General features: G+C 38.5%; 6 protein-coding genes across 7 annotated transcripts in view; 4 read left to right on the top strand and 2 right to left on the bottom strand.

Moving 5' to 3' along the window:
- Nucleotides 1-12,932: 12,932 nt before the first annotated feature.
- On the top strand, nucleotides 12,933-17,086 carry LOC135473821 (alpha-ketoglutarate dehydrogenase component 4-like). The gene is made up of 4 exons (XM_064753728.1): nucleotides 12,933-12,976; nucleotides 14,290-14,350; nucleotides 15,350-15,537; nucleotides 16,026-17,086. The coding sequence occupies exons 1-4, from the start codon at nucleotides 12,944-12,946 to the stop codon at nucleotides 16,041-16,043; spliced, it is 300 nt and encodes a 99-aa protein (XP_064609798.1). The 5' UTR covers nucleotides 12,933-12,943; the 3' UTR covers nucleotides 16,044-17,086.
- Nucleotides 17,087-19,757: 2,671 nt separating this feature from the next.
- On the bottom strand, nucleotides 19,758-31,857 carry LOC135472952 (RAB6A-GEF complex partner protein 2-like). Of its 2 annotated transcripts, none has more exons than XM_064752695.1 (9): nucleotides 31,647-31,857; nucleotides 30,923-31,087; nucleotides 30,406-30,557; nucleotides 28,615-28,698; nucleotides 27,526-27,675; nucleotides 26,223-26,363; nucleotides 24,093-24,220; nucleotides 23,427-23,604; nucleotides 19,758-21,288 (listed from the first exon to the last, which is right to left on the bottom strand). In XM_064752695.1, exons 2-9 carry the CDS (start codon nucleotides 31,036-31,038, stop codon nucleotides 21,065-21,067), a joined length of 1,173 nt encoding a protein of 390 aa, XP_064608765.1. In that variant the 5' UTR covers nucleotides 31,039-31,087; nucleotides 31,647-31,857; the 3' UTR covers nucleotides 19,758-21,064. The 2 variants fall into 2 exon arrangements, with proteins under 2 accessions (XP_064608765.1, XP_064608766.1); XM_064752696.1 differs by having other exon boundaries at nucleotides 31,688-31,857.
- Nucleotides 31,858-32,156: 299 nt separating this feature from the next.
- Nucleotides 32,157-54,545, top strand: LOC135472367 (non-lysosomal glucosylceramidase-like). Its single transcript, XM_064751839.1, has 17 exons — nucleotides 32,157-32,443; nucleotides 33,013-33,101; nucleotides 33,669-33,784; nucleotides 34,620-34,847; nucleotides 35,162-35,395; nucleotides 36,231-36,339; nucleotides 36,813-36,966; nucleotides 37,930-38,055; nucleotides 38,792-38,967; nucleotides 41,740-41,844; nucleotides 42,859-42,966; nucleotides 45,758-45,909; nucleotides 47,124-47,230; nucleotides 49,870-50,012; nucleotides 50,695-50,804; nucleotides 51,592-51,783; nucleotides 52,660-54,545. The coding sequence occupies exons 1-17, from the start codon at nucleotides 32,268-32,270 to the stop codon at nucleotides 53,026-53,028; spliced, it is 2,694 nt and encodes an 897-aa protein (XP_064607909.1). The 5' UTR covers nucleotides 32,157-32,267; the 3' UTR covers nucleotides 53,029-54,545.
- Nucleotides 54,546-69,020: 14,475 nt separating this feature from the next.
- LOC135473283 (ras-specific guanine nucleotide-releasing factor 2-like) lies at nucleotides 69,021-204,738 on the bottom strand. The gene is made up of 27 exons (XM_064753131.1): nucleotides 204,469-204,738; nucleotides 137,095-137,201; nucleotides 135,728-135,875; nucleotides 133,924-134,013; nucleotides 129,328-129,581; nucleotides 128,323-128,402; nucleotides 126,606-126,799; nucleotides 123,711-123,821; nucleotides 122,601-122,718; nucleotides 105,110-105,267; nucleotides 93,005-93,083; nucleotides 90,612-90,784; nucleotides 89,626-89,708; nucleotides 88,436-88,462; nucleotides 85,633-85,708; nucleotides 84,477-84,673; nucleotides 83,395-83,600; nucleotides 81,636-82,361; nucleotides 77,769-77,904; nucleotides 74,015-74,115; nucleotides 73,484-73,593; nucleotides 72,792-72,971; nucleotides 72,301-72,398; nucleotides 71,704-71,986; nucleotides 70,135-70,332; nucleotides 69,765-69,833; nucleotides 69,021-69,155 (listed from the first exon to the last, which is right to left on the bottom strand). Exons 1-27 carry the CDS (start codon nucleotides 204,736-204,738, stop codon nucleotides 69,042-69,044), a joined length of 4,386 nt encoding a protein of 1,461 aa, XP_064609201.1. The 3' UTR covers nucleotides 69,021-69,041.
- Nucleotides 204,739-221,147: 16,409 nt separating this feature from the next.
- Nucleotides 221,148-230,790, top strand: LOC135473139 (UDP-glucuronosyltransferase 2C1-like). Its single transcript, XM_064752974.1, has 2 exons — nucleotides 221,148-221,291; nucleotides 227,487-230,790. Exon 2 carries the CDS (start codon nucleotides 227,494-227,496, stop codon nucleotides 229,039-229,041), a length of 1,548 nt encoding a protein of 515 aa, XP_064609044.1. The 5' UTR covers nucleotides 221,148-221,291; nucleotides 227,487-227,493; the 3' UTR covers nucleotides 229,042-230,790.
- Nucleotides 230,791-242,744: 11,954 nt separating this feature from the next.
- The window catches only part of LOC135473282 (mitochondrial import inner membrane translocase subunit TIM44-like), a 17,231-nt gene continuing 16,659 nt past the window's right edge, over nucleotides 242,745-243,316 (top strand). Inside the window, exon 1 of the mRNA XM_064753130.1 lies at nucleotides 242,745-242,801. Within this exon, the coding sequence (XP_064609200.1) occupies nucleotides 242,745-242,801 (57 nt within the window). The remainder of the gene's footprint in view (nucleotides 242,802-243,316) is intronic.

The raw sequence follows: 243,316 nt of genomic DNA, 5'->3' as shown, positions 1-243,316 counted from the left end.
ATGCATAGCTGTGGTGATTAACTATCATGGAATGTCAGTAATGTTATACCCTGTTTTAGCGACATAGCTATATAGTCTTCTTTAGTTTACCATAAATTACATAAAACGAACAAGAGCACCCACGTCTATATAATACATGTAGGTGGCCTCCGTGGCCGAGGGAGTTAACGCACCAGAGCGGCGCAAAGACGCAGGAGCCTCTCACCAATTGCGGCTGCTGTGAGTTCAAGTCCAGTTCATGCTGTCTTACTCTCCGGCCGTACGTGGAAAGGTCTGTCAGCAACCTTTGGATGGTTGTTGGTTTCTCCCGGGCTCTGCCTGGTTTCCTCTCACCGTAATGCTGGCTGCCGTCGTACAAGTGAAATATTCTTGAGTACGGCGTAAAACATCAATCAAATAAAATAAATAAATAAAATATAACACACGTAGGGCCCCATATTGGTTTATACTGTACGCCTATCTCGATCGATTGTCCGACATGCTTCCGGCTGCAACAGTTATGATTGCGGATTATATGTTATATATTCATGACAAAATATGTCCTGTCTCTTAAGAGTTAAGGCCAATAGGAATTTCTTTCTTAATTAGAAGTCATATAGAGAAGATGTAAACATAAAGTCAAAACGAAAAATGTTCTTCCTGCAAGAATTTGTCCAGTGGAAGAAAGTAGCTCCTTCACATTGGAGTAGGTGTGCATTTAAATCATATCAATCATCAATTAATACAATTGAATATGACTTCTTGGGGAAGAACTTATATTCATACAAAGACATATACTCACTTTGGATTTCTCTGCTCTCCACACTTCAATTCCTTCCAAAGATTTAACTGACATGTAGAAATTCGTCTTTGATTTTCTTGATATTTACTAAAACAAATCTCTTTTGCTAACATCAGTATCAGTATATATGGCCTTGTAAAGTTACCCTGTTTAGAAAAGTTATAAGTCACGGGACCTTTCGTTGTTCACCGAATGGCTTGAATTTCTCATTGCCAATATCTAAGGATGGTATATCTCTTTTGGCACACTCATCTCTGTATTCACTCGCATATAAAATACAACTATGTGTGCAGGAATGACTGAAATATTAACCTTCTAAAAGTACAATCCGCTTAATTTACCGTCATGCAGATGGCATATTGACGACCTATATATATATATTAGACAATCAAGGCGATGAAAGATATCTACAGCCATATTCATTGGACTTAAAGAAGACAACGGATATCCCTGACTGTACCTTTATAATTGTTCCAGGATAGTCAAGATCTGCTCTCGTGTTGCCCTATGATAAAGGGATAATTTAAATGTCGAAACTGAGCATTATATATCCATATTTCGATAGTAATATACCAAAGGGCCCGGCATGCACATGGTATATTGCTTATTACCACGTTATGTTTTAATTACTCCGCGTTAAGTTTCCGTAGTTTCGAACATTCGTCTGCCGAATGAAAGCAAAGAACCTTTTGAATATCTTTAAAATTTCTGTTATAGAAATGCGTAAGATTCTTCTGAAATCTTTGTTTTAGGCATACAGTTATTATTATATTATACCGGTGTTAAATTGGAATGTGATATTTGTTGCATGTTTGTTTTGCTGGGAATGGCATATCTTCTCAGTTTTCTCACGACCTTCAGATTGAAATATACCATATCCAATATAATGACTGTAGTCTTCAACATAGATATATAATTATTTGATCGACAGCTTGTCATACAGGTTTAGGTCACAGTCAGTGTATATCACGCATGCTCAAAAGTGTCACATACTACAATGGCAAAAGTATCTTTTGTATACCATCATGCGACCCATATAGCATTGTTTACCATGACACATTCATTCAAACTGACCACAAACAGCCCTGTGAAGATATGTAAATTTATATGACATCCCTGAATACAATTACAATACGCGTGGGGGAGTTGACCTTCAATTGGATCAATAATTTAAGACTTCCGTCTGTCCCAGATGGCTTCCCATTTCCAGGTGATTCGTTATATGTCCTGTGTACATTAAACATATGACATGCGTATGTTACTCTCTGGTTGTCCATATAGGCCAACGGTAATAGATCTGCAAGGAATGTAACTTCAAATTCAGTATTTTCCAAAAGTAAAAAAAAGCTTGATTGGACGTGGGTATCTTGTATATGCCTGTAACACGTTTCTTACACTGAACGTGAAATATCCATACTCTGTTAAAATCTGTCAACATTTTCTAAGTATTCAAATGGCACAATATGCTAAATGTTGTAAAATGCATTCACATCCAAACATCTTGAAATGTTACTCGGTGCACAGATTATAATTTGCGGGTTGTAACTTAATGCCAAGAGAACAAAATTATTAACATTAATAATGAGGACCACAAAACCTATAAGTCTTAATTTAAAACGTAAGATAGTTTTACCTTGAAACATCTTGTAACCATTTTGTCAAGTGATAAATTTCACATAAGTACACGTAAGTATACGTACACTATACACATATATCGTTATATATGTTGCATCTATAAGGCTGTAGTCTTAAGTATCGAGTTACATATTCCTATACTTGACTTGTCATAAACTGCAGGTCCTCAAAAAGGCAAACAGAACAGGAAAGAACTCAAATTGTGGTTGGTATATTGTTCTGCAGTAAAGAAGCGGTGTACAAATTTTAAACTTTCTAAAGCAAAACGTTTTAACTGTAGCTGCGTTTGAATATTTGACTTAAGTCTTAAGACGTTTTATAAACAGTGACCCTGGTCGATATTTCAGGTCACGGGTGGCACATCTGCACTTTCAGTGCCAGTGTACCGAGTTTTACCCACATCAATAATATAGCAAATACATTCACGAGTATATGCCACATCACACAAAGTATATATAAGAATGTAACGGTTCTCTATTCCGGAGTATACTGCCTTCCTTATTAACAGGAGACAAGAGTGCAAAACCAAGTCATGTCATATATACATATATGTATATGCGGTAACATATATAAAGGAATTTAAAAATGAGTTATCTTGGTACTCGTACTGAACATATAAATGTGTAAATATACAAGTTTTGGTCGACCCAATTTTAATATACAGCATGGAACAATCCGGTGGTTTATCCGTAAATATTGATTTTAATATTGGTTATTATAATACCGAGTGGAATAAGTATAGAATTATACACACAGGTTGTCTGGATATGCACAACAATGTCAAAAGGGGTGCCCATAATTCTGAGCCCCAGGGGTGAATCTGTGACCAGTGATGGCCTCGGGGGTTATTTCCTTAGTCACTGGTACAAGGCTAATGTTACCAATAACGTGTTCAGGAAAAACTAACCTTGTGTACAATAGCCCTCAAATCAGACATAAAATGTTTGTATAAAACTATCCCGACCGACCTGACACATCCGTGTGTGTAAAACTGCCATCGCATGTTACACAATTCCAAGTCCCAAATCGATCAAACTCAACTGTGCGTGTAGAACCATCCTTGTTACAAATTCCCCAAATAAATTCCACCAATAAAGTCCCAAATCCCAAGTCGATCAAACCCTACTCTATCTTTAGAACTATCCTTGTTACATAATTCCAAGTCCCAAATCCCGAGTCCATCAAACCGTACAGTCTGTGTAAAGCTATCCTTTTTTATTCCTATTCCCAAGTCGATCAAACTCTACTGTGCGTGTAGAACTATCCTTGTTACAAATTCCAAGTCCCAAATCCCAAGTCGATCAAACGCTACAGCATTTGTAAAGCTATCCTTGTTACATGATTCCTATTCCCATGCCGATCAAACCCTACTGTCTGTGTAGAACTACTAATATCGTTGTTACACACTTCTAAGTCGAATGTTGATCAAACGTTTCTGTGTGTGTAAAACTATCCTTGTTACAGAATTTCATGTCCCATATCGATCAAACCCTACTGTGCGTGTAAATTTATCCTTAGACATTACACAATTCCATGTTCCAAGTTGATCAAACCCTTCTGTGTGCGGAAAACTATCCTTTTTAACATAATTCCAAGTCTCAAGTCAATCAAGCCCAACTGCGTGTGAAAAACTATCTTTGTCACGCAGTTTCAAGTCCAAAGTCGATCAGACCCAAAATAAGACAAGTAGGACATTTTAACTTGGAGGTCTATCCGTAATAGAGAATCCTTCATATCGAGATCTAACCAGCATATTATGGACTACACCGTCCTCGCGTCGCCTGGTTAGCATCGTTCTCGGGACGATACTAGTACGTCAACATCAGGGTCCGGTTTCATAAAGCGCACGTAACGTTCGGTGCAAGTATCTTCCATGGCAACCAGTATTGTAGGTGTTTCGTCGGCATATATCACATACACGGTAACTATATCGTCATATCATCCATTGTTTCGGGCACAATAACATCATGATTTATTTGATTGGTGTTTCACGCCTTACCCAAAAACGTTTCACTTACATATGCGACGGATGCCAGCATTATGGTGGAAGGAAAGGGGGCAGTGTCCTGGAAAACCCACTACCATCCGCAGATAGCTGACAAACCTCCCCACGTATACGCTGCACAAGCACAAGTACTTTTGAATATGTGTTTGCTGTTTACAGAATATGTTAGATTTTTATTATTAACAGATCTGAGATATTCTAACTAATCAACCGAGGAGCCCAAAGTTCAAATAACACCTGAGCGAATTCGCCAAACAGATACCGTTGACCCATGCATGATGATGGAACTTGCGCTGGTAAATCTACTATACCAGTATGTACATTGATATATACAAAATTTAATACACTGTGTCGGTTCTTATCGATTGGAACTTGGGGTTGCACGTGTACTATAAAAAATACTACAAACCACACAAGTACCATTTTTACAGACTGAAACTGAGGCGGTGACCCGCCTAGGCTTGAACTTCGTGCCTCCCACTTACATGAGGCGAAGGCTTACCCGCTATAAATGGGCCAACATAGAGATAAATTACTTGAAGATACATGTATAGACCTACACTATTAGAGGGGCGCCTGCATTTGTTCGATTATCTTGTATATACGTGGTATTAAGACATACATCAGATTTGCCGGAGACCATATATAATGCGTGTAACACAACAATAATTGCCTTAGGCGTTACATCATCGGTTATTTCTAAAACTTACGGAGAAATATAGTTTTCACTAATTGTTATTATAGTGTTTATCAGTCCTTCATTTCTTTGGTAAGCTGTCTTATCTAAAGAAAAAAAATCCTTATGGGGAAAAATACCTAAATGGAATGTTATGAAATTTGACGGCCATTTTGTATTTACGCAAATTATAGGACTTCCATCTTCTGTAGAAATGGAAACCTTTTCTAAGATAATTCCTTAAACTGAAATGATAATACATATGTGGAAAAAATGATGATTTTTTTTACCCTGTCACGATCTCGAGCTAAGAGTAAAATAAAACTAAAATAAGAAGCAAGGTTCATCATGAAGACAACTGGAAACTATGCGTAATAATACTTTCACTTATTTTTTCAGATTTTTTGAGAGTGTTGAAAGGCATTCAGTTAAATATTTGAATACGAAGGTGGGTTTTATGAGCCATACTGACGGTATCAAGAAACTCTGACGTCACATCGCCTGTTTTTCCTGATTTTCATCAGAAGGAAGGAATTTTTATTTTTTTTATTTATTTGATTGGTGTTTTACGCCGTACTCAAAAATATTTTACTTATACGACGGCGACAAGGAATTCAGCCCTGATCTCAGTGTGATTTCCTGTGTGTCCACACTATAAATAAGTTACCAAAGAAAGTCTTTTACAGGGAGCTAGGCGCTGTTGTAAAATGACCGAAACAATACTGAAAAGGACGATGTCATAAGCAAACAAACAAACAATGTACTTCTATACATAGCATATACATCTATATAAGTGGGATTGTGCTAAACCGGAAAACAGTATTAGATTTCCTATGCTTGGGACAGCACCAAGCACAAGAATCTAAAAACATCGTCAATGCCACATATCAATGTTAGTAGTTTAATCAAGGAACTCGGTATCAAATGTCAGTGACGCGAAAACGGAGTTATATTACTTCAAGAGACTTCTTAATTGGTCATCGTCACGTCTGGGATCTGCCAAACAAAAACCTAAAGTCAACATTTCATTCCGTCAGAATTATATGCCAACATTTGCGAAATCATCAATACAGCAAACGCAGTTTCACAGACGTTCCCCTAGAAGGCATGTAGATTATCGCCATATTTGTATGTCCCCATACATATCATTTAACCTAAGTATATTTATAGATGCTAATGTATAATTGAGGGCCAAAGTGGCGGCCCAACGATCCAGGAGCCTCACACCAATGTGGTTGCTGTGAGTTTAAGTCCAGCTCATGCTGACTTCCTCTCCGGCCGTACGCGGGAAGGTCTGTCAGCAACCTGCGGATGGTCGTGGGATTCCCCCGGGCTTTGCCCAGTCTCCCCGCTCCATAATGCTGTCGGTCGGTGTACAAGTGAAATATCCTTGAGTACGGCGTAAAATATCAATCAAATAGATAAATAAATAAATAAATAATTAAATAGATAAATAAGTAAATAAGTAAAGAATGTGAAAGTTGTAACATTCCCATACAAAAACACTGGTTAGTATACACTCAAAAATTGTATTGTATTTAACAGAAAGGTTAAGAAACCTTATCGAGTGAAATGCGTTTAAAGCATAGGATTCTATGGTCGTCTACTAGGACCCAAAGCGTATCAGTGATGTCACAGAAATATTTTTGTCTTGAAATACAGTGTAGTTTGTTTCAAGGTCCATTTCTTAAATGCATTCATAGCTCTAAAGTTATATGCATTTTGAATGATGAAATATAGCAATCTTTGTGAGTCAAATGGGGAAAAAAGTGATATGACGTCACTGGTCCCAATGTGGTCAGAGTGAGTGAGTTAGTGCTTGTGGTTTAACGTCGCACTTAACAGTATTTCACTCACATGGCGACAAAGGAATCCTTAGAGCCGATGGAATGTACCTCCCTGTTGCAGGACGGATTTCCACGACTCTTTTACCTAGTTCTGCTTCACGGAGACGCCTTACCGAAGGCAAGTAAGCCTCCCCGCCAGAGCCATTAAACTGATACGGGTCAAACAGTCGTTGCACTATCCCCTTTTAAGCTGAACGCCAAGCGAGGAAGTTACACCTTCCTCTTTTAAAGTCTTAGGTGTGGCTCGGCCCAGGATTGACCCAGAATTTACCGCTCCCGAAGCGGACGCTCGACCAACTGTGCTATCGGGGCCGGTAATATGGTCAGAAAAGGCCAAAGTAGAATCTAAAGTTTCAAACGCACTTTACCAGGTCGAAAAATATTCTAAAAAAGTAAATCAAACTATTTCTTTCATCTGATATGTGCTTGATGCTAGCGTTTTTTTTTTTTTTGCCTTTAATAAAACCGCGTTTTTAATTTCCGTCCACAAATGATGTTTATCTGTTGTATCAAATTCTTGACTTAAATAGACAAAAGCACAAAAAAGTCTCTTTTTGCTTTTTTTCGTAAGTCAAGCCACACTGTAAGATTAAATATACGATTCAGAGTGAAACAATCTATGCAGAAGCCCACTTAGGCTTTGGACTCACCGCCGTCAATCTAGTATTTAACGTGGATGTGAAGAGCTTCTCCACAGAATTCAACAAAGTTATTGGAAGAACATAATTTTAATTTTCATCTGTAATGTGTAAAAACATGGAGGCACATGTCTTAATATAGGTATAGCGTATACTTTGTCAGAAGCTGAGAATTACAGATTAGTATCGCAATCTATCCCACATCCGTGACGATGTAGAGTGGGACAGTTCAATTAGAGTTATTCCCCCTCTTATTCCACAGCAGTCAGAGCGTGGAACTTAAGCGCGAACACGTTGTTTCGTCAGCATACAACATCTGATTCATTTGGCTAAACAGTATCATGCTCAAATGATGGAGGGACACACAGCTGTGTTCAAATTAGAAAGGTGTGACCGTCAATAATTACAGGCTGTCAGGTTGAGAATGGGGCAAATTTCCACAAAGTTTCAAAAATCATATAACATAAAAACGTCATTGTGAATAAATGCTTAATGTGTTTGTTTTTTTTTTTGGAAAAAATGTTATGAAAAATTAATTTCTGATATTTGTGAAAATGGGTACCGAGTCACGTAGGCAAGGATCATTTGATGTTATCCCAAGACAGTTACAATCTCACTCAATTCAGGAGATGTAATACTGTCTTTTTTCCCGACAAAAATAAACACTCTCTGAAATCTTGCATAGTGGAATCATGCTTGTGCAAGCACAGAAACAATGGCTACCAAAGATCTTGTTTGTATGAGAAATAACCCTAAAACATAAAACCCTAACCTTAATTTTCATGGATGTTGTACGGTATCACAAGGCATCATGGACAGAACATCACATCTGTGTTGTTGTGGTTTACACGTGTTTAACACATACATTACTATCTCACCATAAACATTAATTTTCATGAGGTCATGAATTAACATTGAATTGGTTGAGTGGCTTGAATTGAATTTCAAGTCTTTCTTATGAATAATTTTAATATTCCCTTTTCTAAATTTTAGAAATTGTGACATTAAAGGCAAGATTTGATAATTATAGTAAACTTGCTTATACACCTACGGATATTGCAGGCGGACAATCAGGGTAAGAAATAATCTCTAGCGGTGCTTTTGGCGAACTAAGAAACCTTGGTAAGAACTATAGTCAAATTCATTTTAAAGACAATGAAACACTGATCTGGAAGACAAACAATTGGAGGCTTATAAAAAAATATATTTCATGGTTTACACATACTGTTATGTACTAATTATTGAAATATACAACAACACAACATGAGCTGAATAATAGTATAACATAAATGTATTTAATGAATGATAAATGGTTATCAAGTGTAATCTGTGTCAGTCTATAGTTAAAATCATCGCAGTGCAGAACTGTGTGATCCACACTGAGTCCACACCTTTTGCTAAAATGAAACAAATTTGTAAAAAATGTGCTTCTTACAACATAACTGTAGTAACTCTAAATGGAGGACTCAATGTACCTTAACACTAATAATCACAACTACAAGACACTGGAAATCAGTGAATTGTGGAGACATTACTTGTTCTAGTAACTAAACTAAGGACTACTGTATCAAAATTTTCATAGCTGAGATGACAACACTCAATAATATACCTTCAAGCTACCAAACTACCCTGAACATAAATTCTCATGTGCACAAATCCTGTAATGTTAATTTCAATGTAATTTTCCAAAAAAAAAAAAAAATAGTTCATCAAATTAAAATAACTGATAAAAAGTCATCAAAATTAATCTGAAAAGTTAAATACCTAACATTTTTAAGAGCTTATCACTCCCTGAAAGCTATGCTTAATACTTTCACCCGAACAGATAAAGCTTAATAGCACCTACATGTATCCTCAGGATAAGTGGAAATGGAGGGCCAGGTGCAGGATTCAATGCTGTCACAAACTCGAAGTGGAGCCTGCAGCCCAAACATACTGAATCAACATGGCAACTTTATCACCAGCACATTTAGCTTGAATAAAATGCTTACAAAACTGTCCATTTAATTTTTATTCACGAAATACACCAAAATGCAAACACGCCAGGAAAATCTTGGTATATCCTTAGTCTATACAAGTCTACAACCTTTTGGTCCATGGAAACATTCATGGAAATTAGACAGCGCATTATATATGAGCCATGAGTCAGTACAGCATTACTCCTGCTAAATACCAGGGGCCACTTTCACAAAAATTCGGAAACCAATTTTTAAAAACTTTTCTCGTACATGACGTCGCCTTATAGCTAGGCAAAGTTTTTTACGAATAGTTATGAAAAATGTGACATGAAGTTTACAATTATGTGAGTATAGCCTTACTCTTGTTACATATATGTGTACAGCCATACTCTTGACATGTGAGAACATGCTCTTGATATGTGAGAACAGCCATACTCTTAACATATGTGAGTATAGCTATACTCTTGACATGTGAGAGCCATACTCTTAAAATATGTGAGAGCATTCTCTTGATATGTGAGAACAGCCATATTCTCAGCATATGTAAGTACATACCCTTGATACATGTGAGAACATACTCTTGACATGTGAGTATTCTATACTCAACAGCTACAGCCAGATCCCTGCTACATGTGAATACTGCCCGATTCCTGCTATATAGGAGTATACCTATGTTCAACCACATACAAGTACCCATGGTCGCCCTAATCTTTACAACTTCACTCAGGGGCACAGACAATCGTTAACGATGCTGTGTTAAGATCTTTGATACAGACGTCAACTGATGTAACGTTGCGAACCACGTCACCGTGAGAACACGAATCGGGCCTCTGCCAGCCGATCATCTGAAAGCACAGCTGAACATTGACCTCAATCATACTTCTCACAGTGTCGTTTTCCAGTGACAGTTGCGCAAGGCTCTCTATTACGTACGATCGAGTGAGTGAGTGAGTGCTTGGGGTTTAACGTCGTACTCAACAATTTTTCAGTCATATGACGACGAAGGAATCATTAGGGTGCATGTACGTGTAATGTGCCTCCTTTTTGCAGGACGGATTTCCACCGCTCTTTTATTTACGTACGATCGAAATTCGACCTAAGTGTTAGGTTATTTCATATGAAACAAATGCCTGGATTTTGATTTGAATACATCTTCAACATCGTTAGGCAATCACGCTTATTGTGGTTTTATGGAAGATTAACTGCAATACAACTATAATAGCTTAAATGTTACTTCAAAAATTCAAGATCAAACTACCACAGGCCCAGATTTACAAATACCTTAAAATCGAAAAGTTTTATAAGGTATATCAATAGCTCATAGATATACTTCCCCTAATCCACAGGTTTGTGAAATTTTTGAGAAGGTCACATGCACTGCGATACATGTATGCACAAAAGTTAACCTGCGAAAACGAAATGCACATCCATCGACGACGACCATATAAATAGGAAAGACATCCATAAATCCTTGCCAAAGTTTGACCAAAAAAACCCCAAAACAACATAGGCCTAAGCAAAAGCACAGGAAACTAGATCGAGCCTTCGTACAAGGTGACATCAATCATCGCCTCACCTCGCACGATCTTGACCAGTTAATTCCCATCTGAGCAATCCAGGGTCAAAACTGCTAACGATTTAGATTTGTATTGAGTTTTTTTTGTTTCAAACTCATGAAAAAAATACAGATTCCATATACACCTTTCCCATACAGGCTACTTGAATCATGTAAACCGTCATCTCTTACATATGGTGGCGATGTACAAAAACTGGTTGTTCATCTAACTTGACTACTGAGAATGACATATGTTCAGGTTAGCAATAACCACAACCCTCCTCCCAGCTATACTGATGCTGCTGTTCAGCATGTTATGGCAAACGAGCCCGAGATGAACTTACCCCCATGCCGTCTGTTTATACCGAAGAGATATCAATGCTAAGATCAGATGAGACCGAAGTAGCCAAAGTCTTCCCTACATTCACCTATGGGAAATCAGCCCTATAACAACAACGAAATAGAATCCTTCCATCTATTCACAAAACCCTTGATGAAGTGGACCTCCATGGAACATGGAGTGAAACAAAAACTGGGAATCCTTTTCTTCTGGAGAATGGTTGGTAAGCCCCTACAGATGTCTGGACAGTTCTGTTAGGTACAGCCAGCAATCTTCAGCATCGGTGCTCTGCAGATAAGATATTCTGTGATGGGACTTTCTATTCTATACCGAATATTCCTAATGTGTTTTCAACTTTCAAGCATGATTTAATATTTTTGTACACGCTTTAGCTAATTAGCAGAAAGTTTTCATCCACGCCATAAATATTAATTTTCGTCTGTTCATAAATATTGTAAAACTGTTGTATCGAGTGCTTTACTTAAAGTGACAAACGCACAAAACAGTTTCTTTTTCCTTACTTTCGTAAGCTATGCCACACGGTAAGATTAAATATGCGATCGGGTGCGAAATATTCTTTGCGGAAGCAACTAGGGTTTGAGACAAACTTAACACCGACAATCTAGCACCGTATTTAACGTGGATTTAAACAGCTTTATCATTTAACTCAACAAGGTTATTTGTCTGCGATTCGTTAGATTTTGATATTTATTATGTTAAACCATGGAGATTCAAGTTTTAACATCAGCATTCCCTTTAGGCGTATGTTGAATATAATGGGCCAGTTTCTCGATCTATCCCGAATCCCTTACGGCGCTGAGTGGAACAGATCAATTGACTTGAGCTGTTGGCTTATATGGAATCAGAGTAACGTGTGCGCACACCTGGCTTCCGATGCATCACTCAATTGAACAATTCTGCTGCGCCCGCGAAATAAGAATTTTTGACGTAGGCCTACACCTTCACGTTTTCTTGTCGCACCGTAATACTGAGTTTAGTGGTAGAAGTTGATACTTAGTTTTCCTGTGAACAACATTGTTTTCAAACATACATGTACCTCATCACAAAAAAGTCCCCCCCCCCCAAAAAAAAAAGTCGACGTGTGTATTAATCATATCTGTAATATAGGCATCTATATGTATAAGAATAAAATCCAGAAATAGGCGTACAGCGGGTCAAACATCATTCTAGATCTTCTCATATTGCCTTCGGTATATTCTCCACCTCCAAGGAATGAACTAATTTGTATCCTTGTAAACAACAAATACTTTTGTGAAACATGTGGAAAACATTTTTATTATATCAGTGAGTATCCTGCATGGTTTGCGTTGAATTTGGTCTGTATAAGTTAATTACTTCCTTGGATTGCATTGTGAAGTTTAATAAGTTCACAATTTATTAGTTACCATAACTATGAGTGCAAAGTGTGCGGAAGGCCATACATCACAATTAGAGTTATTCCCCTTTTATGACTCTCTAGTGTTTCTGTCGTCTGGTACAGATTCAACATGATGGCAGCGAACGGTGCCAGAGCAATCAGGGTGAGGAACTAAAGCGTTCAAACGCCTCTCTAGCATAATGTAAACTTCTTATTTCCAGTCATCTCCTTGCTTCATTAGATCTTCTTAGTTTCGCTGCAATGGTGGCCGTTGAAACAACCTGGGAAAGCGGTTGTCCACCGATTATTTTCAATGTCATTTCCTGATCATGTACTAAATTTTAGTCTTCACACTACATAGTACACTACAGTCTTTAAAATAATTTCATGTTGATGGATGGAGACTGAGAATTTGTTGTTTAAATACCTCGACAAGAATCATTGCCTTGTGATTGTGTAACAATGTTAGTTGTTAGGGGTTACGAATCTCTTGCAAGTTGTTATGTTGATTAACAATATCATACAGAAGCACTTGTTCAGCATGATTGAATAACTGTGACTTTGTATGTTACCTACGTGGAGTGAAGCAATAATATGTGCTATTATGTTATAATAATACAACAGATAAGAGTTAAACCACTGGCAGCGGCTGATGAAATATATGAAGGGATCATGTTGTGTACTGTGGGCCAACCAACTGTTATTTTTTATGTATCAAGATATGGTAATAATGAGATTGTTCTCTTACTACAGTTTTGGTGTGAAGAAAATATTAGGGTTGAGAAGTATTTTCCGTTTCATGTGTCAGGAAATGAGGTGATCATGCAGCTGATAAATATATATCCCAATATCATACACAGCATTCAAATATAAAAAGAAATATACATATATGTGTGAGTCAACTTTTTTTTTTTGGAATCAAAGGACCCTTCGTCTAACTAAAATTTAAAGTAGAACACCACCTTTGAACACTGAATAAAGCATTGAGCAACTAAATATATCCATGAATGAAACTGAAGAAAGAATTAAGACAGGCAGTGCCTATTACAAACCTTAACACTGAAAGCATCGCCTTGCCAAACAAGGAATGTACATGCTCAATGTACTCTACAGACGAACCGATTATGTGGGTTAGGCCTGCATGGATGTCACCACAAACCGTTAACTGGTGAACAGTAATCTGCTGAGAGCCCCCATTAGGTCCTTTTACCGCATACTTTGTCTGGCTAAAGCCTTAGGTGTGTTTGTAAGGTACCTGGTGTAGGGCAGTGGTTTACTCAGAGCACGCCAGTTCCTTAACTTCCATAATTAAATAGAGAGATCAGAAAATACAGTTTAAGCATATTGTCTGTAGATGTTAACAATTTCTGTTTGCAGGATTGCTTTCAGGTATTTATACCACTAATAAATTTTAAACACTAAATTGAAATGTAAGTTCTTAGCAGTATATGTATTTTTATGTTTTGTTTTGTTCAGGCAGTAAAGCCGCACGTGCCACTTATAAAGTTTCCTCAGAGAAAAGGTCCAGATGGAAAAAGTAAGTAGGGTGATATTGAGTTTAAGTTAAAATTTCTGAATTGTTGGGAGAATAAATGCAGTTCTATAATTCAGAGTTTAGGAACTCTGAGGTCACAAAAACTTTTTCCGATTCTAATCACAACACTGAATGTTGGAGTAACTCACTTTTACCCTTGAATAAAAGATTACTAATAAAAGATTCCCATAATTCCTTCCTTCTGGTGAACATCAGGAAAAAAAGTGATGTGACCTCAGAGTTCCTAGGTACCGTCAGAAAAGCCTACCTTAATATTCAAATATTTGAATGCATTTCAACATTCTTAAAAAATCTGAAAAAAATAAATGAAAGTATTTTTAAGCATAGTTTCAGTTGTCTGTATGATGAACCTTACTTCACATTTAGCTTTTTTTTTACTTTAAGATGCATGTAGTTTTAGTCGGTTTAGTGTGAAAATAGGCTAGAATAGGTATCAAGATGAATATTTTTGACAGTGTATAAATATACAGTCTGTGGAAACTGCATTGAGTTGTTAAAGTTGTTTTTGATAGCTCATGTATTAATTTGAGAAAATGACAATGAATCTGTTTTGAAAGTGTTATTATTTATTCACATGCGTCTTAAAAAGTTTGCTGTTTGTGATAGTGCACTGCTGCAGCTCTTAAGTTTTGCATTGTAGTGTCATTTGATATTTACCTTATGACCTAAGTTCCTCAGGTATATTAAAGACTTTTAAAGCATTTAATACAATGTAGTGATTTACTTTAATACAGGGTATGTTCCATCACAAACTAAAGAGCCATAAATGTCATTATATATTACTTTTCATGCTGAACCAGGCAAACTTCAAAACATCATTCTAAGATTGCTGGAACTGAATCTGGAACAATGAACAACTCAGTCATGAACTAAAATGCTTAAAAAAACAGGGTGTAAAGCTATGAAATGGTTTAAGAATCACATTATGTCTGCATTACCTGCGTATGTGCATATGGTATGTTTTTGTTTTCTGCTTTACAGAAATAGATGGCAGGAATGGGACAGCAGCAGCTTCCTCCAGTTCTTCCTCATCTTCATCCTCCAATCCTTCCACATCCTCATCTAAACCCATTGGTTCCACACCAAGAGGATCAGGCATCGATAGCATAGACTTACCAAGCAGATACCGCAGGAAACCTTTGACTGAAGAGGAAATGGAATTTATAGAGGTATATAAGCATGTATTTATCTGCAGACAAAGCACAGCAACAGAACTATGTGGGTGTGTTCTTAGTTTTCTTCTTGAATAAACAGTGTCTGGTGAACTGTGATAATTTTGATAATGTATGTAAGGATACATGAAAAGGCACTCTAAAATAAAGATTTTGGGTTTTAAGGTAAATGAAGAAAGGTGTGCCCACCCAAAAAACAAAAAAAACAAAAATAGTATTTTGTTTTAGAGGCAGATTTTATATTTCCTAATAACCATTTTTCTTTTAGGTATATCTCATGTCAGTGGACAGAAAAATCCATGTTGAGAATCAAGATTTCACATTACAAGAATTTCATGCCAATCCTAGTCAGATAATCTGCTGTGAAAATACCTTTCCTAATACAACAGCTGTGTTAACTCATTTAAGATCGTTTGCCATAACGATTTGCCCTGCAGTAGCCACAAAGGTTTTAACTGTACATTGTACTTGCTTTGTATTTTCAGAGAGGAGGAGCACTTTAACCTTCAAGATTTTAGGAAAATGAATTACTTAAGATAACTCGTCAGTGGTCGAAGATCTATTCTGAAAAGATAAAGATTTCTATGGTGAAAAGATGGTCCGGTTTACAGGATGTGATCTAGCATTTCTGACTTGGAGAGGCAAGAGTATATTTCGGGGTGAAATTGTAAATATATTTATTTCGATGTCAGATTCATTGGAGTTTCATATTCAGCATTTCTCACGGCTGAATCAGGTTTTACTTCTGCTTTCATCATCACACTGATTAGTGGAGGTAACTGCGCAGATTTTTACAGAACTATGATATCGGAAGGTGTGAGCTGTGTCCCATGTGTGGTAGTAACTTTTCTTCTGAAAGGATGTAACTGTAATAGATGTACAGATGTATGTAGTTAACCAAGAATGTATGACTATTGGACTGATATGTCGAGTATGATGAAGAGATTTTTTAAGCAACTGAAAAAAGTAAAACTTATACTTTACATTTTTTTCTGTATTGTTGCATACATAGAGTACCATATTGTTATTTTTAAAGAGCACCTAATGTTTGGACATTCACAGCATCAAGAAAATAAAAATGCATGTCACGTATTGATAGATTGGATTATTGAAATTTAATACCTTATTATCTGAAGATAAGAATGCTGCTAATGTTCGGGGGAGAAGAGCAGCGTTAAAGGCAAGCAATCTGTATTTTTGCAGTCAGGTTTATTGCAGGCAGTCCACATTGATTACCTTGATTGGTATTTCAGTCAGTCGGATTGGTGGTTCCATTTTGATAGGTCATGTTATTTTAGTCTGAAAAGATGTAACAGCCTTATTGAGTCATCAGAATGGTCCATAAATATTAAGATGAGATACATGGGCATGTCATCACATTTGCACATAGTAAAAGTTCAATGAAAAAAGTTGGACAGCAATTAAGTCAGGAGGTTTTCCAGATACCTGGACCAGTGTATAGTGGTGGCGGTTTATTCAGGGCATTCAGATTCTTCCACCTGTAAAGCCATAAAAAACTTGTCGTATATGTGAAAAATTCAAGTCTAGTCAAATAAATAATGCAAGTTGTTGCATTGTATTTTTTTACTCCTTAATGAGGAACAACCAGGCAAGTATCATAACCGTGTTCGAATCATAGAGGAACACATTGCATGTATCAGTGACCAACACAGGCAGGAAATGTGTTCAAATCAGGAGAGGAACAGTACCATGATGGCAACTGCAATATGATGGCAATTGCAACATTGTCATGTTCAAATAACAACAGGAACACCTTATCAAATACCACATAGCCTGGTTCAAATAAAACCAGGAACACTCTAATGGGTACCTCATATTATTTATTGTAAAGAGTGATACTCTGATAAGTATCGCAATGAGATTCAAACAAAAAAAAACAAACCACATCAGATTCACTTCAGAGGACATCCTGGCATGTAAACGTGTTCAAATCAAGGCAGGAACACTCAGGCAAGCACCACACAATCAGGTTCAAATGACAGAGAAACACCCTGGGAAATGCCACACAATCATGTTTAAATGATAGAGGAACATCCAGGGGCCTCTGTGGTGAAGGGGTTAGCATACAAGCAGGGCACAGTGACTCTGGAGCCTCTCACTAATGGTGAGTTCATGATGGTTTCCTCTCCGGCCATACATGTCTGTGGGAAGGTCTTCCAACAACCTGCTGATGGTCATGAGTTTCCTCCAGGCTCTGCTTGGTTTCCTTTTACCATAATGCTGGCTGCAGTCATACAAGTGAAATATAGTTGAGGACAGCGGGACACACCCATCAAACAAATAAACAAGTGGAGGAACACCCTGGCAAGTACCACACAATCATGTTCAACTGATAGAACACTCTGGGGAATACCACATAATTGTGTTCACATCATAGAGGAACAACCTAGCAACTACCACACAATCCTGTTCTAATGACAGAGGAAAACTCTGAAAAGTACCACCCAATCATTTTCAAATTAGAGAGGTGTGACTATCAATAATTACAGGCTGTCAAGTAGAGAAAAGGACAAATTTTCACAAAGCTTCATAAATCAATATTCTCATAACTTTTTAGTAAATAATGTTTGGGTTGTTGCACCAGAAACAAAGTTATGAAAAATTATTTTATGATGTTTGTGAACATTACTATGCAAAGATGATATATACCAAGATCCCATTAACCTACCATACAAAAATATTTAACACCACATGTGCAAAGAACTTTTCAATCTCTTTCATCTGTTTTTGGCATTTTTATGTTTTCTTTTTTGATTCTCCTTTTCTTCGCTGATTCTAATACACAAGATGCACAATTATTAACGTTCCCCTTGCACTACTATTCTCACCATGTACCAGTATGCAAAACATGAGCTAACTACATGTACACAAAGAACTTCTTGAGATATATCTTGACACATCTCTAGGAGTAAGTGGAGAGGTCTGTCAGAAAACTTTGGATGATCATGGGTTTCCCCCTACCCAGTTCCCCCCCCCCCCCCCCCCGCCCCTCCTCCCTCTCCCACCATAAGACTGGCCGTCATCATATAAATGAAATATTCATGATTATGGCATAAAACACCAACCAAATAAATAAATATATGTTAAAGGAGAAGAAAACTTTAAAACATGACACTATAGGCTGAAAAGAGCCTATTTTCTTTTATCTGGTGGTGCCTGCTGCATAATTTTGTGATTTTTCCTCGCCATACATGTAAAGCCTTAAAACTGCAAAGCTGGCATAAATCGAGTCCATCGCGTCTCTCTTTAACACTTTGTAAGTTATGCTGGAGCATGTTGCCCCTTAGCCAATGAGAGTCGTTGAAACTGCCGGCTTATTCGTGTAAACTCGGAACCTATGTCCAACATTCCGGTTTACCGATCGTCAAGCGGAAAAAGAACTGTACTATTTGATACCTTCTGGGAAGAAGAGTTCTACTGGAAATGTACGAACTGCACTTCGACGGTTTTCCACAGCAAATTAAAGCAAAGACTTCAGGACTAGTTCTTAGGCAAAATGGAGTCGCCCACAGCGGATTTTGGCGCTGACTTTATTTATAATTTATCAACTTGAGGTACATATTAGGATTTTTTTATGGCATGCACCTACGAGGAAATGCATACTCTTTTCAATGGTATTTGATTGATATTTAAATTTTCTTCTCCTTTAACACTGAATAGACAAGGACAATGATTTTTTTTTTTTTTTTTTTTTGATTGGTGTTTTACGCCGTACTCAAGAATATTTCACTTATACGACGGCGGCCAGCATTATGGTGGGTGGAAACCGAGCAGAGCCCGGCGGAAACCCACGACCATCCGCAGGTTGCTGGCAGACCTTCCCACTTACGGCCGGAGAGGAAGCCAGCATGAGCTGGTCTTGAACTCACAGCGAACGCATTGGTGAGAGGGCTTCTGGGTCACTATGCTGCGCTAGCGTGCTAACTGACTGAGCCACGGAGGCCCCCAAGGACTATGAATATTCAGTGTTGAGTAAGAGTTTGATTAAATAAGCATAATATGTGTTTATGCAAATGATCTTTTAACTTTTCCTTCTCTTTGTAACTTGAAAGGCAAGATTCCTAAAATACCCGTAAAACCGGAGTTTACTGGTATTGCATGCCGACAATCATGGTATGACTTAAGGTCCCATAAAAACACTAATGAAGTTCATTTAAAAACAATGATTTGGAAGAAAAAACATCAGAAAACTTCCATAAATAGAAAAGAATATATTTAATGGCTTAAACATGTTCTTATGTAATAATTATTAAAATATACACCATGAACAAGACGACATGAACTGAATAACAATATAACATACATGTATACATGTTTAATGTACAATAAATGCTTATCATTTGTACGTCTTGTGAATCCATAGTGTTAAAATCTTCTCAGTGCACACTTTTTGCTAAAATGAAACAAATTTGTTAAAAATATGCCTCTTAAATAGAGGACTCAACATAATCATACCACTAATAATAACGATGAGATACCAATAGTGAACTAAGGAGACATTAAAGGTTGCTATATCAAAAGAGCTGAGATGAAAATACCCAACCATATAGTTTAAAGTTTTAACTCTCATGGACATTAATTCTCATTTGCCCAAAACTTGTAATATTACCTTCAATGTACATAACCTAAACAAAAATATATGGGAAACAAAATGGGTTAATCAAATTAAAATTAGTGATAAAGAAAAAAAATAATATAATGAAGTTAAAATGCTGAAATCAAAATTTAATCGGAAGAGTTGAATCCTTGGAATTTTGAAGAACGCTTATTACTCGCTGAAACCCATGCTTAACACATCTGCCCAAACAGATAAAGCTTAATAGCACCTAGCTGCACATTACAGCATGTCATACGTGCATTACATAATGTTGTCCCTAGTAGTTTTGCTCACTACTGAAGTTTTATTGTTAAAATAAATATATTGTACATATTTAAATGAAAACAGTAAGACTAAAAATTATGATTTGCTTTGAGGTGTGATCTGTGACTAGTGTGTATCCCATTCAATCAATATACTCCTAATGACATAGCTCCTGTCAATGTAAGACTAGCTGATAATGTTGTAATGGTCATTACCCCTAGCCATTCTGTCATAAAAGGTAGATAGATGCAACATTTTCATAAGTTAATATTCAGCATATGTTGCGTTAGAAAGTTTGACGGAAAATTTAGGGGGCACTTTAACAAATCTTCATAATTCCATTTTGTCACTACTTTTAGGGAAATGACGTCTCAATTATAACACCGTAACAGGCTCAAACTTACGAAAAATTTATTTACAAAATTTTGTGAATCAATGAACTAGCACCAATCTTCTAAAGCACAGCTATATATGTAGGACAATGTTTTGAAGGTATGTGCCCTTGAAGCATGAGCTCGATTCAATTAACAGAGCTTCAGCGTCCCATAAAATTCTGGCTGAAAACTAGCAGCACTATTTGTTTAATATTCTCAATTGCCAATGAAGGATGGAGTTAAAATTTTAAGTGAGAACTACTGCCACTCAAACAGAAATGCTATTTGTTGTTCTCAAGACAAGTGCCCCTGAAGCATGGATTGGATTGGATGGGAAAATTTTGATGGGCAGATCCCAGACCATGGTCTCTACGTCAAGTACGGGTGCACCCATCCAGGAGGTGCTCTCCTCAGGTGAAGTGGGCAATGGAGGGCCAGGCACGGGATTAAGTGCTGTCACAAACTCAAAGTGGAGTCTCCAGCGCAAACATACTGAAACAAAAACAACACACACTGCAACTTTATGGCCAGCACGTTAAGTTTTACACAAAACACTTCCACATACATGTAACTGTCCATTTTTTTTTCGTTCATTGAATACCGGTACACCAGAAAACCAAACATGCCAGGAACGTTATGATATATTCATTCTCTAGTCTACAACATTTTGGTCCACACCTCATTCACCAAAAATAGGCAGCGCTCACAAGAGAAATGGTACAGCTGTGTGAGCCATGGTATGTGTGGAGAGTAATACTCTTGATAAATGTGAGTAGACAGTCATACTCTTCCTATAAGTGAGTACAGCTACACCCACTATATATGACCTATTTCATTGCTGTCTAATGTTGTTCTCAAGAATATTTCACTTGTTTGACAGCGAAAACCCATGACCAGGTTGCTGGCAGACATATATATACAGTACATACGAATATACAGTCTTGCTACATGTGAGTAGTCCCACTCTTGCCACATATCACCACAGCTATACTCTAGACATGCGAACACAGCTATACTCCTGAGTATAGCCATACTCTGTGACATGTGAGTACAGCCATGCTCTGTGACATGTGAGTGCAGCTATGCTCTTGAAATGTGAGTATAGCTATATTCTGTGACATGTGAGAAAACCCATGCTCTTTGACATGTGAGTATAGCCATACTCTGTGACGTGAGAAAAGCGATGCTCTTTGACATGTGAGTATAGCCATGTTCTGTGACATGTGAGAAGGGCCATGCTCCTTGACATGTGAGTGCAGCCACACTCTGTGACATGTGAGAAAAGCCATGCTCTTTGACATGTGTACAGCCATACACTGTGACATGTGAGAAAACCATGCTCTTCGACATGTGAGGACAGCCATACTCTGTGACATGTCAAAAAAGCCATGCTCTTTGACATGCGAGTACAGCCATACTCTGTGACAGGTGAGTATCCCCATATTCCACAGCTACAGTACATGTGAGTCCAGCCATACTCTGTGACATGTGAGTATCCCCATACTCCACAGCTACATGTGAGTACAGCCATGGTCTGTGACATGTGAGTATCCCTGTATTCCAAAGCTACATGTGAGTACAGCCATGCTCTGTGACATGTGAGTATCCCCATACTCCACAGCTACATGTGAGTAGAGCCATACTCTGTGACAGGTGAGTATCCCCATATTCCACAGCTACAGTACATGCGAGTACAGCCATACTCTGTGACAGGTGAGTATACCCGTATTCCAAAGCTACATGTGAGTACAACCATACTCTGTGACATGTGAGTATTCCCATACTCCACAGCTACATGTGAGTACAGCATTGGTCTGTGACATGTGAGTATCCCCGTATTCCAAAGCTACATGTGAGTACAGCCATGCCCTGTGACATGTGAGTATCCCCATACTCCACAGCTACATGTGAGTACAACAATACTCTGTGACATGTGAGTATCCCCATACTCCACAGCTACATGTGAGTACAGCCATGCTCTGTGACATGTGAGTATCCCCATACTCCACAGCTACATGTGAGTACAACCATACTCTGTGACATGTGAGTATCCCCATACTCCACAGCTACATGTGAGTACAGCCATGCTCTGTGACATGTGAGTATCCCCATACTCCACAGCTACATGTGAGTACAGCCATGCTCTGTGACATGTGAGTATCCCCATATTCCACAGCTACAGTACATGTGAGTCCAGCCATACTCTGTGACATGTGAGTATCCCCATATTCCACGGCTACAGTACATGTGAGTCCAGCCATATTCTGTGACATGTGAGTATCCCAGTATTCCAAAGCTACATGTGAGTACAACCATACTCTGCGACATGTGAGTATCCCCATACTCCACAGCTACATGTGAGTACAGCCATACTCTGTGACGTGAGTATCCCCACATTCCACAGCTACATGTGAGTACAGCCATACTCTGTGACATATGAGTATCCCCATATTCTACAGCTACATGTGAGTACAGCCATGCTCTGTGACATGTGAGTATCCCCATATTCCACAGCTACATGTGAGTACAGCCATACTAAAAAACTCTATATGAGCACACCGATATTTGTTTCACATGCGTGACGTTATACTCAAATACAGCACACATTGCACAAGACAACAAGAGCTAACCTGTATCAGTGATGAAGCCAGGGGTGACCACCATAGGGATGGGCACACATATGTGGGTCTTACTCAGGTGGAGACACATCTCTTGCTGTTTGCTGTAGGGCATCACCAGAATGCTGTCTTTAGATTTAATACGGCATTCCTCCGCAATCTGCTCCTCACTTTGTAATGTCACAGAAAACTGAAACAGCAGTAAACTTGTATGTGTCAAAGAGGTTTTGATACAAGATGAGATCAGAAAGTCAGTGTGGAGTGGAAATCTGCCCCAAGTACATCAAATTAACTACATGTATCAGAAAGGAAGACACTGATAAGGATTTTGGTGGTAGATCAACGATGCTATGGTTTGAGAAATACAGAAAGATAAGATGGGGAACTCTGTGTCAGATACACATAAGATGGCAATGGAGGTAAGATATACATCTGTGAAGGAGATCAAGATGAGCATCTAGTGGCACACTACTGGGGAGTTAGGTGATTTACCACTAAGTTAACATTGGGGCACAGGGATCTTGAAGAACAAATTCAGTATTGCAATGAGAGGAATTGGTTTGTGGATTTGCCAGGATAGGATAGTCTGACCGGATAGGTAACAAGCATAAAATGACAAGAGCAGATTCAGCACAGGAAAAAAATCTTATAAAACATTACAATATGATCATATTTCACCTGCACACACGGAATTGTTGATCCTGTGAAGTCAAACACTCCTACGATGTCCTCACCCAACTTGTATGCTAGCTTGAACAGGCAGAATTTTCCCACTTTCCCACGAGCATTTGTAATATTATAGGTATCTAAAAACAGCATACAAAACAAAATCAGAATTCAACTGCAGTGTTCAATCTGCAAGAATATACAGCTTCAACCTTTTAAAAAGATCAGTAAACCTACTGAAGAGGAAATATTAAACAACCCAATTCAACCAAATTCTGTGCACACAACTTTATCTAGTCATTCCAATCTCTTCTCAGCACAAGTACATACTTTTTTCAGGACATACTTCTTTAACTATTCAAATTAAAAATTAGTGTGCATTACACTTTTCATCTTTATGCCTAAGCTACCTAGACAGGAGTAAACCTGCGTATTAAATATATATAGTATACCATTTCACCCCACCACCCACACTCCCCCACAAAAAAAATGAAAATGACTTGCACATATTGCATCTCTGACATTACATGTAGTTATTTCGTATTTTCTTTTTTTTTTTTCAATTTCCTGTTTTCTTTCTCAAAAATTTCTGACATGAATCATCAGATCAAGGATATGCGTCTCTAGCTATCTTATCTTCACAGTATGGTGCAGCCCTATTGACAAGCTTCTTATATCTGTTTGATAGAACAGATAAGTGTGGTTACTCAGGGGTTCACAGAAGTCATTTTTCCACGTACCGACTGCTACTTTCTGGGTAAAATTGAGTACTGAAATTGAGCTGTTTTTTTTTTTTTGTTTGGACCGACAATTTAAATACTAAAACTGAATATTTTTGTGCTATGCTTCATTGATTGAAGTAGTTATCAATTCAATCAATCATATATGAACTCAAGCTGGCCTTCTTGTTGATACTGCAAAACTGATAATTGGCACACACTGCAGTTATTGTCACATGTATTTCAGGATACCAGTTCAGTGAAGTGTGAAGACCTGCTCAGGAAGTTTAGAACCTAGAGCATCACTCCAGAATGACTGAACTCGCATGACTTATATCTGGTATTAAGTCTTAAACCAGTTAAACCAGGCCCTGTCAGCCACAATTCTCCATGTTCAAACAAGCTTTTATAGCGAACCACTGTCGCTGGTAAATGTCCATAGCAAAGGTTTTAATTTCGCTGCTATAACCCATTTATCAAATTTCAGACGAAAACGAAACCTGGAGGCAAACAGCATGCTTGCCTTCAAAGGAGCTGGAGATAGCACCACCTGATGCCAGGGGGAGGAAAACAGTCAGACTGCATGCACTCACTCTACTCAGTAACTCGCACTACTCTGTTGTGCAAAACAGAGCGATTGGAAGTTGGAGTAGGTCGAATTATTTGTGAGGACCGATATGGCAGAGATCAACGAAGCTTACTATGTGTCATGTTTGATTTCATATGCCCATCCACTTCCAAAAACTGCCTTCTTAAATCTAAATAACGCAGAGTGTCACATAGACTTCCGTACAAAGGAGATAACTTGAAACGCGAACAGGTTGCTTCGCGGAGCTATGGATATGTTCAAACTGAGTTTATGTAAAATTCTGAATATTCCAAACCTCAAATTGAATAAATATAACCAGTTATCGAGTGAGTGAGTGAGTGAGTGCTCGGGGTTTAACGTCATACTCAACAATTTTTCAGTCATATGACGACAAAGGAATCCTTAGGGCATATGTAATGTGCCTCCTTGAAGCAGGATGGATTTCCACCGCTCTTTTATCTAGTGCTGCTTCACTGAGATGACTTACCGAAGGCTAGTAAGGCACCCCACCCGAGCCATTATACTGATACGGGTCAACCAGTCAATGCACTATCCCCTTCATGCTGAACGCCAAGCGAGGAAGTTACAACTTCCTCTTTTTTCTTTTGAAGTCTTAGGTGTGACTCGACCCAGGATTGATCCTGGATCTACTGCTCCTGAAGCGGACGCTCTATCAACTGTGCTATCTGGGCCGCTACCAGTCATTGAGTTTTTTATTCAACTGACGAACAGAATACCGGCTCTTCTACATAATTTCTATGAAACCCTGATACTGAAAGAAGGCAAATAGACACTATTATTCATTTAGGATCTGGTGTAAAGTTCAATGCTTACTGGGAGACTTTCTGGCAGTCACAGTAGCAATCACTTGTAAAGCAACATCCAGCAGTGAGTTTTCCTGTCTTTGTGCCTTCAGGAAGGGGTTAGTTGGGGCCACCTCTTCTGGTTCATTGTAAACGCTGATATCATTGAGACCTGGCAAAGAGAGCGTCAGCCATCAAAATTCAGTGACCTGCTGGCTTGGAAGACATGTGGACAACTTCTTCTTTCTGAAGTGCACAGGGACTTTTCTGATGCATCCTACAGTGAAAACTGAAGTACAGCCCTTGATCAATGATGTTGGGATGCAATTACTGACACATAACATTACTCCAAGAGTTATGTCATCTGGAGTCCATTCCAGGTGCACTTTTAATACTTACCGTAAATACACCAGTATTCTTCCCACTTTTTCCCTCTAGGATCAAACTTTTCATCCAGGATGCGTATTATATAGCAGAATAGAAGTCGGGTGATTTATTTCCATCAAAATAACCGCTGATAACTCTCATGAGTGTTCAGAAAATTTGTAGGGAAACCAGAAATAAACATGGCTACCTGGTACTTGCTGGCATGTAAGCAATAAAAATGTTCAAAACAAACAACAAAAGAGATTAAGTCATGACATGTAAGAGAGATTTTTAAGAAAGCACAGATGAAATATTTTAAGATCGAATCTGGAGAATAAATATTAAAATCAAAACACGGTCACGTCAATGCCACATATAGGTCATGTGTTAATTTGTCCCTTACAGATGGGTACAGGAGGTCCAATAGGTAAACTGACTTATCTCTAAATAGAACAGAACTCCGACAATAAATGTATTTACATGATATATACACAGGTATGGCTTTATCATGTAACCGTGGGCTGACCATGTGTTGGTTGGTGTCAAAACCCACTGAAGCACTGCATGTGGTATCAGCTGATGATGGCTGATGGCGACTGATAAGGGATCACACAGAGTGAAGCCTTTTACAAGCCGCCTATTATGAGGACTTACACCAATCGAATGATGGGGGTGCGTCAAGTACACAGGTACAGATGTTTTTCCAGAATACTTATGGCTAAGTTTACCCTGCGAATTATACGCGAATGCGAAGTACACTGGTGCACTTAAGCTACACGTACTTTTGTTCCCCCTATAAACCATACGTTGTCACACTCTGAGAATACCCAGTTAAGCCTCGTACCTTAATCCATTTTCTAAAGAAATCTTGCACTCATAACTGAAGTTGTCTACCAGTGACTTGAAGCCCGATAAAGGCAGACAGGTAATAATACTTGAGTATGAGAGATAATCTCAAACATACTCACCATATAATACCAAGACACGAATGGGTATGCGTAATAGTCTTGTTGGGTGATTCAAGCGTTGAGTTCCGATCGTGAGTTTGTATGAGTACTTGACAGCTTGACCCCTGAAAGAGGGCGGGGCATCCTGGGGTAGGGAATCACAATATAAATCTGAAACAGAAATGGGTTTACTGACATCTTAATAAACCTAAGACACTTTATATCCCACTTAATATCAAAGGTGTCAACACGACCAAACATTTTCTGAGTGCAATTTATAAAGCCTAAAGCTATCATCCTTCATAACTTAATGCAGACATTGATGGAAGATGCCTGCTGGCCAGATGGCATCAGAATGCAAAGCAATAAAAAAAACCTTGGTGGTCCATACTGCATTTTTTTTTGGGGCATATTTTTCTGTAGATTTCATTGATTGGTTGGTTTTTAAACTGTACTCAAGAATACTTCAAGCATAGCATTACAGGGGGCTAGCATTATGGGGGGCGGGAGGAGGACAGGCCCATGACCATCTGCAGGTTGTTGGAAAACCTTCCCATGTACGGCCAAGTCTTGAAAGCCCAAGTCTTGAAAATATTGAAATATACAACAAAAGTACAGTGTAGTATATCACATATACAGTATCTTCACATCTGAAGTTTAGCATTTTTCCAATTAACACATTTTACTTGATTCGGATTATAGTTTATCAGATATTTAACTTTTGGTTTAACTACAGTATATTATAGTGAGTGCGTGCTTGGGGGTTTTAACGTCGTACTCAACAATTTTTCAGTCTCATATGACGACGAAGGAAATCATTAGGGTGCATGTACCTGTAATGTGCCTCCTTGTTGCAGGACGGATTTCCACCGCTCTTTTATTTAGTGCTGCTTCACTAAGGCCGCCCCGCCCCAGCCATATATACTGATACGAGTCAACCAGTCTTTGCACTATCCCCTTCATGCTGGAACGCCAAGCGAGGAAGTTACAACTTCTCTCTTTTAAAGTCTTAGGTGTGACTCGATCAAGGATTGATCCTGGATCTACCGGTCTCGAAGCGGACGCTCTACCAGCTGTGCTATCCGGGCCAGTCAGTATATTATAACTTACATGTCTTGCTTTCACCTGGCAACAACTGTAAATCACAGAACAAAATCTTTGGCTTTGTGGAGAACACTGTCAGTCCTCTTTCACCTGAAAATACAATTAATAATCCCGATCCAAGTACATGTAAGTCACAAAAATATTTATTTTAATACTTATTTAATTCATGTGCTTCATGAGCTGAGTTTCCAGACAAAACCGCCCACCTTCTGACAAATCTCTTAAAAGTCGCATCCAAAAGTCCCAACCCTATTACAATACTACTAGTGCAAGTCATCTGTTTAGGTTTTATGATAAACATTAGCCCAAGGTGGCTACCTCAACTCCTTTCTTTATACTGGGCTGAAAGGTATCGTAGCCACAGGGGCAACAAATGGTAAACAATACACTCCTTCATGCCATGTTCGATAAATCCTTTCTAAGCAATGCCTGAAGTCCTAAACTGGTGTCATATTTGGCTCTTACCGCTCAGCTTGCACGCACACTGCAACATCCCAGGTATATTCCATTTGGTAATGGCAGGTTTTCAGGTTTAACGCGCATGTCTCATCTAGGAACGATAACTTTTTCAAGACCCATAACTGTGGTGAAGGCAAAATGACTGGCACTTTAGCGATGACTGTGAGGTGAATTTGGATCTTTTGTGTCCTTACCGAATGAAATATACCCAGGATGTTGCGTGTGCAGGCAAGCTGAGAGGCAAAATACCTGATACAGTACTACGATACCCGCCGGCCCAGTACAAAGAGAGGAGTTGAGGAATCCACCTGGGGCTAGATATACAAGAACAAAAAAAAAATAATCTACACTTGATTACTTGCAGCAACAGGTCTGATTGCAGTTTTAGGTGGTATACTCAGAAGATCTGTTTAGAAGCTCCATAAAAATTTCCTACATAAGGCTACAGCGCTAGGTTTTAATGCAGTACTACAGCGATGGAGGTTATAACAAAAACTGTGAGAAGAAAGGAATGAAGTCACCCACTTGTAACTTGAGGCACTTCACATTTTCTCCACATCAGTCTGGTGTTACATATAACACTGAAATATCAGAAACTGTGTTCTTTATTTTAAACATCTAAATACATGCCATATACCAAATACCCATGTGCCTGGGCTACAGCACAACAATAAAATATTGCTAGTTCAAATATTGTGAATGTTTTTCCTTCAAAGGGATAAAAAAGATAGCCCACTGGGCAGTTGGGGTTTAGCACTTACTAAATCCTCAACAATTTCAACCACATATCAGTGGAATGTTATTTGGTGTGGAAGGTTTACTTTATGATTTCTGTGGAGCTTACACCTGAATAATATATCTGGTATCTGAACTATATTTTCAAATTGCGTTTACCAGTTATAGAGTACTCAATGCATTTACTGAGGATTTAGGGTTGTCATATTTTACCTTTTACTCCAACAGTATACACTCTAAATGACCTAAAATTTCACCCCAAAGTTCATTTTCAAAGGCAAATATAAAATATCATAAAACATTTTGGTTGCTAAAAACTTAAGTTTTTCCCAGTACATCATTCAACCTCTGAAACAAACCCTGAGATCGAAACCTTTTTAAGATCAATACAACCCTCAAAATCCGGCAAAAATTTGCAAATTAGTCATGGGTAAAACTTTAGGTCCTTTATTGTATTATACACATTCAGTCTTCACAGCTCGCCACAATATCATATGGAGGCTATAATGCCGAAATGCTGTCACGAAAAGTACTCGATCCATTTGTTCAATCTTTATTGTGTAATAGCTTCTATATCTCACAAAGAATATCATCTGACCTAACCTCTGTTGGGAACAAACGATGTGTTACACCCAGTGGTGGAGACCTCTTCTGTGCTCAGAGAGTTTGAGCGCACCAGCTTCACCCTGCTCTCACTCACGGAGCACTGGCAGTGGATCTGTACACTGGCCCAAGCTATCTGATCACAGTTCTCGCTGCACAAAACATATAGCAATTTCTTGTTAGATTAATGGCTTTGGGCCCAACATTTTTCACTTTTCTACATCATTAAGGAAGCTGTAAAAGTGTGCATCAATTTTTTTTCACTGAATTGCAAATAATATTCCTGAAAACATGAACAAGGCATTTTGAAAACAAAAAAATTAGGTTTGAACAAACAAAAACATTTAGGGTTGAACAATTCTTCAATGATTCCAGCTTGTACAGTCTTGTATTTAACGGCATAAAAACTACTTTTCAGTTATGATATTAAAGGAAACCTTGCAAATTCATGCACATATGTTTATAGATAAAGTATTTATAATATAAAAAAATAACACAACATTTAAATCCATCTTACAGGCGATTTCTGTCACCATTATTTGGCCGAGAATTTTTGAAGGTCACATGACACTTTATCTGTTCCCCAGCTAGGTAGGCGGAGCCCCGTGGTAATGTTGCTGTCACCTCAATCATGGTGAGTCAGACTACTTGCAAACAGAACTGATAGGAATTGCAGCAAATCCTATCACAATAAACATATGTCAATAAAACTTCAAAGAAATTCATGAAAAATATTAATTTATCCTTTTATCCCACAAAATGAATGTGGCATAAAATAGAACAATAACCTAGTATACTGTGGCAAACAGGCAACATAGACTGGATGAGTGCCAACAAATTATTATATGACAAGACAATAAAAAAGATAACAGATAAGACTAAAACCAGACATTTTTACATATGATAATATCCTTGTGAAATATACTTCCAAGTATATCACATACCCTAATTCTTCAACCTTTTCAATCCCCTCTGTGACCAACATTCTGAGAAGTATGGGGTGTAGAAAAATAATTTGCACAGTTTTATGAAGCTTGCATGTTTAGTGAAAAAATATAAATGCGGGCCCAGGCTGTCTCATTTATACCAGCATTTTTTTGCCTTAATGGTATTTCATATCAATGTTTATACCATCAGTATATTCTGTTGCCATGACACTTCTAAAAACACCCTCGGTTAAACCATTGCGCACCAGCAAGTCTACTGGTCCCGTATTCAAGATGTAAACCTATCAAACTTACACAGTGTTTGCCAAGTTCTGCTGGCCCCACTGCCTGTTTACCTGGTGCCGTGTTGTGTGCTGGTCCCCCTTTATCTTTGGAAATGCACAGGGGAAAAAACTGGCCCAGTCAGCCGAGTTAGAATCGCCGCATAATTCCCATTTTGCACTTTCCCTTAAAGGTGAATTCAAAAAATCATTTTACAAGCAGATAGGCAGCATACATTTGCAGAACACTGTCATCCTGTCGAATTAAAGAGACATGTGTAAAACGTCAACGTTACCGCAAATTAGTCTGAAAAACATTTACGACATATCAAGAAGTGTTTTTCGCGGATAAATAATAGCAATAAAATCAGACATGGATTTTTCAATTGAAAAGAAATATACTTTATGAAATTTTAAGTCAAATATTCATTATATTTTGCATAACGACATCGTCCTCGTTTCGGTGTAGACAAAAACCGATGACGTTTTTCACAGGTGAGGTGTCATGTCATCTGTTTTGTTACTGCTATGTTTACATGTACATGTATCTATCTGTTACACCTGCCCGCAGGCAGTATACCTTGATGGCTGTGGTGTAACCGCGTGAATTGTTCTGGCATAAGCGCTTAAATAGTGTAGGTAATATTTGTTCACTATGGGTCGAACTGTGTATGAGGATTGTATAGGATCAACTCAACCCAAAGAACCCATACCAGGACTACCAGATTACGGATGGAGGGTCGCCATCGACTACTCCAGTCCGGAAAGTTGTAAACCTTGGACCAGTCCTCGACTAAAACAAGTGATCCAGATGTTCTTTTTTGGACTCAGGTAATTAGTGAGGCGTTTGGTTAAAAAAAATAAATGGAAGTTTTAAAGCTTATGATGCTGTTCGTAGCCCATTCACTTTTATTGAAAACCTGCTTTTTACAATGAACAGAGGAATAAGTGACTCAACAACAAACAAATGCAGCACCAGAAACTACCAAATATAAAGTTGTCCACTCATTGACACACAGTCATATCAGGAGGATTTCTTTCACTGCCAAAAAAAACTACCTATGTGGACCAGTACCTACTTGCACCTGACCATGTCTTACTAGATGTAGTTACATACATGAATGTACAGTAGGCTACCCATCAAGAATAACTGCATGCACCCAGGATAATGGTTTAACCACATCACTATTGATTCAGTGCATGTATATCTGTTGTACCACCGCATTTTGCCCTGTGCCTATGACCAGTGATAACAGATCAGATTTCAGGCAACTGAAATTTTGTTGCTGGCACAAAACTGGCACAAAATCTTGGAAATGTTTAATTGTACTATCTTGTATCTTGATTTATTTGGTCACATTACAGTCTTCATATCTGACTCGTTTATTCTTTCATTACAGGTATATCTGGTTTTGGCTCCTGAAAAAGATAGAAGGGAAAAGGCCATTTATTGATAATTTACGACAGATTCCACATTCTCCAATATACGGTAAGCTTAATGCCCCATGCTTACACGTACATGCTCATACATACTGGCATCATTTTGCCGGGTCAGGCCATACCAAAGATTTTAAAAATGGTACTTGTTGCTGCCTCGAATGACGCTCAGCACTGAGAGGTTGGCTTGATGTCAGTATTATGTAACTGTGTGGGGCGTCATATTGTCTGGCATGATATTACAGTGGTGGCAGCACTTTGTCTGCCTGGACTCGCCCTTCCTCAGGAAGGCACAGTATTTACAGTTGACTTAAAAAGCGGTTAAGTAGCCTATAAATAAAAACCCAAGCATTTATATATACATATTCTTTTACTGCTTGTGATATTTTAGATACCTACAATGTAGATTACTAAAAAAATCTTTATATTGTTTGCTAATGAAGTAACAAGCTTTTTGGTGTGTAAGCCTTGTTAATTTACAGCAAGATTGGGTCTTTCTTTGTATTTCTCCACAATAATTTTGCCAATAACCAAGTAATATAAATATGGTGTATAAAGCCACTATTTTGAATTCCTGTATTTAAATGTGTTTATTTTAATCCTGTATGTTTTCCTGTAGGTGTTCCAATTGGTGGCCTTGGATGTGGCACTATTGGGCGAGGATATAAAGGGGAATTCTGTCGCTACCAGATGATCCCTGGCATGTATGAACATGAAGTTATTGTGGCCAATCAGGTAGATCCACATTTGGAAGTCCAGTATTATGCAGGGATCAGACAGTTTTGCCCATGTGTGCCATGAATATCCCTAAATGACCACAAATTTTGTCCATGACTAACTTGCTCTTTTTTCCGGATTCTGAGAGCTCTGTAGGTTTTAGAGAGCTTTGTGCAGAGCATGGAATGATATTCTGCTGGAAAATTGTAAGTTTCAGTACTGAAAATAATATTTTGTGGCATTTATTTGTCTCTTAAAATGTACTTTTGTTGGCAAAATTTTATGTCGTTTAGGGTATGGGTAGATGTTATGACTTGATAGACATGTAAGTAATAATAATATCTTAGCGAAGAAATACCCACCATAATTTGAAATGACAGATTGTGAAATGTTCGTTTGTGTCAGGTGTATTTGACAAATTTTACCCATTTAGAAACAACTTGAACACATGATGTCGTAGCAGTGTGCTACGTTTATTATGCATCATTCGTGACCATGGCTATGTCATTCCTGACAAGCAAGACTCATGTGAGCCAACAAAATTTGAAACTTCCACATGTGCAGTTATGACCTACAAGGTGATTGGTGTTTGCCTTTTAGCTACGTTAGTTCGCGAGAGCCCCCACCCTGTGGGTATTGCCAAGTCTCCATGTCACAGTGTTGAGTGTAGGGGAAAATACTGACCGTATAGTGATACTAATACTTTCGCCAGAACATGTCCATATTTGGGCTGCTTTGGAAGTTGTAATAAACTTAAGACACTTGATTGTCTGCATCATGTGTTGAGTAATCCATCATCATTATTTCTTCAAATCATTCATAACATCCAAGTGTCGTGATTTTGTGCTTACAGTTCATCGTGTGTGTCCGGCGTAAGGGAGAGACTGTCTATCAGCAAGTCCTCTCTCCATCCAAACCTCAGAATAAAAGTCATCTCAACGCATGGCAGTGGAATTACAATGGTTCTCATGGTGTCTACCAAGGTCTCTACCCACGGTCCTGGACTGTGTATGATATCCCTGAGCAAAACATTCGTCTCATCTGTCGTCAAATATCTCCAGTATTCCCCCATGATTATCAGGTTTGTATAAAATGCACTGTACCAAAAAAAAACACATTTGTAGTGTGGAGTTCAACAAAGCTGGGGATAGTTGATCCAGGACATGTACATGTACTTTTAATCTACAGACTTAACTTGCTCACTAACATCTATTTATTCAATATATAAATGGTTTATACAGTGTTACATGTTTACTTATACCTAAAAAACTGAAGTAAGTAAAAAGATATTATTAAAATTAATTTTGCAGGGCATAATGGAACAAAATTGTTAGTCCTTGTTTATTAGAATTGATTCAAAGTTTTGTTTCATTTACAACTCTTGTGGCTTGACAGGACACATGTCTGCCAGTGGCTGTGTTTATTTGGCAAGTTGAGAACAGTGGAGAAGAGGATGTGGATGTCAGTGTAACATTCACGTTTAAAAATGGTTTGGGGACAAAGGAGGATGGAATTGGTGGGGCCTGGACCGAGCCATTCATCAGTGAGGGGTCTACAGCATCTGGGGTCATGATTCATCAGCAGTTCAAACACATGCCATGTACATATGGTGTCTCAGCAGCTCAAAGGGTAGGATGTCTGCAGTTTTGTCACTGTGCAATATCACAGTTTCTGACTATAAGTTTCTGACTTGAGGTTAATAGAAAAAATGTGTGTTGTCTGCAGTTACTGTAAAGGGAAAATATTGTGAACAAAGCTTGAAGCTTGCGCAGTTAGGATGTGAGGGGATCATGTTGCACTGGACACTTATGTTGTGTCCAGGCATGCCCCATTATATCTCAGTGAATATTTGATCAATGAGGTTGCGTGTTCAAATACAGCTCTTGCGGTTTTGGCTGTGGCTATGAGTCCGAAGGTTTGTCAGGTACTTGATGAAGGTCGGTGGTTTACTCAGCACAACATGTATAAGTGAAAAATTCTTGAGCCTGACTTTAAACAACAATCAAGTATTATAAATTACATCTCAGTGGTTTTCGGGCCTTCGGGGCCCATGCGGTTAGCGGTTAGTGATTTCAAGTCGAGGTCATACTGACTTCGTCTTGGGCCGTATGTGGGAAGGTCTTGCAGCAACCTGTGGATTATTGTAAGTTTCCCTCGGTTTCCTCCCACCGTAACACTGGCTGCTGTTGTATAAGTGAAATATTCTTGAGCATGTCATGAAACACCAATCAAATAAATGGATATATAAATCTCAGTGGTTTTAGTCTGGACAATTGTTCTGTACCGGGTAAAGAACCCTGGTTCTTTCTGGGCGCAGTGTCCTTAACTAATTCTGACAAAATGTCCTACAAAATTCTTGGATATGACATTAAACACTAACCAGATAAATAAATCTATTTGGGTTCCTTTCATAATACTTTACAAATCTGACACAGATGATTCATGTCGTTGTTGTTGCTTTCAGGATGGTGTGAGTGTAAGCCATAAGCTGTCATTTAATCCCAAAGGTTCAGGGCATGAGTTGTGGTCGGACTTGTGGCAAAATGGCAGCCTAAAACCAGGCACACCACGAGGTAAAATTTCTAATACATTCCAGTGCTGTTGAATTTATAAGGTTACCATAGTCATGACTACATTGTTAGCTGAAGATTTAGCTTTAGTTAAAAATTTGTAGTTTAATTTAAAACACGTCTAGGACATTGCTTATTCGCATGGAGAAAGCCCGCTAGTTTTTTGTCTTCTTCAACTATGTTCGTCATACGACTGAAAAATTGTTAAGTACAACGTTAAACCCCAAGCACTCACTCACTCACTCTTCAAATATATAAAAAAATAATGCTTAAAATTGTTTAAAAATTACAGAAAAACTAATTTCCCTTTTGACATCATGTATATGCAAATATACTTCATGGAAGGTGTTATTGGTAAATGTAAGTCATGAGAGTCATTTGTATATTTTAATGTAATTTCTACATTAAGGTTTTTGTAAATACATGTACATACTAAAATTGGGTAGAGGATCACTTTTGTTGTTGTCTTTTTCAAGGTTCAGAGAACAGAACTGTGAAGAGTGAGGAAGTAGGCGTGGCTGTGTGTGGGCTGAGGACTGTCAAAGCTCACTCCACAGGGCAGGTGGAAATGTGCCTTACATGGGACATGCCCATCATTCATTTTGGTGCTAACGGCAAACGCTATGCAAGGTATGCAGGTATACTAAGAAAAGTAACCAGAAACACTGTTCTCTCTGAGACAGTATCTTATCATTACTTTGTCTCTGTACAGAGAATCCTGCTGCTTCATCTACACATCTTGACCAGTGCGAAATTCATATTGTAATACCCTAATTTCTCGAGCTTTTTGTATATGAAAGAGCAGCTTTCAGTGCAATTTATGCACATTTTTAATTTGATTTTGAAGCCACAACTACCTTGATTGGATTGGCCAGTTTCTGGGCTTCACAAAAAGTGTGTTTTTACCAGTCTACACAGAATAATGCTTTCAGAATGTGCGTGAATAAACAGCAGTACTTTTTCTGTCTTTATAGGCAATGAAATGAAAAACTGAGGTTCTTCTAAAAAAAAAAGCTCATGGGTGGAAGAAGCCTTCTGCCTTAAAGTCGCAGCAGAACTTCAGTAGGGAGAGGTGGATTCAAGTCTGCAACCTCATTGGTCAGAAGCTGATAGACGATGCAAATCCTTAGCTGAATTAACCACCATTTGCCTGAAATTTATGAAAATAACATTTATTTATTCATATTAATATTGATATTCAATGTCGCTTCCTCTCCAGCCATACATGGGAAGGTCTGTCAGCAGCCTGCTGATGGTTGTGGGTTTCCCCCGGGCTCTGCCTGGTTTCCTCAAACAGTAATGCTGGCCGCAGTCGTGTAAGTGAAATATTCTTGAGTTCGGCGTAAAACACCAATCAAATAAATAAAATAAATGAATGTCCATGTTGTCTGTAATATATTTTGATGCCTCAGATATATTATATATTATATTATGTGTTATGTGTAACAGGTGTCAATGGTTTGTTCCAAACACTGGTTTGCTCAACCATAGAATTGACCACCATCCTATAAGCAAAAAAAGGTTTTTAGTATTAAACAATAATCAATCAATCAAAGATATTACTATATTGATGTGTTTTTTTCATTGGTATAGGCGCTATACCAGATGGTTTGGGACAGAAGGAAATGCCTCTCCAGACCTAGCCAGGCATTGTTTCAAACATTATCCATTTTGGGAGGAAAAGATTGAAGCTTGGCAAAGTCCCATCTTACAGAATCCGTAAGGAAAGATCTAATATATGTGTTAAACAGATATCAGACTGCTTCATACATGTAACTTGCAGACCTACTCCATTTACCAAGACTTTGTGCTTCAAAATATATTTTGAATAAAGAGGATCAAGATAATCTGGATTCTTCCCTTAAATTATAATCAGTTTTATTGGTATTTATACCGCTTCCACTAGTTTGGAACGATTGCACAAAAACACAAGTTTTCTGTTGCTTACAGTTTTGCCTGATGTTATGTCACACAAGAACTTATCGTGTCGCCCATCACTGATGTACATGTATAGCCTCGGACGATGCTTTCCTCTACGCATACAACTCGCCACCATCCTGAAAGTGAAAAATTCTTGAGTATTGAGTTCTATATTATACGGGGCCTCCGTGGCTCAGTTGGTTAGCACGCTAGCGCAGCGTAATGACCCAGGAGTCTCTCACCAATGCGGTCGCTGTGAGTTCAAGTCCAGCTCATGCTGGCTTCCTCTGCGGCCGTAAGTGGGAAGGTCTGCAGCAACCTGCGGATGGTCGTGGGTTTCCCCCGGTTTCTACCCACCATAATGCTGGCCGCCGTCGTATAAGTGAAATATTCTTGAGTACGGCGTAAAACATCAATCTAAAAAAATCAAAAAAAAAAATTCTATATTATACAGTGAACAGAGCAAGTTACACGTGTAATGGTATGTTTTAGGTACCAAAATGACCAGGATATCTTATTTTCTCTTCAATTGCAGCAAACTTCCAAACTGGTATAAATCCGCCCTATTCAATGAGTTGTACTTCATCACTGATGGAGGCACGGTATGGGTAGACCCCATAGATGATTTCTCTGATGTGACAGACAGTGAAACTGAAGCCAAACCATTTTATCCACACATCAAAGAGTATGGCAAATTTGCTTATCTGGAAGGTAGGTGTTTAAGTTACAGGGCTTACCAGATACATTATAGATTATGGTGTTGAGAGAAATGTGTTTCATGTGTATCAGATGAACTGAAGTACGTGTACATCTTGACCAGTGCACCACCAGGCCAAATGTATACATGCATTGATAAATTATACCCACAGGAGTGAGTGAGTGAGTGAGTGCTTGGGGTTTAACGTCGTACTCAACAATTTTTCAGTCATATGACGACGAAGGAATCATTAGGGTGCATGTACGTGTAATGTGCCTCCTTGTTGCAGGACGGATTTCCACCGCTCTTTTATTTAGTGCTGCTTCACTGAGACGACTTACCGAAGGCAAGCAAGCCGCCCCGCCCGAGCCATTATACTGATATGGGTCAACCAGTCGTTGCACTATCCCCTTCATGCTGAATGCCAAGCGAGGAAGTATACCCACAGGAAGTTTTAAAAAGCATAATTTTATGTCTTTAGGATGTTGCTCAACCAAGATATTGCAATTTGATTGGAAGCACATTGCACAAATTGCGAAAATCAAAAGCAATTCCATGTTATCAGTTTTGATCAGTCAGACGTAAATGGGTCATCTCTATAACCCAGGAACTCTGCTATTTCCGCTCGTGTCACCTGAAGTCCGGTTTGCCTTTTAACCATATGTGGGGTATGAGTGATGCAGCATCATGTTTCCAGTTGTTCTATAACATTGGCTCCAAGAATTCCAGTTTAGAAATTGATTTATTGAGTTACCAAGCATGTCACCATTATGCCCCCCTTTGCCCTCACCATGCTCTTGTGATTTCCATCGTGGAAGTACACTCAGTGTGTTTCCTGTAATGATATTAAACTTGAAGTGTTTTTCATTGGGATAATACACTCTGTGTGTTTTCTGTCCCCAGGGCATGAGTATAGGATGTACAACATCTATGATGTCCACCATTACGCCTCCTTTTCTCTCTCCTTGCCCTTGTGTTTTCTGACATGACTATACACTTGGTGTGTTTTCCGTCATGACAATACACTCTGTATGTTTTCTGTCACCAGGCCATGAGTATAGGATGTACAACATCTATGATGTCCACCATTATGCCTCCTTTTCTCCCTCCTTGCCCTTGTGTTTTCTGACATGACTATACACTTGGTGTGTTTTCCGTCATGACAATACACTCTGTATGTTTTCTGTCCCCAGGCCATGTGTATAGGATGTACAACATCTATGATGTCCACCATTACGCCTCCTTTTCTCTCTCGTTGCCCTTGTGTTTTCTGACATGACTATACACTTTGTGTGTTTTCCGTCATGACAATACAGTCTGTATGTTTTCTGTCACCAGGCCATGAGTATAGGATGTACAACATCTATGATGTCCACCATTACGCCTCCTTTTCTCTCTCCTTGCCCTTGTGTTTTCTGACATGACTATACACTTGGTGTGTTTTCCGTCATGACAATACAGTCTGTATGTTTTCTGTCACCAGGCCATGAGTATAGGATGTACAACATCTATGATGTCCACCATTACGCTTCCTTTTCTCTCTCCTCGCCTTTGTGTTTTCTGACATGACTATACACTTGGTGTGTTTTCCGTCATGACAATACACTCTGTATGTTTTCTGTCACCAGGCCATGAGTATAGGATGTACAACATCTATGATGTCCACCATTACGCCTCCTTTTCTCTCTCCTCGCCTTTGTGTTTTCTGACATGACTATACACTTGGTGTGTTTTCCGTCATGACAATACACTCTGTATGTTTTCTGTCACCACGCCATGAGTATAGGATGTACAACATCTATGATGTCCACCATTACGCCTCCTTTTCTCTCTTCGCCCTTGTGTTTTCTGACATGACTATACACTTGGTGTGTTTTCCGTCATGACAATACACTCTGTATGTTTTCTGTCCCCAGGCCATGAGTATAGGATGTACAACATCTATGATGTCCACCATTACGCCTCCTTTTCTCTCTCTTCGCCCTTGTGTTTTCTGACATGACTATACACTTGGTGTGTTTTCCGTCATGACAATACACTCTGTATGTTTTCTGTCACCAGGCCATGAGTATAGGATGTACAACATCTATGATGTCCACCATTACGCCTCCTTTTCTCTCTCCTCGCCTTTGTGTTTTCTGACATGACTATACACTTGGTGTGTTTTCCGTCATGACAATACACTCTGTATGTTTTCTGTCACCAGGCCATGAGTATAGGATGTACAACATCTATGATGTCCACCATTACGCCTCCTTTTCTCTCTCCTCGCCTCTGTGTTTTCTGACATGACTATACACTTGGTGTGTTTTCCGTCATGACAATACACTCTGTATGTTTTCTGTCACCAGGCCATGAGTATAGGATGTACAACATCTATGATGTCCACCATTACGCCTCCTTTTCTCTCTCCTCGCCTTTGTGTTTTCTGGCATGACTATACACTTGGTGTGTTTTCCATCATGACAATACACTCTGTATGTTTTCTGTCACCAGGCCATGAGTATAGGATGTACAACATCTATGATGTCCACCATTACGCCTCCTTTTCTCTCTCTTCGCCCTTGTGTTTTCTGACATGACCATACAATTGGTGTGTTTTCCGTCATGACAATACACTCTGTATGTTTTCTGTCACCAGGCCATGAGTATAGGATGTACAACATCTATGATGTCCACCATTACGCCTCCTTTTCTCTCTCCTTGCCCTTGTGTTTTCTGGCATGACTATACACTTGGTGTGTTTTCCGTCATGACAATACACTCTGTATGTTTTCTGTCACCAGGCCATGAGTATAGGATGTACAACACCTATGATGTCCACCATTATGCCTCCTTTGCCCTCACCATGCTTTGGCCCATGTTACAGCTGTGTATCCAGTATGAATTTGGTAAGTCTTACAAACCTGAGGACTCTCGCTGGCTTATTCGCCTTGCAGAATTAGTGCACAGATTTAGAATTACTAACAGTATAACCTCTTTAAACATTATACTCTCGCAAGGGTGTCTGGGAAGAAAAATAAGGACTTTAATTCACTAAAAACAGTAGATTGTATGCAAGGTCTTCAGACAGTATTTCTAGTGCTGCTGGAAATACATATAAGAGCCAAAGATTCTTGGCCTGAAAAACTCATAACCTGAACTAACCTGTACATTTGCTGTCATTGTCATGAATTGGAACTTCAACATTGTCAACTGTTGATTCAGATTAATACAGCAGTGTATTTGCTTCTGTATGAAGCTAGAATCCAACTCAAAATTGACATCATTTTGACACGAATTGAAAGGCAAAAGAGCTGTGATGTGAGTGGTATCGGGTTCTGGAGATTAATGCATTTCTCAGAGGGCCTTCCGAAAGTATAATGTATTAACAGATTATATTTTTGTAATTAGGACCATTAGGCTGAACCAATTTAAATACTTGTTTTACCAGCTGAAAATATCTTTTTCCAATGTCAGAGGAGGATATAAGAATAGAAATTAAATTTTACAATTATCTAATTTGTGGGAAAAGTGGACTGTCCCACCGGATCAGAAGGCTTTGAAAAAAACAGGAAAATTATAACCATATTAAGATTTGAAAAATGAAAAGATGGATTTTTAGTTTTATTTTATTTTATTTTTTTTTCGATTTTTGGATAACTGACTAACCAACCACATGTCATTCAAATAACTAATTAACCAAACAACCAAATAATTAGTCTGTGGAAAAGGATTATGGGCATATTGCATTGTATTAAGGTCCCCATAATACATATTACATAACATAATCTACTGATTGTCATAATGTCATTTTAAATGTGATGTTCTTGCCTTGTCTCAACAGGATGTAATAACAAAGCTCGCTGTGTTTATTTCCAGACTGCTCTTCATTGGCTTAGAAGTGTTGTTTGTTGTTATTTCAGCTGAAGTGATAATGCAGGAAGACTTGCGCCAGGTGAAGTTCCTGTTTACTGGCCACACGGAACCTCTGAAACCTCACAGCGTGGTCCCTCATGACTTGGGGGACCCAGGTAATTACACTACTGACACAAATCTTCATCACATCAGGGACCCAGCTGAATACATTACTGTCACAAGTCAGGAACTCAGTCAGGGACTCTGGGCCATGTTATTGAAAACTGTGTTAAAACTTAATCTTAGATTTAACTTTAAGCCAAGTCTTCAGTTTTGTACCTGCTGCCAGCAAAATTATGCAACAGTCAAATAAATATGAACTTAATCTACTGCTGTTATACTTTGAGTGGATAATTACATTTACTGCTGATGTTGGTTAAAATTTCAAATAGAAATTAAAGCTGGTGTCGAACTGTATGGCCAGGGTCCATAGTACTAGACTTTTAACTTCTGGTAATCTGATGTCTGTAAAGTTTATGATAGTGGAAAAAAACACGGAAAAACAAAATGGAAAGGAATGTAATAGAATTGAACCCTAGATTGCCAGGCATCATTTACAGTTGGCCAAGTACGAAGACTAGCATAGAGAATAGGCGGCTTTGATCTTCTGCTGATAGCCGACCACAAAAGAGAGAAGGAACACATTGTTGCAGAGCTGATGCCCATTGCCACTTTCAACTGCAATCAGTGGTTCCATGCAGTCTAGCACAAAGCTTCTGTGTTACTTACATAGGACGGTTTTGTCCAATTTTTTTCCCTCATGAAAACAACACCAAGTACAAACATAATTCTTGCAGATTTGTAATTGTGATTTCAAGGAGCACCAGGCAGTGTGATTGTTTAATGATTTTAAGCGGTTTTAAAAATAAATTTATTTTTGAGTCAAATGCATTAGTCAGTTTTGGCCTTATTTGCATACTGAACTAAAAGTTTTTACAATATATATAAATTAAAGGTGTATCTTGATAGGTTTAGCCTTTTTGGAGCAGAAGATTTTTTTAGCTTATCAATAAAATTCAAAACTACCTTTTCGAGATATTGCATTTTTACGAGTTGACTAAGGAGAATAATCAGAACAATTTCAAGAGGTGTCCCGTTAAGATACTAGCATGGACCCTTAATAATCCAAATGATTTCAAGATGTGTCTCTCTACCACACTAGTGTGGACCCTAATAATAACCCGAACAATTTGAACAACTGGGCTCAGGTAACACATCTCTAACATAAGTCTTCCTGATATCAAGAACCCAGATAAACACATTACTAAAAAGTCTTTCTGACATTTGTGACCCAGGTAAACACATTACTGACACCAGTCTTTATATCAACGGGATCCCAGGTAAACACCTTATTAACAAGCCTTCAAGAGATCAGGGAACCAGGTAAACACATTACTAACAAGCCTTGGTGACATTGGAAACCTAGGTAAATACATTACTAACAATCTTCATGACATCTGGGCCCCAGGTACATGTACAAAACACATTACTAACAAGTCTTCATGACATTGTGAACCCAGGTAAACACACTACTGATACAAATTCTCATGACATTGGGGACCCAGGTAAACACATCACTAATACAACTCTTAATGACCTCAAGGACCCAGATAAACACATTACTAACAAGCCTTAATGACCTCAAAGACCCAGTTACAGAAATGTTGCTGACAAATTTTTGGGACCCAGGGACCCAGCTAAACAAATTATTAAGACCTCCTCATGCTATTGGGGACCCAGTTAAACACATTACTAACACAAATCTTCATGACATCAGGGCTCAGCTGAACACATTACTAACAAGTCTTCATGACGTAGGGAAACGGCCCAGATGGCTCAGTTGGTAGAACGTCTGCTTCAGGGGTGGTGGGTCACATATAAGACTTTTAAAGGGGGAGTTGTAGTTATGCTTGGCGTTTAGCAGTAAGGGGATAGTGCAACGACTGGTTGACCCGTATCAGTAGAACGGCTCTGGTGGGGCAGCTTACTCACCACTCACTCATGACATAAAGCACCCACATGTAGGTAAACATAATAAGTCCTCATGATATTGGGAACCCAGGTAAACACATTACTAACACAAGTCTTCTTACAATAAATACCCAGGTAAATATATTACTGACACAAGTCTTCATGGCATCAGGGACCCGGTTGAACACATTTACTCAGGGATGAGAATTTTTCACAGATTCACAGATTTCCAACTTGTTCTAGCAAAAAATATGACTCTTGAGATTCATTTAAATTTGTAATAAAACTTTGGGGGGGAGGGGTGGCTTGTAGGTTTCGTATGAGGGCAATTAGATCTTACTTTCTTCCTGTCTGCTACACAGCCTGTGCAAACCAAAGCGGGTGAGGGCTTGATCCATTAATGGTGCTTTACTACCTCCTTTCACGCGAGACTTCTTTGCACTTTGCATATTCCTCTATATCAGCAGTAACCGGGCTCTGTTGTAGACGTAACTAAGAAGCCTTGAAGTGATATTGCGTTGGGAACAGGTTGTATGCTGACTATTTTATGACATTTACAAAAAAAAGTTTACATGCGTGGTAAAGTCATGTGCTCTCTCTGTTCTGATCTGATCAATTACGGGAGTAGAAGGGAGCAAGGGCAATCGTGGAACTCATGCACACACAAAAGCATATAGGTTAGTAGACTGAAATGCTGTCTCAGCACATCTTACCATAATGAAAACATGCAAAATATTCAACCAGCAAGGAAGGAGGAAAGCCCCTCTCTCATGCTCACCCTCCCTCATTTATGTTGCTTGTTAACTCACTAGGGGTACTCGTTCCATTTGGAATATAAAATATTTTCATTTTTTTTTTTTCAATTGCCATTCTTATCCTTGATTATTATGATGTACGTGTTGATATCATTCAAGCCAGGTGGTTTGTGTTTTCCAGAAAATGAGCCATGGCTACAGGTGAATGCTTACCTAATACACCCCACGTACATGTGGAAGGACCTCAACCTGAAGTTTGTCCTGCAGGTGTACAGGGACTATGTTGCTCTCGGCAAGGTGGACTACCTAGTGGACATGTATCCAGTGGTCAAGGTAAGTCAGCAGGTACTTCAGGTGTACAGGGATATATACCTTGTGACAGGTGTACTTATACTATTTGACAGGTGTGCAGGGACCTTGTTGCTCTCAGCAAGGTGGACTATCTAAGGGACATGTATCCAGTGGTCAGGGTAAGTCAAGAGGTACTGCAGGTGTGCAGGGACTATATGACAGGTGCACTGTTACTATGTGACAGGTGTACAGGGACTGTGAGACAGGTGTACAGGGACTATTTGGCAGATGTACAGGGGCTATGTAAAATATATACAGGGACTATGTGAAATATATACAGGACTATATTGCTCTCAGCAAGGTGGACTTTCAAAGGCCATGTATAGAGTGGTCACTATAAGTCAACAGGTAAGGCAGGTGTACAGGGACTATGTTGCTCTCAGCAAGGTGGACTGTCTAAGGGGACATGTATCCAGTGATAAGGGTAAGTCAGCAGGTACTGCTGAGGACTACAGGGACTACAGTTTGTGACAGATGTACTGTTACTATGTGACAGGTGTACAGGAACTGTCAGACAGGTGCATAGGGACTATTTAGCAGGTGTACAGGGACTACAGTATGTGATAAATGTACTGTTACTGTGTAACAAGTGTACAGGGACTGTGAGACAGGTGCATAGGGACATGTGCATAGCGAGTATATGGCAGGTGTACAGGGACTACAGTATGTGACAGGTGCACTGTTACTGTGTGACAGGTGTACAGGGACTGTGAGACAGTGAGACAGGGACTATTTGGCAGGTGTACAGTGACGACGTAAAATGTGTACAGGGAATATGTAGCAGGTGTACAGGAACTGTGGCAGGTGTACAGGGACTATGAAGCAGCCAAGTGTATAGGGACTGTGTGACAGGTGTACGAGGACTATGCGGCAGGTGTACAGGACCGTTGGACAGGTGCACAGGGCTTATGTGGCAGACAATAAATAGGCTGTCAGTCTTAGTCTTCATATGCAGTAGAAATTAGAAGTAATATGTTAGAAATATGATTAGCAAAGCAGATTGTTTTATTTCCTTGTTGAGAATTTAATTAACTGTTTATTTCAACACTATTTTGAAAAGTGTTCAATGTTCACTTATAGCATTCATTGACGCCATACCTATCTAGATCATCACAGCTACAATTTTAGACCTGGCTTCCAGCACTGTAAGTACACAGCAGCTTTGTCCCTGAACCTGTGTTCATTCCCTTACCCAGGCTGTGATGGACTACTCCCTACAGTGGGACACAGACAATGACGGTGTCATTGACAATGGAGGCTTTCCTGACCAGACTTATGATGGCTGGATGTCAACGGGAGCCAGGTATAAAAAGTCAAAAGTTGTTAACAGTTTATCTTGTTTATCAAGTCATTTTTTATGTGGTAAAGGTAATGTTACTACAGTATGAATGTGTTATTTGTAACACTATGATAAATTTTTGTGGCATAATTGCATTTCCAACAAACTTATTCAGAATTTTGTAGATATGGTAATTACATCTAATGTAAAACTGGTAAAAAGTCAGTAATATATACGGTAAATTACCTAAAGTTTCGCATGTGAGTTTGCCTTCGCACGGCAGTAAGATGACAGAAGTGAGTGATTAGCCCCTCCACCAGTTTCATTACCTTGCATTGCCTCTTAACCACTCTGGTTTGTAATCCTTGCCACATGGGGTCAAGTCACTGACATCCACGTGTGCAGGTCTCCCGACTAGTAGGCCTACATGTACTTCTCTAAATATACACATAAATGAAAATCTAAGAAAGAACTAAGACAGGTGATGTTCTCTTACAAACCTTTGAATTTCTTACACTGTCTGAAAGCATGACCACATCAAACAAGGAATGTAACTGCACAGTGCACTGCTGATGAACTGATTATTTTGGTTAGGCCTACGGTTGTCTGCTGAAATATAAACACGCAGGAAAATGAACGCTTCTGCAATAGGAGGACAGTTCCAACTGTAAAGAAACAAAATGTGTGTGTAGACTGACATAATACATTGGAATTACATGGGCACAGGAAGCTGATGACAGATTTGAAACCTTGAAAACATACTCTATGCAAGGTTTCCGAAAAGTACCACAATTTATTTTTATCCATTTTCAGTAGCACTGTGTGCAAGCCTGGGCATATCGAAGACAGTATTTGTTATCACATTAGGAGTTCGCACTACACTGTCGCTGGTTTTAAAAACAGAATGTTTCTTATGATTTCCTGTATACAGTTTTGCCCAGACGTGATTTTACGTGTTGCCAGCAACGGATAAAATTATTGTTTTGCCTTTTGCCAGCAAAAATAGGTAGACACATGGAAATTTCAAGTCTGTGATTGTAAGTGATTGTATGTGCATGCAGATAAAACTAATCCGTATGACTAAATATCCTCTGGGGGCACTCAGAGATTAAATATTAAGTAAATTAAGTATTCCTGTTTACGAAATATGGGCCAAAAATGAAAATTACGCCAAAATGAGCAAGAAATGTTTTGCTGCAAAGGTGCAAATGCCTATGTGTAGGTGTCGTTTTAATCGCAATTTGACATCTTCATCTTGTCTGCTGCTAGGCCTAGTTTGCATGTATGGATTTGTGGTGCGCTAAATTCTGCTACAGCTTCGTATACGGAGTTTAAAAATGGATATTTGACATGACACTCCACATGCGTAATAGTTCCTAACAGAGTTTTCTCCCAAACTCCCATTTATCACAAAATAACAATAATATTACAGTGAACCTGTAATGGTGTGGAAACACCAATCAAATAAATAAATAAATAAATAAACTCATTCAGATTTTCAGGGCGAAAAATTAGGTGATTTACCGTGTGTGCAAATCATCATAAAAATATCAAACATTTATTGACAATGCTATGTGTGACTTTGTAAATCTATAATCAAATAATTTTGTGAATCCATCGTTTAAAGGGTAGCCAAAGAGAAAGCTGGTAAAATTGGCTTTTGTACAACTTTGATAAGAATAAAATTTCGGTAGTTTCTGTCAACAGTGTTATATAATAAGTAATGAGTTATTTGTGGAAAGTTAAACCCCATGTAAATAATCTAGAGCTTATGTCTGATTGAAGGCCAGTCGTATAGCCCAAATTATCATTCTTATCAAGAACAGTTGAAATCAGCTTTGTCTTGTTTTGTTGTGAATAATAAGATTTGTTGTTGTTGTTTGTGTTTGGATTGACAGTGCATACTGTGGAGGCTTATGACTCAGTCACGTTGCCCAAATGTACAATCTTCCCAATGACAGTGAAAGTAAATTTTGTCATGGTTTTTGCTCAGAATAATGTTGTTGTTGTTATTGTGTTTGGGTTGACAGTGCGTACTGTGGAGGCTTATGACTAGTCACGTTGCCCAAATGTACAATCTTCCCAATGACAGTGAAAGTAATTTTGTCATGGTTTGCTCAGAATAATGTTGTTTGTGTTTGGATTGACAGTGCATACTGTGGAGGCTTATGACTCAGTCACGTGCCCAAATGTACAATCTTCCCAATGACAGTGAAAGTACTTTTGTCATGGTTTGCTCAGAATAATGTTGTTGTTGTTATTGTGTTTGGTATGACAGTGCATACTGTGGAGGCTTATGACTCAGTCACATTGCCCAAATGTACAATCTTCCCAATGACAGTGAAAGTAATTTTGTCATGGTTTGCTCAGAATAATGTTGTTGTTGTTATTGTGTTTGGTGTGACAGTGCATACTGTGGAGGCTTATGACTCAGTCACGTTGCCCAAATGTACAATCTTCCCAATGACAGTGAAAGTAATTTTGTCATGGTTTGCTCAGAATAATGTTGTTGTTGTTATTGTGTTTGGTATGACAGTGCATACTGTGGAGGCTTATGACTCAGTCACATTGCCCAAATGTACAATCTTCCCAATGACAGTGAAAGTAATTTTGTCATGGTTTTGCTCAGAATAATGTTGTTGTTATTGTGTTTGGGTTGACAGTGCATACTGTGGAGGCATATGGCTGACTGCAGTGCGTATGATGGTAGAGATCGGCCTGTTGTTGGAAAAGCATGAAGATGTCATTAAGTATCAGGAAATTCTGGACCGTGGCAAGAAATCTTTCAGCGAAAAGTTGTGGAATGGTACCTGATAATGCATATGCATGTATATTCTTCATTCTCAACCATTTTACATGCATGATCAAAATTGAATGCAGGGCCTAGTTGTTCGACCAAGTATTAGGACTTGGGTTCAGTATTAACTTTTCTGTAGACTAAAAGGCCATTTACGTTGTATTAGGATAAGACGTATTAAGATTTAAGCCTGGCTTGAACTTTGATACACTATTGAACAACTGGCCTCAGATTGCTTTACGGAGGTATGTTGTAAATGTTTCTGAACATTAAAATCTTCTTAGAATATGCCAGTTTCTACAGGATTCATCATTGTTAAAATTTTTAAAAATATAGGGTGTTCAAGATTGTCGTGAGTTTCCTCCATTGATAAAACTGACTACCCTTGTGAGTGAAAAATTCAAATCAAACAATTGGGTATCTATACCTATAGACATGACACATGAGTTGTTTATGATGTAAAACAGTGCCGCATAATTCAGTTGGTTGGTGGGAAACCAAGAGTTAATTACATCCAAATTTAACCTCCAAATTTGAATAAACTTTTCTGTTTCAAATCACAAAGTACATGTATGTTAGTCTCAAATTACTCCAAGGAAAATTATTAACTTTCTGATGATGTAAATACATAATGGTTAAGGAATGCTGTTCAAGTTTACTGACAAAGCTTTATTCTACTTCCTCAATGCAGGTCGTTATTACAACTACGACGCAAGTGAGAACAGTTACCATGACAGCATCATGGCAGACATGTTGTGTGGTCCATGGTACCTCAAGGCAGCTAAACTCCAGGATGAACAGGTAAGCTAAATATTCTCTAATGAGAGCAGTTACCATGACAGCATCATGGCAGACATGGTGTGTGGTCCATGGTTCCTCAAGGCAGCTAAACTCCAGGATGAACAGATAAGCTAAATATTCACCAATGAGAGCAGTTACTATGGCAATGTGATGGCAGACATGAAACAAGCTTTTGTAAAGATATCTACACCTGCATGTTGTAGTCATTTTCCCTATTTTCTCATATTCGTGAAACTATACCTGAACATGCAAGCCCAATGAGTTGAACATTGTTTTGATATGTTTATGAAATCAAATATTATATACAGAATTAAGTCACAAATGAGTGAAATCTATGAGAGTGTCATAAAGATATATCTGTGTGAAAAACTTACTTTAAAGGAGAAGAAAAACATAAGACATAATTATGATAATATTTATGAATATATTGAAAATATAAACATGATCAGAACCCAGATTGAACACATTTGTTAGCTGAAAAGATCAAATTCTAGTGCAGATATATTTATTAAACATGTATTATGTCCTCATTTATAACATTATTATGCCAAGACACCATGCATGGTACCAAAAGGTGGCCCCAATACCCACCATACAAAAATTATTCTTTTGTTTTTTTTATTCTCTTTAAAGAAAAATTGAAAAAAAATATTGAAGACCACCCTTACAACTAACTTTTTGCACTCATTTATGTGAACTTAATTTAATTTTTATGTTTTCTCCACCTTTAAACTTGTCCTTTTTAAATAACTGTATTTTCTTTGTCTTTTTGTACATTTACATGTAGGTGTTCCCTTCTGAGTTCATCCATTCAGCTCTGAAGGTCATCTATGAGACCAATGTGATGTCCTTTGCCAATGGTAAAATGGGAGCCATCAATGGCATGAGACCCAATGGGAAGAAGGATCTATCCAGCGTGCAGTCGGATGAGTTCTGGGTGGGGACAACGTATGCATTAGCAGCTACCATGATCCAGGAGGTAAGAAGGGAGGGAACTTTGCACATATGCCCACAAAGGGTCATTCTATAAACCATTTTTAGTTGTGACTAATCTGCTTTTAAGGTGGTTGTTCTGTTGTTTGTTCTGTTTATTGTTTTGTTGGTTGGTCAGTCAAATGTTTGACATTCTGTCTTTTAATACGGGCTTGCCATCTATTAACATGGGCCATTCACTTAACCAAGGGCCTCAGTGCAAGATGACACGAATGCCTATCAGGTTGATATCACAACTGTTGCAAATTCGAGCTTGTTTAACTAAAGTGAAAGAAGAAAAAAGGTTTTAAAATCTGAATTGTTTACAAGCCATGCCATTTTTCATGATCCAGTTTCTGGTAAGCTTATCGGTGTGTTGTGGTATGAAACGTTAGTAACTAATCACATGAATATATATTGAGCCATCTGGATATGTCCTTGAGCCTGTCTCCGATATTTAATCTATCACTTAATGCTCAACCTAAAGGGATGATTTGCTGTAAATCTTCAACCATTTCGACCTCTTGAGCACTTTTTTCAGTGGAATTTATGCATACAATTATTATTAAAATGACACAAAAATGATTTGTTAGCATCACTAAAGATGCAAGCTTCATAAAACTGTGCAGATTATTTCTCTACAGACCATAGCTCTGTCAGAATGTTTCAAAATATTGGTGGTAGAAAAGATTAAAGAATTAGGGTAAGTGCTGGCCAGCCTGGTGCCAGTGTGTAATTATTGTGACAGGTGTGGTGTGTGTGGTATGGCTTTCCAGTTAGGCAGCACTAAGAATATGGCATAATGTTAAAAGTGACTGTAATAATAGCCCATGTACGTAACCAACCAACAAGTTGAATCACCATTTGGTATGTGTTTGTACAGGGTATGGTAGAGGAAGGCTTCCGGACTGCCAGTGGCCCTTACCACATGTGTTACGAACACATGGGCCTGGCGTTCCAGACTCCCGAGGCCTACTTTGAGAGTCGATGTTACCGCTCCCTGGGCTACATGCGGCCCCTGGCCATCTGGGCCATACAGTGGGCGCTACAAACATGGCAACCACAGCTGCTGTTTGGTATCGGAGACAAGCCCACGATCCGTGATAAGCTGGATGGTGGTGGAGAGCCAGACGTTCTCATGGAAGGTACCATACAACTGAGCCCTGTCGCAGAGGTCACTGGCAGTGCTGAGGGAGACAGTGATAGCACTGCATTACTTGACAACATCAGTATTGGGCTCAAACCGGATTAACATTGTTGTTCAGTGTGTTGACATGCACTTGTTGTGCACAGCATAATATGGTGCATGATCATCATCCAAATGTGTTGATATGGTGCAGGATCATCAAACAAATGTGTTGATATGGTGCATGATCATCATCCAAATGTGTTGATATGGTGCAGGGTCATCAACCAAATGTGTTGATATGGTGCATGATCATCATCCAAATGTGTTGATATGGTGCAGGATCATCAACCAAATGTGTTGATATGGTGCCTTCCATTTCTTGATGAACTGCATGCTAAGGTGTTTAAAACACTTCTGAAATTGATCCACAACAACAACAATGAAATAAAATTAGGGTATTTGATAGTATATTTTATTGTTGTTCATAATCAGGGAATATTTATGATATACATTGTATCTTGCCCTTCTGAGCATTTAAAATTGGCCGAGACTGAGAGCAGACAATGATAATCATGAGGACTATTTATTTTTACTCCAGGCTTAAATAGGGCTGCGCCAAATTACCTCCCTTGAGGCCACTCTCCTGTTTAAAAGACATGTTTTTAGGAGTTTTCAACTGTGGTTAGGTGGTACCTCAGAAAATGGTTAATGACATGTTTGGGAGATAAAGCAGCGTAAGTTAGTTGAATAACTAGCTTTAGAACAGATTTTGATATTGTAAACTGATATGGAAATCTCAAGGTAAACATTAACAGTATCTAATTTTTTAATCCATTTGGAGGTAATGTAAAAATCCTGGTCCTAATTAAATACAGTAAAGAGCTTCAATGAACTCCATAAATTGTGTACATTCTAACTAATCTGAAAACATAAGACTTCATTTAAGATCTCTCGACATTTCTGTGACTATCAGAAGCTGAGGTATGCTTATTTATATTCTGTTGTCTAAAAATAGGCGTAGGTGTCCTGACAAAGCCTACATAATGCGTGCTTTAACACTTCTTGTAGCTTCGCGGCTTAAAAACTAATCTTGTGTTATGTTATAGTCGCTGACGTGGAACAAGGGAGGTAATTCAGAAGAGGCCTATGCAGCTGGTATTCAGGTCTATTGATAGGCAAATAGCATTTCATGTCACAACATAACCGTGTTGTGACAAAAGGACATAACTCTGATCTGGAATTGTGCCTTGTGTATTGTGAAATGAGAACTTTCTTATCTAACAACCCAGGAGCCTCTCACCTATGCAGTCGCGGCAAGTTCAGGTCCAGCTCATGCTGGGAAGGTCTGTCATTAACCTGCAGATGGTCGTGGGTTTCATCCGGGCTCTGTCTTATCTAACGCTCACTGAATTATGTGTTTTGATTTGATACCATCTCAGGTATTATTCATCTGATGATAGGTTACTTTACAATTTGTACTGAAAAACCTACCCAAGTAAGAGGACATAAAAGTGTGTTGGTCCTTGAACGAGAAAAAAAAAACCAACACTTACTCAAATGAATCTATAAAGGATTTTATATTTTAAGAATATGATAGAAAATCATCAGTGATGTGTTAAATATTTATCTTTTTAAGTCAGTGGAGTTTAATTAACAATTTGTACTGAAAAACCTACCCAAGTAAGAGGACATAAAAGTGTGTTGGTCCTTGAACGAGAAAAAAAAAACCAACACTTACTCAAATGAATCTATAAAGGATTTTATATTTTAAGAATATGATAGAAAATCATCAGTGATGTGTTAAATATTTATCTTTTTAAGTCAGTGGAGTTTAATAAAATTTGGCCTATTTGTCAGTAGGCTACTTGTAATTTTGTGCTTTCTGACGTCCTTATTTACACATATTGTATGGAGACTATTTTGTGTAACCTTATACACTCAAACATTTATAAATCCCTGAAGTCGACTAGCCAAGCCAGGATAAATTTATTTCCACAATGAATTTATTAATGTACAGGATATTAACTGAAACAGAAAAGATCTTATCATGTGACAAGTCAATGAAAACTATGGTACCTAATATTAATTTGTACTTATTGTTTTTTAAGGTGGACTTTATGGAGCATATTTATATTATTGGGCCAAGATATATTCTTACACATTTGGTTGTTAACGATAGGTCTGTAAAATGCATAAATGCATAAATATATATATAAATATATATGTATGTATGTATGTATGTATTATGACCATAACATAAGTGATGGCATTGACATATATATTGTGCTTTTTTTTTTTTGTCTTGAAGGCCTGTATGAAAAATTTATATTTGGAAAGAGCATTTTTATAAGTATAAAAAAGCTGAGGTACTTTGAAGCTAAGTTATTTTAATGTGACTAATGTGAAAGTGTTATGACTATAATTAACATGGTATTGAATGCTGTTAACCCCAGAGAGCTTTAATGAACAGGGCTATGCATAGAGACTCTCATCCCTCACCCTCACCCCCACCCCCTCTCCTTGTTTTAGCTATGAGGGGGTCAGCATTCAAAGTACAACCCCCCATGTCACCGTCCACCTCATTGAACTATAGAGTCAGTTTGAGTATTAGTAAGTTTAATGATATCCATTTTATACATGAATTGTCTGTTGAACTATTTTTGTTATATATGTATCATAGATCATGATTGACCCTAAATCCTCGACAAATTCGACCAAAGACATAGTGTATGTTTTTGCATATTTCATCGAGGAATGATATCTGACCTAGATGGTAGATTATTCTATTAGCTCTGTGAAGTTCATATAAATACATTTTAGTCTTCAAATTCTGATGAAATTTGTTTTCAAATTGCTTCCAAAGTTACATTTAGCTAGTGGAAATTGTTGAGGTTCTAGGGTACTGTAAATCTTCAACTTTTTCAACCATTAGAACACTTTCTTCAGTGGAATCTGTGCATACAATTGTTGTGAAAACGATGTTAGAAATGATTCGTTTGTGTTATTAAAGGTGTAGGCTTCATAAAACTGTGCAAATTAGTCCTCCACATCACCAACTGCTAAAAATGTTTCAGAATATTGGTTGGAGAGCTGGTTGAAAAGGTTGAAGAATTAGGGTATGTGTGACTAATAATGAGTTTGTATATAGTGCATATGTTGGGCCAGTCTATTTTATGTTCTCATACTTCCTTATACGCCAGGTCTGTGAAGTAAAGGTGTACGTTTCTAATTTACCACTTTATTTTAAGCTTTATATATCAAAGTCCTTGTATATAATACACCATATGACTTGAATAACCCACACTGTTTTCATAAATTTCATTATTCTGTTCAGACTGATAAAAGTTATACTTTTTTGTAAAGCCCTGAAATTGGCCAATCTAAGCAATGTACTTTTGTCTCTAAAATCATATTCAAAAATGTGCATAAATTGCGATGAAATTTGCTCTTTCGTGTGCGAAAATGTGGAGGACTTAGGGCTGCTGTAATTGACAGTTGCTGTTAGGTGGATTCTGTTCGCACTCAGTCCTCTCTACTTGCCAGCTGTTTATACATACATTGTATATTGGATGCCAGGAAATTCTGGTTTGTGTTCTCCGCAGTAGAGGAGTTTTGAATTCGACCACTTTTGTCGTTAAAGTTAAAATCTGACGTGTGAAAAACGTTGGGTAACCTTTGTTGACATTGATTTACCAATGATCTGTCTCGCCATGTTCCAGAGGTACAAATGACATTGATTTAGTGTAAGTGATAAGAGCTCGAATGTAAAACTCCCCCCACTGGCTGATCTTTCAGACACATCACCAAATTAAACAGATAATAACAGACAGTCTCAGGTGCACGGTTTGCTTTTGTTAGCATAACGAACAACACAGTAAAGAAAATGTACGGGATGTAATTTAAAACATGAGATAATTTGAAAAAAAAAAACAAACATGCAAATTCTGCACCTTGTATAGGCCTACTCTTATGTAGCTCAATTTTTTAACAATGGAATCCTAAAGAGTTGTATGGCCAGTACTGAGCAAGCACTGTTCTTTGTATATATATATATATATATATATATGTATTATATATAAAAAAAATGATTTAATTTATAAGTATAAGTGATTTATGTAAGCATATTCTCACCTCATGACCAGATGAATTAGTGGAGGAGAATTCAATGGAGGTGGAATTGTGAATGGGCCAAGTCAGATTCATAATGATGTCCTGCATATAATAACAGTGCTATTTCAAAGTAACCTACCATCCCAACTGTATGACAGCGTCTCCAATACGTATATACTTGCCTCATACGTCATGTTGGGGGCCTCCATGGCTCAGTTGGTTAGTGAACTAGCACAGAGTAATGACCCAGGAGTTTCTCACCAATGCAGTCCCTGTGAGCTCAAGTCCAGCTCATGCTGGCTTCGTTTCCGGCTGTAAGTCGGAAGCCCTGCAACAACCTGCGGATGGTCGTGGGTTTCCTCCCACCATAATCCTGACTGCCGTCGTATGAATAAAATATTCTTGAGTACGGCGTAAAACACCAATAAAAAAAAAAATAAATAAATAACTTGTGTTGTAGTTGCACATGTAAATTCAGTACCAAATTTCTATATTCTGATTATTTCCATGATTTTATCAATTTTTATTTTTGCATTGATCTCAGGAATATGTACCTTTGTATAAAATGTAAATATAAATACATCTTATATTTCAATGTTCACCGATGCAAAAAATCCTCACATGAAAATTCCAGCACATTTTCCATGCAGATTTATAGGTAATGTAAAAACACACCTGTCCTTAACTGCATAACTGTTCAAATATTACAACGATCTAGCGTTACAAACTACTTCTGCAGAATGAAGTAACGGGTATACGTGTTTGATAGACCAGTTTCAAGTCTTTTTCTGACAGCTTTGGTGATCTAATAGTTAGAGTGTCTGCCTAGAAATAGAAATAACTAATATTTTTATTCTTGTTTATTCGTAACGATGCGTGTATATCAGCATGAATTAAGGTCCATTTTTGTTTATTTTTTAATTTCTTGGGGTGGGGGGAGGGTGGAGGGGGTAAACCCATGTTTAAAGTGCAAGGCTAGTATAGACATTCTAACCTGTATATATATATATATATATATATATCCCAGCTGTGAACTCACTTAACTTATGTAATTTGTTTTCTGCACCAGAAAAGTGATTAAATGTTATCTAACCCAGTCATTTTACTTTTTGTTTCCTCTTTTTTGTCTTAGGAATTTTATGTTCAGACTTGAAAAACGGGTGAGAATGATATGTGTAAACATTCCGTCCTGTAAACATGGATTCCAGAATCTACTAGTGGTGATACTGATGACATAGCCTTACATGCTTACTGACCAAGTTTTTCACAGATTCCAGGGTCCAGAATCTGCTGGTAATGATCCTGGTGACATAGCCTAACATGGATTCCAGAATCTACTAGTGGTGATACTGATGACATAGCCTTACATGCTGACCAAGTTTTTCACAGATTCCAGGGTTCAGAATCTGTTGGTAATGATACTGATGACATAGCCTAACATGGATTCCAGAATCTACTAGTGGTGATACTGATGACATAGCCTTACATGCTGACCAAGTTTTTCACAGATTCCAGGGTCCAGAATCCGCTGGTAATGATCCTGGTGACATAGCCTAACATGGATTCCAGAATCTACTCGTGGTGATACTGATGACATAGCCTTACATGCTGACCAAGTTTTTCACAGATTCCAGGGTTCAGAATCTGCTGGTAATGATACTGATGACATAGCCTAACATGGATTCCAGAATTTACTAGTGGTGATGCTGATGACATAGCCTAACATGCTGACCAAGTTTTTCACAGATTCCAGGGTCCAGAATCGGCTGGTAATGATACTGATGACATAGCCTAACATGGATTCCAGAATCTACTAGTGGTGATACTGATGACATAGCCTTACATGCTGACCATGGTTTTCAGAGAGTTCACAGACCTTGATTACCAAGTTTTTCAGATTCTATGGCCCAGAATCTACTGGTGGTGGTACTGAGACAAACAGACTGACCAAGGTTTGCATGGATTCTATGGTGCAGAATCTACTGGTGATGATAGTGAGACAACCAGACTGACTAAGGTTTGCACGGATTCTATGGCCCAGAATCTACTGGTGATGATAGTGAGACAACCAGACTGACTAAGGTTTGCACGGATTCTATGGCCCAGAATCTACCGGTGATGATAGTGAGACAACCAGACTGACCAAGGTTTGCATGGATTCTATGGTCCAGAGTCTACTGGTGATGATAGTGAGACAAACAGACTGACCAAGGTTTGCACGGATTCTATGGTGCAGAATCTACTGGTGATGATAGTGAGACAACCAGACTGACCAAGGTTTGCACGAACTCTATGGTGCAGAATCTACTGGTGGTGATAGTGAGACAAACAGACTAAGCAAGTTTTTCAAAGATTTCACTCTGTATTGTGTGCTTTTGGTGTTACTGATGACACAGCCCACCTTAATTGCTGGTCTTGTTTTTCAGTGTTCAATTTCTAAAATCTTCTGGTGGTGATACAGAAAACAGAACCTACCTTGCTTGTCCAAGTTTCTCAAAGGTACCAGTCACTAAAATTTCTGATGAAAGATCCCACTTTACAAATTATGCCCACGACAGAGATCAACTGGGTCTATTTTTCACACATTTTATTGTCCAGAATCAGGAAGATGGTTGTTGCTGGATGACACAGCCTACCTGGCTGGTCAACTTCATGTTTTTACATATACTAAGAATTAGCTTTAAAAAAAGTTTGCTTGTATAATGTCTCAGCAAACAAGAAAAATTATTTTTCATACAAATTTTACAAAACTGACCTTTCATACATGTATGTATTTTATTTATTTATGTGATTGGTGTTTTATGCCGCATTCAAGAATATTTCACTTATACGACAGTGGCCATCATATTGTGGGATGAAACCCAATACCAACCGCAGGTTGCTGGCAGACTGTCCCACGTATGGCCAGAGAGGAAGCCAGCATGAGCTGGACTTGAAGTCAGAGAGGGACTGCACTGGTGCGAGGCTCCTATGTCATTGTGCTGCACTTACATGCTATCCACCTTGACCACTGAGGCCCCCCGCCATGTATGTGTGTGGGTATATATATATATAGCTAGGTGAATAAAATTTCAAAACAAAATCAACAGACAACAGCATTCATATGGAAATGAGACCATGGTTTTGGTATTTATTATGCCCATGTATGTAAAATACAAGAATTACAATGATCTTGTTTCAACAAAGAAATACAATGTAAAGTACAGTCACATGTTCAACTGTTTGGATACTTTTCTCCTTCATCTGATGTGGCTTGATCACATCACAGAACAAGAAAATAGATAAATAAATGCCAAGGAAGGCAATATCAACAAGTAATAATAACAAGTATATTAAAGTAACCAGTGGACATGTGAATGGAGCCAGGCCTAGAGGGGTAAGCATAGGCCTGAATATGGATTGTGCTGTGGGTTTGTGGAGGAGACTAAGGGGAGAGAACTCTATATCAAACATAGCTACAGATAGGTCTTTTTTTTTGTTTTTTTTACAATTACCGTATCTTATGACCAGATCACAATGAGCCCTACATATAAACAGCAAAATGTTTCACAGCTTTGATTCTTAAGCAAAATTTTGAATAGTCGTCTTTGTTATACACAAAGCAAAGCAAACAAATTAGTTACTAGAATGGCCGAGTGCATTTACAGAAATACATTTAAAGGGATGGATTGCATTTGACCTTGTTATTTTGTTGGTTTTTCTTTTTTTCTGTTTTTTAATTAAAATATGGATGCAAGTTTAAATGATCAGTCCCAGTCCTGTGTGCGACAGATTGTGGAGGTGCATAGAAGAGATCAAGTGTAAACTGATATAGGCTGTATACAAATGTCTAAATGTAAACTGTTTGCAACTGCAGACAGTCGTCAAGTGTAATCTGTTATCGACTGTAGAGAGTGGTCAAGTGTAACCTGTTCTCAATTTTAAACAGTGTTCAACATTATGCTAATCAATTATTCACACTGCCATATTTCTGAGCTAATTTCCAAGTTTTTGAGAAAACATTTTTGAGACAATGTCTGAAAAGCTTCAAATTACGTTGCACTTCCAAGCTTTTCCACCATTTTTCTGAGCTGCTTTCCACATATTTTAATAGGGTACCTCTAAATTTCTGTAGATGAGCTGGGCTTAATCGGTATAACGTCCATTATCACCTGTTTACATTGAGACAATTGATCACTCATGAGATAATAGGTTGAAAGATCAGTAACATGTGATATCATGCATTTAGGGTGAGGTGTTTGATCACTCCTACAAGTCTGGGATAATAGGGTCGTAGACATTGTGTATAGGAAATGATCAATATGATAGTGTTTATGATGAGACAGTCTGTATGATTCTGCAGGGTACAGTGAACAAAGTTGAGGACTTGGCAACAGAAGAAATCCTCTTCTATGTTGACTACCAGAGCATTTCATGTGAAGAGCATGGGGTGGTTTGGTCATTTCTGTTGTCATGGCAACAAGATGTCTTATGAGAACTAAAGACTATGTGTCAGGTAGAGAATATTTTACATGTATTAAGAGGTAAAGAAAGTTGGGGATTTCAGTGAAAAGAAAAAGTGATGTGTATAAAACAAAATATGGTGGAAGATGGCATAAGGTGGAGCAGTTCTGATGTCAAGGGAGACGAGTGATGAATTCCAAGTATTTATTTGAAGGTTTGTGACAAATGTCAGGAGTGACAAATGTCAGGAGTGACAAATGTCAGGAGTGACAAATGTCAGGAGTGACAAATGTCAGGAGTGACAAATGTCAGAACATATTGTGTTTTCGGCATGAATAAATGAAAGAGGTTTAAAGATAACAGGATGAGGTGGCTGATCATTTCTGTAGGGTTACAGATACCAAAACTGAAGACACGTGCAGTTTGAAGTAAATCAAAGGAAAATGGGCTGATTATAGCTTACTGGCTTGAGGACAGCCTACACGTATGTTATGTATAAGATGAGGTTGTCAATCACTTAATTCTGTAGTCAACAATTTGAATGATTGTAACAAAACTGAGGAAGAGATAAAAAGATACAGTCGTTGGATGGGGAGATTACATAACATGATTCTAATTCTGAAGTTTAACAAAGTGGAGGGTTCAGCCAGAGTAGATAAAATGTGCATAGGATGGGGGCAGTTGATCAGTTCTGCAGTCCATTAGGTCTAAAATAGCACACTATTTGTTAGGGACATGTAGAGCAACATGGGATACATGTATCATCTGTTATGGTTAGGGTTCTCTGTATTCAACAAATGATATCATCTGTATGGGACACAGTAACACAAGATATCATCTGCACGAGTCTCGGTAACAAAAGATACCATCTGTACAAGACTCAGTAACTAAAGATATCATCTGTATGAGACTCAGTAACAAAGGATATCATCTCAATGAAATCCAGTAGCAAGATATAGTATCTGTGAGGGACCCAGTTTGAACAAAGGATATCATCTCTGTGAGAATCAGTGACAAAGGATATCATCTAAATGAAATCCAGTAGCAAGAGATATCATCTGTATGAGATCCAGAGGCAAGGGATATCATATGTATGGAACTCAGTAACACAGAATACCATCTCTATGGGACTCAGTAACAAGGGATATCATGTGTATGGGACTTTAGTAACAAGAAATAACGTGCTAGATAACAAAGGATATCTTCAGTATCTGACATGGTAACAAAGGATATCATTTGTAGATAGGGCTTGGTAACGTGATATTATGTGTATGTGACTTTAGTAACAAGAGGTAATGTGCTAGGTAACAAAGGATATCTTCGGTATCTGACTTGGTAACAAAGGATATCATCTGTAGATAGGGCTTGGTAACGTGATATCATGTGTATGGGACTTTAGTAACAAAGGATAACGTATATGTAACAGGATATATCATGTGTACAGAATGGGTGTTAGATCACAGATTATAGCTCACAACGCCTTAAGCAGAGCACACGGTGATCCAGTATGCACACATCACCTTGTAGACACACACATATATATATATATATATATATATATATATATATATATATATATGTATACATGTATATATATGAGATACACTCTCTCATAAAACCTTCATGGAATGACTAGCGGAACAACTATCATACGCAGTTTACATAGAGGTCAGCCAAATATCAAACCTATACATGAAAAAATGACTTTTCTGATGCATGGCAACTTCACGCATACATTCTTCAAAATAATTACATTAACATTCAAAGATTTTTTTCTCTCCTGTTCAACGATAGAAGACCGACATGTCAGCAATATTGTTTGTACTCAATTGCCTCACCAAGTGATTTTGTACACTATCAAGAGTCATCAATGAAATCATCCCCCCAGGCTTTATAATCGTTTGACTCACATAACATATATCAACATACCTGTTGCAGAGTTCATTAGCCTGTATTTGGGGTTGTGGAATTAAGGCCCTAAACATGCCATTAAAACAAACACTAGACATTTTCTCAGCTTGAAAATTTGCTAAATGTAATATTACTATTCCCGATTTCATAGTAAAAAGTTTTTGCTTTAATCAAGATCACATATTTAAGTGTTTCATTCCAATATGGAACATGCTATAAACTACAGGCAACATTGTACACTATACATAAATCTATACATCACACAGCAGAAGAATATTAAATAAATATTAAATAGACAGAACAATTGAAACATGATATTTTATAGAACAACAATTTAACCAGTTTTGTAATAGATTGAAAACACAGTTTAGTTTCTGCTTCATTGGTCACATGTAATGATGGCAACTTTTGTACAATTCCATACAGACTGATCCCTAATAAAACAGCTCGCTAGCTAGCCCGAGAACTTTAAAACAATCAAGGCAGCAACGGAATAACAACAGCAACAACATACATCAACAAAGTTTAATTTGTAGATATCTGTAAAGATTGGATCAGTTCAAAATTGGACACTGATCAAAACTCTAGTATCAAGTATTGCAAAGAGCTTAACAGGCCTACAGCATGTTTAAAATATATTCTATGGCTTTGATGCTATACTTCAGCTCTTGAATCGGTTTGTCAAGTTCCTAGCTTTTCTAACACATTATTTTTGATCCAGCCCGACATGATGTTTAGGTAACAATGCCAAACAGCCACTCACAATGTACTCAATGATCAAAACCTCAGGCAGCAAAACACGGGTTTGGGAGTAACGGAGATGGGACAGTTGGTTGATTGATTTTTGGTTTTGGATTTAGTGAACTTTAGTGAATGGACTTTATCATTTATGCATTAGTGTTATAAGGCCTTTTCTTTTAATTCCCAAAACAAATGCAAGTGTCATGGATTTGTTCACAAACACATTTACCATGCATAATTTGTCTTCTGGCCTCAGAACAGTACACTGTGCATCACAACTAAAGGTTCTGATGGTCAAACAAAGCCTAAAAGCTAAGTTGGATTTTAATAATACCCCCATGTTAATAGGCTACTGGACTTTCTGTACAACCAATGCACAAAAAACCTCGCAGTCAAAGACATATAAAATTTCCCAAACAAGCACACAGGGTGTTGATAGTGGTTTTCAAATGCAGCTTAGGGTATGGATAGTGTGTTTTCATTAAACAAGTGGAGAAGACAGCAAGCCTTGCAAAGCTATTTTAACACTTCTTTTTCAAGCTTAATTTAGTTGGTTTTGAAACTATTAAAACAATTTCTATTTCAAATCTGAAACTTGTGAAAATTGCAAATTTATGAATTATAAGGAGCTGATCAGCAACGATCGTTTGTGATATTTTCAACTGTCATGGCTGATGGCAAAGGTGCAAACGGGAGATCATCAGTAACAATCTTGTGTAATATTGTCAACTGTCATGGCTGATGGCAAAGGTGCACAATGGAGCTGATCAGTAGCAATCATGTGTAATATTGTCAACTGTCATGGCTGATGGCAAAGGTGCACAATAGAGCTGATCAGTAGCAATTGTGTATGATATCGGCAACTGTCATAGCCTATGGCAAAGGTATCAACTAGAGATGGAGATCAAGTGAAATATATCAGACGAATGTTACATAATTAATAACAAAAGCGATAAGTTATATCACAGACTATAATGATATGTTCACAGACAACTTAAATTCAATGTTAGACATGCTGAACAGGTTGTAAAATTTAAATATAAGATTCCAAATAAAAAAAGAACATGAAAGGAGATAAAGATTTAGAGGCAATGAACAATTGAAAACAGAAATGCCTGGAATGATACGTAAATTCTCATAGATACTGGTTCTGCAAAGTCATGTCAATTAAAAACAGTATGCTGCATTGTGTGTATTTATAATGCTGTCCAGTCAGGAAATATATGGATTGTATATCAGCAAATAACAAAGTAAAAAACAAATCAGGGATCAAATAAATACAAATTAAATAGATTTCAAGTTAAATTCAAAGAGGAAATTTCTGCCAAAATTCAACACAAAGCTTAAGTCCCAAATACTCCAGTTACTTGCTGAATATTTAAGAAATAAAGAAATCTGAAATCAAATCTGATGAATAAAACCAGCATATTTTCCTTATGCCCCTAAACAAGACTTTTTAACACATAAGATACTGTGCAAGTATATAGAGGTCAGCATTTAATAACAAAACTAAAGCAGCCAGTAGAGAGAATTTAATTCTATTTCTATCAGTTTTTACAAAAAAACTCAGCAGTAGCCCCCCCTCCCCCCCGTAGCATCTCCAATGTATTTTATAAAGAGCAATTAATAATCAGGGGTGAGTTTGCCAAAAGCATATTAAGCGCTAGGCCCAGTATTAAGGCTGTATGCACCAAACTCTATGGCCATCCTTAAAAAATTCTTTGGGGTAATCACACAACCATATCTCAAAAAAGTATGGATTTTATACTGGCTAATGAAAGAGACAGGGGTTTAAAAAGAAATTAACAGTGACATAAAAGTAACAAAGAAATTCCATCCAATCCCAATAAAAACTTTAGAGTACATGAAGGGCCATATATGTGGAGTTGGGCAACCCCTAACATAGCTTTAATTATGGCCCAAGTAATAAAAATAACCTTGCATTAAAATGATGCTGGTGTTAGTTCTTCACTATCAAGTAGCTTTTAATATATTTCTTACCATCCAGACATTTATCTGCAACTCTGCACAGTTACCCGACCTATCTCCCAAAAACTGCTTTGGGAGGCTCTAAAATAAAAACTGAAAAATTGATAAAGACAAATTCTTAATTGCCAATGATGTAAGAAAATACTTGATGAATAACTGAAATCATACCCAAGAACTTTGTAATATCTCTTTTGATTTCAAATTATGAACATATGTATACAGTTCAGCATACTTTCACCCTTTAAACATAAAAAGTTGGCAGTTTCAAATCAGGACAAAAATACAAGATATTATAAATAAAGTGTGTAGCTTTCAAATGTGAAAAAAAATATATCACTCAACATGATTGTTTGATCTCTGCTAGTCCAATAAATGGTAATGTGGGATGATTTTGCAACACAGTTAGTAGTATTCTATTAAAAGCATCATCCTGTCTAATAACTCGAGAAACAAACTTGCAAACAGACCGTGTCTCAAATGAACAGCAAGTGCAAACTGCACCCAACACTGGTTTTCATTTCATCACATTCATTTCTTGTCTTTGCAAGGAAAATGTATGAAAGATATATTTCAAGGTGGGCTTTCATACAAACATTTTCTGCATCTGCTGTGATGGTTTATTTATCAGTTCATTTGATTAGTGTTTAATGATGTATTCTTGAATTTTTAACTTACATCACAACAGTTGGGTTTATGGGTGTTTTTTTTTTCAACTGATAATACTGTAAATCTTCAAACTTTTCAACCACTAAAGAACTTTTTTTCTGTTGAATTTAAGCAAGCAATTATTATCAACACGAAACTAAAATGATTCGTTTGTGTCACTAAAGATGCAAGCTTCATAAAACGGTACACATTAATTCTACACACCCAATACATCACTCAAAATGTTTCAAAATGTAAGTTGTAAAGGCAGTTGAAAAGGTTGAAGAATTAGGGTCAAAATCAAACAACAACTGAAAATTTGCTCTGGATTTTCAGATGAAGCACATATTCACAGGAGGATGGTTTTTTACTTATAGCACATTTCTATAATCTGTGTCTCTGTTAAGAACACTAGTTCCCCCAAGGACAGTTTTGTGGAAAGCTTTTTCTATAGCTGTTTTGAAGGTTTTGTATTAAAGTGACTAGATGATAATAACATCATGACAAGTTATCTCCCCTGAGAGAAACATCACAAGAATTTTACAACAGATCAAACGTGAGAAAGTAAAAGTAACAATAAAACAACGGTATTAAATACATATTTGTAGGTACACAACTTTGAACTTAACCTTCAATGATAAACCTTCAATCAACAAACCTTGTGAAATCTATAAATGAATCGCTGAAAACTGATAATTCATCAGCAGAGAATGCAGTGTATCGGTACCAAAAAGAACTTTATTTGTTTGTGATCCGGTAAATAAGTATGCTGGAAAGTCTGCTTTGTGTGCTTTTCATTTTCAGTGAACTCTTCATTTATGACACCTGTATGGATCAGCATGATTTTTTTTTTTACAAGCAGACAAAAATCTGAGTGCCTGGCTGGTTGGGCAACACTTTAGGCTTGTGGCATGATCTGTTTGAATTAAAACTTGATATGTGTGAGGAGTTTGAAAAAACGAAAAATACACGGCACTACAGTTTTAAGTGACAACAGGTACACAAATACATGCTTGCACTAGACCTGGAGAATCCAAGCACTAGACCCACATAGTCCACATTCAGGGGTGAAGAAGGACTGGATCCACACGAGGGACCACTTCTGTTCCGTATTTACACCTTGTTCCCTTTTATCTTAGCAGTTGAGTTGCCGTCATTTTTTTCATCCCAGATGTACAAATTTTAAAGCTTGGTTCTTAATGCAAACATTAGTGTCATGTAATAGACAAGCCAAACAGTAAACTGTTGTTTTCTTGTCGTTTTGTTTTCCTTCATCTTTCATCACATGCATCAATGGTAAGAAATACCTTGTTTTTCGAATTTCATCTTCTTTGTGGCACAATTTTAACATTTTCTGGCACTTGGCAAGCAGCTCACATAACAATTCTATTATGTTCATGTGATAATAGAATTGAATCTCTATCATGGAATGCATCACTCTACAATGTGGCACTTTTACAGCTAAGAACCACAGCATTCTGGTGTGTATCCTCTCCTCTCGTGACACTCTCTAGAAGTGTCTCAGAACATATCCTTGCCTCTTGTGACACTCTCTAGAAGTGTCTCAGAACATATCCTTGCCTCTTGTGACACTCTCTAGAAGTATCTCAGAACATATCCTCTCCTCTTGTGACACTCTTTAGAAGTATCTCAGAACATATCCTCTCCTCTTGTGACACTCTCTAGAAGTATCTCAGAACATATCCTCTCCTCTTGTGACACTCTCTAGAAGTATCTCAGAACATATCCTTGCCTCTTGTGAAACTCACTTCAAGTATCTCAGAATATATCCTTGCCTTTTGTTACGCTCAATGCTAGTATCTCAAAACATATCAGCCTCACGTGACACTCACTGCAAGTATTTCCGAAATTATCTTAATTTCCCACAACACTCTTGACAAGTCTCTCAGAACACACTGTGGCCTTTTGCGGCATTTCCCACTTCATTTTTTTAAGAACATCCTATTTCCACTTCACTCTTTTCCTGTTGCCATAATTATGAGTCAACGCCTTACCCCAATATCACCACAGTTTGGCTATAGCGTGAATTTTGGCTTTTGTTTTGACCAGCTTCAAATCTTTTTCCTTTGTTAGTTTTTTATTTTATTTTATGTTTTTTTTTTTGGTTGTGGTAGAGGCAATTCCTAAGCCAGCTCACATTAAAGGGAGTTAACTCTTGGTGACTTATGTACATCCCGTGGAGAAGCCTGTCAGAGTAGTGGAGCAGCATATAGAGGGTGCGCGGCAGTAATCTGGGGTTTGACTGGGGGCCGTCCTGCGGAGCGTCGATGTCCTGCTCACGGCGTTGGTACCACGGAGAGCCGTGACTGTTTGGGTTCAATTCCAAGAGAGGCCTTATACGTCTGTTCCTCGTCCAACAGACGGCGGGGGTCCAGCAAGTAGTTTGTTATCTACAACAAAACAAGCACACAAACAACTTAACCCAGTGATGTCATACTGGAACACTTTTAATCAATATCCTGGGGAACGAACTGAACTGAAACAGCAATCAAATAGATATGTTTGATATGACTGGATTCTGAATAGATCTGTGAATAATTTATTGTGATATTATACAACATATTATGTAATGTAAGATGACAGTCAATTGGAAAAAACTGGAGAGTCTAGCGAAAACCACTCTCTTTTGATAAGTTCCTTGCACCACACAATGGTTACAAACGTTCAATCTTTCTGTGAAGTCATAAGCATCACAATTCCTTTCACAGCTGATGGAATGAAATACAAAGTTGTCAACAGAACGAGTTGGATCCATCCATTCTTTAAGGCCACACTCACTTAAATTTTTTCACTTAACATGATAGCAGTCAGATTTATGGGTTAAGCAAACTGTAACACTTGTGATAATTAAAGTACTTTCTATCACCTGGTACCTGACAAACCTCCTAATTTAAATGGAAGCCAAACCATTGAGACCAGGTTTCTACCTTGTGACACGAGGCAAACTACCTATTTAAATTTTCACACCTGATTCAAACTAGCTGATATGAATGGCTTACCCTTGCATGATGCTCTATTCTGTAGGGAGTCTGTTGGAACAGCCTGATCTCTCTAATCACATGGGCAATCTGTAAGCAGACAAAGATGATTTCAACTGGGACACAGGTTACCTCAAGGAGGCACATATTTTTATCACACAGTTTATCACACTTAATACATAAGTGATTTCAATCAGACACTACTAACCTGAATTAAACACAGGTAACTTAAATCAAAAACAGGGGATTTTATTTAGAAACAGATAATTTTCATTAGACAGAGGTGATTTCTATCAGACATATTTAACTTTAATCAAACATTTCAATCAAGTTAACATGGTTCATTTCACAAAAGAACAAACCATTTACACATACAACCACAAGGTCTCACCATTCTCATTTTAGAGAAGTTAACAAGTCCATCCTCCGTGAAATTGGGCGTGCCCTCTTCGATAAATGAGAGGTCAGTCAGGTACATGCCTAGGTAGGGTATACAAGGAGGGTCACACCTATGCAGAGCTTCCCTCATGTTCTTAAACCTGCCGTCGGATGATACTAGCGTCTGGAGTCTTTCTATCATTTGTTTGGTCTGCAAGAAAAAAAAATACATGTATACATTTTGTAAAGACAGGCAGACTCCACAACCAATCCAAATGTTTGCAAAGGGACATTACTCCATAAAGTGAATACATAAATGTAGCGATCCTCACTATCAGACTTTTACCAAATTTCTAATTTGTGGGACTCATCAAATCACCAATGGTATTGCAGGTAATGCATGTAGTCATGAATCATGTGCCAAGTACAAAGTCTGACTTGCAAAAGTACGCTAAATCACCTCAAATTTCCACCACAAAAGTTTATTTTCAGAGACAAATAAACATCAAATGATAAATTTTATTTTTACTGCTGAATTTTCATCTTTCCAGTAAGATATCATCTTCCCTTTCAAACAGACCTCAAAATATTTTTCTAAAATCAAATGAGAAACTTGGATGAAATTTTTTTGAAATTTATGTTATGTCAAAGGTCAATTGTGATGACACATTATACCATCTGGTTCATCGAATTTGGCCAACTACTCTGGAGATGTTTTGTTGTTAATAGTTAAACAGCCAAAATATATGAAGTCAAGACCTGAGAGGGTCAAATGTCCAACTGGTAATCAGGTGAAGAATTAGGCAAAAAGGTGGAAGATGCAGTAAATGTCTAAATGACGAAGTAATCTGTTGGAAAATAAAGTGATACGTTGGAAGACGTTGTGCCCATCTGGTATGTCTGGAAGGCAAATTATTCAGTTGTAGGATGTAATAATCCCTTGGATTTAATTATTAATCTATTTATTTAATTGGTGTTTTATTTATTTATTTGATTGGTGATTTACACTGTACTCAAGAATATTTCACTCATATGACGGCAACCATCGTGGTGGGAGGATGATCTGTTGGAGAAAAAAGTAGTAAGCTTAAACTGAATATTTATATGTTTGTGAATTGACTATTTATAACTTTACATATTAAACTCAATATTTGTAATGTCTTCCAGCAACCTGCAGCTGGTCGTCGGGTTTCCCCCGGGCTGTGCCCGGTTTCCTCCCACCATAATGCTGGCCACCTTCGTATAAGTGAAATATTCTTGAGTACGGCGTAAAACATCAATCAAATAAATAAATAAATCAACATTTGTATGTTCCGGTATTAAACTGAGTATTTGTATGTTCAAGTATTAAACTTAATATTTGTATGTTCAGGTATTAAACTGAATATTTGTACGTTCAGGTATTAAACTAAATACTTGTACGTTCAGGTACAATTATTAAATTGAATGTATGCATGTCTAAATATTAACCAGAATATTTGTATGATCAAGTATTAATTAATTGGATATTTGCATTAAAAAGGGCCGTTTAATGATGAAGTCTGTGGATAAGGTTTTTGAGAAGTTGAAGCTCAGTGCTAACCTGTTTGGATAACTTTTCCCAGGTTTTCTTCAACCTGTACACAGAACTGTTGACGAAGGCAGCACATATCTGAAGCACCCCATTGTAGTTGTGCATACAGCGGCAAATGTCCGCAATGGCAGCCCACTTCTCGATGCACGAAACCCGATCCTGTTGATTTCCTCTGCCCACGATCTCCGACACAACCAATCGACTGACCTCGTTAAATCGCTTACTAACGAGTAACACATGCGTTGCCTTCGAGGACTTGTTAGGCTTCATCCATGCCTGGCACAACAGCTCTCTGTTTACGCACAAACAAATTCAAAAATTTTACATCTCAGGCTAAATATGCAAGAAGTTTTGCATGGAACAAGTTGATTTTTGGCACTACATCTGGTGTGCCACAAAATAAATCTACACACCAAATTTATATCGAATCAGACAATTAATATTCTTCACTTTTGCAGAGGTGTGGAATAATAAACAAGGACTGTAAGTCATATATGATTTCGCACTTTATTTTTCTTTATTTTTGGCCAATTAACAGTACACAAAAAATATAAACCCATATTATTGGAAGTTTGCATGAGGGATTTTCAATTTTATTACACTCACTCGCTTCGAATAGCCACAAAAATTTGATGATCAAGATATGTCAGTTGTTCAGCAATGTCCAGAGCTGATAATGTGTCAAATGTATCCTTTGATGATGCCTGTCAAAGAAGAAAAAAATCACAAAGATTTGAGACTTGATTAAGTGGAATTGGGGATGTGGGTGGTTCTACTGCGCAGCTTTATCCATAGCATTCAAGGGAAAGACATGGTGCAGAGCAAACACATTGTGAGTACACAGTCAGTGATCACAGTGTATAGCCATGAGCGATACCTTTTCATGATAAATCTATGAAATTAGCTAAAATAAAATAGTCATAGGTCTATCCATTCAAACCTACGGCATAACAGGAGTGAGCCTGGGCCAATTTTAAATGCCTATTTCTTCCTTCACTTTACATATAGCTTTATGAAACTAGATAAATCAGTTACAGAGTCCATTCTGATTGGCTGGTGTAAGAGAAAGGCATGACCAGGCTATTTCTTCAACTTACAGCAGGAGGAAGCAGTAACTTTTCCAGGTCCACCCGTTTGGCATCGGGATCCACTTTATTGACCTGCCTGAGGATGGCCACAGAGGCCTTGTGCTCTGCAGGGAGAAGGCTGGAGTTACACACCATCTCCTCCAGGAGGTCCGTCACAGCCGCCTTCAGCTCGGGGTCACACTCAAAATCCTGAGCCAAAACAAGAAACAAGTCAGCACAAGGGCAGATAACTCTCTACAGCTTTCAAAGCCAATGCCACACTGGATGCAACAACTGCAATTAGAGCTACATAACAAAGTAGTTATATGTTTACACAGCCTATCACATCCTACTCAAAGACCATGAAAATCAAAAGTAAATACGATTGTATCTACATTCCTGCTCGGTGGTTTTGATGTCACTGCCACAGATATTCATCAGTGTGAATGCTAATACATGTACAAACACAATAGTGTATTTCATTTTCCCAACGTTGTAGTTGTAGTTGTGGTGTCCATTGCCAATGGCCTTTAGAGCAATAACCATTGATGCTGCAAGCTTTAATGAGGTTATAACCGAGATTTTTTGCAATAAATCAAACAACACAAATGCAATCAAATTTTTGCGGTTATTTTAAAATAGCCAAATATAATTTACCTTTTATAATTATTATGTGAACCTTCTCATTACATACTAAACCAGCAATTGTGTATTGTCAATACCTGTGAGTGTTTAGAAACCCAATGTTTCAGCACGTTCAAGACCCTCATTGTAGCAGCAGTACTAATCACAGACTCGCGCTTCTTCACTTGGGGGCGGGTTTCCGCAGATCCTGAAACAATGTGCAACAAGAACGCCATCAGTAAGTTATACACGGTAAGACACAGCAAATATAGATATATATCTACACATGTGTGCAATACACATGCTATGGCAGGTCATGGTGAACAATCGTGCAATAGAAAATTTGAATCACGTCTTCCACTACCAGTGACAGATATACATTGTTATCATTTCTTTGATGGGTATTTTTATTCCAAAGCGACAGACATCCTTGATGCCATATAGCCAAAAAAACAAACATCAAAAGAAATTACGGCTTCTATAAAAAAATTAAGTGTTACTGAGCATCATTTCAGAGCACCTGCCACAAGATATCATGAATTTTCGAGTATTAGTATTACAAGGCCTACAAGACTGCACCAAAAATGTGATGAGATTAAACAGTTTTAGCTGCTCTTAGGCTTACTCACCGGCACTGAGAAACCTGTTGACACCCTTTGGATGGACAGTGGGGTTCCCCGAGCCTGCGGTCGCCGCCGCAAATGCCACGGTTGCCGCTGACGAACTGGACCTAGTAGGGCACAAAACACTATATATACATATAGTGTAAGAATAAATTGTGTTATTTTGTTGTTTGGCATGGTTAGAGGAACACAGAACTGGTGAGTGCCCATGTGTGGCATGAGTGCATTGAGTGCTCTCTGTGTGACATCATGCTCACTTGTCAGGGTGTGATACAGCCGTACAACACTGCTATGTGCTAAAGGCACTAACTTGTCCTACAGGCACTATCTTATGCTGCGGATATTTTTCCTTGATACAGGAAGATCTACTATGTGCTCCATGGAATACTTTGTGCAACAGGCAATTTCAGTTGATACATGAGGCTTGTCAACACACCATATGCTAAAGACAAATTGTCTTGATACAGGAAACTCTACTATGTGCTTAAGGCAATACCTTGCACTATGGGCAATTTCTCTTGATATAGGAGGCTCTGTTATGTGCTTCAGGCAATGCCTAGTGCTACAGACAAATTGCCTTGATACATGAGGCTTTACTATGTGCTTCAGGCAATGCAAAGTGTTACAGACAAACTGTCTTGATACAGGAGGCTCTACTATGTGCTTCAGGGAATACCTTGTTCTCTTGATGCAAGAGGCTCTACTCCATGTGTGTGCTTCAGGCAATGTTTTGTGTGGTAGGCAATTTCAGGAGGATTTATAATGTGCTTCAGGTAATGCCTTCTGCTTTGTGCAATTTCACTTGATACAGGATGATCTACCTTGCGCTTCGGGAACTATCTAGTGCTCAGACAATTTCTTTTCATACACAACATAACTTGTGACACAGGCACAACGTACTATATACAATGTCTTGTGCTACATTCAATTTCTCCTGATACACTATCAACAGATATTACGTTGTGCTACAGGCACTTCCTTGAGCTAGAGGCAATGTATCTTGATATATGATCTATCTTGTCAACAGGCGCTAAACTGCATTACAGGTACTACTTCTCTGTTCACAAACTATCTTGTGATTCAATGCTATACACTAGGAGCCCTCCACAGCATTCATTTGCTACTCTTTGATGCAAGCAATACCCTGTCACACAGTTCTCAGAGAGACAAATCTTAGGTATGGTGCCCAAAGCTAGTGCATTCTCCTCAGTTCTGGTGGACATGTGGTATGTGACAGAAATCTGTGTATATGAATGATGCATTTGTGAGCATAGCACAACAACAGTTAACAGGTGTGTTATTTTAACGTCTACAATCACAAACATACCAACAGGTACTGATACAATCTATGCACAATACTTAACACACAAATACTTCATGGAGATTACCATGAGGTCATATGTAGATGATCCACACACCATATGCAGATTGTCCACATGCCATATGCATATTGTCCACATGCCATATGCAGATTGTCCACATGCCATATGCAGTTCGTCCACATGCCATATGTACATTATCCACACACCATATGCAGATTATCCACACACCTGATGCAGATTATCCACATGCCATATACAGATTATCCACACATCATATGCAGATTATCCATAGACCAAATGCAGATTATCCACAGGCTGAATTCAGATTATCCACTGACCATATGTAAACTGTCAACCTACCACATGCAGATTATCAACACACCATATGCACATTATTCACAGGCCAAATGCAGATTATCCACAGGCCATTTACAGACTATCCACGGATCACATGCAGATTATCCACTGACCATTTGTAGATTATCCACACACCATATGCAGATTACCCATAGACCCACATGCTTATTATCCACACATCACAAGCAGATTATTCACATACCATATGCAGATTGTCTATAGACCCATAGGCAGATTATCCACGGACCCATATGCAAATTACTCACAGACCCATATGCAGAATATCCATAGACCCATATGCAGATTATCCAAAGACCCATATGCAAATAACCCATAAACCCATATGCAGAATATCCATAGACCCATATGCAGATTATCCATAGACCCATATACAGATTATCCATAGACCCATATGCTTAGTATCCTCACACCACATGCAGATAATCAACAGGCCAAATGCAGACTGCGCACAGACCATAAGCAGATTGCCTACAGACCCATATGCAGATGAAGATTATCCATAGACCCATATGCAGATTACCCATAGACCCATATGCAGATTACCCATAGACCCATATGCAGATTACCCATAGACCCATATGCAGATTATCCACACACCATGTGCAGATTATGCACAGACCGTAAGCAGGTAATACACATTCTTTATACCAATTATCATTATAAGGAATATCCCAGCAGGATGGTAGAGGATCAATGGCGGCTTTATTACGGAGCTTTTTCTGACAATCAGTTAAATGACCACAATTAAGCACACTATTTATCTCAGGACTGTCTTTGTCTTGTGAAGAAAACCCCATATTCTTCCGTGTATTCATGTGTCTTCTCCATACACGTATCATAAATATGACACAAAGCCTGGTGTTATCAGAGAGATGTACAGTACTGTAGTCACCAGTAAGCATGCCTTAAGTACATGTACTTTTATACAGCTGATAAAGCATGCGATTTCTTGGTTGCCATGGTGATTCTGGGACAAGCACATTCTCTTGGTGCGCAGCTGGTGTATGTACAAGCTGACCACGTGTACATACACAAGCATGGTGCTCACAAAACTCACATCAAAAATGACTATCATATCAACATTCTTGGCCAAATCAGCGACATCTGCATTTGTGGAGTTTGAAATTATTGAATTTACAGCCAAATTATCAGTTAAAGCCCTAATCACAGCAGACAAGCTGTGACCAAAAACTGTGAGTAATCATTACAAATCTTGAATCGATCTTACAATCAAGTCGTCGTCGAATCCTCAGTCTGAGTCTGAAAATACCCTCAGTGATCCCAGGGCAGTTATAGAAGTTGGTGATGCTATCAGACATGTCCAAAGTTAACACAGGTTTTTCGCACATACATTCTCACTGATCTTAATATGTCCACCCTTGTCGTACCAACTGTGTATAATGAGCATCGTAAATGATCTTCATTATCTGTACACACATTTTCATCAGAGTGCTTTTGATTCCATGCAATATCACTTGACCACAAGGAAAAACAGGCCTCCTGCTATACTCAGTGCACCAGCTTGGGTGTGACTGCAAACAATTTTAGGGCTTTCAGCTGCGATAAATCTGCAGCCAGTGAGGACAATCAAAATTTCGCTGTGAAACACAATTAAGAGTTATAGCTCCACAAGTGCAGATATCATCTCTTTTACCAATTTAATATCAGAAAATACCAACTTTAAATATCTTTCATCAAAAACATGCAATATTCACATGTATATATGTGCTACCTCCATGATAGCCTTTATCTTCACCAAGTTCTTTTTTATGTAAAAATACTGTCATGGCCACATTTTGGGGTAAAACAGGCAAGCAATTTAATATCATTCCTCTATAATGTCAACAACATCATGATTTACATGTAATTTGGAACTTTCCCCACCTCTATAACTCAGTCCTAATTCAGATGCTCAGAGACAATTAATGTTCTAATTCAAAACTGCTTTGCAACATTGTATTTTAACAGCCTTGTTAATCAGTAATGTACCGGTTTGGGGACCGCTGTGCTATGAAAGGTGGGACTAGCTCCACGTGTTGTGACCTGGGCTCACTTCTCACCTGCGTGTGGACGCTCGAGATGACGTTACCACGGTACCCGCCTTAGCCCGGGGAGGAGAACCCTCCACCTGCGCAAAACTACTGCGCGTCGTTGTACTGATAGACTCCGCCTCTGCGCTACCACGTTTGCTGGAGGCTGAAAAAGAAGAAGTTCAAACATATGTCAAAATGAGTATCTCTGACTATCTTTCATTCTCCTATATGCATGTCTTCTGGAATTCACAATGAGATTCTTAATAGTAAACATGATTAACTGGATTTAATGACTGGCCAATTAGCTTTTGGTATCAAACCCGAAAAACCAAAAAGCCAGAAAAGACATGCAATCATGCATCATGTTCCAATCTAACAGATTAAAAAGAAATACATTACGTTCAAGCAACTTTTCTGGGTGCAGAAGAAACAATCCACAAGCAATATAATGGTCTTAAAATCAATTATGAGATGGCCTAAGATCCATTTCCTGCATGGATATGGGTAGCTGTTCCACAAAGCAATTTTCTGTTAAGTTGATAGTGACTCAACCAAGGCCCTATACATGTACAGGTACCACTATGTTGATAACTTAATTGCCTGTAGTTACAATCAACTTAGATATGTTTGCAAGATTAGTGGAGTTAAAACTTTACACATGTACAAACATGTAGGTTGTCTATAAAGACATCATGACCTTATGCAAGTACAATAATATGACTGGCTGGATTTTATAAAAGACTGGTATGACTGCTTGGGGTGTATAACACATTAATATATGTGTGGATTGTCAAAATCTTCACTGATATGACTGCTTAGAATGTATAACAACATAATATGGGTGGGTGGGTTGTCAAAAACTTCACTCGTATGACTGCTTGGGGTGTATAACACATTAATATGGGTGGCTGGGTTGTCAAAAGCTTCACAGGTATGACTGCTTGGGGTGTATAACACATTAATATGGGTGGCTGGGTTGTCAAAAACTTCATTGATATGACTGTTTGAAGTGTATAACACATTAATATGGCTGTATAACACATTAATATGGCTGGGTGGGATGTATATCACATTAATATGGGTGGGTGGGAGGGTTGTCGAAAACTTCACTGATATGACTGCTTGATGTGTATTAACATGGCTTGGTGGCTTGTCTAAAACTTCACTGGTATAACTGGTTCGGCTGTATAACACATTAATATGACATGGTAGGTTTTCTTAAATTTCACTGTTATAACTGATTTGGCTGTAGGACACATTAATATGGCATAGTAGGTTTCCAAAAACCTCAATGGCGTAATTGGTTGGACTGTATGAATACATGAATATGAATAGATATGATGCCTACTTTGACTTGACCACATTAATATGAATAATTCAGATCTAAGATCTATCGGAATCTATGTAATAAAATACAAGTACAAAACAAATACTTTATCAACTTTATCAGAGACGCCTCGCCCCATTATAACGATTACTGACACCGTATATTTACATATCTTATCACAGAGTAACCATGTAACTAATATTGTCCCGCTTCAGACAAAATACTCCGCATTTCATTGGACAACAACGGTCAGGTGGGGTACACATATATTCTCAAATCCTGCAGACGATGTCAAATGTGTCTGCTGAGTAGGTTATCTCCCTTTGATGGGTTGTAAATACACTGGTTACATCACAGAAGCTATTCACCTATACCTCGGTCTTCTGCACTGAATTGATGGGTCTTTGCAGGATAAATTCATTACGTGGTTACTCAGTGATAAGACACGCAAATATATGGTGTCAATAATCCTCATAATGAGGAAAATATGGGGATTATTGACACCATATATTTGCGTATCCGCGGGTGTTCAAAAAGGGCAAGTAGCAGGCAGCAGACAGCTATCTACTGCCGTCCCCATAGCCGCCTACTTTGAATAATTGTTACATAATTAATTTCAATTCAGCCCCCTACTTTTGCTCTGACCTCCTTCTCCAATTCTAAATGAAAACCCTGGTGTCCTATCACTGAGCAAGTGATGGGATACACAAATATATGGTGTCACTAATGCTGACGCCTCGCCCAATATGAGGGTTACTGATACCATATATTCGCGCATCCTATCACTGAGTAACCATGCACATGCAACTAATAAAACAAGGATATCATTTAATCCAGCAATGCAAGTACTGAAATAAAAACTGAAAGTTTATTTTATATGATGGGACAGGTTCAGCATTTTGATCTACAATTGTTTTCATATTATTGTGGTTCTCTGATTTGTTCATAGATCAACTTCCAGGACATTGCAATCTTTGCATGAAACCCAGCTGATGAGAATTTGTCTTTCATTTTACTCAATACAAAATGGCAAACGTATGGTCTTCAGTGTTGTCTGGTTGTTATTTTAATTTGGTGGGATTATTTTCATTTTTGAGATAAGCCAGTTAATTCCTTCTGATCCTGTCAACACATAATTTTACTGACCCTGAGGAATAACACAGAATTCTGCCTTTGGCATGAGAGTTAATATGGTACATCTTCCATCAGGTCTGTAAAAATCTGGTTTAACCTGATGAAAAGCCATAACTGAATAATATTCACCATGCACATGTAAAGAAAGATATCCTCAAACATGTATCAACAAGTCAAATAAAATATTGCATAGTTAGGTAAAACTGATACCGTCAATCATATACAATATCATAAATAGCTGTGAATAATGTAAACCAATTATACTAACAACACTCATGAAATTTGGAGACATTATCAGTACTGTACAGTTAACATTAACCACTGAAATAAGTAATGGCCTACATGTGATATCATTATCTAATGTAAATTTGTGTTTGCACTTTCTTCGTACAATAGAGATTCTATTTCTACAAACCAGGTTAAATCTAGAAGTTCAGAGGTATGTATGTATATATGTATGTATGTCTGCGCGTTTTACGTTGTACTGTACAATTTTTCAGTCACGTGACAACAAAGAGTCATTTGCTGTTTGTATGTATACTGTGTCTTCTTGTAGCGGGATTCAGTCCATGTTGCCAAAGTTTAGCTACCATTGAAGCATCATGCCGAAGACACCAGACATAACACCCCACCCAGTCACATCATACTGACACCTGGCAAACCAGTCCTGGGGCCAATTCCACTAAGATATTTCTGACTTTCATCAAAATTTGAAAAATGATCTTAAAGCTTATTTTTCAGCTTTAGAATTTATTATAGTGTCCACCTGATCAATGTTATCTCTACACAAATGTGTCCATTGTGAAGTGGCTTTACATTTTGACTAAAGTAAGAAATGGCTTTGTGGAATTGTTCCTTTGGTTCTATGCTCTAGCCTCTCAGTGCTGAGCAGAAGTTCAGACGATTCATATACTGATTTGATCAAGTGCCATAGAGATGATTAGTACAGCTGCCGACCTGAGTCACATCCTTTTCTCTATACATCCGCAACATTGAAAGTTTTAAATACACATCACATCACTAGAAATTCCATGGGATTTTCACTAACTACAAATATACCTTTATAATCCTTGTGTACTAAACATGTTGAAAAAAATTTGATGTGATTAATGGTAAAACAACTAATCAACTTTCTGTCTGTATCCCACTTCACACACCAGCGGCCACTTTCACGAAACTTTGTAAGTTATATTTCCCGTAACTTTTTTTCGCAAAAGATGTTGTCTAGGTTTACTCGTTTACGAGAAAAGATACTAAAAACTGTTTCGTGAAATTGAATCAAGGGTGACAAGTTCATGAAAAATTTCACAAAATTACAGACTATTTATTGTATAACTCATCTGATAAATCATATATGTGCCAACATTGTTCATATTTTAGTGATTAACACAACTGTTATTAATATATAGGTACTTAACATTAACCTCACTTACCTAGTCTCATGTTAAGTTGTGGTCCCACCATGTTTGGTGAGGAAAGACTGTACTTTATTATTGGTGACGATGCTCGTTTTAACTTTGGACTGGCTGTAGGAGATTTGACCGGTGACCTTGAGGGGGATGACCTCCGCCCCGGGGACACTCTCCCAGGGGACGGGGTACGGCCAGGGGAGCTAGTCCTGTTAGCAGACGTGATGCGGATTGGGGAAATGTGTCCCTTTGAGCTCCGCTTCGGGGAACTGCTGGGTGACAATGCCAAGGCTTCCAGACTTGTACTCCCCGATTTTAAAATGCCTGTGTGGGATTTCCATGGGCTAGAGGGCAGTCCCCAGGAGCCACAAGTCTTTTTGGGGCTACCCAGCGGGGACACAATAGGGCTGCGCGCAGGCGTCCCAGGGGTGAGAGTATCAGAACTGATGGCTGAACTGAGCGCCCCGGTCAGCGTTTCGGACGAGGAGGCCAGCATTGAGGTACACGGGGGTGGGAGGAGGCGATTCTCAAAGTCACTACTGTCACAAGTGTCTGTCGAGGACTCGCCTGGGTCATGGTCTGAGATGACCACACCCGACGAGGAGGAATCATCCGTGGTGATAAGAGGCAGCTCGGTGTCGTTGAGCGTCTCACAGCGGGCGATGGGCGCAATCTTGGGGCGTGGTGGGGTCAGGTATGACTGCAACTCTGTCTGACTCTCCTCGCTGTCAGTCGAGTCCGCTCGCTCAACTGAAACAGGTAATGACAAGGCACTAAAGGACAGAGTATAACCTCTTTATGCTCATAAACTTAAATCTAAACTAAATAACTCACTTGCTTAAACCAGAGATAAATCCTTTGGTACAGTATTAAACAATAATCAAATGAATAAACAAACAAAGGAAAGACTTAATGAACATCTGGGGCCTGTTGTTTGAAAGAGTATTAGGGCTATATTTATTAGGGCTATATAAGTATTAGCTGTAGTCCAGACTAAAGAGCCTTTGTATTAAGATGAAACTGGTATGAAGATTTAAATAAACTTTTGAGCGACTTGCTTCAGTCAACAATGAATATTTCCACACATAACCAAGGTAACAGTAAGTTTGCATGTTTTAATGGTTCCTGTTTATAGGATGGGGAGCACAATTAAAGTAGGACAAAAACAAGATGTTAAAGTAGTCACTATCTGGAAAAACAATATAGGATGTGCATGTAAACTTACTCTGCCAATCAATGTTTCAAGATCATTTTACATCAGAGCTGCGGCCGAAATCGCAATTTCTAATCAACTTAATATGTGACATGTCATTTAAATGGTACTTAGTTTCTAATGGCAAAAACCCACGAATGCCCACTAGATGACACCAAAACATCCAAAAATGGAATAAAAATAAAACTGAAACTCCGCCTTTTCATTTTGTGTGATTTTGGCATTTTTATGATTTTCCTGTTTTCAAAGCTTTCTAATAATGTAAATATGTCTTCAACCAGAAAAAATTGTCAAGGCAATCCACATTGTTAACAATTAACACGATTTTTTCATGTTCAGTTTTATACCTCCTAGGGCAATAGAAAAATATTTATTCTGCATATAAAACAACAATGTAAACTGGTGTGGCTTTAGTGGGGTGTGACTTTAGTGAGGTGTCACGTTAGGATAACCTGTTAACAATTATAGCCAATTTATAGTGAATTTTACCTCAAGCTTTCTTGGAAATGAGATGTTATCAACAGTAGCTTAAAACTATCTGGTCAGTGTAAGTTTGCTAGTTCATTTCACCTTTTTTCCTGAGTGTTGTCGTGTCAAATGTGACAGTTCGTGTTTCCGCAGGCGACACATCAATCCTCATGCTCCCCGTGCTGATTCGACGCGACTTCTCCGCCTGGGGTTTGGTCAGGTGACTAGGAGTGGGTGGGAAATCTAATCGGGAGGGTGGGGGGCTGGCGATCCCTTCAAACATCACACGTTCATCAGCCGCCATCGACCTGTCAAAGAGAAACAGACATTATTCACCCATCCATTTCCCAAGCTTATACCCTAATTCCTCAACCTTTCACATATAAAAAAAAGCAACTTTCACTGCACTTTATGCAAAATTTTAATTTCATTTTGCTGACAAAACTACATTGGTTGAATTGGCCAGTTTTAGTGCTTTACAAATAGTGTAAATTAGCCAACAGAAGTTTATTAGCCAACACAGAAAAATGCATTTAGAATACATATGAAAACATATGAAAAGATTAAAGAATTACAGTATGTCCTTAATAGGAATCAAGGTCACATTCAAACAAAGCCATATCAGACTTAAGTCAAAACCTCGTCATAATGCTTTGTTTTTGTCAGTGAAAGTTAAAACTTTGATACATATGTCTTAAGGCACTGTAACATTTATGAGGTGTCCAATCTTTGAATTTCTAGTGGGGGCACAAAAATAAGTTCTAGAACTGAATTTTTGAAAATTTCATCTAAGTCAGAAATAGCTTTGTGGAGTTGTCAGTCAACATCTCAGAAGATCAGGTCAACGACAACAAGCTTATTTTATTTATTTATTTATTTATTTGATTGATGTTTTAAGACATACTCAAGAATATTTCACTTATACTACAAAGGCCAGCATTATGGTGGGAGGAAACTGGGCAAAACCTGGGGGAAACCCACAACTATCAGCAGGTTTCTGGCAGACCTTCCCACGTACAGCCAGAGAGGAAGCCAGCATGAGCTGGACTTGAACTCACAGCGACTGCATTGGTTAGGGGCTCCTGGGTCATTGCGCCGTGCTGGCATGCTAACCACTTCTGCCACGGAAACCCCAATGACAACAAAGAATGGCTGCAGCAACCTGGCAGCTGTGTTCTACTTACATGACAAGGACAGAGTTCGAGCTGCCCTCAAGGTTGCCATACTCGGGGTTGCGGTACACCCTCTTGAGGGCCTCCAGGACAGTTTTACCCGTGGTAAACACACGGTAGGTGAGCAGGAATGTGTTCAGGAAGTCAATGCTGAGGAATCGCAGGTCGGTCAGCCTGTCCAGCAAACGGTCTACGCTGGCATGCCGTATCTAAAACAACAACAGCACCAAGATGCTCATTTCATACCGGATCATTTCATACAGTCGGATCTGTAGCAAACAGTTAAGTAACAAACAGTTAAGTAACAAACAGTTAAGCAACAAACAGTTAAGCCTTCATAGAGATAAGGAATTATCCATTTCTGAAAGTAGTGTAGTAAACAACAAAAAAAGCCACATAATCATGACAAAGCCATCCAGCATTTGCATGAAATTACAGGTACATGTGCACTAACCAAAATATCTCAAATATATGGCACTTCACTATGTGCTGTCCCAACCGCATTCATTTCAATGATTATATTGGGTTCTTGAGACAATGAATCAAACAATCTTTTTTGGTTTCAACAGTTTTGAAGATATATAATAGTAACACATCATATATGAACTCTGACCCAATAAAGAAGGTCAGAGGTGAAATGTGAGGTTAGAGGTCAACCTCAAATCTGCATGGGACCCACCCGTGAATCCTTACATGAAGTTTCATGACTGAAGTGTTTCAGATATGTAATGTTGACGGGCTAAATGCATGAGCTACACACGTACATACATAAGTGTGCCCCTTAGCAGTGGGGATAATGTAAACTATTGTTGACTAAGTTCATTTAACAACACCACCATGGTAACATGTCAGTAACATGTGTTCCCATTTTAGTTACAATCCACATTAACCTCAGACTGCTTTGTGAAACAGCAACAGGTTGCAAGCTGCAATAAATACATGTAGCTCTGTACGACACATTTTCTGTCTGTCGGTCAGTCTGTCAAAGAAATCTAAATTTCATCTAAATTGGCCCTTCACTTAATAATGAGGGCACTAAGTGCTAGATAACATCGATTTGTAACCGCATGTTGCCGCTTTGTAAATTTGTGCTTGTGTGTTTCTGACCTGTTTTGATTTAGAATCAATGAAGGTCAGGCATATGTATTAAGCATAAAGTCAGACATACCTGAGGCACTTTACAGGAGTTGAGAGTGCGACTGAACTTGATGTCCACATCATCCCGGAACAGTTTAGGATCAGACCTGAAGAGGAGAAAAACAGACCACGCTTAGCACAACAATAAACTGTCTGCCACATTGGAGAATTATTCCCATAGGCTGGCAAAGCAGGTTTGCCCCAAAATGGCTTACCCAAATATGTGTATGTATACATGTGTATCAAGCTTCAGCAGCCTTGTCTGATTGATAAAATATGTGTACATGTTGCTAATGGCTTTTACTAATTTCACTGAATGGCCAGCTTCAGAATTACGTATTGGATATTTTACTTACCTGTTGTTTTTCACTAATATGATGGCATTCTGTTTTTGAGGATGGAGGAAATTTGAGTGCCCAGGGTAAACCAATAAGTTACTGACAAACGTTTGGACCAGAGGGCCAGCCAGACATCGTCAAAGATTTTACAATATTGTGAACAAGGCCTCATGAACCGAGGAATCTACAAATTCCCTGATCAAGGAGTGGATTAAACCAGTATCATAAATGTGTATAAACTGTCAGATATATTGCTGACCTTAATAATCAACATATTTATTTATTTATTTGATTGGTGTTTTACACCATACTCAAGAATATTTCACTTATACCACACAAATGCTGAGTATCTGTGACTTTACTGAAATCTTGTGTAATATCGACATGCTGGATGAATGCTCAGTGAAAAAAAGCAAAAGTAATAGTGGGTAGCATAGGTCTCAAGATAGTTCTTGTTTAAAAAGACAAATACTAGTCCTGTAAGTTTTCATGCTTAATTTCCAGAGGAAATTGACAATGCTCAATAGACATTTGCTATGGGACATGTGTGTGGATAGATTGAAACAGACTCTCTCACTTTGGACTATGTCACAAAAAGCAGACCAAATGACTATTCCATGTCACAAAGGGACACAAAACTAGGCAGTGAGCATGAAAAATTCCAAGGCTTTTTTTCAAAAACTGGATCTGACAGTATTAAGTCTCTTGGTACGCATGACTTTTCAGTGTGCCAAAGCTTGAGAAAAGGACGAACTAAAGTAAAATAAATAAAATATCCCATCATCTCAGCCATGTGACATGCAATAATATTGATGACACTAGCATGTGTATTATGAGTCTGCTTTTCTGCATGAATAAAGCATCAACCCAGGCAATAACAAAATACTTAGTCAGGTATTCGCTGCATCCACCCAGGCAATAACACAACACTTAGTCAGGTATTCACTGCATCCACCCAGGCAATAACACAACACTTAGTCAGGTATTCACTGCATCCACCCAGGCAATAACACAACACTTAGTCAGGTATTCACTGCATCCACCCAGGCAATAACACAACACTTAGTCAGGTATTCACTGCATCCACCCAGGCAATAACACAACACTTAGTCAGGTATTCGCTGCATCCACCCAGGCAATAACACAACATTTAGTCAGGTATTCGCTGCATCCAACCAGGCAATAACACAACACTTAGTCAGGTATTCGCTGCATCCACCCAGGCAATAACACAACACTTAGTCAGGTATTCAATGTATCCACCCAGGCAATAGCACAACATTTAGTCAGGTATTCACTGCATCCACCCAGGCAACAGCAGAACACTTAGTCAGGTATTCACTGCATCCACCCAGGCAACAACAGAACACTTAGTCAGGCATTCACCAAATCCACGCAGGCAATAACACAACACTTAGTCAGGTATTCACCACATCCACCCAGGTAATAGCGGAATTATTTGTCAGGTATTCACTGCATCCACCCAGGCAATAACACAACACTTAGTCAGGTATTCGCTGCATCCACTCAGGCAACAACAGAACACTTAGTCAGGAATTCACCGTATCCACCCAGGCAATAACAGAACACTTAGTCTGGTATTCACTACATCCACCCAGGCAATAACACAACACTTAGTCAGGTATTCACTGCGTCCACCCAGGCAACAACAGAACACTTAGTCAGGGATTCACCGTATCCACCCAGGCAATAACCGAACACTAAGTCAGGTATTCACTGCCCCCACTCTAATTTTTATACAATTTCTTCCGAGATTTTATATCACTTTCAAATTTCAGCGTCTAACCCAAAGGAGTCTCCTTGACCGAGGCGTACATAAGAAGGTGTGTCATACATATGAAGGTCTGTTTGCAACCTGCAGATTCCTCCGGGCTCTGCCCGGTTTCCTCCCACCATGATGCTGGCAGCCATCATATAAGTGACATATTCTAGAGTATGGTGTAAAACACACAGAGAAATAAATAAAATAAATACATAAACTTCTACTCAGGCATCTAGTCAACTGAACACAAAATATGGTACTTAACTCAGTCATAGGAAATTTAGTCAGCAGGTTAGCAAATCATGGTTCAGTGACCAGATTGACCATTAATTACATAGTCACTAGGCTGGTGATTCAGTGCACAGACATCATATTGGCCAATCATTACACAATTGCCAAGTTGACCTATGACTGCACAGCCACCAGACAGGCCAATAATCGTGGCCCGTGGTTTGACCAATCATTGCACACTCAGCAGGTTGTCCAATCATTGTACAATACTCTCATTTCTGATCAATCAGAAGTGCTAAAAATGCCACTTTTACAACACTGTCTGAGGATTATAAAGTCGGGCCTTTTGCAAGAGACAAATTTACTGATTTGAAGACAGAATGAAAGCAAACAGAAGATTCCAATGTATGTGGAATATATATCAAGTTTGTTCTGAGCAAGAGGCATGCCAATCTAGAACAACAGCTAGAGGTAAAACTCACCAAAACTGAGGATTAAAGATGAAGGACCTGTAAGCATGCAGTGAAGAGGAAAGAGAACAATATCGGTCTAAAACAACAAAACAAAAAAAACAACAAAATCATACAACCAACCAAGTACAAAACAATAAATAAACCATAAAGTCATATCAGGTATGAAATGGTGAGGAATATATGTAGGTGGCAAACTGGTGCACCTTCTGGCCACGTACACAAAAAAACAAAAGTACAATAAAAAACCAAACACACACAACAGTTACAGGACAATTCAGGAAGAGTGGTCATCGCAATTTTAGTTCAGAACAAAATTTGCTTTTGCTTATAGCACATGCTAGAACTCTTTCCACAAAGTGTTCCCCAAAAGCATCAATTTTAAGTACGCGTACACTTCTGAGAAGTCAGATTTAGATTCAAATATGCCAGCTATTTAATAATTAAAGAGATTCAGATTTAACTGCAATTTCAGTTAAGCACTCTAAATTCAGATGCAAATATTAAACAAAAGCTTTTGATCTAAGATGAGAGTCACAAGTCCTGAGAGGCCCATGGACATATAATGCTATACAGCAAAAAAAAAGCAATACCGATTATCATCATACTGACTGCGTACAGATTTTTAAAGGAATACCACAAACTAATTCCAAATCATCGCCTTAGAAAGCAGGTGCTTATGCAAGGACTGATACAGTGAGGCCAATAAACAGAAACCATTCAAAAAGGTGTTCTTACAATCCTGTGCTAAGGCCACATCAATTTCAACAGTTCTTTTACCACATGGATAAATCTATTTCCAATGTTAGAGGAAGTCTATTTCTAAAATAAAACTTCAAAAATCACCTAATTTGTTACTGTGGACCAATCAAGACATTTTTCCTGTTCAAGACATATTTAAATATATATGACATATTTCAGATCATGAACCTATCAAGGTAGCACAAAATAAAGAGATGACTTTTCAGTTTTTTTTCTTTTTTATTCCATTTTTGGATCTTTTAATGTTCGCTTGCCCATAAAACATAAAATAAACTGATGTCGCCTACAGGTGAAGAATTCAATCTGTAAAGTACACAAGAAAGCGATTTTTTTGGGGGGGGGAGGGGGGAGGAAAAGGTTCAAATCTTTCATCTGAGCCAATGGTGGCTGATCTCATGCACTTCATTGCAAGCTAGTTTTTGTCGTTGAGTTGAACTCACCTGACCGACTGGGGCATCGTGACTGAGGAGGACTCGCTCATGGAGCTGTTTAACAGGTCGCTGTAGTGTAGATTCTCAATACACTGTCAAAAAGAAAAAGAAATTCTGTTAATTTTTTTATATATTTGTTTGGATTTTTACACTGTACTCAAGAATATCTCACCTATACAACAGCGGCCAGCATTATGGTAGTAGCAAACTGGGCAGTGCCTGGGGGAAGCCACAAAAACCAGTAGGTTGCTGGCTGACTTTCCCACATACGACCACAAAGGGAGCCTACATGAGTTGGACTTGAACTCACAGCGACTGCATGGGTGCACTGAGAGAAAAGTTTGGGTCAAATGACTAAAAAATCTGAGTAATTCAATGGAGCTAATTCGACTCAGAAAACTGAGTCATATACCCATATTAACTGACTCATGAACAACTCCTATGAGCTTTCTGACTAACCAAATGAGTCAAAATATAACCAGATGAGTCTCTTGACTCAGCTGATCAGGTGATATGACTTCTGAGTCGATTTAGTTCCGATGAATTACTCAGATTTTGGGGTCAGTTGCCCCACTGACTCTAAGTGTGAGAGGCTCCGGAGTCATTGTTCTGTGCTAGCAGGTTCACCACAAGGCCATAGAGGCCCCAAAAGAAATCTGACATATAGATTACATGTGCCTGTAGAGTATACTTTAGTGAAAGAATTTTGTCAGGCAAAATATGCACATCCAAAAGAATAATGAATAATTGTAAAGAAATTTCTCACTGAACCTTATCTGTCTCATGTCACCTCACATACCATGCGGATGACACTGTGGCTGTGAAACCATTGAGAAATTAAAAAAAAATTTACCTGCAAAAGCTAAACAAAATTTCCAGGTGACATCAAAGTGGATCACTATCTGTTGTACTTTAAATTTGTTAACAGCTCCTGTACCAGACTGTCTATCAAATGTCAACTGATGCAACACAGTCTGTGCTTTTGCAAGACTAACCTGACTGATATCACTGCACCAGGCGGCTTTTTCCTGCTGCGTGGAAGCTACCAGGATGATGACGACAGGAGGCCCACTTTTGGTGTCTACAATCAACCGGAAATCCAGACCATTGTAGTCCGTCCTCTCTCGTTCACACGACTGAATACTGAGGGTGGAGTCTACAGACACGTCTAGGGGAGAAGAACAAGAATATCACATTAGGGGGGGTCTCAGGTTGTCTGATTCAGCAAAACACGTGGCCAAATTGCATTTTACAAATTTTACAAATTGGACAAAATATCTGATCATAGTTGTCTAGAAGAAATGCAATTTACACATTGTACCTTGAAAGGGTTTTTAGTTCTATTCAGTTCTATGTAATGCAGGACAACTTAGCTTGAAATAGTTCTCATGTATGTCTGGTATTAATGTGTTCCTTTTTGGCAAAGCATTTTCTTCCTCTGCCAAAGAGGAGTTGAACCCACATCATCCATTCATTCTTGCTATTTTCAATTTGGATCAAACGATTTTATGATAGGTAAATACATATCATCTCCAGCCAATGGGTAACCATTGACCTGTTTTTTTTTGTCTACTCACAACTGAGAGAAATATGCCACTGTTAATAATATAATCATTAAATCCTGTTTTTAAAAGTTTTTATCGGATAACACTGAATTACGCATGTCCATATTTTTCTGCACGATTGACGAAGGCCACAATTTTGCATGCCTAATTGTCTTTGGCATCAGTCATTACACAAATAACTCCCCACGAGGAATTCTCCCTAATCGCCTTCACACATTACAAATTCGCTCTTTTCCCTTCATCTTCGAACATTTTCCAAGTAATCGCAGTTTCAAATCTGAGCTTATGCCTGCTGTGACAGAGAGGCTGTGGGTGGCCAGGTGTACATGTCAGTACTGGCACGCTGACACACATTCACCTTAACCACTTACTCAGATAAGAAAATTGATTTCTCATAAATCTAATGGGATTTACTTTGGATGTCTAATGTCCTGTACAGTAAAAGTGACAAGGTCCCTTGTAAAACTTATGAAGAATGTCAGATTTATTACAGGTATAAACAAGCTTTTTTGATGCGACACATCCTTTCAGTTTAACGGTTTCTCAGTAAAACTTTCAAGGTCATTTCCTAGGTCAACTTGCAAAAAGCAAAAGCAAAATGATGTAACTGATTCCTCTCATTCCAACATCTTTTTTTAACATCTTATCATCCAGCATGCCAACAGGTTTCCCAGAAAAATTTTGTATTCAGAGTTGCGCAAACTCATGACTTCAATACTGTGACTATAATTCTTTTACATTACATTTAATAATCTTCCTCGATCAGGTCTCTTAAATAACCTACATGAACGTGTCTCTGGGCCAGAAACCTATTTTAATCCCAAAGGACACATCAGAAGGTTGAAAGAGCTAATTTTGGTTTATTTTTGTCTAAAAAGGGCATTACGTTTTTGTCAATACATGTTTTTGAAAGAGGAGTTTCCGATTATCACAGATTCTGAATTAAAGCAGATTGGCCTCTATCATCACACACTTCATTATGTAGAGACAAATCATTTATATGCAAAGACTATCAATAATTTCCTTTTTTGTGCAACACGTCTGAAGAGTTGAATGAACTGTAAAAAGTAGAATTTGCCAAATTTGAAATCCAAACATTTTATTACTTAGATAACATGGATACTTGGCCATACTTGATACTTGATAATGAAGCTCTTTTACACTTATTAAATCTGACTTGCGGTCTTAATTTGAAAACAGTTTTCTGCATTACAACTGTGATTTACCTTAAGATTTTTATTTTAATCCTAAGAGTTGTGTAATACTTAATAATAATAATACTTAAATGCTAAATTTCAATTTTGTCATGAAAATCTAATACTGGATTAGTTTTATCGGATAACATGAATTACGCATGTCCATATTTTTCTGCACGATTGACGAAGGACACAGTTTTGCATGCCTAATTGTCTTCGGCATCAGTCATTACACAAATAACTCCCCACGAGGAATTCTCCCTAATCGCCTTCACACATTACAAATTCGCTCTTTTCCCTTCATCTTCGAACATTTTCCAAGTAATCGCAGTTTCAAATCTGGGCTTATGCCTGCTGTGACAGAGAGGCTGTGGGTGGCCAGGTGTACATGTCAGTACTGGCACGCTGACACACATTCACCTTAACCACTTACTCAGATAAGAAAATTGTTTTCTCATAAATCTAATGGGATTTACATTGGATGTCTAATGTCCTGTACAGTAAAAGTGACAAGGTCCCTTGTAAAACTTATGAGAAATGTCAGATTTATTACAGGTATAAACAAATCCAAAATCATTCATTAAGATTCATGACCTTAGCGACTGCATACTTGTTTGTGACACTTACTGTCGTCGTCGAAGTTGAATGGATCTGAACTTGGGTCTTCAACCAAGGTGCAGTCTATCAGAGGGATTTTCCCAAGGTGCTGCAAGTGGAAGCAGAAAGCACATCAAATATACTTGACATAATCATAGATGGTATTACATCTGCTTAACTACAAAGGAGGAGAAAACATAAAAATTATTATTGAAAAGTTAACTTTAAATGTAGTCTGCAATATTTTTTTTTTGATTTTCCTTTAAGAGGAAAAGACACCTGGTAGTAATCTATGTATAGTGGGTATTTGGGAACACTTCTTGGTATATATGGTCTTGGTACAGTGGGTATTTGGGAACACTTCTTGGAATATATGGTCTTGGTACAGTGGGTATTTGGGAACACTTCTTGGTATATATGGTCTTGGTATAGTGGGTATTTGGGAACACTTCTTGGTATATATGGTCTTGGTATAGTGGGTATTTGGGAACACTTCTTGGTATATATGGTCTTGGTACAGTGGGTATTTGGGAACACTTCTTGGTATATATGGTCTTGGTACAGTGGGTATTTGGGAACACTTCTTGGTATATATGGTCTTGGTACAGTGGGTATTTGGGAACACTTCTTGGTATATATGGTCTTGGTATAGTGGGTATTTGGGAACACTTCTTGGTATATATGGTCTTGGTACAGTGGGTATTTGGGAACACTTCTTGGTATATATGGTCTTGGTATAGTGGGTATTTGGGAACACTTCTTGGTATATATGGTCTTGGTACAGTGGGTATTTGGGAACACTTCTTGGTATATATGGTCTTGGTACAGTGGGTATTTGGGAACACTTCTTGGTATATATGGTCTTGGTACAGTGGGTATTTGGGAACACTTCTTGGTATATATGGTCTTGGTATAGTGGGTATTTGGGAACACTTCTTGGTATATATGGTCTTGGTACAGTGGGTATTTGGGAACACTTCTTGGTATATATGGTCTTGGTATAGTGGGTATTTGGGAACACTTCTTGGTATATATGGTCTTGGTATAGTGGGTATTTGGGAACACTTCTTGGTATATATGGTCTTGGTATAGTGGGTATTTGGGAACACTTCTTGGTATATATGGTCTTGGTATAGTGGGTATTTGGGAACACTTCTTGGTATATATGGTCTTGGTATAGTGGGTATTTGGGAACACTTCTTGGTATATATGGTCTTGGTACAGTGGGTATTTGGGAACACTTCTTGGTATATATGGTCTTGGTATAGTGGGTATTTGGGAACACATCTTGGTATATATGGTCTTTGCATAATAATGTTATAATTGAGAATGTCACACATGTTTAATAAATATATTTGCACAAGAATTCACTGGCTTTTCCTCTAACAAATGTTTTCAATCTGGATTTTGATCAAATGTATATTTTTAATATATTCATAAATATTATCATAATTCAGATCAAATGCATGTGTTTGGATATAAACCATCAATTTACCTTCAAAGGAAATTATTCGACATGCATCATATGATTTAGAGCATTATTATGCAAAGATGATAAGTACCAAATGTTGATCCCAAATACTCATCACACAAAAGTATTTTTAGAATACCTTTTTCTCCTGAAAGAAAAAAATCAAAAAAAAAAAATAACTTTTCATGCTTTTTTATCTGATTTTTTCACAAGTTTTCAGGTTTTCTTTTCCTTTAAGTGTTCATTTTTCATTTCACCAAGCAAAAAGTTAGAGATAATTTTCAGGGTGCATTCTGGTGTGAATATTAGACATCACCATACATTTACATGTACGGTAAATTCTTTTAATAAAAAAGCTTCCTGTCCTTTCTAATACTAGTATACAAAGTGCACAAACTTGCTAGATGTTTATATATAAATGCCTGCATTTGGATCATATCAGACACAGACCCACCTGTGTTTAATGAGGAAATTGTCCCTAAAATGGTAAACAATAATAACTCCACCCTAATTGCTCTGCAGGTAATTTTCACAATAAACCAGACCAAATCAAAATGTTTTAATATCAGTACTAATTTAATATCGGTATCAAAAGTTTGTTGTTTATGAGACACTATGATAATTATGTATGGGGGACCCAAAAGTGACTGCAGTTTCACTGCATCTGGTAAGGGAGACCCAAAGTGACTCCACTTTCATTGCATCTGACTAAACAGTTCTAAAATACAATATTTACAAGCCAAATAAGAGCTCTGCCTAAACAAAATACACCTGTGTACTCAAAGATGACCAAGCCATTTGCTGCATGACCACAATTATATATCTGCAAGTGAAACCATGTGTGAAGTTCCAATGAATATGGCTGATTAGTTCTGGAGATATAACATTAGCATATGTCATACATGTATAAGAATTTTGATTTCAAAGACAGCATGTACATGTATGTCAAAAGACATTTGCGAGAAAACAGTGTAATACAATCCAGCTTAAGAAACCAACAGGCGAATGCATGTACAACATTTTATTCAGTATGGTTTGATTATACACGTATCCACAGACTACGAAAGCAAGCCAACATTTGAAACCATTTCAATTTTCTGGATCATTCGGTTCCACGGGACGAATCCAATACATTCGATGTCCCATCACCCCTTCTCGTGACAACATTATTTTTCATTTCATTTTCGGTGAAACAATTGTGACGTCATGATGTCACAGAAAGACGAAACATTTGCAACCAATTTGTGAAGCATTTGGTTGACCTATTTGTAACTATACTGGTTATGACTGGTTAACTGGTTGATATGACACAGCTATTTATGTGTAAACATGTGTGAAAATCAGAGGGCACTTGCTCCTATGCAAATTCTTCTACATGCATTTCATAAAGTGTGTTGCTTTAGAAACCATGATAATAATGAAATCCTTGAAAGCAATTTTTTGTCTTGAAGTACATATCTTAGCTGAAGAGTCAAGCACACACTACATGGTTCCTATGTAAACCCTCACGTCAAGCAAACCATTTAACCTTTTAAAGGCGTATAATAGAGATAAAAGAACATATCAAAACTGAGCTTTTTCTCATGCCAGTGATATTATAAGCTTATAAAAGTCACTGTCAGAGGTGTCATATCCTGTATCATCTCCAATGCCAGAGCGGTTTATGGCATATGTAAACTGCTACTGCATTAAGGTAAAAAAAAATTTGGAAAAAAAAACTTTTCTTACCTATATAAATGTATGCTGAATGGCAAACCGGCAATCCAAGAGGTTCTGAATCGTATTATGTCCATCATCGCAAAAAATGCCACACTTTATAGTGCGACCGTGAAGGAGGTGGCTTAAACTTCAATACTTTTGCCTACCAGAGGCAAATAACAAAATCAAACAGCCTGACTTTTTCTCACATACAGCCTAATTTTTTCCCATAAACAGTTGTGTAGGAGAAAATGGTTATAATAGGCAAAACGAAGAAATGTGTGTCATGGTAAGCCATTCAACAGTTTCAACCAATCACAGTCAGTGTAGTCAGTGGGACATCGTTTGTTTTACCGCGCTAACTGCCCTTGACCTTTATCACCAGTAAAGTGGCTAAGTGGCATGGGGGTGGGTATAACGGTAAATTATTTACTTAATGGTTTGTGTATACATATGTGTACTCATAAATGATGAATACCTGACCAAGGCATCTGGGTGATTGGGTGAGCGGACAGTGTCATGGGGGTGGAACGTGGGATGTTGTGTGTATATGGTATAGCAGTAAATTTACAAATTGGTTAATTCACAACAAAACCATGAATGAACAAAAGTTTAGACAACAATTTATGTCTTGTATACTTAATGTTGCACCCTGGTAATCACACCCACTATAGAAGGGACTCTACTACAAAGCACATAATTACTGAATAGCTCTGGAGTGCACTGCCATTGGGTCATTCATCACTTTTTGCCATGGTTCCTGACCAATCCCCTTTTAGGTTTGAAAATCCCCTGACCAATGAAGTTGCAGACTTGAAACAGTCCCTGACCAACTGAATCCAGTACCGTTTTACATGTCTTTGGTATGACCTTTTCTGGGTTTGCATGATCGCAGGTATCTTGATTTTGTGGGTGGACGCTCTGACTGATTTAAGGCCACAGAAGCAATCTGCTGAAGATGTATGTAGTAACATCGTGGCAATTCTTCCCATCTATACAGTCAGTCTAAAGGGAATTAGGCTATGGTTCATAGGAGGTTAACTTTAAAAGGGGGTTTGTCAGGTACCAGTACTGGCAAAAATCAGAGGTCAGAGGTCAGATCAAAGTTGCGAGACTTGGGATCAAAGCCTAGTCAGATAATACCAAAAACTCTAAAACTGGGACTTGTTGTTAATTCACATGGTGCTCACCACTAAGAGGTTAGAGCAAGAAAGCAGGGCTGGTGTCAGTATAATTTACGTGATTGGGTGGGATGTCATGTCTGGTGTCTTCGGCATGATATTTCAGTGGTGGCAGCACTTTGGTGGCATGGACTTGCCCTACTACTAGAAGACAGTATATGTAGACACAACAAATGACTTCTCATGGTCATATAGGTGAAAAATTGTCAATACATGGTTAAACACAAGCATACAGTATAGAATAATTAGTGCATTAGTATAACCAATTCTTACATGAGGTGCTTCTCTATGTATTATGTGCCAGATATAGAAACAAGTGCAGCATCCAAGAAAATAAATTTATTTGATTTGATTGGTGTTTTACGCTGCACTCAAGAATATTTCACTTATACAACGGTGGCCAGCATTATGGTGGGTCGAAACCACGCAGAGCCCGGGGGAAGCCCACGACCATCCGCAGGTTGCTGCCAGACCTTCCCATGTACAGTCAGAGAGGAAGCCAGCATGAGCTGGTCTTGAACTCACAGCAACTGCTTTGGTGAGAGGCTTCTGGGTCACCATGCTGCGCTAGCGCGCTAACCAACTGAGCCACGGAGGCTCCATCCAAGAAAATACATATGTATATTGTCTTGATTGCTCTCTGGCCAGTGGGTAAGTAGATGGCCCATCTAATTTAAAAGGTAGGACTGTCAACAGTCTGTATAACTCCTTGACTGACCAATCAACAGAGGGATGAAGTTTTTCACGTACATGTTGGCAGATGGAACAAATGCATTGCATTACCCTTAAGCAAGATTTGACTTAATTATATGTTGACTTAATTACATTAAAAGGTGAAATTTAATTTAAATATGTATTAAAGGACAATAGCTGACACCTGTGACAAGAAGTTAATAACTGTATTTCACCTAAAGTTTGATATTTAAAACTGCACTTTCAGAAGCATGTACATAAAGGTTTTAAAGATGCCACCACTTATGTTTTTCTGATAAAACATTAATCAACCTTCACATAAAGCTAAGTGGTTCGATAAGGTGGATGAATCAATCAGAAACAAGCAAAATGTGCTACTTGAAAAATGCAAAACTTCAGGAGAATTCAACAGTAAGTTAAATATATCAATATAATATATATAATATATCAATTTGAACGTCAAATTTTTTACAAAGTAAGCAAAAAAATTGCCTTGGATGTGCCCCAAGTGTGGGAATTACACTCAATATGATCATGGTAATGTTATTTCTATCTACATGTGAAATGAGAAAGTAATGTTGAAAGAAAAGAACACATTTATACCACCCATGCCTTAAATAAAAGAGCTATAGAAGCTGTATGGAATTCTACTTTTTTTCCCCCTTTTTATATTTCTTAAAGCTTTCGTAAGAAAAAAAAAAATGGTTTTGAACATCGTCATTTTCTATGACCCACATTGAAAGCTCTGTCATGTTTTGGGCTTGTATAAATGAAAAGTGTCACTGGTTTTATTCCTACCGTATAATTAATGTGCATTTCCAGTCTCAACTAAAAATATGTACGTATATCGTGACAATTATTATCGTTGATTTTAAGGCTCGCGAAAGCCAACTCTAAAAAGGGAGAGTTTGGGACGTACAAGAGGGAGGGCCACTTCATGCTACTGGGCAAAGCTGAGCATTATGACATATGTAATCTGCTAATATGGCAGCTTAAAGGAGACTTATAAGCCTTTGATGTAACTATTACTTGAATAACAGAAAATGGCAGAAAACTGAGATATTCTATTTAACCTGAAGTGCCGCTCTTTTATTTAGGGTGTATACAATGTAGGTTGTAATAATTTTTTTCAGGGTGCTTTTTTTGAGTATAATTTAATACAGCTAGGCTTTCATGTTTTCATGGCTATAATGACATGATGACAAGCAAGCTGCAAATTAACCTGACATACCTGTTATTATTCGCACGAATGTAGTAAAGATGATACTTCAATGTCTCAGCTTTAAATGTATAGCTAGGTCAGCATATTTGTTATTCAAACATTACCACACAAAAAAACATAAACACCTCCTTCACAGGTTAGCTACTAGTATGACAATGACCCAGCCAAACAAATGATGTTATCAACACCATGGTCGAAGTAACAGCCAATCAGAAAACACCATTTACACGTGGGAACTACTTCATGATCACGAGTGAATGGCTGATGGGCGGAAAAACAAATGTCAGCAATGTGGAACAATCTCAAAACAAACAACTGACACTAAACAAAGCTGATTATGGCAATGGGAAGGAACATAAATATTTCATGTTTAAACTACGGCCAACTGGCTTTCATTGACTGCTTGCTGTAACTCTATATCACTGCGTGATGGCTGAGGAAAGAGCTGGCCAATCAAACAAAAACAGGAAGTGGTCAGGCAACCACAATCTCTCTATCACAGTAAGGATGACATGGGCCTTCGTAAAGAGCTGAGGACACAAGAATTAACATGACAAGGGTTTGATATAGTGCTGCGGGGGTGAGGGGAGAATCAACGCTCTGTGACCATAAGACTGAGTGGGTGAGAGACTAGAGAGCTCTGAGGGGGCACTGAGTGCAATTATTGATGTAGCCAGGCTAATGCAGGTAGCTACAGGTAGTAAAATAAATAAATATACCAGGCAAGCCAAACACTACAAAAAACAACAGCTAGTGAATGTATACATACACACAATCTGTGTTGAATTTTTAAATCCTAAAAACTTTTTTTATCTATCATGTCTATATTAAATACACTGTGTCCATAATAGTATTTAATGGATACATTTTTAAAATCCTCAAGTTGTGTAACACACTAAAAATATATTCATAAATAAATAGAAAAAGAAAGCAAGAAAAAAGAAAGCAATAAAAAATAGATAAATAAAAACAGTAAACAAAAATTAAACAACAAAATGAAAATACAAAAATATAGATATACATAAATAAATAAACAGATTTAAAAAAACAATATTTTAAAGCTTAATAAGTAAATAAATAGAATTAAAAAAAGACGACATACTTCCTCAAAGTTGCTTTGAACGTACATGTATATAGTACAGTCCACCCAGGCCTTTCATGATGAACAAATATCTCTGCCGTCACTATACATACCTATGTATGCTTGGTGTTTAACTTCGTACTTGACAATTTTTGAGTCATATGACCAGGAGTTGTCATTAGGTGTGTCTGCATATATTGTGATTCTTGTGACAGGGCAAGTCCATGCCGCCAAACTCCTGTCGCCAATGAAGTATCATGTAGAAGACATCAGACATGACACCCCACCCAGTCACATTATACTGCAACGGTCTAACCACTCCTGTTTCCTTGCTGTAATCTCTCCATGCTGAGAGCCAAGCATGGCCATTTTTGAAGTTTTTGGTATAAACAAATCTGGGTTTGATCCCGGGTCTCCCAACTTCGAGGCGGACATAAGCCATTACGCCACCGAAGCGGTCTCCATCACATAAAAATAACTACACAAAGGCTGATCCCCATACTATTGAATCATCAGTGTTATACCTTTCAACACATGATATATTTCTACATCCACTGATACATTGTATTAAAATTCTAACCACAAAACATTATATACATGTATGCATTTCTCTGAAAGGTGAAAAGGTCATTGAGGTTAGTAAAATAAAACTATTTTATTTCCTAATGTACAGCATATTTATATTTTGACATCTTCAATAATACAGTTGTTTACACTGGTAAAACTCATCTTTTTTTAATGTGGGATCCAGAAGGCATGTGTCCACCAAAAGTTAGATTCAAAAGTGTAAAATAACAGAGAGTTTTGAGCTCCAAGGACACAACATCATGCCATTCTATATAGCTGACATTGGGAATGCGGCAGTCTGGTTACCATGGTAGCCATGAATCTGAGCAGCTTTTAGCCACTGCCTGATTACAAAACAGGGAATTTCATCTACATTTATGTGAGGGCAGATGTTACAGTAATTAGTAATCACATTATAGTCATGCATTTTTAAGTGTCTTTCCTGGGCGACCGTTAAATATTTGGTTTACATATATGTGTTAAAAGGAAACAACAAATTCAGAGAATTTATGCACGACGGCATGGTTTACATGTGTTGAAGTACACAACAACAACAGAGAATTAATAATTCCAACAGCATGGATAACATATGTGCTACAGTAAACAAGAAATTCACAGAATTTCAATGCGTCAGCATGGCTTGCATATTTTAATTTCATAATTTATAATTTCAATGGCATGAGTTACATGTGTGGTACAAAGCAAAGTAAAGTGCAAAAAAGAATTTATACCCAAAAACACATATGCAAAAATTATGATAGGATCAAGCTACAGCACCACAAAATGAATCTGCATCAAGGCAATACATTAAATGTACCCAAAAATATTTCATTTATACAACGGCAGCCAGTATTATGGTGTGATGAAAGCGGAAAGACACCAGAGGAAATGCCTGAACATCCGCAGATTGCTGGAAGACCTTCCCACATACAGCCAGAAAAGAATTCAGCCAGCATGAGTTGGACTTGAACTCGAAGCAAAGGAATTGTAGGTGGAATGCTCTTAGGTAACTGTGCTGCACTAGCATTCTAATCACTAGGTCATGAATTTCTTAAAATTCTTGAGTACAATGTAAAACAAAACTCAAGTATATAAACTTTAATGCTTTCTCATCTAGGCTGTTTGACAAATCTTTGGATTAAGAAACTGTAAATGGAACTGTAAATCTACAGTTTTATGTACAAATTAGACTATCATACCTCAAAGAGCTGTCAATGTCACGTGATATTTTCCAAAACTATACATGCATGCAACGTAATGCCCGTTTTACAGTACTCTAGCAGTTCCAGGCCATCATCTACGCCAGTTTGCAAAATCGTCTCTAATATGCATAAAACTTACTCAATAACTTAGTAGTCATGATATGAGATAAACCTGTTCAACACGGCTCGCTCACATTGACCGTTGCAATGGTAACCAAGGCTATCTTGGATTTTTCTGGATTTTGTATTTTATCAAATGTACGTTAGATGGTGCAAAATAGCCCATCAGAAACATCTCTCTTTGGAAGAGGTCCTCAATGAGCATCTTGTTTGATGAGTCAACAGAAAATTTAATTTTATTTGCATATTTTAAAAATTTAATAAAATGTGATATTTTCGAAAATTTATAAAATAGTGGATTTAAAATGTCCATAATTATTATCTCCTTGGTTATTCTCATTATCGACTGAAAATTTCAAAATGTTTAAACATTTCCCTAATAATGTGCAAAAGCTGAAGGCATAATCATTTTGGATTCTGTTCGGCAAAATTGAAGGAAAATAGATGCAAATTTCCCTTTGTTGTGACAATTAAATAAACGAGTTACTCCCCTTGAATGATACGTGTGCCCTACTTATGTTTGATGTATAAAATCACAATGTTCCATCCATTAAAAATAATTTAGCAAACTCATTTAATCCGATAATCTGCATGCGTGTAGCCTAAATATACACTGTTGTAGCCCTTGGTTGTTGTTGTTTCAATGAAATGACGATCACAACGAAAGGGTGACAAACGCTCACAAATTATTCCTGGTACTGTTGTGGCAAACCGACGGCAGGATAGGCTAACTGGAATGTGCGATCATTACCAAAAAAAGATTTAATTACAATTTAGCAAAGTAAACCTTTATTTTTTTATTTAATGACTGTTTTTAGACTCGGGCTCGATTTAGTATTAGTTCAACTATTAGTGTGAAGGAATTTAAACAACCAGTGATCAGTTGTGACTAACAGTTTGTAAACTTTCTTGTAACGTTAACTACTTTTGAATCACTGCAATTTGCTTCTGTGCACTGAGAAAGTGAAAAAGTAAATGCCAATAACTTCCGATATGTTTTAATATTGAAAGAAAGCACAGATGTCTTCTGTCAATTCAGGTAAATCCTTAAAAAGCAAAGAAACATTTGTATTACGAAAATACAAAATAACAAATCCTCATGCAAATCTTGATAGACATCCCTTGCTGATGAAATCTTCCCTAAGCACACATCCATGACTTTCTTTCGTATAGAAAATCGATCCAAAACATTAACACCTACTGTAAATTTTTATACTCCATCTGTTATAGCAGCAAAATCACCTGATTATAGTTCTCTTGTACCCAGAATGGTGCATTTTTGGCTCGTGATTTCCTGAAGGTAGTGAACAGCACTTGAGAACTTACCACTGACATGAAAGTTTCGGTTCGATTCTCCATGCAGAAGGCAGGCTCGACCATGTGCTTTGGGACGGGATTCTTATCAACGTTTTTGTGTGGGATGTGTTACGATTTGAGACTGGGAAAACGTTCATGCCACTCTGGGACAAGTTTTTAGTGTTGCCATGACAGCATGTGTCCCATGAGTGTAACATCAGTTATGTGACCTAATTATCAAATAAACATCAAACAGCGACAGTACACCATACGAACATCAAACTGTATATAGATCAAGTGTACTAATACAAACTGGTTTACATGTCAAGTACATGCACACTTGTTTTTGGTTAATGCCTCAATTGTGCTTTGTGACCTATTTACAACGATGTATGATTAACAAACTTTTCTTTCTTTTCAACCTCCGTTTTAATGGCAATATTGATATGTAGGCAGATACAGTAATACTAAGTCGTAAAATTCTAGAAAATCATAGACATTAAGTGTAGTATACGTGTACTTTTAACATATTGACCTACCTACGTTTAACTGGCACTACAAGTCAGTATACAACTATCCTTATATACGCTGCACGAAATTTCAAAGTTGAAACAAAGAAAACAGAAGCTAATGCAAATCATTTCATTGTAATTTTGTTTAGTAACTGTTTGGGTGGTTATATATATTTTTACTAACAAAGTAATAACAAACGCTTTATACTATATATATGGGTTTGTATTATATATTAGTACTAACAAAGGCTTTCACAATGTACAGATGCGTGCAACAACAACTTTGTTAATAATATGGACACATTAGTGACCATGTTCTACTGAGACACACGTTGTAATAATGCATGTTATGATGAGGGTATGTTTGTGTATCATACAGAAGCAAGATGCTTTTATGCAAAGCTCAAAACATTGAATAATAAGGCAAACTTTTGAGATAATAGTTACGTGTTAAATCATCAATCACAAAATATTACTGAAATATTTAAGAACTTTTTTCTGAAAAAATATTAAATGTATTTTATGGTAGATTGATTGTCAATTGACATTCGGGACCTAATGTTGTACACTGGATAATTAGTCAGAGGCTACAGACTAGGCAGTACTTTCTTCATTTTTGGTTAAACAAAATTTATTTCTGACCTGGACCATTCCACAAAACCGTAGTTAAAGCATTTAGTTTTGACAATATTCGAAAATTAACGCATTAAACGTGCATGCAGTGAAACTTATTACCACTGGAATTGCATAACTTATTATCATACCATTATCAGACAAAACTTAGCAAACCACTGCCTTAAATATGACAGGTGTAACAATTAATACTAATAGCATTTTTAATACTGTTGTGATTGGCATTGTTCCTCAGGTAAACCTTAAAGCTGAAAAGAAATGTTTCTTTCAAGAGACATGTGCAGTAAGACATCTGAAGTAACCACAACAAAAGCTTCCTAAGATGTGACGAATACGGATTGATTTAGCTTTCACAGTCGGACTGGTCTTGAGATATTTACCTGTGGTACATGGATTGGCGTACTAAAAGATACCACAACAGGTAGAGGTTTATATAACAGAAAGAAAAAAGCGTCTTACCTTTGCCAAATGAAGCTTGCCATTGGAGGTCCTAGTCGTAAGGAGCATATGATTGGTGAAGAGAAACACCTGACGAACAGATTCTTTCTTCTGATCCTTGAACGAGGAACTAATAGAGCCGAGGCGCCCGCGGCTGACTTTAGGCTGGACGAGGGGCCCTGTGGAGTGTGAGAGAGAAGAGATACAACAGCCGGGTTAGAACCCTCACCGTATCACAGACACAGCTAGCCACACTTATATTAATCTGATACCAAATACATCCTCCCTCACTGGGCATGTGCAAACAGTGAGTGCTGCCATCTATTGGGAAAAGACAAACGTTTCTACATGGCAATCCAGCCCTATAAGCTCAGCTGACAAAGGGAGAGAATGAGTGAGATGTCGTAAAACTCTAGCATGGTTTTAATAGGACTGTATACATTGCCAAATACAAAGATACCGTGTCTTGTTTCTTCCCAATTAGACCAACGAGCCAATTTGACTGGCTCAGGCTGGCTGGCTGCCTAGATTGAAGGCTGGATCGCTGGATAGTAAGCATGGCATCTTGAGGCTAACATGGTCATTGACGGGCATGTAAAACCATGAAGTATCGATGTCGACATGCACATGTACAGCCGTGGACAACTGATTGCCACTGGGCCTTTGTGTATTATCATCTCTTACATGATGGCCAATAGCTCGGGAAGAATCCCCTGTCCTTTATGTACAGTTACTTAACACAGGTCAGGTGTAGCTTGCCAATTCAAGATGGATTCTGATGAACTGTGGTTGTGTAGAGCAGAGAGAGAGAGAGAGAGACAGATCAATATACCTCCTCAGGTGGGGTGTTGGGCTAAGGGGAGGGCAAGTGTGGGGGAGGGAAGGCCTTAGGAAACCTCAGGTCAGTCCCTACCATGCCTACAGCTGACAGGTGTACAACAACAAAGCTCCAGCCACACCTGTACTGCAATACGTAACCGCAATCAAAATCTGGAGGTATCTACCAAACCCTTATAATAGACACACACATGTAGCACCATACAAGTACATTCCATCAGAGCGTTGGCCAATTCTTCAGCTAACTGACACCCTTACAAGGCAAATATAAACATATACTCACATGTACACTGCCCTAAATATTCCTGGCACACGATGTATACGTAAACAGACAGGCCAGCCAGAAGAGAACTAAAGCTGGACTGGACCGGACGTTTAAACTGCTGATGGTGGACACATCTCCCGATGGTGTCTTTTCGACCCACCTACCTACCTCCCACACTTTACTACCAAGGTTACCGGAATCTATGCCAATGACAAGGCCGGATGAATCCGCCATGGTATGTTGTATAGCTGTAGTGTGCTTTTTAATGCTACTGGAGTCTGGACCGATCGCTGGCAATACGTGGACATTCTGGAGGTCAACGACAGGCCACAGGATAAACTTCAAGGGTCAGACCCATCGCTACTAGCCCCCACCCTCTCCCAACATAGCGATTGTAATGCTGTTTATAGGCCTCTCTGTCATCGCTATACATACAGTTGCGTAGCAAAAGATTTAAACCTCTGTGAGGGTGGCGAAGAACAGGTGTAGCAGATACCGCTTACCTCATGCATGGTGCGTGCATATCTGTGGCGATGCACGTACCGACAGTGTAACGTATGCACCTGAACATGCACGCGGATGGAGTGCAGATGCTCCGTTGGTATATCCCCCCCCTGATGCACGGCACAGCCTTTGGTCTAGCTATTCCCTCACACCGCTGTGATAATAATGCACTATAGTAGAACAAGTGAACTGACGGCGTGCGTTATAGGTAAAAAGCCTGGTACAGACGCCGAGAGAAAAGCCAATCACTCCATCAAGTTGCAGAGAAAAATCAATCGGCTTGAAGCAAGGCCTAACCCGCAGCCTGCAGCCCCCTCCTGCCTCATAGAGACAACTGCACTGTCTCCTGACTGGACAGCATGGCTTAAGCAGCCTGTACGTTACAGCGAGCTAGGACATCTCACATAGATCCCGTATCACCACCACCACCACCACACATTCACATATAAACACGCTGCGCTGCGGCCTCATAGCTGTGCACGGTAATGTATGAGGCATTCATGCATAATGCTGTGAGCTGGTGAAGGGCTGGCCAATCAGACTGGCTTCACGCGTCCCACGTCACACGCCTCCAGAGCCCTACGGTTCAAAATCAATACTACCAGTGACAACTTAAAACTACACATGTTTGCAAGGGCTGCCTCCAGCTGCGATGTGTGTGAATGCGGGTGCAGTGTGTATGTGTGTGTGTGTGTGGACGCCGCATTATATTGCACATGCTGTCTACTGGCCCAAGGTCAGTGGGCATACATACACTGCAGACTCTTTGAGACCTGTTCGATGACCACTGATACAATAACATATAACATCTATATGTACACCTCTTCTGCTTTAAGTAGAGAATTTTACTGCGAAATAACGTGGGCCAGCAGTTGTGGATGTAGTAGTAAGCTTGTAGTACCGCAGTATAACACTAGGTCATGCTCCTACCATGTACTGAAAAATTATACGTGTAGTTACACCAACAGGATTTACAGACAAAATGGTTTCTCTACAATCAGCTATAAGGGCAAGGGAGTTAAGTAACAATGGTATAGCCTAAATACAAAGTGGTTCTACAAGGAACCACTGGGAAGCTAAATAAACAGACTGAATTACCATAAAATTCACACAAATAAAAAACTCACCGCTTGCTAACGATAACTCATGAACATTTTGACAGAAGCTGAGATCTGAAGAGAATTAAATCTACCAAGAAGCACACAAAAAGCTTCATTATTTTGTTTCAATCAGCCGACAAATTTTGGGAGGGGGATGGAAGAAAATAAAGAGATGTTTAAAGAGAGTTTAAATCTAACTTTTATCACATATGCAGTATATGTAATGTTCAATAGCAGTGCTTAACAAAATGCTTCCAGTGATCCTAAAATAAAACGCCAAGATAAAACCTCGTTCAATGACCTTGAATATTCAGATGTTTATAACTGATTATTTAGGCAAGTCTATTATTATTTAGGTACAGTGTATTTGACCTAATGACATTACTCAGTTTGCCTGAGTTTAAACTTCAAAGGGCGTTTTGGAAAGTAGAATGATATACTAGTATATCCTACTGGGAAAATGTGAGTTTCTGCACCAAAAGTATGTTGTTTTGCCTCTAAAAATGAACTTTTGGGGGTAATTTTTTAGGGCAAATGCAATATTTGTAGGTTTCGGCTATGATCAGACAGGTCTTCAGAATCCAAGCCTTAACCATCGCTCAATGCCCAGGATTGAAGGATTGACATCACACATCAAAAATCTAGTGTCCGCTGGAGTAGAAAAATTGTCCTCATGTCTGAAGTTTATCAATTCTACATCACTCTTTAAATATAAACTGACAAGTTGTTAACTTGTTAACTAATAGGTTGATTCCTTTGTTTTACTTTACCATATTGGTGCATATCAAAATTATTCCCCTTGTATGGTTCTATTATGTATATCACTATCAATATTCCCTGATTTTCAGATAGAACAAGTTCTTTGGAAGTTTACTCCTGCCAAAAGGTAATACATGTATATTTCTGTTGTATTTATGTATCAAATAAATGATTAAATGATTCACAATTCCTGAAATGCCACTCAAAATTAAGAGATACAAGACAGAAGATAAATTAAAGCTGTTACTTTCCTTACAGAGATACCAATGGCCAAACATCAAGGCTGAATTGAATGTCAATAAGAAAACACTAGGAAAGTAATGCACTGAAGTAATTTGCCATCATTGGAAAAATTATGCCTTGGAAAACATCTGTTTACCAACAGATGCTGACACACATAACAATGAATAGCTTTATTCAACTGCCGATGTACTTAGACAATGGAAATTCAACACATTCAACCTGCATGTACAAAATGTAACAGTATTTACAAACACAGGCAACATAGAGAAAAAGCATGCCAAAAATAAAAAATAATCAACTGAGTTTGAACCCCAGACTACCAGGTATTATACACAATGCGTCTACTGCTGAAAACCACCACAGCGTTGTGATCGAGTTAGGCCATAGCAATCACCGTACCTGGTTAAGTATGTACATTTCAGGTTGCTCGACACATGGCGTGCAATCACCTCACTCTAGTCTCCCATCTGGTTTGCTTGGGCTCACTTCAGTTTTGAGAGCGGGTGAAGACAGAGCGTGTGTAGGTGACAGGAAATGTTAGGAGACTATAAAGATAGGATATTTTGGTCTAAAGAGTTAGAAAGAATAAGTGGTGCTTTTTATTTATAAAGGATCCTCAGTCCAAAGCCAGGTTTCGCAGTTACTTTTCTGTGTGGCATCCTAAAGCCCCTTTCTTCATTACAGGCATGTACGGTCTAGACCTGAATAGAAACTGGAAACTAGAGTAGTAAATATTTCTAGCGAGAAAACTATAGATCGTAGCTCAAATCCACTGGCATTCACTAGAAACTACATATCTTGGGGTACAATTTGGTGCAAGTGTCAGATTTGTAGCTTTCGTAGTTCTTGAGTTACAGGCCACTGAAATTACGTGATTGAAAAAAGTTTTTGACCACATCTCAAAAAGTCACAAAGATAGGTAAAATTCAAAAGCAGATTCAGAATCAGCATAGCCAAATACACCAGAACACATGAAAACATTATCAAACTTAGACACTTTTTAAAACATCATAAGTTCAACCAATGGCAAGATTCTAGATTTTTTTAAACTTGTCCTAACTACAAGTATATCAAATTTCAAAAGAATCCGTTCGTTGGTTCTTGAAAAGAAGATTTTTAAAGATTTTGATCAAAATGTAAGATGGCCACTATGTCATGTGACCAAAGTTACCCAAACACAGTCAAAATGTGTCTCGTAATCTTGTTTCTAACATCACCAAATTTGAACAACATCCAATCCAATTCTAATAAGGTAACCTACCAGTAAGAGAACTGCAATGCGCTTATTTCTGATCTACAACTTGACAATTTTAGTACTTAAGCACTTAAACTTAAGTTTATAGGTCCTACTTAAAACTCCTACAATTGATGTGTTTATTATCAAGAAGCAAAAAATATTAGTGCACTACATATGCATGTATACAATTAAAAATGGAACACTATGCACGTCCATTCAAAAACTAGTTCGTGACCCTCAGATAAATTTCCTTGAAATATTGATTTTCTTGCCCATATACAATGTATATCCAATAATTTACACATATCAATGAACTGCTTTAAACACAACATATTTCGATAACCATCTGTAGTGAATAGCCCTACAGATGACCTCAAAAGCTATGGTGACTGTGTGAAAAGTTAAAATTACATCTGATACATAACTACACAGATTAAAATGAAAATAATTTTCAGTAACAGCTGTATTATCCCAGTCGCATAGTGAATATAAGATAAAATTATTTGAATTTTATAAATATAAATTTCTCGGAACATAAACAAGACTTTGTAAAATAAACTGCATAATGTTAATTAACAAAATATAGTGTCAGGGATGAAACAGCACTGGGATGAAAAAGAGGAAACTATATACATTACACTCATAATTTGGACATTTTTAGAACTTCTGAATTAAATTCTGAGCATTTTTCTGAGGCATAATTTGTATGAATAAAGAGGATTTCCTCCAAAAAGAGGACAAAACAAAATGCCTGTAATATATACAAAATAAAAAAAAAAACCCTCAAAGAATAAGTGAGTTACTTGTTAGCTTTAAGAAATTAAAAAATAATTTGTCGGACTGAATAAAAATTTATTGCCAATGTTTTGTTCAAGTAATCTGACAATATAGAAATTACAAATACCACAAGGTTTTGGCATCAAAACACATGTCTTCCTTCCACATCTAATGGAATTATCACTCATATTCAGAATAACAGTAATATTCAAAGAATACCTGTGATTAGAATTCATAATGTATACATACATCTATATATATATATATATATACATGTATATATATATATACATACATACATATATATGTGTGTGTTAGCAACACATATTCATACAAGATAGTCAACATATATTTTACTTTTATGCAAAACAAGAGTTAGGGAAATAGGTGACTGAATGGGTGGTAACTTTAATGGCCACAGCAAGCTGCGGATAGAACATTTTAGAATGAAACCTATGCTTATTGTGGATGGACATGAGATAAAACCCATATGTTATATATTGAATGATTAACAATGCAGTTTTGTTCACATTCGATGTACAATTGATGCCTACCGAGAAAGCGGGGAAAACAAATGTCTTTTGACCAAATGTTGAAATAGACCACTGTGAATAGACTGAAACAAATTGATCTGTGAAGAATAATTATATTTACAAAATACACCCATTTCTTGGAATTCTTCCCTTGACCCATTTGACAGGCCAATAAAATGCATCAATCAAGTTGCTGAATGAATTTAAGTGATAGTCCAGCTGGGTGACACCTTTTTAGTACTGTTAACACATGTCATGTTGTCATTCCATGTTATCAACACTATTACAGTGAATATATATTGCACATTTTAACGGCTCCACCAGTAATGCATTCTTCCAAGAAACAATAAATTAAAGCTCAGGGTCATCCTGAGCTCATGGAAATGGTATTTGTACATGCATGCAATCACCTGGCACATGGACTGGTACATTAATACAAGAAAAGTCATCAATCTTTCCAAAACTGTACCCTTCTGAACCCAAGCCCATCTCGTCCCTCCCCCAAATCTAACAAATGAAGAAATGTTTCCTTTAATTGTCACAATAGTGTGGTACAAAGTCAAGAAAAAATACTGCGTTATGCACTGAATACCCATTGGCCATATATAGCCAAACGCGTCAAAATTAACAAATATACTTGAAAAATGTCAAGGTCAATGAAAAATGATAGGATTCTCCAACATGACTAGGTACACATGTTTGACAAGTTTGATAAAACTTGCATGAAGAGTTCAACAGATATCAAATTTTATACAAATAAAAATTATAAAATTTAAATTAAATGATTCCATATGAGCTTAAAAAAATTTAGCAAGGTCACAGAAAAAGTATAGGATACATTCTTCCTAATGCTTACAAAGTGTAAACGTGGAGTAAGTTTGGTAAAGCTACAAACCTTCAAGAAATTACAGTGTCAATAGATTGATGGACAGCAAATCCTACAAGATTCCTAGACATCCAGGTCATAAGGAAGAATAAAACAGGACGACAGTGCCAGTGTAAGTGGGCGTGTAAATTTTCATCCCGCAGAAACATGACCATTTATATGCATGTAGTTGCATTACCTTGCTTGTCTGCTTGCAACTGTATTCATGTCAATCTATCTACCTGTGAAAGTTTCCCTCAAAACTATTGGAAATGACAGAAAGAAATTAACCAATCACACCACAGGAAAGCTGTATATAAGCTTACCACTGAATATCTAAAATTCCAAGAATTTCATGTTTGACCTTTAATAAACTATAAATAGATTTTCGCATGATTTTCCAAAAACAGCTAAAAGCTTTCATGAAATCTAGCAGCTGTTCACATTGTTTGACCACAAAACAATACGTGTCACATGTACATGTAAATGTTTCCTGCTATAAATAGCTACAGCCTTGCTCTAAGTATACTCACTTGTATGAAAATGCCAGGCTGTGATATATACTTGTCTGTGATTATTTGTTTACTTATTTGATAGGTGTTCTATGCAGTACTGGAACTCAAGAATATTTCACTTATTCACATGAGCAGCCAGCATTATGGCTGCTGGCAGACCTTCCCATGTACGGCCGGAGAGGAAGCCAATACGACTTGAACTCAGATCAACAGCATTGGTGAGAGGCTCCTGGGGTGTTGCACAGCGCTGGCACATTGATCACCTCTGCCATGGAGGCCCCACTGGTATTTGTATTAGTTTGGGAAGTAATATTAAATTAATAATGACTAATACAGCCCAACATTAGGAGATTAATATAAGGTTAGGATAAATAAGATAGACAAAGGAACTTGGAGCTTAATGCTCTTATTTCCTATCTAAAACTACACAGTTTTAGTTCTTAAACCCTTGGACTAAAGTTTATACTGAAAACTCCAGGAATTAATGTGTTGATTAAAAGAAACAATAAATATTACTCCACTACATATATATGCAATTAAAAACCCAGCAGCATATGCCTAATGCTTAGGTTTTATCTCAGGATCATTATTATTATTATTATTATTATTATTTTTTCATAGTTAAATGTTCAACATCAACATGCTGTTTTCTCAGCCCCTAAAATCAGACAAGTAAAAAAATTATCCCCCAATTTTACAGACTCCCTGCATCTAAGCAAATAGTCACAGAGGTTTAAGGTAAAATATTGATCATGTAAATAAAACAAAAGCAGCTGGTAAGTTAACTACATCGAAAGCAAATATTTTCAGCGAAAATTAATACATTTTTTGAACCCATAGCGATGTATGTTAATTCAAAACAGATGTGTTTTCCCACTGTGTGCTATTTGAAGTCATGACAACGGCAAACTAGCAGTTTATCGGGACTTTAAAGAAAAGATCGATTGCAAATATATATACTTTACATGTTTATGAATTTTCATTTCAATAATCAGATTATTTTTATCGGACATTACAAATTCCTCCCACACTATACTTCTTTTTCTCATGAATATTAAAAACAAACATGACACACATTCCTATGAAAGTTTTAAAATATCCACTTTCTGAAATGAATTAATAGCAGAATATTGTCATAGTTAATAAATTGGAGAAGCATCATGAGAAATAACACTCGGTCCCAGATACATTTACAGTTACCAAAAGGCCCAAATGTGTGAATTAAACTGTATCGATGAAATTATAGCAATATTTTTTAATTGAAAAATGTTGACTTTCTCTTTGCATGAATCCATCTTAATTTTTCCACTTTATACACTATCTTAGTTCTTTGATGGTTTGTGTTGTACGTTATTTTAGAGATTGGTCTAGTGATTAATATCTCCAGAACATCCATTTTGGTTGTCATGGTTGATGGCTGGCATATAAATGTCTGTTTCGACAGCTAAATTTAAAACAGTTTTGAACCTAATGCATTTAATATGTATTACTGAAATGTAAAAATGTCTTGCGGTTTCTGTAAAAATTTAGCTGATGTGATGTTATATCATTCCTGAAATGACCTTGAATCAAATGGATAAGGTAAAGTTAAGCAATCTGCAATTTTGGTTGAATGATGCTGAAGCACTTGGCAGTAAATTAACCATCATTTGTATCCACATATATATATATATATATATATATATATATATATATATATATATATATATATATATATATCAGAAATAGGTTGCATCATCTGTTTTGGGCTGTAAACTAGAACCGCAAGAAAACTTTGGCTTCTTCCAATCCCTTAAGACTTGCAAATTGTTCATAATTTAAGAAAGCAATAATGCATATTATTGTGGTGCTTATCATTCATCCAAGCTGTAGTAAAACTTACACCAACTTTCTTGAAGGTTTTAAACTTTCTGTTGTCATGATGAAAATTATGTCTGTTACTGTAACACCTTAAAATCATAAGGGGAAATAGTACATTCTGTTTGTAACTTTAATGGATCAACTAAAAAAAAAAATACTATTTTGTTAACTTTCTAACATTTCCTTTTCAAACACTGTCAGTTTTTTTGATAATTAAAACTTTGTCGCAAGAGAACTACATTTTGATGTTCATAATGTTTAGAAAAAAGCAGCATAAAACAGTTGCTGAGGTTCACATGTCACTGGACCATAGTTTTGTTCTAGAAGGCTTGCAAAGGATGTTTCCATGACTACAGTTTTGTTGGTCATTTTACAGTGTGTCTTAAGCTGAAATGTCAACAACATGTAATTCACAGTCGTTACATTGTCTGAAACACTCAGGTAACATTCCGCTTTTAAGTTACAAATGCAATTATAAATGTGGTAAAAATAAAGTTGAAATTGAGGAAATTAAAAAAAAAATAATGTTTACAAATGCCAAAAAAAAAAAAGTCATACCCTGTTTTGCGCTATAGGTCTTCCAATGTCCAGAGTTCTTCGGCCCTATTTGGCCTATGTAACAAACCGTTAAGATTTTAACCTAGTGTCTTATAGATGATTATCAAAATTCTAGAAAGTCAAATTTAGAATTCCATTGAATTTCCAAACTTGCCTGATTCAAATGCACTTTCAAGAATTTATTAAAATCAATTACTGTTAAGATATGGGTTTAACCTTTTATGATAGTCCAGACAAGGTTGGAAACTTGGAACATACTCTAAAATTGTAGCAACACTTCCAGATATGTAGGTAAACAAAGTGTATTAGAACGCTTGATATACTGAGAAAGTGAGTGAGTGAGTGCTTGGGGTTCAGTGTCATAATGAACAATTTTTCAGTCATAAGACAACGATACTGAGAAAGTAAAGCGTTTCAGAGAAAGTAGAGCGTTTCCTGGAACATGAGTGCACAGGTGTGTTAAAATCACTGCCCACTTCCTGACCGACACAGTTCTTATAAGCAGCAGAGTTCTAGGAACCTCAGGTACACAAATGATGTCCGAGGCAACACCTGGTCTCGCTTATACCCAGTCGAGGTCACTCGGAGTTAAGAAGAGGTAGCTATGTGTTGTATACACCTGCAGAAATGGCCAGGATAGATAGTCAAGCTCTCACTAATCTGATCTCATGAGAAGTCTTTTCCAAGATGAGAATGTACTTTGTCTAAAGTTTTATTGAAAGACTGCAACTCACAGTGTTCAAAACTTGATTGTGTTTGCCTGGAAAAATATTTTACAAAAGATCATAGAATACTACTTTTGGAGTTGAATCCTTACACTTTTCCCAACAGTATATCGTTTTACCTTTCCAACAAAACCATCTTTTTCCAACAAAAAAACATGTTTTTAAGATGAATGCCTCAAAATAGAAAAAATTTGGTTTCAACATGATCAAAATTTCAGCTCAAGTACAGTATATATACATAAGTAGTAGCAAGTATACAAGTGTGGCGGTAGTAGATAAAATAATAAAGAAAAACACCTTCTCAACTTTCTACATGATTCCGACCTTCTGACCTTCAGTGGTCTCTTCACTTCATCTCTGAATCATGTATAAAGTTGAGAAGGCGGTTTTTTTTTGTTTATTATTTTATACATATGTATATATATACATATTTGGTTTTCTTCTGTGTAAAATGACTAAAGTTGTGGATTTCTCACTCCCACTGTTCATCACTCCTTGGTGACCATAAGCAGTTTGCACCTTTCGGTAACCATTTGCACAATACAGCATTCGCTAATGATTGCTTATTCTTCACCAATGTAGTGTGCATATCTGAACCTCACTGGAGGGGAGAGTTCATCAGCAGTGTTCAGGTATGGGTATAACCCTGAATACTCTTTCTCCATTGTTAGAGCTTACTGCAATCTTAAAAATGAAACATTCTTGTTTATAACCCTGAACAACAAATAAAGAAAGAAACAAATACATAAACACAAAAAGAAATAAGTTAATAAAGTTTACTTTATTTATTTGATTGTTGTTTCATGCCATTCTCCTGAATTTTTCAGTTATACGGTGGGGGCTGGTCTTATTGGTGGAGGCAAGCTGGGGTTGAACCACGGACCTTTGGCATGTTTTCCTACATGTATGAGTGCACAGGTGCACGGATATGCACATCACACTGTCGTCAATGAACACCAGATAGTGCCAATGGCCCATTGAGCATGTCACAAAGAGCAAAGGAACTACAAATTTCCTGTCCAAGACTAAGATTGAAAGACAAGCTCTTAACCACAGTCTGCTCTTAAAAGCCAATATATAAATTTATTAAAAAGTTTAACATCATGTATGAATGTTTCATGTGACTGATAATTTCAGTCACAAAGACTGATTTCAGTCACACAAATACATATTAAAGAATACATGTTCATGCATCAAATTACAATGCCCAGTTCCATAGACACTAAGAAGTGGCACATGGGATTCTGAGTTAAGCACAATTGGACCTATAATTGTAATATACATATAGTGTCTTTACCAGATGTCTTTCTACAACAGCCAGTCTGTTAGAGAAGGTTGTGTAGCTCCAGAGTAACCATGGTTGTACGGATTCACAACCGTATATCACAGAAGGTTGTGTAGCTTTTATGTGAGTGTGATTGCACAGTATCACAACAGCCTGTCAGAGAAAGCAGTGGAGCTCTTTTGTGACCAAGGTTTTACACAGTCACAACAGCCTGTCGGAGAAGGCCGTGTAGCTCTTGTGTGACCAAGGTTCTACAGTCACAACAGCCTGTCGGAGAAGGCATTGTAGCTCTTGTGTGAGCATGGTTGTACAGTGTCACAACAGCCTGTCAGAGAAGACTGTGTAGTTCTTGTGTGACCAAGGTTGTACAGAGTCACAAAAGCCTGTCAGAGAAGGTTGTATAGCTCTTGTGTGACCAAGGTTGTACAGTTTCACAACAGCCTGTCAGAGAAGGTTGTATAGCTCTTGTGTGAGGATGGTTGTACAGAGTCACAACAGCTTGTCAGAGAAGGTTGTGTAGCTCTTGTGTGAGCAAGATTGTACAGTGTCACAACAGCCTGTCAGAGAAGACTGCGTAGTTCTTGTGTGACCAAGGTTGTACAGAGTCACAAAAGCCTGTCAGAGAAGGTTGTGTAGCTCTTGTGTGAGCAAGGTTGTACAGTTTCACAACAGCCTGTCAGAGAAGGTTGTGTAGCTCTTGTGTGAGGATGGTTGTACAGTCACTAAAGCTTGTCAGAGAAGGTTGTGTAGCTCTTGTGTGAGGATGGTTGCACAGTATCACAACAGCCTGTCAGAGAAGGCTGTGTAGCTCTTGTGTGAGCAAGGTTGTAAAGTATCACAACAGCCTGTCAGAAAAGGTTGTGTAGCTCTTGTGTGAGCAAGGTTGTACAGAGTCACAAAAGCCTGTCAGAGAAGGTTGTGTAGCTCTTGTGTGACCAAGGTTGTACAGTATCACAACAGCCTGTCAGAAAATGTTGTGTAGCTCTTGTGTGAGCAAGGTTGTACAGAGTCACAAAAGCCTGTCAGAGAAGGTTGTGTAGCTCTTGTGTGAGCAAGGTTGTACAGTATCACAACAGCCTGTCAGAGAAAGCTGTGTAGCTCTTGTGTGAGCATGGTTGTACATAGTCACAACAGCCTGTCAGAGAAGGCAGTGTAGCTCTTGTGTGAGCAAGGTTGTACAGTGTCACAAAACCTTGTCAGAGAAGGCAGTGTAGCTCTTGTGTGAGCATGATTGTACAGTGTTACAACAGCCTGTCACAGAAGGTTGTGTAGCTCTTGTGTGAGCAAGGTTGTACAGTGTCACAATAGCCTGTCGGAAAGGGCAGTATAGCTCTTGTGTGAGCAAGGTTGCACAGAGTCACAGCAGCCTGTCAGAGAAGGTTGTGTAGCTTTTGTGTGAGCATGGTTGTACAGTATCACAACAGCCTGTCAGAAAAGGCTGTGTAGTTCTTGTGTGAGCAAGGTTGTACAGAGTCACAACAGCCTGTCAGAGAAGACAGTGTAGCCCTTGTGTGAGGATGGTTGTACAGTCACAAAAGCTTGTCAGAGAAGACAGTGTAGCTCTTGTGTGAGCAAGGTTGTACAGTTTCACAACAGCCTGTCGCAGAAAGCTGCATAGCTCTTGTGTGAGCATGGTTGTACAGAGTCACAACAGCCTGTCGGAGAAGACTGTGTAGCTCTTGTGTGACCAAGGTTGTACAGAGTCACAGAAGCCTGTCACAGAAGGTTGTGTAGCTCTTGTGTGAGCAAGGTTGTACAGTGTCACAACAGCCTGTCGGAGAGGGCAGTATAGCTCTTGTGTGAGCAGGGTTGCACAGTGTCACAGCAGCCTGTCAGAGAAGGTTGTGTAGCTCTTGTGTGAGCAAGGTTGTACAGAGTCACAACAGCCTGTCAGAGAAGACAGTGTAGCTCTTGTGTGAGGATGGTTGTACAGTCACAAAAGCTTGTCAGAGAAGATTGTGTAGCTCTTGTGTGAGCAAGGTTGTACAGTTTCACAACAGCCTGTCGGAGAAAGCTGTGTAGCTCTTTTGTGAGCAAGGTTGTACAGTTTCACAACAGCCTGTCGGAGAAAGCTGTGGAGCTCTTGTGTGAGCAAGGTTGTACAGTATCACAACAGCCTGTCAGAGAAGGTTGTGTAGCTCTTGTGTGAGCAAGGTTGTACAGTCACAACAGCCTGTCAGAAAAGGTTGTGTAGCTTTTGTGTGAGCATGGTTGTACAGTGTTACAACAGCCTGTCAGAGAAGGTTGTGTAGCTCTTGTGTGAGCATGGTTATACAGTGTTACAACAGCCTGTCAGAGAAGACTGTGTAGTTCTTGTGTGACCAAGGTTGTACAGAGTCACAAAAGCCTGTCAGAGAAGACAGTGTAGCTCTTGTGTGAGCAAGGTTGTACAGTTTCACAACAGCCTGTCAGAGAAGGTTGTGTAGCTCTTTTGTGAGCAAGGTTGTACAGTCACAACAGCCTGTCAGAAAAGGTTGTGTAGCTTTTGTGTGAGCATGGTTGTACAGTGTTACAACAGCCTGTCAGAGAAGGTTGTGTAGCTCTTGTGTGAGCATGGTTATACAGTGTCACAACAGCCTGTCAGAGAAGGTTGTGTAGCTCTTGTGTGAGGATGGTTGTACACAGTCACAACAGCCTGTCAGAGACGGTTGAGTAGCTCTTGTATGAGCAAGGTTGTACAGAATCACAACAGCTTGTCAGAAAAGGTTGTGTAGCTCTTGTGTGAGGATGGTTGTACAGAGTCACAACAGCCTGTCAGAGAAGGTTGTGTAGCTCTTGTGTGAGGATGGTTGTACACAGTCACAACAGCCTGTCAGAGACGGTTGAGTAGCTCTTGTGTGAGCAAGGTTGTACAGGGTCACAACAGCCTGTCAGAGAAGGTTGTGTAGCTCTTGTGTGAGCAAGGTTGTACAGTCACAACAGCCTGTCAGAAAAGGTTGTGTAGCTTTTGTGTGAGCATGGTTGTACAGTGTTACAACAGCCTGTCAGAGAAGGTTGTGTAGCTCTTGTGTGAGCATGGTTATACAGTGTTACAACAGCCTGTCAGAGAAGACTGTGTAGTTCTTGTGTGACCAAGGTTGTACAGAGTCACAAAAGCCTGTCAGAGAAGACAGTGTAGCTCTTGTGTGAGCAAGGTTGTACAGTTTCACAACAGCCTGTCAGAGAAGGTTGTGTAGCTCTTTTGTGAGCAAGGTTGTACAGTCACAACAGCCTGTCAGAAAAGGTTGTGTAGCTTTTGTGTGAGCATGGTTGTACAGTGTTACAACAGCCTGTCAGAGAAGGTTGTGTAGCTCTTGTGTGAGCATGGTTATACAGTGTCACAACAGCCTGTCAGAGAAGGTTGTGTAGCTCTTGTGTGAGGATGGTTGTACACAGTCACAACAGCCTGTCAGAGACGGTTGAGTAGCTCTTGTATGAGCAAGGTTGTACAGAATCACAACAGCTTGTCAGAAAAGGTTGTGTAGCTCTTGTGTGAGGATGGTTGTACAGAGTCACAACAGCCTGTCAGAGAAGGTTGTGTAGCTCTTGTGTGAGGATGGTTGTACACAGTCACAACAGCCTGTCAGAGACGGTTGAGTAGCTCTTGTGTGAGCAAGGTTGTACAGGGTCACAACAGCCTGTCAGAGAAGGTTGTGTAGCTCTTGTGTGAGCAAGGTTGTACAGGGTCACAACAGCCGGTCAGAGAAGGTTGTGTAGCTCTTGTGTGAGCAAGGTTGTACAGAGTCACAACAGCCTGTCAGTGAAGGTTGTGCAGCTCTTGTGTGAGCAAGGTTGTAAAAGGTCACAACAGCCTGTCAGAGAAGGTTGAGTTGTGTGAGCATGGTTGCACAAATTCACAATGACCTATAAGGGAACTTTGTGTACAAGCTCTTGCATGAACAGCCGGACAAAAGCAATGCAAAGCCATGTAGTTTGTAGCCAAGTGCATTTAGTAGGAATTAATGCTATGCTAGTTAAGGACTTTGGATTTACTGCTGTGGAGCACTGGCTGAAAGAAAGAATTTAGATGGTGGGGAGACACCAGATGTCACAAAAGAGAGGAAAGCAAGCAGATAAAATCTATGACCATCCACAGGCTGCTGGCAGATCTTTCGAATAACAGGTAGAGAGGTATCCAGCACAAACTGGGCATGATCTCAAGCACGTTAACTGCTTGGCCAGCCAGACCCCTCTAAAGAATCCCAAATGAGGGAATAAATATATCACTTTAATAAAACAACTCTTAGCAAAGCTATTATTTGAATAAAGGGAAAAAACTCTGCACAGTAGACTCCAGGAAATGTCATGCAAAACTGCAGACATACCACTGTAAACTGTAGGTATATATATGTCTGTACTTTAATATGTAAACAAGTCTATTTGGTCAACATATACATCACAATTTGTTTGTACATGTACAAATGATATTTAAAATGCACAAACAATAGCTGAGATTCTGACTCGATTTGCACCTACTGAAATTGGTCCAGAAGACCTGCATGTACAGCTTTGTGTTGAATGTTTTCAAAATCTCCACTGAAGTAGACATAATTGAGTTTGCCTACAAACCCTGAAGAAACTGACAGTGAAACACCATGAAGAAAGCGCTAAGACCTAAGCAAAAAAGTTGTTTTTTCACATTTTTACCACTGCCAAAGGAAGTTTTTGTTACTAATAAGTGGTCTGTCTGTCTATTTGTCAGCAGTTTCATGAAACACCGTTATGTGGGAATTTTGAGCTGTGACTGGCCATAGCCCAAGGATTAAGCCACTGAATTTTTAATGGCTGCCTGGATCAAATTTTTTTTTCCACAATTATTCATCATTGGCGGATTGGACAGAAATACAGAGTTTTGTATGTAGAGTGGCAATTTAAACATTTTAATTACAGTGGAGGTCTCTACTCTCTAGTCACACTTCAATTTCTTTTTCATTTGACTTTTTCATTTTAAACTATTTCACTTGGTAAATGATCTAAATTCCACTACAAAAAATCCACTTTTTTTTATCTTATCATACAATATAACTCTTAATGCTGAAAGGTCCTGTTAGGACATAGTTCAGGGCAAAATTTCAGGTCAACATGGGAGTTTCAAGTTCGAACTCTTTTATCAATAAAGGTAGAAAAGTCCAAAAGTATCATGTGACCTGTCAAAGAAGATAGGGAACTATTTTTTGATCACATTTACTAACATGGACATCTGAAAAAAGTTTCAAGAAGTAATTTAGACCAGACGAATGATGGTCAAAGACTGAGAAGCTGAAAGCTTGTGAACTTGAGAAAGGGGCGTCATTTGTGCTTCTGGAACAGGATAAGACAGGTGATCGGTAAAGTAATGTCAACAAAGATTGCCTATAAACATTTATCACACGTCGCCTGACACAGTTGGACTGTTTTGACATTTGAGGACAAAAGAGTTCAAAACTCGAAACTCCTCTATTACAGTATGTGAAAGAAAAGGGGAACTCACCCTGTCTGACAAAGGTCTGTGTAACATCTAACAGGATGTCACAGCCTTCCACAATCATCCGCTCTATTGACAAGTTTTTTCTTATGTTTTCTGTCTCACTGACTTCATCGTGCATGATCTGAAACGAAAGCAGATGTGAACAGAAGATTAAACACACCATCATCTGTATATGTGCCATCAAATCACTATCATTCAGATAGTCTATTGCAATGCTTTTAGCAGTGAAGTTGTTGACTTGTTTTCAACTGTACTCGATGATCAAGTATGAATTTTAGGCCAGTTTTAGAGATGTTATGTTCAGTTATAAGACACAAAGTACGAGCTATGAACTAAACAAAAAAGGTCAAAGGTCAGTCATGCCAACTACAATCTAATAAGGTCCAGAAGACTTGTCATGAATCACCCATGTGTAAAATTTCATTAAGTCTAACTCTGTAGACTTATTATATCTTGTGCTGCCAAGTTGAATACATACACCATCAAAGGGACATAACTCAGTAAACCGTTTACTTTCCACTGGTTTCATACTAAGATAAGACACATGTAAATGAAGTTTCTATAATATAACAACTTGCCTCACCACGAGTGTCTCCCCAGTTTTCCGGGAAACTTTGACGCTCATGACAATTTACTTCAGGGAGAGAGGTTAGGTAACTATGGCAACTGACAAATGGTTAGGCAAATATGACAACTGACTACGGAGGGTGGGACACAGGTAAATACGACAATTAACTGACTCAGACAATTGGGGTTGAGGCAGAAAAATGTGACACCTGACTTCAGAGAGAAGGCAGGTAAATGTGGCAACTGACTTCAGGAAAGGGCAGGTAAATGTGGCAACCGACTTCAGGACCAGCCAGGTAAATACAACAACCACAGGAAAGTGACAATTTGTCCATAAAAGTACAATTTTAATAAATGTAGCAAAATATACTACTTTACCTACTAACACATTTTTCCAGCCTGATATCATTCTGCCATACAAGAAAACCTCAAAACACATTTAAAAGACGTATGGAACACCCGGGGTCAGTCGTGAATGAAAATTTAGGTCATTTATAGAAATTTAACGCAGAGAAGTTTTCAGGTACATGCAAATACAGGACTTACTCTAGAGAGCTCTTCCAGTTTACTCTGAGCATACTCCAGGCTCTCTCGCTCTACGTGGTCATGTGGCGTGTGAGCTAACAACTCGTGAAGAGTGATAATGTAACGAGGTACCTGCAAGGTAAAAAAAAAAAACACAAATAAGATATTTACAACACTTGTTTACACTGATACAGGTGGATGGCAAACGATATATACCACAATTCTTCTTTCCAAGGACAGATATTAGTAGTGCAGAAAGGTGAAAATTACATTTCTTATCCATTTTTTTTTTTGAAAAGCAAGGAAATGTACATGTTGTTTAATGGATGGATCAGCAATGTGAGAAAAGACAAACTGTATTCCTGCCATAATTACATCTGTATAGGCTAAAAATAGCAGGCCAGACATCCCACAAATCAGAAGAATGATGGTAAGCACATTTATAAATAAAAAATTTCAAGTTAAAAACATGAAAGTTCCATATTGTTGACAAGACAAGTGGTCTTTCAACAAATGCTAGACTGCGCAAATTAAAGATCACATAAGCATCGTGGATAGCTTGTTATCACAGTGAGAGCAAGGTAATCGACATGTACAAAATGCATGTCCAAAGCCGGGAATGAACCTGCATCTAGTGAGTCCTAGCAATTGAAAGGCAAGCACCTTAATCTCATGGCCACAACCTGCTCCAAAACTCACCTAAACAATCTAATAACTAATGCTATATTTATACATCATCTGTACATCATCTGTACATCATCCGTACATCATCCGTACATCATTCATACATCATTTGTACATCAGCCGTACATCATTCACACATCACCCATACATCATCTGTACATCATCCCTACATCATCTGTACATCATCCCTACATCATCGGTACATCATTCATACATCATCTATACATCAGCCGTACATCATTCACCCATCATCCGTACATCGTCTGTACATCATCCCTACATCATCTGTACATCATTCATACATCATCCGTACATCATCTGTATATCATTCATACATCATATGTACATCATCCGTACATCAACTGTACATCATTCGTACATCATCATCCATACATCATTCACACATCATCCCTACATCGTCTGTACATCATATGTACATCATTCATACATCATCCGTACATCATCTGTATATCATTCATACATCATCGTCTCTACATCATGTGTACATCATTCATACATCATCCATACATCATTCATACATCATCCATACATCATCCGTACATCATTCACACACCATCCGTACATCGTCTGTACATCATCCCTACATCATCTGTACATCATCTGTATATCATTCATACATCATCCATACATCATTCGTACATCATCTGTATATCATTCATACATCATATGTACATCATCCGTACATCATCTGTATATCATTCATACATCATCCGTACATCATTCACACATCATCTGTACATCGTCTGTACATCATCCCTACATCATCTGTACATCATCTGTACATCATTCATACATCATACGTACATCATCTGTATATCATTCATACATCATCCGTACATCATTCGTACATCATCGTCTCTACATCATGTGTACATCATTCATACATCATCCATACATCATTCATACATCATCCATACATCATCCGTACATCACCTGTACATCATCTCTGCATCATCCATTCATCGTAACCGTTTTGCATATTTTCAGTCAGTGCAGCATTATATAAGGAATGAACACATCTGTTATGCCATTTGCAGACAGCTGCAGTACTCATTCGGGGTTCTCAATGCTTGAGGATACACTCTACTCATTTAAACATGTAATCTGCCCCATCCATATGCACACAATAAAAATTTCATAAAACCCCAAGGGAGTCTATATTATTTCTGTCCTCATTAAGCAACATCTGGCACCACATAATAAGTTGGTAGAATAAGTTTACTGTACTTTAGCTAAAGTGTAGCACGTAAATCTGCACATTCAAGAGCACTTGAAGGCCTTAAAATGCTTCACTTTGATGTTTGATGCTTTCACTTCAGTTGTTCAGAGAAGAAATTAACTCAAAAGTGACCTTGTAAGATGGATGAATCAATCAAAACCAAACAAAATGTGCCACCTGGAAAATTTTCAGATGACATGCACTAAATAAGATCTGGTGCAGACCTAATTCCCAGTGACCTTACGGCATATTTTCATATTATAGCATGTTTTTAAAAACTGTTATCTTTAAAATTATATATATATATGTTTTCAATAATAATGAAATAGTAACCACCTCCACAGCCAATTTTACTGCAATTTATTTGAAAACATATTATTTTGCATATGCAATAACATGTACCCGCCATTCCCCCCCCACTGCCTCTTCCCACCTTCATCAAAAATACAAAAAAATGTTTTCTTCTTTTTCACATGTTGTATGCAAAAGTACAGAAATTACACGACCAATAATATTTTGTTCACAACATGAACTACATGTAAGATGCATCACCTCAACAATGCCTAAAGCATATACATAATGCACATTTTAATTTTCATCACAAATCATTTTCTTAGGCATTCTAGACTACATTCCCCAAAAAACGTGTTTGCAAACCAGTGCTGCAGTTTTGTTGTTTTTGCCAAATGATCACCAATTTCATAGGCATCACAACGTATTTAATTAACCTGCTGAGTGGGGTGACCTTAAAGTTGATAATATACATGTAGCATTTCAGATACTTGTAGCTTCAATAAATGTATAAAAACAACAGCGTATATATTGATTTTCTTCTTATATAGGAAAACCCAACGATAGGTCGGGGAGGAGGGGACGAATTTATTCATCCCCACTCAGGTTTACAAATGCAGGGGTGTAGAGGAGGGGTCTACTGAAACTCTGTGTAATTAAAACAATCTCATATTAGCCAAATCACTTAGGGCAGGGCTTACTTGATGCATAGGATAAGTTAGGAAGGTGTCCAGTGTGCGTCCCTCACACACAGGCTTTTCCTCGTAGCGCTTGAGCAAACTGTTAAACTCGGCCTTCTGCTTATACTCAGCAAGCACCTGCAGGCTGTAGTGGTGGTTACGCACATACTCCTGGTATATACACAGCATAGGCAATAACATGTCAAAGAGGTCCCCTGAAAGTACAGAAATTTACACCTGGTATATACACAGTACAGGCAATAACATGTCAAAGAGGTCCCCTGAAAATACAGAAATTTACACCTGGTATACACACAGTACAGGCAATAACATGTCAAAGAAGGCTCCAGGAAATACAGAAATTTACACCTAGTATACACACAGTACAGACAATAGAATGTCAAAGAGGTCCCCTGAAAATACAGAAATTTACACCTGGTATATACACAGTACAGGCAATAACATGTCAAAGAAGTCACTTGGAAATACAGAAATTTACACCTGGTATATACACAGTACAGGCAATAACATGTCAAGGAAGGCTCCAGGAAATACAGAAATTTACACCTAGTATACACACAGTACAGACAATAGAATGTCAAAGAGGTCCCCTGAAAATACAGAAATTTACACTTGGTATATTCACAATACAGGCAATAACATGTCAAAGAAGTCACTTGGAAATACAGAAATTTATCTGCTATACAACTGCCATAATTTTACTTCAGTCTGTGCAATGTATACCATAACCAAACATACACACGCAAGTTGTATAAAAAGCTGCATAAAGCTATGTAATGTTCACAAGTATCCATGGATTTCATTAACTCCTCTGTATGTTGCCAGGAGCTCAGTGTAATCAGTGTCTTTAATGGCCACAAATACAAAGGCATAACTCCAAAGGCCTTGTGGGCTGGGAGAGACAACCTCCCATCTAAAAAAGCTTGGAAATGTCCATGTAATCTATGGAGAATGATATCAAGTCTCTGTGTCGATAGAATGCCCATGTACAGTGAGAGAAACGATTATGAATTGTCTTTCTTCTGAGTGATCACGTATCTTGGATGCAGCGTAATCATGTTAATTTAGAAAAGCTATATTCAGAATAAAATTAACAGAATACGGGCCCATTTCACAACACGTCTTTACCCCTGAAATGTAATGCACTAAAGTCTCAAATATACTGCACAAAATCACTAAAAAATTTCACCGCTGATACTGCAGTGTGGTAGTACTTCATTCAACCTTGGTATTTTGTTTTCCCAAGATTACTTTTGGACCGGCGACAGCAGTTTTATTTTGTGTTTTACGGGAGAGCCGACTAAAAAATCAAAAAACGAATTCTCAAAACTTTATTTATTTATACCATGTTCATATGTCTTTAATCAGGAACAATTGCATAGACGGTTCATATTTCCCACAAATAATTTTCCAGTTCTGTTCATATTTTATACCATCCTCTGACAGTGAAAAAAGATTTGTTCTGCTCGAAAAAAAAAAAAAAAATTATTATTGTGACCTTAGCCCAATATGGCCAGTGAAATAGGCTCCAATGTATTCCTAATTACACAGATATACATGCATATACATGTATACAGTTAGCCTTAAACATGTTACATTTTACTCACCTAATACTGCATGTCACATTTTACTCACCTAACACTACATGTTACATTTTACTCACCTAATACTACATGCTACATTTTACTCACCTAATACTACGTTACATTTTACTCACCTAATACTAAAGTGGGCCAGTTCTCCAGCCTGGCAGTAAGCCCCTTCAGAAATATCTGATGTAAAAACAGTAAGGTTTCACTGAAAAAACAAAAATAACTTACAGTTTCACGGCTTCATCTGATATTCTTTTCATAATATCAAAGACCACTGCAGAATCGTATAAACTTATTTACATCAATGAGGTCAAAAGCTATATTAAAAAAAATTCACATAAATGAATATAAACACTGGTCAGTTTTATGGGTGAAGTTATGGGTGAAGGAAACCAGGGTGCTTGAGAGAAAACCTACCAACCTTGGGAAAGTTACTGACAAACTTTCCCTGATGTGATGTAAAGACAATATACTTTATATTTGTGGAAGCCAACTTAACAGTTTTAAATATAACAGCTAAGACCATCTTTATGCGTGTACATATATGATAGGTAATAGGATGTCTGTGTCAAACATGTAATTCACATCAGAAAAATTGAAGGGATTGAGACAGGGTATGAAAGCTGTGAAAATGAGAAGAAAACCCTCTTAGTAAAACAACTGTTAAACTCAGGACAAAAAGTCAGACAGCTAAAGGTTGATTGACGTCTGGGCTGGACTGTTTATGTACCTCCCAAATGTTAACAAGCTGACAGAAGTTATCCCCCCTGATCCTCTGAAACTTTATAGTAATGTTGGGATTCTTAATCTTCCAAATGTATATAGACAGTGCACTTCACAAGTAATTTTACACTGACTTATGTCACTCTCACGTGCACCATAATATATCACAGTGCTCAGATTTTTGGGTGGAGTAGACTAAGACACTCACTGAACAAACATACCCTCAAGGGATTTCAAGTCAAACTGGCATTTTATTCCGAGAACACAATGGCAAAATATAATGCTTAGTTTTTTATTCAAGAGCACGTTCGGAATCAATTCTGCATTTCTGATATTCAAATATTTTCTTTCCTAATTCAGATTCCCTGTCTTATTGTTCCAGTGTCATAAGAAATTTATCTTCTCACCTATTGAGAAAAATAGAGTTGACATCCTCATGAGTGATGGGGGGCTTTTTTGAGCTAGCTGCCATGCGAAGAGGCCTGAGGAAGCAAGTGACAAGGGCAGACAACTGTCGGTTATACTCCTCCTCACACTCAACCATACTGAACACAATGCTGTTCCGTTTTCTCATGCTTTCTGCATGAGGTGACCGAATGTAAAGTTCCACAATCTGTTTCCATCGGCGACGACACAGCCAACCACGAAAAAAACTCTGGACCTGTTGATAAAATTTGCAGGATATGAATTTAAATGTATTTTCCGGAAAGTTCACAGTTACAAGTAGGCCTAACATCTAAAATCCCACATTTCAACATTCTTGCTACATGAATAAAAAAAAACTGAAATAACATGAAAAATAAAATTGGAAGGATTCAATTTCAATTCAACCGATGTTGGACTGCCCAGAAGAACATTTTCAAGCACTTATTGTCACAGTGACAGCCTGGAAATCTACAATTGCCCTTTAGAAGGCTGGGGTCATATTCCTTACAACGTATATGCCCTTTATCTACTCACTTTATCTACTCACTTTATCTACTCTACTCACTATCTACATATACATGTATATATGTGCTCTATATTAGCTTTGTATCACTGCCACCACTTGCAAGTTTTGTACAAAAGCTTTGAACAATGCTGAGGTCACTGGGGTTATCTAAAATATGCACAACATGATTCTAAGCTAATCTGAAATAATTTTATTGATGAAAACTAATTAAGTAGTTATGCGCCAAAACACAATATGCTTGTCTAGTGGTGGCAGTGATGTAAAGCGGGCGTGGAGAGATGCGCATGTGCTGTGAGGAATATGAGCTTGGGTTTTAATCCACACCCTGTATGCTCTTGTGTTTTCCACACAACCACCTTAGCCACTTAGCCACAAACCATTTCCTATGAATGAGCTTTTAGTCTGGTATATACACGTACAATTTATGTTTTTATAGCTTCTCTCTGGGCTCTGCACTTTAAACATTCCAGCTCCTTAACCCTGCTGTTTAAGGCCAAGCTTTCATGGTATTATACAGGAGCTATACTGTAAGATTAAATACAAAAATTCAAACTGCAAAGATACCTGGCAAACTATATGAAGTAAAAACAAAGCCAAATGAGCAGGCCAGAGTTGGATTTGAACTCTTGAACACACTGGAAAAGAAGTTCAGTTCAATAGAGTGTGGAAGTTTTGACCACTGAGCAAAACTTTGACAGTAAGTACTCAATCCGTCTTAAAACCAAAGGAAACAGCCAGTGAGGTACAATGCTGTGTTATCTCCTGTCATGAATTATGTCTGTGTTTGTTTTTTGTTTTTCCATTGTTTTAATTCCTATTTGTAAACTGTGACAAATTATATAACCTTGACAGGTGAAAAAAGAAAGAAATACAGGTGTAGAAGAGTTTTGGAACATAACAGGAGAGTTTCGTAACATTACAGATGAGTTTTGGGACATTAGAGAAGAGTTTCAAAACATTACAGATGAGTTTCTGGATGTTACAGAAGGCTTTCAGAACATTACACAACAGTTTCAGAAAATTACCGCAGAGTTTCAGAACAGTACCGAAGAGCTTTGGAACAGTACCGAAGAGCTTCGGAACATTACAGAAGAGTTTTAGGACATTACAGAAAAGTTTCAGAATGTTCCAGAAGAGTTTCAGAACATTACAGAAGAGTTTCAGAACATTATCAATCATGGCAGGGTGATCAACAGATAATGCCATGGAGTTTGGTTTTGATGATTGAAATACACATGATTGGCCCATTTCAACCTTGTAAAATACACTGTGCACACATTACATCCAAACCAATATATCACAAAAAGGGGCATTATTCTATAACTTTTAAAACCATATATTAAACTCGTTTTCAACAGGCTTCAACTCTGATGGTATAGACAAACACTGAACAAACTTAACAACGCTATGTGAAGCAATTCTCTATATACAGTGGTAAAAATATAGAGATGGACAGAGAGACAAGTGGATTTACAGAGTACAATTCTATGTGATGGTATGATCCATGATTGGGAGTGTAGTCAGGCCTCTCCTCAGGCCTCTCCTCAGGCAAACCGGTCACCAAATCTGCAGGAGGAGGGAATGACTGTGGTAGTCTGTCAACAGCCCTCAATAGATAATTTGACCACCCAAGGTTCATTCATCATCTCCAATTTTGAGACAAAGATTTGACTCGTCCATACATGAGCTGATTCGTGGCATTGTTGAGTTACATAAACAATTATCATATTACAAGTATATTAATATATATTTAGAGCTTGTTTTCCTTGAATTTATGAAATACTCAAATTTAGACAAACACACAAATTTACTGCTTACTTTATCAGATTATCTTCAGAGGCATGCTGATTAATTTGCTCTATTTGTACACAATGTATCTTATACCAACATACTCCATGTCTCAATTTTACCCGACTTTAAATTTAATACATTCCTTTCTGCTAAGTGTGGCTTGACTGTTGATTGCATGTGAAAGCTTGCACCAATTCGTTCTGTTTTTCTTTCCATTCCATTTTTTTTTTTTTTTTTTACAAAATCACCCAGGTGTTAATATCCATGCACAATGTTACTAAATTATACAATACGGGGAGGGTAAGATCAGATTTACAAAAGTAATAACATGCATTTTTTATAAAATTTATTAAAAAATTTATTTTTTTCTCAATCAAAAAATTCTTCATGTCCTGTCAACATGGTCTACAGGTATCCCAGTAGGCCACCACTAAATAACATCTCAGGGCTACATATGTAACAAACTGAATCGGGTAGGGGTGGGTCACGCTTTATCAGCAACGATGAGGGGTTTTATATATATATATCCTGTCCTACAAACACTATAACTCAGGGGGGCACAGAAAAGCAATACAACACAACAAGCCTAAAAATAGGCGCCAGCGAATTTTTATGACACCCCCATGGAGCAAGTGGCAAGACCAATTTTATACAATATTTTTAAATTATATACAAAACATCCTTCATAATTTCGCAAAATTTTTCATGAACTAATCACACTGCTGTACAAAACTGGTCAAAGATCATGTGAAATTGCAAGTAATTAAGTCAAATCTAAGTTCACATGATCTTTTCCCACCAATTAGTCACTCTTGTATATTACAGCTTGTATGGTAAGGCAATTAGTTGGCAAAACATTCCATGAATTTGACTTTATTGGTTATCTTCTGTACTTCCTCCACACTGGGGTTTTGAAAAATGCTAGGCATTTTTTTTTTGAGCCTTGAACAAACCAGTCAATCAGGCTCTAGCCATTATCAGTACACACAACAAAGCATTCTTGTTAAACAGGCACAGGGGGACATAACTCCGACCCAAAAGCTTCAAGGGGGAACTACTGTGTTCATGGGTGTTTGGGCAAGGTTGGGTTTAACATCAGATTGGGCGCCACTGGGAACTAGTTTGTAGCGTTACCTTTAACAGCAGTTCCGATGTCTGTAACAGTCAAAGCAATTTTGTCATGAGATGGCTAGAAGAAAGGTTTTCCTTGATATGAGAATGAAAAAAAAAAAAAAAAAAAAAAAAAAGACAGACAGCAGGGACACCCTGAGTGTGAATGGCATGATGTTACTTGAGGCAATGTGATACTTGAGGCAAGTTTAAAGGTATTTCGTATCAGAACAAACTTTTAGCAAGTCGGTCGTGACATCAATTGCTCTGGGAAATGAATATCTGGACATGTAAACAACATAAACCACAGATGTATACAAAATTGATGTGCAATGGAACAATTCATTGAAAGGCACACCACAGGATTGGATGACATGTACATGTACAAATGACCCCACGTGAAATGTGCATTAAAAATGGCATTTATAACAACAAGACTGGAAGCTCATCAGAACAACACAGTAACAGTCACTGGGGACAAACATTTCTTTGGCAAACACATTACAGTTTGGGCTTCAAATACTTCTTAATATTAAAGCTTTCAATTCCTCGCTTTTGTTGATCGAGGCATAAAAGTGAAAGTTGCTAATTTATTACTTTAAAGACAAAAAACAGCTAATTTGCTAATAGGACCTAACTTATTATGCTGACTGTAAAAACTACTATAATAATGCTCCAGCAAAAAGAGCAATATATAATGCTGGTATAGAAAGACAGAATGAACAATAAAATTCTAATATTAAAATTTCAATGCCTAATTTCTGCATTCTCACAGAATCACTTGTAATATAGCTCTGAAGCATGTGGTCTAAGCCTTAAACAATTACTCTCCCGGCCAGTCCATTAAAGTCCTTGATACCATTAATTCCTATGTTTCAGGGATGCAAACTGGGTCAAATTACTGATTATTTACTGTATGATTTAAAATGTATGAATTTCTGACTAGCTGATGTGACAGAGAGGGGGTGGAGAGAAAATGATTGACACCTCAGTGGTATATGATCTACATAAATGTAACAGCCATATACCACCAAAAAAAATAAAAAAGAAGGTACCTTATGTTGATGTTAACATACAATGCACAGCGTCAAAAAAAAAATGTTCACAAATTGAAGTAGTAAAAAACATACTAAAACAGATATTACTTTACATCACTTACTTTTTTAATTTTGCGAAGTTCATCACTTTCATCATCCATCCGGTGATTTGATAAGCGTCTGTCTTTAGTAAATCTCTGTAGCTAGGAACACAAACAAAGAAACTGATAAATGGAATGTCCTCAGATTTGACATTAATGCATGTATATCTATTTTTTAAACCATGTTTACATTCCACAACGGTTTAACTTTGGACAAATCCACATAAGGAATAAGAGTTGGCAACGATACCTAACAAAATATTTTCTTGATTTATTGTTTAAATACAAATGTGTCCAAACACTGTTTAGAGTTAATGAATAATTTAACTGAAAAGGCAAAGACAGGTCATAAACTATTTACAAACAAATGACTGCATTGTACTCAGTAAAATCAATGAAAATCTCCTACTTAATGAAGAATCAAGATCAACAGTTTAATCAATTTATTTATTTATTTGATTGGTGTTTTACACTGTACTCAGGAATATTTCACTTATACGACGGCGGCCAGCATTATGGTGGGAGGAAACCCACGGCCATCTGCAGGTTGCTGCAAGAACTTCCCACGTACAGCCGGCAGTTAAATCAAAGAATTGATCGTATTATTCTATACACAATTTCCCAAGCAAGAAACAACGGAACATTTCGAGAGTATTTATTGTCATCCACCACCTGCTGTCTAAATATACCATTCCAGAAAAGCAGTGTGTATTCTATATAAATAAGCTATTAAAATTCATTATCTTTGATTAAATACTAAGTTTATCAAGAACAGTTAGCCATCTGATGATTTAAGTAAATGACATAGGGACGAGTTTTATGCATGATTTAATTAATCCAATTGTATTCAAACTGACTGAAAAGTTTGAATGCAAATTTAGGGGGAAAAAAATGAGCCCCAAGCAGATCCAAGTGCTTGTCATGCAAACCAGGAACAACTTGAACAACATAAACAACTTTCAATTCATTCACAACTATTTTTTTAATAGTCCAATATATAATACATTGTACATAAACTTTGAAAAAATAATTAGAGGTGACTTTATCATGAATACCACCACCAAATAAATACAGAAATACCGGTCTATATTTTATGTGTGTATACCAATAAATGTAAAGAAGCCCCAGTTCAAGTAGAGTGCCACAGCATGTGTGCTGATGAAGATATGACAGGTGCAAAGCCATAAAGGTTCAAGTCAGATAGAGTGATCTCCCTTTTATTACCTGATAGAATTGGTTGCCTGGCAACTGGCCCTCTATCAAACATCATTCCGCAATGTCCTTGTGATTTATGAATTATATTTTCCACTGTCTGATCCATTAAACTGTAGTTCACAATTTATACGACTCACCTGTTGTTTGTACATTTTTGTAGTTTTATCAAAAATCCAATGTATTTAAAAATTTAAAAGTAGGTTTATTCTGCAAATCCTAATGAGGTCTACATGTCAGTAATTTTTACACTTGAATGGAAGTTTATTGTTAAAGTTTATAATGTCAGACTGAAAAGATGTTATCTTAACTCTCACATCAAATAATGACAGATGAAGTAAAATTAACCATTGTTTCTCATAATGAAACTTTTGACAGATAGTTTAATTTTATGACGAAATGAAACCAAATACTTTTTCAGCTGATAAAAATTTATGGACTGGACCACGACAATAGGTTAGAATTTTCCATTATCTAATTTAAATCTTTATTTTAAAAAAAGCAACAACAACAGGTGAATATGGAGTCCTAGATCGAACAGTATGTATGCAAGAGTGAAAAAAGTGTGTGCGAGAGAGAAAAAAGTGTGTCCTACCATGCATACCTCCGCTTTGAGCCTCTTCACCTCGAAGGTCATCTCTTCCGTCTGCTGTACATAATGCCATTTCGCCTGACGCTCACTGTCCAAGATTTGCAACAAATGCAAGTGCTTCTGTTCCAGCTCTTCCTTTTGCTCAACGAGCTTGTTGTAACTACAACCAAACAGAACATGCAGTTCTATACAATTACCTTAAATAAAAAATCAAACACAATAAAGCTGCAAGGGCTAATTCAGGCCTTAATTTAGGTATTGTAATTATAAGCAATTAGAACACAGAGCTTCATGTTATGTAACTACTGTATATGAACAACCAAACAGACCAAATTAAGGAAATTAACCAAATTCATTAACCATATACAGAACATAGAGTAAATATAACTAGTGCATGTTACAGGCAAACTCCCAGCATGTGACTGATGAGTGAGTGAGTGAGTGCTTGGGGTCAAACGTCATACTTAACAATTTTTGAGTCATACGAAGGATTCCACGAAGGAATCATTAGACTGCATGGACGTGTAATGTGCCTCCTTGTTGCAGGACGGATTTCCACCGCTCTTTTATCTAGTGCTGCTTCACTAGACGCCTTACCGAAGGCAAGTAAACCGCCCCACCCAAGCCATTATACTGATATGGGTTCAACCAATTGTTGCTCTATCCCGTTTATGCTGAACACCAAGTGAGGAACATGTGACTTATGAGCTTCAGCAAGATCACACAAGACAGCTCTTTCGACAACTTAAGAGCGACTAGGAGCAATGAAAGCTAGAGCCCATTTCACAAAGCCCATATACTGCAATTTTTCAACCTTTTCGCGTGTTTGCAAGGTGTTTATTCATGCATATTCCGAAGGCATTATCCTGTGCTGACTGATATAATTATAGTTTTTGTGAAGCCCTGAAACTGTGCTATATTTGCATCAAACTACCACGATGACATAATACTGTACCTACAGTACTGGTTATCATAAATGTTATGTGCACCTATGACTCTGTGTGCTTTGTGAAATGCACCCCAGGGGAATCCAGAAGTTTGAGAATGAGACCTGAACACCTATTTTTAATGGGTTATAATCTCATAATGAATACTTCAGCCACATTGTGGTGATACAACCTTTTAATGTTACTGTGAATGCTGATAATGAGCTTGTATTTATTAAGACTGGCATACAAGCTACATGAAATATGTGTAACCGGGTATCCGGCAAAGTATGGTGGCGATGTGGCACACTTTATCATATGGGGCTTTTAAGATACCCATAAACCACAAGCACTGACCAAAACACAAATCACATAAATAACTAGCCACATAAAATACTTGATAGCAAAACAGCAGAGGCTGTATTAAATTATTGATGCGATGAAGAATCCCACCTTGCCCGTTTGATGGCATCAATCCAGGCTGCACACTCTGCCTCAGTCTCGGCTTTGAGATCATACTGACGTTGGTTCTCACTCTTGTATGTGATCGTGAAGCAGTACTGAAATGAAAAAGGTAGACACTCATAAACATGTGGTTGTAAGGCAGTACTGTAACTGGAAAGGAACACAATCATAAACATGTGGTTGTAAGGCAGTACAGTAACTGGAAAGGAACACAATCATAAACATGTGGTTGTAAGGCAGTACTGTAACTGGAAAGGAAAATACTCATAAACATGGGATTGTAAAGCTGTACAGTAACTAGAAAGGAACACAATCATAAACATGTGGTTGTAAGGCAGTACAGTAACTGGAAAGGAACACAATCATAAACATGTGGTTGTAAGGCAGTACTGTAACTAGAAAGGAACACAATCATAAACATGTGGTTGTAAAGCAGTACTGTAATGACTAATGAACACACACTCATAAACATGTGGTTGTAACGAGAAAGAAACACACTCAAAAACATGGGACTGTAAAGCTTTGATGTAATAAGAAATAAACACACACTCATAAACAAAGCTGTACTATAACAAGAAATGAACACACACTCATAAACAAAACTGTACTATAACAAGAAATGAACACACTCATAAACATGAGGTTGCAAAGCAGTACCCTAATTTCTTCTAAAATTTGGGACAGATAATAGTAGCAGAGTGTTACATTTCTTTACCAGCCTTTTGGACACATAAAGATATGAGAATGTTGTTCATTAGAACGGCTAACCATGTGAGAAAAAAGAAACTCAATATTCCTGCTACATGAGCAGACCAGGTGTGCCAAATTTTAGAAGAAATAGGGTACTGTAACATACTCTCAAAAACATGTGGCTGCAAGGCAGTACTGTAACCAGAAATATTTATCAATTTATTTATTTGATTGGTGTTTTATGCCTTACTCAAGAATATTTCACTTATATATGAATATACAGCATCGCCCAGCATTATGGTGGGTGGCAACCGGACAGAGCCTGGGGGAAAACCCACGACCATCCACAGGTTGCTGACAGACCTTCCACATATGGCCTGGACTTGAACTCACAGCAAGTAACCAGAAATAAACACACACCTCATAAACATGTGGTTGCAAGGCAGTACTGTGGTGAGACATAAACACACACTCATAAACATGTGGTGGCAAGGCAGTACTGTAATGAGAAATAAAAACACACACTCATAAACATGTGGTCATAGCATTTTACTGCCATGGTATTAAACAGCCTATGAGAGGAAGGGGGAGAGTTAGTAGCCTTTAGGCAGAAAGTCTTCAGTTCTAACCCAAACAAATAAAATTTTAATTGTGTAGAAAACAACAGTGAAGAAATTTATATTGTACTCACAGCCCATAATACCAGTGCTGCAGCGTGTTTCAATCAATAACCCAGTGCTCAGTAGGCAAATGTTAGCAAATTTTCGAATGTGTACTTAACCCACAGACTATTCCACACTGCTTAGTGGAATTAGTGAGGAGATAACTTTTTCCATCCATCAAAGCAGCTACACATTGACAACACAGGTTATCTTTCCCTTGCCATCTCCACGTATGCTGGAAACTTGAGATCCATCTTGGCATAAAAAGCAACAGCCCGACAGCTTCAAAGCACAGTCAGAGAAGTCAGTCCTCGATGAATCGCTAAGAGCTATTTAACAGGTCGGATATTATAGCCTTAAAATTGTTTGCCAAATCCTTCAGGCATGGTCACAAAAACCACAAGATTATCCACAGAAATGGTTAGTGTTGTGACCTGGCAGGGAAGGCATTTGTGTCCAGGCAGATGACTTTTACTGTGTAGCTGTACTTGACAAAGCAACACAAGCTCTGCCGGGTTGTTTACACTGCACAGAAGCCAAATGCTACTCAATTTGCTATTTGTTCTATGTGGCCCATTCAATGAGCATTAAAAGCGTATCCTAAGGATTATTTCTCCCGACATAAAACCGTAAGGTTTCACAGGTGCAAAATGGTATCAACATCAGCACAGACAATTTATACATAAGTAAGACAACATCTAGTCAGTGTAGTGACAGCCAACGCAGACACAGTATAGTGACAGTCCAGTCACAATATAGTCACAGTCCACCCGGTCACAATATAGTTACAGTTCACCCAGAAACTACAGTCCACCAGTCACAATATAGTGACAGTCCACACAGTCACAATATATTGACAGTCCACCAGGTAACAATATAGTGACAGTCCACCAGTCACCTTATAGTGAGAGCCCACCCAAACCCAGCATAATGACAGTTCACCCAATCACAGTATACCTATTCAGAGTATAGTGGGAGCCCAACCAGAAACAGCATAGTGACAGCCCACCCAGTCACAGTATAGTGACAGCCAATCTAGTCACCTTATAGTGACAGCTCACCCAATCCCAGTATAGTGACAGTTCACCCAATCACAGAATACCCATTCACAGTATAGTGGGAGCCCAACCAAAAACATCATACCTACAGCCCACCCAGTAACATTATAGTGACAGCCCACCCAATCCCAGTATAGTGACAGTTCACCCAATCACAGTATACCCATTCACAGTACAGTGGGAGCCCAACCAGAAACAGCATAGTGACAGCCCACCCAGTCACAGTATAGTGACAGCCCACCCAGTCACCTTATAGTGACAGTTCACCTAATCACAGTATAGTGACAGTTCACCCAATCACAGTATACCCATTCACAATATAGTGGGAGCCCAACCAGAAACAGCATAATGACAGCCCACCCAGTCACCTTATAGTGACAGCTCACCCAATCCCAGTATAGTGACAGTTCACCCAATCACAGAATACCCATTCACAGTACAGTGGGAGCCCAACCAGAAACAGCATAGTGACAGCCCACCCAGTCACAGTATAGTGACAGCCCACCCAATCCCAGTATAGTGACAGTTCACCCAATCACAGTATACCCATTCACAGTACAGTGGGAGCCCAACCAGAAACAGCATAATGACAGCCCACCCAGTCAAAGTATAATGACAGCCCACCCAATCCCAGTATAGTGACAGTTCACCCAATCACAGTATACCCATTCACAGTACAGTGGGAGCCCAACCAGAAACAGCATAGTGACAGCCCACCCAGTCACCTTATAGTGACAGTTCACCTAATCACAGTATAGTGACAGTTCACCCAAGCCCAACCAGAAACAGCATAATGACAGCCCACCCAGTCACAGTATAGTGATAGCCCACCCTATCCCAGTATAGTGACAGTTCACCCAATCTCAGTATACCCATTCACAATATAGTGGGAGCCCAACCAGAAACAGCATAATGACAGCCCACCCAGTCAAAGTATAGTGACAGCCCACCCAATCCCAGTATAGTGACAGTTCACCCAATCACAGTATACCCATTCACAGTACAGTGGGAGCCCAACCAGAAACAGCACAGTGACAGCCCACCCAGTCACAGTATAGTGACAGTTCACCCAATCACAGTATACCCATTCACAGTACAGTGGGAGCCCAACCAGAAACAGCATAGTGACAGCCCACCCAGACACAGTATAGTGATATGTAGCCATTCAGAAGCAACTGAACTTCACATTCTCAGGGGAATACCACCTGATCACAACACTGACCTTTACAACTTGCTATGCAAGGTGTACATGAGTACACACTGGGTATGAAACACCTACATCAAGCCTGGAAATCAACAGTAGGACAAGGGCAATGTCCCGCAACAGGGCCTACTGTTTGGCGCAAGACAAAACTGCCTTGTAAATAACTTTCTAATTGTTTAAAAATAATGTGAATACCTAGAAGATATGCCACGATGTCCTGCACCAAAATAATACCATTTCCTGCCACGTAGATCTACACACATCCATGATCTAAACTCAGTTCAAAACTAGATCCATTAGCTGCACCATACAGCTGCTTTCCATAGTTTGGGAAGAGAAATTGAAGTCAGTTCTTAATATCGTTTTGTGCATTTGCATTTACTTGTGAGCCGCCATTAAAAATTTGAAAAATAAATATAACATTTAAAATTCAATAGTTCAGTCTTATTCAAGGCTTTTTGATCATGTAAATACATATATGTCTTTAGCAGGAGCAATTGCTGAAACATTCCACATTTCCCAAAAATTGAAAGATTTTTCAGTTTATACCTCATTGTCATGACTCAAAAAGTCTTAAATAAGCAAACATAGTTAAATTGGTGTGGTCTTAGTACTGAACTCTCCATTAAAATATGAGTCACTAGACAGGTTGGAAGCATGTGTTCAGATCTACATGAACAGATAGCAGCAAGTCAGTATAGGCGGCCACAACATTATGGACTTGCCTTGGATTGAAGCATGAGCCTAAAATCAGGCATTAAAGCAAGCGCAATATCCTACATAAACTCCATGTCATCTTACACCCAGGACCTTCCTTAAGTAAATGGGCCACGCTAAAGCAAAGGATGTCAAAAATTTGACTGACCAGACACATTTTTAAATTTATACAGCCCCATGTCACAGCTTAAAATCGTTTGATATTCATATTAAAGCTGTGGTACTAATAAACCGTAGGTATGTACATTTGTATCTCTTTCAGGTTATAAATTGTTGAGTACGACGTTAAACCCCAAGCACTCACTCACTTTCAGGTTATGGTGTTGAGGTGATCAATGATGATCAAAGCTTTTTCACACCTTAAGGAACCCATATGCATCAATGATTCTGTGTAGAGGTACCATAATTCTTTTAATTTTTCTGTCAGATATTAGTTTTGTTGAAAGTAGAATATTACATTTCTTTACCAACCTTTTGGACGAGTAAAGATATGAGAATGTTGTTCATTAGATCATCTAACCATGTGAGAAAAAAACAGCTTAAATACTCCTGCTAGAATTACATACATATTAGCTAAAATGAGCTGACCAGGTGTTCCCAAAAAATGGAAGAAATGCGGCATTCAATAAGTTATATCCAATCATCTAAAGCTTGCGGCTGAACAGAACACATTTGCTTCTAATCAGGATTTCATCAAATATTATTGATCATCATTTTGTACATTAAACTGATTTGATCTGATGCATTTACCCAGATTAAAGGTCTTGGGATGCTAACAATGATCTCATTTAAATATATCACAGCTTATATTTATCCTGTTTTTTTTTATGTATCACATACACTGAACGATTTATCAAATGCCTTGCCAATATCTGGACCTAACGGAACTAGTAGAGGAAGACTAAACTTTCAAAAGATTCCCTGTCCATTTCTTCACCAATAAATGATCCAATAAGACAAATTTGATAAAATGAGTTTTTACAGCATTCCAAGACTTCAATAAAGTGTAGAAGATTAGTGTACAGGTAAAGGTTAATGAAATGTTTTTTTTTTTTTCTTTTTTGGCTACATAACAGTTTATTTTACACTGATAAGCCTATACAAAGCTTCCAACCAGAAAAACTGTGCTCACTCAGTGGTTTCTATTTACAAAAAAATAAAACAGAAAAAAGATTTCAGGAATTTTGTGTTCATATAGGTGTTAGACTGTAGATAAGCATCTGCTATGAACAAAAACAAATGCAAGATCTCTTTCAAGAAGGTTTTTAAAAATGTATCCTGGATCTTAAAACAAAAGTCTTGCTTTTTGATACCCGTTATAAAGGTGTAAATTAAAGCTGAAGAATTCACACTGTGTCACTTCAGGATTGGAACTCGGACCCCCACATTTGACAACCAGCGCTCTACCAATTAAGTAAACTAAAGGGAAAGCTGCTCCCATCACAAAAGAAAAAAGAGAAATTTTGTGTCCAGGAAAACATAACAGCAGACTGGGATGCCTTGGAGGAAGCATATAATAAATGTTAAAAACAAAACAAACAAAAAATAAATTTATTTGATTGGTGTTTTATGCCATACTCAAGAATATTTCACTTATACAACAGCGGCCAAAATTATGGTTGGAGGAAACCAGGCACAGCCAGGGGAGAATCCACAAGCATCCACAGGTTGCTAGCGGACTTTCCCATGTACAGCCAGAGAAATAAATACATAAATAACTCAGTAAATAAAAAAATACAAAAAATAAATAAAGAATAGAAACAGCAATACATATATTTCCTGTACCACCCCAATTCATCCCACCCCCAACACAAAAATTCAGTTATTTTGAGAAAGTATTTTGTGTTTCCAGGAAATGTGATCTGTTATTAATGTAAGTTAATTCCAGGAGTTCTGTGCATCAGTCGGCCAGTAAGAGTCACCTGTGATACTTCCAAACAGAATAGGCTAGGCTGGCAATGCCATTATCTGGCCGACTATCTTGCTGAGGGCCACAGGCTAGATCTGATGTTGTTTTATCTATTGTTGTCCGATTGATTTTCCCTGTATCTCGGAGTATCCCGGGAGGGGAGCTGGGCAATGCGAGGTTCGACAGCCTAGAGTACAAACAGTGTGTGTGTCGTCAGACACTGCACGCCATGATCACACCATGCTCACTATCAATTATTCACTCTGGAAGCGACTGTAATGCAGTCTGTTGATGCATTCTCCCTCATACACACGTACTGCAGTTCTCAGTTACACTTCCTACCATTGCTTAATACACTTCCACAGTTCCACAGGTAAACTGCTTTGTTCTTATCTGTATACACATGCTTCTCAATTACACTTTTCACAGTTTTCAGTTACACTTCCTACCACTGCTCAATACACTTCCACAGTTCCACAGGTAAACTGCTTTGTTCTTATCTGTATACACATGGTTCTCAAGTACACTTTTCACAGTTCTCAATTACACTTCCTACCATTGCTTAATACACTTCCACTGTTCCACAGGTAAACTGCTCTGTTCTTATCTGTATACACATGCTTCTCAATTACACTTTTCACAGTTCTCAATTACATTTCCTACCATTGCTTAATACACTTCCACAGTTCCACAGGTAAACTGCTCTGTTCTTATCTGTATACACATGCTTCTCAATTACACTTTTCACAGTTCTCAATTACACTTCCTACCATTGCTTAATACACTTCCACAGTTCCACAGGTAAACTGCTCTGTTCTTATCTGTATACACATGCTTCTCAATTACACTTTTCACAGTTCCCAATTACACTTCCTACCATTGCTTAATACACTTCCACAGTTCCACAGGTAAACTGCTCTGTTCTTATCTGTATACACATGATTCTCAATTACACTTTTCACAGTTCTCATCAACACTGCTACACTCCACATAGGTCTCACCCTTCACTGCTATATTTCTCAGCCTTCAATGCAACATTTTTCAGGTACAATACTACAAATTTCAGCTTGATTTTCATACACTATACACTGCAATTCCCTGCTACACTGTCAGCTAGTTCTGTGATAAATAATGCATGTAGCAGTTCTAAACTACACTTTCACAGTTATCAGCTACAGCACAGCAGCTCTAAACTACACTTCACAGTTATCAGTTACAGCAAAGCAGTTCTAAACTACACTTTCACATACATGTACAGTTCTCTGCTACAGTATACTGGTTCTAAAGCTGCACTGCCACAGTTCTCAGCTACACTACCAGAATTCTCAGCAAAGCTGCACTACCTATTCTATAAGATCAAAGAATGGACAGATAGAGAAAGCTATTTAAAGAATTTGCAGTCAGCTTAATATAAAGAGAGAGCAATTTTGATAGTGCATAACTAAGCTAGGAACCATACGCTGCATGATCTGTATGTTAAAGCATTGTATCTCTCGGCAGTTCATCATAAAGTAGGTCACATTATAACTTTTTCCAAATTTACAATCATCTAAACACTACAAGTAGTACAGATGTTGTGTCTGACATTTACTTAAGGCAATAATTTGAAATACAAAAAAATGTGATTTGATCAGCTTTCATTTAAATGTTTTGCTGAAGAGTTTTGGTAAAAAAATCCATAACAAATATATTCAATATTTGACACAGGTGTAGGAATTCCAAAAAAAATCTCAGCCTCAAAGCACAAGTGTATACTGACTATGTAAATGTCCATAACTGCAACAGCGTCACAATTAGAAAACATGAAACTTATTCGCAATAATTGTGTCATTTCACATCCATTTCTCACTTATATGATAGGGGTTTATGGGTTGAGGTAACTGTAGTGGGTGTAGTTAGTAAACCACTGCCCTTCACTTGACAAACTTCCTGACTTAAATTTATAGTAGAATCGGCGAGTGAAGGATTTGAACCTGTGATCTGAGCGGTCAGACGTCGATCAATTGCAACATTAGGAAAACACTTTAGTCAGTATGTCAGCTGGCAGAGTGCCCAATAAGGTGAACTAATGGGTTGTAGGCCACCTCAATTTAAACTGTTGTTTTAATGTGGATGTTGTTATATCTTTTTTCCAATGTTGTTGGAGGGATCAAATTAAAACTTGAAAATTGCCCAATTTGTGGACTGTCCCAGCAATTTTTTGTCTGTTGAAGACATATTCTTATAATCAAAAAACCTTGAAAGACAAGAAAAATCATGAAAATATACCACCTGGCATCTGACCGAACTATCAGAGCAGAAGTCTTGCAAATCTGTGTACCCCTTATTTGCCACTGGCGTTTAAGCTACAAGACTAGGACATTATTCTGCACACGGTGACTGGCAAATCAATACCTTGTGAGCTTATCTATTGAATAGGACATTATTTACCTTTCATTACAGACTGCCTTTGATCATTTACAGGTGGGTAATAGTTACCTTGTCAGATCTATACCTGTTTACAGCTCGTTTTTTTCCTGGTGGAGAGCCAGGTAAACTGAGATCAGTGGACCAGTCATTTGGTCTTTACATCGCTTTAAGTAGACGTCACTGACAAAAGAGCCTGACACATTTCCAAAGAGACTTCATCCCCAAGTGCAAATTAATATGTCAGAAAATAATTTTTTTCATTTACTGGCGCTGTGCCTGGCACCATGACCAAATGCTCAACAAATTTGTCCAAAGAAGCATGAATTTAGATGCATGTTGAAAAATACTTACAAGATTTTAATGAGCCAAATGTGTTGTTCAGTTTGAGACTCACTTTGAAATTCACAGAAAATGTAATATTCCTGTTATATGCCCAAAAACATGCACTATGTCAGTGGTCACATTTCTTAAGTATTTATGGTATATGGCAAATTTGGGAAATTTTTATGAGTACATTTTAACAATATTCGCTTGTGATATGTATTTCTAGCTACTAAATCAAAAAAAAGTCTTTATCTATGTATCTTATTCGAATTGCACATCCCCCCCAAAATATATCTCTTACATGATGGCATTTATCTTTACCCGGGAGTTTCTCACCAATGCGGTCGCTATGAGTTCAAGTCCAGCTCATGCTGGCTTTGTCCCTGGCATTACGTGAGAAGGTCTGACAGCAACCTGCAAATGGTCATGGGTTTCCCTCCGGGTTCTGCCCGGTTTCCTCCTGCCTCAAAGCTGGCTGCCATTGTGTAAAGGAAATATTCTTGAGTACAGCATAAAACACCAATCGAATAAATAAATAAATAAAATTTATGTTCAATGGATGCAGTACAAAAAAGATCAAACTTCATCCAAGCAAACCACCACCCATAAATCCTCAAATGAGCCAATGGGAACTTAATTCAATGCCATGATCTCACTGGTAAAAAGCAAGGTCAATTTGCATGCACACACTGAACTGATTCTGATCACTTTTTGGGCCCCCATAACAAAAACTTGTTTGTATTCCTGACAGTTACCTGAACTAAGGGGAGTATTTATTATATGCAGGTTCATAACACTTCAATTATGCTTTTTGTGAAGCCTTCCATTTGGCCAATCTGGAGTGTGTTAAAGTTTTTCTTTGAATCTGGTTGGTTTTTAATGCTTGTCTGCCAGCCTTCATGCATATTTAGAGGCCAATACATGTCATAAAATATTACTTTTGATGCTGATACTTATATTGGTTCAGCAGACTATCACTCTACCTTCCCAAAACACACCCCGACAACAACCATTTTAACATCAATAGAACTCTCAGTATTAGGCAAAATATGGAACTTCTTGGGCAAAATGTGCAACTTCTTGGGCAAAATATGCAACTTCTTGGGCAAAATATGGTCTTCTTGAGCAAAATGTGCAACTTCTTGGGCAAAATATGGAACCTTCTTGAGCAAAATGTGCAACTTCTTTGGCAAATTATGCAACTTTTTGGGCCAAATATGCAACTTAGATCTGGGCAAACTTTTAGGTCATTTACCATAATTTATTTAAAACAAGGTTTTCCGTCAGTGTGCAGAAAGACATTCAACACTTGCTGGATGGCTAATCCCAAGAGCCAAGTATTAAAGGCAGAGAGAACAGTGTTCCTGGCTCCTATAAAATTACGGCAGATCATGCTCAGAGTAACAGCTTACAGTCCATTGCCCCCAGGCTTTCCGAGATTATTAAGCTAAACGAACAGCTACATGATCCAGCCTCTCCGCTGTGCTCTTCCTGTGACATGTCTATCTCCAGACCACCACTCCGGCCAGTGAAGCATGAGGCATGGGTTTAACATTACATTATCTACCAGAAGACAAAAATCAATTGCACAGGTCAGCAAGAGGAGAATGTTATTCTCAATAGGCTAGTAAATATTTGATACGCTGGTCAATGGAGTATCTGGAAGAGTCACTCAGTCTTTAGCCTGACCAGTCAAGTGTGCCACTTCTGATTTTCCCATCCCTCAGCTATAACCAGTCAGATCCATGAGATGACAGGTTCCTCTATCCTTCAAGCATAACCAGTCTGATCCATGATATGACAGGCTCTTCTATCCCTCAGTTATAACCAGTCAGATCCATGAGATGACAGGTTTCCCCCATCCCTCAGCTATAACCACTCTGATCCATGATAGGACAGGTTCCCTCATCCCTCAGCTATAGCCAATATGATCCATGATATGACAGGTTCCTGCATCCCCCAACCATAACCAGTCTGATCCATGATATGACAGGTTCCCTCATCCCTCAGCTATAACCAGTCAGATCCATGATATGACAGGTTCTCTCATCCCCCAACCATAACCAGTCTGATCCATGATGACAGGTTCCCTCATCCCTCAGCTATAACCAGTCAGATCCATGAGATGACACGTTTCCTCATCCCTCAGCTATAACCAGTCAGATCCATGAGATGACACGTTTCCTCATCCCTCAGCTATAACCAGTCAGATCCATGAGATGACAGGTTTCCTCATCCCTCAGCTATAACCAGTCAGATCCATGAGATGACACGTTTCCTCATCCCTCAGCTATAACCAGTCAGATCCATGAGATGACACGTTTCCTCATCCCTCAGCTATAACCAGTCAGATCCATGAGATGACACATTTCCTCATCCCTCAGCTATAACCAGTCAGATCCATGAGATGACAGGTTCCCTCATCCCTCAGCTATAACCAGTCAGATCCATGAGATGACAGGTTTCCTCATCCCTCAGCTATAACCAGTCAGATCCATGAGATGACACGTTTCCTCATCCCTCAGCTATAACCAGTCAGATCCATGAGATGACACGTTTCCTCATCCCTCAGCTATAACCAGTCAGATCCATGAGATGACACGTTTCCTCATCCCTCAGCTATAACCAGTCAGATCCATGAGATGACACATTTCCTCATCCCTCAGCTATAACCAGTCAGATCCATGAGATGACACGTTTCCTCATCCCTCAGCTATAACCAGTCAGATCCATGAGATGACAGGTTTCCTCATCCCTCAGCTATAACCAGTCAGATCCATGAGATGACACGTTTCCTCATCCCTCAGCTATAACCAGTCAGATCCATGAGATGACACGTTTCCTCCATCCCTCAGCTATAACTGGTCAGATCCATGAGATGACACATTTCCTCCATTCCTCAGCTATAACTGGTCTGATCCATGAGATGACAGGTTCTAGGTGATAGTATCCCACATGAGACAAAATACGTCACATTTACTTCGCATAACAACAGTCAAGTGGGTACAGTTATATTCTCAAATCCTGCACACGATGTGTCTGATGACAGCTTATCTCCCTTCGTTGCAAGCGATTCGCCTATACACCGGTTCTCTGCACTGAATTCATGGGTCTTTGCATGATAAATTTGTTACATATTTACTCAATCATAGGATACGAAAATATATGGTGTCACATTTGACATTGTCTGCAGGATGCGAGAATATAACTGTACCCCACATGACCTCTGTTGTCCAATGCGGGATAACTCTTTATATCCCTCAACCATAACAAGTCTGATCCATGGCATGAAGTTCTCTCCATCTCTCAGCTATAACCAGTCTGATCCATGATGTGACACATTTTCCCTAACCCAACCATAACCAATCTCTTCTCCAGGGACTTGTATGTGCCATTTCTAAGCTACAGCCAGGGATCGCGGACCACCACAGATTACCCTCTACAGCACACTTTCCTTCATCCCACACATCAACATAATTGTGCACACTGTCAACCAAGCACAGTTCCCATGCATTTATCGAGTCTTCAGAGGAAGCCTTGGTGACAGGAGCGAATTTAAACTGATATGTCCATTACCCACGAGTCCCCGTCTTCTCGATGAATCTACCCATTATTCCCAATGTAATTGCCCGGCAGACCCACTCGCACACTGGACATGGATGACACTTTTGTCTCCCAGGCTATATACAGCCCCTTTACATTGCCAACTGTAATGCCTGACCATCTCGCCGAAGTTGTGTTTGGTGGGAGAGCTAGCAGATAAAGTTACCTCATCAGATTCCATTATCCCTTATTCGTACAGCCACAGTGCCAAATTTGCTAATGAAATCCAGCACTTGGATGGCTTTTAGGGACAAATGGTTGTTTGATAGAGAGATCTCTTAATGAATAATCCACACATTATGGCTAACGCACCCTGCAGATTCCTCAACCTACTCTCACAAGAACTCCGCCTTTAAGTGCCACATGCCAATTACAAGTATGTATGTACCCAATCATGTTCTTATCAGCATTTTTCTTTGAAATATTTGTTGTTGTTTTTTTACATTTATTAATTACAATACAGTACAATCTTTTTATCAGCTTTTTTTTTTAAATCAAACACAAGGTGAACTTTCTTGTGAGAATCATTCCCTGAGGGGAAAAAAAAGGAAAGAGAGTTAGGATTTGGTAAATATTTTTAATTTATTGTGCCGTTCAGAGTACCAGGACAGGAAACACTTTCAAGACCAGCCATGTCCAATATCCCAGAAAGGACTGATGTAACCATTCAGCTTTATATTCCATGCCCAAGATTATTATGGTGCACAAGTCCCGGGTACAAACAGATCTCACAGAGAAGAGCACATCGGGGAAATGAACAGACCCATAAACCTTTCTATTTGGGATCACCTTTTGTATTCAGTCTGTATGTAAATGTACATAATTTCCTCTTGTAATACTGACGGAATCTTTATATCCAAAGCACACAGACACAAGTATCTTGCAAGTCGCTAATGGCCATTTGATCAGTGAACACTGGATAATATTGCTCCACCAACCGTACATGCAGTGAGAACTTCTTTTCCAAATTGCTCTTTAAAATGGTTTGGCCAATCCTGTATATTGCGTCTTGATATGGCAGCTTGGTCATGTCTTGCATATGTTTCCCCAGCTGGGTGTTTGTTCCATCTTTTATACCCTACAGTGTATCTTCTCCTCCTTAAGCTTGTCAGTTCACTGAATAATGGCTGTCTGGGAGTGATTTGGCCCGAATTTCATGCCTTAACCTGTAAATCTAGTGGGGATTTTTTCTGCTCGCATGCGGCCCTGAATCCTGCGGCCTCTTTAAGCCGTGCAGTATTCCACAAGGATTGGGCTTGGCGGGCTGCAGTCAGAGCCTAACAAGTTCATTAGATTAGGCCGGCATGGTTATTGGTGATAAAGGTTTACCCCTTGATTAAGTCCAAGCTCTACTGATAGGGCAGATTCCTACCCTCCACCTGGCACATGTGAATGCATGTTTTGCTTCTTCCTCGAAGACATTTGATGCTGACACACTCTTTACTCCTGCCAAAAGGACCGTCCAAAACAGCACAAACCATATCTTCATAAATAACCAAATTAGAAACAATGATACGAACTAACCATGGGAAACTTGTATGATTCATGTACATGTATGGCTGGTCGAGAAGGAAGAGGACCTCACTAGCACACATATGTAATATATATACTGTCAATGACACTCTCTCCGATTTCCCATATCAAAGTGGCCATGTCGAAGAACCATACTCCTATATCACAGATATTCCGCAGATTTTATACGGGAGTTGTGCGTTTATCCATCCCGATAATTGCTTCGCTGCCCGTAGCCAAATGACTGGGAGAGGAGATAAACACAATGACACGGGTAATCCCAGGGCTAATTTGCCACCTGCGGCTTGTAGACTGTCACTGGAGAGTCCAGGTTAAAATCTGTGACAGCTTCTATGCCCTAGATGCAGTCATGTCCCCACACAACCATGAGAGACCGATAGACATTTCTGTAAGCTTGGCGATGCACTCGTACAACACATTGGTCATGAAAACGTATTTTAAATTCCAAATGTTCACAGTAAGATTTAATCAGCTTTCTGAAGTGATGGTATGTTAAAATTTAAACAGATCTTATCTGAAGCAACCTCTCATAGCTTTTCCTTTATTTCATATTTCATGAATTAAGGCTGTTTGTCTGCATTAATACTGTCAATTCTGACAATACCACAAACAGACAGATATCTGGGATAGATTACACAAAATAAAACAATCTATCACAAAACACAAGTTTTGACTTGAGTAAACAAGGAACCGCATTATAAATACCTTAGACACTTTGAAAAAAAAACATGGATAACTACTAACAGTTGTACATATCTCACATTTTTATTCTGTTGGTTATCATAAGGTAATACATTTACATGATGGTATATTTCATGTGAATTCTAATGTAAAAAATTAACACATTTTTGTTATATTTTTACCAAAGTGGTTGTTATACATGTATTGCAAGCCCTTATAGGCTAGCATAACTTGGAATGGTGAAGTTCTAGCAAGCTCTGTGGACGGCAGTACACATAATATTAAAAACACAACATTTTAAATAGCATATGCACTTCTGTGTACAGGCATAAAAAAAAACATTTTCAGCTATACCCAAGAGATTAATAATGAGGGAAGATAGTCCCTGTGCAGTCCAATTAACTGAGGCGTATTAAAATGAGCTTGAGCAGAGGATACCAAATCAGAATGTGCGCAAAATAAGATTTGCACATTAATTCTCAATGGATCTCCATATTTTGTAAATAAACTCAATCAGCAGAGCACTCAGGTGTGCTAAACTGTCTCTTCCTTCTGAACAATTAACTAATTAGATGCAGAAGGCTGCTTTCAATTGAGCGTGGAGTAAAATGTAATTGCCATGTACTGTTTACGCAGGTTTTGCTTTTCCACAAAATTACGACAAAAATTATCAGAAGATTTTTCTCTGAAATAGATCCATTAGCAGCCATGTTCACTAGGCATGAGTCTAATGCATTAATTATACTCTCAACAATTAACTGATGCAACTATCAAATGACGCCACACTACACACTGCATGTTATCAACTTGGTCACATCATCTGGCAGAAAGCAACGGACTGGGCTTTCTGCAGGAAGTAATCAAATTTGATGGGGGGAATTTATCCCGCCACAATAGATTTCTATATTGGCCGTAAGGATTTGCCAGTCTACTGAGCTACTAATTCAATACTGAAGTTTGTGATGAACTGTGACACGCAGAGTGAAAACCCATGTCGCTTTGCCGTATTTCTGTAGATTCGTCTTTCAGGACAGGTTCAGGCTGTGTTTCGCCGGAAGTGTCTCCCCTCTGTGCAACCCCTCTGTGCTACAGTCACAAGAGGACGAGCCCCATTTGGGTGAGGATCAAAAGCACATATATCTGCTGCTTACAGCTTAGCTTATATAGCATCAGTTTACAACCCAGCTTAAACAGCTCGGTGCAGACAAAGTTTACAGCCTGGCTTACACACCTCGGTGCAGATAAAGTTTACAGCATCAGTTTAGCATGTTGACAGGGTTGTCTGTTTACAGTCTGGATTATAGCCCAGTTTACAGCTTAGATTTATACACAATTTAGCCCTGTTTATTGCAGTATTTGTAACACAGTTTAAAGGTTAGTTACTTACACTTCAGTTTACAACAAAGCTTTATACGTAGGACTTCATTTACCATACAGCTTTTCCACTTAGTTTATAGTTCAGTTTTTATACACCTTCATATAAAACTTGAAATAGTTTTACATACTGCAGACTGTAATTAGTATTGAAGTATTTTAATTCCCCCCAACCATAATGTTTAATTACATTCAAATAAAACGCAATACTGTGTACAGTATACAGTAACTATAATGCGCGTATGCACTTGTAATAGCAAGCATATATGAAATTGGCCAAAACAGTCAATGACAATTGACAAAGTTGACATTCCAAGGAATTAATTTTCAGTAAGAACTTAGCTTCACCATATATTAATTTTTAGAAAGAACTTAACTTCAAGATATAAAGACACAGCACAAAAATTTGAAGCGGCCCTATGAATTATCAATATTATGAGTTGTGTATGGTATAATGTTAGGTTGGGATGGGATGGTGGAATGTGTTTTATTATTGCTGTAGTAAACCACAAATGTACCTAAATGCATGCATGCATAGCTACTTCACTGCCAATGTGACCTGAACTTGTTATGATCTACTTTTCCTTCCCTTTTCCTGCAGTGTATAGTCTCCTATATTGGCAAGGAATTTACTGAATTTATCTGGAACCCAAGTAATGCTGTGACACATATATTAACTCCTGAATTTGCACCTTTGTACCAGTAATCCATATTAAACCTTTTGTAAATGTTGCAGCGGCCATGTTTTCCTTCGTCAATCCTGCTGGTCATGTGGCTAGACTCGTAAAGTATTTTAGCAATCCTTTGACATTTTGCTGCGTCATAATGTTCTCATTTGTGCTCAGTAACACACTGTAATTTTGGTTGTTGTTGTTTGAGCATATTACAAACATTGTTTACAAAAGTAGTTTGTGTGTTGCCAAGTTCATCACGGTTGCACCAAACTTTGATTGGTTGACCGCCGTCACATGACTTGATTTGCATGCCTATAAATACTGGCTGAGATGCGTATTTGGCAGCTGGAATCAGACTGACATCCCATTAACATCATGGGATAACAACAATTAAAGTGCTTACATAGTATATGCCATATTAGATTTTACCTGGGGTATGTACAATACCGTATATGCGGTATTGCACTGACATGTATATGGAATTACCATTGTATGCAATTGTATGTATACACTTTAAACAAGGATACATGAATTTCAGTATGCTCTCTCCTCAACGTTCACCTGTAATTTAACTAAGCCATTCGTCTCCTGGTACAACTGCACTTATATGACCTTATATGAAGATTTGATGCTTCCTTCAAAATATATTTGAACGTCAACTGAGCTTGTTTGTTTATATTGTTTATTATTTTTTCTTGGCAACACAAGAACTACTTATGTAAACAATGACAAATTCTAGGAATATGAGAAGACGCCAGGTGGATCTTACTGTGGTGGTAATGGAGCTTTTATCTATATTAGCATCAAAGTACCCTGATAACATAAGGCTTGTATCTCTGGATTAGCTTCACATTTCCACTCAGTAGTACATCAATCCTTAGCAACAGAACCCCGTAATGATAGCGAATGTTCTGACCGTCTAATGACACTTCAATAATTAATACAAGATTAAAATAGTAACTATGGTTAGTTAATATGATACACAGACAGTCAAAATAGTATTTCAGCGCTGTTGTACACATGTTATAAACCTGCTTTGATAGGTAGCACTTGATGACCTGTTTGAATGTTCCAGCTATCCGAAGGACCATGTGGCTTCCCCAAAATAGTGTTCCTATGAAGAAAGTTACACAAGTCGCGCCTAGCTTTATCTGCATGAAATACAATGAAATTCATTGATCATAAACCCTGGATTTGGTTGGAAATTCTAAGGTGCTTTGCAGCAACCTTTACAGTTGGATGAATTATTCAGTCAGAATCAATCAAAATGTGTCAAATGTAAAATGCTAAACGGTGACTTCAATAATACAGCTGGCATAAGTCAGTACATCTTACATGTTCGGATGCATTGTACATAGGCCTTTATATACACAAACAACATAAAATGTCTAATTCTACAAAAGGTTAATTCTCACTGATGCCCTTCATCATCCATTAATTCTACAGGATCAAGTGTCTCATCCCTTCTAGCCGTATAAATATGCACAGTTTACATTTAAGGTTATAGAATAAAATGTATCAACTATTTGCTCCCAGCTACTGTAACTCTGTTGGATTGACCTGGACCTACATATCTTGTACAATTTATAAAGCTCTTGTCTGCCTGTGTAACACTTAACCAGTTCCTATTAGCCAATAAACACAACAATTTCAGCCACTTTACCTCAACAACAAAAGCTATCACTCCTTTTTTATGTTTCCTAAGCATCCTGTTTTATTCATCTGTTTTTTTATCCCTTTCTTTTCGCTGATGTGGCTCTTGTGTGATTGGAACAGGTTAGCGATACAAAATCGAGGCTATAGACCCACAAAGTTAGCTGTTATCTAATCAATAGTGGCACAGCCACTATACAGAAACCATTTCTGCAGCAGTGCTGCGTGAAATCGCATCGCAGAATCGCATCGCCTTGAGCCCGTCACCAGCACACCCGGACCAGAGAGTATAACCTAGGCCAGGCCTAAACCAATTACACCTGCCTTGAAAATGCTTCTATTCCGGCCAAAAAGATACTGTGATCCCCCCCACCCTCCCACTGTGCCTGAACGCTATTAATCTATCAAAGCCAAGCCTCCAGTGACCTGGTCAGCTTCTATACTGCTAAAGGCTGGTCGATCAAAACCACACAGTCAGCGAAATGCCATATCCCCTCTCTAACCCATCTTCCTCACTCTAACAATTTAATACCTGAACCTTGCTGTAAGGACAGCTAGACACCACCTGTGGGTCTGACCTATACAAAAGCCATGGATTCTACCATCTACATGCAAACAAAAGCAAATATGGTCAAAGAAACTTTGTAACATATATAATGGAGATGTTCCCAAATAGTACCAGATCATTTTAAGTTATATTCACATGACAAAAACACACCAACAACTTTATGAATATAAACCTTGCAAATCTTATAAGTTAATGTGACATACAATCGGCCAATTTAGAACTCCAAATATGTGGTTCCAATGTCACAAGTTTGTGTACCAAAACAATGATTGTGGTTCCAATGTCACAAGTTTGAGTACCAAAACAATGATTGTGGTTCCAATGTCATAAGTTTGTGTACCAAAACAATGATTATGATACTGACAATCTTCATTAGCATATCCATCATGAATGGTCTGTTTTGTAAAGAATTGCTGTCTAAAGGTTTACAATGTTTGTTCTGCATCTAACAGTATTATCTCATATTGTCTTTAGTGGGGTTGTAAAACAGTCCTTATTCAAATCAATTAAACATTGAAACATGTTGTATGTGTGCCCAAACTTTTACTGTAGATTAGATCTTCCTTGAAAATGTAATATCACTTAATGTAAGCTCATATGTAAAATGTAATATCACTTAATGTAAGCTCATATGTAAAATGTAATATCAATTATTGTAAGCTCATATATAAAATGTAATATCAATTACTGTAAGCTCATATGTAAAATGTAATATCACTTAATGTAAGCTCATATGTAAAATGTAATATCACTTAATGTAAGCTCATATGTAAAATGTAATATCAATGTAAGCTCATATGTAAAATGTAATATCAATTAATGTAAGCTCATATGTAAAATGTAATATCAATTAATGTAAGCTCATATGTAAAATGTAATATCAATTAATGTAAGCTCATATGTAAAATGTAATATCAATTAATGTAAGCTCATATGTAAACTGAGAATCTTGTACGTACGTCCTATTACTTCAGCTTAAAACAACAACACGTGAATTAAGAAGTGCTTCTTCCAGGCATTAATTAAACAAGAGCAGTCAAAGACACTTTGAAATATTGGTGGCTCACAGCGAAAGACCTTGCCTGCAAAGGCATTAATTACATAAGAAAGACAAGACGGTTCTGTCAACAGAGATATTATCTGGTGGCCTGCAATGGCAGGTTAAGGCCAACTATTTCCAGGTACAGTACATTCAACACTCAATTTCCAAATCCCTAGAGTACCAAGTTCCAAGCTCCAAGAACTCGATAAGCTGCTTGGCAGGCTAGGAAAGAACAGGAATTGCTTCTATTCTAACCTTGCTCATGTATCCGGACTTGCAAAGGCTAGCATGCTGTCAACTTTTCTCCAGCAGAATGAAGGCTCAGTGAAAACACTTAAGGCATGGAAATAATTCTCCCAAGACAGGATCTATTTAAAGCTAAACTTCACTGCGTGAAAAGACTTTTTTAAACTTTACCAAAACTGAGAGAATGATTACCGGATTTTTCACCGCACAATTCAAAGCCATTTTCAAGCAGTCATATCAATGTGCAATAAACAATCCAAGAACACAAAAAGAGTTTTGGATACAACTTCTTTTTTACTTATTTATTTTTCTTTTATTTTTTTTAATGGTTTTTGTCCTTTTTTGTGTGTGCCTATATCAACAGATATGATTGCATGAATGCACCAGATAGATTAGACTGAGTTCTATAAATGAGCCTCAATTTGGATAATAGGCATCATGTTGCTAATCTCTTTATGGTTATAGGGTTCTTCAGTTCAACTAAAGAAGTCACCAATTTTGTCAATGAAGAGTGAAAGTATTATTTTCAGAATGCAGAAAACTGACTGATGTATTACGGAAAATTACCGTGTTAAATTTTCAAATCCTCAAAATCAAAAACCATTTAATACATCAAATCTTCTAAACAGAATTAAACCACTGGCTTTTTTTGTTGTTAGTGTTACCGTTTTCCATCTGTAAATTCTGAATCACACATGTATTTTGTATCCTCTGTGGCCAATAATACTTTGTCTTTTTAAGTATTCTGCACTGCTCAATTATGATTAAGCTCTGTCACCAATACAGCTTACTATAGCTGATATATCACCAGCTGCAGTCACCTCAGGTTGATTGACTTTAGATACCGTACCAGAACAACTTTCAGTGAAATATATGCACCTTTTCAATTTGCCTTCAGAGATAAAACTACATTGGTTGGGTCAACAAATTTCAGGACGTCACAAAAAGTACAATTTTATCAGTCTTCACAGAACAATGTTCTAAAAATATGCTAGAATAAACACCTCAATTGCCAACATGCAAAAAGGTTGAAGAATTACAGTACATGTGTAAACGCATAACATTTCCACACTGGTTTCAATATCGGAGCCAAAAGGGATAATTCCCCGGCTACAATATTATGCATCTGCAGCTGCTTGATCGTTTTAGTACAGTGTCCAAATAGTAGTGAAATATGCTAGTCTGTATAATCATAGTATAATGAGGCTAACATTTCCTGACATTTTACAGGGAAGGCACAACATGCACAACATGGAGTAATGTTCGTTAGGATCTGCTGATATGAAAAATGTCAACTGAAACTTGTCCGAATGTTTCTTTCCCAGACAGATCCTATTTCAGTCATGGTCATTAATAATTACAGTGGTATTGACCGGAGCTTGTCCTCCTTGTGTATTTTCTGCTTTTTAAGAGAAGTAGAGTTGATAAACAGGGCAATGTCCTGTACATTCTACAGAAGCAATACCTTGTATTCTCTCAGTAGGCAAAAAAGTAATTTAATACCGGTATTGTATGGATTGCATAACTTTCTTTATGCTGTAAGGATAACAACTTCACTTTTTCTACGGAAGGCAACTGTATATACACAAAGAATACAGGTATCTTCATTTCTGTGGATAGTCTTTTGATTTATGATATGGGATTTATGAAACAGTTACTTTAGTTATTCCGTATAAACTTTCCAATGGCGTACAACAAGATGTACACAGAATAAACAAGGTTTTTATCCAAAGAATAAACGAAGAAGCAATCCACAGAATATATGACATTGCCTTCCACAGCAAAAGTGTAGTTGATATTCACTGGATTAATAAGTGAAGTTGCTAGCCATTGAACAAATGAAGTCTAGTTGCTATTCATAAGCCATTGAACAAATGAAGTCTAGTTGCTATTCATAAGCCATTGAACAAATGAAGTCTAGTTGCTATTCTTAAGCCATTGAACAAATGAAGTCTAGTTGTTATTCATGTAATTATTGAATGAAGTTGTTGTCTACAAATTAAAATAGGTGAATGGTGTTCCTAGCCACTGAATAAAAGAAACTGCTGTTCATAGAATAAATGAAGCAGCCATCTAAAGAGTGAGTGAGTGAGTGCTTGGGGTTTAACGTCGTACTCAACAATTTTTCAGTCATATGACGACGAAGGAATCATTAGGGTGCATGCACGTGTAATGCTCCTCCTTGTTGCAGGACGGATTTCCACCGCTCTTTTATTTAGTGCTGCTTCACTGAGACGACTTACCGAAGGCAAGTAAGCCGCCCCGCCCAAGCCATTATACTGATACGGGTCAACCAGTCGTTGCACTATCCCCTTCATGCTGAGCGCCAAGCGAGGAAGTTACAACTTCCTCTTTTAAAGTCTTAGGTGTGACTCGATCAAGGATTGATCCTGGATCTACCGGTCCCAAAGCGGACGCTCTACCAACTGTGCTATCCGGGCCGGTCTCCATCTAAAGAATGTACGGAATCTAATTTCTAATCCTGTGTGTTTTTTTTATGTGTTCAACCATCTTTTCTCAGTAATTTAATAACAAGAGTTGCATTGATTGGCTTGATAGATTTCAAGGATATCTGAATCAAGGCAAGCCATAAATTGAACATGAGGGATAACTGTTTACAAAATCCTTTTATAGTAAAGAAACACATGCACCACCTTTAATAATTTGGCTGTCACCTGAATCACTTATCAAATCAAACAGCCCACAAGGCATCAATAATCCCCTCAAGAAAGAGAAAACAAGAAAGAAAAAAGGATCTAAGAAGTAAATTAACTCTTTCTCTCGGCTGTTGTCTACGGGTGTGAACTATTTTATGCGCACTGTAAAAAACAATTACCGGCTGCCGACGGTGTCTTGACACTGTACGGCGGCCCCCAGGGTCACCAGCTATAGCTGCTCTGTGTGAAGCATTGAGGTAAGCGATTCTCATCTCAAGATGCTAATTGGCTGTTGAATGATTGGAAATGGCGAGGAAAACAGGGATGATTTCCACAATTCCCAGGAGACCCGAGGTCGCCATTTGTCATGGAAAACATGTGAACAGTTGTGGAACTTGACGTCTCGTTGCTCCTGTGCGTTTCAGCGGACGCACCACCAACAAGTCCTTTTCGAGTTCCACTGTTAAGGCTTGGGATCAGATGGCAAAGAACTGAGAGTGGCTTGGGAATAGCATGGTAGGCCTGATTAGCGGAACCCAAGGATATGAGCCATGTTTACGACATAAGGTCGAGTAATCTTCACACACATTCTGGCCGTGATCAACACAAACCCGCCATTGTCTTTCAAATCCAATGAACGACTTTAATGAGATGGGTGATATTCTGTTTACATGCACAAAACTGGCCAATTTGCCGGGTGCAGTGAAGTGTGGGCTCCTTCTATGCTGGTTAACATGTGACAGGTGACAAGATGCTAATCACTCCCTATTAACTTTGGGGCGCTGTAAGGAAACTGAGGCTTGGTACAGGAGAGAAATGAGGGACAGGGACATGGCATATGCTGGGGTCAGGCGGTAATTTGAAAACTTGCAACTTAGAAAACACATGTCAATAGTGTTATAGACTCAATCATTTCTGGAATAACTGTAATTTATATCTGTTTGGAGAAAACACATGGTAATTTGAAAACTCGCAACTTAGAAAACACAGGTCAATACTGTTATAGACTCAATCATTTTTGGAATACCATAATTTATATCTGTTTGGAGAAAACACACGGTAATTTGAAAACTTGCAACTTAGAAAACACATGTCAGTAGTGTTATAGACTCAATCATTTCTGGAATATCTGTAATTTATATCTGTTTGGAGAAAACACACGGTAATTTGAAAACTTGCAACTTAGAAAACACATGTCAATAGTGTTATAGACTCAATCATTTCTGGAATATCTGTAATTTATATCTGTTTGGAGAAAACACATGGTAATTTGAAAACTCGCAACTTAGAAAACACATGTCAATAGTGTTATAGACTCAATCATTTCTGGAATAACTGTAATTTATATCTGTTTGGAGAAAACACATGGTAATTTGAAAACTCGCAACTTAGAAAACACATGTCAATAGTGTTATAGACTCAATCATTTTTGGAATACCATAATTTATATCTGTTTGGAGAAAACACGGTAATTTGAAAACTTGCAACTTAGCAAACACAGGTCAATACTGTTATAGACTCAATCATTTTTGGAATACCATAATTTATATCTGTTTGGAGAAAACACACGGTAATTTGAAAACTTGCAACTTAGAAAACACATGTCAATAGTGTTATAGACTCAATCATTTCTGGAATATCTGTAATTTATATCTGTTTGGAGAAAACACATGGTAATTTGAAAACTCGCAACTTGGCAAACACATGTCAATAGTGTTATAGACTCAATCATTTTTGGAATACCATAATTTATATCTGTTTGGAGAAAACACATGGTAATTTGAAAACTCGCAACTTGGCAAACACATGTCAATAGTGTTATAGACTCAATCATTTTTGGAATACCATAATTTATATCTGTTTGGAGAAAACACACGGTAATTTGAAAACTTGCAACTTAGAAAACACATGTCAATAGTGTTATAGACTCAATCATTTCTGGAATATCTGTAATTTATATCTGTTTGGAGAAAACACATGGTAATTTGAAAACTCGCAACTTAGAAAACACATGTCAATAGTGTTATAGACTCAATCATTTCTGGAATAACTGTAATTTATATCTGTTTGGAGAAAACACATGGTAATTTGAAAACTCGCAACTTAGAAAACACAGGTCAATACTGTTATAGACTCAATCATTTTTGGAATACCATAATTTATATCTGTTTGGAGAAAACACACGGTAATTTGAAAACTTGCAACTTAGAAAACACATGTCAATAGTGTTATAGACTCAATCATTTTTGGAATACCATAATTTATATCTGTTTGGAGAAAACACACGGTAATTTGAAAACTTGCAACTTAGAAAACACATGTCAATAGTGTTATAGACTCAATCATTTTTGGAATACCATAATTTATATCTGTTTGGAGAAAACACACGGTAATTTGAAAACTTGCAACTTAGAAAACACATGTCAAAAGTGTTATAGACTCAATCATTTTTGGAATACCATAATTTATATCTGTTTGGAGAAAACACACGGTAATTTGAAAACTTGCAACTTAGAAAACACATGTCAATAGTGTTATAGACTCAATCATTTCTGGAATATCTGTAATTTATATCCGTCTGGAGAAAACACATGGTAATTTGAAAACTTGCAACTTAGAAAACACATGTCAATAGTGTTATAGACTCAATCATTTTTGGAATACCATAATTTATATCTGTTTGGAGAAAACACACGGTAATTTGAAAACTTGCAGCTTAGAAAACACATGTCAATAGTGTTATAGACTCAATCATTTCTGGAATATCTGTAATTTATATCCGTCTGGAGAAAACACATGGTAATTTGAAAACTTGCAACTTAGAAAACACATGTCAATAGTGTTATAGACTCAATCATTTTTGGAATATCTGTAATTTATATCTGTTTGGAGAAAACACATGGTAATTTGAAAACTCGCAACTTGGCAAACACAGGTCAATACTGTTATAGACTCAATCATTTTTGGAATATCTGTAATTTATATCTGTTTGGAGAAAATACATGGTAATTTGAAAACTCGCAACTTAGCAAACACAGGTCAATACTGTTATAGACTCAATCATTTTTGGAATAACTGTAATTTATATCTGTTTGGAGAAAACACATGGTAATATGAAAACTCGCAACTTGGCAAACACATGTCAATAGTGTTATAGACTCAATCACTTTTTTGGAATATCTGTAATTTATATCTGTTTGGAGAAAACACACGGTAATTTGAAAATTCGCAACTTAGCAAACACAGGTCAATACTGTTATAGACTCAATCACTTTTTTGGAATATCTGTAATTTATATCTGTTTGGAGAAAACACATGGTAATTTGAAAACTCGCAACTTGGCAAACACAGGTCAATACTGTTATAGACTCAATCATTTTTGGAATATCTGTAATTTATATCTGTTTGGAGAAAATACATGGTAATTTGAAAACTCGCAACTTAGCAAACACAGGTCAATACTGTTATAGACTCAATCATTTTTGGAATAACTGTAATTTATATCTGTTTGGAGAAAACACATGGTAATTTGAAAACTCGCAACTTAGAAAACACATGTCAATAGTGTTATAGACTCAATCATTTTTGGAATACCATAATTTATATCTGTTTGGAGAAAACACACGGTAATTTGAAAACTTGCAACTTAGAAAACACATGTCAATAGTGTTATAGACTCAATCATTTTTGGAATAACTGTAATTTATATCTGTTTGGAGAAAACACATGGTAATTTGAAAACTTGCAACTTAGAAAACACATGTCAATAGTGTTATAGACTCAATCATTTTTGGAATACCATAATTTATATCTGTTTGGAGAAAACACACGGTAATTTGAAAACTTGCAACTTAGAAAACACATGGTAATTTGAAAACTCGCAACTTGGCAAACACAGGTCAATAGTGTTATAGACTCAATCATTTTTGGAATACCATAATTTATATCTGTTTGGAGAAAACACATGGTAATTTGAAAACTTGCAACTTAGAAAACACATGTCAATAGTGTTTTAGACTCAATCATTTTTGGAATACCATAATTTATATCTGTTTGGAGAAAACACACGGTAATTTGAAAACTTGCAACTTAGAAAACACATGTCAATAGTGTTATAGACTCAATCATTTTTGGAATACCATAATTTATATCTGTTTGGAGAAAACACACGGTAATTTGAAAACTTGCAACTTAGAAAACACATGTCAATAGTGTTATAGACTCAATCATTTCTGGAATATCTGTAATTTATATCTGTCTGGAGAAAACACATGGTAATTTGAAAACTTGCAACTTAGAAAACACATGTCAATAGTGTTATAGACTCAATCATTTTTGGAATATCTGTAATTTATATCTGTTTGGAGAAAACACATGGTAATTTGAAAACTTGCAACTTAGAAAACACATGTCAATAGTGTTATAGACTCAATCATTTCTGGAATATCTGTAATTTATATCCGTCTGGAGAAAACACATGGTAATTTGAAAACTTGCAACTTAGAAAACACATGTCAATAGTGTTATAGACTCAATCATTTTTGGAATATCTGTAATTTATATCTGTTTGGAGAAAACACACGGTAATTTGAAAATTCGCAACTTAGCAAACACAGGTCAATAGTGTTATAGACTCAATCACACTTTTGGAATATCTGTAATTTATATCTGTTTGGAGAAAACACATGGTAATTTGAAAATTCGCAACTTAGCAAACACAGGTCAATACTGTTATAGACTCAATCACTTTTTTGGAATATCTATAATTTATATCTGTTTGGAGAAAACACATGGTAATTTGAAAACTCGCAACTTGGCAAACACAGGTCAATACTGTTATAGACTCAATCATTTTTGGAATATCTGTAATTTATATCTGTTTGGAGAAAATACATGGTAATTTGAAAACTCGCAACTTAGCAAACACAGGTCAATACTGTTATAGACTCAATCATTTTTGGAATAACTGTAATTTATATCTGTTTGGAGAAAACACATGGTAATTTGAAAACTCGCAACTTGGCAAACACATGTCAATAGTGTTATAGACTCAATCACTTTTTTGGAATATCTGTAATTTATATCTGTTTGGAGAAAACACACGGTAATTTGAAAATTCGCAACTTAGCAAACACAGGTCAATACTGTTATAGACTCAATCACTTTTTTGGAATATCTGTAATTTATATCTGTTTGGAGAAAATACATGGTAATTTGAAAACTCGCAACTTGGCAAACACAGGTCAATAGTGTTATAGACTCAATCATTTTTGGAATATCTGTAATTTATATCTGTTTGGAGAAAATACATGGTAATTTGAAAACTCGCAACTTAGCAAACACAGGTCAATACTGTTATAGACTCAATCATTTTTGGAATATCTGTAATTTATATCTGTTTGGAGAAAACACATGGTAATTTGAAAACTCGCAACTTGGCAAACACATGTCAATAGTGTTATAGACTCAATCACTTTTTTGGAATATCTGTAATTTATATCTGTTTGGAGAAAACACACGGTAATTTGAAAACTCGCAACTTAGCAAACACAGGTCAATACTGTTATAGACTCAATCATTTTTGGAATAACTGTAATTTATATCTGTTTGGAGAAAACACATGGTAATTTGAAAACTCGCAACTTAGAAAACACATGTCAATAGTGTTATAGACTCAATCATTTTTGGAATATCTGTAATTTATATCCGTCTGGAGAAAACACATGGTAATTTGAAAAAATTCGCAACTTAGCAAACACAGGTCATTAGTGTTATAGACTCAATCACATTTTTGGAATATCTGTAATTTATATCTGTTTGGAGAAAACACATGGTAATTTGAAAATTCGCAACTTAGCAAACACAGGTCAATACTGTTATAGACTCAATCACTTTTTTGGAATATCTGTAATTTATATCTGTTTGGAGAAAACACACGGTAATTTGAAAACTCGCAACTTAGCAAACACAGGTCAATACTGTTATAGACTCAATCATTTTTGGAATAACTGTAATTTATATCTGTTTGGAGAAAACACATGGTAATTTGAAAACTCGCAACTTAGAAAACACATGTCAATAGTGTTATAGACTCAATCATTTTTGGAATATCTGTAATTTATATCTGCTTGGAGAAAACACATGGTAATTTGAAAATTCGCAACTTAGCAAACACAGGTCAATACTGTTATAGACTCAATCATTTTTGGAATATCTGTAATTTATATCTGTTTGGAGAAAACATGATATGTGAAATGTCATGTTTTCCAAAACTTCCTTTACTTATCCTGTGATCAATTCTCTGTGTGGGTTGTGTAACTTACTTTCTACAAAAACAGAGTTCAGAAATTTAATACAGGAAAGGTTTGCACATCATACCGTGACTGAAACTTAACACAGAATACCCTTTTGTCAGAAGTGAAATTTATATTTATACCAGAAAATATTATTAGATCACACCTCATGTTTCAACTAAAGTGTTATCTGCCACATGCAGCCAATCAGCAGTGGCAGATTGACCAATGAGATGGCAGAGTGACCAATGAGGTGGCAGAGTGACCAATGAGGTGGCAGAGTGGAATACAGTCACCACTACATGTGGCAGAGTGGAATACAGTCACCACTACATGTACTTTGATCAACTTTTTATTGTCAAGAGGTTTTGTGTGAAGATACCTAGGGATAGGGCAGAGTGACCAATGTGGTGGCAGATTGACCACTGAGGTGGTAGAGTGACCATTGAGGTGGTAGAGTGACCAATGAGGTGGCAGAGTGACCACTGAGGTGGTAGAGTGACCATTGAGGTGGTAGAGTGACCAATGAGGTGGCAGAGTGATCATTGAGGTGGCAGAGTGGAATACAGTCACCACTACATGTACTTCGATCAGCTTTGGTTTTATTGTCAAGAGGTTTTGTGTGAAGATACCTAGGGATAGGGAGGTAGTTTAATTATACTCCAGGTTTCCCCCAGGTTTCCTCCATAGAAAACCCACACCATCATTACACTACACCAATTTTATTTTATGTTTTACGGGCGAGCAGACATCAAAAATTCAAAATCATGGAATAAAAATAAATCATTACTTTCCATTTTGTCTGATCTTAATGTTTATCGTTTTCCCGTTTTTGAAATCTTAATTTCTGATGATGTATATGCGTTCTACAGGGAAAAAAAACGCTTAGACAGTCCATATTTCCCACATATTAGATGATTTTCACGTTTTCTTTCTATTTTTATACTCTCCTTCAACATTAAAAAAAGATTTAATCCACCCATAAAACAACAATTTAACTTGATGTGGCCCTGAAAAAAACATTAACACTAACCAAATAAAGGGGAAAACAGTATATAGCTCAGTATTATATTGCTGAAATAATGGCAGCCCCTTCATGCAAACATAAGTACTCTAACATGCGCAGTCCACTACCCTCACCTGGAGGTCTACCAGAAAATCTTTGCTTTGCTGGACGTGAAATTACATTTATGTACACACACTTTAGATTTCTTTCTCCTGAAATACCAAAGGCTTCTTCTTTTTATATATATATTCACCTTAGCTCTCACTTTACTGAAACAGGAGAAATTATTGAACTTAAGACTATTATTTCAAAACAACTGACTTAATTTTCTTTCTATCGTCCATCTGGTTGTACTTTAGTTTCTCAGAATGTAATTTTATATATCCCAGCATCCATTAATGAGTGTAGGCCTATATCCCCAAAACAACAATTACATGTCCACAAACATAATCTCATTAAAGTACATGTAAGTAAAACTGCTAATATACCGCTAGCATTGGATACAACTGGCGGAAGCCTGCAAAGTTTAGCCAGGGTTTCCATGTGGATCATCAGGTAAGTGCCAATTACACTTGGGACATGAAACCTGATCTCAAAAAAAAGGGGGGGGGGACAAGGGGGGAATGAACCATATGCCTTTTTGAGTAGTCCTGTAATATTTGTTACATGATGAACAACAACAACAGCCTGTTAGAACCATGTGCATAGAGATTTCAATGCACACAGGGCTTTAATGCAGATCGATTACACAAACCACGGTCATCACCACGCTGTAAAATCATTGCCTTGACTATCCTAATGTGGCACAGGGCCTGTGTATAAAACCCTGACCCTTTCACAATTACCATACACAAACACGCCATGTCAAACAACCCAAGGGCTGACCAGATTACAGTCGGGTCTGAGGTTCTACCCTCTGGGGATTAGTCACTGTGCTCCTGGCCACCTTCTGGCATACAGACTCTGCTTGCTTGGCTATATATTCTACTGGCATAGCTATACACTCTAATGGTAATGGGTTTGTATTTTACTGGAAATATAGACTGTTCAACTATCTGGCCACTCTTTATTAGCAACTGTAAAATGATCTGGCCATACACTCTGAAGACTCTATTGCCATGTGTTCAACTGTCTGGTCATACACTCTAAAGACCCTATATTGCCATGTGTTTAACTGTCTGGCCATACAATCTAAACACTCTTTTGCCATGTGTTCAATTGTCTGGTCATACACTCTACACATCCTATATTGCCACATGTTTTATCTGTCTGGCAATACACTCAAAGACTCTGCCATGTATTCAACTGTCTGGTCATACACTCCAAACACTCTATTGCCATATGTTCAACTGTCTGGTCATACACTCTAAAGACCCTATATTGCCACGTGTTTTATCTGTCTGGCCATACATTCAAAGACTCTGCCATGTGTTCAACTGTCTGGTCATACACTCTAAACACTCAATTGCCATGTGTTCAACTGTCTGGTCATACACTCTAAACACTCAACCAGCTATCTGTTTAACTTTCTTCTGTTTTTTTTCTTCTGTTTAGAACTTTCGTTACTCAATTGTAAGCCAAATCTTAACGTCGTAATAACATTCATAGGGTGGACTTTCTGGACTATATTGAGAATGCCGACAATAACATTACAGCAACTTTTCTCTGGCAATAAAAGAGGTATTTAATATCAAATTTGCATTTTTTTTCACTTTATTTTCACTTTTTTTAAACACTTTATTCAGATCTGCCTGAAAAAGGTGAATATAAAGGTTGTATAATGCCATTGATTACACACTGTACATACACTATCAGTATGGTTTTACTTTATAATCCAAACATTTGACTGCCTTTAAAAAAATTCTAAAAAAATAAGAGTTAAGGTTTTTGCTGACTTTACTTCTATATCTTCTTTTCCCTGTCAGCTGTTAACATTTTTTGTTAAGACAAAAATGTTAATTGCATTCATGTCCTAAAAAACCCATTTTCAGTCACAAAGTGCTGTTTGCTTATACAAATGTGTACATTGTGTTTTTAAAGGCCATATCCACTGAGGAAGAGTTTGACAGTTTAGGACACAAACATAAATAGGTCATTCCATTACAATACAAGCCGTTATAATCCCCCCCTCCCCTCCAATAACTGCGTCCACCACTTTACTGACATCTGCCAAATCTCATTCAAACCATGAACAAATCCACCTTCCGATGGTCACCCTTCCACAGTGTGTTTTATTACAAATTTAGAAGCTTTTGTCTAATATAAAAATGTGACAATTTGCTAAGAATGCTTCTCAGCCCTGAGCTTTAATTTGTTTTCATGCCAGTGGAACACTTAAGCTCTTCTCAGACGTGTCTTCTTTTTTTTCCTCTCTCTCTCTGGCCATCCTTTTTTTTTTCCTCTCAGCTTAGCGAATACTGTTGGTGTTGCTGACTATCATGGTGCAGCTATAAAAACAACAGTCCCTGGCTTGTCTATAAGCATGACGCTCTTTCTACGTAACACTGTAGGGCAATTCCCACTGATTTCCTTGCCATTATACCGCATCACTGTCCTTCGCTCTACAAGCCACATTTTTATGTGTATGTTGACTGCGAAACATGCTCCTCTCTCACCACAAGGAGGGAGCTATCCTCTCCGTCAGGAATTAGCGCGATGTCGACACAGTGATGGATGAGCGACCATGGAGGGGCACCGTGGCCAGCCCTGAACTGTCTCTACATTATGTATGAACACAGAGACATTGCCCTAAGGAGTACATTCCCAAAAAATATATCCATTAAATATTGAAAGGGTCCATTTTGTTTTATGCCAATGCTGTCAGAAAGTAGATCTCAAGCTGTCATTCCAGGGCTAAACAGCTCTCCCAGGGAGAATGGGTTGGGTTGCTTGTAACGCATTCCCAACTTTCCAATTCTGATTTATCAATGGAAAGTCTATCAAAATTATCTGAGCAGCCAGAAATTGCAACTGCAATCATGTGATATTCAATGAAGTTTACCCACAAGTCATGTTTTATAAATGAACTGCACAACAGTGGAAAGCATACTTGACAAGAAACCAACAGACCAACGATCAGGTCCCATTAAACAGTGAGTGGTACAAGGAGAAGAGGGTCAGAGGTTTAAGCAGAGAGCAGAATTTCATTTCTTCCTTATGCAGTCAGGGGAATGGGTAGCAGTGCAGGTAATCTTAACTAAGACAATAGGCAGAATGAAATATAGCTTTTAGTCGATTCCCATGGTATAACAGTGAATTTCAAAACCAATTTCTATTGGTCCGCACTGCCATTAAACATTTAAGATTTTCTCCGAGAATTAGCTCTATCTGAAGACATGCCAATCTGCTGAACGAACCAAACGGTATTGAATGGGGGAGCCCAATTTAGAACCCTCTGAAGTCATGCAAGGTGTAACAGATCAGTTCCCCTTGGAAAATGTTTTCACAAGTGCATGAAGCCCAATAAACGAATTTGTCCACTCTATGGTTTCCCATGATACCAGACCCACCTCAAATGAGATACTGAGCAAATGCAGCCAATGGTCATGGGGAATATAGACTATGGCAAGGGTTTTAATTGTAATGGTGATAGTTTGCAGGAACGCTGTCATGGAAAGTTTGTAGGATGTTAAAATGTAACACTATTTACTTTGTAAATAAGCTCACAAAAGAAGTTTTATAACATCAGCAGTCTGCCAGACACATTGTATTCTGGCAGTGGAAAGTTCCAGACAGAATGTCTTTTGGTGTATACTGTACCACAAGAAATGTCTTCATGTCACAGTTTGCACACGTACACAATTCTGATTTCTCAATACCAGTGTTGGTTCTCACACAATCACGTGCCTTTAATAAAATTGCACATGTACAGGTGAGATCATGTGGTTTGCTCTCACGCACAGATACATTTTCGGTCTGTACTTGCACGTGTGCTGTTATTGATTGTGAACATAAATTTTTTTAACACAAATCCGGTTGAAATGATCAATGAAATTAGAGGAAAACCTTTATACACAGCATATGTAACAATAATTATTGTTATACTTCACTAACAGGATACGTTGAGGCTTGGCATCAGACGTGTGAATTCAATAACGACTGCTTAAGCAAACAAAGAGTTGCAAATTGCAGGAATGTAATAAACACAGTATTCAACAGTGAGCTGGGAGCGCCGGCGTTGTTTTCTTCACGCACTAACATCATCATTACAAGTGGAAGAGGCGTCGGTAAGTGGAGAAGAAGATTTACAGAGGAATTGTCTAAGCATCCATCAACGCTGAGTAGAGCACAAAGGGGACACCGGCCAGAGTTGCCTAGATTGCTAGTCTATGATCAGCATTCTATAGAGGCCGTCAGTATTGGCCGTGTCGGTATTGATTGGTGAATTTGAATGAGCCAACGACATACAGCCATGTCTTTCCCCTGTTACAGTCTTTGGTAATTGGTAGTCAACTCAGCGACAAAGACCCTTCAAACATCACCTTTAGGGAACAGCCTGCAGTATTCCCCAATGCGAATGCGAATCAACTTGAAGTGTTACCACTTAACACGCTTGTCATGGTGTCAGAAGTGAGAATGCACAATAGGAAAAAAAAAGCATTCAACTTCTCTTTAATAATAATTACATTTTTTTAACCCCTTCCAAGCAAATTTGCAAATGATAAGGAAAATACATCGGACTGCACACCTAAAGAAGAAGAAAACATAAAAATGAACCCGAAATCAGAAGAAAGAGCATCAAAACTTTATTGTGAATATGATCTTTAGTACTGTATTTTGGGGGATTTTTTTTTTCACAAGAAAATGGTATATGAAAGTATTTTTGCATGGTGGGTATTTGGGACCAACTTTTGGTATTTATCATTGTTGCATAATAATGTTCTAAATAAGGATGTGATGCATGTCTAATAAATTTATTTGAATGTAAATTTGTTGTTTATATCAAAACATATGCATTTAACCTAAATTTTGATAATATTTATGAACATATTAAATATATACACATGATCCAAACTAAGGTTTAATACATTTGTTAGCTGAAAAGAACAAATTTTGGTGCAAAAATATTTCCTAAACCTGTGTTACATTCTCATTTATGACATTATTAAACAAAGACTATAAATACCAAAAGGTGGTCTCATATATCCACCATACAAAAATTATTTTCAAGTGTCTTTTTCTCCTTAAAGAAAACTCGGAAAAAATATTGAAGACCCCATTTAGGAGTAACTTTTCCCGGTCCTTCATCTGAACTTTATGTCATTTTTTTTCTCCATCTTTAATTATCTTTAATATTATGGATCTTGCTACTTACTTGATACTCAAGCTGGTATTACAGTATAAAACTCTTTATTATAAACTCAATATTCTCTTGGCAGGTCTGAACATCTTATACATTTCATTTATGCTGATTATTAATGAAAATGCTTACATTTATCAGCTGTTTGCTTGATAAATTCTGTTTTTGATGATTCCTAAGATCACAAATAAAAGCCAATAATGTGGCCATTGCATGTTACCCCTACATGCATGAAAATTTGAATCATAGTTTAATGAGCGTAAAATGTCAACTGTGCAAAAAGCTAACAACTTCCCTGTTGGTTAATTTATGCACTCAGCTAAGTCGTAACACTCAATTTATGTACTACAGAAACCATCCCCATTATCAAAACAAAAAGAAAAATGTGTCAAAATTTCCATAAGCTCATTTTAATACACAGAAAAACATTACACTAATGAATTCAGCTAAGGTGCCAAGAGAAAAACACAACGATGTCTAAGTGGTCAACAAAAGCTGCAAATGTACAATGTTGTAGTGGATATGTACTTGATAAGATTTACATCAGCATTAATAAACTGATACCAGTACGTCTCTGGTCGTCTCTCAAAACACTGCTTCATCATCATATTAGACACAGGCAACAATATATCCACGAGTGTGATCTTTTAAGTTTCCATGGTAACGGAGCTGTCACAGACTAAGAGCACGTTCCAGCTCAGGTAACAGGTCGCAACAGAGTCCTCTATTATTCACTGGCATCAACCCCTCTCTCCCCCCTCACCCACCCAATACAGCCAACGAGACAAGTTCTTCAGTAATAACTGCTTAGTTAGAAAGAACCTTCTTTAGCACACACATCACTTCAACCCACAAGATGCCAGCATTCCTCTCTATCAAGCTTTCTGTTTCAGCCCAGCCAGACTAGCCAAGGCCTTGTTAGGTCAAGAGTGAAGTCTGGAGCGAGCTTTGTTGACATGTTGGCATGGTAATCGTGTCCGCATAGGTCCAGTCACTGAACATGAAGCCCAGTGCTATAATCCTGGAACTATCACTATAGGGAATGGAGGATTGGTCACAATGTGCAATCAGTCAATATCATGCAGGATGTAACGTAGTGTCATCTTACCACTGGAAGCTTGAAGCTACATGTATCTCAGTAAACAAGTTTAAACAAAGTGTGCATAACTTGATAGTATTCAACGTGCCATGACATCATTTTTCAATGATGCAAACATAATTCAAATGTACTATTGGAATTTACTGCTATTTGAAGAGTCTGCTCTAAACAAATGCATTTACTCTAATTCCTCAACCCTTTTGCAGAAAAGGAGCATAAAAGAGCAAGTTTCAGCAGGATTTATGCACATTTTTATTTTGATTTTGGAGAAAAAAAGTACATTGGTTGGACTGGCCAATTTCTGGGCTTCACAAAAGTACAATATAATCAGGATATGCTTGAATAAACACTTTCCAAACAGGAAAGAAGGTTGAAGATTTACAGTATATTGGAATTGAACTCCCCTGATTATGCATGCAACATTCATAGTGTCCAAAAGGCCAGCTAGGTGAAGTTCACCTTGTCCAAGGCATTAAAACTAAGTATATTTAGTGTGTTCAGGTGACTGAAGGGTTTGCATTACTAACATTTTTCTTTGACCTTTTCAACTGCGACCCAATATTTTGAAACCTTCTGAAAAGAACTATGGGGTGTAGAGAAATGATCTGTACACTTTTTATGAAGCTTGTGCCTTTCGGTTTCTCCAATTTCAGGAAGCTAAAGCACTCTTGTGTCTTACGCCACTGAGATGTTTTTGTACAGGAAACCAGAGACCATCACCCCCAACAAACTTCTTGTAGTCTAACAAAATTCAACTAAAACTATGAACATATATTGTATTTTACATTAAATTTAGCAAATTTCAAGTGATTCTGACTGATCCATCCACCTCCTTAAGAGTTTTCGTGAAGTTTGATTAATTTCTTATCAAAAAAAACTGAAGTGTCAAATTGGCATTAAAAGTATAATTTTAAGGCCTTCACATGCTTCTGTAGGTGCGTTTTTACATAAAAATTTAAGGTGAAAATAACGCACTTTGATGTCAAGCCGTGTCCATGCATTCATCATTAAAATCATGCTTAAATATGCGTAGCACCACCGACCTCATGGGTCATCAAATGTTTACACACCCTAAGTGAGAATAATGGATCAGGTGTAACAGGTACACCTGTATGTATACATGAAACATGTCTTCATATATGTATAATGAGATTGGCACAGCAGCCTCTAACTGTGTTGGCATAGATGCAGCCAGGTATACATATACATGTGTATAACTGATACATGATATAACATAACCTCTCCATATGCCACACCTCACCCCTCTCCAGCTGTTACCCATATCCCAACGCATGAATAGGCTTAATTAGCTCAAATAAGCCAGGGAGGGTGCCATGGAGGCGTATCAGAACAGTTCCTTGATAACCAGGAATGACGAAGGTCACAGCAGGATAAAAAATATTGCATTCACCAATGTTTAATTATTTATTTCATTATTGTTTAAAAGAAAAGACAACAAATAATTTAACCTCAAGTATTTCAGAAGAGGAGTGGATACGTAAATAATGTTCCGTAGCTCTATAAATCAACGCTTTTATCTGGAATTCTAACTATTCCGTGGGAATCCGGAAACACACTGATAACATGGCAATTGCCTCAATGTTTGCGATTTTGATTATTTTGATCTCGGATATATTGGTCATGCAACATGATATAGGCTTTTTAAACCTCATGTGGGACACTTTATTCAACACATTTGGCCAAGTGTTTCATTGTTGGAGGAAACAGCATTACACGAGACAGAAATCTACCAACCTTCAAAACGTCACCGATGAACTCCTCCACAGCTTGCCAAAGAACAATGGAGTTCAGCAATATTCATTTATATAGTACATCTGATGGATGATTAACACCAGGTTTTAATACAGATGGAGGAAATGCGCAGAGTAATTCTCCAACATTTGGCAAGTTACTGACAAACTTATTCATGGGTGACATTCAGATATGCACAGCTTATTTGTAGAAGAAAAAGTTGTCTTTAACGACTGTGCAAAAGGCCTCATAAACATCAACAACCACTTGACAATTGTCACTACAGTGAAAAGAAGGATTCAAGAAAATCCCTGTCCACGATCAGAATTTGAACCCGAGTTTACCGAACAGCTATAGGGAGAGACTGCAGAACAACAAGGCCATGGCCATGTAGGTCAGCCCATGAATTATAGGCCACATATCACACCTGGAAAAATACCTGGAGAGTTTTCTGTCGTTTTTATCAGTCACCTTGTAATATACCACATCAACTAGAGATTCTAAGTCACATTGTCTGTTTTGCCCAAAAACACCCCTCCTCCCCCCCCCCCCCCCCTCCAAAAAAAAGCCAAAAGTGAACGTTATAATTGAAAGAGGCATCAGGAGCATTAGCTGGATGTGAACACACGACCTCAGTGGCTCGAAGGCTTAGTGTCAAAGATGAGTGCATGACTCCTTTTAACAGTACACTGAACCGGCTTGTCACTAGAACATCTGTAAAAAATTCGATCAGTAAACTTCAGAATCTCATTTGAAACTGGGACATTTAAACCAAAGTACAACTGCACTCGGCCGTTGTATTATAACAGGCTTTGTGCTCACGCCATACCAACACCATAAACACACGTGACTTCGAAACAGTTGTAATGTGATATGCACAAGACAAATCAATATCATTATGATAAAATCTGGACAAAGATTCAGCCTGAACGAGCCATTATAAAATCTGTATACCTAGCAATGAAAGCAAGTAGGGATATTCAGTCAACTTTCCATACAGAAACTGATGTAATGTCACCATTACAAAACATCATCCACAATTTCCAGACAGACTCTTACAGAACCAGGAACACGATGTCCAAACTCTTGCAGGTTTGGTTATGGTTTTATTATTTCCAAAGATTTGTCAGGTAGTTGATGAGAGCTTGTAACTTGTTTCGGACAATTCTCAAGTCAGTCATAGCAAAAAACAACTATCAAATGAAATAAAAAAATACACAAATAAATAGACTGTAGGAGACTTCTCCGTTCCAGAAACAATGTTAACATCTTCACCTGAGCACAAGTACTTCCTGCAAATGATCTTAACTGTTCAAGGAATCCTTCTCATCAAGAAAGCTTAAAAAAAGTAGATGTTCTCTTTGCCAAGCAATTAAGTGGATTGTTACATAATTGAATTTCATTTGGGCCTGCTTTTCTCTTGCAATCCAGGCTACTGTTGTTGAAGAATGCAAGGTATTCAACCAACTAGCTCTGCTGCACCACCAGTCCAAGCTTGCGTCTAAAGTTCATCGCCCGATGTGACATGAGAATTAATAACGTCTAGCAAATTCCTGGCCCTGGACAACAGCTGTGGGTCTGCTTGCGCACACAGGACAATATCGCAGGGAGAAGCGTACAAGCAAATTAGTAGTTGTGAGGGTTAGAGTTGGACGATTAGTCTTTCTGCTGGTGGCCATGTATTTGCAGCCTGATTACAGGCCTCTTGCTACTATTATCTCCCGCTCTCAGACAGTTAGTCTTACATCTCCGTGTCCATGATTATGCCGTATAATTCAGTCACAGTCAGCTATCCCACAATGCCTTTTATGAGGTGAGCCTGTTCAGATTGTAAAGCTGTGAGATTTGCTGCAGTTCTAATATACATACAAAACCTATACATGTGTATGACTATTAACACATTATCTATTCAGACTATAGAATATTCGAGTGATCTTGAAAGTCAACAATTAGAGACAGCTTAAGTGTCCGGTCTATCAGCAACGAGAGCATTAACGCCAACGTGATTAGATTTAGGTGTGAGATCAGCTTTTCATGGATTATCGTTGCAAGATCAGTTTAAACACTAGGAATAACAATGTCTTAGTCACATAGTCTGTCTGGTAGAAAAAAAAACTATAGTGAAACTTGGTAAATGGTTTTTGAAAATGGTCTTAACACAATCTGAGGAAGTTAAGTGTATTTGGATAAGGAACAGTTTAACAGCTCTGTACCTACTGAACTGTACTATTAACGCATTTATCAGATTCGCTTTTCAGATCAGATACAAGCAAAAACACACTATAAACATATTCATGTACATTGGAATTACGCATCCACTATTCTTATTAATGATTGAGGCTCCTGTAGTGTAACTTAATTTTTTTTGGAGCCTGCCATCAGGGCAGCCTGCACCTCAAGTCAGCCTGCCCCAACTTGAAAGGGCCTGCCATCCGGGCTGGTAATAGCCTTAATCTACCTGCCCACAGCCAATATTTGACAAAAGCCAAACATTACCAACTAAAATGCCTTCAATGGAATGGATGACACAATGAAGCACAAACATAACATATTTTTTACAGAAATTGATCATCCTCGTGTCTTGGTCATACTAATTTAATTAAATTAAATGCTGAGGTCTATAATTTTCAACGATTTCTAATATTTACCTGCCTCAATGTTGAATTTAAAAGTTCTTTAGGCAAGGCTTTTTGTGTAATGAGTGAGTGAGTGCTTGGGGTCATGCTCAACACTTTTTCAGTCATATGACGACGAAGGACGTAGAGTGCATGTCATTACCTCCTTGTTGCAGGACGGATTTCCACCGCTCTTTCATCAAGTGCTGCTTCACTGAGACGCCTTACCGAAGGTAATTAAGCAGCCCCGCCCAAGCCATTATACTGATACGGGTCTACTAGTCGTTGCAATATCCCCCTCATGCTAAACGCCAAGCAAGGAAGTTACAACATCCTCTTTTAAAGTCTTAGGTGTGACTCGACCCAAGAATGATCCTGGATCTAATGCTCCCGAAGCGGATGCTCTACTGATTGTGATATCCAAGCCGGTCTTTTGCGGAACGAAGTGGGCATTTAAATCCACTTTGACATGCCTGCACACCCCAATTTCGGGTGTGCATTAAAGAGAATAGGACCTCATTACCACTTCTACGAGAATAAATCTATTCCCGAGTCAAAATATTGCCATATTATTGAAATATTTCATTGAATTTTACTGAATATTGAAATCCACAGAAACAGCACCTTCTCCCTTGTCAAAATAACTTTGTACTGTCATGTCAAGTGGGTGTACTTAAATCTCAGAACCGCGTGCCAAAAGATACAGAAATCAACCTATTAAGACAAGACAACAAACAGTCTTAAATGACAACTAGTGATATTTCATCGGTCATCATGGATGTGGAATAGAAAGAACAATTTGCCGAGTCAGTCGATTCTAAAGGTTCCAGTCGAGGCTTGCGGATATCATGTGCACATCTGCTTCTTTATTCATGTTTTCTGGCCTCTGATAAAATCCGGATTTTGAATGCACCCAATGCGTCTTGCGTGCACACCGTGATATTGAAAAGAAAAAAGTCAACACTTCATTAGGTTTTCTGCCTAATATGAAATTGATTGAAACTTACACATATGATCGAAAAAGACCCATCTCTTCTCAGTCCACACCAGAATAGTCCCACTATTTTGGAGTGGATTTACCGGCCAACTTCGTGCCTACATTACAAATTGCGTATCAGAAATTGTTGAAAACAGATCTCCACGTTTAATTTAACTGAACTATGGTCATACAACCTATTACAATCAGATGGTAGAAAACTGGTTTGTTTTGGATTTTTTGCAGTCATGTTCATTAGAAAGCCGTGCATGCCACAAAATTGCAGCTTCTTGTTAGCAACGGATTTGACTGCAAAAATATAAACTCTCCTGTGCCCGGCTTCTCATACTGGGTGTATGTATGGTGGTTACCTTACCACAAAGGGACCGAGTCACTGAGAACATAGAAAACTTTCTCACCCATTGGCAGCACTGTTGTGTGGCAGAGGCACGTTTGTCGAGTTAATAACAACAGAAGAGTAAACGGGTAACAAGTGACACCCATTGGACATTACGAGTTAAATTTATTTGAAAAGGAGAAATTGGTATTGAGAAATAGTGGCTGCCCGATTGGGCAGGCTATGCGAGCCTGTAACATGCCCCCAGCGATTTTTGCCTGCATATGGCATGCAGGCAGGCATTAATTAAGTTACACCACTCGTGCCGCTCCTCACCAAGACTTAGTGAAATCCACACCATTTACCCCTCATGTTTTTGCCAAATGTACTTATGTCTTGCTACTTAAAAAAGGCTTTTTTGAAGAAAGACTTTCATAGTGTTGCCCAAGACACTTTATTTTTCATCATGCTTGTGTGGTCGCCAGGAGACTTAAACTCACACCTTTCACATCAGCAATAATTTTCAAATCTGCATTTTTTAAACTTGATTCTGGGGCCTCCGTGGCTTAGTTGGTAAGCCCGCTAGCACAGCGTAATGACTCAGAGCCTCTCACCAATGCAGTTGCTGTGAGTTCAAGTCCAGCTCATGCTGGCTTCATCTCTGGCCATACATGGGAAGGTCTTCCAGCAACCTATGGATGGTTGTGGGTTTCCCCCGGGCTGTGTCCGGTTTCCTCCCACCATAATACTGGGCACTGTCATATAAGTGAAATATTCTTTGAGTACGGCGTAAAACACCGATCAAATAAATAAAATAAATAAATAAACTTGATTCTTGGTTATACTTACACTTTAATACCTTAGATGAAATGTACATGTATGTTGTTTGATTACATGTACTATGCAATAGCTTATCATTTTTACTATTTTTCTCCTGCAGGCCAGAAGTTCAGAATACACATGTTTTATGACTAACAGTTACTACTGCAGAGTGACCTCCCTTTGTCATGTGATATCATCATGTGGTGGTACATGTATATAAATGTGGAATATCAAAAACTGATTAAACAGGATTAGATTAATCTTCTGAGCCATGTTTTTGAACGGCTGGGTCTGTGTGTCAAACAAATAAAAAAATGATATTCTGTCAGTTGTTTTCTCTGAACACAAATGCTGCCACATTAAAATCAGCTTTTGGATACATGTTGTCACATCTATAATATCATAATTAATGACACAAACTGAATGAATTCATATTTATTTAAACCTAGTATAATCATCCACACCATTAACAATGTAGTACATGAAAACCAAATTCCTATGCCAAGTATCGGACAAGACAGGCGGTGTCTGCTCTTGCCTTAGTCATGATAACAGGTATATATGAATGTTGTTACAGTTGTCCAGGTGCACACGCCTGTATTACAACCTCCCACCCCAGGCAGATCATCAACACAGCTAAACAATAGAGAATGTTTACTGTTTATCTCTCCTCAGTGTAATGCCACCCTCATACATATACCTGTGCAGCTGCCACATGCCCTGCTGTACATGCTCCATCAAATATTGTATACCTGCATACTACATGCTGCCGAGTGTGCCAGAGGCAATAAATGTAATTACAAGTGTCAGGATTCCTGTATACGCTCTAACTGTATATGACCTCGCGTCAATCAGGTAAGGAGTTCAACCCTTGCTTTGGCCATATTTGTATGTTGATGGAATGTCACTTTCTACTTATTTCAGCTGGTATGGTAGCAGGAAGGTCAAGTTAATGTGTTTCACCAGTCCCAGTCATCATACCACTGAGCCATGACAATTTATGATATTGAAATTGAAATTACACCCAAAGCAAAGAAAGAAAGGCCCAAAAATCACTAAAGTGTAAGTAATTGAACTCTACTCCATCCATAATATTTATGGATACAGTTATACACTGGAATATACTAATATTGCTCTCTGTGAATACCACAACCAGTAAACTATAAACTTCTTCCATTCCACACGCCTAGTGGAACACCACAGGGAAACACAGACAAACCCACCATAGATACATTATAACTAAACAGTAGGCAAACCTCTAGCTCACCATAGGCAAACCTCTACATGTAGCTCACCAAGGGCAAATCTCTAGCTCGCCACAGGCGAACCTCGAGCTAGCTCACCAAGGGTAAATCTTTACCTCATCACAGGCAAACCTCTAGCTCACCAAGGGCAAATCTCTAGCTCACCAGAGGCAATCCACTGGCAGGCTATTGGCCCACTGCTGGGTTGCCTGTCTAGAGCTGTCAGGCTCACATACATGTATATCCTACATGTACTACTGTGAAATCAATGCTTTACGCTTAGTCTTAAGATGAATATTTCACTCCTCTGTCTGACGTGCCTGATACAGCTGTGAAAGCTGTGGTCACCACTATATCAACTGTTGCTTGTCATTTACCATCAAACACAATGACAAGTCATTTTGTTACACAATTAGCTATGTGGCTCAGCTGCCAAGAAATACATCAATATTTTTCCCATTAACAGACTGACATAGTAAACATCAACAAGTCAGGGGAAAATCTGGTGTGGTGTTACACTTTAATGTGGAAATTATGACACATATTGCAAGACGCTTTTCAAATAATTAATAAGATGATAGGAGACACTTGTCATACGGGAAATGCCATTATGCAGGGTGCTTGTCATGTAATAAATGGGATGATGCAAAATGCTTTTGATATAGTTAATGAGATACTGATCGATACAAAACGCTTGTCATTTAGTAAACAACATGATGCAAGATGTCTGTTGTATTACAAATGACATGATGCAAGATGTCTGTTGTATTACAAATGACATGATGCAAGATGTCTGTTGTATTACAAATGACATGATGCAAGATGTCTGTTGTATTACAAATGACAGGATGCAAAATGCTTCTTGTCATCCCTACCTGCTACTCAACTCAGTTAAACTTCATGGCTAAAAATTATAGGCTAATCTCTAGATCCAAGATACTTGATACATTACAAATGACATAAGCCAAGATGCTTGATACACTACAAATGAAATGAGGCAAAATGCTTCTTACATTACAAATGGCATGATCCAAGATGCTTGATACATTACAAATGACATGATCCAAGATACTTGATACATTACAAATGACATGATCCAATATACTTGATACATTACAAATGACATGATCCAAGATACTTGATACATTACAAATGACATCATCCAAGATACTTGATACATTACAAATGACATCATCCAAGGCACTTGATACATTACAAATGACATGATCCAACATACTTGATACATTACAAATGACATGATCCAACATACTTGATACATTATAAATGACACAAGGCAAAATGCTTATTACATTACAAATGGCATGATCCAAGATACTTATTACATTACAAATGGCATGATCCAAGATACTTATTACATTACAAATAACATGATCCAAATTGCCTGTTGCATTACAAATGACATGATCTTAGATGATTGACATATTAAAAATATATACACCAAAATGCTTCTCAAACTGAAGTAATAACACACTCCAAGTCACATAATTGCAAGGTTTTTGAGTAAATGCAGCTTTCAACAGGTATCACATGAAAAAAGAGTAAAAAATACAAATACTGGAGTAAAGCAAGAAAACAAAACTGCCCTGGGAGTCACAATGAGCTGTGCCTGATGTTGCTGAAAAGCACTGAAAACGAAGACCGCATACTAAAAGCCAAACAAAAACGGGTGAAAATGGGATTTTTTACATAACCTACATATGCACTATGTATATCCTGAAATACACACTTTATTTATGCAATGAGCCACTGGGTGAAAATCCCATTATACGCTCCAGCTGTTCTGGCAAACATAAAAAGTAAGAATTTATAAAACATGAAAGTGTATGCGTCAGCTGGAATGTATTAAATGACAAAAGCCCTGCTGAACACTGTTCAGTATCACCACAGCTTCAAATACTCAGGTTGAGGACAATTTCTACTCAGTGATAGTTTATAATAGTTTATTCATGTATGTATTTCATTGTTTTGAGATCAAATCATCTCTCACTATCATGGAGACAACAGATATTTTATTAAAAAACCTTTGAACCTTCAAAATATTTATAAACACACTAAGTACAAATGTATCTTATTAAAACTTTTATTTGCTAATTTTGAAACAATAGCCACTTGCACTAATAATAGTAATAATAATAGTAATGCTGTTTATGATAATTAATTTTAATTTTAACAAAATAAAAATCTCAATAAGAAAACCTAATAACCACTGTGATTCGGGGATATATGGAATATATTTCGGTTGGGTGGGGGGGTGGGGTGGGGGTGTTGTGAAGACATTTTGCTATTTAAATGCCACCAATGAATCAATTTCCATGGCGACATCTTGTCTGGAGATTCAACCACATCCTTTGTCTGTGCCAAACCTATGGCTGGAAAACAAGCATGTTAGAGGCAGTCACAAACTAATATACTGGAACACCTCACAGCATTAGCTCACTGAATATAAGCCTTGATGAAGGTCGAGCAGAAGGTCAGACTTGTCACTCTGCAGAAAATAAGGAGCCATTCTACACCCTTCAGTGAAACAGTGGTTATCATTTTACAGGGTACATCTGTTTCCCTAAGCCAGCAAAGGTTGACAATTAACCCACATTTAAGATTCTCCCATTCAAATTATATCATCACACTTTTTGACTTTCATCTTTGAATTTCCTTGCTCTACCCCCCCATGTTACAACCAAAGTCTTTGAGAATTCTGGGCTACTGAATCAAGGCAAATTCACATGTACAGGTTTTACGGTTTGAAATTTGAACCCACATGTACCACCAAATATGTGTAAAATGTTTTTATCAAAATGGACAAGTACAAGATTTATGGCTTAAAATTTGAAACTACCACTAATAATTAAGTTATTATTATTAAATTACCTGTAAGTTTTTTTTTCTGATCAAGATGGCTACTGAAACTGCTCAAGTGTAATGCTACTTTGATTTGGCACCAAAAGCTACAGACAGACACTTTTCACGTATGCAAGTGATATTTTGACTATTTAGCTTAGGACATGGGAAGGTCTTCCAGCAACCTGCGGACGGTTGTGGCTTTGCCCGGCTTCCTCCCACAAAAATGCTGGCCGCCGCCGACAAAAATCAAAAAAATAAATACTTAGCTTCGGGTGCTTAGATATTATTTTTAATGACATTTAGAGAAAAATAATCTATTAATAATTATTAGTATCATAAAGAACCAAAAGCCTGTAGTATGGACTGTCCTTACGATGTGGGTCAAATCACATTTCCAGCACTGATCTTTAAATGGTTGTACACTGCATTAGCAGTATTTCGGCCATATTTAATAAGACAAAAATTTCATCTCCGTCAGTCTTTGATCATCGTTTTCCTCAACAAGGAATAGCAGAACAGAGGTTATTAATTTGCCCTTTGAAAATTAAAGACATTATCCTGAAACCCCACTGATTATAAGGTCAGTTTAGCATATTACAGTCTGTATTAACGACTGGTCCTGTGGTATATTTTGTCTAACACCATACCTCAAAAGAGAATTATGTCTTTCCTTGACCCATCAGGCATTCAGCCTGAGTAAATGAATGCTACATGTTATAGAAACTCTAAGCTGATCAGTACACTAAGAGGGTCAACATACTGGCTGGCGATCAGTGAACCACAGCCAGTGGACATCTTTATACAACATCGGGGTTAAACCGCTGGTATTATATGACTATGGCCTCTTCATGCTGATATACACAGAAAACTGATGTTCTTCTGGCCGATATGTACCCATATTGACGAAGTATTGGTCTACTAGGCCACTTCCCGTGCAGGGAAAACACAACGCACCAGGACTGTGCCCATAAAAGAGCAGTCTACCCCCGGCAAAATAAACAATTACATATTATGACTGGTAATCACTTATAGTAAGCCACACCAGATATTCTATCCTCATTAGGCACGAACTGTTAACAGAGCATTGTGACCAGCATCTAATGAGCTGATGCTAGAAGCCAGTCTATCAGATCAGGCTGTCTGAATGCAAGCCATAATTATCTAGTTTGGATGATTTGTAGAATGCGTAATATTGCCACACAAAAAAATTTTTAAAAAAAAACTAAACAAATAGAACAAAATATGACAAAGGAAAGTCTGACAAGAAATGTGGTTAACTAAAATTTAATACAAAAATTTAATTTTTTATGAATTGAAATCATGTGTTACTAAAATAGCTCAAAGTCCTAGTATGTGAAGACAAACATGTACTCTTAAACATCCGGTTATTCTATGCTCACAAACTATACTTTCATTGACTCATATAAACTGTTTAATGTTGAAAAAATAATGTATTGCTTTTGGCAAAAAGCCACATTTGGGTTGACTTTGTCAGTGCTCAGTTTTATTCCCCCAGTCTACACTTTTGCCTATTCATTGAAAGCTGTTTTAAAATATGCATTTATAATAAAAAGTGGACCATGAAACCTACACGTTTTGTGGTGAAGCGAAAGTCATATTTGGCATGGCCTTATGTGTGAGCCCGAGCGCAGGATTGGTTACACTTTGCATGCAATAAGCCGAAGGCAAAGTTTGATTAGGAACCGTCCAGGGAAATATGGCATTATCGTGTGCATCAATGGTGGAGTTTTATCAATAGGTAAACACATGTCAGCAGGACAATGCCCAATCTCTAAGCGCTTTTTCCCCACAAACAGGCTACCACAGTGACCAGAATCAGGCAAAACAGGCTCCAGCACCACCAGTACATGCTGTCGGAGAAGCCATTCTTCATTTTACCATTTACATACATTTTGCTGGCCGGGTTAACATAATGTGGAAACCACACCAGGTCCCTGTAGGTTTCAGGGTCAATCATCTGGCACCACAGACCATCTATATTGTTTGTTCTGGTTTTGATATTTGATGTTTTTTGGTTTGGCATTGCCATGAAACAACATGTTTTGGGGTACAAGGCAGTTATATAATATACAGATAATCATGACTAATATGTTCAACTCATGAGTTTCTTAGACAACTGAGAACCCCAACTGAGAACACACAATAAATGATATTTCTATTATGCTATTAAAATCAGTTTAATTAATACCATGAGATTCAATCAATAAAAACACAAACCATTCAAGCCTGAGCGCAAGTGACAATCCAAATCATGAATTTTTTTCCCTGAAAAGTCTGAGAGTAATGTACAAATCTTGGAGGGACGATATGAATGACCCATCTACAACCTCTCTTTCCTGAATGAATTATAAGGCTTAACATCAATTCGGCATTAGTCCAACCATTTATGGACTCATGTGTTACAATGCTTAATGTTTAACATGCTTAAAGAGGGACAGATGTACAGTGGACTGTCCAACTACCATTCTAGCTTGGAGATTGAATGCAATCAATGTGGCCTCAAAGGGCAAAATTCACCCGCTAGCATGATACCCCTACACGTTCTTGTTGTTCCAAACTAATAATTTCATTACTTTAATTCTTGAACATTTTCATATGTTCAAGAGTGTTTATTCAAGCACATAAGGTGTTTATTCGTTTATTCAAGCACATAAGGTGTTTATTCAAGCATATCATTCTGAAGGCATTATTCTGTGTAGACCGATAAAATTATACTGTTTGTGAAACCCTGAAACTGGCTAATCCAAACAATGAAGTTCTGTCTCCAAGATAATAAAAATGATCATATAAACAGGATGAAGAATTAAGGTACATACATAAATTGCCACTAATATGCCCTTGAAAAGAGTACAATTTTCTCCATGCAATCATATTTCCTTATATTTTTTGTCTGTCCAAATGTAGATTTGTCTTTGGAAGTATGTAAAAACATTCAGAAAATACAGAACTGTTTGGACCATTTTTGTTGTTTTGCATATGCATTTTGTGTTTTTAACTTAGGGTAATTCTATCCTCAAAATCTTTGTTTGAGAAATCCAAACTCACTGCCTTTTTTCCTAGCTTGTCTCTTGCCATCAACAACAATAAAACACAATTTCTATCTTTAGAATTTTTTATATACAAGAACAAAGAATATCTGCCCTTTTGTCAGAATCACGTCTCTCCAGTAACAACTCCATCGAAGACTTAAGAAATACAAGATTCTCACTAAAATCATTTGCATTAAGCTTTCCAAGGTTTTCCTCTGGAATCGACCTGGGCAATGATCGATTAAAAGGAAAAAAGATTTTACACAATATCATCATTACTCAAATTTGATTATAAAACTCCCTTGATTATCCGTTTTTTCTAACTGTACCGTAGACTGGCCTGAGGCCAGCCTCACAGGCAATACATCCTTCTCCGTCAAGAACAGCAGACTGCATCAATCCATCAACAGTTTGTACATGTCAAAGTCCATACTAGAGGACAAATACATAAAACTTGATGGTGATTCTATTATTGATAATTTCTGAACTGTTGACATAGGTGAGAAGGCAGCCGTCCATGACTGTAGCTATCATAAAAGCACACCATTCAAATAAAGATAAAATCCATCTAACAGGTCAGGAACACCATAGTGACAAATGCAGATAGATGTCAGCTCTTTCCACAATAAAAGCATCAGTTTTTGTACAGAGATCAATTGACTTTTGGCTTGTATTATATTGAGGGTTCATTACCTTTTTATCCCCTGCCACACTTTCATATAACTGTTGTCAGATTGTACATGAATAACCACCAATTCAACCATATCCAGATTTTTTTTGTTGAGTCCTAGCTTATTGGATTCTTTATTTTCCTAGAAGAAAATAATCCAATGGCAACAGACCATGAAAAGGATCTATTAAAATAACAAGTGATTTTAAGTATGAAAAACTGTAAAATTTATATCTAAACCTTCTACCAGGATGCAAAATAATTAGAAATTTCATTTTATTTTTATCCAACTTTTGTATGTGGGATTTTTTTTAATCAAGATTCCTGTACAAAACACTTTCCTACAGAGTTTGCTTTGTTGCTCAGTATGCAATTTTCATGGTTCCTGATAGGTGTATTTTTTTTTTTTTTGTTTGTTTATTTTGAGTTTCATTTGTTTATGGTTTTTTATTGATATTTTTCTCAAGTTATTTTATTATCCTCCAATGTTATTTAAGATAACAGAGTAGAGACGTGCTCCTGAGCATTTGGCTGACCCCAATCTGACCATGTCTATACTCTAGCACCCAAGATTCCTTAAAGCTGGGCTGTAAGCGCACATCAGATCCCTGGACCTGAACAGTAATGCATCAGGCTTGGACATGTATCTGTTATTTCATGGAGAAGCCAGGGTCGGCCATCCCAGCCCCCTTTCACGGATGGCCCCTGCAAAAATTAATTACGAAAAACTTCCTCGCTGAATAAGCACAGCTGGGGAAATCCTCTTAGCGTTATAATGGCAAACATTAAGCCATCTCCCAACAGTGCCAGGCAATATTAAGCCGCTGATATCTAGCATTGCAGCGAAGGCAGATAGACGATCCAGAAGACAGTGTCAACAGTTCCCCGCCGCTGCCATCACCTAGTGCTTAATGACAACAGATGATAATGAAGCACAGTTCAGGTAACCATGCATCTTAATCAGTGACAGGGCTACAGCTGATGCATAGATTGCAACTTGTATATGCATGATCTACAGCAGGGCTTAACCTAGTATGAAGAAATGTCATAGGTGTAATGCACACAGTATATTATGTTATGTGATACAGTATCTCGAGTGAACAATTCGTAGGCCAATCGTAGAAGTTAACCATGAATTAGAAACATGCAACTTCATTACCTCAGCTAAGCACAGCATTTAAGGAAGTGGTAATTAACCTTCATGTAACCTTGAACTTTTATATAATATTGGTCCCAGATACATGCATGTATGACAATGTTGCAATGTACACAAAAAATGACACAAAAATGAGTGATGCATGATGGGAAATATCCTGGTACGAACACCAATATCCTGCATTGGGGGTTGACCTTCAACAAGAATTGACCTTCAACAGAATAAAAATGAAAACATGATGCTGTACATTCACAGGATACAATAAATGCTTGTACATGTGTAGTTCAGAAGTGTGTATCAAGTGCCATATAAACTGCTTTCTCAATTGCTCTGACACTGTTATCAGTCTCCCAGAGCGTCATCTTCTTGACATCAGCTTACAGATTTGACAGCACTGTCCAACCCTCCCTGCCAGCCCACCCATGACAAGCGCCTGGGCACACTTGACAACCTGTTCCATATTACAGCCATGCTTATTAACTGTGGACACTCCGATGCATAGACAAAAAGCAGCAGTTTCCTGACTTGATGCGTCATGTTGTACACCTCTTTCTTAATGATTAATCACCTTGTCAGAGGACTCATTTGAGACGGACCTGAGGGGCAGTGTGTAAAGCCGTCTATGGCAGGGCAAACCCGAGAAATGGAACCAATTCATACATCCGGAATCTTGTCCATGCCCATCCATTAGTCCATAGCAGATAGCGTTGTAGCCAGATTGATTCATTATTGTTGGAATACATGTAAAACACACACAGACAATAGTCAGTGATGTTACACGCCATTTACTCAAGTTACAACCACCAGCAACCGATGTATGGACAAAAAGCCAACATCATCATATGCTGTTCTATTCTAATTGTACATCAAAGTGTTCAGTCAGAGCTAGAGTTCACATGCTGTGAGAACACATATCGTGTAATGTGTGACTCTCCAGGACATCCAATCTCCAGGACAGTTGTGTCTTTTAATTCACCTCTTACAGCTCCTGTTGGTTCAGTTGCTAAAATGGTGATTTCCTGTAGGCCAAAGTCTAGGATCACAGCTCGGGCTCAATTCACCAATAACATACGGCTTTAAGTCAGGAGGTCTGTCAGGCACCTGGTTGAAAATGTTGACTTTCACGCAGATCAGAGCTAGGGCCCTTTAGGCTGGCACAATTCACGTATAAAACTACAGATGCTCTGGATTTTGCTGGAGCTTTATGTCAACAAATTTGTAAGGTACTTTACGTACTGGCAAAGGATGTTGAAATTCCTATACACCAGGCCTGAATCTGAGATGGGGCCAGGTGCTAGAAGAATTCACCTAAATGTACAATGTACTGGTCGCCTTGGTTTAGCCGCATCAGGAGGTGTGTTCAGACACCTGGTTAAAAATGGTGATTTTCCCCGTAGATCCTTCTTGAATCGGAGCAGGGGCCTTATGCCAGCTCAATTCGCCTATACGGATCCTCTTCGTTTACGTGTAGCTTTAAGTCAGGAAACTTCAAGAAGGTAGCTGGCAAATGATATTGATTTTTCTGTACATCTATATAAAGACAAACTTCCTGCTGGGATCTCCGCAAACCTCTTGACAGAAACCTGACAAAGCCCAAGCAGAACTAGCTGAAACTGAATTTTAACACACAGTGTCGTATTGTGTTTCTGGATGGAGCTGAATTATTACTGTGTTTCTGGATGGAGCTGAATTATTATTGTGTTTCTGGATGGAGCTGAATTATTACTGTGTTTCTGGATGGAGCTGAATTATTATTGTGTTTCTGGATGGAGCTGAATTATTACTGTGTTTCTGGATGGAGCTGAATTATTACTGTGTTTCTGGATGGAGCTGAATTATTATTGTGTTTCTGGATGGAGCTGAATTATTACTGTGTTTCTGGATGGAGCTGAATTATTACTGTGTTTCTGGATGGAGCTGAATTATTACTGTGTTTCTGGCTGGCCCATGAAACAGTTAGATCAGCAAGTTACTCAAGCGATTATTGACCCTGGAACAGTTTTGGCCGATGGCTTGTATATGTGTGTCTGATTCGACACAGTTTTGAGGGACTTAATGATGTACATGTACATGTACGCTATAATAGGTACATGTCTGTATGTATGTTAACAGCCATATACTACAATGCATAAATCAAGATGTAGGGAGAGCGAGTAGATTTACCCACTGCATGTCCAGTGGAATCAAATACTGTATCCACATTAGGTCAGGTGAAAATGGTGGCTGGCCATTGTTATGGACAATAGCTGGTTGATTCAGATAAGAACAATGCGCTTCGACAAAGACTCCTAGCTCCTGCTCTTCAGTGTGATTTGCAAGCCCCTTAATCTGAGGACTCTGGAGACATCTACTTCAGCACTGCTGATGTCGCACCCTGAGGGCCATCTGGAATGTGGACTGGCCAGGTATAATCATAGTGAAACTGCAGACGTGACAGTTCAATTGTCAGATGACAAGAGTGTCTGTGAGTCCTGGGTTACCATCTTTGGTCTCTGTAAACAGGTAGTGAGTGCTCACTCTCAGAGTGAAAAGCTAGAACCTATGGAAGGAAAATAGCTCAGCATGACAGCAGATAGCCAATAAAGTTGTACTATATATATATAATGTGGAAAAATTTACATCATCCAGATTTGAACTGGTAATTTTATTCATGAAAGCTAGGTCTAGGTTTTTATTGGATGCAAAGTCATCAGCTTTTCTAATGCAGTGCCCCTCTTGTGCCCAGCCCTGCAGCTGATGCATTTGCACATGTGGACTTGACACGCACTCAACTCTGTACATAATAAAAGCCAATTCATAACAAAAGGGTTTTATCATCAGAAGCTCCATCTGCATAAAAATCACCATCATACATAACAACAAAGTCCAACTGCATGGCCGTCACAAATGTGCAGCGTCACAGAAACTAACTGATCCATAACTGGCTGGCAAATAAGCTAATATTGTCACAAAGGATAACAGCCATCTGATTAGCTGATACAGCCAACGGGGATGCCAAACACAGTCACACAATGGCTACGTCCATGTACCTTTGCTATTGATCTATTGATTGATGCATTCAAAACATACTCTTTTTGTAGCTGTTTCATGCAAACAAAACACAAACCCGCATTTTTAACAAGGTACAAAGAAAGCTTCATAACCAGAATTACCATTTTGTCTCTGGAACTGATCCATATACACATGGTGCAATGGCCAGGAAGTTAAATAAAACATTTAAAAGTTTAGTATTTCACCATATTTTCCTTAAAATTTCTGAACAAACATACACAGAAAGCAATGAGATTGTATGATAAAATCTCTATAATTTAAAATAATTTCTTGTGCATCGAGAAAAGGATAGGTTTGTCCATTCATTTTCTCTTATGGAGTTGCACATTCCTTTCTGTGATAGTTTTTGAGAAAATATGTGTCAAGAATGACATTCTTCATGAGATATTAAATGCTCAAAAAGACATACCCTAATTCTTCTCAAATTTAAAGCAGATATTGAAAAGCACAGTATTACATTTCTTTACCTGCCTTTTGGAAAAGTAAAAAAATCTTGTTGTAACTAGTTTACACGATTCAAATTACCATGTTTTCCAACACATATGTAATGTAACATATTGTTTCAAATTTGTTTGTGTCTGAGGGCCTCAGGGTAGATCAACCCAGTGTTGACTGAGTATCCGCATTATATTTTACCCTCTTGAAATAAAGCCATTATTATTATTATTATAGATTTGTTTAATCCATTGGTGTTTTAGTTATGTTTAATTGGTATTTCATCCCCAAGCATATTTCAATTATACGATGGTGGCCAGCATTGTGCTGGCCACAGGGTGCTGCCACACCTTTCCATGTGTTCTACATCATCCTTAGAACAGTTCGCTTTCTATGCTGATGGTCAAGTTTATCTAATATGAGGCAAAACATTGTCATTGTCAAGTACCTGACCAACACCTTCTTCAATGCATAAGGCAACAGCTAGGACTGTTACACAGGGTTTTATTTTTGAAAAAAATATTTGAAGTCAATAGTTGTCATGACTTTCATAAACCAACTGGAACCAAAAAAGGTCAAAAAAATGATTTTCAAAATGATGACCTGTTCTTAATTTGGCTCTATAATGGGTGTGAGAGCTTCATATTCGTGAAGTTATAAACATGGAATGCCCAAAACCTTTGTACTTTTTAAAGCATTTAAACATTCACATGGTTTGACTGCTGCGTCATATTAGCTAGACTTTAGATTATGGCAGTACTCACAAAGCAAATCTACGGGAATGCATTTCGATTCCGTTATAAAATGACAAAAGCTTAGTACATGTACATGCTGGAACCTGTTGCTGTGCTGTAGCTGACATTTCCAAAACACTTTATAAGAAACCAACAATCACATGTAAATAAAACTCTATCTCAGCCTGAAGGCGGTTCAAATCTGGAATGGCCAACTTCCTTCCACTGGCTGATTAATTTTGGATGTGAAGCACTGTCCTTGTAGGGCCAGGCTAAATGTACCAGTCCAGCAAGCCTAGTTCTTTTACACCATCATACTCCGAACACTAAGCCGTTGATGTTATTATGAGCAGATCTCTGTACATGCCAATGATTGAATGATTACCACTTTATTAGTCAGTGGATACATTCCATCAGTTTGTCCAATATGCCTATCCCATATTCCATCACATGATCATCACCTCAGGATGTAACCATAGAACAGATCCTTTAGACAGCTTTAGTGCCATATCCACTCCCATAATGTGGCAGTTTTGTGTTGCCAAGGCGACTATCTGGTCACCAATTGGCAGAGCACCTTGGAGAAGCATGCCTCTTTAATTAGCAACTGGCAAAAGTCAATGCCTTTCTGTATCTGAACAGAAAATCAGCATAATACACCCTTTTACACAGTTGTGGACATAAGAACATTGATACTGTCACAAAATCCATGACATGCACAAAGCAGCAAGCACCATTCCATCTAGGATCACTAGAGTAAGCTGTCACATACGCAAATTTGATGGTCCTCGAAACCGTTTTCCTTCTACCACAGGTAAATCCTGTGTTTCTGGGTTGAGCAAACGATAAAATACAACTTTATTATACCACTGCAGTGAGGAGAACTGCTGGGTTGTACCAGATGATTTTATTATATTGGTAAGTAGATGTATACAAAGCCATGCCCTGGATGGTAAATAAAGACCTATACCTGTGACAAGTGCACTGTGCAACCTGAGTTTAAATTATACTCTTCAGTACTGATATCAAACACGCTACAAATTTGGTGAGAAATACATGCACTGATGTATTGAGAGCTATCAAAGCAACTACCGCTATTGTATTGGTGATAAATACACTGTTGTATACTGATGGCAAAAACCACTACTGCCTATGTGATAAATACATTGTTGTACACTGATGGCTAAAACAGCTCCTGTGTATGTGATAAATACACTGTTGTATACTGATGGCAAAACCACTACTGTGTATGTGATAAATACACTGTTGTATACTGATGGCAAAAACCACTACTGTGTATGTGATAAATACATTGTTATATACTGATGGCAAAAACCACTACTGCATATGTGATAAATACACTGTTGTATACTGATGGCAAAAACCACTACTGTGTATGTGATAAATACACTGTTGTATACTGATGGCAAAAACCACTACTGTGTATGTGATAAATACACTGTTGTATACTGATGGCAAAAACCACTACTGTGTATGTGATAAATACACTGTTGTACACTGATGGCAAAAAAAACTCCTGCGTATGTGATAAATACACTGTTGTATACTGATTGCAAAAACAACTCCTGTGTATGTGATAAATACACCGTTGTATACTGATTGCAAAAAAAAACTCCTGCGTATGTGATAAATACACTGTTGTATACTGATTGCAAAAACAACTCCTGTGTATGTGATACATACACCGTTGTATACTCATTACAAAAACAACTCCTGTGTATGTGATAAATACACTGCTGCACTGATGGCAAAAACACCACTGTCTTGGTGACAAATACATTATTGTACGTTACCAGAATGAACACACTGTTGTACCATATTGGACAAATACACGGATGGAAATTTACATGTTCACTAACTGTACTAATAACAAAAATACATGCCGCTACAATAATGACAAATACATCATATATATGTGAATAAATCCTTGTAGTTGTACTAGCTAGATGGTAAAATATATTGCTGCACTGCCTTGTAAAAAATAATTCGTCTCCTCAAACCTCAATGCGGGCCAGGATCGCATAAGTAAAATATTCTTGAGTACGGCATAAAACACCAATCAAATAAATAAATAAATAAAAAATAATTCAACAATTCAGCAATGTATTGATTCCATTTCAGAGCCAAATGAACCACTGTTGTCCAGTACATCTCCAAAAAAAAAAAGTTACTGAAAAGCAAGTTGGACAAAATGTGGAAGATTCCCAAAATCCATGTTGGTAGTTGTCTCATCTCGCCAAATCTTGCAATGCTTTCATTTACTTATTTCTTTCATTGTTGTTTAACACTGCCATCAACAATAATTTGTTTGCAACCAGTTTAACACGCGTAAACCAATGCTGTGCCTACAGTAAAAAAAATCCTCCAGCAATTTAGTCACTCACAAACTTTCTCATATGATACAGCTAGATTGACAAAAGGGTGAGCTCAGTTTGTCAAGCGATCTCCAGGTAACCTTCATGTTAGACCACATTTATTTCTGTATTTAGAGAGCTCTCAAAAGCTTATTGCCACATTAAAGGTCCTAAAAAACTTCCTGAAAGAGAAACATCTTAAAAGGATTTCTGTGATCCTGGAACTGTAATAGCATCTGTATTATGTCTTTTTCACATACACATGAACATGCACAAAGAACTTTCTCACGCATTTATCTTAACACTTCGGACTTAAAACTGATATGGATTTGGGGTCTGAAATCTTAAAGAATTCTTTCATAGACCGCTGATGCCTGATGATTGTTTCTCTTTAGCAAGCTACCCACTTTGTGGGGTTTTTTATGCTGTTGTGAGAATTAGTATTAATGACTGTGTCTGAAATGAGCTTGGTGATTATTGATTTTTAAATTTCCCTTTTTGCATTCACTGATGAATGGTATCACAAATGCCAGACTTAGATTCGTGCAATATTCAGAACGTGTACAGAAACTAAAGGCTACATGCCAGTTGATCAAAGGGCAAACCATAGATTCCTGGATTGCAACAGATTCCTCTCCACTTGGAAATCCATTATAATTGCATGATATCGCTAAATTTTGAAAACTTTCAATCTTGCATTTGTTTCCAGAGGCAGACACTTATAAAGATACAAGCACAAATTTCAAAAAAGCCAATAGATGTGACATCGCCAAAAGGTCAATTTCACCTCCCACTCAAGCTCTCTGTTATGTGAAATTATGGCCAAAGATACTAGGATATGAAAAATTTGAGTGACCAGCAGACCAAATACCAAAATTGAGACAAAGTGACTTTTGTATAATATTTAATTTCTGTATTTCCTTTTCTTTATTTATTTACCTGATTTGAAGTTTACGCTGTATTCAAGAATATTTCACTTAATGTACAACAACGAAATATAGGAAATCCACAACCAATCGCAAATTGCTAGCAGACACTCCCACATAAGACCGGAGAGAACACCAACTTGAGCTGGACTAGAACTCACCAGAGTAGTGAGAGTATCCTGGGTCATTGCGCTACGCCAGCACGCTAATCTTAACGCCACAGAGGCCCCCTAATATTCAACAGACTCCGGCAAAATAGAATGGATCAACTCAATCATGTCAACAGGACAAGTTCATGCGTGTCTACCTTGCAGCTTGAAAGCATAACAATGGAAGGAGCATTTTGTTAATGATTGCCTGATTATGGCAGAACCCACTGCATATTGATTAAGGCAGCCTTAGTTGCAATGGTGTTAAACCACTGACAGGATTTACTGGCTGTGCACCTGTGCATGTGCTGTGCAGGTGTGAATGGGAGGTCAGATGAGACAGGCACTGGTCAGTCCACTGGGAGGGTGAAGCTTTAATCTGCCCATTCACAGTCACTGGTCAGTCTGGTGTCTTCATCCTTCTGTGGTGGCTATGGACGCCCGGTTGAACTAATCACCAAATCAATATGCAGCATGATCATCCATGTAACCACAACAACAGGCAGGTTTATGATCCATGGCTGGTCACTGGTGTAATCTAGCGGGCTTCCCAAAGGGAGGATTCGGTGTCAAACAGTCTGATCAGTATCTCCAACATCAGTTCAGAAAGTTAATGGACTACTCAGCCATAATCGACCTTACTCGATTCACACATTTCACTCTCTATAAAAACCGATTCAATTTTTGCCAAAATGGCGCAACAACTTGCCCTAAAAAGAAACATGTAAGGTCGAAGTAGGTTAACCCAAAATACTGAACAGTCTGATAGTTTACAGTGCATGTACCTCGTACTCTTACTTTGAAGTCTTACTTCATATACTGTCTTAGGCTTTAGGTGGTTTGTGTTCATATTGTTTTTAAAATTGGCCATGCAATTACTGACCTGGAACATCCATTTTGGTAAACAATTGGTATGTAAAAGTCTCTTTCAACAAATTCCCATCCACCTACATGAAGCACAATAATGATGTATATCCCATCTATGTAAATGAAAGGGAAAAAATGGTGTATATCCCCATCCACCTACATGAAGCACAATAATGATGTATATCCCATCTACGTAAATGAAAGGGAAAAAATGGTGTATATCCCCATCCACCTACATGAAGCACAATAATGATGTATATCCCATCTATGTAAATGAAAGGGAAAAAATGGTGTATATCCCCATCCACTACATGAAGCACAATAATGATGTATATCCCATCTACATAAATGAAAGGGAAAAAACGATGTATATCCCCATCCACCTACATGAAGCACAATAATGATGTATATCCCATCTATGTAAATGAAAGGAAAAAATGGTGTATATCCCCATCCACCTACATGAAGCACAATAATGATGTATATCCCATCTACGTAAATGAAAGGAAAAAAAATGGTGTATATCCCCATCCACTACATGAAGCACAATAATGATGTATATCCCATCTATGTAAATGAAAGGGAAAAAATGGTGTATATCCCCATCCACTACATGAAGCACAATAATGATGTATATCCCATCTACGTAAATGAAAGGAAAAAAATGGTGTATATCCCCATCCACTACATGAAGCACAATAATGATGTATATCCCATCTACGTAAATGAAAGGGAAAAAATGGTGTATATCCCCATCCACCTACATGAAGCACAATAATGATGTATATCCCATCTACGTAAATGAAAGGGAAAAAATGCTGTATATCCCCATCCACCTACATGAAGCACAATAATGATGTATATCCCATCTATGTAAATGAAAGGAAAAAAATGGTGTATATCCCCATCCACTACATGAAGCACAATAATGATGTATATCCCATCTACGTAAATGAAAGGAAAAAAATGGTGTATATCCCCATCCACTACATGAAGCACAATAATGATGTATATCCCATCTATGTAAATGAAAGGAAAAAAATGGTGTATATCCCCATCCACTACATGAAGCACAATAATGATGTATATCCCATCTACGTAAATGAAAGGAAAAAAATGGTGTATATCCCCATCCACTACATGAAGCACAATAATGATGTATATCCCATCTATGTAAATGAAAGGGAAAAAATGCTGTATATCCCCATCCACCTACAAGAAGGAAAATAATGATGAATATCCCATCTACATAAATGAAGGGAAACAATAAGTAAAATAACCAGACCCACCAACTTATTAATAAAAGAAAACAAAACTCAATGTAAACAACCATTTAATAAAAATTTAAAAAAAACATCATAGTGTATTTCCCCCTCTCCCCACACCTCCCTCCACCTTTCCATCCCCTGCTCTCACGCTAAAGAAAAGAAAAACAACTGTCTATATATATGTACATGTACACCCACCTAAATGAATGAAAACAGTTTAGTATACTCATGCACAGCCACTAGATTGATGGATAATAATGCAGTATACATCCCACCTGGGGTGAATCAAGGCCAAAGACAGAGTGTACTGGACTGTTACAGGAAATAACCTAACACTGACAAAAGGCCAATCTCTCAGCACACAACACTGAAGTCATTGATCACACATTGAAATATTAATGTCATTTAAATATTGAACTGAACACACACTGAATATATATTGCTAAGAAGGAGACATACATACTACAGCCATTAGGCCACACCAATTAAAACTGTTGTTTAACGGGCAAGATAAAGCTTTTTCTTTATGTCCAAGGAGGGTATGAAATAAAAATAAAACTACATAGAAAATCATGTGATTTGTAGCAAATGTGGACTTTTAAGCCATTTTTCCTGTTATAAACATATTTACATGAAAAGAAAGCTTTGAAATGCAGGAAAATCATAAAAACATCAAGACAGGATAAAATAAAAAGGTGGATTTTCAGTTCATTTTTATTTTATTTTTTGGGGAGGGGTTTAGTGCCGGCTTGTGTGTGAAATAAAAAAATGAAATGCTGGTGTCACCTTATATGAGAATATGCACACATCCAATCATACTGAGCCTTGATTATTTCAATCTTTAGTTCCATGCAAATTAAGTTTTGACACATATATTGCCATAACGTACGATTACATTTTAACACTGGTATTTGAAAAAAAAAAGGAAGCGATACTGAAGTCCTTATTTGTTAGCCTTGTTTGTGAGCTCATTCTACATAATTATCACATTGATTACAAAAACGTTGATTTTCCTACACTGCATGCAGGAACCATTTAGCTGTACAATATAACATGAACATTTCCAAAAATCCTGGGATTCTTGTTATTCTTTTTTTCTTTCTTTTTCTGTTTTTCATAAAATTTTCTAGAGCAGATTCTACATCTCATCTGAACACTCAAGTCCAATGTTGTACCAAGCCTCATATGTCAGTTTGGCTTGGATTTAACATTGCATTAGACTCTCCCTTATAGCTAGCTGCATTGCCAGCTCCCAGATGTCCTGGCCTAGATTCAACACGTTTTTCCATCTTAGAAAATTGTACATCACGCTGGTTAAGGCAATAGAATGACAGCCCACCCTCTGAGACGTCCATTAAAACAATGGTATCAACGAAGCTATAGATCACACAAACCACAGGATACTGGGCTCAGTTGTTCAATGGCTTCAACCAAATACCTGTTGATCAGGTTTATCAGGGCTACACCAACTTATTCATAAGATATTGACTTTTATGGCAGATTCAAGACAGATTCACCTGCAGTATTCTCAGGGGTAGATTTAACTGTTTACCAGCCTGAGTACTCAAATTCAGGAACAGTGCCAAAGACCTCAAAAACCAACCCTTAGAATATTCTTAACACACATCCTTTTAATGGTTTTATTTCTGGTACTGGAAGATAGCCACATAGATTTCTTAAAGTTTTCTTTTTTTTTTGTTCATTTCATCATACCTATAACATACATTAATTACCAAAATGAATACCAAATAACTGACAAATGCTCCACCTAGCTAAAGTCATCTTCTTTTGAATTGGTTGGTTAATAATTTCTAGGGAGGTTGTCATTTTTTCATTAATTAAGATAGCCTGTTGGTTTTTCTTGGTCGGTGTATGGTGGAATCTTATGCGCACTGATCTTGCGGGATAAAACGTGCAAACCTTATCCCTTACCAAACTTGGTGGTTGTGATACATTGCAATGTTCCAAACCATTTACCTATGACTTGTCACTAATTACTCCTTCATTCTATAAACACTCATGAATAAAAATCACTATATACCATGGTTTAGTTTGCTGCTTCATCAAGAAAACAAATTTCTTTTTGCCACCAGAATGATAGTCTGGGTGCTCAGTCTTATTCTAATAATAGCACTGTATTAAAATTTTGATAAACTTCTTTTTATCAACAGGCTGGGGTGTTGCACCCCTGCGTTCAATATAATACTGAAGTAAAATCTTGAATTTTCAAACACTATCGACGAAGGCTTAAAAAATATTCTGCCTGTTTCATTCATCTCCAATTTTAGTGCTGATATAAAATTTTGATTTTCATTGAGAATTTCAGCTAAAACACCTAAGACTTAAGAAATATTCTGCAGCATCGGTTTCCGTCATTTCATCAATCTCACCATGTGTTGTGATCAAGAGCAAGTGCAGCCTGTTCATCAAGCGCCTTGACATGAATACCTGCAATGCTGACAATAACGAAGACGCCTGCCAGCAGCACATAGCTAAACGACACAAGATTGCTGCAACAGTACTGCTTGCCACAGGTCATCCATCACCTGAGTCTCGAGTACTGCCTCCCTGTTGCCATACCAGAACACGGTTGAAGCCCTGGGGAGGGGCAGGCCAAGCTGTCAGATTCATGTCACCAAGCGGAGACCAGGACTTGCAGGTATAAACATGGAGCCATCAGCCCCGACAGCTAAATGAGTCTCAGCGAGAGCAGCGGTTCACTGCAGATCCGCTCCAATTACACGCTCATTGTCAGGCCAACCCTCTAATGTTCACAGACTGACTGTTCTTTATTATCAAATGTAAACCACTAACACTGTTTGTAATAACACAACAACACCGACTTTCATTCATTACAGCCATGGAATATGTGATATGATTACATAGCAATCTGATATATCCCATGATACCTTACAAATATGGAAGGGCCATCTTTCTTTTCACAATAGCTAATAAAACCTGATTTTTGAAGTATTATGTAACTGCTCAAGCTCATTTTCCCATCTTGCACCATGGCTTTATATCATTTCATATCTTTACATCCATCTACCAATTCTGATGTAAATCTAAAAACACTTTGATCTTATATGGACAGCTTCCTTTTTAATAATGTTTGTCTATGTGTATTACCAAAACTTGTATTCAATTTCTTCATATTGTGCTCGTGAAAAAAAACCCATAAAGAAGGCACAGGATCATAAAGCAAAAATTGGACATTCAAATGTTCATGTTTGCCAGTGATGAAGACCTGGTCCAGGGTTGATGAAAACTGCCCATGGTGATTAACAAAATAAAGAGTACCCCAGGGCCATTGTTACCCTTCACATACTGTGTGATATCATAAAGAGTAGCTGTGTGTACCTGACGCCTGCATAAGTTTTGCTATACTCAGGTCACCAATAGATGAATAACGCACTAGAATTATTAAATCAATTCTTGTTTGTCATCTTGTTACAGTTGTTGTTGCCCGTAAACTGTACAGCAAGCGATGCCTTAATGGTTCATAGTTGGAAGTGATGTTAGAGTATTATGTATATATAGACTAGCCCACTGCTAAAGATCCGGTGTTGTCTGGGAAACCAGATGGCAAAAGCACCTGTTGTGTTGTTCCTTCTCACAGATTCCATCATCAGGTTATGGTCATTTACACAGTTGACAGGGTCGTGTGATGAGCGAACAGGCCACCGGGCATTGGGCCCGTACAGAACACATGGAAAGTCAACCCTTATAGATAGATACAGCACACGGGTACTTATCATAAAGCACACAAAATGCATCGCACATTTACGAAGGTAAAAGCAGAACTAGGCAAAATGTCAGGCCCATTCACTCAGATATTACTATGAGCATCACTTTTCATTCAAACACTCCAGCACAATCCCCGCCAAAACTGATGTAACCATGGATACATAGCTTTAATACCCCTTTGCGAACATGTTTGAGGAACACATGTGTCTTTTCCATAATTGAAAGTCAAACAAATGCCGACTGGTTCGGGAGCCTCACCTGGGGTAATTGATTTCAGGGCTCTGGTACATGACATCTTCATGCTACAGTGGCTCCGACGACAGTACAAACAGATATAAAGCTTTGCCAGGGATACAGCTAAGCCAGAAATGACTACATGAGCATTAACGCAGCAGAGAAAGTATCATCCTGTAAAGGACCACTAAGCATTAACTTGCTAGCTTAACGTCCAACCATGGGATGGCACATGGCTGAAGAGCTAGGTAACACGAAAACAAGGTGACAGGCCAACACAGATTCAACCAGGCGGATTTTCTAGATAATCTCAGAGCTGATGTATATAGTGTCCACCAGCTGTCGGTAGACAGCCAGTGCACTGAGGTGGAACTGATCGCAAACCATCAACACAAGTAATCATTTATACCTTGCTTATATGAAAGCCATTAACGCTGATCACCTGCCAGTGAACAGTTCAAATGTGCATGTATGTGCATGTGCAAGACTTCCAATATTGATGTTTAATGTATCATGAATTCAACCCATCCAAAAACAAATCTGTAGCAATCAACTACAAGGTTTAGAGCTCTACCAAGCTTAATTGTCCAGAAGGACAAACATTGTGACACAGACAAAGCTGTTGAAACAGTTTGCACATTTAATTGAAACAATCAAACACAGTGATAAATAAACCATGCTTGCATCTCAAAATCAAGGCTGATAAAGCATTGGTCAGTAAGTATATATACATGCACATCATCCAAGATTTTAGAAAATTGCTCACCGTAAAAAAACTGTAAAGAAGTTTTTTTTTCATTTATGGCTTGTAATACCTTCAATTTACACCTTTCAATGAAACTGTTCTTTTATTAATGGCTTAATTGTAACTAGCACTAACAATATAACCAAATATCTGCTTGCCAAAGGTTAAGATAAGCCAGTCAAATTCAGTCAAATTGTAATGTTTCTGTTTACAACAATTTCTGCAACATCTATACAAAGTACAACAATTAAAGTCCAACTCCATCATCACAGGTTTTTTTCAACGTGTATTCTATAACTGTTCCCGGCTTTTGAAAAAAAAACGAATCTATTACAAATGAGATCATATCCTTACGTCCTAGTTCATAGATTCTTTAATGACATGACATCATTGCCAATGCAATTTCGGTTTTTCTTTTTTTTTTTTTCGTGTGATATCTCAGATGAAATTTTGTCGATATGATTCAAACACTAAATCGCGCATTCAATACATATAACATAAAACGTAGAACTGATTTTAATTAAACGCACTTACCTTTGGTACGTTGCCGGAAAAACAACGCGAATTAAAACTGAAAATCACCAATAAATTACAACAAAGCAATGAAAGCGAAAAAAAGTTTGATCAGAGAGGTTAATACACTTACCAGTTTGTCATCTTTGCTCTTGGCATGAGAACTTGGCGTAAGACTCCTGTCGCAGTAACAACCCTCCAACAGAGCGACGCCTGACGGCCGGGTCGACGCGTCGTTCTCAAAGTAAAACAACAAATTCTGGTACAAGGAGAACCAGCGCAGCTGCCATTTGCTTGTGTCCGAGCTCTTTTTATAGAGGTATCCAGAAATGGTGTTCTCCTGTCGACATTTCGATGACAGATACAACAATTGACTTTCGTGTATTCTCACCGTCTTCTGCATGGTTGAAAACTGAACGCCGCGCCGTGCCGCCAAACTTGAGTTTCTCCTAAGCCGCCATCTCGGAGTGCGCGAAAGCGTGCAGGCCTGCCCAGCGATGACACTATACTATCCAGCAGATAGCTCGGGAAGAGTAGGCATAGCGACAACACACACTGACCACTGTCCAATCTGTCAGTCGATTAACAGGTGAAAATTGGCGATAAGTGAGTGTTCACCCTCCCACTGGATTGAGCAGGTAAAAATCGAGATATTGTCGACGACTGTCCACCGGTATACCCTATAATGTCCATAGAGGCGCCAGCCAGACCAGCTTCCCACGGACACGCAGCCAGGAATGAAATATACAAAAACTGTTCTTTCAGCTTGTTATCTTTCACCACATAACTGCTGGATACGGCTTGATATGGCTCATGAATTTTTTATCGAGCTATCAAACATTAATAATATCGGCCGTTGATTCCAATCAACTGCGTGCTTTGAGCGACATTCGACAATAGAAAGAGACTTTTCAATCGACAGCTAAATCCGCAGACCAACAAGCAAGAGGAGAATGTAAAGCTGGAGAGAGCTGGTAGTCACTGGCATAGTGTACCTTGTGTTTCTGGCCGCTCACAAGACTCTAGCGCGACGGCAGAAAAATCCACAGGTTCCCATTGAGTTAATGTAACAGATCACAGCTTGTGTGTGTATATGTATTTATGTTTACACACACATGTACAGTATATACAAGCACACTGTGCACCTTTTGATCACAGTTCACAAGCTATTATACAGACACACAAACTGCTTTGTAAAAACCTTCTCAGTGAAACAGCAGATATATTCCAAAGGAAAGCGAATAGGCATCGCCGGCAGGGATTGCTCGCGTGCCCGAGCCGTCGCAGAAAAGCACTATATAGTGCTTTTTAATCGAGTCGCGAGGCAATTTCAAGGTGGCAAAACGGTTCCGTTCATGAGCAGGGTATTCAATTACTGACCTTTCCAAATCCTGCCTGGGATCTCTTGAAAAGCAAACAGGAAAATCTTGGGGAAAGAAAAGATGAAGGATGTGGACCAACCATAGGTTTACAAAAAAAGGCCTCCAGTGGCGTGTAGAAAATGTCGGGTGCTGAAAAATTCCTCGTCGAGAAGCGAACTAAGTGTCCGTGCACCGTTCTTGCTAAAGGGTGCTCGGTAGGGTAACGCGCGTGCTAAAGGTGTGTGGAGGTAGCGGGGTGGGGGAGATGGACGCGACGAGGACACTGAAAGTAACACACGAAGGAAGCACTCCTGTATTAGCCGGCAAGCCTGCCCTAACAGTTAGTATCCATGGTAAGGACTACTACAGCGATTAACACAAGTTCTCAGCAAACCGCGATACATGAGAAAGCCGCATTAACTCCCAATAAAGTCAACACTAGCCTATAGCTGCATGGATCGAGCTGGTGCGGGACCTGTAACTCGCAGTTTGGGCTTAACTGGCAACCTGTTCATCAAGCGCACCTTGTCCCCATGCTCGGTCGTCGCTTGGTCTCTTTTTTGAAACAATCCAGCATTCCGATATACCCAAACCAACCAAGCACACAATCTGGTCGTTTTCTCAACTCATTTAACCCGGCAGCACTCTCCATGCACGTGGTCACAAATGAAACAAAAAAAGTCAAATAAAGCCCGGGAAACACCTCAGACCTCGTTGGTTTAAGTCTCTTAGTGACCTATCTCTGCGTTTATGCAGAATTGATTGCCCTGCACTGATAGAATTGGAGGTCTTTTTCACAGCGAATGGGCATGTATAGTGCGGCGGCTTGGTGACAGTGATCACAGTACCGTGATGCGGCGAGCCCTGTTACATAGCGGCATCCCTGCAGGCGAGAGACACGAGTCCACGTTTGACGATTCGCTGGCCCTGCGCAGAAGTTTGCGTGTGCGGTAAACGGACGCTGCGAACAGCTATAGCTTACCGGGGCTCAGGAGGCTTCAGACCCGGGCAAGAGCCTGACAGAGTATTATCATCACCTGGTTCGAATTATTGTCATACATGACCATGGTCCAAGGTGATTTTTTCCCCGAATATCAGCTAAATTCTGTATAAGGATGCTCTTTTATCAAGGCCCAATTAGACGGACTATATGTTTAACCTTGGTGAATAATTGTAATGGGGCTAACAATAAATAAAAAAATGAATGAATAAATTCACAGCGAAAATAAAGAAAAGTGCAAGAGTTAAGATTATGAGAAAAATATATAATGAAATAATGAATACAAAATATAGATATATATTAGCAATATTATACCTTGAACTTATAGCTGAAAGCAAAGTCTTATGTACCAAAACAGCAGGCATGTAATGGTTGTCGTTAGGGCTGATGCAAGGTGGCGATAGAACAAGCAGTGAGGTCGCATGTTCAAATCTCAACCCCTGCTCATAAAACATCAATAGCGAATTACTACTGAGGTGCGCAAGACGTCCATGGGACGTCAGTTTTTCTTTGCAAATTCCATACATAAATAAATTCTAATTCACTACATAAACTAGGTTTTTGGATTATTTTCTTTTGTTTGTGCATGTGTGTACATAAATAAGTAAAATGTTAATAAAGGTATGTCAGTTGGCGGTACCATCAAGGGCGTCAGTTGGTCGTTTGTAACCCTCCCACCTTCCCCTCCGCTCCCGTCCTTCCCTTATTGAATGGAGAAAACATATATTTAAACAAGCTAATTTAGAGACTATATATTCCAGGCATAATCAATATATAAAAAACATACTCTCTAAAAACCACTGTGTTCTAGTGGTACACTGTGTTGTTGCAAAAATGCACATCCACATAATTTTGTGCACCAGCAGTACGTAAACTGTGTAATTCAGGTAACACATCCACGGCAACTTGGTTATATCTGTGTGTACCACAAACACCGCTGCTGTAATTGTGGATATGCCAATTTGTACACAACCCAGAAAAGAAAACGAGAGAGGAAAAGAAAGAAGTGAAAACTTCAAGCATATAAAACAACTGCAACACATTTCTGGCAAAACGGTGAATAATTTTGATAGATGAGGATATTTTTTTAGTTTGCCTTCATGTTGTGCAAGGCATTGGTGCATAAATCTGCTTAGGCACTGCGTTTTTTCCCCAACAACTCTTTTACTGCAATCACTGGGAGTTGAACCTTCATACATTTTGCATTTCAGGCCTCAAAACTCGTACATATACATGTATGTAAACTAAATCATTTACATTAGTCAGCAGTAAAGTAGCAGGACACATATCTAACCTGTTTAATGCAGAAAATAATCATGTGACGAAACAAGGTTGTAAACGTGTGGAAAAGACACCCGATTTGGACCCTATATATACTCCTCGCAGCGCTCGCGCCGCTCCGTATACACTGGCTTTAGCACAGATATCATAGGACAAGTTCGACCTGTCGACCCCATGCGAAACACGGGCTTGTTTAGGCGTCGCCTCACCACAAATGTTCTCTCGCGGACCTTCTTGTTCGATCATTACTGAAAAATGCGTGAGGTGTCCGTTGCATGCATATTTTAGATTAAACCTTTCAACTTTATACACGTTGAGACAGAGTTTCTTTGTTTCGATTGTCTTTCTGATGACGTCGCTTCCTTTCTATGACCGAAATTCCATTGACCTTGGCATTACTTAACATTTGTGTTCAAAATTTGCTAGTGATGGCCGTGGTGTATAGCGAGCATCGAGATCGGTGCAAGCGCTGGGGGGAGTATGATTACATAGTTATGAATTGCGGGTAATGAAACCAGTGAAAGCACAGATGGTGTGGAGATGTGCGACGATGCGGTCCGCGAAGTAATAAACCATAGCTAATGTTAGTGCACACTGCCAGAGGAGATCCATATGGCGTCTACTCGGCGAACACGACCCGTTTCTACATCTGCACCTGTTACTTGTCCTAATAAGAGAATGATTGTCCAAACGGCATTCTTCCCCTCCTGAAGTAAAGGGCCCACCCTCTTCTATTCGTTTATGCATACGGCGACAATAACATGGTCATTTAACATGATCTTCCACTGCCATACATGCAAGAAGCCTCTTTGGAGATTTATGTTTTGTTAGGTTCATTTAGACCGTAGCAGTAAGTTTGATGAGTGGAGTAACCATACAGTGTTGCACCACCCTATGCCACATGTGACACCGGGCTAGAGGACACCATTAGAACGTTAGACCGCACAAACAGCCCCACGAGCTTCGTCGACTACTTAGACGGCTTCGTTGACCTAATTGTAAGAGCGCCCCCTTCGTAGTTGGGAGGCCCGGGATCAAACCCGGTTCGGGTCATACCAAAGACATGAAAAATGGTACGTGTTGCTGCCTCGATTGGCGCTCAGAACTGAAAGGTTAGAGCAGTCAAACAGGACCGGTTGGCCCGGCCGCCAGTCTAATGAGACTGAGCAGGATGGTGTCTTCGGCACGATACTTCAGTGGCGGCAGCAAGCCAAGCGTATTTAACCTATAACCTTCCCACGCCATAGTGCTCGCATGCTCCAGAATGTAAAATTTGAATCACGTGATCCTAAATTTGATTAGTCTGTGAGATCTTTTGATCGATGTGCAAAAAGCTTGCCCAAAGAAATGGCCAATGTATTATGTTCTGTTAAAACATGTTAAAACCAAGTTTTCGTGAATTTGGAGCTTAAAAATCCAAAGAATAATATGCATGTTTTCGGGCTTGAAAGTGCTCAGCACCCAACATCCCCAAGAACAACTGATGGAGATGACGACCACCAAAAGTCTAGCTATAGCTGACCCAGAGATTTGGCTAGGAAATCAAAGATCTCGGTCCATCAGGAAAAGTCCTTTTTATTTTTCCCCCATATTATGAGTAGCTTGCATCAACCAATCACTTGCTTGTGAAAGCCCAACAGTTCCTCAAAGCCGGAATTTCCTTTCTTTATTTCGAATGATTGTCCGCAGAGCTATAGGCACTTGCAGCAATCAAATATCATGCGTGGCTTATTTAAAACAATAACTTGTGTAAGCCAATCAATCCTTCAAAGCCCAAATTGCCATATTTAATTTTATTTCTTTATTTCGAAAGGTAATCATCAGAGTTAAACGTTTGCAATCACCCCACGATCACACTTCATATTATGTGATAAATGGCCATTTTCTTGCAAAGCAATTATTAAACGATTCGCGAGATGTTGACATTTAAAAATAAACATTTTGTTCTCGCGCGTAATTATGCTATGTGACGTCATCAGGGGAGACCGCTGTCCGCTCTGCCAGCCTGTTAAATAATCTGTATGAGTTGTATGGCATTTACACACCCTTGGGAAATATCTCCATATTAAAGCCCTCTATAGCTTTGTTTTTCTGACAAGCAAGACTAGTGTCCCTGACAGTTTCAGCAACACAGTATGAGTCTCCATTCCTAACCAAAATATGAGAAAGTATACGGAAACAAATTTGGACAGAGTTGTGCGAAACACACGTCTAAATGCCAAACCACACCTGTCCAGTGCCACATTCCACTGTAGCTATCTCGCACTGACTGAATCCAATATGACTATACATATATATCCCAAACAGAACGTCAAACTTTACAACTAAATCATATTTAAAGCTATAAATAACGCACTGACTGAATCCAATATGACTATACATATATATCCCAAACAGAACGTCAAACTTTACAACTAAATCATATTTAAAGCTATAAATAACAATTCGTATACGACATGAGCATGTACAGTTGAATATGAGAAAATACATTAGCTCAGTGCCATCATACACCGCTGTTATCAACGTGCCAGTTTTCTTCTCGCACCTACAAGTGCAAATTCATGTTTATGATAGCTTTACCTTTTAACCTATTGTACATCACGTACCGCTGTGAAGTGTACATGTACTTATACTGCCGAAATTAATACATGTATCTGCTTACCATTAGCAATTTAATATGGTTTACAAAGAAATCGTGTGGGCAACATGTTAATCATATTTTGAAATCATCCATGCCTCCATACAGGAAAAGCACGAAATCCGTTGCGGTGGCCTAATGGTTAGAGACCTGGGATCAAACTGGGATCGGGTCATTCAAAAGACTTTTGCCAAATGGTACTTGTTGCTTCGCTTGCCGCTCAACACTGAGGTTAGAGCAAGGAAACAGGACTGGTTGGCCCGGTATCAGTATAACATGACTGTAGGTGGAGTGTCATGTCTGGTGTCTTCGGCATGGCATACTTCAGTGACGGCAGCGCTTTGGCGGCACGGATTCGCCCTGCCACAAAAAGACACGGTAAATGTACACGACAAAAGACTAATGACTTCTAGTCGTCATATGACTGAAAAATTTTTAAGTACGACGTGAAATCCCATGCAACCATACATACATGCATACGATTTTTTAAAAAAAGATTACACCCGATTTGTTTGGCTGGTAAAATCGTGCTGTTGACTTTATACATATATCACCAAAACTCTAGGCTTTCGTTCGAATGAGAAATCTGTCAATTCATGGTTGAGACACATGTAACATCACAGAGGTCTTCATGAGATGGGACAAGCCACAAATCGATTAATGAATTATTAAAAAATAAAAATCATACGTTTCATGTATCCTTTAAATAAACATTAAGAGAAAGATATACAGACTTTTAAGAACATATATTTATCTTATTAATTTATTTATTTGATTACTTTTTAACACCATATATGCTGAAGAATTTTTCACTTAAATGACGGGGGTGGGGCTTATAGTTGGAGGAAACCGGAGCATAGGGCTATACCGGGAATAAACCACACCCTTCTCCATATACTTAAAAAACCTCTTCAATTATATCCGGGGTGTCCGTGGCTCAGTTGGTTAGCGGAGCGTGATGACCCAAGAGCCTTTCACCAATGCGGTTGTTGTGAGTTTCTAGTTTAGCTCATGCTGTCTTCCTCTCCGGCCCTAAGTGGGAAGGTCTCTAGCAACCTGCGGATGGTCGTGGGTTTCCTCCGGGCCCCGCCCGTTTTCCTCCCACCATAATGCTGGCCGCCGTCGTACAAGTGAAATATTCTTGAGTACGGCGTAAAACACCAATCAGATAAATAAATGAATCAATTATATCCGCAGCCGAAACAACTCGAGCTGGATTCGAACACACTCATTAGACAAACTCTGATCGTTATAGCCGGCCTCTTCATATTTTTTAAAGTTCATGCATACATTCTCATTCGCCAGACGACAGCATTATTATTTTGAGAGCTGTACGCTAATTTTTGACGTACAGGCAAAGCTGAAATTATGCTGTCAGATTGCAAGTAGGCCCAACCTATGCTCAATCATGCTCGATAGGTTTTGGTAAATGGATGCGTTCTTGTTGTTCCAGTATTTCATATTTCAAGTTTCATGTCATTTTGTGGCTAATATCTTTCATCATATACATATAGATTTATTGATGATTTTTTTTTCTGAGGCTGAATTAACGATTAATTTATTTATTTGATTGGTGTTTTACGCCGTACTCAAGAATATTTCACTTATACGATGGCGGCCAGCATTATGGTGGGTGGAAACCGGGCAGAGCCCAGGGGATTCTCACGACCATCCGCAGGTTGCTGGAAGGCCTTCCCACGTGCGACCGGAGAGGAAGCCAGCATGACTGAATTAACAATCACTCGCCATTATTACCATTATGTTGTGCAGAATGGTCACCATACAATCGACATACTATGACTTACAGTGTAAGCTGGGTCAAACGGTGCACAAGGACGGAATGAGGGATGCTGCCATTCGCTTTCTCGAGCCGCGTTTTTCAATAAGTTATGCATCGAGAAGACGAGGACATAAAAAGACTGAAGCCGCCCGAGATCATCACCTTTCCGCACATTCTCGGACTGCAAACCGAAACAGAAGTGACTCGCGCCGTCGAAAATAATCCATGCTCGAGTAGTGACTTGCAAACAACAAAGCGAAACAAAAAAAGGAGAAGAAAAATGTGCAGTGTACTGTTATTTTAGCGCTGTTTTTGGCAAACCGTCCGGGATTAAAAGGCCTATCGCGAGTTCTGACTGGTCGTGTTCCGGATTACTCAACTATATTGGCCATATAGCACGTCCCTTTATAAAACCTGGAAGAACGAGGAAGTCAACATTAGTGACACTAATGAAAATCGCGCAAGAATAACAGCATACGATCTCACAGTTTTTAATAATATTACCTCGAGTATCGGCCTATATATATACAGGCTACGCGGCCTAAGACACGAGTGGCCGCATCCGTCTTTCAAAGCTTGAAGAAATCGAAGAAAAATATTTGTGTCGTAAAGTATTAATGGAAGAGCATGATTTTGATCAGATAGCTGAATCTCTCATTTTGGCTTTATATGTTTTATAATACACTTGTCTTGATCTCAAAAAGCAAAGGGGCATATACATAAATATTCATGACCATGAAGAAGCCGGTGAAACGTATAAATTTCCCGGTGTTGGCAAGAGTTCTGTGTCTTAACTCGACACCAACTCTCCGTGGCAAAAACTTGTTGAATCTAAAGATAGGTCTGCTGAAGAAAAAGGAAACTGTCTATGGTGTGTAGGCCTATGTACGGTTTTACAGATGAGAGGGCTCTGATTGTATCCGACGGAAACTTTCTCCAGAGAAACTCGGCACCACCATGTCTCCTGCATGCGTCACTTACCTTTAATGCCATTATGTTTTGTACCAGCGATATGCATTGCTGTAGTCGACACTTTCACTGGTTTAATATGAAACGGCAACTATAGTTTGTCTGTTTTTCGGTACATATAGGTGAAACAGGCCACTCATTTAAAAGAGATTAAATGGTTAGGGCGCCCGTCTCGAAATCGGGAGACCTGGGATCAAATTAACCCGAGTCAGGTCATACCAAAGACTTTAAAACTGGTTGCTACATAGTTTGGCGTACTGAGAGGTTACAGCAAGGAAACATGACTTGCTGGTCCGGTATCAGTGTAATGTGACTGAGTGGGGTGTCTCCGGCATGATACTTCAGTTGGTGGCGCATTTCGATGTGGTTTCTCAATGTGGTGGTTTTTGCTTCATTTGAATTAATATCTCAGCTATGCCGTTATTAAATTTTACGGATTATGATTATTTTGTTTTTCGATTAATTGTCTGGTTGGAGGATGGCGTGGACTATCTGAGTCATGGCGTGTAAGTTATTAAGCAACTTAATTCTCAATTCATAAATTGCAGGTGCTTAGAGAGCCTAACTCAGAACATGAAAAAACTCGAATCGGCGAAAAGAATCGGTGTGCACATTTCAAACCTCCTAAAGTGAAGCATTTAACTTAAGTTTGACTTAAGTTTTAAGGTGTTTATTAAATATGGGTCAAGGTCTACACCTGGTCAAGACAAAATTACCAGAGGCAGAGATATGCGCAGAGCGTTTGTGTCAAGAAGGATCTAGCAATCTAATGGCCTTCCCATTAATCTACAGGTTATTGAGCCAGGAGTTAGTGGCTACAAAGAAAATCCCATTACAGAGTGGCCTCACTTGAGAGCACTGTCAAAGGAAAACCGAGTATATAAAGTGCTATTAAGCCCTAACAACAGGAAATTAATATGAACGTATAAAACTCAGCTCTTCTTGTACTCTTGTCTTCCTGAGAAATGCGCTGTAGACGCTATCTACTTCTAACGGAGGCTCACGCGCAGACAATCCTGGATCGATGGTGTTGTGGTTAGGGTACATCGAATGACACATGACACCTCATACTCCTTACAGCGTATGTACGGCTTTCTGCACTGGGTTTTCATCTCTGCTACCACTATAGACAAGGCTGATCTTTGGGGCCACTGCGACGCCCGTATGCCTAAGCTTGTCCTCGCGCGGAACTGCTTAATCAGCACCCATCATTAAAATTGTTTTAGTGTCAGTTAAAATCATATCAAGTATTAACAGTAACAGAGGTTGAGCCAGTTTTTGCTTCCTGTCTTATAATCGTGACTCAATTGACCTAGGCGTTATTCAAGATTATGTGCAAAATTTGTGGGGCGTCCATGGCCGAGGTGGTTAGCGTGCCAGCGTGGCCCAATGACCCAGGAGCCTCTCACCAATACAGTTGCTGTGGGTTTAAGTCCAGCACAAACTGGCTTCCTCTCCGGCCGTACGTGGAAAGGTCCGGGAGAACCCTGTGGATGAGTTTCCTCCGGCTCTGTCCGGTTTCCTTCCACAATATAATGCTGGCCACAGTTGTATAAGTGAAATATTCTTGAGTACGGCGTAAAACACCAATCAAATAAATACATAAGTACAAAATATGCAAGTGATGGCAGAGATGTAGCCCAAACATAGCCAGCGGTGCATGTGCTGTAGAGACTATGACAGCACCTCTGAAGCAAGCGGCTTGTTTGAGGTAAAGTGAAGCAGCAGGTGTCCTTGAAATGCAATCCCAGGATGTCACACACCCTGTAAACTTACACCTGCATAACCCGCACTTATGTGACAGTGTCACATTTGCGATATCAACTCGGGCGACATCTTCACTTTGCAGATGTGCAGAACTCTTGCTACCGAATAACACAGCCGCGTAAGCCTATCCCTTGTCATTGTTTTAATGTGACTGTATGTTAAATAAGATGACAAAACAGCATTCTGAATAATTCTAAACCAGTGACGTCTAAAAAATCACAATTAACATCACTGTATTTTTTTGTTATTTTTTTTTACCTAATTCTGCTCAAGCCATGGTGCTGGGGTGCGTGTAAATTGCTACCATTTATTCATCGACATGAACAGTTAGAATAAAACCCTGATCGAGGTAAATTGACAAGAGGCTGTATTTCATCAGTTACGTAGGCCTATGACCATTTACCAGCTATCACACTGCTCTGGTCTTACTCTCTACGTGGTACGTACGTCTTTAATTATATTATATCCATTCACCTCGAAAGACACTGCAGCTACGCCTTTCAAGTACAAGATAGGTATACCTTTAGCTTGTCCGTGAGTAAGGCTGTGGTGAAAATTTGTCGATGTATATATATAGCTGCAAGCTCCACGCATGTAAGAATCCCACCGCTGTGAAATGGCTACTATTGTATCTAAATTGGGTGAAAATGAATTTGTATTGACCTTGTGGAGCAGTTGCAAATTAAGTTTGCTCAAAGCTGATTGACGCAGAGGCAATGTGGTCATTGTTTAAAGAGTATAATTACACAGATCTACCGGGATTCAGGACATGCCCTTGCCACCGACTGATGGACGGGCAGACAAAAATTGGCCAATGAACACAGTAGATCAGTGCTTATGAATAATAATGAGCCCCAGTCTGGATAGCGCATTATGCTGCAGGACAAGGTACCAGACTCGTATACATAAACAGACCTGTGTTGAGCACTTATTCCTCAGCCTATCTCTGTAAACAGAGCAATGGACAACATGTAACAAATGTACCCTGCGGCAGTTAACACCTCAAATACACGAAATATTTATCGCACGTCTCCCAATATTGATACTTTTAAAACCCATGAAAAACATTACAAGCGTATGTTAGGGCGTATTCAATGGAGAAGGCAGTATTATATAGTGGTGAAGCTTTATGCACATCCTATCGTCTGAACGACAAGACACCAGCGACGAACCCCACCGAGGAATTGAGGAGAGCCAATTCGTAAAATGATCTTCAGCACTGAAGGTAAAAATAGACGGAGATGGTATGGCTGTCGTCAAGGAAACTGCTTTCTGTTATCGGTGCATTTCAGTCATCTCGGTGACCGCTGGATATAGTTCTGTAACTGGTGTAATAACTGCCTGTATATATAAGGGTTCTACAATATCGCTCTCTGTTGCCGACCATTGCCATCAGTGAGGCTTTGTGGACAGAGATGCCAACATTATGTGACGAGGCGGGAAATGATATCAGCAAAAATAATAACTATGCCAACCATTGTTTCTGATACGAATGCGTATGTTTGTTAAATTTTATGCAAAGAATGTATGGAACATGGATCCAGCTATTGGTGTATGAATTATTAACGACGTGCTCAAGAATATTTCACATATATGCATGGCGGCACTTTATGGGTGGAGGGAGTCGGAATGCCCTTATTCAGTAACCACGAACCTTCGCCAGGTAGCTGACAAACCTCGTGATTAGAACACGCGATCTCACGGGTTGAAGGCCCGATGGCTGCGGCGTGACGGCGCTTTAACCATCTTAGTGACTCAAGAGCTTCTCACCAGTGCGATCGCTGTAAGTATAGGTCTCATGCTGGCTACCTCTCCGGTCGTACTAGGGAAGGTCTTGCAACAACCTGTGGATGGTGGTGGGTTCCCCGGGCTCAGTCCGCTTTCCTATCACCTTTAGTGCTGGCCGCATTAAAATATTTTTGAAAACCGCGAAACACACCGAACAGATAAATAAATTTAACCATCTGATTCAGAGAGGATGCTACCAACAATTACAACACTAATATTGATTAAATGATTAGTGTCCAGACTGGTTATGTAGCTACTCCTGTATATGTTGTTAAATTGAGTGAAAAAGATATTGGAAAAAGTACAGTAATTTGAGAAATATGGCATTAAAATCACTGGATAATGACGCTGGGTTTATGCAGTTTTTCCACCAACATTCGGTTATCTCCACCGAATCTCCTTCGCCATATAGTTCAGTGTTAAAAGCCACACAAGTGACAACAAGTACTATTATATCGAATTTCTCCACGAAATGGTTTACTGTTCTGCATACGGTTTTAAAAACAGGTCGCTGAAGAACTCTGGGGTTGGTTTTTAAAAGTTTCCAGACGATTTGACCCTCAGGAAAGCATGGGTTCACGGATGGCATGAATTGGGATTAGAAATCCTGGCGGACAGCTAAATTTTAACAGCAGCGAGGAAAAGTTCGGCTTTAAATTTTAACAGCAGGGAGGAAAAGTTCGGCTTTAAATATTTAAAGCCGAATTTTTCCTCCCTGCTGTTAAAATTTAGCTGTCCGAAAGGATTTCTAATCCCAACTTCCGCCATCCCGACAAAGATTTGTTATATAACATAAGATATATCTATATAAGATAATTATACATCAAAGGTGTGAATACAAGTGACATCCCTCTGAATACTGCTCAGGATAGGTGCGAAAGCTATCTTACATAGTGATAATCCACCCCTCATTGTTTTAATCTCTGATCCAAATTACGATGATTAGCGACATCGTAGAAAACAAAACAGGATTAAAGCCACCCTTCATAATACATGTATCTGTTTGGCGTGCTTAAGTAATTCCGGCCATAGGAAAATTAAAGAGTTGTAAGAATTTTTTTCAGTATTGGCTTGATTAAATGCACTAATATTATTTCCCACCAACCCATTTTTAAAGTAAATCCTCTCAGAGAATAGAATGATATTTATTGTGAAGCGGACAGAAGGAAAGAATAGTAAATATTAGATCTGATATACACGCGAAATGTAGACCTATAGTGTAACATAGGATACGGATATAGCTTACCAGTCGGTATTGCCAGGGCGGTTGAAAATGCCCGGACAAAGATCAAATTCAACGTCTGAAAACTCGGAATCTGAAGTCTAACCAGAAATGTCAGTGACATAAATCTGAACTTAAACGTCGTCCACTATGGGTTCAAATTAATGCGGCAGTATATTTGCTTCTGTGTACCTCGAATCCATCTTGAAAATGACATCGTTTTGATACGAATTCCAAGGTTAGACAGGCCAACTATATTTGGGTTGACTATCTATGACGTCACCCGCCGAGCTTTACCAGACGGCCGGCTAGAGATCGGCTAGGGTGGTAAATATGTCGTTTTGGTGGATTTTTGAAGTCATAATTACGTTTCTTACAGGCTCTAATTGTGACATACTGTTAAACAGGTTATATCTTTATACTTAGACAAACAGTTAAATATGGACACTAATCCTGATTATGATAATGTTGATTATGTAAATTCACGGAAAGACAGTCGGTAAATTTTTACTGAATGACTTCTCAGACCTAAAGCAGTGCAAAACACCTAGGCCTCATCACGTGCGAAATAAAATACATAGGCCTTCGTCTTGAACCGCTGAGTGTAACGTTGTTGATGTAGGCCTAATCACAGAGCTATAAAGAGAATCGTGCTGTACATAGTTTTGGATATAAGGGAAATGCAAATTAATACACTATTATTAGACACCAAAGCGGACAAAAGAGTTTTTTTGTTTTTCGACAAACTTCCTGATTCATCGCCCTGACCATAGTGACCTCGCGATATCCCAAGAATTCTGTAAAAATTGTCTAGTGGTGCCAGTGACGTACTGAGAGTGTAAAGGATTATGATGCCTAGCACTGATATAAAGCCATATGCGCCTCTCTTTATGCTCGTTTTACTTCACAACGAGAGAAATATACAGTGAGGCTCACTGGAGTATTAAATGTCCCTTCCCTTGGATTAACTACCTTCAAGTTTAAACTGAGCAGTCAAATGTGAGTTCGTGCGATTCGAATTTTACAAAAAAAAACGACAAATAATATAACCCTGTTTATTTTCACAAACTGGAACAGGGGTGGATACAAACCCATACGGCTACAGACATTTTTTTCTGACGTGCTTGCAGGGTAACTTTGTAAATCAAGTGAATGTGTGATTTTGTATATTTTGAACTGTGATATCCCGGTTATGGAACATTAAAAAAAATGAAAAGGTACGCTGTTGAAACTTTGTATTGTTATACTTTATCGATGCATACACATTTTTGGTGCTCCCTCGCCTTTTAAACTATATGAGGGTTCTGGTCACCTTTTCGTGGGACACCTTAGCTAGAAAAACAAACTTGCAATGTTAAATGTTGGATGTCATCTCAGCGAAGGCATCAGGGTTGATACAGGGGAGGGGCTTTGATTTCAGGATATCTAAGTGAACTGCTTATTTGGAGGAGAATTTAGGCCTTATATAAAATGCTACGGTTGCAGTCTCAACATGGATAGTACGGTCCATCATGTTTTACTATGCAGCGGTATCACGTAAAATTCACTGCGATATACTGATGGTTTATGGTCACACACAATCGGCGAAATGCAGCCTCTTGTCAATTGACCTCAATTAAGGCTTTATTCTGACAGTTCATGGAATCGCTTAAGTAATAACAACTTATACGTCTCCAATAGCAACTTGCATGGCTCAAGCAGAATTGGGTAAATCATGTAGTAAAGTTAATTGCAATGTATTAGACTGGTCTAGAATTACATTAACATGTATAATAGTAAAACACTACATCATAAAGTTTAAATAACGATTTATTTATTTATCTATATGATTGGTACTGACCGCCGTGCCCAGTTAAGACACACACCAGCCTTATGGTAGGAAGAAATCTTGCAGATCCCGGGGAACAGCCACGACCAACAGCTGCTGCCACGTACAGTCGTAGAGAAAACCAGCATGAACTGGACTTGAACTCATGGCGACTGCGTTGATGACGGGCTCATGAGTGAATGCGATGCGCTAGAACGCTGAGTACTCTGCAGCAGAGGTCCCATAGGTAGCGATTTGTATGCAAACGGGAAAAAATAGAGATATCACAAATGACAAAATAAACTGAAAAACGATAATTATCTCACCTGAGCATTATATGAGCCGATGAGCTATTTTGCACAGAAGGGTATGAACGCGAAAGTGGACCCGAGACGCGAACAGTACCCCCGTTCCAAGGGACACAACTTTTCCCCAAAATGCAATGCCTCAGCTCCATTTTAAACTATATGAAAGGATTCGTGAAACGTACACGGTTTTTATCTCTTGATATGCAGTTAATGTGTGTCAGATATATGACAGTACGAGTTAAATAGACCCTAGTATTTATTACAGCGTAAATCACCAATCAAATGAATAAATAAATTAAATGAATGTATTTCAATTGTTCACTGTATGAGCATGTATGTAGACAGTCCATGACAACAAATTAATTATAACGTTAGACTATTAGACTATAACAGTAAAGCCCAAAAGGCGTGCTTATTAAGAATATTTCACTTATATATGACGACCTCCTGAACTTTTCCTCAACATTTATACCATGAATAATTGTATTGCGACAGTGTACAGGTTGAGGAAGTCTCACAATAAAAATAAATAAATAAGGATAAGGACTGTCTTGTGTCTTTCACTGTTGTGCTATTATCGTATTCCATAAAAAAGAAGACCCTAATGGTCGCAGGTAACGTTTCATTTTTTTCATCGTGACTTACGCCGTACTCAAGCACTTATGCGACGGCGGCCAACATTATGGTGGGAGAAAACCGGAAAACCTTTTAACCTAGGCGTACAACCGGAGAAGAAGGTTCCACAGACTGGAGTTGAACTCACAGCGATCGTACTGGGTTGTGGGTCATTGTGCAGCACTAGCAAGGTGAACTACAAGGCCACAGAGGCACCGAAGCCATCGGCACTAATGCAACGATATAGGTTATCGTATGTGACCTACTTTTCGCACCAACGTGTTATATTTGACATCATCTGCATGCTATTCGAACATAATAGCATATCTATGCCGATTTGCACAGCCATATGTAGGCCGAAACACTTTCATTTATTGGTTGTCCTATTAACATGAACAGTTAGAATCACAAAACCCTGAGGTAAGTTGACATGAGGTCGGATTTTTCACTGGTAACGTGTGACCATTTGCCAACTGAGCTGTTATACTGTCGTTGCTGTTTTGGTTGTAATAGCTATGCTGTGGTCATTTGTATGTGTATTCCTACATTACACTGCATCAGGAGGTTGCTCGCATTCCACAATACTACATAGTTACGTATTACGTTGTGCATGGTTTACACAACATAGAAGCCTTTTATTTACCCGTGTTCAGATCGCATGTAACTCCGAGATTGCTCCAGCGTTAGGTTTTGTTCGGCCATTCATGACCCCAAACCAGCGACAGAGCGCGCTCTATTTAAAAACCTGATACAGTTACCTGCCCTTGTCAAATATATCGAGGCTGTCAGTACAGTGGGTCGTTTTAAACATCGCCAAATTTCGAACCCACGCGAGCTTTGACATAACCGACAGATGTTGTGCTGACGATAAACTGACAGACGACAAAATAAGGAACAAAAGTGATGGGGTATCTGTTTTTTTTTCTTTTTGGGGCTACTTCAGTTTCCTATGGTTAGGGGTAGTATGTTTATCGTGCTGAATTAGTTCACCATGTTGAATATGTAAACAGTTGCCATCAAAGCGCAACTGATAAACATATTTTATTATCGACAACCTATAATCTAGCATGGTACACGATTTCAATATTGATTCAGTCAGTGGCCTAAAACATACCTTGCGTCTTTCCAACATCACTGAAAACTGCTGGCTGCTTCTCTTTGCACGATTGGCTGTATTTCACCAATTACATGTGATCATTGACAACTATAACATTGTCGTCGCAGCTTGGGTTTTGTCGGACTTGACGCTTATATTTATAACCTGTGCATGCCCCGATTCTGCTGGTGGTTTTTGACCCCGAGGCGAGGCCTCTGCACAATTATACCAATAACTATGAACTACAAAAATTTGCATAGGACTAACGCTGGGAATAGTGGTGCATGTTCCCAGGGCGAGTCAATAAATGAATCGTTTGCACTAAGACCCATTTCCAGCCAAATACCGGATATATTTGAGAGCATTAAACATGGTATTTCCACCAAACCGTGTTCTATCCAGCTGAACGATTGTTTGACATTGAATTCCCAAAGCAAACATTTAACTATTTCCAAATGTGGACATACCAATAGTCTTACATGTCCATCATTTGATACATCCGCCACTTTTATTTCCTCACTGACTGGTAAATGTTATTCTGTTAATTCCTACGTTAACTTAAGTTGTATTGCGTCCACTTGTATTTACTTGGTAACATGCAAGAAGTCTAGTCAGCAGTATGTTGGGAAGACCGCCCAGAAACTACATTTACGAGTGAACGGGCATCGTAAGTCTGTGCGCAAGAAAAAAATTGCTAATAGGCAAGCATTTCTCTGTCTCCGACCATGACTGGTACCATTTCAGCATTCAAATAATAGAATCGGTTTAGCCATCAACAAATGAGACAGATGTCGAATTTGAACGTAAAATCCGTGTCCGTGAGCTTTTCTGGGTGCTAGAGATTGGTTCAGTCTTCCCATATGGGTTGAATGATAACGTTATGGGAATCGGCAATGTAACATCTAGCCAACCATATGACTCCATCGTAACAAATTTATTCAAATACCATAAACGTAGACCTCGCAGTCATGGTAGGAGGAAGTTCAACAGAAACATCATTCACAAACACGTTACAGTTAGCTATTTAGTATGATTGTCGTATGACACCAATAGCATGCATGCTCTACGCACAGTATTATATGCACTGGCATTGAACTTGCTAAAACAGGTCGTTCAAGACGTATCCAATAACATACACAATTTTAGTGTTCCACCTCACCTTGCACGTCTGTGTGAAGACATATCGTATTTTCGATTGTATCGCCCTGTAACTACAATTAAAACTCAACACGATCGACTCTTTCTGAAAATAAAGTATTTAGACAGTGGCCTTGATTTAATTAACCTACCACGCATCTTTAATGAACCTGATGTTCGTAGTGCTGTGCCCAATTATTTTAATATCCAAGAGCCACCTTGCATATCCTATGAGTATACAAAGGCTATCGCTTCAAAAATTTTCAATTATTCCCAGGCCATCAAGGAGTTCGATTTGGCGACGTATACTTCTGGCGGCTATAACTGTGATTGTGAATCCTCAGTTTTTACCTACGACAAATGTAAACATGTCCTGACTGGTGACCTTAATATTATTAAGAATCATGATCTAAGGAATCTCTTTGTGAGAGGTCTTAAGTATAGAGAAAAGAGAAATGTCAACATTCGATCAAACAAAAAAAAATATCATCTCGGCACTTGAGAAGTATGTTAAAAAATGGTCAAAACGGGAGAAAGTGGATTCTTCGGTACTTAACGATTGGCTTGAGATTGTCAAAAAGAAAGTTAGTTTAACTATACACCGTCTAGACATTGATGCTCTACCTAAGGTTAAACAGGTTCTGAAGGATCCCACTGTGCAAGAAACACTCGCTGACCTTCATAGTAAATTTGTCATCACTGTAGCAGACAAGGCGCCTAATAATGTCATCTTTATTTGCAAGAATTATTATTATCAAATTCTTGTTCAAGAGCTATGTGCATCTACGACGACATCCACGTATTCTGCTACTACATGTACTCTGGAGGAACTATTTAACAAACACAAAACCTTTCTTAAAGAAAGGCACATAAATATACCTACCCGTCACACAGAAATACCACAACTTTACTGGATTCCTATAATGCATAAATCCTCATACAAGGCTCGATTTATTGCAGGTTCAAGAAGCTGTACCACCAAACTCTTGTCAACCCTATTTACGAGAGCGTTACAAGAAGTAAAGTCATTTTGGAATAAGTATTGTTGTGCCATAACAAAAAATTCAGGTGTCAACTGCATGTGGATTCTTAACAACTCCAAGCGTCTTACAGAAGAACTCGATGCTCATATGCATATACCGTACAAAGACGTATCCACATGGGATTTCTCTACTCTCTATACTACGATTCCTCACAAAGATCTTATTGAAAGAATATCGTCGTTAATTGTCTCGGTATTTACTAAAACTGGTCACCGTTACATTAACGTCAGAAGCAATAAGGCTTTCTTTAGTTCTACTCTTTATAAAGGTTACCACTCATGGGATGTTACATTATTTATTGAATTACTTGAATTTCTCATTAATAACATCTATGTGAAATTCGGAGATACCATTTACCAACAGTGCATAGGTATTCCAATGGGTACCAATTGTGCGCCTCTTTTGGCAGACCTATACCTGTTTTCATATGAACACGACTATATGCAGAAATTACTTAAAAGTAATATCTTTAAAGCTCGATCCTTTTCATTTACCAAGTGGTATATTGATGATCTACCGGCGTTAAATAATCCCCATATTGCTGAAGCGGTGAAGGAAATCTATCCGCCTTCATTGGATTTAAAGGAGACAACAGATAGTCCTGATGGTACATCTTATTTGGATCTATATCTGTACAAAGACGGACAAGGTCTCCTTTCACGCCGCCTTTACGACAAAAGGGATAATTTCAATTTTGATATTGTAAATTATCCTTATTTAGATAGCAATATACCAAAGGGTCCTGCATATGACGTATACATATCTCGCCTTGTAGCATTTGTCAAGAATTAATTGTGATGACTTTAATCTGCGTCACAAGTTGCTAGTTCAAAAACTAGTTTGTCAAGGATACTCCATCAAACGCCTTCATTCTAAGTTTCTCAAATTTTACAATGAATATGACACTCTCGTTGGCAGGTATGGACAGAGCGTTCATAATCTCTGGCGATCTGCACTGTGATCAACCACATAGACGGCGCTGTTATCCTTATGTACATATCTATCACGTACATGGTATTTAACAACATAGATGGCGCTGGTTGCCCAGTGTAACCGTCTATCTTGTATGTCATGTGTAACATCATAGATGGCGCCTCTTGTAGCATGAGATCTTTGCATATTAACGGGAAAGACGTAATCGTCCGTTACTTTTGAATCACAATCTGATCGGTTAGGGTCTGTAACGCTCGTCATTTTCAAACTGTATCTAATACCGCTTAACCTGGGGCTAGGGGCCGTAAAGGTAGCCATGCTAATTACATCAGCATGATGCCTTTATGAACAGTTGCAATGAAAGCGCGACTGAGATACTTGTTTAGCTGTTATTTGACATGGAACTCATTCACGGACTACGAATTTGAACTTTGATATGGAATTTATGCCTTGAATATTCATTGTCTGCCCGGCATCATTGGAATCTGATGACCGCTTCTCTCTTGCGTGTTACCGGCTTTATTTCTTATTTGTATAATTTCTTACATACCTTTGTCTTTGGGAGTTAGTGTTAAACGTTGTTGTGGAAATGGATCTTGCGATTATCGACTTGGAACGCCCTTTACGGACTACGAATGGTATAGGAATGTTGGACTTGACGCTTATATTTACCCTCTGTGCTGTAGGCCTACATCTAATTATATTGCATTTCTGCATAAACCAGGATTCTACTGGTGAACTAAGCATCCCCTTTGCATTGTTTAATTGTGATGTGGAGAAACGACGAGCAACAGTTGATTCTTGAAAAAGAATCGACAAGGCGCAGATTAAAGGATCAACTGTTCCGAGTTGTTTCTCCTACCTGAACGTGTTTGTAACACCTATCGATTCTTTTTCAAGGATCGCGCGGTGTCATTTCAAAAAAAAATAATAAAAACACGTTACATCACAATTAGCGCCAGTGAATGCTTTTTCGTGCAATGTTTGCATAGTTGAAAATAATACGTAGCATGGTTGATCTTTTGTGACGGTTTTACATAAAGTTCTAGCACAACACCGTTATAGCTTCTAGGCATTGGGAGTCCAGTCAGTTGTATTCTTATATAGGTTACTACAGTAGCATTGGGTGTGTAAGATTATGGACAGTGACTCGGTCTATAATTAATTGTGCGGGAAAGTAAATCTGAATTGATTGAAACTTACATGTAATCTTTGGAAGTCTGATAGAAGATGACTATGGAATTTGTGTCACATGGACATAACCAGGCCTCGTGATATCCAAGATGTTCGTAATCAGAATGCCACAAATTAGACCCACCAGCTCACCTTAGTACAAACACTTGGTTTTCTGTTCATATTTCGGATTGACGTGATAACAAACGTTTAAAGTCGTCTAAAAGGAGAACATTGTATGGTCTTTCCGGAAAGCTCATTGGAATATTGGAATGTGTTAGAGCCTTGTGTTTATGGGCTCGCAACCCGCTCTATCGTACATCAAACGAATGTGGTTCAAGTCGTCACTCTTCAGCAGCAAACGTTTAATATATACTAAATGTATGTTATAATGTTAAATGTGATGACAGTACAGCATTCTGAGTAATTGTCGAACGGGTGATTACCTCAGTACCTAAGTACGAAAATAAGACGGAATTATTCGAAGAGAAGCAGTCTGCTTTTACTTCAACTGGTCTCGACACATGTTAGCTAATGGCAAAAACCACTCGGTTAACGTCGATACATGCGAAGAAAGTTTTGGTGAGCGTGTGAAGAGCTGTAAATGTTCTTTACCGAAAATCCGACATATTTGGGACTGTTTTCCACCACAACTGACAATTGTACTGCTGAAATGAAAGTTACCCCACTTTGCAGTTAGAAGTGTAAGTTGACATAAAATATTACAACGTAACAGTGTAAGACCAGATCAGCGGCGACAGTGTGATGGCTGGCAAACTATCCGGAGTCCTACATTTCCTCCAAATGTGTTATATATCCATTGCCGTATGATTTATTTATTTATCATGATAATAGAAGTTTGATTGATGTATTTGATTGGTGTTTTAGGCCGTAATCAAGAATATTTCACTTATACGACGGCGGCCAGCATTGTGGTGGCAGGAAACCGGGCGGAGCCTGGGAGAAACACACGACCATCCGCAGGTTCATTTTCGTATGAGGACATAACTATAATTTTCATAATCCCCAAAAGAATTTGTGATTTTGGTGTAGGTAAGTTTGGGTGCCACCTCAATGAAACCACTTTCATCGAGTTTTTTTAGGAACAGGGCTGGACACAAAATGTTACGAGGAATGTAAAAATAACACTTATAGCCCATCAAGATGAACTAATCTTCATGCTGCCCTTTCGATGGCGTGTATAATAAATACTGATCATGATTTTTTTTTCAGACAAAGCATGGATCACAATTTCGCTCGCGCATTCCTCTTCCTTCTGGTGAGTTCGACCGAGTCCGCCAAAGTGTTGTTGATCACTGGTCCAACTTTCAGTCATTGTTCGGAAGTCAGTGCCGTGGGCCATGCCCTGCTGAACAATGGTCACTCAGTATTCATTTTGGTCGGATCCACATTTGATCACAAACACTGTTTCGATAAGGTTCGGAATGGCAGCGCGCGAATAGAGCCTATCTTCATCACTGACTCACCAGATGTGACTCCGCCAGAAAAAATAGCGAAGGTTATGACGTCATCCATGACAGATGGCAAAGAGTTCTCGTTTTTTTCGTATCTCCCCCTCGTCCGGGATTTTTCTCGGACACCATGCACCAATCTGTTCTATGACAAACAGGTTCAAGATAGGCTGAAGAGGGAGAGATTTGATATCGCCATCGTTGACACCGTCCCTTTTACTTACTGCTTCTTTCTCTTACCTAGAAAATTAGGGATACCGTATGTGGGTATGAGTTCAGTTTTCGAGGACTTTGCAACCGGAAGGCCGTTTTTACCTAGTGTTATACCCAGTCTTTTGGTGAATTTCTCCGATTCTATGTCTTTCTTTGAACGGTTGTTAAACACGTTGAATTATATTGGCCTGAATGTACTGGGTCGTTTCTCGCAAGATATGGATGTCATCCGAGAAGTTGACCAAGATTTGACACGGCAGGACATGATAGATTTGGCGGCTAAATGTGAACTGTATCTTTATAATTACGATGTCATCCTGAGTTATCCCGTGCCGATGATGCCAAATCACGTGATGGTAGGGGGGATAACCGCTGGTCCAGCGCAGCCCTTACCACCGGTCCTCAACGATTTTTACCAGCGGGTCAAGGATGGCGTCATTCTTGTTACGTTTGGCTCTAATGTTGGCGACCTCTCACAAAAGACAAGCGACATCATGAAGGGGGCTCTTCGGAGATTTAACACAAATGTACTGTGGAAACAGGAAACCGAGGGAGAGGATGGAAACATCAAAACCATGAAGTGGCTCCCGCAAAATGATCTCCTTGGTAACCCGAAAACAAAAGTGTTTGTGAGCCACTGTGGAAACAACGGGGTTTTTGAGGCTCTGTACCACGGGGTGCCGCTTGTTTGTACCGTTCTGTACGGGGACCAGTTTTACAACGGTGTCCGGGTTGAACGCTGGAAAGCTGGAAGAACGCTGTCTTTGCTGACAGCGTCAGAAGAGGACGTCTACGAGGCTATAAATGACGTGCTGACGGATCCAGTATACCGGAGGAACATGAAGAAAGCGTCCGAGATGTACCACTCCCAGCCGATGACGGCGCACCAAAGAGCTGCCTTTTGGATTGAGCACGTCCTTAATTATGGAAGCGCTCATCTTCGGTCTAAAGCCTCTGAAATGTCGACGTTGGTATACATGGGATACGATGTCGTTTTCTTTGTCTTTGGTTCTGTCGTGCTGACTACCGTCCTCTCTGCCAAATGCATCTTCATGTTACTGAAGAGGTTCTGTTGTAGAAAAGACAAGGTGAAAACCAATTGATTCCACACAAATAATAGGTGATCAACAGGGACCAGACTGGAAGGAAACGTTTGGGGGTATCGGCCATATTTATCACCTATAACCCTCCTGTCTATAACGCTTTAAAAGTACCTTATTATACGAATCTAGGTATCAAAACAGGCATTCATGTACAAGGAGAATTATACACAAGGCTTAATAAGTTTGAATTTTTGCAATGTTTTTAGTAATTAGTTTATAGAAATGCAATGATGTGGAACAAAGATTGCCTAGTATTTTGTTCATTCCTGTCTTTAAACTGATGGGTAAACTGGTGACGTTGTGTCCATGTATACCAAGAGAACTGTGATTATTACGGATAGACTGGCGTCACGAAAAGGTAACCCATTTTGTCTTCAGTTCCACACAAGGTGACTCCTTTTACCTTTACTATGGAACTGGAATTAATTGATGCACCGTGCAATAGAGATAGGCGATGTCATTAGAATAATATGGGAAGTAAAAGTACACTTGAGGAAAATATAAATATATACATACAAGAAAACATATAGATTGGGGCGTTGGCCCACGTATGTCTAAAAGCAATAGTACAACTCCGAGAGTAAAACCAGAGCACCGACGGCAGTGTGATAGCCGGAAAATGATCACACGTAAACGATGATACATGGTCTCTTGTCAATTTAACACTGTCAGGTTTTAGCTCTAAAAGTTTAATAGCAAATTACATGCACCCTTGCACCATGGCTTAGGCAGAATTAGGTTAGAAAATGCTGTAGTGTTAATTGCAATTTGTTAGATGTCACCAGTCTAGAGTTACTCAAAATCCACTGCAGGCTTTATATTTAGCATACAATAACATTAAAACAGTGCAAAGGGACCAGGCCTCGGGGATGCTTAAACACCAGCAGTAGCCGGTGACATAAGACCTCTTGTCAATTATTCTGACTGTTCATGCAAACGCTTAAACACCCCCTAACACCATGGATTAGTCCCACTCTACAATTCCAGGACCGAAAGACAGGCCTAAAATAACTACGGAAAGCATTAACTCAGCCTCAGACTTACAAAAGTATATGGATGCTACGAAGCATAATTGACGTTTCAGTGGCCCTTCTAGATTGCTCTTCCTCCTCGACCGTACGAATGGTTATAGCTTTCCCCAGGGGCTTTGCACGGTTTCCTACCACCATAATGCTAGCCGCCGTCGTTTAAGTGAAATATTATTGAGTACGGCGTAAAACAGCAATGAAATAAATAAATAATAAATATAGTTTTGCTGAGTTTCAATACCTATTTCCATTGACCGCACCGTCCAACTCTTGCCTAATTTGACTTTTTACTGCTTTACTACTGGAAGTATGTACAAATTCCCCGACACATATGTTCTAATAGTCACGCCTCCAGGAGAAGAGAAATCAAACGTTGTCAAAATATTAAAACCTTTACATTAGGTCTTCTGATTTTATTGGATTCCGGAATTCTTACGGTGCCGTGGGGTACGCCGTGTTAGTAACTGGAAGCAGGATGTCGCTTCACTCGAACCGGACGCACGAATGGTTAAAAGGCAAATCTGGGTTCGGGTGACATAAGCGGAAATTGCTGCGTTTTCGAGTTATAGAGACAGCTCCGGCCTGGTTGATCAAAACTGATAATATTGTGGTGTTTTCGATTTTCTCCATTTTTGCCGTTTTTGCTTGGATTGAACAGAAATACACAGAAATAGAGTTATGCAACATCACATAGACAAAAAGTTCTGGTTTATAAATATCACGTGGGATACTTTATCCATGCATATACAATTTAGTATGGCGTTGTCTTTTCTGTTAGGGGCCTCCGTGGCTCAGTTGGTTAGCGCGCTAGCGCAGCGTGATGACCCAGCAGTCTCTCACCAATGCGGTCACTGTGAGTTCAAGTCCAGCTCATGAATAGATGAGCTGGACTTGAACTTCCTCTCATGCTGGCTTCCTCTCCGGCCGTGCGTGGGAAAGTCTTCCAGCAACTCTGCTCGGTCTCCACCCACCATAATGCTGGCTGCCGTCGTATAAGTAAAATATTCTTGAGTACGGCGTAAAATACCAATCAAATAAATAAATAAGTAAACCTTTTCTGTTAAATACGAGGTAAACCCCCAAGCAAACATACATATACATTATGATCAAACTTAAAGAAAAGGTACTTTGAACAGGCTGACATGAAACCGCAAAAATTTACTGCCATGTTGAATCATGGATGTTAACTAAGGCTTCTTCGAGAAAACATTTGAACTCGTTTGTAAGCAATGGCAAGCACGTGATTGGATTTAGCGACGGCTTAACTGACAGGGAGTAATGAGGTTTGGTGTTGCCATATATTAGCATACCACAATAGCTCTGTGTGCAAGTTCTAGTGGCGTCAAGCAATCTTGTCGGATGATAGCCTTGTTGATTTATTTGATTGGTGTTTTACGCTGTACTTAAGAACATATCACCTGGTGGAAAGCAACCGGCCATCTGCAATCATCACCGCAAACGGGCACCCACAACCATCGGCATGTTGCTGCAAGATGGGCCGGACAGGAATATAGCCTTGTTAACACCACGTACAAGGTCATGGTTACCACTAACCACTGCGGGTATATCCAGGCGCAAGCTCTATTTTGCTTCTTTAAAGCGGTCCTGCCTTTCAGTCGCTAGGACAGGCGAAGTGCCCGTTTTAACCCTGCCTTCTTCTAGCAACCTGCGGATGGTCGTGGGTTTCCTCCGGGCTCTGATCGGTTTCCTCCTATGATAATGCTGGTGGTCGTCGTATAAGTGAAATATTCTTGAGTACGGCGTAAAACACCAATTAAATAAACAAATACTAGTAAAATAAATTTAAACTCTACCTTTGAAGGAAATTTGTAACTTCACCTGGTCTCACTGTCCACGGGGCCTTAGTGACAATAAGTCATCGACGATGCTCGTTTGACCGTTTGTACCGTCTTGCGTTTATTAGAGAACACTTGTCTTTCACCAATATGCTGTGCACGTATGTGTGTACATCACATATATGAGAAAGTTCGTTGATAACCTGCCAGAGTTTCTTCCGGTTTCCTCCACTCATAAAACAGACCGCGATCGTGTTAGTGAGAAATCCATGGGTATGGTGTTTACCAAATGAAATAAATAAATATACCATCTGGAAAAAATCTAATTCATCAAGCCGCATTTCAAAATTTCCAAAGCTAACTTTCGATGAACACCACAGAGAACGAGGAAATACAACGCGTTTTCTTCCAAGAAAATATAGACTTTTTGTTAAACTGAATTGAAAAAAAACTGCATGTTTACAGTAAATCTAATAATTTTGGACCTCTTATATCTAAGAAACCGTACCGATACTGGACATCCAAATGCTCGCCATTGTACAGGGAAATTGACGAATTAAGAACAAAGCGGCTGAGGAATTTAACTTTTTTTAAAACTAATATTGCCGCAGACTTTCTCATTGGACTATTCATTGTCCGGAAAGAGTATTTATCACGAAAATAACAAAATTTGTACGAGACCACTTTATTCCTTATATGTAAATGATGGTTTTTTAATCTTGATTCGATATAACTTCATTCTTTAAAATAGCTTAAAGCTAAATTTTTAAATCTGCTGATTGATTTATAACGTGTTATTATTATCAAAAACTGCATCTGCACTCGAGCTCTGTTTCGTTTATGTTTCAAATCCAATGCTGACGGATTTAACAACACGCGTCAATTATAACTGTTCCTTCTTCGTAAAAGTTGTGAACACAGTCTAACACTTAATTCAGTCTTAAGTAGACAGAAGGGTTGTATGCACTGCATCTGAATTTATCCATGAAAATCCGGTTACTTTGACTTCTTCCCAGCATTTAAGCAAAATCTGCGCACCCACCTACTCGAGCGTGTAAGCCCCTAAGCCTCCCTCCCTCCTTAACCCCGACACTCACCCCACGGACACCCTCACCACACCCAAAGTATTCCATTATAAACATATCCGTATGAGTGAAAAATTCCCTACCTGCCATGATCATAATTATCTGTATGTAACTGGTAAAATGTTTTACGGCGTACTCAAGAATATTTCACTTATACGACGGAGGCCAGCACTATGGTGGGACGAAACCGGACAGAGCCCGGGGGAAACCCACGACCATCCGCAGGTTGCTGAAAGACCTTCCCACGTACGGCCGGAGAGGAAGCCAGTATGAGTTGGACTTGAACTCACAAGGCCGCATTGGTGGGAGACTGCTGGGTCATCACGCTGCGCTAGCGCGCTAACCAACTGAGCCACGGAGGCCTCTAACTGGTAAAACTGGTAAGTGTTATAAGATGGCGCCCAAAATGACAAATCTTTGCAAAGGAAGCTTTGCAGTCGGTACCTGTAAAACTTCCTTCAGTGTTCACAATGCATAATGATTAATATATTGAGCTATTAAGTTTGAAATTCGTGTCATTATATGCTTAATAACGGAGAAGACCAAGCGGCACATATACATTGATGATCCATTCGAATGTACTTAATTGACTTAACAACAGATGCCACGACACTATATTCTTTGGTCACTCTTTTCCACAAGCATTTACGCCTTCTCATAATTTTCCCATTACGCAAGTTTCCCATAATCACCCACGCACCGGACGAAATGGTGGCGTGCTGGAAGAAATATCAATATACCAAAAAATAGAAAAATGAAAAAATTTTCCAGATAAGCCATTAAAACTATAAAACTTGCTTCAGTGTTGAGTGTGTTTGATGTGTAATAGATGGAACTATTAAGTTTAAAATTCATTTAATATAGTAAATAACAAAGCAAACTGAGTGGTACTTGAACACTGATGAACCATTCGACTAAACTGAATTGTCTTGACAACAGATGCCAGAGCATTATATAGCTTGTTTATTTGTCCCTCGATAGCATTTACGCCTTCAGGTTTCCCCATAGCACCCCACGCACAAGACGCAAATGGTGGCTTGCTGGAAGAAATATCAGTACACCAAAAAATAAAATATTATCTAAATAACCGTTACCCTATAATCTGATACAGGGTTCAAAATCGGAATCCAAGGTTTTAACTGGTTTCGCTGAACAATTTTGACATGACGATTATCACGTTCGCGTCCTTCTTATCCTCTCTGCAATCAATAGCAATATGAAACACTACACCACACAGAGTGATACATCAGCAGCGACACGTGTGATAGTTGCCAAATGCTTGTTTTACATCACCAGGGCTTATAAGGATTAGGTAAAAAATGCAATAGACGTCACTGGACTAGAATTGAATTAAAATATTCACAATATTTTACATTAATAATGCATTAAATAATCAATAACTTGAAGACAGTGCAAAGGGGGGAAGGGGGGCTGGTCCTTATGACTGATGACCGCATCTCTCTTGTGTGTTACCGACTTTATTTCCCATTTGTATAATTTCTTACATACCTTTGTCTTTGGGAGCTAGTGTTAAACGTTGTTTTGGAAATGGATCTTGCGATTATCGACTTCGGACATGACATATGTGCCTATATTTATAGTCCACCAGCAAAAGCCGCTGTGAGTTCAAGTCCATCTCATGCTGGCTTCCTCTCCGGACCTACGTGGGAAGGTCTGGCAGCAACCTGCGGATGGTCGTGGGTTTCCCCTGGGGTCTGTCCTGTTGCCACCCACCATAATGCTGGCCGCCGTTGTATAAGTGAAATATTCTTGGGTACGGCGTAAAACACCAATCAAATAAATCAATCCACCAGCAAAAGTCTTCAAAAGCATTAAAAATAAAAGACTACAGCTTAGAAAGTAAAACTTACCCTCAGGCTTACTGCACAGTAGTGTGTGAACGTCTCACTGACTGCCCATTTCATTTCCAGAAACAGTTAATATTTTATTCCGACCCTTCATATGGTTAAATAAATATCTGATAGTTTATTTGTTTATTTGAGAAATAACCGTTTTACCCCGTGCTCAAGAATAGTTCACTTATGCCACGACGGCCAGCACTATGGCGAGAGGAAACTAGGCAGAATCCGCGGAAATCTCACGACCATCCGTGGTTGCTGACAGACCATTCCAAGCATGGCCAGAGAGGAAACCGGCATAAACGACGCAAGTGACATCGGTGAGAGACTCCTGCGTCCTTGTGCTGCACACGCACGCTAAGCACTTGGCCACGGAGACCAGGAAGAACACCAGCTTTCCAATAATCACCTCACCTCAATCAAGGAACGTTTCAGTGTCTCTGAACATTGCATAACCTGCAACAACAGACGAGCTGTAAAGTCGTGTTTTGAATCGGCTCTTAGACAGCAGTCACACCGGAAATGTCCTGTCTTGTGATAGGTGAAGCACTGCAATCTTCCTTGTGCATCTCGTGAATATCCCTGCTGACCAGCTTTATTCTTCAGGAAATTAACATTTTCCCTCAATTGCTTTTTCCTCTTCACTTAAATACACAATGACCAATGCCATATTGTGCAGCATCCCTTTAAGTTTCTTTTCAACACTCGTCGTCATATGACTGAAAAATTGTTGAGTACGACGTTAAACCCCAAGCACTCACTCACTCTTTTCAACACCTCCTGACGGTGTCATCTTTAAATAATATAAAGGAATATATGGACCGCCGTCGTATAAGTAAAAACTATGAAAGACTTACAGCATAGAGAGGAAAGGCAGAGCAGCGACGACAGTGTGACAACTGACAAATCATCACTCTTGACCCCGTGAAATACGGTCTCTTTTCAATTTAAGACTATTGTCACAGAGCTCTACGAGAACCTTAGTTGATGTTCCCCATGACGTTATTGCAGACTTCCGGCCTTGTTTGTATATACGTGACCTTCTCTTGTTACAGGTAAATAAATGAACAAAATTCTCAGCTTTTCTTACCAAGCCGTATACACGCAAATTCAAATAAGATGCACAATTTATTACATGGGTGTTTACTTTAATTCTCACGAACTGGTAAATATGTAGATTTCTTCCACCACTTGATGACCGACAAGCTTGTATTTTGGGTTAAAAATAGGGATTAATGAAGAGAAGAAGAAAAAAGCCTAATTAGTACGGTTTTTTACATGAGTGTCGGATTGAATCAGTGCATCTTTTAACTTGATCAGACAGTCTCTTGTGTAAAGTTTTGGTTATTTTAGGTCGCTTATAGCAGTATAAATATGTTCGAATGATATGACTAAAATATTGTCATGGATAGCATGCCTGCTGTGGTGTCGGCTCTCAGCAATGAAGTTACCTGCACCACTGGCAAGAAACCTAAGGATGCCATCATTGCAAAAACGATGACACACAAGCCCTCCTTCACTGTTCCAGGCAGTCCTGTTGGCCTTCGTGATCAAAAGCTCCCTTCTGAGGTTGGCGTTCGCTATCTATACCAGCCCGGCGAGCTTTAGGGCGGTCGCCGTCGAGCGACTGATCCAGTGTGGTCATTACAGGTATACCGATTGGGGCGCACTGTCATCAAGATCGGCGTCTAGCCGTGGTCAGCATCTGGCGAGCTGGCTAAGGTAGCGTACCCTACTGACGGCCAGATATGAGAGGTTAGACCAATGCAGGTTGTCGTCGAGAACCTAGACGTTTTGTCTACGGTCAAGCCTTGGGAGCTGTGAATCATCGCTTATCCTAGCGCCCGGTCGACACTCCTTTTTCCGTCTAGTACCTCTTCGGCAGTCTTTTCGGGTACCGGCACAACGTCGTTCAGAACAAGCTCCTCTTGATCCGGCTAGCCATCGTTTAGCAGCGGCCCCGGGATGTTCACCATGACGTTTTGCTGCCGCGTGTCCTTTGGGCGGTACAGCAAGGGTGCGGGCTCGTTGGGGGTAGGCTACCTTGTGGTGCTGGAACAGCAGCAACTGAACCCGGTCGTGAGGGGTCTTGCGAGAGACGAGGACGAGGTTGCGTGGAGGCCATTGTTTGTACAAAGTCGTGCCAGCCCCAACAGGCTGGAAGGCTCTTGCGTATCTCTTGGCACTGGGCCTCGTCCGACTGGAGCCGAATGGCTTTTTTGAGGACTCGCAGCTCGGGCCACTTGGCGTGGTGGTCGTTCGTAATCTCTTCATAGTAGTCGATTTGCTCGCTGAGCCATTCGTGAGGGGTTTCGCAGACTATGGGTGGTGGCTGTCCCTGGTCCCCACAGCAGACGACTCTGGAGTCAAGCCAGTCGAGGAAGGTCTCGAGCATTGGCCAGCGTACGGTGCAGGGTTCGTCCCAGATGCTCACGCAGGGGAGGAACTTCTGGCCCATCCTTTCCGGGTCCACTCCGTCTGACCACTCCAGCGGAAGAAGCTATGATAGGTCTGGGTGACGGGGTGGCATCCCCGCGCGAACTCCCAGGAACAGATTTGCGCGAAGCCTGTGCCGATGTCCTCGGGAAGTGGGCCGTTGATGGCCAGGCGAGCCATGCGTTGGCGGGGAAGCCTAAGCGCTGGAAGTAGAGCTTGACATCGCCCTCTCCCCGCAAGCTGGCAGGGTCTTCATGTCGATGCTGACAACGTCATCCGTGTTGTAGTTCTGACAGATGTTACCCTCGTAGATGCGGACCTCTCTGGCCTGTGGGAAGTGGAGATCAGCCCCCCACCCCCCGGCGTGGCCATTGCGGAAGATCAGCTCTTATGATCTATGCCAACCCTGGTACTTCCCGCTGTTGTAATGGTCGGCTCCGGTAATGTCGCAGACGATGATTGCGCGTTTGAGAATTCTCTCGAGGCCAGAGACGTCTTGAAGGATGGCGCCCGTTTTGTTCACTGTGGCATCCCAGGCCTCAATTTTGGCCCGCTTGGATGGCGACTGCCCCTGGCCTCGCTCGGCGCCTTCGAAATACTGAGGTCGCCGTCTCGCATTGGGGCCAAGTTGGCAGAGCCTGGGTCTCTGACGGGATAGAGCCCATACACAACGGTTCTGACAGGGTAGAAGTTTGCGTAAAGCAGCCTATCCATCCCCTCCAGAGCGCCCTGCGCGATTGCTACCAAGATTCCAAGGATAGTGCCGTGGCGATTCCGGCCCTGTCAGAGGGGAGCAAAACCGTCCTCGACCACCCAGGTGTTGGGGGCTTGTTCTCGGAGGAATTTAACTTTGATGATGAACTCACCACCGCCGAGAGTCTCGAGAATCTGCCTGGTCCTTTCGGCGCTTAGAGTGTTGTCTTGGATGTTATTGCCCGCAGGGACCATGATGTTATCGTTAACGAGTACATCGCCGAGGTCGTGGGGGTCAGGGCTCTCCTGCCGCCAGGAGCTAAAAACGTGAACAGCGCCCTCCCACTGGTGTTATTGTTGTTGTTGTTTATTCATCAATATAATATACAAAACATAAGATTCATATAAACATACAGAAACATACTGGCGGGAATAAAGCTCCATGGAGCTTGCCCTATCCCTTTAACATACCTGTGAAACAAAAAGTAAGTAAGTAAATAAATAAATAATATATACAGGTGCTTACAGTAACGACTATCAAGTATATTATTGTGTGTTAGACTAAACGGAGAATAAATGCTGAAGCATATACGATTTCAGTTTAAATTTGAATAAGGAAATTGACTGAATCTTGCGCAAGTATGAACGGAGTTTGTTCCATTCCCGAGGGCCAGCTACTTGAAATGAACGATAGGACAGATTACTTTTAAAGGGGGTTCGATACAGATCTAATGGCCGACGTTTTGTGCCATAGTGACGTACGTAAATGTTTTTAATAATGAAATTATTAAAGCTATGTGATAATATTTCGGGGTGATGAAAAACTTTATGCAATATCATATTAGTAGAAAAAATGTTCAATTCAGATAAGGGCAGAATTCAAGAGTACAAAAAAGTGACTTTATGTGTTCTAGAGGCCTAGACATAGTCACAATTCGAATAGCGCGTTTTTGCAATATTTGCAGAGGTTGCAAGTGAGACTTAAACGTGTTTGCCCACAAGGGTTTAATATACATAGATTCCTTGACACCTTTTTACGAATACAATGTATGTGTGACGTCCAATTTAGCTTTTCATTAAACATAAAACCAAGAAATTTGAATTCCCTGACTCGTTTAACCTTTGTCCCAGAAACAGTCAAGGGAACAGTAATTTGTGGTCTATGTCTACTCGCAGGCGAGATTAACATATTCTTTGTTTTGTTAACATTTAGTGAAAGGCGGTTTGCACAGATCCAGGTGTTCAGCTTTCCTACTTCATAAGATGAAGTGGCCGGCTCTTCAGACCTTGGCGCGCCTAAACAGCCGGCCAACTTCGCCTCCAAGCTTTCCAGCACTTGTGGACCTGTCAAGGTCGAAGTCATCGGCAGTCAAACCCTGTCGAAGTCAAGCGATAAGATGTACCATCAGGACTATCTGTTGTCTCCTTTAAATCCAATGAAGGTGGATGGACTTCCTTCCCGCTTCAGCAATATGGGGGTTATTTAACGCCAGTAGATCATCTATACACCGCTTGGTAAATGAAAAGGGTCGAGTTTTAAAGATATTACTTTTAAGTAATTTCTGCATATAGTCGTGTTCATGTGAAAACAGGTCTAGTCTGCCAAAAGAGGAGCACAGTTGGTATCCATTGGAATACCTATGCACTGTTGGTAAATGGTATCCCCGAATTTCACATAGATGTTATTAATGAGAACTTCAAGTAATTCAATAAATAATGTAACATCCCATGAGTGATAACCTTTATAAATGGTAGAATTAAAGAAAGCCTTATTGCTTCTGACGTTAATGTAACGGTGACCTGTTTTAGTAAATACCGAGACAATTAACGACGATATTTTTTCAATAAGATCTTTATGAGGAATTGTAGTATAGAGAGTAGAGAAATCCCATGTGGATACGTCTTTGTACGGTATATGCATCTGAGCATCAAGTTCTTCTGTAAGACGTTTGGAGTTGTTAAGAATCCACATGCAGTTGGCTCCTGAATTTTTTGCTATGGCACAATACTTATTCCAAAATGACTTTACTTCTTGCAACGCTCTCTACTTACGACAGCGTTACAAGAGTTTTTGGTACAACTTTTTGAACCCGCAATAAATCGAGCCTTGTAAGGGGTTTTATGTATTTTAGGAATGTTTTTTTGTTAGATCGAATGTTGACATTTCTCTTTTCTCTATAATTAGGACCTCTCACAAAGAGATTCCTTAGATCATGATTTTTAATAATATTAAGGTCACCTTTCAGGACATGTTTACATTCGTCGTAGGTAAAAACTGAGGATTCACAATCACAGTTATAGCCGCCAGAAGTATACGTCGCCAAATCGAACTCCTTGATGGCCTGGGAATAATTGAAAATTTTTGAAGCGATAGGATTTGTATACTCATAGGATATGCAAGGTGGCTTTTGGATATTAAAATAATTGGGCACAGCACTACGAACATCAGGTTCATTAAAGATGCGTGGTAGGTTAATCAAATCAAGGCCACTGTCTAAATACTTTATCTTTAGAAAGAGTCGATCGTGTTGAGTTTCAATTGTAGTTACAGGTCGATACAGTCGAAAATACGATATGTCTTGACACAGACGTTGAAGGTGAGGTGGAACACTAAAATTGTATATGTTATTGAGCACGTCTTGAACTACCTGTTTTAGCAAGTTCAGTGGCAGTGCATATAATACAGTGCGTAGAGCATGCATGCTATTGGTGTCATACGACAATCATACTAAATAGCTAACTGTAACGTGTTTGTGAATGATGTTTCTGTTAAACTTCCTCCCACCATGACTGCGAGGTCTACGTTTATGGTATTTGAATAAATTTGTTATGATGGAGTCGTGTGGTTGGCTAGATGTTACATTGCCGTTTCCCATAACGTTATCATTCAACCCATACGGGAAGACTGAACCAATCTCTAGCACCCAGAAAAGCTCACGGTCACGGATTTTACGTTCAAATTCGACATCTGTCTCATTTGTTGATGGATAAACCGATTCTATTATTTAAATGCTGAAATGGTCCCAGTCATGGTCGGAGGCAGAGAAATGCTTGCCTATTAGCAATTTTTTCTTGCGCACGGACCTACGGTGCCCATTCACCCGTAGATGTAGTTTCTGGGTGGTCTTCCCAACAAATCGCTGACCACACTTCTTGCGTGTGTACCAAGTAAATACAGTTGGAGGCAATACAACTTAAGTTAACATAGGAATTAACAGAATAACATTTACCAGTCAGTGAAGAAATAAAAGTGGCGGATGTATCAAATGATGGACATGTAAGACAATTGGTATGTCCACATTTGGAAATAGTTAAATGTTTGCTTTGGGAATTCAGTGTCAAACAATCGTTCAGTTAGATAGAACACGGCTTGGTGGAAATACCATGTTTAATGTTTTCAAATATATCCGGTATTTGGATGGAAATGGGTCTTAGTGCGAACGAATCATTTATTGACTCGCCTTGGGAACATGCACCACTATTCCCAGCGTTAGTCCTATACATATTGTTGTAGTTCATAGTTATTGGTATAATTGTGCAGAGGCCTCGCCTCGGGGTCAGAAACCACCAGCAGAATCGGGGCATGCACAGGTAATAAATATAAGCGTCACGTCCTACATTCATATGCCATTCGTAGTCCGTAAAGAGCGTTCCAAGTCGATAATCGCAAGATCCATTTCCAAAACAACGTTTAACACTACCTCCCAAAGACAAAGGTAGGTAAGAAATTATACAGCATGTATTCCCCCCCTCCCCCCCCCCCCCCCCCCGCTGCTACATTACATATATGCTTTGTCTGTTGCTCGCAAGAGGTGTCGTACAAGCACGGGATAAGCGTCCAAATATCGATGAGATTATTTTCCACCTGATCGGTCCACTCGGTGGTCGATATTTTCACAATGTACCTTGTGCACTACTGGGAGCAACTGTGACCAAGTCGATCTACTGAGTCAGCAGTTGTCGGTGATCGCAAACAAGCGTAGATCGATTACATCCAGCGTCCGATCGTATGCTCCCAGTTGCTTCCAGTTGCCAAGCTCCCAGTTGCTTCCAGTTTCTCCTAGTTACGCTTCCCAGTTGCCAAAAACCCAGTTGCTCCCAGGCGCAAGGTCGATCTACCCCCGGTTGTAGATCGACTACAACCAGCGTCCGATCGTATGCTCCCAGTTGATTCCAGTTCCTCCTAGTTGCTTCCTGTCGCCAAACACCCAGTTGCTTCCAGTCGCAAGGTTGATCTACGCTCGGCTTAAGAAATTTAAGTGAGTTTCGATTCTCATATCCATTACCGTTTACGAGTTACCGTTTGCAAGTGTTATGTCATGTACCTTCACAATACCTATATCACACTTGTCTTTCTAAAATGAAAAATTTTCCTTTGCAGTGGATATGTTGAGTGTTCAGGGTCATTTCGTGAAATACATTGCCACACAGCAGGTTTTCATTTATTTTTTGCGGCCTCCGTGGAACAGTTGGTTAGCATGATAGCGCAGCCTAATGACCCAGGAGTCTCTCACAAATGCGGTCGCTGTGAGTTCTAGTCCAGCTTATGCTGGCTTCCTCTCCATTTATTGTCCGTTTACCACGAACTTACAACTGACTCTTACATTACCCACGTGGCCTGGGGAATTACAGGGTACATTCTAGATAAGCTGCTTTGGGAAGATTATTGTAACAATCTTGGTGTATCTAAACATGTATACAATGTTCCAATATTACAGTTGTACCGAGCTGCATGTATGAGAAGAAGGTCATTTAGAGTGACCTCCCTTTGAGAGCTCACTCAACGTGACATTTGTTTGCTTCGCAATGTCGACAGTTTACCATGTGTTCGGTCGGGTTGGTCGGATAAATCTTGTTAACAAGGTAATATTAGATATTGAGGACACAAGTTGTTTTTTTTTAAGTTCTTGGGCTTTAAGATGCGTGCATCTGAACAGTAGCTTGTTTTCTTTCATTAAATAGTGTGCAAATAATGTCAAAAACGCAATTGTATGACATTATCGCGTGTTCAGATATCGTGCTAAATACGCAGGTAGTAATATATTTCATCAGCTATGTTAATATGTTAGGACCAGATCCAGAGTCTGATTTAGGCAATATTATGTGAAGATCAATTGATAATGTACATGTAGAATGAATAGCACAAGGGGTCAATAGCTTAGGCTAAATAATAAATTAGACCTTGTGTGGATAACTTGGGGAGAGCATAGCTCCACGTACCTCTACACATTCGCTAACACTGGGGGAGGTGGTGGGGTATGTTCTACCTGGAGTGATGGGGCAATGATCTTCAAGGCCGGCAATCTCCTAAGGAATGAAGGTGAGGCCACTGGAATTGTAGTGCACATATTTGTGTTGGTCTGTACTTTTGCTGGAGA

This window comes from Liolophura sinensis, chromosome 8, assembly GCF_032854445.1.
Source record: "Liolophura sinensis isolate JHLJ2023 chromosome 8, CUHK_Ljap_v2, whole genome shotgun sequence".
Classification (NCBI taxonomy): domain Eukaryota; kingdom Metazoa; phylum Mollusca; class Polyplacophora; order Chitonida; family Chitonidae; genus Liolophura; species Liolophura sinensis.
Note: the sequence above shows the minus strand (reverse complement) of the source record. Positions and strands in the feature narration are given on the sequence as shown.

Bases quoted from the DNA above. Each gene is read 5' to 3' on its own strand.
- LOC135472952 (XM_064752695.1), bottom strand. From the start codon at position 31,038: ATGATTGAGGTGACAGCAACATTACCACGGGGCTCCGCCTACCTAGCT. The intron at 26,364-27,525 runs GTGAGTATGTTT...TCTCTTTGCCAG, and splicing joins TCGTGTCTTGGTATTATATG to GTCTCAATGATATCAGCGTT. The intron at 24,221-26,222 runs GTAAGCATTGAA...TGCTGTTTTTAG, and splicing joins GACTGCCAGAAAGTCTCCCA to ATACCTATAATATTACAAAT.
- LOC135473821 (XM_064753728.1), top strand. From the start codon at position 12,944: ATGATGGCAGCGAACGGTGCCAGAGCAATCAGG. The intron at 12,977-14,289 runs GTGAGGAACTAA...TGTTTTGTTCAG, and splicing joins ACGGTGCCAGAGCAATCAGG to GCAGTAAAGCCGCACGTGCC. The intron at 14,351-15,349 runs GTAAGTAGGGTG...TCTGCTTTACAG, and splicing joins AAAAGGTCCAGATGGAAAAA to AAATAGATGGCAGGAATGGG.
- LOC135472367 (XM_064751839.1), top strand. From the start codon at position 32,268: ATGGGTCGAACTGTGTATGAGGATTGTATAGGATCAACTCAACCCAAA. The intron at 34,848-35,161 runs GTTTGTATAAAA...GTGGCTTGACAG, and splicing joins TATTCCCCCATGATTATCAG to GACACATGTCTGCCAGTGGC. The intron at 35,396-36,230 runs GTAGGATGTCTG...TGTTGCTTTCAG, and splicing joins GTGTCTCAGCAGCTCAAAGG to GATGGTGTGAGTGTAAGCCA.
- LOC135473283 (XM_064753131.1), bottom strand. From the start codon at position 204,738: ATGCAGAAGACGGTGAGAATACACGAAAGTCAATTGTTGTATCTGTCA. The intron at 137,202-204,468 runs GTAAGTGTATTA...TTTTCATTTCAG, and splicing joins AGAGCAAAGATGACAAACTG to TACTGCTTCACGATCACATA. The intron at 84,674-85,632 runs GTATGTCTGACT...TTGTTGTTTTAG, and splicing joins ACTCCTGTAAAGTGCCTCAG to ATACGGCATGCCAGCGTAGA.
- LOC135473139 (XM_064752974.1), top strand. From the start codon at position 227,494: ATGGATCACAATTTCGCTCGCGCATTCCTCTTCCTTCTGGTGAGTTCG.